General features: G+C 37.8%; 27 protein-coding genes, 4 long non-coding RNA genes, 2 other non-coding genes and 6 pseudogenes across 47 annotated transcripts; 24 read left to right on the top strand and 15 right to left on the bottom strand.

Annotated features, from left to right (window-relative positions):
* The first annotated feature begins 3,411 nt into the window (after nt 1-3,411).
* On the top strand, nt 3,412-8,815 carry LOC121804922 (potassium transporter 11-like). The gene is made up of 8 exons (XM_042204636.1): nt 3,412-3,918; nt 4,429-4,654; nt 4,880-5,125; nt 5,993-6,043; nt 6,485-6,745; nt 6,951-7,118; nt 7,274-7,528; nt 7,639-8,815. The coding sequence occupies exons 1-8, from the start codon at nt 3,790-3,792 to the stop codon at nt 8,634-8,636; spliced, it is 2,334 nt and encodes a 777-aa protein (XP_042060570.1). The 5' UTR covers nt 3,412-3,789; the 3' UTR covers nt 8,637-8,815.
* A 370-nt stretch (nt 8,816-9,185) lies between these two features.
* LOC121804512 (protein CHROMATIN REMODELING 4-like) lies at nt 9,186-20,254 on the top strand. The gene is made up of 11 exons (XM_042204083.1): nt 9,186-9,801; nt 10,383-10,616; nt 11,289-11,390; nt 11,474-12,235; nt 12,995-13,087; nt 13,201-15,951; nt 16,066-16,223; nt 16,631-16,745; nt 16,891-16,973; nt 17,482-18,118; nt 18,204-20,254. The coding sequence occupies exons 2-11, from the start codon at nt 10,401-10,403 to the stop codon at nt 20,010-20,012; spliced, it is 6,726 nt and encodes a 2,241-aa protein (XP_042060017.1). The 5' UTR covers nt 9,186-9,801; nt 10,383-10,400; the 3' UTR covers nt 20,013-20,254.
* Nucleotides 20,255-20,271: 17 nt separating this feature from the next.
* LOC121804514 lies at nt 20,272-21,177 on the top strand (annotated as a pseudogene).
* A 372-nt stretch (nt 21,178-21,549) lies between these two features.
* Nucleotides 21,550-25,812, bottom strand: LOC121804513 (phenylalanine--tRNA ligase, chloroplastic/mitochondrial-like). The gene is made up of 10 exons (XM_042204084.1): nt 25,528-25,812; nt 25,149-25,339; nt 23,964-24,170; nt 23,770-23,887; nt 23,070-23,146; nt 22,624-22,803; nt 22,499-22,543; nt 22,291-22,395; nt 21,853-21,966; nt 21,550-21,764 (listed from the first exon to the last, which is right to left on the bottom strand). Exons 1-10 carry the CDS (start codon nt 25,763-25,765, stop codon nt 21,714-21,716), a joined length of 1,326 nt encoding a protein of 441 aa, XP_042060018.1. The 5' UTR covers nt 25,766-25,812; the 3' UTR covers nt 21,550-21,713.
* Nucleotides 25,813-27,527: 1,715 nt separating this feature from the next.
* LOC121803443 (peroxidase 7-like) lies at nt 27,528-28,734 on the bottom strand. The gene is made up of 2 exons (XM_042203108.1): nt 28,521-28,734; nt 27,528-28,349 (listed from the first exon to the last, which is right to left on the bottom strand). The coding sequence occupies exons 1-2, from the start codon at nt 28,722-28,724 to the stop codon at nt 27,600-27,602; spliced, it is 954 nt and encodes a 317-aa protein (XP_042059042.1). The 5' UTR covers nt 28,725-28,734; the 3' UTR covers nt 27,528-27,599.
* A 3,736-nt stretch (nt 28,735-32,470) lies between these two features.
* On the top strand, nt 32,471-33,871 carry LOC121805723 (mitochondrial amidoxime-reducing component 1-like). 2 transcript variants are annotated; one of them, XM_042205690.1, is made up of 5 exons: nt 32,471-32,754; nt 32,826-33,014; nt 33,093-33,175; nt 33,239-33,303; nt 33,373-33,871. In XM_042205690.1, exons 1-5 carry the CDS (start codon nt 32,517-32,519, stop codon nt 33,710-33,712), a joined length of 915 nt encoding a protein of 304 aa, XP_042061624.1. In that variant the 5' UTR covers nt 32,471-32,516; the 3' UTR covers nt 33,713-33,871. The 2 variants fall into 2 exon arrangements, with proteins under 2 accessions (XP_042061624.1, XP_042061623.1); XM_042205689.1 differs by having other exon boundaries at nt 32,474-32,754; nt 33,087-33,175.
* Nucleotides 33,872-37,702: 3,831 nt separating this feature from the next.
* LOC121805016 (plasma membrane-associated cation-binding protein 1-like) lies at nt 37,703-38,988 on the bottom strand. Of its 2 annotated transcripts, none has more exons than XM_042204764.1 (5): nt 38,832-38,988; nt 38,625-38,740; nt 38,465-38,554; nt 38,296-38,380; nt 37,703-38,191 (listed from the first exon to the last, which is right to left on the bottom strand). In XM_042204764.1, exons 2-5 carry the CDS (start codon nt 38,730-38,732, stop codon nt 37,929-37,931), a joined length of 546 nt encoding a protein of 181 aa, XP_042060698.1. In that variant the 5' UTR covers nt 38,733-38,740; nt 38,832-38,988; the 3' UTR covers nt 37,703-37,928. The 2 variants fall into 2 exon arrangements, with proteins under 2 accessions (XP_042060698.1, XP_042060699.1); XM_042204765.1 differs by having other exon boundaries at nt 38,625-38,737; nt 38,832-38,966.
* Nucleotides 38,989-44,358: 5,370 nt separating this feature from the next.
* On the top strand, nt 44,359-45,538 carry LOC121805369 (plasma membrane-associated cation-binding protein 1-like). 2 transcript variants are annotated; one of them, XM_042205188.1, is made up of 5 exons: nt 44,359-44,558; nt 44,653-44,765; nt 44,836-44,925; nt 45,010-45,094; nt 45,193-45,538. In XM_042205188.1, the coding sequence occupies exons 2-5, from the start codon at nt 44,658-44,660 to the stop codon at nt 45,453-45,455; spliced, it is 546 nt and encodes a 181-aa protein (XP_042061122.1). In that variant the 5' UTR covers nt 44,359-44,558; nt 44,653-44,657; the 3' UTR covers nt 45,456-45,538. The 2 variants fall into 2 exon arrangements, with proteins under 2 accessions (XP_042061122.1, XP_042061121.1); XM_042205187.1 differs by having other exon boundaries at nt 44,362-44,558; nt 44,650-44,765.
* A 7,631-nt stretch (nt 45,539-53,169) lies between these two features.
* Nucleotides 53,170-60,245, top strand: LOC121802716 (calcium permeable stress-gated cation channel 1-like). Of its 3 annotated transcripts, none has more exons than XM_042202402.1 (13): nt 53,170-53,282; nt 53,426-53,497; nt 53,942-54,285; nt 54,423-54,581; nt 54,849-54,984; nt 55,458-55,559; nt 56,653-56,769; nt 56,861-56,941; nt 57,566-57,906; nt 58,537-58,782; nt 59,107-59,431; nt 59,512-59,745; nt 59,849-60,245. In XM_042202402.1, the coding sequence occupies exons 3-13, from the start codon at nt 53,972-53,974 to the stop codon at nt 60,116-60,118; spliced, it is 2,325 nt and encodes a 774-aa protein (XP_042058336.1). In that variant the 5' UTR covers nt 53,170-53,282; nt 53,426-53,497; nt 53,942-53,971; the 3' UTR covers nt 60,119-60,245. The 3 variants fall into 3 exon arrangements, with proteins under 3 accessions (XP_042058336.1, XP_042058335.1, XP_042058337.1); XM_042202401.1 differs by having other exon boundaries at nt 53,183-53,324; XM_042202403.1 differs by having other exon boundaries at nt 53,183-53,324; nt 53,939-54,285.
* A 216-nt stretch (nt 60,246-60,461) lies between these two features.
* On the top strand, nt 60,462-63,840 carry LOC121802617 (ATP-dependent Clp protease proteolytic subunit-related protein 4, chloroplastic-like). Its single transcript, XM_042202294.1, has 5 exons — nt 60,462-60,765; nt 62,671-62,797; nt 62,918-62,995; nt 63,254-63,367; nt 63,473-63,840. Exons 2-5 carry the CDS (start codon nt 62,786-62,788, stop codon nt 63,542-63,544), a joined length of 276 nt encoding a protein of 91 aa, XP_042058228.1. The 5' UTR covers nt 60,462-60,765; nt 62,671-62,785; the 3' UTR covers nt 63,545-63,840.
* A 284-nt stretch (nt 63,841-64,124) lies between these two features.
* LOC121803240 (serine/threonine/tyrosine-protein kinase HT1-like) lies at nt 64,125-66,374 on the top strand. Its single transcript, XM_042202924.1, has 3 exons — nt 64,125-64,825; nt 65,439-65,894; nt 65,993-66,374. The coding sequence occupies exons 1-3, from the start codon at nt 64,418-64,420 to the stop codon at nt 66,239-66,241; spliced, it is 1,113 nt and encodes a 370-aa protein (XP_042058858.1). The 5' UTR covers nt 64,125-64,417; the 3' UTR covers nt 66,242-66,374.
* A 394-nt stretch (nt 66,375-66,768) lies between these two features.
* LOC121802988 (mitochondrial pyruvate carrier 4-like) lies at nt 66,769-69,726 on the top strand. Its single transcript, XM_042202688.1, has 5 exons — nt 66,769-66,970; nt 68,139-68,237; nt 68,463-68,515; nt 69,354-69,427; nt 69,507-69,726. Exons 1-5 carry the CDS (start codon nt 66,916-66,918, stop codon nt 69,553-69,555), a joined length of 330 nt encoding a protein of 109 aa, XP_042058622.1. The 5' UTR covers nt 66,769-66,915; the 3' UTR covers nt 69,556-69,726.
* A 511-nt stretch (nt 69,727-70,237) lies between these two features.
* LOC121802804 lies at nt 70,238-72,552 on the bottom strand. The gene is made up of 3 exons (XM_042202509.1): nt 72,123-72,552; nt 71,002-71,151; nt 70,238-70,687 (listed from the first exon to the last, which is right to left on the bottom strand). Exons 1-3 carry the CDS (start codon nt 72,468-72,470, stop codon nt 70,562-70,564), a joined length of 624 nt encoding a protein of 207 aa, XP_042058443.1. The 5' UTR covers nt 72,471-72,552; the 3' UTR covers nt 70,238-70,561.
* A 4,579-nt stretch (nt 72,553-77,131) lies between these two features.
* On the top strand, nt 77,132-78,177 carry LOC121803733 (acyl-CoA--sterol O-acyltransferase 1-like). The gene has a single exon (XM_042203356.1). The coding sequence runs from the start codon at nt 77,132-77,134 to the stop codon at nt 78,173-78,175; it is 1,044 nt and encodes a 347-aa protein (XP_042059290.1). The 3' UTR covers nt 78,176-78,177.
* A 1,304-nt stretch (nt 78,178-79,481) lies between these two features.
* Nucleotides 79,482-82,807, bottom strand: LOC121804913 (F-box protein CPR1-like). The gene is made up of 3 exons (XM_042204622.1): nt 81,489-82,807; nt 81,046-81,135; nt 79,482-80,014 (listed from the first exon to the last, which is right to left on the bottom strand). The coding sequence occupies exons 1-2, from the start codon at nt 82,613-82,615 to the stop codon at nt 81,096-81,098; spliced, it is 1,167 nt and encodes a 388-aa protein (XP_042060556.1). The 5' UTR covers nt 82,616-82,807; the 3' UTR covers nt 79,482-80,014; nt 81,046-81,095.
* On the top strand, nt 82,489-83,366 carry LOC121804914. Its single transcript, XR_006051227.1, has 2 exons — nt 82,489-82,623; nt 82,801-83,366. It is a non-coding gene; the product is annotated as an uncharacterized LOC121804914 (long non-coding RNA).
* A 4,101-nt stretch (nt 83,367-87,467) lies between these two features.
* On the top strand, nt 87,468-91,994 carry LOC121804509 (inositol monophosphatase 3-like). 2 transcript variants are annotated; one of them, XM_042204080.1, is made up of 13 exons: nt 87,468-87,618; nt 87,715-87,770; nt 87,877-87,927; nt 88,767-88,847; nt 88,949-89,052; nt 89,147-89,231; nt 89,613-89,667; nt 89,748-89,791; nt 89,967-90,035; nt 90,123-90,223; nt 90,290-90,346; nt 90,754-90,890; nt 91,699-91,994. In XM_042204080.1, the coding sequence occupies exons 1-12, from the start codon at nt 87,606-87,608 to the stop codon at nt 90,848-90,850; spliced, it is 813 nt and encodes a 270-aa protein (XP_042060014.1). In that variant the 5' UTR covers nt 87,468-87,605; the 3' UTR covers nt 90,851-90,890; nt 91,699-91,994. The 2 variants fall into 2 exon arrangements, with proteins under 2 accessions (XP_042060014.1, XP_042060013.1); XM_042204079.1 differs by lacking the exon at nt 91,699-91,994 and having other exon boundaries at nt 90,754-91,092.
* Nucleotides 91,237-95,591, bottom strand: LOC121804507 (annotated as a pseudogene).
* Nucleotides 95,592-96,970: 1,379 nt separating this feature from the next.
* Nucleotides 96,971-112,163, bottom strand: LOC121804508 (malonyl-CoA decarboxylase, mitochondrial-like). 5 transcript variants are annotated; one of them, XR_006051164.1, is made up of 17 exons: nt 112,149-112,163; nt 104,580-104,656; nt 104,348-104,439; nt 103,041-103,131; nt 102,837-102,963; nt 102,580-102,763; nt 102,136-102,280; nt 101,954-102,044; nt 101,015-101,073; nt 100,865-100,942; nt 100,423-100,506; nt 99,557-99,696; nt 98,898-99,023; nt 97,977-98,105; nt 97,648-97,733; nt 97,380-97,464; nt 96,971-97,261 (listed from the first exon to the last, which is right to left on the bottom strand). XR_006051164.1 is itself a non-coding variant. In XM_042204076.1 (17 exons), exons 2-17 carry the CDS (start codon nt 104,646-104,648, stop codon nt 97,223-97,225), a joined length of 1,569 nt encoding a protein of 522 aa, XP_042060010.1. In that variant the 5' UTR covers nt 104,649-104,656; nt 112,149-112,163; the 3' UTR covers nt 96,971-97,222. The 5 variants fall into 5 exon arrangements, 3 of the variants coding, with proteins under 3 accessions (XP_042060010.1, XP_042060011.1, XP_042060012.1); XM_042204076.1 differs by having other exon boundaries at nt 97,977-98,049; XR_006051165.1 differs by lacking the exon at nt 97,977-98,105.
* A 4,857-nt stretch (nt 112,164-117,020) lies between these two features.
* LOC121805789 (chromatin remodeling protein EBS-like) lies at nt 117,021-120,100 on the bottom strand. The gene is made up of 5 exons (XM_042205792.1): nt 119,619-120,100; nt 118,670-119,012; nt 118,495-118,563; nt 117,695-117,821; nt 117,021-117,373 (listed from the first exon to the last, which is right to left on the bottom strand). The coding sequence occupies exons 1-5, from the start codon at nt 119,689-119,691 to the stop codon at nt 117,347-117,349; spliced, it is 639 nt and encodes a 212-aa protein (XP_042061726.1). The 5' UTR covers nt 119,692-120,100; the 3' UTR covers nt 117,021-117,346.
* Nucleotides 120,101-122,876: 2,776 nt separating this feature from the next.
* Nucleotides 122,877-127,228, top strand: LOC121803732. The gene is made up of 5 exons (XM_042203355.1): nt 122,877-123,149; nt 123,264-123,318; nt 126,843-126,869; nt 126,953-127,060; nt 127,104-127,228. Exons 1-5 carry the CDS (start codon nt 122,877-122,879, stop codon nt 127,226-127,228), a joined length of 588 nt encoding a protein of 195 aa, XP_042059289.1.
* Nucleotides 127,229-128,439: 1,211 nt separating this feature from the next.
* LOC121804843 (protein CLMP1-like) lies at nt 128,440-131,362 on the bottom strand. Its single transcript, XM_042204539.1, has 2 exons — nt 131,180-131,362; nt 128,440-131,053 (listed from the first exon to the last, which is right to left on the bottom strand). The coding sequence occupies exon 2, from the start codon at nt 131,025-131,027 to the stop codon at nt 128,712-128,714; it is 2,316 nt and encodes a 771-aa protein (XP_042060473.1). The 5' UTR covers nt 131,028-131,053; nt 131,180-131,362; the 3' UTR covers nt 128,440-128,711.
* Nucleotides 131,363-139,425: 8,063 nt separating this feature from the next.
* LOC121805821 (E3 ubiquitin-protein ligase COP1-like) lies at nt 139,426-145,662 on the bottom strand. The gene is made up of 13 exons (XM_042205832.1): nt 145,214-145,662; nt 144,036-144,113; nt 143,374-143,529; nt 142,540-142,902; nt 142,004-142,161; nt 141,858-141,923; nt 141,661-141,739; nt 141,163-141,318; nt 140,957-141,055; nt 140,518-140,622; nt 140,248-140,427; nt 139,838-139,948; nt 139,426-139,749 (listed from the first exon to the last, which is right to left on the bottom strand). The coding sequence occupies exons 1-13, from the start codon at nt 145,520-145,522 to the stop codon at nt 139,579-139,581; spliced, it is 2,031 nt and encodes a 676-aa protein (XP_042061766.1). The 5' UTR covers nt 145,523-145,662; the 3' UTR covers nt 139,426-139,578.
* A 4,716-nt stretch (nt 145,663-150,378) lies between these two features.
* LOC121802428 lies at nt 150,379-152,764 on the top strand. 2 transcript variants are annotated; one of them, XM_042202102.1, is made up of 4 exons: nt 150,379-150,963; nt 151,538-151,987; nt 152,103-152,406; nt 152,539-152,764. In XM_042202102.1, exons 1-4 carry the CDS (start codon nt 150,559-150,561, stop codon nt 152,592-152,594), a joined length of 1,215 nt encoding a protein of 404 aa, XP_042058036.1. In that variant the 5' UTR covers nt 150,379-150,558; the 3' UTR covers nt 152,595-152,764. The 2 variants fall into 2 exon arrangements, with proteins under 2 accessions (XP_042058036.1, XP_042058035.1); XM_042202101.1 differs by having other exon boundaries at nt 150,380-150,963; nt 152,481-152,764.
* A 147-nt stretch (nt 152,765-152,911) lies between these two features.
* LOC121803731 (uncharacterized membrane protein At1g16860-like) lies at nt 152,912-158,163 on the bottom strand. Its single transcript, XM_042203354.1, has 4 exons — nt 157,696-158,163; nt 156,941-157,021; nt 153,655-153,810; nt 152,912-153,320 (listed from the first exon to the last, which is right to left on the bottom strand). The coding sequence occupies exons 1-4, from the start codon at nt 158,161-158,163 to the stop codon at nt 153,105-153,107; spliced, it is 921 nt and encodes a 306-aa protein (XP_042059288.1). The 3' UTR covers nt 152,912-153,104.
* A 927-nt stretch (nt 158,164-159,090) lies between these two features.
* LOC121802430 (probable pectate lyase 16) lies at nt 159,091-160,757 on the top strand. Its single transcript, XM_042202103.1, has 4 exons — nt 159,091-159,675; nt 159,748-159,851; nt 160,036-160,154; nt 160,434-160,757. Exons 1-4 carry the CDS (start codon nt 159,091-159,093, stop codon nt 160,670-160,672), a joined length of 1,047 nt encoding a protein of 348 aa, XP_042058037.1. The 3' UTR covers nt 160,673-160,757.
* Nucleotides 160,727-163,077, top strand: LOC121803730 (annotated as a pseudogene).
* Nucleotides 163,078-176,410: 13,333 nt separating this feature from the next.
* Nucleotides 176,411-178,332, top strand: LOC121802600 (peroxisomal membrane protein PMP22-like). Its single transcript, XM_042202285.1, has 6 exons — nt 176,411-176,548; nt 176,709-176,807; nt 177,468-177,543; nt 177,801-177,871; nt 177,978-178,063; nt 178,134-178,332. The coding sequence occupies exons 1-6, from the start codon at nt 176,477-176,479 to the stop codon at nt 178,183-178,185; spliced, it is 456 nt and encodes a 151-aa protein (XP_042058219.1). The 5' UTR covers nt 176,411-176,476; the 3' UTR covers nt 178,186-178,332.
* A 472-nt stretch (nt 178,333-178,804) lies between these two features.
* LOC121802601 lies at nt 178,805-179,669 on the top strand. Of its 2 annotated transcripts, XR_006050818.1 has the most exons (4): nt 178,805-179,056; nt 179,135-179,256; nt 179,365-179,411; nt 179,511-179,669. It is a non-coding gene; the product is annotated as an uncharacterized LOC121802601 (long non-coding RNA). The 2 variants fall into 2 exon arrangements; XR_006050817.1 differs by having other exon boundaries at nt 179,365-179,669.
* Nucleotides 179,670-186,043: 6,374 nt separating this feature from the next.
* On the bottom strand, nt 186,044-192,910 carry LOC121805108 (arogenate dehydratase/prephenate dehydratase 1, chloroplastic-like). Its single transcript, XM_042204895.1, has 11 exons — nt 192,498-192,910; nt 191,704-191,771; nt 191,517-191,609; nt 191,238-191,438; nt 190,524-190,604; nt 190,365-190,460; nt 188,054-188,131; nt 187,898-187,987; nt 187,734-187,801; nt 186,761-186,842; nt 186,044-186,613 (listed from the first exon to the last, which is right to left on the bottom strand). The coding sequence occupies exons 1-11, from the start codon at nt 192,721-192,723 to the stop codon at nt 186,557-186,559; spliced, it is 1,140 nt and encodes a 379-aa protein (XP_042060829.1). The 5' UTR covers nt 192,724-192,910; the 3' UTR covers nt 186,044-186,556.
* A 1,016-nt stretch (nt 192,911-193,926) lies between these two features.
* Nucleotides 193,927-194,526, top strand: LOC121803729 (annotated as a pseudogene).
* An 11-nt stretch (nt 194,527-194,537) lies between these two features.
* LOC121804503 lies at nt 194,538-196,046 on the top strand. The gene has a single exon (XM_042204067.1). It carries the CDS (start codon nt 194,973-194,975, stop codon nt 195,420-195,422), a length of 450 nt encoding a protein of 149 aa, XP_042060001.1. The 5' UTR covers nt 194,538-194,972; the 3' UTR covers nt 195,423-196,046.
* Nucleotides 196,047-201,461: 5,415 nt separating this feature from the next.
* On the bottom strand, nt 201,462-205,746 carry LOC121804502 (calcium-dependent protein kinase 2-like). Its single transcript, XM_042204066.1, has 8 exons — nt 204,794-205,746; nt 204,098-204,241; nt 203,872-204,024; nt 202,939-203,048; nt 202,371-202,538; nt 202,164-202,291; nt 201,913-202,012; nt 201,462-201,825 (listed from the first exon to the last, which is right to left on the bottom strand). Exons 1-8 carry the CDS (start codon nt 205,515-205,517, stop codon nt 201,751-201,753), a joined length of 1,602 nt encoding a protein of 533 aa, XP_042060000.1. The 5' UTR covers nt 205,518-205,746; the 3' UTR covers nt 201,462-201,750.
* Nucleotides 205,747-208,011: 2,265 nt separating this feature from the next.
* On the top strand, nt 208,012-212,329 carry LOC121803072. Of its 3 annotated transcripts, none has more exons than XR_006050904.1 (8): nt 208,012-208,374; nt 208,472-208,574; nt 209,201-209,273; nt 209,377-209,459; nt 209,986-210,086; nt 210,855-211,139; nt 211,390-211,468; nt 212,038-212,329. It is a non-coding gene; the product is annotated as an uncharacterized LOC121803072 (long non-coding RNA). The 3 variants fall into 3 exon arrangements; XR_006050903.1 differs by having other exon boundaries at nt 208,466-208,574; XR_006050905.1 differs by lacking the exon at nt 208,472-208,574.
* Nucleotides 209,394-209,977, bottom strand: LOC121803073. Its single transcript, XR_006050906.1, has 2 exons — nt 209,736-209,977; nt 209,394-209,654 (listed from the first exon to the last, which is right to left on the bottom strand). It is a non-coding gene; the product is annotated as an uncharacterized LOC121803073 (long non-coding RNA).
* An 886-nt stretch (nt 212,330-213,215) lies between the features above and the next one.
* LOC121803728 lies at nt 213,216-224,362 on the bottom strand (annotated as a pseudogene).
* A 4,156-nt stretch (nt 224,363-228,518) lies between these two features.
* LOC121806044 lies at nt 228,519-228,679 on the top strand. The gene has a single exon (XR_006051583.1). It is a non-coding gene; the product is annotated as a U1 spliceosomal RNA (small nuclear RNA).
* Nucleotides 228,680-229,475: 796 nt separating this feature from the next.
* On the top strand, nt 229,476-229,547 carry TRNAW-CCA. The gene has a single exon. It is a non-coding gene; the product is annotated as a tRNA-Trp (tRNA).
* Nucleotides 229,548-230,363: 816 nt separating this feature from the next.
* On the top strand, nt 230,364-236,009 carry LOC121803585 (annotated as a pseudogene).
* Nucleotides 236,010-255,560: the final 19,551 nt, after the last annotated feature.

The raw sequence follows: 255,560 nt of genomic DNA, 5'->3' as shown, positions 1-255,560 counted from the left end.
AAGTTCCAGGGGTATTACCTCCAGGAAGAGCGGTCGGCGAGGAGCGGCCAGAGCGAGGTCGACATCATCAGTTCCGCCTTGTCGACCTACCAATCCATGAACTACAAGCCGTTCAAGTACCTCAACATTTGGTAGGAGACGCGGTCGCATCCGAAGTATAGGGGAGGCGTAGCATCCTCCTCTAGCGGCTCCTCCAAACGGTCAAGGTCGGTATCCTTATCCGACGCCGGCTCTGAAGACGTGGCTAGCCAACTAGCCGGAGCTAACTTGGGTAGCCCCGACGTCGGTCCGAGCGGTTCCCAACGCCGACCGCAAGGAAGAAAGAAGGCGGCGGCCAACCGTCGTCGCTCCGCGACTCCATCCGCCCCCGATCCCGAACCTGCTCCCTCTCCCGCTCCCTATGTGCCACCTCAACCCCCACCAACTCGTTGTGGGGGGTTTTGGCCCAACTCAATTTGGCCGATAGGTCAAATATGACCCCCGAGCAACTTCGATCGCATGTGGCGATGATATGGGGTCTCCAAAGAACGTTGGGGTATTGCCAGATGATGACTAGTCTTCCCCATGGGCATTTTTACACTTAAATTACGTAATTTTTATTTTTTAGGATTTTAAGTATGTAATTTTTATTTTTTAGTATTTTAATTATGCAATTTTTATTTTTTAGGAATTTAATTATGTAATTTTTAAATTTTTTTGTAATTTGTAATATTATTCCTGGTATTTTTAATATATTTTAATTTTGTGGAAATGTTTTTTATTTAAATTGAATAATGGAATGGTGGGACCCTTGTGCTCGTCCTTGCGGAAGAGTCCGGATGTGAGTATTGTGCTCTTGCCTAAGAGCAGACAAAAAAGTGAGGCCGGGTCCACATCCGTGCTTGTTGGCAAGAGCACGGATGTGGATGCTCTAACACAGCCAAGATATAAAAAGAAAAAGGGTTTATTATGTAGCAATCGGGAGAACGAGTTTCATTGAATGATTATTGATAATTAATTTTGTAGTATCTAATTATTTAATTGTTTATGGTATAACATATCTATACAGTTTTTTGGTAATGATATCAATAAACATTTGTAGTCCGATTAATCATTCTTTCGCAAGATGAAAGGAAAAAGAGTTGAGATGTCGCTTCTAGTTAATCAATGTTTACTACTTTTGTTAATATATCATCTCATTTACTCACATATTATTATTAATATAAAAGTAGAAATTACATCTTACTAACTTGTTTAAATGTTTTGCCGAGTGGACGGCAGGGTTACATTATACGCTACTGCTTTTGATGAATAAATTCATTGTCTTCAATTACAATGAATCAAAATTTGTCATTTATGGTTCTTAGCTCTGAGTATTTGGGCTTTTGTGAAATTCCATTTATTTTACTGATCTTGATTTTGTCATGTATTCTCTCCGTCCCCAGATAATATCTCATTTATCCTTTTCATCAATCCACCAATAAATGTCTTATTTGCTAGTATTTTACTATTTTTGGTAATGAACCTCACATTGCACTAACATTATTTCACTCATATTTTACTATAAAACTAATATAGTATAAAAAAGTATGATTTACTTTCCACTAACATTTTTCATCAATTTTCTACCATATTTCTTAAAATTCGTGTTAGGTCAAACTTGGTCTTATAATTGTGGATGGAGGGAGTAATCGTTGGGCACAGGAAGGGCGGTGCTAAATTAACATAACACACAATAATTTTAAAGAAAATGAAAAAGAGAAAAAATGACAAAAAATACATACGTTTTGTTTTGTTAGGTTAAGCCTGCTTTTCAAGGTACAACATGGATCGTTTTGTTATGTTAAGCCTGCGTTTCAAGGCACAACAGGTGATCCCTGCCGGTAATTGTTTATCTTTCCAACTATTTTCTTGTTTTACTTTGCATATTAACATATCATCAATGTCCGCTGCTAAGTCTAAACGTGCATCATGATACATGATCTAAGTGAATGTTAAGAAAGATAACATTTTTTCTTTTGCTATTTTTTATAATTTTTGGATGAGCAGGCGAGTACTCAAATGAGTATTGTTTCTACTTTCTTGTGTATATGCAAAATATATATTGGAAATGAATGTATTGCTACTATTACAAAGAATGGTACAGGAATCTTTTTCTTTCTTTCTGAATGACGAAATAAATTTATTTGATATGCATGTCCCAGAATCACAGATGAGATGATTTAGGCTCTTTCAGCTATATACCGATTCTCAAATTTCATGTGATTTTAGAATCGTCTAATATTTTAAGTATTTATTTTATTTGGTACACACACGCACACTTGTGATGGTGCGTGTATAGGGATTTGTATAATTGAAACTGTATATCATGCCTAGTATTTTAATCATCGTAAAAAGGTTGAAACCCTTGGGGCCCCATATATCCCTGTCCGACAGTATTGTGCCCCATATATCCCGGTCCGACAGTATTGTGAGGGTGTTAAATCAGGGTATGCAGTGACCCGCTAAGGGGGAGGGCCTAACCCACTGCATGTCAGAAGCCCACATCCCAAGGCCTCACACTTATGTCTGAAAGGTGTTGCAACTACACGACAATAGTGAGATTTGATCCTTGGCCAATCATACAAATCTGCCCCTCCGGAACCAACTGCGCTCTGCCCCTGCGGACAAAAACTGTGTTTGGGTAAACTTTTTATAGTGACTGGCTCCACCGCATGCCGCCCCATACTCCAGAAACCCACCTCCGGCCTGGACCTACAGATTGGTTATCGCTTGCCCCTACGCGTATGAGGAATTTTTTGGAGGAAACTCTGTTCCACTGACAATTGACTGAGTGAGACAAGACTCTCCTCCTCTGAACAAAGTGGAAATAAATTTTCACTATTTTTATTACTGAGAGGAGTCAAACTCGAGACTTCTGTCAAAGATGTCTAAACTCATTGTCTAGTATTTTAATCAAACCACTTTCAATGCTCGACTTAATTTGCTCAGAAATAAAATAATACTAATAAAAAAATCAGATTTTATATAGTATAAATTATAATCGAATTATTATTTAAATAATTAAGGCTGGGTCCTATACTCCTATTAGACTCAATCATATTAATTGTAAAAAGGGATATTACTGTTATAATAAATACTACTCCATGTTTGTGTGTGTTTTTTTTGTGTCGCTTTAAGATGAATAAAAGATTAAGCACGAGATTTTTGCCACATACTTTCTGATCAGCCTCAAAGCTTTGATTTGTCATTACATGTTAATAAAGTCACTAACTTAACTACTCAATATAATATATCATTAAATATTACACTTAATTCAACGCGACTATTGACTGATTTAACTGAAAACTGATGAATAAATAACTTATTCGGTAAATAAATCATTTATTAACCTAATATTGGATGCCCTAATGCATACCAACCACTGTGAAAATCTGTGGACTCTCTCTCTCTCTCTCGTGATAGAGGAAGAAGACGACAGAGTATTAGAGAGAGAAAGCTCTGACTCATTTTAACATGCGGTCCCCATGAATGAAAGCCTGTTCACTTCTCAGAAGAGCTGAGCGGTCTGTTTTACTCAACTATTCCCTTCTCTCTTCCTGCATACCTTAATTCCGAATCAGGATTTTGAATTTTGCTCGCTCAATTCTCAGCTTATGGAGTGCTGAAATGCTCGTTTTTTCGATTTTTTTTGTGGTTTTGTGGAATTCAATTTTCCAACTGGTTATCTAACCACTTATTTGTTAACGAGCTTTGGGGGGTTTCAAAACTGCATAGCAAAGTTTGAATTGTTTAATACGAGTGAAGACGATGGAATGTGGAGATGAATTTGATGCAGAAAATGAAACTGCTAGGGGAAGTATGTGGGTTTTGGACCAGAAGCTTGATCAGCCTATGGATGAGGAGGCTGGAAGGATTAAAAATATGTATAGAGAGAAGGTAAAATGCTACATTTGTTATTTGCTCATAGCTTGAACTAATAAATATCCATTTTATTTAAATTCATATTTAATGAGCAAACTATAAATATCCATTTTATTTAAATTTTTAGTGATCTTGCATTAATGCCATTGTTTTGTTGCTACTTTCTTGTTGTTTATACTGTCTGAAGCCCCACATGTTTGTTCTGCTTCCTTCCTGGCATAACAAATTATTGATTTGTTCTGGCTCGGTAGGATTGTTATGTTGTTTTACTTCTAGGCTTAGCTTATGCTTAACATGATGACTGGCTGTCAAGTGCATTGCTTGAACTCAATTGAATTTGTTAAGTATCAAGAGGGTAGAGTTCTGCTTGCATCAAGTGCAAGTGTGCAACTGTTTTAAATGCTTTTGTTAGAATTTTATTGTACAATATGTGATCTTAGGCAGTAGCTTATTAACACTTAGCGTGTTGTATTGTTGTTGAGGATAGTTTGTTTGCTGTTTGCTAATCAACTTTTGTTTATACAGAAATTCTCGGCACTTTTGCTGTTAAGGCTTGCATTCCAGAGCCTCGGAGTGGTTTATGGAGACTTGGGAACATCGCCCTTGTATGTGTTCTATAACACTTTTCCTCATGGAATTGAAGATTCGGAGGATATTGTTGGTGCACTTTCATTGATTATTTACTCCCTTACGCTGATACCTCTGCTTAAATATGTGTTCATTGTGTGTAAAGCAAATGACAATGGTCAAGGTAAGCTTCGTGTTTGCCTACTAATTTTCTAATGTCTTATTTGATACATCAGATAAATGATCTTGTTTCTAGTTGGTAGTTCCTGGAATTGAACAGTGCTAGAGCAAATGTGTGCAACTCTGCCTTATGGAGTATCTAATTGCTTCACAAATATCTCAAAAAATTACTTGGGGGAGGCGGGAATACATATTCTAAGCATATAATCTGTATTTTATCCTTTGCTAGGAGGAACGCTTGCTCTTTATTCTTTACTCTGTCGACATGCTAAAGTCAAAACAATTCCCAACCAACATCGGACTGATGAGGACCTTACAACATACAGTCGAAGCACATTCCATGAACATTCACTTGCCGCAAAAACCAAGAGATGGCTGGAAGCCCATGCATTTAGAAGGAAAGCCCTTCTTATTTTAGTACTTGTTGGGAACTGCATGGTGATTGGAGACGGGATTCTCACCCCTGCAATTTCTGGTAAGCAAGCAACTTTCCATTGGCACTTCTAATTCTTATTTCCTATTTATTCTCAAGGCTGTGTTTTTCAACCATGGTTGATCTGTATACTTTCATGCAAGTTAACAAACTGACGATGCTTTTGAGCTTACACTTCACTGTTTTGTCGCTGTTACATTTTCAAGTAGACATACTGTCGTATCAAACAAATTTATTGCTATAATAGTAAACCTGAAGCTATGTTACTGACTAAATTCTTTATTAGAATGGCAGTATCATGCACAGATTGGATCTTATATGCACTGAAATGAAATATGGAGGCTTAGAATTATACTCCATTAGACTGAATTCTTTACTCAAAGGAGGAGGAATGAAGCATTGTCATATATTTAGTTTAACTCATATTTTAGGATGTTTAGCATCTAGGCATTTAATCCGGCAAGTTCATTCCTAGCTCATTTTTATTCAATTTCAATCTGCCAAGAGACTGAGAATAATTTGGAAACATCAGGCATCAGATTAACTCTCAAAGTCTCAAGAGAATGGTGAAAATTTAAACTGGACATTCTTGATTCTCACCTGTCTGTGAGCATCTCTTTTTACAGTGATTGGCTTCAAAGATGCTAATATTCTATTTCACTGATGCACCAGAACATGGTCCTATACAAGGTATTGTAAGAGCTATTGGTGCCCATTTTTTTTCAGGATACTACATAATGACACTTCAACTTGCTTATCAAGGCATTTTGAATAGAAGATACTGAATGAATGCTAGCAATCAATTCTTATACGAATATTTGCATCTTTATTGGCGCAGAATAGTTAATTTTATCCCCACATTTTTTAAGTAATCGTTGAGTTACTCATTGAGGAAGTTTAATGTTGCAGTTCTCTCAGCTTCTGGTGGGATCAAGGTGAATCATCCAAAGATGAGCAGTGGTATTAACTCTATAAGTATAAGTATACTCTATCTTAATTATCTGGTACAGTAAGTTTTGCAGAAAGATTAAGAACAACTTCAGAAAAGCACAAAAAAAGGGCTACTAAACCCTTATTAATATGATTAGGTATAGCCTAATGACCAAGTAAATGTTTGCCATATTCTAATAAAATAATGGTTTACTAGCAGACTATATAATTTGAATTGATGGAGTATAATAGTACATGTTTTTGAATAACCCTTGTCTTTAGGAATTAGGAGTTATATTTTTTTAAAATATTACTCGTGTTTATGTTACACCCTTTTCTTCTCTTTTATTTATTTTTATTTTTAAGAATTAATTTTACTTTCCATGCTTACTTTCCTACTTGCATAGTCATCAACAGAAGTTGGGGTTTATGGCCTTTGGTAGAAAATTAAGCTGATGTTTATTGGTGCAGATGTTGTTGTGCTTGTTTCGGTTGTCATATTGGTTTGCTTGTTCAGCGTGCAACACTATGGCACAGATAAAGTTGGCTGGCTTTTTGCTCCTATTGTGCTGCTGTGGTTTGTCATGATTGGAGGCATTGGCATCTTCAATATATATAAGTATGACAGCTCAGTTTTGAGGGCCTTTTCTCCTGTGTACATATATCGCTACTTAAGAAGTGGAAGAGGGGAAGGTTGGACATCCCTTGGGGGGATTATGCTAAGTATCACAGGTTTTCGTCTCGTCTCTCTCTCTTTTTCGTCACTGTATCTCCCTTCCTCTTTGTCTCATGCATGCACACAGGCACACATGCAGATACTTGCACATCCATTTAGTCCATCCATCTTATGTTTTCAAGCATCCAGTCTTTATGTACTGTGTATTATATCTGAATGCCAGATATAGAGATTAACTTCTAAAACTACTAATTATTGCAGGGACAGAAGCACTCTTTGCTGATCTTGCCCATTTTCCACTTTCTGCTATACAGATTGCTTTTACAACAGTTGTGTTTCCTTGCCTTCTACTTGCTTATTCTGGGCAAGCAGCATACCTCATGGAAAACAAAGAACATGTGATAGATGCCTTTTACCGGTCAATTCCAGGTAGAACTGAAGTTGACTCTACTTTTGTTTCAGATGAAATTCATAGATAGGAGCTGCTTTCCTTTGCGTTTACTTTCAACTTTAATAGTAGTATAAAATTTGTAATCAGACATTGTTTTGATTCTTAACTCACCTGTTTAAAATTATCGGTGCAGAAAGAGTATACTGGCCAATGTTTATTATTGCAACTTTAGCTGCTATTGTTGCTAGTCAAGCTTCCATATCGGCTACTTTTTCAATAATAAAACAGGCCCTTGCATTAGGATGTTTCCCAAGGGTCAATGTTGTACATACATCAAAAAAGTTCCTCGGGCAGATTTATGTCCCTGATATGAATTGGATCATAATGCTTCTATGTATTGCTGTTACTGCCGGATTCAGAAATCAAAGTCAAATTGGCAATGCTTACGGTGAGTTTTCCAAAACGCTCATACTTATTAATTTTAATCCAACTCTCAACATGCACTCATTTGATGTTATGTAAGTATATTATTCACATTTACACATAATGTTGCAACAGGTACAGCAGTTGTGATTGTTATGCTCGTGACGACTCTCCTGATGATCCTTATAATGTTACTAGTTTGGCACTGCCACTGGATGCTGGTTCTACTGTTCGCGTTCCTTTCTCTAGTCGTGGAGCTTACATATTTCTCAGCTGTGCTTCTCAAGGTCAATCAAGGTGGTTGGGTACCGCTTGTGATAGCTTCTGCCTTTCTAGTTATCATGTGCGTCTGGCACTATGGTACTGTTAAAAGATATGAGTTTGAGATGCATAGTAAGGTATCTATGGCTTGGATTTTGGGGCTCGGTCCTAGCTTAGGATTGGTCCGTGTGCCTGGAATCGGACTTGTGTACACGGAACTAGCCAGTGGCGTGCCTCATATCTTCTCACACTTCATCACGAACCTCCCAGCTATACACTCAGTGGTAGTATTTGTGTGTGTGAAGTACCTTCCAGTGTACACAGTCCCAGAAGAAGAAAGGTTTCTTGTGAAGCGCATCGGCCCCAAAAACTTCCACATATTCCGTTGTGTGGCAAGATATGGCTACAAGGACCTTCACAAGAAAGATGAAGATTTCGAGAAGAAGCTATTCGACAGTCTGTTCATGTTTGTTCGGCTCGAGTCCATGATGGAAGGCTGCTCCGGTTCTGATGACTACAGCTTGTATGGACAGCAGATGGGTGCATCCACATCAGACTGCGACCTTACATTCTCATCAGTCGAGTCCATTGTCCCTGCTAGGTCCCAAACACAGATAAGCAACACGATCAGTTCAACAATTGCAGATATAGAAGAGGATGAACTGGAGTTCCTGAGTAAGTGTAGGGATGCAGGTGTGGTTCATATCATGGGAAACACTGTGGTTAGAGCAAGAAGGGAGTCTAGGATATACAAGAAAATTGCTATTGATTATATATATGCTTTCCTTAGAAAGATTTGCAGGGGAAATAGTGTAATTTTCAATGTACCTCATGAAAGTCTGTTGAGTGTTGGGCAGATTTTCTTTGTATAGATAGACAAAATGACTTCATAGTTCAAGCTTTGCTGACATTGCCAACCCGTATGGCTACTCTATTTCATTTCATCACCTCAACGGGTATGACAAATGTATTTCATCATTACAGCATATGTACTACATAATTCTAATGTTTTTTTGAGATTGTACGTAAATTATTTCATCATTACAGCATATGTACTACATAATTCTAATGTTTTTGTGAGATTGTAATTTTTTTTTCCATCGAAAGAAGATCAATAATGGTTCCTCCCTTGAACCAACCAATTACATCATAAAAACCGTTACTTTTGCCAAACCAAATAACCTTGAACAATATTTTTACTAAATACTTATATCAATATCACAATCTTTTTGCTTGCCTCGTATATGGAGTAGTATAAAATATGCGGGGGAAAATCTCTCCACCAATAAAAATTTATTAAAATTTTTTTCCAATTAACTTATTACTACTGATTTGACATTCTTTATTAATTATACTAATTCGAATTGGCAAGTAGCAAGTGAGGATTCTTCCAAAAATGGAAGCAAGATTCCTTTTTTGGGCAATTAAATCTATGCAAAATTCGAATCGGCAAGTAACTAGTGAGGATTCTTCCAAAAAATGCAAACAAGTTTCTTTTTTTGGGCAATTAAATCTAAGCAAAGTCCGAGCCGTTAAATCCAGAAGCATGTATATTTTGGAGCAGTAATTATGATCAAGGACTGCACTTGATGGTGGCTATAATTGCAACGACAATGTGTCGTTGCTTTGCTCCTAGAGAGAGAGAGAGAGAGAGAGAGAGAGAAGGCGCGCTTGAAGATTGAAGAATTGTAGTGAGAAGAGAAATGAGGAAGTGCGAGAGTGAGAGGAGAGAATTGGGAAGAGGAGAGAGCTACGTGTCGCGGTGGGAGTGGAGGAAGGGAAGGGGGCTCGGTTCCCACAGGTGCCAGTTTGTGTGTAACCCCCAAAGTCCTATTACCCCGGCGATTCCGTATTTGTTTTCTAGTCCTTCTCTCTCTACATTTCCCTCTCGCTCTCTATCTATTTTTATTTCCAATTGTCTGCCCCTCTTTCTCTCTCCCCCTTATTCTCGTTCTCTCCTAGTCATATACCCTAACCCTCTTTTTGTGCTCCACTCCACCGTTCCCGCAATTCCCATCACTTCCTATTCCTCAAGAGGTAGGAAAGATTTGGTTTTCGTTAGTTTTTGATCCACGCCTGTGGTTTGGTGACTGCTTATTTCTTTCTTTCTTGGTACTGTTTTTTCGAGTCGAGTCTTTGAAATATCAGCTCAATATTGATTGTTTTACACTGTTGTATAATTTCCTGCAATATTAGCTGTTGCATGTAACGGCTTTACGCTTTGATTGATTTCTAGTTAAGATCAATTTTAGTTATAGGTGATTCCTTTTAGGTAATGGGGGATTTGGTTTCTGCATTTAGGTTAGTCTTCACTAGTGTGGGATGATAAGGCTGTTTTAATCTCCCATAAATCAATTGCATTATTGAATATATGCAGATTTCGGTCGTAGATTACCTCATATATTGTTTATTTTCTTCAAGATTGAACCATTTAAAGTCTTTTTGTAGGATTTTTTTGGAAATGATGTTGATAAGTTTCGATTGTTGCGTGTAAGTTTCATGCTTTTTAGTTCCCTGTATAGTGCATACTCATATTCAACAGTTAGAAGAGTTAGTTGTGTTTCAAGGATTAAGGTTGCCGAGCATCAATGGCCAATAATTATGTTATTCTGCTGCAGAGTATAAATGTATTGGCAATGAAAGAAAATGGTTCAGATAATAGTACCTTACTTAATAGAGACTGGGTGTTGAAGCGCAAACGTAGGAAGCTACCATCCGGTACAGATAAGTCTTGTGACAGAGGGAAAATCTTCAGACCTGTAAAATTTTCATCAACTGCTAGATTAAATAATGACCAGGAAGAGGACGATAATCTAGAGCAAAATTCTGGGAAGAGAAAAGGCAACGACGGGGTTAGTTGAATTTTCATTTCCTTCTTATCCTCTTTATACGTATTGTTTCCATAAGCAAACCCATGAACCTGATTTTAAGTTAAGGAGATGAGAAAGTACTCTAAATCTAATAGACGCACAAATCTTTTCTTGGCACAACTGTGCTTGCAAGATGTTTTACTCCAGGTTGTTTATTATTGCCTTTGGATATTTTTTCTACTAAATTTATCTGTTAGTTAGATGGATAGGAATTTTATTTTATTTATTAAAAATGGTTAAATGTAGGAGCAGAAGGCGCGAGAGGTTCATATTTCAAATAGAACTTGCCTAGTAATTGGTATGGCAATTAAAAAAATAAAGGGTAAGAGGCCAACATTAAACTCAACCCATTTCAATATTATACTTGATCAAATAGTTTATTGAGCAATCTAGGACATAGTGTATGCCATTTAGATGGAAGTTACATCATACTATTATTAAATATAAATGGGATAGTGCGGAGCATGAATACCTATCTTAAGCTCAGAAATTCAATCCAAGAAACTTGTACTCTACCCTTTTTTGCATTAGGGTTTCCGAGATTTATTGCCAATTGCATGCAAATCATTAAGATATTACCACAATTTGGATAGTACAGTTTGTGTATAGACTTTTGAGCTAGATGTCAGATGCATCTTTGTTTTTATTGTACAGTATTATTACAAGTGTGTGGTCTGTGAGCTTGGTGGAAAGTTGTTATATTGTGATAGCTGTCCCCGTACATATCATCTTGAATGTTTAGATCCCGCTTTGAAGGTATGTTATTGAATGACTCATTTCCAAAGATTTTGAATCCTTTACTTCTTTATTTGCTTCATTTATTACTTTGAATTCTGTAGCGCATTCCAACTGGTAAATGGGAATGTCCAACCTGCCTTCAGCAACATTCTTGTGCAGAGAGCATGAATAATCTGGATCCTGTTTCGAAACGCGCACGAACAAAATTAATTATTCGTAGATCAAAGACTGAGGCTGAATCATCTTCAACTGACAAGGTAGCCAAGACATTTGATGCTCCCATTCTTCGGAGGAAAAGGAATTCAGATAAAGGAAAATCTCCTGCGTCTCGTCAGAGCCGAACAACTAAGAAGTTGGATGCTTCCTCCAATCATTTATGCCATAACGTTCAGTTAAATCCAGTTCAAGATTTCTCTGTGGATGCTAGTTTATCTCATGATGTTAATGAAAAAGAGCAAGATTCCCATGCACTTGTACAAGCACAGAACAGGAAGGCTCCCGTTACAGGATTGTTGTCAAGGAAAAAGAAATCAAAAGCTAACGTAGATTTTACTGACGTAAATCCCCAGGCATCTCCTGAAAAGTTTTCACCTGGAAGGGAACCTGTTCTTTCACTGGAAGCTTCTAGCCCAGCAGCAAGAAAAAGAAAACAAAAATCGTGTTCCTACAATAATGAAAAGAGGCGTAAGACGATTAAGGGCAAATCTGGTTCTGAACCTTCTAAAAAAGGACTGCTCAAAGTCAGTGTTCGACGATCAGGCACTTCAAAATCAAAGGGAAAATTTAAGATAGCTGGTGAAGATACTTCCTCAACTAAGAAGAATATTAAAGCATCTACGGCTGGTGTTCTTCCAAAGGATGAGGTCTTTTGCTTTTTTTAATCATGATTTCCTCTCACTAAAATCTAGATATGTCATCCTTAATTCTTCATCATATTTCATGCTGAAACTTGTACATTTAGAATGAGTATAAAACCATATGAATGTTACTTGAAAGCCTTGTTGTCGAACAGGGCGTGAAGAATAAATGAACAACACGAAACATTGAGTTCTCTGTTCAATACTCTAATAACAAGTATATATATTCAAATTAGAAATCCACCTTTTAAATGTAGGGGCAGTAGTGTATATTTGCAATTTTTTTCACTCATTATTATAACTCTTCAAAATAATGTCAGATGCTTGAAAAGATATTATAATGAAGATACATGAACCAGGTGTTAAAAAGGAAGAAAATCTGATTTGAGAAAACTGAGGTTATACCTAACATGGTTGTTTTTCTTTACCTTTAAGAGCTTGGTAAAACAATGACAGTTCAATATGGCGTGGGAGTCCGATGATTAGCAGTAAGCAAACTCAGGTGGCAGACTTGCACTTTGAGCGGAGTCTTTCCACAAAAAATGTATTATATCAAGCATTTTGCAGTGGTGATATGAAGTGCACTTTATTACATATGTTCATTGCATATAAGGGCTACAGTCAATGTGTCTCTAAATATTATGATGCATCTTGTTGTCCTGGATGTAAATGGTTTCTTTTATTTACCCACAAGCATTATATGCTGCATGCAGTTAGGGGTGCTTCATCCTATGATTAATATATTATATGATTCTTTCGATGCAGGACGTTATTGAAGATGCAGCACATGATTCACTCGAAGCACAAGTTGCTGTAAAAGTGAATGTTGAACAAGAGATTAGTACTGGACTACATCAGGTTCGAATGTCCTGGACATCATTCAATTAGTCTTGTATCAAACGAATTTGATATTTCTTAGATGCCTGACTGCCATTTTATCTCCAAATTTTCTTATTATTTTATGATACCAGGTTGATCGTGTAATTGGTTGTCGAGTTCGTGGTGATGACATCGATCCTGGTTGTAATGTGGTGGTCGATGCTGGTGAATCTCCTTCAACAGATTCTTTGGTTGCAGAAGATGTGAATAAATCGGAAGAAAATTTTAGCTGCCAAAGGCCTTTGGAGGGAGGAGACTTAGCCGAGGATCTTCAGGATGCTGCAAATTGTTCTGATGATGGGAGGAAGATAGAAAATAGTCTGAATAAAGATAAGCTACAAGTATACAAAAGGTCAGCAACCAAAGAATATAAAGAAAAAAGTGTCATGGATTCCTTAAGTGGAGAAATTGAAGGTTCTGATTCCTTGGTACCAGAAAACAAAAGTCAAGATGGCAATATCTCATGCACCAATGCAGCCGAAACTTCCATGAAGGTCCTAGAAGATGAGAAGACTGATATGGTGTTAGACACTTGTCCAAGTAATGATGAAGATAGTGACAGTCAAAATCCTAGGATTTTAAAGGATTGTCAGACTGATGATGCCTCTGATGATAATGGTAACAAAACAGAGGTTGAAAAGAACTGTGTTCAGAAAAGGAAACTTGTAGACTCTTGTTTAGCCGTCTCATATGAGTTTCTGGTCAAGTGGGTCGGCAAATCTCATGTCCACGACACTTGGATTCCTGAATCTGAACTGAAAGTTCTAGCTAAGCGGAAACTAGAGAATTACAAGGCAAAGTATGGAACAGCCACGATGAACTTATGCAAGGAACAATGGAAGAAACCCCAAAGACTAATCGCTACAAGGTCCTCGGCAGATGGTGCAACTGAAGCATATGTAAAGTGGACATGTCTTCCTTATGATGAATGCACTTGGGAAAGACTGGATGACCCCATCATTGCAAAGTCAAGTCACTTGATTGATTTGTTCTTCAGGTTTGAAAGAAAAACGTTGGAGAATGATGCTACAAAGCTTGACTCTAAGCAAAGGAGGAGTGATCTACAAATAAATGAGGTCATTAATCTCGCAGAACAGCCTAAAGAGTTGGTTGGAGGTTCTTTATTTCCACATCAGTTGGAAGCATTGAATTGGCTGCGCAAAAGTTGGCATAAATCAAGAAATGTGATACTTGCTGATGAAATGGGGCTTGGGAAGACCGTGTCGGCCTGTGCCTTCTTATCATCGCTGTATTTTGAGTTTAACGCTACACTTCCTTGTCTGGTCTTGGTACCTCTGTCTACAATGCCCAACTGGATGTCAGAATTTGCTCTCTGGGCGCCTGAGCTCAATGTTGTGGAATATCATGGTAACACAAAGGCAAGAGCCATTATACGTCAATATGAATGGCATGCTCGCAATCCTGCTGGATCAAATGAGAAGTCTTCTTCGTTCAAATTCAATGTTCTTTTGACTACTTATGAAATGGTTCTATGTGATTCCTCGTACCTACGTGGAGTTCCTTGGGAAGTTCTTGTGGTTGATGAGGGTCACCGACTAAAAAATTCTAGCAGTAAGCTGTTTGGTTTGTTGAATACGTTTTCCTTCCAGCATCGAGTACTGTTGACTGGTACTCCGCTTCAGAACAACATTGGGGAGATGTACAATCTGTTGAACTTTTTGCAGCAGGATGCATTTCCTTCACTTGCTTTATTTGAGGAGAAATTCAATGATCTAACAACTGCAGAAAAGGTGGAGGAATTGAAGAAACTCGTAGCTCCACATATGCTTCGGAGACTGAAAAAGGATGCTATGCAGAATATTCCTCCCAAGATAGAACGAGTGGTCCCTGTTGAGTTGTCATCTATTCAGGCAGAATATTATCGTGCTATGCTTACAAAGAATTACCAGATATTACGTAACATAGGGAAAGGCGCTCCTCAGCAATCAATGCTGAATATTGTTATGCAGTTAAGGAAGGTGTGCAATCATCCTTATCTCATGCCAGGCACTGAACCTGAATCTGGATCAGTGGAATTTCTTCATGAAATGAGAATAAAAGCATCTGCTAAGCTGACTCTGCTGCATTCTATGCTTAAACTATTACACAAAGAAGGCCACAGAGTTCTTATCTTTTCACAGATGACGAAATTGCTTGATATCCTTGAGGACTATTTGACTATAGAATTTGGACCTAGGACATATGAGAGGGTTGATGGCTCTGTTTCTGTGACTGAACGACAAGCTGCAATAGCACGTTTTAACCAAGACAGAACTCGATTTGTGTTCCTGTTATCAACACGGTCTTGTGGCCTTGGCATCAACTTGGCAACTGCTGATACTGTAGTTATATATGATTCGGATTTCAATCCACATGCAGATATTCAGGCTATGAATCGAGCACATAGAATAGGACAGTCAAAAAGACTTCTTGTTTACAGGCTTGTTGTGCGTGCAAGTGTTGAAGAGCGTATCTTGCAGCTTGCAAAGAAAAAGCTGATGCTTGACCAACTCTTCGTCAACAAATCTGGATCTCAGAAGGAGGTGGAAGACATCCTAAAGTGGGGCACAGAAGAACTTTTTGGTGATTCACCTTCCATGGCTGGAAAAGATGGTGAAACGAACAACAATAACGATGAAGCACCTGCAGAGGTAGAACCAAGTAGTAGGAGGAGAACTGGTGGCCTTGGGGATGTATACAAAGACAAATGTGCTGATGGCAGTAGTAAGGTTGTATGGGATGAAAATGCCATTCTGAAACTGCTGGACCGTTCAAACCTTCAGTCTGGTTCACCAGAAAATGCCGAATCCGGATTAGAGAATGACATGCTTGGTTCAGTGAAGGTGTAAACCAGCTCCCTGTTTCATAAACCCTTTTACAGAGTTCCTTCCTTTGTCACTTCTATCTGCATTCTGCACTAGCTGTCTTTTTCCTCACTTTCTATTTCTTTTATTCAGTCAATAGAATGGAATGATGAGCCTGTAGAAGAACAAGCTGGAACAGTAGCAGACCCTTCGGCAATCAATGACGCAAGTGAAAATAGTTTTGAAAAGAAAGTTGACAATTTGGTCATCATTAATGAAGAAAATGAATGGGACAAGATTCTGCGAGTTAGGTAAGGAATTCAATCTTATAGTATGTTTCATTGATCATTATGTAGCCATATGGTATCCACACCATCTGCTACTTCTCTGTGCCACATCTAGTACTTTGTCAATCAGTTTATTAGTGTGAAAGATTTATGTGGGAAGGACCTTAAAGTTAAGTTAGTGGAACCTTATTTATGAAAATCTTCATGATATAAAGTACTTAATAAATTGGACTTGAATTCTTAAAATCATTTTAGAATTAACCTAAAGAAGGTATGCAGCCATGACACAGAACAAAAGAAAAATGCTTACCTCAAAATGTTTAAGCATTCACCCATCCTGCAAATTAACCTCCCACTTATTAATCTTTAACTACTTAAGCACTGCAGATACCTCTTAGCCCCTTGCAGATAATTGCTTTCTGTTTTTTTAGATGGGAGAAATATCAGAATGAGGAGGAAGCAGCTCTTGGTCGTGGGAAACGCCTAAGAAAAGCTGTTTCTTACAGGGAGGCATATGTAGCTCATACTACTGAAGCACCGCATGAAGTATTACTATTACCTCTCTCACTCTCTCTGCTAGTTGAACTTAGCTTTGTGTTCAGTGAATGGGCATGCGTACTATATACTACAGCTAGTGTTAAATTTGTTACATTTGGAATAGTCTAGTAAATGTTATTCTATGGCATGATAGAGTGGAGCTGAAGAGGAACCAGAGCGTGAACCAGAGCCTGAACGTGAGTACACTCCAGCAGGACGGGCTCTCAAAGAAAAATTGTAAGTTTCATTTTAAGAAGTCAACCTTTGTCTCTTATCACTGTTTATCCTAGCGCTCGTGTTAATTCTTTCATCACATGTAATTCTAGGGCTTCTTAGTTATGCAAATAAGTTGTCTTTGTTTCCTACTGTGTTTCTTCAAGGAATGAGATAAAAAAATATCGGTGTGTCACAGTAAAAATTTATCCTCAGGAGTCAAACTGCTTGCATTTTATTACAGGACTATTATGCACAGTAAGAAAGCATCATAAATAGATCTAAACATCTAATGATTTTGATCATTCAATTGAAACCTCTCATGACAACATAACAGATGTTGTGCTTGTTTGTCTACACATGCAATGCACAGGAATCGCACAAGCTCCAATTGCTGTTTGTAGGACTAAATGGCCGTTGTGAAGTCAAATACAAAATTCTTTTCTGAATTATCCTGATTAAAAACAGAGTCCTTATTTTGCTCAAGGTCAGTGGAAAATTGTATAAATCTGATACATTCATTGTTCACCAGTGCCAAACTTCGTGCGAGACAAAAGGAAAGATTAGCCAGAAGGGATGATGTGACTGAATCTTTAATTCCAGTTCAGAGACCCGATGGTATAGTCTTAATTCCTAATGTTCATGAAGACAATCAAATGGCTGTTGAATCTCGAAGTGCTGAAGAAAAACCTACTGTTAATTTGGAAGACAATAATCACGATCAACCGGTAGGACGCAACAGCATGACCGACTCAGGCTTAAGATTGGGAAGGATGCCAAAGCCAAAATTTAATTTCCCTATGGATCTTCCTGCAATGTCTACCGGACGGCGTCTTCCAGAACTTCCCTGGAATTATGATCAGTTGCAGGGAACTAGCTCTATAGAAGCTATGCGCAACAATTTGCTGCCAGTGGTAGGACTATGTGCGCCTAATGCTCCAAAAAATATGGAGATGCTGCACAGGAAAGTCCCAAGACCTTACCTACAAATCAAGCAAGGGGTTGGACTAGATTTTCCCTTACCTGCTTCCTGTTCTGCCTCTGGCCCGTCAAATGAAATCAGTGGCAAAGGTAACGAGGCAGCTCAGTATATGTTGCCTGATCTTTTACCTGGAACTTCTCACGCCCCAAGCAAGACTGATGTCCCAAAATATCCATCATTTACTCCAGTAAGTAATTATCTATACGTCTGTCTTGTGACTCATGTTTAGACTTATATATTGAAATTTCATCCGAGTTTTGTCTTTTCTGCAGCATTCTCTGAATATCCGTAAAGGTAAGGGAACTATGGAGAACTCAGGGACTGCTGGTGGTACATTCTCTGAATTTCAAGAAAAGATGTTACTGCCCAAACTGCCTTTTGATGAGAAGTTGCTGCCTAGATATTCATTTCCGGGTGCAAACTTGCTGAGTGCAGCTCCTGATATGTTTCCAAGCTTATCATTGGGATCAAGAGTTGCAGAGTCTTCTGAAGCTGCCCATAATAATCTTCCAATGCTGCCCTTTTTGCCCAATCTCAAATTCCCCCCAGATCCATCGAAGTATAACCCCCAAGAACAGGAGATGCCTCCAGCATTAGGCCCAAGCCAGATGACACCTCCATTCTCGTCTTTTCCTGAAACCCATAGGAAGGTTCTAGAAAACCATATTCTGAGAACTGGAGCTGGATCAATCAGCCTGCTTAAAAAGAAATCAAAGTTAGATATCTGGTCCGAGGATGAGCTTGATTATCTTTGGATAGGCATTCGTAGGCATGGAAGGGGCAATTGGGAGGCTATGATACAGGATCCAAGGTTGAGGTTTTCAAAGTATAAAACCGCTGAGGATTTGGCAGCAAGGTGGCAAGAAGAGCAACTGAAGATCCTGGATGGGCTAGGACTTCCTGCACCGAAACTGCCTGTACCCTCCAGGTCTTCCAATCCTCCTCTTTCTGGGATTTCTGATGCGATGATGGCACGGGCAATGCACGGAGCTTGCTCAGATGGAATGGTAGCACGAGCATTGCACGGTACAAAATTCAATGGGCCAATGAAGTTCCATTCACACTTAACGGACATGAGATTGGGCCTTACTGGTCCATCATCCGCTGCACCACATGTAGAACCATCTGATGGACCGCTTGTAAATTGGTTGTTGCCCTATGAATTTTTCGCTGGAAACATTGAAAGACCATTTGGGTCCACTGGTGCTCCTATGGAGTCGCCGTTTCTTCTAAACTCATTAGGCACTAATTGCTTGGATTCTCTTGCAATGCAGCAAAGGCTGAAGCAAAGGGATGCAGCTGGTTTGGGCATGGTGCCTGGCCTTAATAACGCAGGAAGCACTGACCCAGCGTGTTCGAATCCAGTTCTTGATCATAACAGCATTCAAAACCTTTCCAAGTCTAAAGGAAAGGAAGAGGCTGCTGGATTTGCATCTCTGAAAGGAAAACTGCCTCATTGGCTTCAAGAAGCAGTGAATGCTCCCGCTAAATCACCAGAGCCTGAGTTGCCTCCTACTTTATCCGCTATAGCACAATCAGTTCGCGTTTTATATGGTGAAGGCTCATCCCAGATTCCTCCGTTTCTTGTTCCTGGACCTCCCCCACCTAAGCCTAAGGATCCTTTGCTCAGATTAAAGAAGAAGAAAAAGAAGTCATATGGACCTAGAGAAGATGTTGCCTCGACCTCCACAGCTCAAGGGACTTCAGGTTCTGGTTTCCCCATGACTGAGGTAGATCCGTGCATGCCTGGGCTCAATATGGAAACAAGTCAGCCATCTTCATCTGCACCAGTTCCTCCTAAGACTTGCATTGCAGGACTGTCACCTTCTCCTGAAGATCTTGAATTGGTTGCTATCTGTGAGCCTCAGGAAAAACAAACCGAAAGCATGGAACCCGAGGTAGATGCTGTTGCTGGGGAAGAGAAAGCAAAAGAGGGTTCACCTGGTTTGGAAGAGCCTGCAGGAAGTGGAGATTCAAGCAAAGCACGTTCACAATTGCAATTGCTACCGGACAATGGGAAAGAGTATGTATCTTCAGAAGGGACATTATCAGATCATCCTGATAGCTGCGATGAAGCGTAGATTATGGGCCCCTTGTCTAGATACTGATCATTTTTGCAGTGCAGATTCTGATTCTAGTGTAATTTAGAGAAATTTGGTGGTATTTAATGTAGAGTTTTCTTGTAAGATAGAAAAGAAAGGTAGAGTAGTGGCGTTATAGTGTTATATTCCAATGATCATCATTAATCTAGCTCTAGCAGACTTCATTATTTGTATTATTCCTATCTAGTGCAAATGGGAGTTAGATTAAATTACTAAGAAAATATTGTTTCTTGTATAAAACCCTCGCACAAGGACAAGGGTATGTGCTGAGGAGAGTGAGAGACGAAAGTTGATTGTGGAGAAGGTACAAGGGAAGTCCACTCTAACTCCCTGCTTGTCCAACTACCCCGTGAAATTCATCGTCCCCAATAAGGTCGCTTTTTTTTTTCAATTTCGTTTCAATCAAAAATCACATCTCCATTTAAAAAAATCGTTATCTTGTCAACAGGTGGGCTCCTCCCAAACCGATGTTGTCTGGATTTACACCATCACCTACGGCGGCGGCATCGTCTCTGTACACACACTCTCTCTCTCTCTCTCTCTGAATTGAATTGGATTGAATTGAATCCAAATCCAGTTAATATGTTTTGAATGCAGGGCGGCGATTCGATTGCTTTTGATTTTACGGTGGCGGATTCCTGTATTGCAGTTTTGACAACTCAATCTTCTACAAAGGTGCAATCTTCTCACTCAATTCCTCGTCTCTGATTTCTCAGATCACATTCAAAAGTAGAAATTATGTTATGCAGGTTTACAAGTCTATTGCTTCTCCACTGCAAGATATTCTCAGACACAGAACTTCACACTTGCGACTGATTCGAGCTTGCTCTTGGTAGACTGGATAACTAGCGGCCGCCATGAAAGAGGTGAAAAATGGGCATTTTCTTACTACAAAAGCACTAATCGCATTCTTCTACAAGACGGTGAACCTGTATTTCTTGACACGGTATCTCTTCATACTCTTTCTTTTCATGGAAATTGAATAGTAGTATTGTTTATTGATCGGGGTTCTGATGCCAGACGACGTTAGAACAAGCAACTCATGGAACTATTAGTGATCGCATGAAAGATTACCAAGCAATAGCCATGATCACCATCATCTATTATTAGTCTCTCACAAGTTATAGTACTAACTAATGTACACTTTATTAGGCCTAAGTTGCAGCAAATTCAGAAGCCAACTGAGGAAGATGTCAAGAAGATAGCTGCTCGGAGCTCCCCCATACCACTAGCCAAATTACCCACTTTTCTGTCGTTTTTTTGTCTGACAAGGGTGTAACAAGCAAGCTTGTTCAGTGTTTGAGATGAGTTCGGTTTTGTTGTATTTAGTCGTGTTGGTAGACACGTTAATACGAGGATAAAATTTGTAACCATGACTCCCGTCTTACCAAAATTGTGTTGAACATGTTTAATTTTGTGTTTCCAAAATGCACGAAAATCATTCTTGTACATCATATGCAAGATGGTTATGCTGTTGAGGGAGATGCTAAAATGTTAAAACCCCAAAACAACAAACTTCAATCACCAAAGTCATCACACTTTCTTGTTGAATAGAGCAGTGTGTAGCAAAAATACTGGTCAACAGAAAAGTTATATGAAATTTATTACCTTGTATAGCTGGTTCTGTCAGCCCAAGCTATAAAAGATGCATATACAAGTATCTTAAACAAAACAAAATGCTCATCTAAGAACAACTTTCAACTTGGTCTCCACTTGCTCCCGCACTTTCCACTGCATCACAATTTTCACACATTTACAATTTTCAGTAGCTGAAGATATGGTATATAAGATTTTGAACGATTGTATTACAAAATGTTACCTGTAAATCGTTGATCTCCTCATCAGTAAGTGAGCGTTCCATTGACCTATAAGCAATCCTGTAGCAATGGCTCGTCATTCCTTTCTTGTTGGTGAAGTTGTCGATCAATTTCACCTGCCAAAAACTACACACTCAATATCGCCTCACTAATATTGGTAGGCTTGTCAAAGGAAACATGGAGTTAAAACAGCATTTCCCCTTAGTGCGTTCATGTGTAGGATTGTTTGATTAGGATGCATGCTTAGGAAGAAACTTATAAATAAAATTCTCCCCAAGCGTCATATTTTCTAAAAAAGTTAAAGAGGATTTGCGGAAACGGGCTGAAAGTGCATAAGGAATAATGATTACAAGAAGTTGAACCCCGAAGTGTTGACAACCTCAAACATGAGCTGTCATTATTACAGTTAAGTGGTCTTTTCAAAACAAAACTGAACATACCTCCTCAACGAGATCTCCAGCAATACCTCTAACAACTTCACAGAGGTTGTTTTCAGTAAATGAATCACTGATCCAGAAACTCATATCCTTATAACATGGAGGAAACTGCAAAATTGGTTTAAGAGAGTTGTCTATAACCTTTTTAATCAATGTAATAAGCTAAGTGAATGTAAATTGATAAATATTCTCAGTAATGACAAAGGCATACCTTTGAAAATGGCTTAAACTTAACACCAAGTTGGCCTTTGGAAAACTACAAAATAAGAAACAGTGATTTTAAATATTGAAGAATCGATGAAAACTAAGCGAAAAAGTATTCAAAAGATTATATACTTGTGAAGTAAATCGCTCATCAGTAGTCCAGAAAAGACGGATATCTGGAATGTCAAATAAAACCATAGCTAAGCGCTCCAGTCCAAGCCCAAAAGCCCAAGCAACATTGTTAGTCCTTCCGTTTCTTTGCAGTATGTCTTGCTCCATCACTCCACAACCCAACACTTCCAGCCATTGTTCCTGAACACTTTAAACAAAATCAGTAGAAATTCATTATAAAGAAAACAAATGAAGAACTGGTTCATTGCTATAACTACGTAAAAGCAAACAAAGCAGTACATAGGTCAAAGCTTCTACTTTATATTTTATGGACAAGTAGAAATTATGTGTCTTATCAGTAACAACCCACAAAAGACTTTAAAACTCTACTAAACAGATGAAGAAAAACAAGATGTATCCAGGGTTATATTGTTTTTATAACATTTTTAATACAGATAAAAGAATACCTGAAAGTATATTTCCAGTTCAAATGAGGGATTGGTGAAGGGAAAATATGTGTCAATCCAACGCATTTCCACACCGCCTGAAAAGATCTTCAAAATCAATGGCTGGGATATTGACTCAGCAAGCCATCATCGCTTTTAAATAAGTTTCAACTTTGAGGAAATTAAGTTAGCTGGTGCACCAAAAAATTTATTAATCAGTTAAGAACTGTGATATGATTATACGAAACATAATTTTCTAAGATATGAAGGAGTATCACCAACAACACTTTGCATGTAACTCTGCATCTCTCGCAGCTACAGGCAGTTAATGCATCTGTCCATTCAGTTCAATGTTGTCACACATGCACCTGACAACAAGATCCTTCACATACATTTCCTTTTCTATGCGTGCAAGAATCACGCAGTGGATGCATTTGATTTCAAACACAAAAACTTGTGTGAGACTGTCGTGCCAGCCTAATGATTCACAATATGGTATTACTATTCGGATCAAACACAGTATTAAGTGCCATATTTTCCATTTTATTGGTGTTTGGTTGTGTTAGGATCCAAGTATGGGTACAGTCGTGCGAATCTTGACCCAAACAGTCTTACACAAGACTCCCCCAATTCCAGATATTGTGAATGCACAGACTAATAAGGCTCATGATATCTTTTGTTGAGAAATGAAGATGGGGGACTTATTTCAGTCCAACCGTACCAAATAAATGCTGTGCCAAACCCTCAAGACATTTCTTAAGATCCTCAGCTGCAAATTGTGTGCCATCTTTCCCAGATCCCTCCCAGTCAGCTGGATTGAATACCCGTACACCTTCCATCTGAATGTTAAACATAAAAAGCGCCTTCACTACTATACCAGATTTCCAGAGTCACAAATTATCCACAATTGCAAACCTGATGGAATACAGGGTAGTGGGTAGCGTCTATTGAATCTCTGCGGTAAACATCTCCCATGACAAGGAAATGAGTGTGTCCTTCCCCCAGTAACTCAGCTTGATGTGCACTTGTATGGCACCTCAAGACAGTTTGAGAGTCTATATAATATGTGTCATTGTAACTCCTGCTTACATGATCAGCAGGCACCAACACATCATCAAAGTTCTGCAAGCACACAAATACATCCTTTAAATGCATCAACCAGGATTGGTGCAGGCAAAAGTCTAATTGCATCACACGACTTTTTTGAGAAAGGCTGAAGACAAGAATGCAATAATCTGTTGGATTCAAGATGGTGAATTATCTGCCAATATCTAAGAGAAACCTAAGCTATTTATTGTCTTGATGTAGGGAAAATTTAAAGTCTTCTCACTAGGTTGCTAGAATAAGCCCTGTAGGTAAGATAAAAATACGATAATCTGCAAGATTCAAGATGGTGAATTACTGCCAATATCTAAGAGATCCCCAAGCTATTATCTAGATGTAGGGAATTAATTTAACATCTTCTCATTAGGTCGCTAGAATAAGCCCTGGAGGTAAGATCAGCTAGCAAACGGAAAGATTAGGATCTTGTGTCTAAATACCAATTAGGTGAATTGTTCAGTATTTAAGGGAACATGTTAATTGTCCAATCTGGCAACTTTGATCCAGCTTCCCATCAAATCAGTTCCCAAAGTTTGACTACAGATATGCTGATCATTTTGATGCTGTATATGACTACTAATCATATTATTCTAACAATTACAAGTTGCATGAAGATTTAGGCCCCTAATTTGTAATCCACTCGTGAAACATTAATATTTTGTAGGCTACTTTTTTTTGCATAACTGAGCATCAACATTTAGGCTTAGTTGATCTTGTGGGCAAGCACATGTAACTATATTATAGAAAGCACCTCAAAACAAATTCCTTGCCAACCAAAGGCAACTTGCTAAGAGCATCATGCTCGACCTTTCTCATAGTGGTTCATATGTAAAGCACGGGATTATCATCAATTGTCATCCAACATTGAAAGTAAGAAGAGAGTATACATGCATCAAACGACATGATGAAATTCAGCAGAAGAATTAGACTGGATGTGTAAAGACAGTAGTCAAAACACAGATATAAACTAGCAATCAGTCAATTAAGAAAAAACCCTACCGCTTTCACAGAGACTATTGGACATAAATCGTCGAACTTGGTAAATTTGCTGGGGTAGGTGGTGTCAAAATAATCGAAAATTGCATTCTTGAGTATGCCGAGGGGATGATTATTCCTCCTATGCAGCTGCAATCCAAGCTTTGAGAAAATGGAATCAGGAACATTGTTCGTCGGATCATCCTTCACAATTTCTGCACATTTATAAGTTTAATTATCAAAATTAAAATAATAACATAACAATGCTGAAATCGCTAGTTTGCATTAAGATTCCTTAGAACAGTCTTAATACTTAGCTAGAAATAATCAATATCATCCTCACTATTCAAAAATTGAAGCTGAGATTGCGTGTGAAAAATAAAAGGTAAGGTGTGAATTTTACCATCCCTGCCAACTTTTACCCCGCCGAGTTCGAGAAGCGTGGCGGCAACGGGTTGCCTCGACTTCTTATGCGCGTGAAGTACATCCGAAGAAAGAGTCGCGGAGGAGGTGGAGAAAGGAGATAGGTGGAGAGAAAAGGCTAGGACTCTGCTGCGGCGGAGGAAAATAGAGTTCTTCAATAAGGTAGCGGAGTGAACCAATGAAAATGAAGACGCCATGGAAGCTCTGTATGCTGCCATCCAAGCTTTCTCTCGCACACACAGTGGCTGTGGACTGTGGTGAACGACTCGATGTGTTTGGATAAGCAATTCATTAGTGGGCCGTTTACTTGAAATATTGGGCCGTCACAATCTTATCCATCGGGTTTAATATTGTTTGGGCTATTCACAAATCTATCACCACTTGAGAGGATAATAATGCAAATTTCATTTATATTTAGAATTTTTACATGAATATTAAAATTAAACGATTAAAAAGATACTTTATTTTTCGCAATTATAACATGTATAATTTTTCATTCATAACAATGCTATGTGGGGTTGCAATTTGGTGGAGTAGTATTGAAATACCGGTTGTGGCACGTCGTATGCACAACTTCTCTCATCTCACACCCATCATATAAAATAATACTCTCTTGTCCGCTATTAATCATCCCAATCTACCATATTCATCCGAGCCAAGTTAAAAGTGAGCGGCTGAAGGAGGGAGTATAAAATAGGTATATATATTTAACTGAAAGGTTATAATCTTGAAAGGATTGGGTTGGCAATTGAAACTAAAAATATAACATATAACTGTCCCACATCGGTGTCAAGAGAAAACTGAAACTAGTATATAAGTTTCATGAGCCCCTCCTCCTATTACCAGTTGGTTTTAGAATGGAACCCATGGATTTCTATCTTGGTATCAGAGCGGGTCGCCGACTGTGGGTCAAATTTAACTGACCCAGCAGTATATCTGGGCCGAAACCGAAAAAATGACTGACCCAGCAGTATATCTGGACTTAAAAATTTGGGCCAAGTGGTCCAACCGATTGAAAAAATTGGGCCGATTGTCCAATCTATTAGAAAAAAGTCCAACCCTTCAATAAAAATTTGGGCCAAGTGGTCCAACAAAGATTGGACAATCATCGAAAAAAATTTGGGCCAAGTGGTCCAACAAAGATTGGACAATCATCGAAAAAAATTGGGCCGATTGTCCAATCGATTAGAAAAAAGTCCAACCCCTCCAAGGTTCACCTTGAAGGGTTTGAGGGAGGGTGTTGGCAATTGAAACTAAAAATATAACATATAACTGGAGAGAGAAAACTGAAACTAGTATATAACCTTGGAGGGTCAAGAGAAAACTGAAACTAGTATATAACCTTGGAGGGTCAAGAGAAAGGGAGGGTGTTGGCAATTGAAACTAAAAATATAACATATAACTGTCCCACATCGGTGTCAAGAGAATGAAACTAGTATATAACCTAGAAAACTGAAACTAGTATATAACCTTGGAGGGTCAAGAGAGAACTGAAACTAGTATATAACCTTGGAGGGTTTGAGGGAGGGTGTTGGCAATTGAAACTAAAAATATAACATATAACTGTCCCACATCGGTGTCAAGAGAATGAAACTAGTATATAACCTTGGAGGGACATCGGTGTCAAGAGAATGAAACTAGTATATAACCTAGAAAACTGAAACTAGTATATAACCTTGGAGGGTCAAGAGAGAACTGAAACTAGTATATAACCTTGGAGGGTTTGAGGGAGGGTGTTGGCAATTGAAACTAAAAATATAACATATAACTGTCTCACATCGGTGTCAAGAGAATGAAACTAGTATATAACCTTGGAGGGTTTGAAGGAGGGTGTTGGCAATTGAAACTAAAAATATAACATATAACTGTCCCACATCGGTGTCAAGAGAAAACTGAAACTAGTATATAAGTTTCATGGGCCCCTCCTCCTATCACCAATTGGTTTTAGAATGGAACCCATGGATTTCTATTAGATCGGGATGAGATGATTACATGCAATTGAATGCAGTGAAACGCAAAACATACAAAAATGAAGTTGCGGCATATCATAATCTAGGCATTGACGCAGTTGCATTTGAGGCGAATCTCGGTATCATCATCGTCAGCAGAGTAATCGACGATCTTTCCAAGCTTAAGCATCGATGCCGCGAACTGATGCTGGAAAACCTCCGGCTGCGAAGCCAAGGCAGAGACGATCGAAGCCGTTCGTGAATCGGAGTATAACATTTGGTCGGTAGATAGCAACCCCATCTTCTTCTGCAAATTCTTGTAGTACTGCACGTCAAATTTCCTAGGCGTGATGGCGTCCATCTCCACGGTCTCCGACGCCCACCGGCACTTCCGCCGCAAGAAATTCAGGTACCTCCGGTCGATGGTGGGGTCGGGTTTCCGGGTGCCCTTGTAGTTGAAGAGCCTGTGCTGGAGGCTGGCGCAGCTGCTTCTCCCGATGGTGTGGGCCCCCGAGAGGACGACCAGGTCGAGCACGTTCAGCCCCTTTGACTGGAAGAGCTCGATCAGGTCGGTTATCCTCTCGCGGCCTTTGGGGAGGGACTGGGATTCCTTCGCCAGGGAGATGCGCCCGTCCTTTCGGCCATAGGGGACCGACCAGAAGGGGCCGCCTACGGCCGTTGTGGCATCCCTGGCAGCGGATGCCAAAATGTCGGCGCAGGAGACTGTTTTAGGGCATTTTTTCTCGACTTCGGATTTGATGTCGTCGATGACTTGGAAGCCCCTAAGTGAAGCGCTGGCCTTGGCGCTTCTTTCGCTTCCCTTGTGATCTAGGAGAATCGAAGCATCGCATCCCTTCAATGTTACAAGAATATAATGAAATTGGTAAAATACAGAAAAATAACTGAAGTATGTTAGAGAATAAAGAGACCCATAATAATATTAGGTGGATAATGTAATGTGTGGTGAGACCCATGGAATTTTATGGACGAAGACTATTTCTGCGGAAGTATATGAAATACGTACTCTGACAGCGCAATCCCGGTAGTGGAGGTTGATGAGAGCAGGGGCGAGAGTGGAGTCGTTTTTGAACCAGATTTTGAGCTTGTGGTGGACTATGTTTTCTAGGTCGGGGCAACTCTTACGGTAGAACGATAAACTTAGATCCTCGTCGTACTCGTACCCGCTGCCATCGACTGCCTCTGCCGCTGCCATCACCAACAGTAGCATCAAGGCGTAGAAGCTGATGGACTCCATTACTTGTTAGTATGATTTTGGTGTGGCTCATATTTATATACAATTATTATATGAACGTGAGAAGCATAAACCCGGTATTGGTATTGGTATTGAATAATTGAGTAGGTGACATCAAACTTTGGCTTGATACATTTTGGTTTTGGCTGAACACGGACGTGCATACCAACACTACTACTGCTTTGCCAACGGATTTTAATATCAATTTATTTTGACTTTTATTTACCTTTGGAGAATGGCGAAAGAAAACTGGGCTGGAGCATTTGAGTCTTACTTGGGCCGATAACATTGAGGGCTTAAGATATTGATTGGGCTAATTATAGAATTGCATCAGAGCAAGGCCCATACGCATGTGATCATATCAAAAGGCCCTATCCAAAGAACAGAACATCAGAGATTGGAGGTGAAGAAAAATGGCGGTGAAAGATGGGTAAAAATTGTTAAAATAAATAGTACTAGAAAGTAAAAGAAAATATCACAAGTTTCTTACATGACCACAGTTCTTAGATTAACCTTGATTTTATACTGTATTGTTACGATTTTTTGTGTGACACATTATTTTGTAATACTATCTACTTAGTACTTTGACTATAAAAGCATTTGGAAATAGTTTTTTTTTATGCGTCGATCCATATATATGGTCATGCGTATACGTAGTACTTCGACAAGGATAGATATTCTCCAAAGAGATAAGCTAGGAATGTATTAGAAAATAAAATGAAGAATATGAAAAAGAGGTGCATGATGATAAGGAATTGAAATATGAAAAAAGTTGAAAGGAATCAATATGAATATCTGTAGACTGTATAGTGTTACGTGTCTCCCTTATCTCAATAATTAAAGAATCCATACCCAAATTCGTGGTTGCATAATGTGGATCGGAGATAGATAGAGGAGAAAAGTAGAGATAGGGAAGAATATATGAAGAATATTTCGATGTAATGAGATATCCAACCCATTTATATCACAATTTCTCATGCGTCATGTCGCAACAAAACAATAATAGTACTAATTTGATGTTTATGTTAACTAGTATTAACCCACCTCCTATGCACAATCCATTTCATTTTCCTCATATTCAATATACGATGATATATTTGTAAAGATATATATTCACTTGAAACCAATTAATCCAATGATTCAATAATTCATGCTTCTTCCAGAAATATATTCATTTATCTTACAACATAAGAGCATCCCCAACGGTGGTGGAATGCTGCTCGTCCGTCCTTGCCGCTGGCAAGGACGCGCTCCGCCGCCGCTGCGCTCTTGCCGCTGGCACGGCCGTGCTCTGATTGGCCCGTTGATTTATCATTTTTTATTATTTTTTTTAAAAAAAATTTAAAAAATCTGAAAATTTCAAAATTAATTAAAAAAATATTGTCTCACTTCCTAATAAAATATATCCATTTTTTCACACTTTTAATTTTTTTTCCATCATTTTTACCCCAAAATTCATACTTTCATCTATAAATACTCTCATTTCAAACACAAAAAATGACACTATACTAAACAACTCTCTCAATCTCAATTTTTAGTATTTTAATTATGTAATTTTTAATTTTTAGGAGTTTAATTATGTAATTTTTAATTTTTAGTATTTTAATTATGTAATTTTTAATTTTTAGGATTTTAATTATGTCTTTTTTATTTTATTTGTAATTTGTATTATTTATTGTGGTTTTTTAATGAATTTTAATATTATGGAAATGTTTTTGTTTAATTGAATTTTAAATTGAATTGTGCTCGTCCTTGCGGAAGAGCACAGCTGTGGGTGTTGTACTCTTGCCAGAGAGCATGCAGAAAAAGTGGGGCCGGGCCCACAACCGTGCCGCTGGCAAGAGCACGGTTGTGGATGCTCTAAGCATCTTGTATCATTTATTAGATTGTACTATTTTATGTTTTATTATTAATTATAGTATAATCCAATAATATGAAAAGAAGCTAAAAAAGAGAACGAAATATAAATGACAGAATTAAATAAAATTATATAATTTAACATTATTAATTTTCAATTTAATTCCTTTTGGATTCACTATATAGCTAGAAATTTAGAGAACTCGTCGTCATCTTAAATATTAGTAATTCATTCATATGTTGAGCAACACACACATACACACGGAATATCATATTTGACTTTATATAACTAAATATCCTAATATCAAAACAATAAGTAACCAAGCCTTAAAAGTCTCAAAGGAGGTTGTATTACTTATGAAATTGGATGATCAAGCCGAATATCAATAAAATTTAAAATATGTTAGCCCATCAACTAAAATCAATCCAAATTTAACTCGACCTACCCTCAGTTTATATGACATTCAACTCACTTTCTGAAACCTAGCTTCTCAGTTCTCCCTCAGCCGCCAACCACCACCATGCCTCTCACTTTTTCAAACGAACAATTTATTGATGTCTATCTTGTTATTGATTGTGAGTACTACTTTTGAAGCTTTCTCAAGGCAAAAATATACCGACAAAAATAAGTGAAGATTCTATAAAATGATTTTCATCAATTTTTTGTTGTTTGCTATAACATGATGAGTAGGATAAAATACAGTAATAACAAAAGAAAGCTAGCAAACTAAATAAGACAAACATAAAAAATAAAATAAGACAGTTAAGAACACAAATAAGATTAAAATGCTAAGAGATAATATAATACACTTACCTTCTTTACTGAAATGATATTGTTGATTAATGGAATTAGTATTTATAGAAAAATTTGATGGTAGCTCAATATCCTTTATTATAAATTTAATTAATATTAATACTGTAATAAATGTCTGACCTTTCAAATTATTGTGAGGACGGGAAGTGTTAGTAAATCAAAAATTTTAACATATCAATTTAAGTTTGTAACGGTAGTAACTCATTTTTCTAAATACAATTGTAACGATACTGATTTTGAAATGCATATTCCAATCTCATTTAGTAGTAATCTCATTTATTAATACTAATATTTAGTTGAGCACCGTTCATTATATATGACACAATGACAAAAGCATAAATTTATAATTCAAAATTTGATGTCTTTGGAATCATAGCATATAATATTACCTGCAAGATTTATTAGTTATTATAATATATATTCACATATTAATTTAAGTTGTTAATGGCAGTGACCCATATTTTGTACATAGAGATGTAACGGTAACCTCATTATGTTAAATATGATAGCATTGAGTTGTAAAACACTATGTTAAAATATACTCCCTCCGTCTCTTAAAATTTGGCACCATTTAATCCGGCACGAGTTTTAAGAAATGTAATAAAAAGTGGGTTTAAAAAATTAGTGACACGTGGTTCCTACTTTTATATATTAGTTTTAAATTAAAATGTGAGTGAGAATGAGTTAGTGGAATATGAGATCTACTACCAAAAATGGTAAAAGTGAAATATGACAAATTTTTAGGGACGAACGAAAAATGAAATAGGTGACAAATTTTCAGGGACGGAGGGAGTAGTAATTTGCTAATTATTCATAAAGTATACTATTAAATAGAGTTGTAATGGTAACAGCTTATTATATTTGAATCGTGCTTAAAATTTAGTAATATTAAAATCTATACCCTGAATTCATGAATATTCAAAATATGGCCAAAAGTCGTGTGTTTATAGATGTATAGATTAGAGTGTACTAATTAATAGTAGTATATTCCATAAATAGCTTGGAATTTAATACTATATGATGAAGGGAATATGAATATGTGAGTGTATAAATATGGGGAGGGTAAGAGTAGGCGAGTAGGGAGGTAGAGTTGAGAGATGGGAGTTGAAGTGAAGTCATTATATGTGTACCCAATAAAATCATGCGGTGGAATATCCGTTGCGGAGGCTCCGATCTGCTCCACCGGATTCCGGTGGGATCGGCAATGGGTGGTGGTGAACTCCAAAGGCAAGGCTTATACGCAAAGAGTGGAACCAAAGCTTGCTCTCGTCCAAACCCAACTCCCACATGAAGCATTCTCTCTCAATTACCAACCAAATAGCCACTCTTTTTTAGGTACTATTTTACAACAATTCCTCAATTATTTAATGAATGAGTGGATAGTGATTCAAATGATGCATATGTAGAGATAAAGGCACCTGGCATGCAAGTCTTGAAAGTTCCATTGGTGAAATCAAACAGTAGTGCTGAAAATGTGGTCGATGGAATCTCAGTGTGGGAATGGAATGGGTCTGCTTTTGATGAAGGAGCTGCTGCTGCACAATGGTTCTCTAATTATCTAGGCAGTCCCGCCCGCCTAGTTCGTTTTAACCATGGTTAATACCACTAACTACATTCAATTATAGGAGTATCCGTCTATTAACTAATATAATTGATTGCTTAATTAGTATCAGGAGTGAGGAAGGTGGAGGCCGATTACGCCCCTGGCTACAATGTTATGTTTGCTGATATGTATCCTTTCCTCTTGCTGTCTCAGGTAACTCTTAAATATATATAGTCAAATATAAACCAATCATCATACAATAAATATGAAAATTAGGGATCAATGGATGCACTCAACGCTCGTCTCAAGGAATCTGTACCTGTGAACCGCTTCAGACCCAAGTATGAATGAATCATGATGAGATAAGATAGCCAATAAGAAAATAATGTATACTAAATGAAATGATGCAGTATCGTAGTGGATGGGTGCGAGGCCTTTAGTGAAGATGGGTGGAGGGAGATGAAGATTAACAAAGCAACATTTAAGGGTGTGAAGCTATGCTCCCGCTGCAAGATACCTACTATCAATCAGGAAACTGGGAAGGCCGCCTCCTCCGAGCCCACCGACACTCTCCGAGCCTTCCGTTCCGACAAAGCCCTCCGACCAAACAACAGCAACAAAGGGAAAGTCTATTTCGGACAGAATATGGTGTGCACCGACTCCCTTGCTACCAAGCCAGGAAATGGGAAGACTGTCAAAGTTGGAGACGCCCTCAACGTCCTTCAGATCACGGCATCCCCTGCTGCCTAATCTGCTCTCCACATGCTATACTCATTTGCTTCCATGTTATTACCTTTTGTTGTGGTGGTTGTAATATTTCGCTTAATTAACCCCTACTTAAACAAATAATAACTTGTACTCAGTACTCGTATCTTATAAATAAAACAGTGTCAAAAGCCCTTATTTAAATTGAATCTCTTATTATGGCTTTTTCAGCCATTTTTAAAATCGTCGTTCCCAATCTCTATACTCTGTTCCAGGTATGTGATGAATCAAGCGTTTTGCCATTTTGACTGCATACATGATTAATTCGTTGCACTAGTTTTGAGTTTTATGTTTCAATTTGCAGTGGATTTGCTTTTAGCTGGAATTTACCATTTTGATTATATTTGTTTACATGAATAAGTATTCACAATGTTGATTAATCTTTTTGTTTTTAGCTTGGATTTGCATTTTTATCTGTTTGATGAGCGATTGGTTGCACTAGTTTGAGTTTGGTTTTAATTATAATTTGCCAGGTTTAGGGATTTTTTATTTTGATTGATCATGATAATTGTATGAATTGCTTCTTGGGATCTCTTTGTGGTTGTGATGACAGGCACAGCTCAATTCACAGTTATTGGAAGATTGGATGAAATTATTATCATTAAATAGACATTGGCTATATGATGATTAGGAGAATTCCTTTTTTGCCTATTTAGCTTAGTGTAATCCAAGTTTCATGTAGAGTATTACTGTTGTGTGGGATATGAGTGTGTTGAATGGTGCATTGGGGAAGGATGGATTATTGTTCCATATTCAGGAAAATGACTGATTTTTGAGTACTATATATGAATTATGTGCAAGCATTGTTGTAGAGGATCATTGCTAGATTTTGTTCAGAGCCCTGCTTGGTTGAAGAACAATTACTATGACTATGTGCAAGCATAGTTGATGTGTGGGGTTTGTTGTTTTCTTGGCAGGAGACAGGTGAAAAATGGAATCACAAATCAAGCACGCGATTGTGGTGAACGTAATTGGTCGGACAGGGTCTCAGGGGCAGGTGACTCAGGCGAGAGTTAAATTTATCGATGATCAGAACCGTTTTATTATGAGAAATGTGAAGGGACCTGTTAAGGGAGGGAGATTGATACGAGCATATTTCTAAGGATTATTCTCATATCTATATTATTTAGTTAGTTATTGATTTACCATATCTTTTCATATTTATTAGGATTATTTTCTTGTTCGTTAAATTAGGGTATCCACTATTATAAATAGTGGACATTGTTATTCATGTGAATCATTGGAGAAATATCAAATCAATTTATCTTTTATCGTTCTTTTATCTTTTCGTACTTTATTTTTTCGCAAGTTCATCTCGTCAAACCTTAATTGACCGAGAACCCTAGGCTGCTCGACGGGAGGATCCCGCGAAGGAACCTAACCCTTCTCCGGCAACCTCGCGCTTTCGGGACCGATACGAGTACCCTCGTATCATCTGGTGCTTTCATTGAGATCTCATCCTCCGTCAGCATGTACCAACAACAACAATTCTCGGAGTTGCAATTTTCCAACAATGGATTGCATAGAATATTCTCATATCTCTATTATTTCATATATTATTGATTTAGCATATCTTGCTTATTTCTTGATCACTAAGTTAGGTTATTAGGGAGTATTATAAATATGAGTCTTTGTTATCTTTTAAATCATTCATTGAAGAAATACAATTTATCCTTTTTATCGTCTTTTACTTTTCTCTGTAATTTACTTTATCAAATCAATTTATCTTTTATCGTTCATTTATCTTTTCGTACTTTATTTTTTTGCAAGTTCATCTCGTCAAACCTTAATTGACCGAGAACCTGGGCTGCTCGACGGGAGGATCCCGCGAACGAACCTAACCCTTCTCCGGCAACCTCGCGCTGCCTGGACCGATACGAGTACCCTCGTATCATCTGGTGCTTTCATCTGATCTCTTCCTCCGAATTACCTCCATCATGTCATCATCTACCTATGCTGCCTATTACCATCACCAATTCGACTACCGTCAGCCGCAATTCGCCCACCACCCATCGCAGCCCATATATCAGCCACCACACCACCACCCATCGCAACCCATATATCAGCCACCACACCATCCGATTGGATCGTTAGATCTGCAACAATCCTATCCACATGATAGGCACCTCCACGCACAATATCAACCCTACCAGACCCGACAGCCCACTTGCTGGGACCCGCCATGGGGGCGCATGCAACAGAGTTCTTCGACCTATGAGCAGTCCCCGCCTCACGGCTCGTACCTCGCCTATGGTGAAGCGACATGCCAGGGTTCTGACCCCAATAATCCTGACCTCATGGCTCGATCGTTCTCCCCTGCTCAACTAGCCGCCGTAAACGATTACAACGAGAAGTTACGTGTGTATAGATTGGACCAAGCCGCCCTGCTCGCCCGTATGACCGCTTGGTTTGAGGAGAAAACTGATGATGAAAATATAACTGAGGAGAACATTGATAACACTTTCACGATGGTATTGAGTGCGGATGTTCCCAAAGACATTCACGATGTTCCCAACAGCATCACCGATGTTGCCATCAACACTGCTGTCGGGGTGGATGTGAGCGATGAAATTGAACAGAGTGAAGGATCTCAAGATGAGGCACGTGAGATGTTGAGGGACAACATGGTACTCCCGAGATCTGCTCTGCAAGTGCTTCTCCAGAACCGAATTATGGGAGGACAACGTTTGTTGGACAAAGATGGCGTTGGGCACGTCTCCTTGAAAGTTCTCGACATCGCTATGGTCATCTCATCTATGGGCGTGAGTCGCGGGCTGAAGAAGGAGACGCACGATGCAGAGATATATGAGAAATTCAAGATTGCAGAAGAGGGGAAAGTGTTAGACGACGACCCAGCCCCACCAGCCGCGATCTCTCTGTCGTGCTGCCCCGGTATCGTGGTCACTGATGTTGTACTTGCTGATGATATCCGTCATAATATATGCATTCATGCTAAGACAGTGACAAGTGGCTATTATAATTGGACAGAGCAATCTTTTGCATTTGATCCAGGAGGGGATATGCGATGCTCGTTGTTGCTTCTTGGTTTCCACCTTGAGGGCAAGGTGAATTTTAACCGTGGGGGAGTTGATACGAGCATATTTCTAAGGATTATCCTCATATCTATATTATTTAGTTAGTTATTGATTTACCATATCTTTTCATATTTATTAGGATTATTTTCTTGTTCGTTAAGTTAGGGTATCCACTATTATAAATAGTGGACATTGTTATTCATTTGAATCATTGGAGAAATATCAAATCAATTTATCTTTTATCGTTCTTTTGTCTTTTCGTACTTTATTTTTTACAAGTTCATCTCGTCAAACCTTAATTGACCGAGAACCCTAGGCTGCTCGACGGGAGGATCCCGCGAACGAACCTAATCATTCTCCGGCAACCTCGCGCTGCCGGGACCGATACGAGTACCCTCGTATCAGAGATGATCTTACCCTCCTCGAGAAGCCCCTTGATACTAAATTTAAAACCGTCCTTTATTCTGGCCTAACATTTTTGGTTATCGTTTATAACTAACCTACCGATGATGAGCCCTATCTACGTATATTCACTGGGTGAAAATCTAGGCTAACCTATGATTCCCAGAAAGCCCATTGCTTCATTAGTTGTTAAGGCCTGACACTGGAATTCTTGAAAGGTTTGACAGCTAATCCTTTATGGTTCAGATCCCACGTCAAGAATGAATTTTCGCAGGACAATTAATTTGTGAAAATGATACCCTAGTGATAATTATTTAAATGGTAAGACATTTTTAAGTAAACGCTCTACATGATGAGATAAAGTTGAGCATTTAACCATTTACAACTCGTAAAGGGAAATATTTGTGTTTTATTTTTGTAAGAACATTAGATGAGTTATGGCTGAAGTTAGCTGTTTAGAGGTGTTTGACTTGTCGTGTATGTAGCTAATTGATGGAATCATGAAAAATAACAGATGCATGTAATATCCAATAGACTATAATACAAAAATCAATGGTATCCAAAACATCAAAAAATTCAACAAAGTTTCCATGTAAATCCCAAACTTTAGGCACAAACAAAAAAAAGGGGGTATGAACTATGAAGAGTATAGCTAGTTCAACACATAAAGAATAAGAAATCAATCACATATACAAACATATTGGTAGCAAATACTTAAAAGACATTGAGAAAGTATGAGGAGGATAGGGTGTTCTTCTCTCTGGTCAAGGCTTAGGAGGGTCAGCTGCTGCTGGCGGCGCGTCTTCAACTTTCTCCTCAACAGCCGCCTCCACAGCGATCTCCTTCTCTTTAACCTCCTCTGTGCAACTCTCAGCCGGTGGCGGGACAGCCTCCTCTTTCTTCTCCTCCTCAACAGGGGCAGGTATGAAAGTGGAGACCTTCTCGAACACAAACAGAACCGGACCAGACACGTATGCTGCTCCAACTTTAGTCGCTGCTTCGCTTACCGATTTTGAACCGGGAAAATCTGGCCCAACCATAGCAAATACAGACAAGCATCAACTATAAGAATATGAATATGAATATGAATATGATCATGATATTATGGGAATCGCAAGTATATCTACGTACCGATCTTAGCAAGCTCGTCGAGGAATTTCTGGACTGCTGCTGAGTGCTTTTTCACAGCTGCATCCGTTGGTTCCTTGATCAAAGCCTGTATATATATTGGAGTATACAATCAAGAATTAGTAATATTCAAATTTTAAGAATAATATATAGGAGTAATTTGGATGAAGACCTTAATCTCAGTAGATGAAGCTTGATAGATTTGGGTAACTTTGGGCTCAAGATCTGTGTTTTTGTCTTCACACTCTTTCGAATATTGCTCCTGCTCAGAAAAACACACACATATATAGGAATTAGATAAACAAGGATAGATATGTGATGATGAAGTATACCTTAGATTCATCGAAGGCCTTGCAAGCTTCAAGAGCAGCTGCCTTTTTTGGGTTCTCAAAGACTTTCTTGATCTTGGGCAGAACCTTCGATTTCCAGTAGTTTACCATCTTAACTACTGAGTACAAATCAAATACTCCACTTGAGTAACTATCACAAATATAACTACGTAATATTTATATTAAGAGAAATGATTTCAAGAGAAAAACCTTGTTAACTAATAAGCTGCAGGTATAAGGCGTTGGGATGAGAATGAAAGGTGCAAAGAAATAAATACACGTACAGTATTAGAGAGCAATGCGTGTCAACAAGAGTAGAATTATGGAAGGGGCAATGGAGCTAGGGTCAAAAATGTAATGTTAATCATTATATGATCGATCATCTTTATTTATTCAAATTGATCAATGTATATATGTATTTAAAAAAAGGAAAAAAATCAATCACAGATGAGAGGAAAAAACAGCAACAGCAACAGCTGCAAGCTGGCAATCAAGCTCATCCAGAGGTGCCAATATGACACACCGGTCCCACTCCTATTGATATGCTCGTCACATAGTATATGATATATCTAACATAGAGAGAAAGATGAGAGAGAGAGAGAGAGGTCCTACATACACTAGCATAAGTTCCATAACATACTTCTCTCTCTTTCAATTAATTTGTCTAAATCAACAACATGCATGCATCATTATCTTCAATTAATTGTTCATCAACTATTCGTGTCCAAACGTGGCCTCGCTGGTATTTACTTGTCCACAACACACCAATCACTTTCACTATATATTAACTGCAACATTATAACTAACACATCTGTAGCCATTCCCCTCTTTCACTTACCCAAATCCCCTAAACAAACCCAATCCACACCCTCTCTTGTCTTTTATTTATGGAATGCATTTACGATTAATTGGCGGTTAACAATATTTAGGATTCCAAATCAAGAGTTTTATATAAGTACTAGTACAACTTTTGGGAATCTTGAACCCTTTGATTTTCACATCAGACTCGCATGTCTTTCATCATATACATTTACAAGTTAAAATAATCAATATTCATGTTGACAAGAAGAGAGAACTTACACCAATATATAATTATCATGACTCACTCCACATAATATGCACCAATGCATTTTAAGTTTGAACCTCGTTAGCTTCTATCATGGTCTATCAAAGTGGGTCATCTAATGTGGACTATAATTTTAACTACCCCTACAATCTAGCTCGACCGAAAAAAAAAAAAAAAAAAAACTAACCCAACAGTATATCCGAGTTTCAGTTTGGGCCAGTTCAATGGAGAGCATATCCAATCCGACAAAAGAAAAACCCCAACCCCTCCAATTCACTCCACTTAATACCGATTGGAATTGCGTTGGAACTTTTATCGGATATATGCAATATATAATGTTCAAAAATGTGGCAATATATGATAAGTAAACTAACTATGTTATATGCCTATGTCCAATTAATGATTCTATATCATGTCTTATTCATATATAGTAGTACTATTACATTATGTATCCCTTCCAATTTACCAAATTCTTATACTCCATATTTCAGATATATCCTTGAATGAAATGAGCATCACAAACACATTTATATATGTGTCGCGACTCACAAGTGGGGTATTGGAGCAACAGAGCAGCCAACACATTTTCACCTACATTATCAACACACATCATTTTCTCTTTATTCCCATTATCCAACTTCAACACCCACACAAGAGAGAGAATGAATAGTACTTTTATGAATGCATTTATTTTCCCGAAAATGTTCAATTACTTTGTTTGAACATATTGGCTATATTAATTATGTACTACTACGTGAAATTAATTAATAATACGTGCGTTTTTTTATAATTTATTTACTTTTTCTAAGTTGGGGGATGGAAGTTGGAGCACTATCGAGGATCCATTTGACGTTCTATAAGATCCATGCATGCCATGGTGATGGTGTCATCCAATTACTTGACACTTTTACAAACAACGGGACCTAATACCATTTTATATTTTAATAAATATATTAAAAGTAACACATGATACTGTTAGAGACCGTTAGATTTTTGTATCCAAACAGTCTATAATTGATGAGAGTTATCAAATAAGCTATAGTTATCATTTGATTACATCTATGCGTACATATTGTCAAGAGTGGTTAAGTAATTAGTCGCAATCAATGGGTGATAAATTGATAATGTCCAAGCAGAGAATTCTTTCTTGATTTTGACTGCGAATTTAATACATAATTGCGCCCTATGAAGTCACTCAACTTTTTTTCTCATAATCCTAGTCTATTCCTAATCCTACTTATAATCTCTCCTCTATAATACTCCTAAGAAATTTTACTTTTGCTAAAGAAACCCGCTCCAATCATTCATTCATTATCATAATTAATATGGAAAATACGTTTAGTTGGGCCCACGATTACTTTATTTTTTTCTGATGTGAATTAAGAAGTGAATATTTTTATTATACAATAATAATTTTGATAAATATGAATAAAAATTATAAATTTAGGTAAATTGAAAAAAAATTAATGTACATATACAGATTTTTAATAAATACTACCGCCATTCAAACTAAATCATTTAAATTTTTTTCAAAAATATTTGACAATTTCAATTACAATTAACTAATAAGACCCATGATTTAAGTGAGTTTACCAGCATGTAGCTAGGTTACTCATTGACTTTTTTTTTTGTAATGAACCCTTTATCATCTTATACTCCATATATATACACAAACAATTACGTACAAAATAAAAAAAAATTAAAATTAGTAAATTTGATCATAATAATATACTACTGCTATATTATAAAACTTGAAAACCATTCTGTTGACAACGTTAACGGTATAATTACAAGTAAATATATTATATATATTTAATTTATTATATTATTTTAAGTAAATAAAAATTAAAGTTTCAAAATATTAAATATTTCCAAATACAGAAACTATTTTTCAAGAATCAAATTCTCACTAATCATAAATTCCAAAAACCAAAATTCCAAGAATCACGATCCTAAAAAAAATCTATCTTAGCTTAGGAATTATTTTTTCCGCTGACCTTAATTTTCTACCAAACAAACATGTTCTTAGATAATGTATTAAACCTTATCAAATCAAATATCATCCCTATGGCTTATATCTAGTCTAAGTACATGGATCTTGTATTCTTGTTAGTTGGGCAACTCAACATATTTCATATTAATTATGATGATGAATGAATGGTTGGAGTTTCTTTAGCAAATACTTAAATTTCTCAGGAGTATAGGAGATTAGGATTAGAATTAAGATTAGGATTAGGATTAGGATTAGGATTAGGAAGTTGAATGACTGCATACGCAACAATTATGTACTTATTCTACTCGGGGTCAAAATCAAGATCGAATTCTATGTTTAGACGCCAAAAAGCACTATCGCCCACGTATTGAATGCGACTAATTACTTCATCGGTCCACGAGAAATAGCCTAGTTTTATGGAGTAATTTTCTATCAATCCACCAAAATTAACCTTATTTTTATTTAATTATTAATTTTCTTTTTCTCTTACTTATGTTATAATTAATTGTGAATTAAAATATGTGTCATCTATAAATAAAATTATTTTTCGTGAACGAAGGAAGTATTATTTTCCCTTCTCGCTGTATCGTCATATATTGTTGTCTGACTCATAATTAAACGAATAAATGGATCGTCCCTTTTATTTTAGACGTGTTAATAATTGAGATAGTTCAAAGATGAGTACTATTCATTCTCTCTCTTGTGTGGGTGTGTGGAAGTTGGATAATGGGAATGAAGAGAAAATGATGTTGATAATGTAGGTGAAAATGTGTCGGCTGCTCTGTTGCTCCAATACCCCACAATTGTGAGTCGCGACACATATGAACGTGTTTATGATGCTCATTTCTATGATCAAACTATATATTTATATATGTATTTGAAATATGGAGTATAAGATATTGGTAAATTACAAGGGAATACGATATATAGTCTCAAATTAAATTGGAGATGTAATGTAATATAGAATCATCAATTGGATAGAGGAATAGTGTAGCATAGTTCACTTAAGATAATCTATTACTCATGTTTTGTAACATTTTCTATTGCAACGTTGGTATTAAGTGGAGTTATTTGAAGGAGTTAAGACTTTTTTTATGATTGGATTGGACCAACTCTCCATCAAATTGTCTCAAATTTAAGCTCCGATATATTGCCGATTTTTTTTTGTTTTGGACGAGCTAGAGATTGTTGGGGTGGTTAAAATTTTAGTCAATATTGGGCGACTCGCTTTGATAGTCCATGATAGAAGCTCAACTCATAAGGATGAATTAGTAGATATCTATTAAGGTAGCGTTCGGTTGCCATGACTAATATCATGAGACTATCCATCTAGGATTAAGTTGTGAGATTATTTTAGTTGGAGGGGGGAGGCTATGACTAATTATCATGAGACTATCCATCTATGATTAAATTGAAGGGTTCAATCTTATGAAACAAACATGATACATATTTAATCATGAGATTTAATCTTGCCAACCGAACACCCCTAAGTGGTGTGAGTCATGAGAAGTATATACATTGGTACCAATTCTCTCATTATATCTTTATAAATGAAGAACAGGTGACAATCAATAGAGTTCAAGATTCCCACAAGTTGTAGTACTTATATAGAACTCCTAATTTGGAATCCTTAATATTGTTACGTCAATTGATTGTGAATGCATTACATAATAAAAGACAAGAGACTGAGAAAGGATGTGTGGCTGAGTTTGTTTAGGGGATTTGGGTAAGTGTAAGAGGGGAATGGATACGGATTTATTAGTTAATGTACTACCAGTTCATATATACTCCCGCCGTCTTACAAAAATATGTACTCTTTCCTTTTTAGTCCGTCTCATAAGAATATGCACTGTCTAATTTTGGAAATTCTTCTATCTAATGAGGTGAGACTCATTCTCCACTAACAATACTTTAATTACTTTTTCTCTCAACCTCTTTCTTACTTTACTAATTTTACATTAAAATTCGTGCCGAACCCAAAGTGTATATTCTTTGGGGATGGAGAAAGTAAATATATAGTGAAAGTGATTGGTGTGTTGTAGACAAGTAAATACCAGCGAGGCCACGTTTGAACAAGAATGGTTGATGAGCAAATAATTGAAGATGATGATTCATGCATGTTGTTGGTTTGGGGTTGGATTTGGATGAGAAAAAATGAATTAATTCAAAGAGAGAGAAGTATCATATGCTACTATATCTGACCCCTCTCTTTCTTAGATATATCCCTTTTGTCTATTAAATATAGTTTTATGAGTCAATAAGTTTTTATACAAACTTGGTGACATATAAGAGCAAAACAGATAAAGTAAGTAAAGTAGAAAAGAAAAAGAGAAAATATGAATAAAATACGAAAGCAAAAAATAAAAAATATAAGTAATAAATTGAGAGTAACTTTTTGTTTATAGTAAAAGATTAAATTTGTGTATGATTGAAAATGGAAAGATAGAAATTATTTTTTTATAGAGGGTGGATTACATGGGATGAGCATATCAATGGGAGTGGGACCGGTGTGTAATTGGCAACTTTCGAAGATCTTGATAGCCAGCTAGCAGCCGTTGCTGTTGCTGTTTCTTCTACTCATATCTGTGATTGAATTTTTTCCTTTTTAATAGATATATGTATTGATCAATTCCAGTCTGTATCAATTTCAACAAATAAAAATGATCGATCATATAATGGCGTAATTAACATGACATTTTTGACCCTAGCTCCATTGCCCCTCACGTAATTATGCAAGCCTCCTAACGAGTTTTGGTTTTAAATAAGTATGTGTTTGTGTTGCTGACACGCATTGCTCTCTATATTTCTTTGCACCTTTCATTCTCATCATTACTACTATTTCTCAACGCCTTATACCTGCAGCTTATTAGTTAACAAGGTTTTTCTCTTGAAATCATATCTCTTAATATAAATATTACGTAGTTATATTTGTGATAGTTACTCAAGTGGAGTATTTGATTTGTACTCAGTAGTTAAGATGGTAAACTACTGGAAATCAAAGGTTCTGCCCAAGATCAAGAAAGTGTTTGAGAACCCAAAAAAGGCAGCTGCTCTTGAAGCTTGCAAGGCCTTCGATGAATCTAAGGTATACTTCATCATCACATATCTATCCTTGTTTATCTAATTCCTATATATGTGTGAGTTTTTCTGAGCAGGAGCAATATTCGAAAGAGTGTGAAGAGAAAAACACAGATCTTGAGCCCAAAGTTACCCAAATCTATCAAGCTTCATCTACTGAGATTAAGGTCTTCATCCAAATTACTCCTATATATTATTCTTAAAATTTGAATATTACTAATTCTTAATTGTATACTCCAATATATATACAGGCTTTGATCAAGGAACCAACGGATGCAGCTGTGAAAAAGCACTCAGCAGCAGTCCAGAAATTCCTCGACGAGCTTGCTAAGATCGGTATGTATATATACTTGCGATTCCCATAATATCATGATCATATTCATATTCATATTCTTATAGTTGATGCTTGTCTGTATTTGCTATGGTTGGGCCAGATTTTCCCGGTTCAAAATCGGTAAGCGAAGCAGCGACTAAAGTTGGAGCAGCATACGTGTCTGGTCCGGTTCTGTTTGTGTTCGAGAAGGTCTCCACTTTCATACCTGCCCCTGTTGAGGAGGAGAAGAAAGAGGAGGCTGTCCCGCCACCGACTGAGAGTTGCACAGAGGAGGTTAAAGAGAAGGAGGTCGCTGTGGAGGCGGCTGTTGAGGAGAAACCTGAAGACGCGCCGCCAGCAGCAGCTGACCCTCCTAAGCCTTGAAGCCCTCTCCTCATCCTTCCTCCATGTCTTGTACATATTTGCTACCAATATGTTTGTAATTGTATACTATGATTGATTTGTTATTCTTTATGTGTCAAACTAGCTATACTCTTCACACCCCCCCCCCCCCCCCCCCCTTTTTTTTTGCTTGCCACGACAGTTTGGAAAACTTTGTTGAATGAATTTTTTACTGTTTCGATACCTTGATTTTTGTATAATAGTCTATTGGATATATAAGTACTACATGTTTCGATAATTTTTCATGATTCCATCAATTAACTATATATACTTTACACGAAACAGTCAAACGTACACGTCAAAACAGCTAACTTCGGCCCAAACTCATACTCCCTCTGTCCCACTCTCATACTCCCTCTGTATCACTACAATTCGGCCCAAACTCAATACTCCCTCTGTCCCACTACAAGTGAGGCGTAGAGATAAAGTAAATTAAGTAAGATAATAATGAATCCCACTACAAGTGAGGCGTAGAAATAAAATAAAGTAAGTAAGATAATAATGAATATACGACTCTCTTCTATATTATTCTCTAACTTACTTTATTTTTCCTCCACTTTTAACTAGTTATTTTCATCTTCCACTTTAACTAGTTTATTCTTTGTCTTACTTTATGTTTCCTCCACTTTAACTAGTTATTTTTATCTTCGCAAAACAACGACCGATTTAGAGCGCTTCACTTGTAGGTTGTAGCAGGAGGGACGGAGGTTGTTTTGAGAAAATAAAACACAAATATTTCCCTCTCACAACCTTCACGAGTTGAAAATGGGTAAATGCTCAATTATATCCTTTTGTTGGGATCGTTTACCCAAAAACATCTTACCATTCACACGGGTATCCGATGTGGTATCATTTTCCTGAATTAAATGTCCCACAAAATTCATTCTTGACGTGCCACCTGAACCACAAAGATTTATACGTCAGACCATCTCTAACCATACTCCAAAAATAAGTTTTGATGTAGAAATCTTCTCTAATCATACACCAAACTCAAACTCATTTTTAGTGTTTTTTTGTGAAACTACACCAAATATGGTGTTACTGCAATAATTTTGTGAGACAAAAACTCAAAAAGAGTGTAAATTTTGAATTTGGTGTAAATGGTTAGAGTAAAATTACTTTTTGGTGTGACGTATAATAAAAAAATGAGTTTAAGTTTGGTGTAAATGGTTGGATTTGGTGTCATGCCTTAATTTATGAAGAAATGGGCTTTCAAGGAGTCATACGTTACAAAGGGAGTAGCTAGCTCAGCACAGATTTTCATCCAATGAATATAAGTAGACAGGGCTAATTATTCGGTTGTTTGATTACAAATTAACACATATACAAAACATATATCAGTACTGGGGATAAAATCGGTTATCAATTAAGTACACTGATCAGTTTAACGAAAATAATGGGTTAATTACTATTTAGTCCATGGGCTTCATTATAATAGAAAATATGGGCCCAAAGTTTGTACAGTTTCTAGGGCCGAGCCCATATTCATTATTCAATTCTTCGCAGTTTGCACGGATGCAACAATCAGGTCATAGTAAAATACTATTGATTTAAATCTAAAGTATATTAGAATGTTGAACTACTTAATCTTTTCATTTTAAGTAATTATTGAACGACATCAACTAATGCAAGGTTTCCTATCCAAGTAAGGAAAAGGGAAATGAAATTAAAAGAGTGGGATTTCCAAATCATATTCATGTTCAACCACGTTCTTAACCGACCTTTGAGTATTTCTTAATTATGTCTCGCACTTCTTTTTATTTACGTGGTAAGAAAGAAGCGCAACGCTTCAAGGTGAGCTCCACTCCACCTCTGCTTTTCTCTCTCTTAATTTTTTGAATCTATTTTAATAGTAGTAATAAGTTATTCGAGCTTTAGGCATGAGCTAAACAGCTACAAAACTTCAAATGCCCATACAATAAATTATTCATAGTTATTAGTAAAGGGAGACTTGCAAGTGAAATTCACTACTTACACTCTGAATCCAAATAAGCTAGTTTATTTCTGTTAATTTTGTTCTTGAATGATTTTTCTAAAAGCATAGGTAAGTGAAATTGAACTTAAAAATATGTATGTATCCAACCGAAGGCTAGTGAGCTCATCTTGATGTGTTGTATCAATAATAATTTGTCAAATTACACAAGGAAATCATATCAAGATACAGAAGGAAGGAAATCAGAAAGATATTACCTAATTGATATGTCTTGGAGGAGAAGATGTGAAATTGATATGTAATTAAAAATAGATTGATTCATTCCTTATATAGAGATATTCTTCTCCTATAAGAGAAGAACGATCGTACACTTTTCTATATATCGAATTAAGAGAGCCCAATACATTCTCTGCATACCTACAATGTCTAACCTATCTTGCCCTACCTCTCTCAATTACCATCGTTAAGATGGTATCAGAGCAGATTTGGGAGTCAGAAAAAACTCATCACTGTCCTGAGCATACCTTTCCCGACCTTTTATAAATCCCTGAAAAAAACACCAACCATGTCAGAATCTGACGAAACCAAACCCGAAACAAACCAACTTTCCAACATGAATTTTTCTCCAGAATTTATTGCACAACTTGCAGAATTTCTGAGGCTGGGTATGAATCAGCCGCCACAAAAGCCACCAAATCAATCTCCTATCCAACCAGAGTCGTTGGGGGAGATTCACATTCAGACCAAACTAAATGGAGACAATTACACTCTCTGGGCGAAATTGATGAGAAGGGCAATTGGAGGAAAGGGTCTGATATCTCACATTGCTGGAGTTTCAGACCCTCCTTCAACCGACAGCCCGGACCATCCCAAATGGCAACAAAGGGATCATTGTTGCTTCAATTGGATCATAAACTACATCGAACCCAACTTGGTGAACCAGGTGTCTCAATATGAGACAGCTCGAGACCTATGGGATGGCCTGGCAATCACCTATGGGAGTGGTGCCGACCCCTTTAAGATTAGTGACCTGCACAGGCAAGCATACATGATGAAACAACACAATATGACATTGGAGGACCTTTGGAATAAATTCCAAGATCTCTTAATCTCAATTGACACTAGAGATCCAAACCCTATGGATAGTCCAAGTTCAATCGACATGTACAACAAGAACACTCAGAGGAATCGATTGTATCTGTTTTATGGGAATTAGATGGCAAATGCGATACAATCAAGAGGGAGTTGCTAAACAAAGATCCCTTACCCACCGTAAGGGAAGCTTACGGAATAATCCGCCGAGAATCAGCAAATGAGAAGGTGATGAAGACCACCAACGAACCAAAGGAATCTGGAGTCGGAATTGGCCTGGGAACATTCGACCAAGGACTCCCAGCAGCAAATTCACCACCCCGCTTTCCAGCCAGCCGAAGGGGAGAGGAAGATAAGAGCAAACTCTCGTGTAGCCACTATGGCAGAAAGAAACATACCCGGGAGACATGCTTTCTACTCCATGGCTACCCAGAATGGTGGAATGAGATGAAGAAATCACGTCGACAGCGGAATCGCGGTGGCGGAGGACGAGCTTCAGCAGCGGTGATGGTCGGAGACCGAGCTACACCAACATCAGGAAGCATCGGTACTCCAGACACCAACACCATACGAGATGAGGAAAGGGCGGCGGCTACGGTGGTTAGGGTGTGGAGTTCGGGAACGGAGGCGACGGGTGGCGTGTCGGAGAAGGTTGGAAATTCGGAGTCATTCTGATATGGGGCGGCTAGGGTTTGGGCGAAAGGTAAAGAGGGGTTCAATTTGAATCCCTCTATTTCTCTCAAATCTCACTTTTTACCCCATTTCTTAGATGATTCAGATTTTACCCCCCAACCGACAATCCCTCTAATTTAATGACTCCAAATTAAATCCCATTACTTTCGAAATCTGCCCATCTATACCCTGCCATAACTCATTTAAAGCATTAGCCAATTCATCAACCTCGGAAACTGGGGAACGAGATCATAATTGAATTTTTAATTGTGGGGCAACAGATACAATGTCTTTTGATTCAGCCTATTTTTAAGTATTTCAAAATCCAAGAAATCCTTTGTCCAAACTGCCAATGGGGAACTAGCACATGTTCAGGGATCGGGCACCATTAATATTTCTTCGACACTTCGACTGTCAAACTGCCTATATGTCCCATTTTTATCCTATAAATTACTTTCAGTGAGTCATGCTACTCGAGAACTTAATTGTAAATTGCTGATGCAACCTCACTTTTGTCTATTACAGGATACCCAGACGGGCATGACAGTTGGGCGTGGCACTGAACGACGCGGGCTGTACTACGTGGATGAAGTGACTCAACAGAGTACTATGTTGCTATCTCACGGACTGACCGAAAGACTGGCCTGGCTTTGGCATCCTATTCTCTCTACTATCTATCTCTCTAAACTATGTCCAACATAGTGCTGACAATTTTTGATCTGACACGATAATCCGACACGAATCTGCACGAAGTTAACCCGACACGAACACGCACGTTTAGGATCTGGGTCGTTATAGGGTCGACTCAATAAGAACCCAAAAATTTTGGGTTGGGTTGGGTTATCCGTTAAGAAAAAAATTATTATTTTGATTATTTTTACTAATTAAAATAATACATTAAACTTTAATTTTAATTGTTTTTATTAATTAAAAAATATTATACTTTAATTTTATTAGTAAAAATGTGATTAGTACTATTACTCCCTCCGTTTTTTAAAAACAACAACTATTTCCATTTTGGGTCGTTCCTTAAAAATAGAAACCTTAGAATCTTTCTATTTTAGGACATTGACCCCATAATACACTAACTCTATTTCACTACTTTTTCTCTCTCTCTCTTTTACTTTACTCATTTTTCTTTTCCTCTGTCTTACTTTACCAATTTTTCTCACTTACTTTACCAATTGTGCATTAAAACCCATGTCATTTCAAATGTTTCTATTTTTTTAATACGAAGGGAGTATTATTTATTTTTCATAATAAAAAAATATTATTGCATACTAAAATTTTATTAAAAATAATTATTTTAATTATTTTAACTTTATTGTTTAGATTTAATTTTAATATACTTTAAAATATACTTTAATTTTATTATTTGGGTTTAAAAATTATTTAAATTAATTATTTTAATTTTGTAATATCTTATTTTACCGTGTAATATCAAATTTTAATTATATAATATCATGTTTCGGTCGTTATCATGTAGCGTCAAACTATATTGTATAGTAACTTACTATCATTAAAAGAGGACCGATATTTTTTTGGATGACACGAAATCCGCACGAATCTGACACGAAATCCGCACGAATCAAACACGACTCTGTTGGGTTAGGACCCGATAAGAACACGATGATTTCAGGTTGGGTTGGGTTTGACCTTATTGGGTTGGATCGATATTGGGTTGACCCTCTAGCGACCCAATCTGCACGATTTGCCAGCCTTAGTCCCATACACCACTCAATCTCTACTCGCGGTTACAGACAGTAGAGTTCGGACTGTGTTTAGTTTTTCTACTGGAGAGAATGTCTCTCCATAGTCAACTCCATACACTTGAGTATATCCTTTACCTACCAACCTTGCCTTGTATCTCTCGATTGAACCACCCGCTCGCCTCTTGATAGTAAATATCCAACGACATCCCATGGGTTTCTTTTCTTCCGGCAAAATACATTTTTCCCAGGTTTGATTGTGGATCAGCGCATCCATCCCCTTCTTCATGGCTGCTCTCCAATGTTTGTGTCTCATTGCTTTATGGACTAACTGGGGTATTTCTTCTTTCTCATAAAGTGTCGTATCGAATGCCCGAGCCATCTCTGTGAGTTGTTCTAGGGCCATGTTGGCAATCGAGTATCTGATTTTCTCCTCTTTCCAGTCTGTGGAGTATTTTCTTGGTGGTATGCCCCGTGTACTCCTTGAGGGCAATTTATATTGCCTTGTATCTCCATCAACTTCTCTTTCCCTATTAATTTCTTCCTATCCACTCGGCTGTAATGTCTCATCCTCCTGTCTCACGTTATTCATAACATTTGAACTATCTTGAGGAACATTATTACAATAAGAAAGTGTTACCTCATGATCCGAGAGTGGGTCTGGCAATCCTGGAGTGTCACTTAGGGCCTCGTTCTGTATACTAGGGTTCCGGTGTCTCGGCGGTACCGCTAACTACCTCGGGTGGACCAACGTCAGTAACAGAACCTGTATTTGGTTGACAGTTTTCCCTATCCCGACAAGCTTCTCCCCTATGGTTATTCTCCCCCTGGACTGAACTGTGGTTTAATGTGATAGTGGGTAGCCAATCAGGTAAGTCACCTTCTGGATTCTTCAATTGAGCCTCCCCTGACTTCCGGATTGGCTATAAAAGTATTCTCCTTCGACGAAATCACAATTCCTAGTGGTATAAAGGGTTCGGTTTTTAGGGTCATAACATCTGTAGCCTTATGGGTTTTCCCATATCCTAGGAAGATATATTTAATAGCACATGGTGAGAATTTGGAGTGTTCTTGTTTTGGGAAATGGACAAACACGGTACATCTAATCTAAAGACTTTGGGTTCGAGGGTAAGTAATGATGGTATGGTGGTTTGAGTGGATAGGATTTCAAGTGAGGTTTTGAAGTCAAGTATTTTGGTTGGAAGACGGTTAATAAGGTAGACGGAGGTGGCAATTGCTTCTAGCCAGAATGATTTTGAAATTTTGGTTCGTGATAAAAATGATTGTAGTGGAGCTTGATCAACCTTGTTATATTTAATTCTTAGTTACTTAGTCTATAATTAACTTAGAAAATGCTCATAAAAATAAATTACTAGAGATTCTTGGACAAAAACATAATCATGCTTGAGATACTCTTTCACTATTTCCATACTTTTTTCCATTTTATGTGTTATGGCGAGACTACTTTGGTACATTGATACTCTATTTGTCCCATAAAAATATATCACAGTTGAAATAACATGAATTTTAATATGCAATAAGTAAGAGAGAATAGAAAAAAAGTAATTGAAATATTGTCAATGGAGAATAATATAATACATCCCATTAGAGAGAAAAAATTTTAAAATAGAAATTGTCATTTGTGGGACGTACCAAAATAACAAAAATTGGCCCTTTCATATTGAATGCTATTAATGAATTCATATTTTCAATTGGTTTTCTTTTGCCTTGTTTCAAAATTATATATACCTGGAGTATTATTAATATAGATAATCATGAATGTGTTTTTGTCTTTGTCCAAAGTACTCACTAGCATATTTTGCACGCACCAAAAAAGTGCGTGAGCCATGTATTCTAAAAATTTTAAAAAAGGAGCCGTTAGAGTATCTAAGTATTCACGTGGGTCCTACAGGTACCGACATTTCATGTACAGATCACTTTGCATTTTGCAACGAGATAGACTGTAAATATAGAAATTATTGGTCTCATCTTTAGTTTATGTAAAGTTTTAAATGTGATTACGTCACTATAAAATAAAATCATTTTAATTCCTCAAAATAAGCAATTAAACAATAGTTTATTTTTTAGATGATCTCTTATGTTCTTTTCATAAGTACTATGGTTCCATTGAAAATTATGAAATATATGACTAAACATTTCTTTCGCTATTAGCAAAACGAAATGAGTGGACCAGTTGTGGACTATATAATAAACTGTAATTAAATTGATGCCACGTATAAATATAATTTTATTTAATGCTCTTCGCTTTCCAAGTCTACAAAAGTGCCTACAAAGCAAATCGCTGACATTAACGAGTTCATTAATATTCTGAGGAAAAAGAAGTTGCCGAAATTTTGTTTCTTCTATTGAGGCAGAATCTTCGAGAAAATCTCAGTTTTGCTGGTCTCCATCTCTCTCTACCACTCTCTTCCTGTGTGTTCATGTGTATGGTTTGATCTATGTGACAGAGAGTTGCTTCAATTTTGAATTAACTTTGCAACGTATATATCTTCATTGACTCTTCATATATTCTGTATTTGTTACAGATTCAAGTGATTATTATGCTTTAAATTTTGGATTTGCAAGTTGATTGGAGCGAAGCATCAGTTTTCCCATTGGTATGTGTTTACTGCTGATTTTTCTGCAGTCATGCGGAGTAGTTATTATTGGGGATTTGGCTGGGTAGTATTTGTAGTATTCGGTTGAAACTGTTTATTAGTAGACGCAATGGCAAAAATGATTGATAAAATCTTAGAAAAGAATTACTCTCTTTCAATTCTCTTTTTGGTCGTTTCTGAAGGCTTGCTGTGTTGATTATGTAAAAGGTTTGTATAACGTTACGGGTTTAAGAAAAATAGCTTCTGATAGTGACAGAAAAATGCTTGAAATGTACCAAATACTACAGATCTGTGTGTTTCTGTGCTTTTCATGATTTATTCACTGTCTGTTGTAAGAAAAGTGGTGTTGGTTGATTTCTTATTTATGAATTCACTACTTGGATCGTAATGTGTAAATTGTGATTTACCCATCTGCGTTCTCTCACAACTTCTTGGTTCTAGCAGGAGGTTGAATAGTGGTGTAGAGGTTAAAAGATGGCTACGTTTGCGGATATAGGAGTTGCAGCTGGATTGAACATTCTCTTTGCTGTGGCTTTCCTAGTTGCGTTTGCTATCCTACGCCTTCAGCCAATTAATGACCGGGTATATTTCCCAAAATGGTATCTCTTGGGTCTGAGAAGCTGTCCTATGGAGCAAGGCTCCTTTGTGACCAAATTTGTAAATTTGGACTGGAGATCATACATTAGGTTTCTGAATTGGGTGCCAGATGCACTAAGAATGCCAGAACCGGAGCTTATTGATCATGCAGGGCTAGACTCAGCCGTCTATTTGCGGATATACTTGCTGGGGTATGCTCACTTATCTAATACTATTTCTTCAACTTGATACACTGCACTTAGCTAAGTCAAAAGTTCAATCAATTTATAGTGAATATATGGGGGTTCATCTCTGTGCTGCTTGCTAATCTTCTACATTGGTTGTGCAGACTTAAGATTTTTGTACCTGTTGCTTTACTTTCATGGGCCATCCTAGTGCCAGTTAACTGGACAAACAACACTCTGGCAAATGCTGGAGCAAGTGAGAAGCTACAGTACAGTAACATTGACAAACTTTCTATTTCTAATGTTCCATATGGATCACCAAGGTTAGTTGGCTGTCGATTTCTAGTCGTATAATTCTGCCTTTTCTGCAATTTCGATTAGGATTTCAGGTGTTCCATCATGACCCTCTATTATTTGTTTGGGCTATTTGCGTATGCATACTATTCCTTAAATCATTAGTCATTTTGGACCAAATTAAGGAATTGTGTTCTTAGTTTTTTAATATTTTGTTTAGTTCTCTCTATTTGCAATTAGGCATTTCTGAGTTTCTTAAAGTTGTTTGGCATTTGACTGATGTCTGTAATTTACAGGTTTTGGACTCATATAGTGATGGCCTATGCATTCACTTTCTGGACTTGCTTTAGTTTACGGAATGAATATGCAAAAGTTGCGGAAATGCGTTTACACTTTCTTGCTTCTCAAAGGCGCCGTCCTGATCAGTTCACTGTAAGATGCAACTTTAGATATTTATGTATTCTGAAACTAGGTTTGAATTAGAGTGTTTTTAGGAACAGGGGAATGCATAATTATTATCAGGAAAGTTTGGCTTGTATTTTCTGAGATTTTGTTGTGTCTATTTTAAAGACATACTCTCATGGAACTACACGATACTATAAACCATATAAGGCATAAGCCTGCAACAATGACAAATAAAAACGTATCTGACTTTGGGTAGCTTCAATCCGAGTACGTGCAGAATTGGAAATGCTATTTTCCAGTAATCTTCTCTCCAACACAGATAGTCCTATTTCATAGTAATCTTTGCTTGTAAAACATGTCCCCATTCTCAGCTTTATGTAGTTATTTAGTTGACTCTTTCAGATTCACGTGTGAGGATATCTTCAAATTAATGCCACTGAAAACTCTCCTTTCCACCTTTTTGTAATAAACTGGAATGATGTTATGTTAAATCTTCTCAGGTTCTTGTCAGAAATGTGCCACCAGATCAAGATGAATCAGTGAGTGAAGCAGTGGAGCATTTTTTCTTGGTCAACCAACCAGATCATTATCAAACTCATCAGGTTTCTTCATGCTACTTTTTGCATCTTTGTCGATATAAATAAATTTACTCAACCACCAGATTTTCTTTCAGGACTCATACAGTGGGTTATTCATATTGCTCTTAAAAGCATATTGCCCAGGCTTTTGAAGAGGGTTGTTCAGCTAGGTCTATTTTAAAGAGCTTGTAAGGTGTTAGATAGGTCTGTTTAAAAATTAAGTTTCTGGAGTGCTCGACTAATTTGGCTTATTAGTTGGTGGTAATTGCTAAATGTAATAAACAATGACTAAAACCCAGGATAAGGTTTTAACCTGAGAAAAAAGGTTGGGCTCTTAGTAAAAGAAAAATATTTTAAGCTCTTATCTTATTTTGGGATCAATGTTATCAATCTCGAATGGCGGCTTATGGCGGTTTGCCTAAAAACCGCCACAGGGATATGGCGTATTAGTATGGCGGATATGGCGGTCAAAAATTAAATAAATAAAATAATACTTATATATTTATATATAATTCAAAAATTAAAAATATTAAAAATATAAGATCTAAAACACTTTAAACAATTAATAAAGCATAATATACCACTCTAACAACCATGTTTCTTGCATAATGCCCTATTCCTAAATGCAGTACACACGCAATGTTGTCAAATGTCGGATATGGAGGTGCTATGGCAGCGACATGGTGCTATGGCGTTTCCACCACCGAACGCCATGCCATAGCGCCATGGCGCCGCCATATCCGCTATTTGATAACATTGTTTGGGATATTGTAAGTTTTTTTTCTAAATTGTTGTTGAAAACTTTAAACTTCTTATATATGGTCCATTATTTTACTGGCTGTTTTAAATATTTCAAAATCTTGTAGAATACCCCAAGTATTCAATTTACTTACAAGTATATAATACTCTTCAAATAACACATTACTAAATAATGCATCAAGTGTATGAAAGTATGTTTATTGCACAAATTGATCTCATAATACTGTTTCCTTAAGTCTGCATACTTATTTTCATGCTGTGTCTTGCACCCATATGTTACTTCTAGTATTTCCACTGGGAATTAGGATTTGCTGCAAAATTGTTTGCATTTTCCCCTTATATCAGGATATTTTTGCAGGTTGTAATCAATGCCAATAAACTTGCAAAACTGGTAAAGGAGAAAAAAAGTAAGAAAAATTGGCTTGACTATTACCAGTTAAAATTCGCAAGAAAGCAAACAAGGCCAATGACTAAGGTACTTTATCTATACAGTAAGTGTTCTGTTTCCTTAGCTTCTTTCTAAAATTTGCAGAGTGTTACTGTTAACTTCCTTCTTAACTTTGCAGACTGGCTTTCTTGGTCTTTGGGGAGAAAAAGTTGATGCCATTGATCATCAGATAGCTGAAATTGACAGGGTATCGACTGAAGTAAGGAGACATCCACATATTTATGTGTGTGTAATGTGTTGGAACTTTTTGTTTAAAATTTGGAAATGGTCACCGCATTCAAACTTGCAAAAAAAAACTTGTGACCGCATGAAATGTAACTGTTTTTAGATCATATATACACATGAAACTTCTAGTAAAAAATGTAACTGTGTTTAGGTAATACTATAAAATAATGTATGTAATGAAATTTTTTGAAAAAATGCCTCCTGATTTTGTAACTAAGATATTTAGAAGCCCCTACTTAGATAAAGTGACTTTTGATAAGTAAATCATATTTAGTGAACGGTTTTATCTGATTTCAATTAAGTATTAATGCAATTGTTGTTCTTGCAATTGTAATTATTTCGAGGAAAAAAATGTTTCTGGGGGAAATATATTATTATGTTGGGGTTTCCTGTAATGTTTGATTTTTTATTGGGAGAACAAATATGTGAAAAATGAAAACTAAACCATAAAGTACCTAGCATGTTCATTGCAAATTTGCAATTTGTTTAGTTTTTTTCTGCAATGTACAAAGATGTTCCGTTATCTTCCTTTAGCTATATTTATGGATTAATAATCTATGCATCACCAAAGGATTGAAACCTTGGCACGCAAATGCAGATAGCGGAAGAGCGGAAGAGGGTAAAAACTGATCCTAAGAGCATCATGCCAGCGGCATTTGTTTCCTTTAAAACTAGATGGGGTGCCGCTGTTTGTGCTCAAACACAACAATCCAGAAATCCAACTCTGTGGTTAACGGATTGGGCTTCGGAACCACGTGATGTCTACTGGAATAATCTTGCTATCCCCTATGTTTCACTGACTATTAGGAAGCTTATCGTCAATGTTGCTTTCTTCTTCCTTACATTCTTCTTCATGATCCCTGTGACTTTTGTTCAATCTCTTGCAAATATAGAGGGTATCGAAAGAAGAGCACCATTTCTCAAGTCGATAATTGAAACGTGAGTATGACTTCATGAACTATACATGCCATTATCTGATTTTGATATTGAAGTCTTACAATATCCAGTTATCATGTGACTTTGATAAACTTTATTTATCATGTCAAATGTTACTTCCCTATAACTAATTTCCCCTGATTATTGATTTTTTTTTTCTAATTTTATTTTGTGGTCACATGTTGTAACTTATCAACTGGGAGTTCTTGTCGTGCCCAATAGTTGGTTTAGAAGTGAGTTGCTCTGCATTTAAATATAGACTCAAGGAAAAGCCACTTTGATTTTGGTCAGTTTTTATGGAAATGGTATTCTATGGTTTGTGAAAAATGATAGAAAAAGCTGCCATCTCTCTGTCTCGTGAAATTTCCACTTCAAGGAGAATCAGACTCATTGCCCTTTGTCTCTGAACTTCACAGATGACTTGGCTTTGTGAGTATAAAATGGCCGTGCATTCTCCGTGTAAATCAGATAGTTCTTTTGTCATAATTTCTTACTTTCAAAGATTACTTGGATTTGCCAACATGAGCACCTTCTCCTATGATTTGTCCACAACTATCAATTTGAGCCACAGTTTGTAGTTTCACTGATTTTTTAACCATCTTACACTCATAATTAATTTTCTTAATCATGCAGACACTTTATCAAGTCTCTAATACAAGGAGTTTTACCTGGTATTGCTTTAAAGATTTTCCTCCTAGTTCTACCAACAATACTGATTATGATCGCCAAATTGGAGGGTTTGCTGTCAATATCAGCTCTGGAGAGGAGCTCTGCCTTCCGATATTATATCTTCAACTTCATCAACGTCTTCCTCGTGAGTGTAATAGCTGGAACTGCATTTGAGCAACTTGATACTTTTATCCACGAGTCGGCAAATGAGTAAGTTACTCTAGTATACACACAGTTTTCTATTCAAATGTGAGATGATGAAACTACTCTCAATTCCTTACTTCACCAATTTTAATATCGTGCCACGACTGTTTATTATGAGATCATTCTTTGTATATATAAGGGGTCTGTTTTATCAAACATTTAATGGTGAGTTTAATGTCTCTATACTTCCAACAATAAATTTATAATGTTGGATTGATATTGATGATAACTATCTGCAAACAGTCAAATAACTTTCTGATAATTAGTGAATATTTTTTTATTCTATGAATGTGCTCCATTCCTCTACTAATCTGTGGTTACTTATTGCAGCATAACTAGAATAATTGGTGTGGCGATCCCTATGAAAGCAACATTTTTCATTACTTACATAATGGTGGATGGATGGGCCGGTATTGCCGGAGAAATCCTCAGACTGACACCCCTGATAATGTTCCACCTCAAAAATTTCCTCCTGGTGAAGACTGAAAAGGATAGAGAAGAGGCAATGGATCCGGGAAGCATCGCATTTCATATGGCTGAACCTCGGTTACAGTTATATTTTCTTTTGGGTCTTGTCTATGCCGTGGTCACCCCAATTTTCCTTCCTTTTATATTGGTTTTCTTTGTCTTCGCTTATCTCATATTTCGACATCAGGTATGCTTATAATACTTTACCTGTAATTCTTTCATTTTTTTTAGTAGAACTGATGATGTATGTATCTTTTTCTCGAACAGATCATAAACGTATACAACCAAAAATACGAAAGTGCTGCGTCGTTTTGGCCGGATGTCCACGCCCGTATAATCTATTCATTGGTGTTATCTCAGATTATGCTTATAGGATTAATGAGCACCAAAGGGAATCCCCAGTTCGCTCCATTCCTCATCGCTCTTGTAGTGATGACCATTTGGTTCCATTTGTTCTGCAAAGGCCGTTATGAACCTGCATTTGTTAGATATCCTTTGCAGGTTGCTACAAATTCTCATGTTATTCATTAAAATCTTTGCTAACACTGTAGTTTCTACTGAATCTGAGCCTCGGCCAATTTACATATTTCGTTTTGGTTTCCAGGAAGCGATGATGAAAGACACGCTGGAACGTGCAAGAGAGCCGAACCTGGATCTGAAGAGCTACCTCCAGAGCGCCTATATACATCCGGTGTTTAAAAATGAAGATGAGGAAGAAGATGGAGTAGAAGATATTGATGAGAAAATACAAGAGAGTTTGCTTGTAGCGACAACGCGATCACGAAGAAATACACCTGCTCCGAGTAAATATAGCGGTGGATCCTCACCCTCACTTCCAGAGTCTGTTGCTGAAAATGCAGGCTCTCAACGATGAGACTGTGTTTCCCCCCTCCTCCCTGTTTATATTGTGATTGCGTAAAGTTGTAAATTGAATGATAAATTTTGGTGTTGTATACAAAGTGAGACGTAGGTTCAGCTCAATATTCAAACCATTCAAATAATTCATTTTTATTGACAACGATGTTTTTAGTGAAAAATAAACCCAGATTCTAATTGATAGAGCAGAATAAAAAGCAATGCAGAGATGCACCAAAATAAGGAATTATTACATAAATATTTTATAACAAAAATCAAATAAACAAATGAATTAATTAAACATCAACTTCTAATTTATAATCCACGAAAATGTGTTGACGAAGGTCCAACACTAAGTAAAGTTATCAATTGTTCATTTTCACTCAAACAAATTACAGTCTCACCTGACCACCTGCTGCTGCTGCTGCAATGGCTTCCATTCTGTTTCCGACTACCCGGATGAGACTAAACACCACCCTAAGTTTACCCTCGCCTCCTCAACCTCCACCGTCTTTCCAGAGGCCATCTCCGCCCACCACTTTTCTTTCTCCATTCGTCGGAGGCAGCGTCTCCGGCGACTTTTCCGGTCTTAGGATCCGACCCGCTTCCCTTATTGATAACTCGTCTAATTCGACCTCTCGAGTGAAACGTGGCGTTGTTACTGTGGTATTTTATCCCTAAATTTTCTTCAATTGTGGATATCTTGAGATAACTCGGTCTGCATTATGCACACTATAATCTAATGTCGCCTCAATTGTATTCGACCTATGCATTTCTGCTTTAATTGGAATTAATTTCTCTTCGTCATCACTGACACATTCTATTTTAAAATATATCGTGGAGTTTAAATTGTTTCTTATCCTGCATATCAAGCTTGATAGTCAAACTTTTTTTCGCTTATTCATGATCTTGATATTCATATAAAACTATCTGGTTCTGCCAACATATTTTGTTGAATTGTATCAGCTGGCAATGCCTTATAGGTATCACTGTAACATCTGTTAGCTTTTTTACTTCATACGGAGTAATACTAGTATTTAATTATCTGATGACCATCACTATTCAAAGGCTCATCTTCTGTGAACTGTTCCCTTTTTCTGGTTACTACTAGAAGTCTAGAACAGGAAATACGTTCAAGTTTCTCATTTTTTTTAGAACTAGTTCTAATCCACTCCGTGCTGGACCTGGGTCAAGAAAAGTGTTGGCTTGAATAGGAGATAAAAGGAGATCGATGTCTTGATCAAATTTAAGAGTCTACTACTATAATATGGGTTAAACTTATATGCAAATGAGAAATGCGAAGGATTTTGTCCGAGGGAAAGGGGAACTGAACTAATAAAAGATAAAATAACTGAAGGACTAAACTTTACAACTCTTTAACCATGGTCATTATCTATAGGCAGACCAAAACTGTGATCGTGGCTATTGAATCTCGTTTTGGAAGTGTCTGCTAATTTTTCTGGTCTGCAATAAGGTAGTTATTAAATGTAAACATGTAGTAGGAATCATCATAGAATTTGTATTCCGTTACTTTTAAGATGAACTCTGTTGTGTTTCCTGGTTCAGAACACTTTTTTTTTCTGGCACGATTTGATAGCTTAATTGTTTAACTATGCTCCCTGCCACAGATCATTAGGTAACTTGTTCGGCCTGCTATGTTGTTGATATATCATTTCCAGTGGCTATAGCTTATCCCATGCATATGCTGAGTTAGAGCTAGGAGCACTAGGCAAAACCGCAAAACAAAAGACCAGTTCACACTTCACATTTTAATTATACGGTGTGGATACTGGATTATGAAGGTTATATGAAGTTTAATTGACAATTAAGATACTCTAGATACACATATGACTGATTAGATTTAGATTACTTTTGTTGCTTGCTATTATACGTCAAATTTACTTAATATTATAAATTCATTTATCATACTAGACGGCCTCAAGGGCTATGATACTTGGCATAGTAGAACTTTAGTCTTCAAGTTTAAATTGTTAGATATAGAACCATGCATCGCAAGAAAAACATATTCTAAACTAAGATCATGGTCAAAACCAAGAATAAATATTAATAGTTCACTCTAAAACACATGCTTTTCCTGTTGAGGTTTCTTAAAACATGTGTTAGGCTTAGGCTTTTTTTCTACTTTATGGCTTGGGTATTTTATGTATCATCCCAAATTGTTTTCTTTGTCTTAGTTTGGAGATGATGTTCCAGGTTTTTTTGTCACCTTTGTTTTCATCTATACCCTCCCTTGGCTGTAGATGTAGTCTAGGACCGCTATCTGAACTAAAAGGAACAAAAACACCCTAAACGAAACTATAGTGGCTTCATCATGTAACAGGGAATAATACATCATCGTGATAACAATATCAGTAGTTGAGGCAAGACTGGGCAAATGCTTTTTGTGAATCACTAAATCTTTATGTTTATTTACCAGTCCAAACTTGGAGTCAAACCTCCTTTTTTTTTCCTCCTTCAACTAGCTTTAATAAATTGTAGAGGTTCTTGAGCAATGAAGAAACAAATATCTTTATAATTCCATTTGCGATTCTAACCTTTAATTCCTTACAGATATGTGAAACCACCAATTTTTACGCTATGTGTCGGCAATGCATGGGGAGAAGCTGCACTTCTACTGGCTGCTGGTGCAAAGGGGAATCGATCTGCCTTACCCTCATCAACAATAATGATCAAGCAGGTTTACTTTAAGCTATACATGGCTTTGCATTTCACTTTGATCGTCTCACACGAATAGATTGTTTCCCTTTAGTTTATTTGTACTTTGTGTTCGTATATTGATTACAAATTTACTTTTCAGCCAATTGCCAGGTTTCAGGGTCAAGCAACAGATGTAGAGCTTATGAGGAAAGAAGTTAGAAATGTGAAGGCTGAGTTGGTAAATTTAACAGATAGCTTCCCTCATTTATACCCCAGAAATATCATTGAAAAAATTTAAAGAGAATTCTGCAATGCTGCTTGTTTGTAATCCTCATCTCTTATCTGTGTCAAGTTTTATGTGTCCATCAATATGACTCGATCCATTGCTTCAACAACACATTCTGGGGATTAAGAACTGCATGTTTTATTTGTCAAGTTTACACGCCTACTGTAAAATGACTGTATATAATTGAGAAGTGCATATTTGATTTGAAAGGTCAAACTCTATGCGAAACACGTTGGAAAATCACCTGAGGAGATTGAAGAAGACATAAGGCGTCCAAAATATTTTAGTCCTATTGAGGCTGTTGAATATGGAATCATCGATAAGGTAACACACATTCCATTCACTTTGCCCTAAATGAGTTATGCAGTAGCATTATTATTTAAAATTTCATAGTTATGTGGTAACAACACTATTGCTTGCAATTTGAAGGTTCTGTACAATGAGAGGAGTAATGAAGACAGAGGAGTTCTGTCAGATCTTAAGAAAGCTCAACTTATTTGAAGTGTTTTTGATCGGGCCAGAGTAGCAGGATACCGATTTCTGGGATGCCAGACCATTCGGATTTTAGGGCAAACAAAACAGGGGTAGCTGGGGTGGGTGCCAGACCATTCGGATTCGTGAGACAATCAAAGCCACGTACTTCTTACCGGATCTAAATCTCAGATTGTCTACGTTTTAAAAAAATAGTGTAACACGGATAACCTTTTTTATTAATAAAATTTCGATCGATCTATTTTTATTTTTTCTTGTGTTCACTTTAAATTTTAATCATGATAATGTTATTATGATACTATCAACGTGATATTTTTATATATTTTTACTCTGGCACCATAGAAATGAAAATGATGGGAGAACTAAAATGTGATAACAAAATTTCATTATTTTTTTTCATATGGTATATATTTGACTCTGGGCACCATATGATTTTCTTTAAAAACAATTATTCACGGGACATCCCTGAAATCTTCACTCCACTTGGAATTCATCTTCTTCTGCCAAACAACCTGCTTTTTATCTTTACACCAAAGCCAACTCACTTCCTCCCTTTCTGCATTTTTCATCTGATTTTCTCTAATCCCTTCAACCCTCAATTTCTCCTTATCATCACACCATAAATCTCAACCCTTTTCTCTTCTTCTTGTGTTGATAATCTTTTTTCAAGAAACAATCTTATTGATAAATGAAACACCACAAAACCTTCCCTGCATCATCACCCTCTCGGCCTCATGTTTCTGAACCAGTTCATGCACTTCTTGAAATCAATGCACACACTCAGAAGGAAAACCACATCTTGTGATCATAGCCATTGAAAAAAAGAGAAGATTTAAGCAATCCTCCAAAAAGTAACAGTACTAATACTATTAAGAAGAAGAAATGGCTGCGTCGTGTTTCAATCCATTTCGGCTGCGCAAAAGCAAGAGCAATAGGTCTCTATCAATACCTTCAACCTCGAGGATCGAATCAGACAACATGGAGAGGAAGAGATTCGACAGCTTGGAATCATGGTCGATGATTCTTGACTCGGAGAATGTGGAGACATGGGAGGTGCCCAACGAGGATCGGGAGGAGTGGACCGCGGATCTCTCCCAGTTGTTCATAGGCAATAAGTTTGCTTCTGGGGCCCACAGCAGAATCTATAGAGGAATCTACAAGCAGAGAGCAGTGGCAGTTAAAATGGTGAGGATTCCCACTCACAAGGAGGAGACTCGAGCTCTGCTCGAGCACCAGTTCAAGAGCGAGGTTGCTCTTCTTTCCCGTCTGTACCATCCTAACATCGTCCAGGTTCGTCTCCTGCACTGCACATATTTCTTTTTCTAATTTGGAGCATGCTTGATTACATTTTTAAATGTGAAGCATTTTTATTGCTTGTAATATCTCACATAACTATGATCTAAGCTAGGCCTTTAATGTTCATGGAATACACAATTTGTGTAGTGAAAAGTGAAGATCGCTTAATAATTTTAAACATTTGTGTTGCTAGCTCCAAAATATATTTCAGAACTATGATCTATGAGTTTGGCCTTAAATCTGGAGAGTTAACTCAATTGTGCAATACATATTGGATATTGTACTTTTTTATAGAAAAAAGTGAAGCATGCTTAAGATTTTTTAACATTATATTGCTCGAAAAATTTCAGTGAAGTATGATCTAAGTTTTGGCCTTAAATCTTGATAGTTAACCCATTGTGACATACTTATGTTGTACTTATGCAATCTTGCATACATTTTATGTTTACTATGCATAATGTAGCTTTGGCAGCTATAAACTACGTGAAGCCCGTGTACATATGTAATTTAATTTATTAAATTTAAAGAAAAGCTACATATTCAATGGAGCAACTTTTACTTTATACATAACTTTTACTCATCTTCATCCCTTTCTTCGTCTGTGCAGTTCATTGCTGCGTGCAAAAAGCCGCCGGTATTCTGCATCATCACAGAGTACATGTCACAGGGGACTCTGAGGATGTATCTGAACAAGAAAGAGCCCTACTCCCTCTCAGTCGAGACGATTCTGAGACTAGCCCTCGACATATCAAGAGGGATGGAGTATCTCCACTCACAGGGAGTGATACATAGAGATCTCAAGTCGAACAACTTGCTTCTGAATGATGAGATGCGCGTGAAGGTTGCAGATTTTGGGACGTCGTGTTTGGAGACACAGTGCATGGAGGCCAAGGGGAATATGGGGACTTACCGCTGGATGGCGCCTGAGATGATCAAGGAGAAGCCTTACACGCGCAAGGTTGATGTATATAGCTTCGGGATTGTGCTGTGGGAACTCACAACCGCTCTGCTCCCGTTCCAGGGGATGACACCCGTGCAGGCTGCCTTTGCTGTGGCTGAGAAGGTTGGATATATAGAGTTTTGATCAAATTAGTAGACGCATGAAGCCTAGCATAGTTTTAGTATAAGTTGATAAAACTAATGTATTCTGATCTGTTGCAGAATGAGAGGCCGCCGTTGGCAGCAAGTTGCCAGGCAGCAATAGGGCACCTAATAAAGAGATGCTGGGCAGCCAACCCGTCGAAGAGACCGGATTTTAGTGAGATAGTGTCGGCATTGGAGAAGTATGACGAATGTGCGAAAGAGGGGCTTCCTCTGACGCTGCACTCGGGCTTAGTTAGCAAAAACGCCATCATCCAACGCTTGAAAGGATGCGTATCGATGAACTCATCCGTACCTGTACATGCCTGACTTCACTCCCCATCTATTTTGCTATTCTAAGTTGCATACATTTGTTATTGCTCATATGTATATACCTCACTAGTGTTTAACTTATGAGAATTAAGAGCTTGTGGCATGAATAATTTCATGTTACATTACTAATTACTACTATTAGTGATGATGTAGTGTGTTACTTACCTTACTTGTGAATTGTGATGGAGGAGAAACATATGAATCATTTTTTATTGATGCTTTGCTTGTTTCAGTTGATAGAAGAGAGAGTGTGATCGCTCCATAAATTCTGGTTTTGTACCCACTTTCTTTACCTAAGAGCTTAATTAATACTGCTGCAATATTATAGTGGGCTATAAACTTTACATTGGACCTTACTACACAAAATAAAATTATGACCCAGTTATTAATGTATTACAAAAACAAGTAAAGTAAGAGAAAATGAGATAGTTGTGAAAAAGCTACATAATTATAAATAAAATTAATTTTGGTAGACTATACAAAATATAAATAGAACTACTATTTTTCATAGATCTAAAAGTCACTCAGTGGTAAATTACAATATTGATGGAAATAAAAAATTCTCCTAGTTTCGGTTAAAACTTGTTTGAGGAATAATATTACGCATAATTATATTTGAGGTAACAATCTCCCGATTCCAATTCAGACAAAGATACTCTCGCACAATTTCAATGGCGAGTTCAAAATTTCAAGCTTTATGGAATCACCCAGCTGGACCTAAAACCAGTCAGTTATATAACCCTATTCCTTCTTTGCAGCATTATAATTTAATTTCGTATCCCTTTTTAAATGTTTAATGTTATCCCATCATAAGATTGAATTTTTTTAGCATCTTAATTGTTTATTTATGGTGTTAGAATGTGCATTTTTGTTGCTTTAATTGTGAATTTTTGTGTCTTGTAGAATGCGAAAATGATATTCTGCTTGTTTATGTTGTTATTGAATTTGATTTTGCGAAGGTATTAAGATTGGTCAAGAGCTATTCAATTGAGAAGGAATGGTTGAGGTTGGGCGGGGTGGGTAATTCTAGGGTTATGGATGACCTCTTCACAAAATCAAGTTAATTTCAAAATGGGATGCACGATCCACGAATGAGTAAAGGTTCTGTGTATCATAGTCAAGTTCCCTCTGATTCAATGTGCTTTTGCTTGATGCCATGTTGTTGATATACCGGATTAACATTACAACAGTATAAAATTTGCTTATCCTTTACTTTCGAGGATTAGCCTAGATAGGTAAAATAGGAGTATAGGATATTTTTACTAAGATGGAATGATACTTTGGGATATCCAATGCCCTTTATAATTTCTATCATTCTAGTTTTTGCTTGATTCAATCCCACTGAAAAAGGTAGGGTTGGAGAAATGCTAGTAATGAGGATAAAAACACTCGAATTTTATCTGTCATGAAAAGATGCTAGTATAACTTTTACATTTACACATTTTAAATCAATGTTGCAGAAGTTTTATAGTATTAAATATGATCTTAACTAAGGGTTATATCAGTTATGGTCCTACCTTGCTCCTTGTTGGCTTGTGTTAGATTTTTCCGATGTGGATATGCCTAATGAAATGAAAAAATGATGCAATTAGGACATGGCGTATCTTCTTGCTCGAGGGTGAAGAATTAACTAATAGGTCTAAGACATACTACATAGTTTCCAAAATATTAACAGACATGATACTACTATATAGCAAGGACAAGTTTACTTTGAGATTTGTAAGCTATTGGATTTGATTTTGCATAAAAAATTAGTTAATACCTTCCTATTAGGTTCATATAACCATATATGTGAAATGATCACAACTTTTTGTACGAATTATCATTTATGCTTGAATTATAATCATAAAAGATATACTTATCTAGAATGATATGTTGTGCTTCGTATGTATAGTTCATTTCTGGGCACCAACCTTCAAATGGGGAATTAGCATTGCTAATCTAGCTGATTCAACAAAACCCCCTGAGAAAGTTTCATATCCCCAACAGATAGGTGAGTTTTATTAATGAACATTTGTGCTCTCAAAATTTTCAGCTCACTTCATCCTATCTTTTGTGGGTCACAAAAACTTGAAATAGAAATAGCATCTATGTTAATTTGGTCTTCTTTTCTGATTACTTAAGTTTGTCTTTTTCCAATTTATTTCAGCAGTGTAATGGAAGATCTCTTGTAGGCATTCATGGTACTGATTTGTTTCACTCTCTTTGCCATTTTCAGCTGTTACAGCAACTGGAGTTATTTGGTCACGCTATAGCACTGTTATTACTCCTGTGAGTTCAATTGTTTATGATACATAGCTGCTTATGCCTTATTAGATGCTTTACATATATCTTTTGATTTGCCAGAGTGAATGTTGTCGATGAGTTACCATGTGTTTTATTGTCCGTTTTTCCCTGAATGATTTATTAGGACTGCAGTTGTTATATTTCAAAGTTCATATCTGATCCTCATTTAATCTTTCTAATCCTAGTTTTGAATTAGCTAAGCAGTTTGGGCACATGCCGCACATCTCTAGTGAAGAAAAGCCATGAGATTTTTCCTTCTGTTCACTTTTTCTTTCCAAATCTTCTCGCCTGAATTATGCACACAAAACTCACTTGTTGAAGTGCTTTTTACGTTGATTTCTATGTAGAGGGTGTATGGCTTGGCTTATAAGCTCCTTAAAATTTTTTATGAGTTGTTTAAGAGCTATTAGTCTTAAGAAATATTTGGCAATATAATCTCTTAAAATAGCTTATACGATGGGAAAATAAGCTCCAACAGTTGCTAAGGTATCCCAAAAGTAAGTTCCTCAAATCTCAGCTTATTTTTCATAATCATATGAGCAATAATCAGTTTACAAAATTAACTCTACTATGGTTCATTATTTCCAACACATACCCTGATACCCTTCTGATTTCATTTATATTCAGGTTTCTCTCTAATTAGGATTTTCTGTCACTAACTCACAATTTCCTCCTTAACTTACAAGCTCTCAATAATAAACCTGAGCTGAGCACCCTCTTGATTCCCTGTATTAGGTTATTTGAATATTGATTTCATGTAAACCAAACCATGTAACAACTTTCTATGCTGTATTTTGTATATGTGATGATGGTGGGGCTGCAGAAGAACTGGAATCTCTTCAGCGTAAACATTGTAATGGCTGGCACAGGCATTTACCAGCTTAGCCGAAAAATTCAGTAAGTCATTTATGTGTTTGTTTGCTAATGTGATTTTCGGTAGATCCAGATTATTCATTACCCTCTCCATGCTTCACAGGCATGATTATTTTAACAAGGAGGAAGCTGCTGTTGTGACGAAGGAATGATGATGAAAATTGTGTTTTGTAAGTTAATAGAATCGAGCTGTGAACGTGTACGGTACCAATGGCTGGGTCTATCATTTTGCTATCTGTTTGTGCTGTCCATCGCCTTTGATCTTGAATCCCTATATACTTTTGGATGATCGAGGGAAAATAAACGAATAATTAGTTTCTTGATTTTGATCAGGAGTGCGATCTTTACAAGCTGAATATTGTCATGGTCTAGCTTGATTTGTTTGTTATTAACCTTACTTCCAGCACAAACAAGCACGTTCTTAGATTTATGTTTAAAACATTGATTATTTTCTTTTCGGGTGATTGTTCCTAAATGCATTAAATTTCATCCAATTCTAATATAGCAATTGAAAATTCAAGTATTTGGACGCATAAATTTTAATTCATATGCAAAATCGTGAACTATGTATGACATTTATTTAACAAATTGTATTCATAATAGTATGACAATAATTTCATTATTTTATCGTAATATGTAACGTTCAATTACGACTAATATTTAATTATTTGAAAGTAAAATCACTTAATGAGTAAATTGCTTGCAAGCTAACGAGCTCAAATGAGTTTTAATCAAATTGAGAGCCGAATAATTTGTTTCTTTTTTTTAGTAGAGTGGAGTATTAATTTTGATAAGAAATGCAATTCCCACCCAGCACAATAATACTACAAAATCTTTGTGCAGCAAATAGTTCAACTCATTTATAAATCCGAGCCGTGGTAAGTGGTTACATAATCCCAGCACATGTGTCCTGAAAATTCAGAGTGAAAAATTTGATTTCCTCAACAAGTGGAGATGAAATCATACAAATGCAATCGCTTCAACAAACAAGTAAACTAAACCTAAAAATACAACCCTAAGTGATCTCAAATCTACTTTCTTAAGTATAAGCAACGTAGCAAACACTGTACTCAACAGGCTTAGATTGCTCATCTGCTTCTAACCCTTAGGCTTTGCATAAATCAAGCGACGTCTCAATAAATGATGAGCTGATTCGCTCTACTCATCTTTGTTTTGATCTCTCCACTCGGAATCATTTTCACCATCATGAGCCTTCAACCCCAGACTCAAATCCAAGGTACTTACGTTCAGATCTTGCCGTTCTTCACTATTGGTCTCTGAAGCCTGATACAGTGCATATCGATGTTTAGATGCAAAACATAGACAGACTCTTTGAGCTACTTAGGCTGAAAATGGTCATCTAGAAGGGGGCCGGGGAAAGGGTATATTTCTCCACCCTTTTTCATCAAAAGGGACACTCAGAAGGTAGGAAACACTGCTCTATAGTTTTAAGAAAGCATATCCCCATTTGTAAAAACCAGGCACTCGTGGACTTGTCTATAAAGAGTGTAGTTTTTTATACTAAGAACCACAAAGAGCAGAAGAGACCTAATGAGCAACAAGAGGAAAAGACAGTAGAAAAAAACATGCAATGTCACCTGATTTTCATCCATTGGTACATCATTCATGTCAGGTTTTTCGTCACCTCTGGACGTTGCCTCTACTGCATCCGAGTTATCTTCACTGGACTTATTTTCATCCTCCATCTGCTCAGAGGATTCAACTTTTTGTTCTTCAAGCACAACAATCTGTCCAATCATACAGAAACAAAATCAGAAACGTAATTTACTGGATCTTGAAATAACCATGTAGAAGGTCAGTTGGCGGTAAAAGTAGGACACTTTTGGACAATCCATTAACAACCCTGGTGAACCAAATAACCGAGATCATGAATAATGGATAGATATTTACTTTTTACGACACATAAAAGTGTATTTCACAAACTAGCAATGTGGCATGTGTTTATCCAGGCAGAACAACATGCAGCTCGTTCATATTGTTAAGAACAGAGAGTATATAGGCATTATGAAATTCATATTCTAACTTTAAAACCATAAACAACTTCATGTACAGGGCTGTAGACTAGCAACGAAGAATTGGTCAAAAAAAAGTTTCTCATCGCCAAGATTTTCGAGTAAGACACTCGTTTGCCTCAATGGACCATAGCAAGAATTTTACACCAACAATTTTTTTCTAAAACAAATCATCCTAAATCTCTCATGGGTAGGAAGGGTGCTCTTTACCTTCCACTACTTACAAATAAAACCAAGCAAGAAAAAACTCCTGATTCCCACCCACGGCCCACCATACACGCCCAAAAATAGTTTGGAACAAATGTTATAGCATACAGATCCACTATAAGTGAAACAGCCAAACAACCTCATCGATTTGTTGTTATGAATATCAAATTCATCTTCCAATTCGTAAATGTGCATACAATAAACATGTAATCTTGCTATGAATAAAGTCAAAACATTCAGAAAATTCAGTCAAAATTTTCCATTGCTCCCCAATTCACGGCATTTAATTACAAAAAAAAAAGATAAAAATAAATAACCCTAGACCGCCAAGACACTCACAAAAGCACAATGATCAGATCGAATCAGATAATCCTTAATTCAGCTCATGCCCAAGCCAAATCGAAAAACAGGAGCAATTACAATTACAAGAACGATTCAAATAAACCAAATTGGAATCAAATCAAATAAGGCAGAATTACCGGAATATACTTGAATCGTCTCTTCGGAGGCTTCTCGACCGCAACGTCCCCGTCTTTACTCGAATCCTTAGGTTCAGCATTGGCATTATCGGCGCCGTTGCTATCATTGTTGCTGCCGTCTTTGGATTGGCTGGGAGCGATGGGCGTCCACTTGTAAAACTGGAGGTGGGAGGAGGAGTTGCTTCCATTAGCGTTTCCGTTGGACGCCGTGTGATGGTGGTTGTTGGAATTGGGCGGCGGCACGTGAACCCACTTTTTCTTCCACTTGCGAACGGGGCCGGTGAAGACGGTGGCGGGGCCGGTGAAACGGGTGGAAGATCGGCCGAACCTGGCCCCTACCCCCTCCATTATTCAAATGAACAAGTACCGGCGGCGAGGAGATTTGAAGAGGGTGAGTGTAACCGTAAAACGTCCTTGGTCAACAACTCTTTTTCCGAAGCCTTGAAATTTAAAATTTTAAGTTGTTTTGTTGTTACTTATTTATAGGTTCTAACGGCGAGAAATTTCGGAATAAGGGATTAAATTTGCTGACATTTCGTAATTAGGGATTCAATTCGCTAACCTTTCGTAATTTGGGATCGAGACATGCATATTCTTCAGAATAATGGATTTATGATATTTTATCTTATTTATGTTCTTTTTTAATATTATTTCCCTCTAACTATTTATTAATCGCCTAAATTACCCCTTCAAATTTTTACCTAAATTCTACTACTTCATCAAAAATTCAGCCAACGAAGAACTTGTCAAACTTCGACAAGAAGTTGCTTCTTTGCAGGATGCCTCGACTATGTCCACCGGTGACGGTGAGGAAGATGACGATGAAGGGAATGATGTGGGAGAGAAGCTGACTGAACTGTATGAGAAGTTGCAGTTAATGGGATCCGATGCTGCTGAGGCTCAAGCTTCCAAAATTCTTGCTGGGTTGGGTTTTACTAAAGATATGCAGGTCGAGCAACACGGTCCTTTAGTGGTGGTTGGAGAATGAGAATTTCATTAGCCGGAGCACTTTTGTTCAGCCTACTTTGTTGCTATTGGATGAGCCTACAAATCATCAGGACCTCATGGCTGTTCTCTGGTTGGAAGAATACTTATGCAGGTGGAAGAAAACTCTTATTGTTGTCTCACACGACAGGGATTTTCTTAATACTGTTTGCAACGAGATTATTCATCTCCATGATTTGAAGCTTCACGTGTATCATGGAAAATTTGAAAGGGGTAATTTAGACAATTGATAAATGCTTAGAGGGAAATAATATTAAAAAAGAACATAAATAAGATAAAATATCATAAATCCCTTATTCTGAGGAATACGCATGCCTCGATCCCAAATTACGAAAGGTCAGCGAATTGAATCCCTAATTACGAAAGGTCAGCGAATTTAACCCATTATTCCGAAATTTCTCTATAACAGTAATGTTACTTGCCGTTTTATTTAAGGGAATACTATATTAATAGATTGTGCAATTAGAGAAGATGAAATCCTAGTTATGTTCTAAGGGTGCGTTATAATGCTAACTTTTCTTAAAATGCTAACTTGCTAACTCATCAACGTATTGTATTAAAAATGTCAACACATATTTGTGTTGAAATTTTAATAAACTATGTTGACATTTAAATATTAATGTCAACACAATGTATTAAAATATCAACTTAAGTTTATGTTGACATTTCAGTATCATCGTATTGACATTTTTAATACATTACGTTGATGAGTTAGCAAGTTAGCAATTTAAGAAAAGTTAGCGACGGATCACACTCCTATGTTCTGATTTGTATAGGGTTTTACATTGAGGATCGTAATTGTCAAAATTTGCCGATCGTTCATGACATGTATATGAGTATATCATTTGAGGTGAGTGTTATATTGTTAATTCAATACTTAATTGCTAACTACAATTAAATAATACTCCCTCCATCCCCTAATAGGAGTCGCTCTTTGACCGGGCACGAGTTTTAAGAAATGTAGAGAAAAGTTAGTTGAAAAGTTAGTGGAATGTGGGACCCACATTTTTATATTGGTTTTATAATAAAATGTGAGTTGAGTGAGTTAGTGGAATGTGAGGCCTACCATCATTTATGGTAAAAATGAAGAGTAACTCTTAATGGGGGACGACCCAAAATGGAAATTAGCTACTCTTATTCGGGGACGGAGGGAATAATCATTAAATATTTAAATCAAATGCCTAGATCATCAGTCCCGGAATGTCAATACGATCAACAAAAAACGTCAATAAGGGTATTAAGGTCAATTTACAACAAATTAGTTATAACTAACTTTTGAAAATATCTCATAACTTTAAAACTCATATAACTTTCTCGATTTAAATTATGTTTCCGCACAACATATATCAAATTAAAGAGAATTTCATAAGGATTATAACGAGATTTCACTTGCATATGTTCCGATATCAAAATTTGAAAAAAATTTCGAAAATTTTCAATTTTTTATAGCAACAAATGTCAACATAGTATATAAAATATATCAATATAATACATGTAGAATGTCAATATAAGCAATGTGCTAACATTCTCAAAGCATTGTGTTGATCTTTTCGAAACAATATATTGACATTTTCATCCAAAACCCTAATTTGGTAGTTTTTTTATCTTTTTCGATTTAATTAATAAAAATGAAAATTACACGTGGCAAATTTTAGACCACGAAATTTCTAAAATCCTATGGTCTTAAATTAATTGTAGTTAGCAATTAAATGATGAGTTAGCCATTGATGACACGCCTTTCAAAAATTTATATATTGTCTATTAGTAGTATTTTTTTATCTTCACAAACTAGTATTTGAATATAAGTTCTGAATTCTGATCCTACTGTATTAAAGTTGATTTTAACTACACGTTGTATATAGCCATCTTTGTGGCAAAATATGATAAAATAATGTTATTGCATGTAAATACATGAATTTTTTAATTCTAATTTTTATAAACTCTTTATTTTATGCAAAAATACATGAACTCGATCATTTTTGTGAACTTTTATTTTTTTAATTTTCTCATATTAGCAATTTTGTTTATTTTCTTTCACATGTAATATTATACTACTAGTACTATTATAACTTTTGTTATTTTTTCATTTATATATTCTTTATAATCTAAGAATAAAAAATAATTATTTAACCTCATAAAAAAATTATATAGTTTTCGTCTCATTAAAATATGTGCATTTTTTATTTTTGTCCACCCCATAAAAATATGGACATTTCACTTACTCATTACTCATATACGTCAATTTATTTACAACTTATACCACTGTGACTAACCATAACAACTCATTAAATACTAATCCTTCCGTCTAAAAAAAGATGACCCCTTTTTTGGGAGACACGAGATTTTATGCAATTTTATTTGTGTATTAGGTGGAGAGAATAAAATAAGAGAGAGAATAAAATAGAAATAAAATTATTTCTATTTTTAGTAATGAGTCATCTTGAGTGGAACAAACTAAAAAAAAAAATTACACGTGGCAAATTTTAGACCACGAAATTTCTAAAATCCTATGGTCTTAAATTAATTGTAGTTAGCAATTAAATGATGAGTTAGCCATTGATGACGCGCCTTTCAAAAATTTATATATTGTCTATTAGTAGTATTTTTTTTATCTTCACAAACTAATATTTGAATATAAGTTCTGAATTCTGATCCTACTGTATTAAAGTTGATTTTAACTACACGTTGTATATAGCCATCTTTGTGGCAAAATATGATAAAATAATGTTATTGCATGTAAATACATGAATTTTTTAATTCTAATTTTTATAAACTCTTTATTTTATGCAAAAATACATGAACTCGATCATTTTTGTGAACTTTTATTTTTTTAATTTTCTCATATTAGCAATTTTGTTTATTTTCTTTCACATGTAATATTATACTACTAGTACTATTATAACTTTTGTTATTTTTTCATTTATATATTCTTTATAATCTAAGAATAAAAAATAATTATTTAACCTCATAAAAAAATTATATAGTTTTCGTCTCATTAAAATATGTGCATTTTTTATTTTTGTCCACCCCATAAAAATATGGACATTTCACTTACTCATTACTCATATACGTCAATTCATTTACAACTTATACCACTGTGACTAACCATAACAACTCATTAAATACTAATCCTTCCGTCTCAAAAAAGATGACCCCATTTTTTGGGAGACACGAGATTTTATGCAATTTTATTTATGTAATAGGTGGAGAGAATAAAATAAGAGAGGGAATAAAATAGAAATAAAATTATTTCTATTTTTAGTAATGAGTCACCTTCAATGGAATACAGTGTGAGTAATACAGGGTTTCACGTTCAACTAACTTTTTATACGTAACAAATTTGACTGCATATTTGACAAAAAAAGAAAAAAAATAGCGAATAAACAGTATCCCCTGCAAGACTAGAAGACAGGAATATAGAAGTATATATATTAACTCGCCGGCAGCGACTGTTGATCAGCAATTGACGCTAGTAAGGCGGTGGCCGCTATTCTAGAGTTTGACCAGCCATCCTGCATTCTTATTTTTTTCAGTGTTTCCCCTTCTCTTTATTTCATAAATTCATTCTGCATTTTTATTTATTTTTCACTTTTATTTTATTTTTCTTTATTTCATATGTTCTTCTTGTATCTTCGCTATTGTAGTAATTCAATCATACAAATTGTTTCTTAAATTTTGTTTATTGTTCACTTTATGTATTTTTTTCAATTGTAACATGTGACTCATTATAATATTATTATGTGTACTACAATAATAATATATATCTCCACAGCGAGAAGTCACCATTCCTATCCGTTTAAAATGAAACAAACTAAAGTTAGATAGTCACACATATCAATCGTAGTTTTTGCAAAATGATTCAAAAAAATTTAATTGTGCAATAAAGTATCCCATATAAATAGGGAGAAGGTAATAACTGTAATATCTGTCTAGTGATGCACAAAAATGGGTGCAACAACACATGATAATTCATAAATAAGTGGATAGACACAAGTACATGAATGATGGAAGGCGAAATCAACAAGTTGATTCTAGTTTGGAGCATCATAGTTTCTTCCCTATGCTACACCCACAAAGTAGCCCAAATCTTCCCCACCGGAACCCCAAGAATCATCTCAATCTCCCCAATCATAATCCTCTTTCTCCTCCTCCCTCTCAACTTCACCTCCATACACTTCGCCGGCATCACCTCCTTCTTCATCTCATGGCTCTCAACCTTCAAACTCCTCCTCTTCACCTTCAACCAAGGCCCCCTCTCATCCCACCCCCCAATCCCCTTGTCCCTCTTCATCCCCTTAGCTTGCTTCCCCATCAAACTCCAACAACCATCCCATACCAATAAACCTCACAAATCACCCCTCAACCATGTAATCAGAATAACAATACTAGCCCTTCTCATACGCGTCTACGCCTACAAAGCACACATCCATCCCCACATCATCTTGCTCTGCTATTCCCTCCACATGTATCTCATGCTAGAGATCATCCTCTCCCTCTTCTCCACCGTCGTTAAGGCCTTGCTTCGAGTGGACCTCGAGCCTCAGTTCAACGAGCCTTACCTTGCTACCTCGCTTCAAGACTTCTGGGGGAGGAGGTGGAATCTTATGGTGTCCAACATTTTACACCCCACGGTTTACCGCCCCATGAGGTCCGTCTCGGCCCGGATTGGGCCCAGGAAATGGGCCTCAATCCCGGCAGTTTTGGCTACTTTTATGGTGTCGGGGGTCATGCATGAGCTCATCGTCTACAACATTGGGAGATTGAGGCCTAGTGGAGAGATGATTGGCTTCTTTGTACTGCATGGGGCATCTTTATCTCTCGAGATAGTCGTTAAGAAAGTGTGTGAGGGGAGATTCAGGCTACCTAGGATCGTTTCGGGGGTGTTGACGTTGGGATATGTGATTTACACCAGTTTTTGGCTGTTTTTTCCGCCGTTTTTGAGGGCGAAATCGGATCTTAAGAGCTGCAGGGAGTCTCTAGCATTCGTAGAGTCTGTTAAAAATCATCGGCTAGTTGGACCCACTGAGGTTTCTTGTCCATTTCTGTGAACTTTTTCAGGGACAAATGATGTAAATTTGTTGATAAGGATATGTTTGATGTCGCATTTAAACAACATTTTATCTCTTGTTTATACATAATCTATGTATCTTTGTTTTAAACAGCATAGGATTGTCTATCTATAATGGAGTATTCTACGCAAATCTAAATGGCCATAATGTGTCCGGCCATAAAGAGTTAATTTAGTCCATTTACATGTATAAAAAAATTAGAATTATCGATATAAACTTATATGTGTGTGAATGGACTTGTGAGTTGATACTTATCTTTGAATTTCATTACGTAAAACACATTAATATCACGAATTACTATATACGTTGAGCAACAATCAAGAAATAACAGTAATAATAAGTTGAGCAAAAACTACGAAAGAACAACACTAACATGTTGAGCAACATATAATGAAGATGATATAAAAGTAAAATCAAGTTGTATTAAACCAAAAAATTGAAAAAAAATCAATTTTTTTTGTTATTTAATTAATTTATGGCTGGCCATAATGTGGCCGCATAGCATTATTCTAACTATTATCACTTTATCAGAAAAAATGGGGATAATTACACTATTAGTACAAAATATATTATTATTGTTTTTTATTGTAAATTTTTTTTAAAATTTATGTTTGATTTTAATACTACATTTCATCAATTGTATTTAGACTAAGCCAATTTTTTGCCTACATTAGATATAAAATGTTTCAAAATTATTTCATATATTGGTACAACAAGATTTATCATTGTTTCATAGGAATTTATACGTCACATAAGGAAAAAGTTAACAGCGTCTAAACATGCATGGCATAATGCATTAAAATGAAACACTAATAAAACCATTTATAGTATTGTACTCCCTCCGTTTCTTGTTAGTAGAGACATTTGTTTTCAGTACAGTTTAAGAATAGTGTGTTAAATTAATGGTAAATAAAGTAAAAGAGAGAGTTACTTTTTAAAAAAATAGAAATGACTCAATTATCTTAGAACTCCACAAAATAGAAAATGATTTTATTAACATGGAACGTGATGGAGTATAATTTATGTCTAACTTTAAACTCTTATATGAAACAAGGCAGAAATATTTTATATGTACAGTGTAATCACTCCTCATCAAATACGTTAATAATAAGAGGTCATTTTTGTAATTGCCTTTACCAGTGCTGAGAGCATGCTTATCAAGAGGTTCCAATTTTCCTTACAAGTTGAGCTCCAGCGTAGGTCAAGATGCTAAGGTAAATTAACTTCAGCCTACATACTATCAATCGAACCAAAACTAGATATATATAAGTAAAAACATTCACCATGAAAATGAAGGTGGTGTTTTTGATCATAATACCGTCATAAATATCCACTGACATATACCGTGAACAGAAAGTTCAAACGCAACACATCAAAGTCAATACAGTACCAAACATGTCTGTTAGCAGTCGCACGCACTTGTATCATTTTTTGTAATATTACAACTCAGCTAGACACTGGGTTATACTGTGGACTGAAACTTTGAGCACTCACAAAAGAGAACTCACATAAAAAAACGGTTCAGCCTCTCTGGCTTGTGTTGCAACCTCCTACAAAGATGTAGGGATGTCATTGGCTGCATCACTTGCCAACTGTTCCAACAGCAAAAGGTGACCTGTGTGTGTCCCAGTACATCCTTCTCTATAAGAGATCATTTATAGTATTTCATAACCTCTTGTTGATATGCTATATAACCAGCTCTACCAGAAGAGCAGCCTTGGAGGAACCGTGAACAAAGAGGTTGACAGAAGAATTGAGTGAGCTTTTTCCTGTTAATTCTTCATCGCCCGAGCTGCCAGCTTCTTGCAACCAGAATATCTGAATTTCACACAAACAAAGTGCTTTATTGCTTTTTCTATGGAAACATAATGTCATTCAGGTTTTTCTAAGACAAATGGATACTCTCAACTTCACATGCATTTGTCTGACCATGGTCAGTAAGCAATTGATACAGCGGATATAGTTAATAAGGCAAAAAGTAGCATTTCAAAAAATGATAAGTCAAAGAACTCAATTAGCATGCCATTGGACAAGGCACACTACCAAGCTGGGAAGAATATCAAAACTATGCTGATGGACAAGTGAAGCAGATACCAAAGATATTTGAGATGGAAATTTTGATGTAGATGAAGATAACAGTAAATCGCGCTCCATGACATGTTACTCAACTTTCATCGCATGTTACCAAAGAACTTATTACACAATACACTGAAAAAGTAAGACATATATGTATGGTAATGCAGAGGATATCAGTCTAATCAATATTGAAATAACTTTGTTAGTTATATAATATAGTATAGCAAACTCAAGATTGCTTATTCCAACAATATTTTTCCTTGTTTACCTAGGATAAACACTAGTAACAATGTTTTGCTTCACCAATGGATCCTTCTCCAATTAATACAGCATTTGACTAACACAGAGTACCAAAAATAGCTACAATTGTTTCCAGAAGGCAAGAAAAACTACCAAGTTTTATAAGCAATAAAAATGAACCATGTGATAATGCATAAATTGCAAAGAAAAAGCAATAAGGTTTTGGGTGACTGAAATGCACATAGAGGCAGCACTACTAAATGGATAGTAAATTACGAGTAATCATGTCATCTAATAATTTTCTATCCCATTCTTGGCCTTGCAGAAAAGGATAAGCAAAGACCAGGCACCATTTAACTCTGAGGATAAACAATCACATCTATACATTCATTTCCTTAAGATGGCCTTATAATACATTTATGAAAAAAAAGTTTCAGGTTCAACTTCAAATATCAACACTCGCAAGAAGGTTGTTTATTTAAACTCCAACTACAAAATACATGTGATGCGGAAGTAGGTAGACTAATACAAACCTTGGGTGCTGGATGCAACCGCTCTTCTTCTATTACTTGTGTTCCTTATGTTAGAGTACCAACTTGAACCCCTCGGACAAGAAGTCATCCCTGAGAAATAAAAAGCAGTAAGCCAATATTTCAATAAATCAAGGCAGAGATATGAATTTATGCCAAATTATTCACCAAGGAGTCAAGGTACTTTTGTATAAGAAATTGCCTCTAACTTTCTTGGAACAAAACTAATAATTGCTCAAGAAACCATGTGATGTTACATTAAAAAACAAAAATAAAAAAAGGCACTGCTATTCATTGGTTGCAAGTGACCCTCCGAGAATACTATTCAAAGTTGACTTGACATTACAAGTAAACGCAAGTCAATATTAATTCCTATATAATCAGACAGCCAACATATATATACATATACACAGATTCCAACATAATCAGCTAGCTAATTACATTACCTTGTACTTCTGATCTTCCCCTTTCTTTTCTCCTTCCGCTGCACTTTTTTCTTAACCTCAGCCACGCTATTATCAAGCTTAACAAGGCTCTCAACGCAAACTTCAGCATAAAACACAAACGGAAAACCTTCAACAACAACCTCCTCAGCTGTGTGGTTAGCTAAATCATACCAAAGAAGCCTTTTATCATCGCAATTCAACAAAACCTTGGCACCGTCCCTCGAATAAGTCAATGGCTTCACGATGTCATTCCGCTCTATCAACGGGGGGCTAATTGTGAGCAATTTCATCCAAGATTTTCTCACTCCATACTCCTTCATCACCCAAATCACAACCCTGTGCCTACTTGTGCAAACCACACAAAGACAACCATCCAGCACATCCAAACTAACATCAACACCTCGGATCCGGATCTCTGACGGCAACATTATTGGAGTATGCTTCTCTGTCCTCAAATTAAAAGCCATTATCACCGCGGCGGCTTCAATCTCCTCCGGATCTTCCACCAGAGTATGCATAACGCCGTTAAGGTGCACGCGCCAATTCCCCCTCAAAAACGGCAGCGCATAAGGGAAATCCCCAATTCTCCGCCAAGATTTCGACCTTAGACTGAAGATCTTCGTCTCGGAAGCCATCCAGATATGCGTTATCTTATGCCTAAATTCCGCAACCCTAACAACCTTGTAATCATCGCTCTCGGAATCGTATCCGAATCCATACGCAACCTTACCGTACGATTCAAACGGAGCTTGCATCTCAGTCGAGCAATTGGGCAAAGTCATGTATTCTCGCGAGAAAGTGTTCCACAGAACAAGCGGATCGCTCATCACAAGCACTATTCCGTTGCAGGAATTCGAGATACCATCGACGCTTTTGTAATAGAACGGCGGCTTGATGACATGAGCCTTGTCGAGCGTCTCCAAATCGACGCTGTAAACGCCGAGGCCGCCGATGATCAGATTGCGGTGAGAGGTGGATATCAGCGATTGGCGGAGATGCAGGTTGATGAAATTGTCACTTTCAATCAAATAACACCACGTTTTCGCGACGGCGCGGAACCGCTTGAGCGATTTCACTGGCAGGCGGCGGAGGATATCCTCGATGAGCTCGAACGGCAGATTCGGCATTCCTATAGGTTTGAGCTATCCTTTCAAAAGTCAGAACCGTTTCACACGGTTTGGTTTTCTTTATTAAATAAATATAAAAATTGATGGAACTTTCGAGAGCGTGAGGCGTGATACAGTCACATGAGCTACGTGATTGTGAGTTCTTCAATAAGTGTGTTTTTCAATAACTGATTTTTTAATTGTAGTTGGCTTGATTTTGAAGAATTCGAAAAAGATAAAGAGAAAAAAGAAAAACAGATAGGGGTGGTTGGTGATAAAAAAATGACTTGTCGTGTCGGAGATGGAAAAGGTGAATGGAGTTGGAAACCGGCGGCGGTAAGTCTGTAGGTGTCGTCTCATTTGAGAGGCCTTGTTTTCTTTATCTTTTATTATTGCAGGAATTTATCTTCTTTTTCACTTTTTTTTAATTACTTTTGAGAACTTGCCAAGCACTTTCTCAGAATCCAAGTTGTTGATTCGATTAGTATTTTATTTTACACTATGCATCCATAACGCGGTATACTATATTGAGTGCTTGGAGAATAGACTTTTATTATTCACGGTCCCCAATCCTTTAGCATACTATTTGAGGTATTTATTACACTATTTTTTAACATTTATCTACTTTTTTTCATCTTAGCTTTTGCATTTCTGTAATTATATTACACTATTTTTGAACATTTGTACTTTTTTTTCATCTTTTTTTTTGTAATTCAAGGACTGAAAATCTGAAATAACTTTGGTATATACTTTCGTTCTTTTTATTTAGGTATTTCTCTATGTCTCTCTTCTGTATCTTTCTACCTCTCTAAATCTCCAATCTATATCTATATAAGCATAAAAATCTAAGGGCATCATTAACCCCGTCCCCATTTCCGGCCCCAAGTCCCATCCACGTCATCATTCCTCTACAATTACGGCCCAGGCCACAACTGCTGTAACCCTGCAGGTTGCGGCCCGGGCCGCAACTGATAAATGACAATATTCACAACTCCAACCTATTTAACTCGTAAACGCAATTCGTTGAACAATTGAAACCGGGAAAATGCATAGTTCCTCGCAAGCCACAATGTCTCGTGCGGAGTGTACTTCTTCGGCCCATCCTCCTCCCCGACCTTCTCCTTTCTCCGCTCTTGAGCGGGCTCCATCTCACTGAGCTCGAACTCTTCGGTGTTGACCGGCGATGTAATGTCGACATTGCTACCGACTCCCGGACTAGGTTGTGTCTGCGATGGTTGCGACGACGGTATGTACCAATTGTTCGAGTTAACGAACTCCTCCATCTCACGTTGATCGCCGTTGAACCAATCCATTGGCGCCGAAACAAAGGGTATAATAGAGTATTGAAATGGAACACGAGATTGAAATGGATGGAACGCAAGCTCGTATTTATAGACATCGAATTAAAAAAAAAATTGGATTTGCGGCCCGACCCGAAGAGCGTGTAACGCTGGGCCGGGACGCGGGACGCTCCCCAGGCCGGGAACGCGGCCCCGGGACGGGCCTGAGCCGTGCCGCCCTTCCGTGTAATGCATGGGACGGGCCGGGACTCACGATTTGCGGCCCGGCCCATGGCGTTACAGATGCTCTAATCTCCCGCTGTCATTCAAACTACAAAAAAATGAACTGTCTTCACATTAAAATGATAAGCTACAGATTAGGGAGACTTTAGAAGGAAGAGCATGCACCTAACTGGTGGTGGCGGGAGGTGAGCTGAGCACACGGTGAGGGGCTAACTTGAGCGGCGGCTCCAATCACATGAGAGCGCTGGTCATTTCTTTTTTTTTGGATATCTAAACCTAAATTGAGTTGTTAGCATTCTTTTTTGGAATACTTCAATTAAGTTTGGATTTATTTTTTTTACTAAATGAATATTTCAATTAAGTTTGGATTTTTTTTACTAACACCCCAGATGTGGAGTCCGCCATCGCCGGCACCGTGGCAACAGACACCCCAAAATCGGGGTCAGTCCCCCTCTCATCATAAGAGGTACGTGGGTCGTCTCCAATCGGGGTTAGGTGACTACCGACCCAACATGGACGCGATCAACTTTCCGCATTCTGACATCCCTTCTCAACTCCAATCCTCCAAATTCCATTCCACTCAATCTCCTCTAGGTGAATCTGATAGATTCACATGGGAGGAGTTGATGGGGACACCGGAGACCCCGACGTCCGAACGTGTGGAGACAAGGAGAGGAGGGGTGGGAGAGGCGGCAACAGCGGTGTGCGAGGCGCCGGCGGCGACGGAGAGCAGTAAGGCGCTGGCGGGGGGCGAAGCGGCGGCAGGGGGTGACGGTAGCGGTGGCGTTGGCAGTAGCGCCAGTGGCGGTCGACGGGGGACTTTGTACAAAGAGGCGGAGTCCGTTGCTATTGCCAGGGTCTGGGACGCGGTCATGACGGATGTCATAGTTGGCACGGATCAGACCGACATATGCTTCTAGAAGCGCGTCCTGGCGGTGTATAATGAATTCAAACTGTCAGGCAGCGCCGAGCGTACACATGACCAGGTCCTGAAGAAGTTCGGCAGGATCACTAGAGCTCTCAAGAGGTTCATGGGTATATACGAGAACCAAATGCGCTCTGCTGAGAGCGGCCGTAGCGAAGCCGACATAAAAGCGTTGTCGATGCAGTTGTTCAATACTGAAGGCTTCTCCAAGTTCTGCTACTGGGAAGAATACCTCGTTCTGCGGGACTCTCCGAAATTCAGAGCCATCTGCGAGGAAGAGAGTGCTACTGGTACTAAGCGTACAAGACTCAGCGTCTCCGACAACTACAGCAGTAGAAGCGGCTCACGTCCCTTCGACCTCAACGACGATGTCCTGGAGGAGCCCCCCCTCGTCCTTCTCCCGGCACACACGTTCACAGGGCCAGCAATCCTCAATCCGAGACGCTAGATCCTCCACCCAGTTCTCTGCTGCGGGCACGTCTGCATCACGCCCAGCATCGGCCGCGGCGGCGATGACCAGCACCCTGGAGAAGCAGATGATGAAGCAACTTCAGGATACTTTGTCCTTGTATGAGAAGGCGACCGACCCGCCCACTAAGCGGATGTACTACGACCTCATATTGAGGCTGAGGTCGAGGTTGGGGTGGGAGGAAGCGGCGGCGACGGGAGCGGTGGGCGACGACGATGGCGAAGAAGAAGCGGCGGATTCTGATGACGCCACCGAGTAAGCGACGGTGGCAGTGTTTTTTCGGTGTTTTTTTAGTTTTTTTTAGTGTTTTTAGAAAATTTTCGTGGTATAATTTTACCCCTTTCTATACTACAATGAAGATTTGGTTTTAATTTTTTTATATTAAATCATGCATTTTTTTATAATTATTATAGTCCGATATGCATTTTTTTATTTTAATTAAATTAAAATATCTCAAAAAATAAAAAATAAAAATAATTGGTGGCTTGACCATGTCCACTATTAGGGTGTTGCCCGGTCAAATTTCATAGCCTAGGCCAAGTTTTTGTGGCTTGGGTAGGGCCACGGGATATCCTATCATGGACACACTTCGACGTTTACTAGACCGTAGTACATTTCAGTCCTATCATTTCTTTTTTCTAAGCACTAATCAAACGTCATTTCATTTTTCTACATAAAAATCAAAGAACATTAAATGTGAGTACTTTAATTTTTATTAACGTGGACATACTCAAACGAACACTAAATGTGAATACTTTAGTGCTGTACTCCTCTACGGGGTATTTATTAAGAGCATATCCGTCCTTGTCAAAGAGCATGTCCTTCTCCAAGAGCATAAATGTAGATTTTGACCCACTTTTTTTTTTTTTTTTTTTTTTTACACATTACTCTTCTGCAAGAGCACAACACTTATATTCATGTTTTTCCGTAAGAGCATGCTCAAATATTCCATCAATTTATTCTTCAATTTCAATACTTCGATTACTAAAAACATTTTTACAATATTAAAATGCATTAAAAATATCCGAAATACTATTACAAATTACTAAAAATTTAAAAATTACAAATTAAAATCCTAAAAATTAAAAATTACTCCCTCCGTTTCACCATAGTTGAGGCGAAACTTTTCGGCACGGAGTTTAAGAAATGGATGTTGAGTGTGTTGAATAAATAGATAAAATAAGTAAGAGAGAGAAAAAGGTGGAAATAATAAAGTAGAAAGAAAAAAGTAAGAGATAGTAAAGTAAAAAAGAGAAAATAATTACTATCTATGGAAATGACTCAACTATGAAGAAATTTCTCAAAATGGAAAAATGACTCAACTATGAAGAAACGGAGGGAGTACATAATTAAAATCCTAAAAATTAAAAGTTACTACATAATTAAAATCCTAAAAATTTCAGTTGAGAGAGTTGTTTGGTGTAGTGTGATTTTTTTGTGTTGAAATGGAGGTATTTATATATGAAAGTGTGAATTTTGAGATAAAAATAATGAAAAATAAATTAAAAGTGTGGAAAAAATGGATATATTTTATTTGAAAGTGGGAAAATATTTTTTTTATTAAATCTAAAATTTTCATATTTTTTCAAATTAAAAAATGATAAACCAACAAACAATCAGAGCATGCCACGTCGCTGCTCGTGCTCTTGCCCTCTAAAGTGGGCATTCTCATAAGAACTTGATCAAAAAAAATTTGAGTACCATGTCCGTCTCGTAATAAACAAGACATTATTTTGATACGAGATTTAAAAAATTGAAATATAAAAATTATCTTGAAAATAAAATATAAGAGAAAAAAAAAGAGAAATAATAAAGTACATAAAAATAACAGAAAAAATATTATATTTTGCTTTGAAAAATGAAATAATCACTCGCTTATGGTATGGTGGGATGTAGAGAATAAGTGTAAAATTATACTGAAACTAGTGTCCTAAAAAATGAAATATTGAGTAGTACATAAAATAATGTGTAGTGGTTTTAAAAAGCAGGGCATTTGTTCTTGAGGTTCTTTTCCTATAAAATGTAGAGTAGGAGTGATACATTCCCTGAAAATCCACCATCCATCTATTCCTTTTCTCCCAATCGCAACATCTAATGACACAAAAGGGCAAGACGCCATCCACATTTCTTCTTTCGTTAAAATAACGCACATATTTGTATGCTTATGCTTATGCTTATTGTTGATGGGATTTATCGGTTTTAGGTTCACCCGACGATTTCTTGGCCTCAGCAGTGGAAGCTGCTAAGCAAGCTGGCGAGGTGCCGTCTCTCTCATCTCCAAACTTTACTGCTGTTATATTCCCATTCCTTTTGCCACATCAATGGACTTGTTCTCTAAATGGAATTTGATTTTTGTTTTTTTAAGATTATTCGATCTGGATTTTATGGGGCGAAACAGGTGGAGAACAAAGGAGAGGTATAATTAATTTTGCTTTCGATGTATTGGCTTCCAATTGTTCTGATCTTGTGATGAATGCTGATGTGGGAGAAGCATCAGGCTTGAATGTTTCATTGAACTCATATTAAATTACTGTACAATTTTCGGTGTTGGATTATGTAAATAAATGTTTTCCGATACATTAGTTTATCCGAGTATGCTGCAAAGTTGGAAATGTTTGCTTCATGTGGTCTTGCAGTCTTCATTGATTCTGTGGATAGGATTGATCAATGAACACCAATTTAGTGACTGTGAACTTAAATTTCATGATGAGAGGACAGCAATAAAAAGACTCCCGTGGCTACTAAATTTTGAGCTTGAGATTCCAAAAAGAAAATTGTCTTACTATTTGAGTTGGTCATGATGGAAGCACTAAGAAGTTGTACGATAGTTCACACAAAATACACTGATAATTTGACCCTTTTTTTGTTTGGTGGGGGCTTAAGCCCCCACTGGTTTCACTTGGGTCTGCCACTGACAATCATCGTGTACATTTACCTGTGATTTGATGATATTGATGATTTTTCAGACTTTTTAAATCGGGGATGGGATAGATATTGGTAACTTAATTACTCATCGCCCTATTTATTGCTTCTGTACTTCTCCACTCAGACTACAATGGCAATGCTTCTGTCCTATAATACTTCTTGTGTGTCAGTGGAATAAACTGTATATGGGACGACAACAAAGACTCTCTAACTTGGCCAAAAATGCTAGTAATGGGATAGAAGAAACAACATGCCAATAGTCTTGAGGTTCTAGTTTGCTTCAGATGAATTCTTAGCTGATAGATAATTTCCACTGTTGCTTCTACGAAGGTGGATTTGGTGACGGAGACGGATAAGAAATGTGAAGAGCTCATATTCACTTTTCTCAAAAAACAATACCCTGACCATAAGGTTGGATCTTTAGGCATTTTCCTACTTGCAGTGGCATTTCTCTTGTTGGATGCCTCTCCATGCAGTGTCGTATGTCTGATATTGATCTTTGTTAACCTTAGTTCATTGGCGAAGAAACTGCTGCTGCTGGTGGCAATATGGAATTGACTACTGAACCAACTTGGATTGTTGATCCCATTGATGGAACTTTTAATTTTGTTCATGGGTTAGTATGTTACTTTCTTGTTCCTCTGTAGTTATTTTAATAAAGTTTTATTACAAATACCAAGCTCATAAGCTCCAAATCGAATGTGTTGCAGGTATCCATTTGTGTGTGTATCTATTGGATTGACAATTGGAAAGATTGCAACAGTTGGTGTTGTCTATAATCCAATTATGGATGAGGTAGGATGAGGATCTACTACTTTCAAGTATTATTCAACGTGTTTTATTTTCTGATGCCTTTGCTTTCTCATGTCCAATACGAAATCCACTGAATTGATTTGTGAGTCCCTGCAAATTTAAGGAAATATAGCTCAACAAATAACCTATACACATAGCTCCTTTGTTTTGATCAAATTATTTTATATTCTTGTCTATCTTTAAATAATTAACTAATTGATGTTCATGAATGTACGTATGATTAGCCAATGGAGCATTTATGTAATTTTGGTTTTCTGCTGTAATTTTAGTGTGTGCTTCATAACAAAATTGACAGCTTGATGTGCAATTTTAAGCAGAATTTGTGTTTGAGAAGTAGATAATAAATCTTGGTTTCAAACATAGCTTTTTACAGCAGTTCGCGGCAAAGGTGCTTTTCTCAATGGGAAACCCATTAGAGGTGAGTGCTTCATTTATACGTGTTATTGCCCATTCATGTTATGGCTTGCCTGACCCTGCTGCAAAATTTGTGATGTGCAGTATCATCTCAAGACGAGCTCGTGAAATCCCTTCTTGCTGCAGAGGTAATATGCTAATTGATGGAGAGGAATATGTATTTGATTATTTAGTGAAATGTGAACCTACATGAAGGTCATACTCACCTAATCTGTAATCTTGAAGTTGCAATTGTTAGAAAGTGTGTCGTATCCTTTTATCTGCAGTGAGGTAATCCGTATTTCGCCTAAACTGAAATAACAGGTGATTGCATCACATGAGAAATCCATCGTGGATGCCTCTACGAATCAGATCAATAGCTTACTCTTCAAGGTGGCTCATTCATTTCAATGATTTAACCATTTCTTGCATTTACATGTGGGTGGTTATAGATGAGAGTATGCATTGCCACTTGGTCAGGTTCGGTCACTTCGGATGAGTGGCTCTTGTGCTTTAGATCTTTGTGGGATTGCGTGTGGGAGGCTTGATCTATTCTACTTAGTTGGGTTTGGAGGCCCATGGTAAGATTTTAAGGTTTTTTGTTGCTATATGGTCAAATAAAATACTGAATCAGGTCATCTCTCCAGGGATGTGGCTGCTGGTGCTGTTATCATAAGCGAAGCTGGAGGACTCGTCTTTGATCCGTATGTAACAACTCATCCACTTCCTTGAGAAATAGCTAATTTCATTGTTGTGTGAGGGAAAGGCCCATATAGAACTATTGAAATAAAGAGGGACCATATTACAAGCACATATCAATGTAGTTTCTACCTCTTTTAAAACAAGGAAAGAAAATGTGAAAATTATGGAATATGCAGAGGTAAAGGTGGGAGAAGGCTACTTGGTATCGACTACGACACTAGCTTCTATCACCCGTAAATACATAAATGCAACATCAACTTAAGTTAAGCAGTAGAATGTTAGTCTTTAAATTTAATATTGCAATTATAAAAAAGAAGAAACTTATTGGATTTTTAGCTAGGTTAGGGTAATGCTAACTTTATATAATCGTTTTATGCATCTTGAACTCATATACATATATTCTTTCCAGCTCGGGTAAGGATTTCGACATCACAGCTCAACGAGTAGCAGCTTCGAATCCTCTTCTGAAGGATGCATTTGTCGGGGCACTGCAGCAGTCGGAATGAGGGAACCCTTTGTGAGACCAAACACTGATATATTTGACAAGTTAGTTATGTTTCTCTACAACATTTGCAATGTGTCCTTAGTTGACTATATGGCATGTTCGGTTTCTTAGACGTGAATTGACAATAAAAGATAGGGATCCTGATTGTGAATTGCCTATGTTACGGATAGTGTTTCTCGACGTCATGTTTGGTTTGATGGTTTATTATCATGAATTGGGTTATCCACTGTTTGGTTCGTGCGATACCTTTCTCCCTTAAAATATTACCTATCATTCTCACGCACACCTCACACAAACTTGTTTAAAAGGGATTGAGATGTGAACTCAATCCCTTTTCATAGTAAGAAAGCGCTATAAAAATGAATAACTAAAGTAATAAATGAGATGTTAGAGGGAATATTTGACATACCTTTTCATAAATTTTGATGAAACAACATAGAGAAGAATATAAAATATACTACTCCATTATATAGCAATCAATCAATAGAGTATAAGTAGAGAATTAGTAGTAGTAGTAGGATTATCTGCCGGACATGAGATGAACTAAGCCTTGATTCTCATAGAAGGAGCCAATGTCCCAATCCTCAGTGGACGAAGATAATGTCATCAATGCCACCACAATAGATCTCATGCTTGGCCGTAGCTGCGGATTCTCATGTGTGCAAGCCTTAGCAAGATGTGCTACCTTAGAGACGGAGTCCATAGAATAGTCATCTCCGAGTCTTGGATCAACTAACTTTTGCAGTGCTTGTGTTTGATCGGGATCGTTGAAGGCTTCTTCGAACAGAGCAACAAGGCCTCTTGATTCTGCTACCACTTCATTTGTCCTCACAATTGCTTCCTTTGCAGATATTAGCTCGAAAAGAACTACCCCAAAGGCGTACACATCTACCTTGGGAGAAACATCTCCATATTGCGCGTACCTGCATGTCATATGGATTAATACACTAGAAATAAACTCTATGTACAAAATTATTCGAACGAGGAGAATGGAGATGTTGGCAGGTTACTCTGGAGGCATGTAACCGAAAGTTCCAACAAGACGCGTTTGCAGAGAAGCACTCCCCACCTCAGTCAGTTTGGTCAGACCAAAATCAGCAACCTAGTAGTAGTAATAAACAACACATCTTAAATAATTAAGAGAGCCTCAATTCTATATTAATGTAGTACTTCTATTTGTTTTCATTCCGACCTTGGCACGAAAGTGGGTGTCAATCAGGATGTTAGCACATTTGATATCACGATGAATGTAGACCGGAACTGTGTGCTCATGAATGTATTCAAGCCCTCTTGCTGAGTCTAGGGCAATTTGCACCCTTGTCGACCAACCCAATGCCTCCTTAACTACATATAATCAAACATATATAAGAGCATGACAACAACTAAATGATACTCCTAGTATGATGTTTGTAAACTGCAGCATATAATAATACCTTTGCTGCGTAAATGCTGACTTAGGTTACCGTTGTCAATGTACTCGTAAACTAGAAACAGCGACCCTTCGACACAGTAGCCTATCAAACGCACCTGCATTCGCAACATGACTAGTATTTTTTTAGTATTGTTGCAAATCTGTAACGTTAACAAGAGAGAGTTGTGTTAATGTTTATTAATTACCAAGTTTACGTGATGAACATGGGTTAAGACCTTGAGTTCGGCTAGGAATTCCTTCGATGCTTGCATGTCCATCTTCTTGATCGCAGCTTTCTGCATTTGCCAACTCAAGTTATTACATGCGAAAAACTAGTCATGACATGTTTCGAAAATGATTATACGTACCTCGCCTCTTAGCTCTGCATAATAAACAGCTCCAAATCCACCTTGTCCAATTTTATTAGACAAACTGAAATCATCTGTGGCCAAAGCTAGCTCTTCATATGTGAACTCCACCGACTTATCGACCGTGATTCCCTTCAGCTTCGGAAACATACTATCAGCAGCAATTCTACCAGATTCTGGGTCCGCCCCAACGCCTAAAATTGGTCAAATATTTAATATGCATTCAGAAAAAAAATTGAAATGCAAAGATTTTTACTGTACCATTGATGGTCTCAGTGTGGAGAATCAATGACTCTTTGGTGGGCTTTCGCCTTGTGTACAAGACAAAATAGAAACACAGTGCGAAAGAGGCTGCTCCAAGTGCTGCTGCAATGGATATGCCGGCAATGGCTCTACCAGAGATGCCTGCACGCTAGCCGGTTAGAATAATGATAAGGTTTGGACTTTGGAATAAGAAGACCAACCGTTTGAACTGCACCAACAAAACCATAAGGGGGATTAGCATAAATAATAGTGAAGCTGAAACTGAAAGAATAAGATATACTAGCATCCATATCCTCCTGTACCTTGACTTGAATGGGGGATATGTTCCATTTTCATCTGCAATAAATTAATGCACTTTATCAGATCCACATCCACATAAAGCTAACTGAACTTCACAAATTGTTGGATACTTGGATATGATTATGGTCTCTAGCTCAATCATAAGAAGGATAATTGGATATTGTGATGCCGAATATATTGATATTAATTTGTTGAACATGTTTAATCTTGGATCTGCGGTCGTCAACAAAAGGGTTGGTTGCTATTCATTAATTACATGTGCAACCTCTTATCAACTTATGTATGTCATTATTCTTCAATTATAACATAAATTAGAAAAGGAGATGTGGTGGGAAACCTTTAATTAAATCACGAGTTGGGGAGTGTGACCGGGTCTGATGTATATTTGTTTGGTGCATTTTTTAAAATTATTTGTCTTGATGCGACCAAGATTATAATATACTCATGAACTGGTCATCCCTCACAAGAAGGGATGTCAATGCAGCCCGCAACCCGTGGGCTGACCCGAATAACCCGCCAAATTTATAGGGTTAGGGTTGAAAATTTCTAGCCCGATAAAATTACAACCCGATTAGCCCGCACCCGATTAACCCGCAACCCGTTAGGGTCAGACCCGAAAACCCGATGGGCTGGCCCGAAAACCCGATAAAATTTCTATTGTTCTATTTGTTTGACTCCGAATTGGACAATTTCATTGATTATTTTTATAATATAGATAACTAAAAAAATAACATTCAATTTTATATTAAACATATAAATTATATATTAATTTTTTATTAATATAATAATAAATAAATAAATAAATTAGAAACTTCTAATTCATTAATAAATATTTAAATTTATAAACATGTTTTAAAACATGCTTTAAAATATTTAAATTTATGTTTTATTTTTTACACAAATCTCAAATATTAGTATTTGATCATGTTTGTGTTTGAGTTTAAGTATAAATCTCGAATTTATCATAACTAAATATTTATATTTTATAAATATAACTAATTTTCGTCATTATTTATTGGATTAATCGCATGTTAATTTTATCGGTAGCAACCCGATTAACCCGCTGGGCCAGCCCGAAACCCGAGCGTTTAGGGTTAGGGTTGAACTTTTATAACCCGAAAAAATCTCAACCCGATTAGCCCGCACCCGATTGACCCGCAACCCGAGTAGGGTTGGCCCGAAACCCGGTGGGCCGGCCCGATTGACATCCCTACTCACAAGACTACAAATTTATCATAAATATTCTTGCTTATATTCGCTGGATGCTCCAACAACACAAAATAAACAAAATTGGATTAACAAAGTACATACATTAAATTTATCTTTCGAATAGGTGCTCTGGATTTCAAAATAAATTAAGGTATCTATAAAACCAACTTTATACTGATACCTAAAGCTACGAAAAAAACACAGTTAAGTTTGAATTAATCTAAATCAAATATACATAGCGCTAGCTCTTGATTTTTTATTTTTATTTTTCAATTTGATCAACAATTTATCAATGAAAAATCATATACAAACTGAAAGTAACGTGATCATACTACATTTAGTTCCTTATCATCCGCCCATATTTCATACTCACTATAAATAGCTTTAAAATTTTATCTAACTACTACTATAAGTAATAAGACGTTAGGCTAGTTAGTGTATATAACATATGAAATGATGATCCAAAAGTAAAAGTTATATTAGTAATTATTACCAACATCTTCTGAATTACAAATAACCAACACAATAATTACAAATAAGGCAGCTCACTAACCTTTAGCGGGCAAGAAAACGGTCCCCGACCCGGCCTCGAAATTCGAAACCGGGTTGAACTCTTTTAGCAACTCGGGTGGGACCCCAGTATCTGCGGCCAATGACACCAGGGTCTCCCCAGGGAGGAGGGGGTACGTGGCAAACAGCCCGTACGCACTACTCACCTTGGGGTCCCCACAAGAGCAGTTGACCGTCACATTGATGGGGACCGAGTCGGGTACTTGGGTTGGATCATACACATTGACCCGCTGGATCCAATAGTCGGTTGTGAGGTTCGCAAAGGCGAACTTCGCGACCCTACTATAAGTGTCATCCTTTTGAGTGATGTAAGCAAACGTGTGCCCTAAGAAATCCCCGTTGAGGCATTCGCACGTGAAGGGCACGTTGATGCGGGTCCCGGTCCGGATGCTATCAGCGCTCGGTACATGCGGGTTGTACCGGAGAATGTCTGGGAGTTTTTGGTTGAAGATATTGGCAATGTAGGTGAGATTCGAACCTTGCCAGACGTAGTAGGACGCGATGGCGAGATCGCATCCCTTTTTACATTTGGCTTCGGCGTCGAAGCATGTGAGGAGAAGGGTACAGAGGAAGATTGCTATTGGAATAAGTTTGATTTCTTTTTTGGAAAATATGTTCATTTTTTTGGAGAGGTTGGAAGAGGAGGAACAAAATGAATTATGAATGATGATGAGAAGATTCCGTGTTACGATGGAAATTGTTGAGGCAAAAATGCTGTATTGTCATTTCATTAAAAAAATTATGAGCTGTAATTTGTTTATTAGGGATAGTTTATATAGTATATGTGCCATGTGTAGACATTATCAATGTCTACTATCTCTTAAGGGACGTGGATATATGATGTTTTTATTTGTTTGGTTTGTCTTTTTCATTAGTTGAAATGTTGAATAATGGTTTATTAGTAAACAGGCACAAACTAGAATTCCAAACTGGTAGTGTATGGTTTGTTTTGACTGAAATTTTGGGATTTTATATTGTTGCCGGACAGTTTCTGTAAATATATAAAATAATCCTTGAAAGCTATGGCATTACAATGGAACTTTTATAAATTAATGGATGTATAAAAAAAATAATCCTTGAAAGCGATGGCATTACAATGGAAATTTATGTTTATTGTTACACTTGAAACACTATTTATCTGTAATGTTATATTACACAATTAAATACTCCATCCATCCACGATTAGAAATTTAGAAGTTCTGGTTAGTTCTGCACAACAAGAAATACACAAGAAAATTTCTTAAATAGAAAAAGATAGTATAATGTAAGTACATACTTACCATATACATCAAGAAGTAGTAGTATAAAATTCTTAACTAAAAAAGGATCGAAATGACAAACCAAAACTCCTAATCACATAGCAGTATATTTTTTATTCCTGAGTTACAACTCTTACAACTCTCACACGAAACCAAAGTTATTGTTAATATCGTAAGAATTCAACAATCTTTAATTTTACTCCACTAAATAACGTTTGACACGCTTTCATATAATACAAAGTTTTGTTTGAAAATAAAATGCGATTTCCTTCACAGAAAAGAGGAGGGGGGGTCCTCTCTAAGTCCACAAGTTTCAAATATAATATGGAATTTGTAGTAAAAAAAACATATTTTTAAGATAAAATAAATAAATACTATACAACAATTTTTCTAGCATGATTTTACATGCAAGTTTTACTTTATACTCTCCAATTCAGAAACACTTAAAAGAGTCAAATCAATTCATGAACTCCAAATCCCAAACCAAACAAATGAGTACTTACTTCCGAGATCCGGTTATATGAGTACATAATTAGAATTAAATTAGTACTAATTTTTTTGGTAGAACTATACTTTAATCAAATAATAATACTTGTTGGAGCCTTGTTTACCATAGAGGGGACAACACAACATTGTTCTAACCGAGTCTTGCCGATTATCTCGCAAACATTTGACTCTTCAGAAAGTTAGCATTTGGCGTCCAAATAAGAAACATACAAACCAATTATATGCATCACTCCTTACAATTTTGCAAATACAAATATGTTATTAAAAAAAGATCCAAATTTTTGAAATACAAGCCTGCAGGGAAGCCTGGGATAAAGCAGCTTGATTTATTTAATCCTACTTGTTTGGAGTAAACTATACAGATGCAGGCCATAGCTTCTCATAAGCAAAAGATGAATAATTCTTACATATACATCGGTATATATACCTTCATATTGCAAAAAATGCTTACTATTAGAGGAGATGCTGAGGCCTTCACCAACCTTCTAATCTTTGATTTCTTCTTGGTGATGCTCTTGACGTTGCTGAAATATGAACCAACCTTCGTTTCAGCATGAGCCTTAGTTTTTAAGTGCTTATGAACAATTTCATTTGGATGAGGACAATCGAGAGATGAAAATAATCTTGACATCAACAGTTTACCTCAAGGTAGGATCTGACTTCATCAGAAGCTCCAATTTCCCCATCACCAAAATACAACTGAGCATTTTCCTCGATATGCTCCACCCTGCAAAAAGTGCAGTCAATCTTAGGAACTAAATGTCAATTTTTATAACCATGAATGGCTACACTGTATCATTAATGTGCAGAAATAGGCTATCAGCATATTTTGTTGGGTGAAATGCGAATACAAGTGTACGATAAGATCAAGATCAGTGGTAGGATGATAAAATTCAGAAGTGAGTCTTACTCATAAATGTAGTTAACCATTATGCCCGCACTTTGCTTTATGCCCTTTTCGGATAGATCTGCCATCCAATTAATCCTTCCAACCATCTGTATCAACATTATGAGCTGCTGATTAGAATGAAGTTCTCCAACATTAATTCTGCTACTATATTTATTGATTTACATATATACTTCATATTTCTTTTCCTTCCCTTCTTTATCTTTTTCAATATAAGTTCATAGTAAAGAGTAAATATGGGATGTAAGATGTTTCAGAAAAACAGACGAAAAGAAAGCACCACAAGTGCAAAAAAGAGGTGCTATTATGGAGATATAAGATGCATGACCAACCGCTCCATTTTGCAAGTGAAAATTTCCAACAGAATCCAGAGCCTTTCCTCTCTTCTTCTCTTGAAGAAGATACCTTCAATCAAGTATAAATGAGAACAAGATACTATAGCAACACAGTAGAAAACAACCGTGTTGCATTCAAGCATGTCATCATGATATTACTCAATCTGACTTAAAACTAAAATAAAAGCTGAACTATGAAGCCCTTCAAAAAAAAAAGCTAAGATAAGAATCTATCAACTTTAGCATCCAATAACCCTAAATAACAGAACTAAGATAATTATTAAAAACAACTAGGAAAAAATACAATAGTGATGATAAACTTCGAAATCAAGAATTGCTTTCGAATAAACTAACTTATTTGAATTGTATATTCTGAAATGAAATCAACTCAGCTCCCAAAGAGCATAAGCTTGCAGAAATAAGTCAGAAGTATAAATTAAAGTTCAAATGTATTTCAGAAATAGAAAGTGTCCATAGTAACTCCTCCCTCTGTCCCCAATGAATATGCACTTTATGTTCGGCACGGGTTTTAATGCAAAATGGGTAAAGTAAGAGAGAGGTAGAGAGAAAAAGTAATTAAAGTATTGTTAGTGGAGAATGGGTCCCACCTCAATAGAGAGAAAAGAGTTTCCAAAATTAGAAAGTGCATATTCTTGTGGGAAGGACTAAAAAGGAAAGAGTGCATATTCTTGAGGGACGGAGGGAGTATAATACTATAAATGAAATGATTTGCAGTGTTATATCATTAACCAGGATCAAGATTCAAGAATACAATGTTAGAACAAAACTCAAGACTATTAGGCTTAATGAGTATGAAACTATGAAATATTTCATCCAGCATGAAATACAAAATCTTCATTAATGTCATAAAAAATGGAATAAAACAACACAGTAGCCTCTTCAGCTCATGAAACGCACCTGGCACAGAGCCTCATTAGAGGAATTCTCAGCACAGATGCCAACTTTTCTGAATTAATCCATTTTTCACTTGATGACAACAAGTTCCGCAATACTTCCATCCCATTTTTTCCCATGGAAAGTTCTCTAAAGATAAGAATCGGAATTAAAAGATGACATCTTAGTAAAGCTGATGATAGATAAGGTATAAACAGAGAATGAGAGATTAATTCATCATGGAGAGTGCATTACAGTTCCTTAAGGTGAAGTGAAGAGAAAATAGTTGTTATTATACCTTTAAGGAAGGACTGAAAGGGCAATTAAATGTATACAAAACTTAGCACTAATAGAAAAAGTCATGTAAAAGTGCGATCAACATTAACCTGCCTGCACATAAAAAGTTAAAAACTGACCCACAAGATGTCGCAAATATTATGCAGATTCTATAATGATTCGTTGCAAGTGCAGTGAATCTAGTCAGACTATGTAGTAGATTTAGTGGTATAATGCTTTTTAAGCATGTAAAAACTAAAAAGAGATTTGGTGTTTTGAAATTCTTCACTCAAAAAGAGGAATGCCTTCACTGTCAATGTTGCTGCACTCGAAAAGACCCACTAAGATTTATTGTTATCAAAGACCTAATAATGCACATTTTCGTAAAGCTTCACAGATAAGCTTACTCGGTAGCCTCAAGGAGTGCACTTTCTTCTTCTGGTGTTAGCAAGTTCTCACTGAAAGTTGAATCAGATATTTCAGTGGGTGCCAGTTTTGACAAAAGCCATTGCATGTAACCTGGTATAGGACTAAGAGTCGCAAATGTCTGCAGGAGATAAATTCTGCAACTTAATATCACAAGAATCTCACACATCAAGAAAAAGGACTAAAAATATCATGATGCACTCTACAGCTAATTTCACAATAAACCTGACAGGGGTAGGAAGGAACCAACAGAGGAGCCATTAAACTGGCCACTATATTGTGTGTAGCACAAATGATCAAGCTTAGACATTTACTTGCCCATACTACCCTATTTGAGCTAATATGAGGTGTTTTGTTATGTCTTAAGTTAACCATGACATGCTACCTGATTCGATAACTGTTTATAGATATAGAATGAAGTTCTCAAACAGTTTCTCAAGAAAATTTCCGGAAAGGTCCTGTTGGATTTGCATTTCTAGAATGGGTACTGCATTGAATTTCCTCTAGGTCCTAATCAGTACAACTGGATAAACTAGCCCAGCCTAATTCATACTCTATGGTACTGTATTTCAAGAGATGGTTATGAATCTGTCCAGTCATATCTCCTAGTGGACGTCATGTTTTTTTGCTGCAACAGAGCATAATGTACATATTTCCCATATAATTACGTATTTCTCTATAAGATATTTTCGCCCCAAAAAGTGTTAAGAAATGAAGGGGCACATCATTAGCATAGGAATATAAGGGGAGAGATTGATTTGAGCCTAGGTTTTAACTTCCCATTTGAGGAAGTTAGATTAAAGTGTTACCTGTCAAAATCGTAAAGTATCTAAAAGCACAAACTTACTGAAATTGTTGGCATGTCTCTTCTAACGACATCAATCACACGTTTTATAAGAAACTTTCCCAGGTTGATTCCAGATAAACCTGGCTGCAAATCACAGCAGTAAATTCATAAGAGAAACGTTTACAAATCATGACACGCCTAAGAATGATTTTTCAAACTATTTATAAGACAATGGTACTAAATCATATTAAGTTTACTCTTGATTCTTGATTCTTGAAAGACTATTCAAGTGAAACATGACATGGGCACGCAAATAGTTGGTTGATGATAAAAGGTAGTAATATTGATTTCCAGTGACAGCATAAATTCTTTCAGAATTGTATCTACAGCTCAAAGAATTTTAGAGAGAATCATCTAGTCCAGTGAAGAGGAAGGTTGAAGAAAAAAATATTTTTGAAAATTTGCAAAATATTTTTGGAAGAAATTATGACATTCATATCACCTGAGTAGAAGAGATGGAGTAAAAAAGTGCACATGTTGCCTCACATTCAGGTATTGGAGGATCATCCCATAGAACTTCCTGTACAAATATCGTCATCAGTGAATCATAGCTTCAAATCCGTACTACAGTATAGGGCAGAAAATTGTTCACCTGTATTGTTTGAGCCACGTGCTTCATGAGTGCAACTTCAATAAAAATTAATGGTTCGCCTGTAGACAGATGTATTATTAGCCACAACAGGCTGGCGATATTTGGTTTACAAGAAATAATAACTCGAAAGTCTAAATATACATAACCGCAACTTCTGTAAGTGCATATGGACTCAAGTTAGGTTTAAACTATAATGTTGTCATAATTTGTACAAATTTTTATTTTTATTTTAAGTAGGAGGAAAGGAGAGGAGGATTGAACTGAGACCTCTCCTTTTCATATAAGAGAGATCCACAGCTTGGGTGTGGTGAAGGCCGAAGAGACCAAACTTTGTAGCAACTTTATATGTAGCATACTAATGAAATCTAATGCGAAGGTATCTAATAAGTTTATACTTCCTATTAGATTCTGAAAGAATTACTATGAACAGTAGTTATAAAATAAAATTACAAATTTATGACTGTCACAATATTGTCCTTCAATTAATTACTAACAAATGATATAATCATATCAAATTTTGTATGCACTGTCATACATTTAAAATAGCACGAGATTATATGAAGTTATTTATTACTCCTGTATTAAGTACTTATGAGACACTTATGAGTTACTAATATAGACATCTCATGAAATTCTTATACTTAGAATTCTAACTCAAGCACTTAGGTAATCCAAGAATAAATCATTAAGATAATTAATAAGAATATTATTACGAAATTTGTTTTACTGTAACTAAAATCAAATTATTAAAGTCTCTATAATTATTGTCTTTTATTAGATGCTGAGAGGGATTTAAAATGCCAATTTTGCAAAATCTGAGTGAACTCATTCTGCATCTTCAAAATAATTTATTATCTATTATGAGCATTATGAAAATAGCCCTATCGATCAAGTATCAAGTCAGAATTTTAATGCACATGCATAAGAAAGAAAGTTAACCTGGAATCGCTGGGTGTAAGTACCCAAAACAGCGGCGTCCCATACCCAGTCTTCGCTTCAGATCTAGAAGATTACTGATTGGATGAACTGCCTACAAATGACCAGAGACAGGAGTCCCATATTTTAATGGAATACAGATGGGAGAAGTCATTGGAGATTTTATCCAATTACATATAACCTACCTCATGTGCTACAATCTTTTCCAACAGAGATGCTGAATCATCCCAAGTTATGTGATGAAGCTGAAGATTTGCAGGACTGAGCCATGTAATAAGCTTCTCTTTCAAGTAAGAGTCCAATGCTCTCAGCACGGCAGTATTTTCCTCCCTTGAAAAATTAATAAAATATGTGCTCTTTTAGGAGTTCATAAGCAATTGATTTGAACTTTTTCTTTATCATCTAATCACTCAATACAAAATAATAGTACTCTGCAGTAAGTATGTTTTATCAATCTAATAATTCACAAAAACTAAATACCCCTTTAAGGATGAATACTTATAATACCATGCTCCTTTTATATCACTATTGCCCAACGAGAGTCAACTTCCATCCATGAAGTTTTCTCCTAGATCTAAAATGAAATAGATGGAGAAATGTGGAAGTGTAAATTTGGTGCATAACCTTACGCGAGAAAAGATAGTATGTTGGCCCTCATAATTGATAAGAATCTTAGTCCTCCAGGGTGTGTGTTCAGCCGTTCGAAAAGAACTTCGTACATTGGCTTGAGCGATTCCCTCAAATTCCTCTCGATCCTGTAGAAAGCAGAGAATGATCCCTCGCCTTCATGTGCATTTTCCAGCGGCTTATCACCTAAAAGAATCAAAAGGTTAAAGAGACTAGAACAATTGCCAAGAACAACTGGAACAAGCAATATCAATCTTACTGCTTGGAAGTTCAAGCCCAAGATATTGTTTCATCAAATCACGAACTTGCTTCCGATTAAGATCATATTCCCTAGCAAGTGCCAACAATAATGCCCGACGGTTCTCATTGGGAAGGCCATAGTAACCCTGCATTCCTATTGTGAAATAAGTACCAAAAGATACTTAACAATAACTTGTTGGCATGTGCAGAAATTTTAACGCACCTCAGAAAAATCATCTAGTGCAACATCGAGAATCTCTGTCTTGTTCATTGAAATAGCAGCATGCATCGATTGTTGCACTCTCACAAAATCTCTACAACATTCACTTCAAGAGTTAATTCCACTATATGTAATACAAATTGCATGTTTACTCTATATTACAAAGGATCGTATATAAAAAATTGTTGTAAATTAGTAGTTAATGGAGCAGTGGTGAGCATATATGCAAACATCTAGTAGCTGATGTCTATGGGAAAAGTTCAATGATGGTAGTACACCTATTGATTATTCCAGTACATATGTAGTTGAAACATGGTAAATTCTGAATAATTTCCTAGGCATCCCATTCAAAACAGATATAATTTGAACTGAAAGGAAATTTCTTAATAACATCTTCTTGATATTGTTTACGCATGAGATCAAAAGTGAAGGCTCTAGAGGAGGAGAATTATTTAATTTAGCACAAAATTAAATTGATATTACAAATGTTCAACGAAGATATGGAAGTGACAAATGACCAGAGAAGGAAGTGACAAATGACCAGAGAAGGAAGTTTCGGGAATATCCGAGTCCAGAGCTACACATTCCAAACTACCTACAGTGCTATTTATGGTGTTCACTCTTAAAATGTTAAGAGTAATTTAACTGGAGTATCAACGAGTTTTAGGTAGGAACTATGCTAAAAGCCACAAAATCATTTTTTTATAAGGGAAACGAGCCAGACAAACACATGGAATATAATATGACTTAGTTCATTACCATTGCCATTCATCCATTTTACCCCGAGCTCGTCATCAACACCAAATTATGATGTAATGAATCCAGCATAAGTTACTTATACATATCAAGTCCTATCTGATTCACAAAATAACCTCATAACAGCATAACTTTAGGCCCATTCCTTCTTGTCCCTGAGCTTCAATAATTCATGAAAATTTACTGGTTAATACTCCAATCTACTCACTTGAGCTACACTGATAAACTAACCTCCGTTTTGTAAATTTTCCTCTAAAATCACACATTTAAATAAGGAAAAAACTTGTGTACATCCGGAATCACATCCACATCCATCTCAATTAGGGTTCAGCAATCCCTAATTAGGATTTATTAATTCCTAGTTAGAAAATATTATCACAATTAAATACTCCCATTAATTATGGCAAACGCACCGGAGCGTGCCACTTTAAAAACCGCAAATATAAATGTGATGCATCAGCATATACATAGCAAAAACAAGCATGCTTTCTCAGCGTGGCCATTTTCTTATACAAATCAAATCACTCGAAAAAAATAACATTATAATCACATACGTGTGGAGAGTGGCGGAGGCATCCTGAGAAGTAGAAACTTTGCCGTTCCTAACGCCATCGATTGGCGAGAATTGCATTTGATTTATTCTGTTCTGCTCATTCACACACACGGAATCAACAATAAAAAATCCGTGAAACACAAACAAACTAAATCAAACAATTACCAGATCAAATTGTTAAAAAATTAGGCATAATTGGGGCAGTAGATTGAGGTGAAAGCAACACGACTTACGGTGGTGGGGGAAGGTGGACGCATTCTAGCACGCATCAAAATGGAGAGAGCCTTCCTGTTCTTGTTCATATGAGTATTTGTGATGGAGTACGTACTAAACAAGCCCAACAGCAGTAAAGCCCAAGACAGAGTATCAGTTCGGCATGACTAAAAAGTATCAGTCCGGCGTGACTAAAGAGTTCAGTTCGGTACAACCAAAGAGTTCGGCCCCAGCCTACAGCTCGGTGAAAGCCAACTCATCAAGCTCTGCTCTCAGGTCGGCATCAAGCTCTACTCTCAGATCGGCAAAAGTTGCTCGGCAATAATTCAGCAGTTCGGTCTCAGTATTCGACCGAACTAGGAGATAGTGGACTCATACAAGATTTCCACCTCCCCTACACCGACGATCTATTTAGTGGTGTCAAGCAGTCATTAACTCATGCAGGATAGTGGACCCATGCAAGGTCGCCACGATCTCCACGACATCCACTACCTAATAAATGCTGCATGCCACGATCTTAGTTCACTGTATAAATAGAACCTAGGTCAGATAGATAAGGTCTTCTGCTTCTTCTTTTAAACTCTAAAAAAGCTCTCTAGAGAGAATATCATAAAACAGGCCAGTGTTGTAAGCTGTAATTCGCAGATCAAGCAATACAAACCTGCCCCCATTTCTCCCCGTGGACGTAGATTTACCTCAGTAAATCGAACCACGTAAAACCTCTGTGTCGTAATTTATTTTTACGTGCATTAATTACCATTGAAAATTCGCCGCTTCATCACTGGCGCCGTCTGTGGGAAACAGAGAACCAAATTTGTGATAAAGCGAGTTTTTGATCCTCTTCTACCAAAAAAAAAAAAAAAAAATGCATACCAGATCACATAACACCCGTGCCTCCGTCCGTGATAACCATGAGGAAGCTAATCCAGCAGCCCATAGGCCTGGAAAGCAGCCTCGTGAAAAATCTACTTCCAGTTCTCACGGAGAAGGAGCAAGCCGCTCAAAAGGTCCACACACCGAGTCTTCCCAGCAGCCTGATTTGAACGAGGCTGTCAAGCTGTTCTTGGCCGAGAAGCAGGAGGAGTTCTTAACCTTCCTGCAGAAGAGCCAACAGTCGGAGAAGACAACGGCGGATTCTCCCTCCTCATCCAGACATGAAAGTCACTACCGCAGTAGTGACGTGTCTTCCAGGAGAAAGAATCCTCAACCCCGACATGTTCCTCCTCGGTACCGGAACCACAGGAGAACTCCATCTCCTCCGTACCGAAGAGATGTCGGGTTCGCCATGTACGGAGCATTAAAGACTCCATTCTCGGACGACATCACCCGGACTCCTTTGCCGCGGAACTACCGGACACCGTCAATGACTTATGACGGGCTAGAGGATCCTCATGACTTCTTGGGACGCTATCAATATAATATGGCGAACCAGGGTCTCAATGAGGTCCACATGTGCAAGCTGTTCCCCGAGTTGCTCATCGGGAACGCCAGAAGGTGGTTCGACAGCCTTCCTCAAGGCAGCATCAGATCCTACCGAGATCTCATGGATGCTTTCCACAGGAGGTTCTTTCAGAAAGCGGAAGCCCGAATCACTTCGGCTCAGCTGCTTTCTATACGTCAAGGTCGCGACGAAAAGATCAGCGACTTCCTGACGAGATTCCATAAGGAATGCCTACAAGTAGATAATCTCAATGATCTACTTGTCATCTCGGCATTCCAAAATGGAATCCTGCCCGGAGCTCTCTACAGAAAGCTCGTGGAGTGCGGTCCGCAAACAGCTCAAGAAATGTGGGACATTGCGGACCAGTTTTCTCGTGCGGATGAGGCAGACCGTCGAAAACGGTCGTTAGACAGCTCATCCCAAGGAGACAAAAGGAAGCCCGATCAAAGCGACCAGGTGCTTCCTCGCCGAACTCCTTTTGAAAGAATTCAAAGGGCACCAGTACAAGGCAGATTGGGACCACGTCTCAATCCTGAGAAGCCGCCCGCTCAGTTCGTACCATTAAACAAGTCAAGAGCGGAAATTTTCGAACTACATTCCGATATGTTCGAAAAACCAAAGCGGATGACGAAATCAGCCGCACGGCGACTTCAGGATCAATATTGCTCCTTCCATCAAACCCACGGTCACGATACCGAGGAGTGCCGAGATTTGGCTGCAGGTATTGACGTTCTTGTGAAAACAGGAACGTTAAAAAAATACCAAAGCAAGCAGCCGAAAAAGAACAAAAGGCAGAGAAGTGCGAACTGCGCTCCTCAGGATCCTAAAAGGCAACAGGATCCCGAAGACGATGACGAGCCGCAATATGACGGAGTAATCCAGACTATTGACGCGCTCCCAGCCGGGAAGACTAAGTCGTCTCTAAAAGCAGAACGCAGAGGTTCCAATCAAGAGGAACCAACACATAAAAGGCTGAAGAAAGACGAAGTGATTACATTTCAGATGCCGATCCCGTCCCAGCCATCTCTCCTCACCAAGACGCTATTGTCATCCAAGCCGGAGTGGCAAACAAACTGGTCCACAGAGTATTTGTGGATACAGGAGCGTCAGTCAGCATTCTTTTTAAAGAATGTTTCGATAAAATGGAAGTGGATCCAGCTCGGCTCAGTCCGGCTCCACTTCCTCTGAAAAGTTTCGCCCAGGAGGACACCCGCCCTGAAGGTATTATCAGCCTTCCGATCACGGTGGGAAAAGCGCCTACAAGCTCCAATACGATGATCGAGTTCTTTGTGGTGAAAGCTCGGTCTCCGTACAACATCATCCTGGGGAGGGACTGGCTCAACACAGTTCGGGCCGTTTGCTCTACTTATCACCTCACCATCAAGATTCCCACTAAAAATGGGATAGCGGTCATCCGAGGTGATCAAAAGAGAGCAAAAGAATGTCTGCAGATTGCGCTTAAAAGTGCCGAGCAATCAGTTCGGCACCATCAAGCATAGCAATCACAGCAACCGGAGTCGGAGGCAAGCGAGATGACCGAAGTCACTTCAGAGCCGAACTCAATGACCGTTCAGTTATACGAAGATGATCCATCCAGAACGGTCAACGTCGGCTTCGCAGGAACGCCTCTACTCCGGGAAAAGACCATTCAGCTCCTCAAGGAGTACAAAGATGTCTTTGCATGGTCTCCGTTGGACATGACCGGAGTGCCCCCCGAGGTAATCACTCATCGGTTAAATATTGATCCTTCAATCCGGCCAGTAAAACAGAAGCAAAGACTCTTTGCGGCAGAAAGAAGCCAAGTCATCCATGACGAAGTCCGCCAATTACTAAAAGCGGATGTACTATTCGAGGTGAAATATCCTTCTTGGGTGGCCAATCCTGTGATGATCAAGAAAAAAGGAGGAGGATGGCGGATGTGCATAGATTTTACCGATCTAAACAAGCACTGTCCAAAAGATTGCTATCCCCTTCCGAATATAGATAAAAAAGTAGAAGCTTTGATCGGCTTCGAAATTTTCTGTTTTCTTGATTTATACAAAGGATATCACCAAGTGTTGATGGATGAGAGTGACGCTCCGAAAACAGCTTTCATCACCGATTTCGGCATTTTCGCTTATAAAAAGATGCCATTCGGTTTAAAGAATGCCGGAGCCACTTATCAAAGGATGGTAGACAAGCTTTTTCGGCACCTAATCGGGAAACAGGTTGAAGTGTATGTCGACGACATAGTTGTCAAAAGCAAAAGCACTTCGGAGTACGAAGACAACCTCAAATCCACTCTCGACGTGCTCCGGAAAGCCAACCTCAAACTCAACCCCCAAAAATGTACCTTTTTGGTAGATTCAGGAAAATTTCTGGGTTGTTGGGTTTCAAAGGACGGACTCAAGGCAAACCCTTCAAAAGTTCAAGTCATTCAAAACATGGCAATGCCGAAGTCCATACATGACGTGCAAAGGCTAACCGGATGTCTAGCCGCACTGAATCGATTCCTTTCCCAAGCAGCCGAAAAGCAACTGCCGTTCTTCAAAGTGTTGAAAAAAGCACCAAAGTTCGAGTGGGGAGCCGAGCAGAAAAAGGCCTTTGACGAGCTCAAAAGTTATCTAGCCGAGCTTCCTATTCTCTCTGCTCCAACCGAAGCCGAAGTAATATTCTTATACTTAGCGGCATCAGATCAAACCATCAGCGCGGTGCTTGTACGAGAAGAAGGCCTAAAGCAGTTTCCCATCTACTTTACAAGCCGAGCATTAAGAGGTCCAGAAACAAGGTATCAACCTCTGGAAAAAATTGCTCTGGCGTTAGTAAATGCAGCAAGGAGACTGCGGCCATACTTCTATGCTCACAAGGTATGTGTCTTAACCGATCTGCCTCTTCGGCAAGTTTTGACCAAGCCAGAAGCATCAGGCAGAATCGCCAAATGGGCCATAGAGCTGGGAGAACACTCGATCGAGTACCTACCTCGGAAAGCCATCAAGGGACAAGCCTTGGCAGATTTTCTTACAGAGGCCAAGTTCGATCAAGCAATCCCTGTCATTGCCGAACAGAAAAAGTCTGCCAATGCCGAACTTGCACAGCCCTTGGAATCCGAAGTAGAGCCGCCAGACTGCTGGAGCGGATTCGTAGATGGAGCTTCAAACAAGATGGGAAGTGGAGCTGGTATTTTACTCGTCGCTCCCGACGGACACGAGGTAACCTACTCACTTCGGTTCCTATTCCCCACTACTAATAATGAAGCCGAGTACGAAGCCCTCCTGGCCGGACTTCAGTTAGCGCAAAGTCTGCTCGTCAAATCTCTCAAAGTCCATTGTGATTCACAAGTCATAGTAAATCACATGTTGGGTACCAGTGAAGCCCGTGACGAGAGAATGAAGAAGTATTTGGACAAAGCGCAAAGCATCAGCCGAAGTTTCTCCTATTTTCGGATAATCCGCATTCCCAGAGCGGAAAATAGCCGAGCAGATACCTTAAGTAAGTTGGCCTCAGATCCGAGCTCAAAGGCGGAAGAATTAATGCATCGAAGCATTGATGAAGCCGAGGTACATTCAATATCCAGCTCGCCGAACTGGATGACGCCGATCTTGCAGTATCTGGATCAAGGACAATTGCCCGAAGATAAGAGAGAAGCTCGGAAGATCACGTGCCGAGCACTTCGGTACGAACTTCATGAAGGAGTCCTCTTTAGAAAGTCTTACCTCCACCCGTTATTGCGGTGCGTAGGACCAGAAGAGACGGACTACATCCTCAGAGAAGTTCATGAAGGGTCGTGCGGTAGCCACATCGGAGCTAGAGCTTTAGCTAAAAAAGTTCTAAGATGGGGATATTATTGGCCAACCTTGGTACAAGAAGCAGTGCAGCTCGTCAAGACATGCCCGAAGTGCCAAATCCATGCAAATATCCCAAGAATGCCGCAGACCGATCTATCCACTATGCAAAGCCCTTGGCCTTTCATGCAATGGGGCATAGACATAGTGGGACCACTTCCTCAAGCTCCTCGGCAAATGAAATTCCTAGTCGTTGCCGTGGACTACTTTACGAAGTGGGTAGAAGCTGAACCATTAGCTACGATAACGAGCTCGAAGGCATTGGATTTCGTCTGGAAGAACATAGTGTGCCGATTTGGCATACCCCACATCCTCATCTCGGATAACGGGACTCAGTTCACCGACAAGACGTTCAAGAATTGGTGCCAAGAGCTGAATATTCAACAGCGGTTCACTTCGGTCTCTCATCCACAAGCAAACGGACAAACGGAGGTAACAAATCGTATCCTGGTGAAAGGGTTAAAAGCTCGGTTAGAACAAGCCAAAGGACAATGGGTAGAAAATCTCCCTCAAGTCCTATGGTCCTACCGAACTACACCCACAACCTCCAATGGTGAAACTCCATACAGTCTGGTGTACGGCACTGAAGCCGTAATTCCGGTGGAGATCGGCGTACCCAGTCCCCGAACTCTAAATTTCTCCTCAGAAATGAATGACGACGGACTGAGAGCCGAGCTAGATCTTGCCGAAGAAAGAAGAGAATTGGCATGCATAAAAGCAGCCAAGTACAAGGAGCAAGTAGCCCGGTATTACAACCAAAGGGTGAAGAAGCTGCAATTTCAAGTGGGAGATCTCGTCCTGAGAAACAATGAAGTAAGCCGAGCAGAAAAGCTGGGCAAGCTCGAACCCACATGGGAAGGTCCGTATCGGGTATCAGAAGTCCTCGGCAAAGGGTCTTACAAATTGGCTCACATGTCAGGAGAACAGGTACCCCGAACATGGCACATTTCCAACCTCAAAAAGTTCCATTTGTAAGAGACAGTCCGGTCAGTCAGTCTTGAGTCCTGTTTGCTCAATGTGCTTTATTTGGTTTACTTGGTCTTTATTTGTCTCTGTGCGTTTTGTTTGTGTGTTTTGTCTGTCTCTGTGCGTGTCGTCTCTTACAAATGTTACTGAGGTATCTTGTTCTTCGAAGACTGATCCCCTTCTTAGAACATATACAAGCCCACGATTGTGCGTCAAAGCTTCTAAAGAGGATACAAGACCACAATTCAGCTTAAACAAGCAGTTCGTCTGAAACGAGCTGCAACAAGCCCACGATTGTGCGTCAAAGCTTCTAAAGAGGATACAAGACCACAATTCAGCTTAAACAAGCACTTCGTCTGAAACGAACTGCAACAAAAGTCCAATTCTCGCGATAAAACTTGCCTGAATTAGGACTAGGGAAAGTCCGATCCACGCGATAAAACTCGCCGAATTAGGACAAGGGAAAGTCCGATCCCCAAATTAGGACAAGGGAAAGTCCGATCCCCAAATTAGGACAACGGAAAGTCCGATCCGAGCGATAAAACTCGCCAAATTAGGACACAAACCAAGTCCGGTCAAAGAAGAGTTCACTTCATGAGACCGTGGACAAACATCAACTTACCCCATACTTTTTTCCAGAATGCCGAAGTGATTCACTTCGCTTTTCGGGGGGGGTAGTGATGGAGTACGTACTAAACAAGCCCAACAGCAGTAAAGCCCAAGACAGAGTATCAGTTCGGCATGACTAAAAAGTATCAGTCCGGCGTGACTAAAGAGTTCAGTTCGGTACAACCAAAGAGTTCGGCCCCAGCCTACAGCTCGGTGAAAGCCAACTCATCAAGCTCTGCTCTCAGGTCGGCATCAAGCTCTACTCTCAGATCGGCAAAAGCTGCTCGGCAATAATTCAGCAGTTCGGTCTCAGTATTCGACCGAACTAGGAGATAGTGGACTCATACAAGATTTCCACCTCCCCTACACCGACGATCTATTTAGTGGTGTCAAGCAGTCATTAACTCATGCAGGATAGTGGACCCATGCAAGGTCGCCACGATCTCCACGACATCCACTACCTAATAAATGCTGCATGCCACGATCTTAGTTCACTGTATAAATAGAACCTAGGTCAGATAGATAAGGTCTTCTGCTTCTTCTTTTAAACTCTAAAAAAGCTCTCTAGAGAGAATATCATAAAACAGGCCAGTGTTGTAAGCTGTAATTCGCAGATCAAGCAATACAAACCTGCCCCCATTTCTCCCCGTGGACGTAGATTTACCTCAGTAAATCGAACCACGTAAAACCTCTGTGTCGTAATTTATTTTTACGTGCATTAATTACCATTGAAAATTCGCCGCTTCATCAATTTGTTTAGTCAGAAAGTCCAGTCATTACAAATGATTGTGCTCGAATAAATTCGACCACCATTGAATTGTTTATTACGAATTCCTCAAACTGAAAATCTCGTTGGTGCGGCTTTGACCCGCCTCCGACACCGACGCAGTTTTGGGCCTTTTGGCTAAACTAATTTGAAGGCCCAATGTTCCGTGATCTTGTCATATCAAAGGCCCAAATTTATATTTTTGGAGATAAATTTTAAAACAAAAAAACCAATACACAAAACAATATCACTCTTTTATGAATCATTTTATGAATACTTAGCACTAGTTTACTTAAAGAATCATTTTATGAATACTTAGCACTAGTTTACGTTTCATTATAAGTAGTACTCCGTATCATTTTTTTACTTCACATTCACTATAATTTTTATTCATGAAATACTTTTAAAAACAACAACTACTACTACTATGTTTTTTCATTATACTAACATCAACATTATTAATCATGTGAACAGTTATTTCAATAAATCTAATGAACAAGAATATTTATAAAGTACTTAATTATACTTGAACAGTTTTCTCTCTTTCTTTCTTCTCCAAGATTACATCTTTCATCCTAATTCTGCAGGTAACCCGGTATCCTAATTAATGTTCTTAATGTTAATGACTTGTGGTAGTAACTGATGTTAATATGATTTACTTACCTTTCTTCATATTTTTTAAAACTCGTATTGAGTAAAAAAAAGAAAGAAGAACTTAAATAGTGGATTTTTAGTCAACATTTCAAAGAAAAAAATTGATGAATAGTGTTGAAGGTCTTTAGCTCAGAATTTTGTTTCATGGTTTCACAAAACATTTGTTACAGTTTATTAAAATTCATACATTGAGAATATGGAGTAGTAGATACTCTACTCATTAAACTAAAGTCAGTGCCAAATCCATTAAAATAAGATTCTCCATCTTTTTTATGAGTAATACTCAAAAAGTTCAAAGAATTAGTACACAAACATGACATCTGCCATGTAAATTATACTATGAATTGATAACTAAAACTAGATTCTCTCGTAATCAAGCTTCGAATCCTTAATGATGTCATGTAGGAGTATAAAACTTGATGATTAGATGACATAACAAAGATATTTGCATCATAAACAAAACACAGCATGAATATTAGTACTAAGAAGTAAGAAACTTCAAAGTGAAAACACGAATATAATGAGCAATTTTCAGATTAACAAGACTCAATTATATAAGCACCTTCGTTTTTTCACAGTTATAGAGGATAATTTGAGACTCTAGATTTATAGTTAATAGTTTTTTAGTGTAATTGTGTAATTTTGTATTTTCATTATGTGATTGTTTTTAATTTTAATGAAATTTAATATTTTTTGTTATCAATAATCCAAACCATCAGCTTTTGCAATTTAAAATTCCGCATTATGATTATTAAAAAAATCCGTCTTCTTATACTCCATTTTATGTAATTATGATAAATAAAAGGAATAATTGCCACTAAAACTACAAAAGTAGGGTCCATTTTGGTCCGTCATAACCTTTAATTTTATTGACAAATAGTAGTAACAAATTATCGATTTTCTTAACTGTCCAATAAAGTTGAAATTAAATACTAATGTTATAAAATCAAGATGACGTGACAAATAAAATGACTTTCTTTCAAACAAAACAAAGTCATTCTTTATCAAAGTTAAAAGCTAGGGGGGAGTATTCGAATTTTTGCCCAAATCGAACAAAAAACTGAGCTTCACAAAACTAAAACTGAACCAAATTATCCAAAAAAAAAAACTATAATCTGAATTATGAAAACCAATAAAACCTGAAATTTTAAATTGCATAAAATTATTCAAAAACTAAAAGTCATTTTTATAGAATTCCTATAGTACCAACTAACCAATCTTAACAGAGTAGTACATTTTTCATAAAATCTAGACTCCTTACATAAAAAACACCTATATACTAAGTACTTCGTTTGCATTTTGGTAATATAAATAAACTCAAAATCTTTGGTAAAACAAAGCATTGACCGAGCAAGCCACAAAGCATGGATAATTATCAAAATGAACATAATAATTTCTCTTGTAATAGAAAAGTAATCTTTGACCTAATTAATACTAATATTATCACTGTATAAACCAATCATACAACAAAGTTTAACTATTTTTATTTCATCATCAACACTTTCTGCTATCTCAAATTCAGTAGCAGATTTTTATCTTATGCCTTGGAATCATTCACATTACTATCATCAATCATCTTCATCTCTACTTTGCAAACTCCCTTCCACACAACCTCTTTCTCCAGTTTCTACTGCTTCAAATCCACCATCAACACGACCCTTAACGCCTTCCCCAACCTCAGTCCTATCATGTTCATCATCACTATTCGGAGCTAACCAATGACTGCTGCTCCATCCTCTGTTTACTTACCCTTTTGTCTTTCCAATTGCTCCTACGACCTACCGAATTCCAGTCTACACGCGAAAGTTTCATGGCGTTGGACCTCAAATTAGGGATTTCAAATTGTTGCTGTGCTCCGATTCAGTGGAGCCATTTAAATTCGAAAATCAATCAAATCAGCTTTGCAATCCTTGAATTTGGCTACCCGCGGATTCATTTCACTCTGCTTCAACACACTGATTCATCTTCATCATTCTTCCTTGCTCCTTCATTTCACTTTTTTTTCTCACAAATTAGTTGTATAATGGAGAGGAGGATAACAAAAAACTAATATGAAACTAGAATCTGGATTGAGGCACTCCACAAAACGAAGAAGAAAAGAATTGAAAATTGGAAACCAGAGATTTTTGTGTTGATGAGAATTGAAAATTCAACAATAATTTTTGCAGAAACGGATTCAAGTTATCCAAACCCAGAACAATTAAAATATCCCCAGCTTTAAGTTTGGAAACTCTGTAAATAAGGAAATTTTATAGCTATACGCGTTTGGGAATTAAAGGGATAAAATATCCGTTGTAGAACTAAACTTTCCATATGAAACTCAGGAGATGAATTAATAAGCTACATAAATAAGGAAAGAAAACCAGATATACTACTACATTTAGGTTTTATATTTCGATCATAAACAAACAGCTCTTACAAATCACACCAACAACATTCAGTTTCCAAGAGCAGATTTAGGTTCATTACTACTTAGCATTAGTCTACTCTACATTCTACAGTATGGCGTGCATTTATGGGTTCGTTTCAAAGTCTCATCGTCCAATTCCAATCCGTCCAATTCCATTGATCGCAATTCCGATTCGACCGTTGATTAAAGAGTATGATACGTGCCCCGAAAGTTTGAACGGCTTCAAGTATAAGGTGACGGGGCAGATTGTTCCCAACGAAGGAGAGGAGATGATTTCGCTCGCTGATCTCTGCGATGCGCTACACGCCTTCTGGCAGCCGTCTCTCACTTGGCGAGTTATCCCCGTGGCCGGCGAAGGCTACTGCTACTCCCTCCAATTTTCGAGCTTTAAAGACTTAATGAAGGTAGCTTCTGCACCGGCGTACGCTTTGCGATGTGGCTGGATTAGGATCGTGCACGATCAACCCATGGATGTCAACACCACGGGCCCCACAGCCACTTTGGTTCGTTGGCATCGCCCTCCGCCCTCGTGGGTCAAGGTGAACACTGACGGGTCATCATTTGGATCGTCATCGTCGTGTGGGGGTGTTTTTGGAGACCACGGAGGGAAAGCCATAGGCTGCTTCTCTATGAAATTAGGAGAGGGGACTGCATTCGAGGCCGAACTCGCTGCGTGCATCAATGCGGTCGATATAGCGAGTGATAGAGGGTGGAAGAAACTGTGGCTGGAATCCGACTGCACGCGACTCGTTGATTTACTATATTCTCGATCTACGGAGGTGCCTAAAAAGTATGAGGGGGCGTGGATGCGAGTGTTGGATCGTTTGCAACACATGGAGTTTCGCATTACACACATCTATCGGGAAGGTAATAGAGTTGCTGACGCGCTTGCAAGTCCGAACGTCCAGACCGAGCTCGTATCACAGTTACTGTATCAAGACACAATTGGTTGTGTCAATCTTAGATTGCGGTAGTTAGTTTCCAAAATCAACTCCAACATTTGTCGGGGTTCTTGTAAATCAATCATATATAAAAAAAAAATCACAATCACTACTAAACTTGTCTTCTTGAATGTTAATATTGTGGTGGAGTATAATTATTTACGTATGCTAACATTTCTAGTTGGATATTGACATAAAAAAGTAGGAAAGTGAATTAAAAAAAATAAACCGCATAATATATCTTATTTCCCTTTCCAACAAGAGAGGGAAATGAGTCTTTTGTTAGTAAAAAAACTACGCAAAACAAATTGACAAGTGACAACATCTCTTCGATATCCTCGCACTATCAAAAGCCTAGGCACATTCTCAACCAAGAGATCAATATCCATGTAAAAATATTCAGGGTGGTTCAGCGGCGGTGGAGGGAGACTCACAAGCACCACCACTGCCATCCGCGAGTAATCGAGTATCGTCGAGTGCAGCTTCAGAGTGGTATAGAGGAACTTCTCCACCTGTTGCTCGTGGATGACGACCTGCTTCTTCCCGCCTGCCATCAGCAGAGCACCTTCTATCCGAGCCTTCTCCTTCATTTTGCCGAGATAAGCACCAAATCCCAACTGAGTAGAGGCAAAGCTACTGCTCCGCTTGGGGATCCCATGACTTCATCGAGACGACAATCACCTCAGCTTGCGTGCAGTATTTGAGTTAATGTCAAAATTTATAACTTGCAAAAATTATGTACTCCATTTGTCAACAAGATTTTGAGTTTTTTATCAATCGAAATAAGTAGTCATAGTTTAATGTAGTATTTGCGTACAATTAACCCTAAAATAGAACTAAACACTATCAGTAATTAATCATATTAAACGCTATCATTAACCTCATGTTACAAATCAAAATCATCAGGAAAATGGTTTGATTCTGTTGCTAATAGCAGTGTAATGCTGAAGCTTACAATGAGAGGGACACACAAAACTAGATTGCATAATGATAGAAAATGTCTAGCAAGCAAGTCAATTTACTGATTCATCTCTTTAGGAAGCATGACCTACAAAGCTGCATCGATTAATACAATATACGCTCTGGTATGTGTCATTAATTACAAATAACCAAAGGCATAAGCAGAGGAAGAGTTCTCTGCCTGTACAACAATGCTTAAGAGATCAGCACATAATGGTCTTACTTCCTCTGGCGCTTCGTCTCTGCCTGCACGAGAATGAAAATAGCTCGGATGAAAGAGAGGGCAAAGCCTAGCAGGTATATATATACACTTATTATTGAAACTATGGTGACACAAAATATGTATTCAAGGATAGACAAATGCAGTTCGCCTTTTCTTGTAGGCATAAAATACGTATTCCTAGAAGAGCTGAGTATTTACTGAATAAAACATATCAAGTCGGTTATCAACACAATGGCTTCCCAGAAGCAATTTCCACGTATGTAAAAGTTTGTTATGTACAAATACATAAACAAGATCAGAGAGTCAAAACTAAATTGGTTTTGCCCAAGAACAAGCTTGCTTACTTTGCCATTTGTAAATGAGTTTTCTTGGGCCTTTTTAAAATCTTCATCGGATCCATGGTCGGAGCAGATAAAGTGATCCAATTGCTTTGCCTCTTCCACTGTCAAATCAACACATGCAGGATGGTACCTACAAAAGGATCACAGTCCATAAAGAGAAACATCAAGAAGAAACCATTGCACCGATGATAATTTGAGTACTTTGTCAGGGGAAGGGACATAACAAATAACAAATAACAAAACACTCAACATTGTGCTTAGAATGATAGATCTCAAAAAGGGGAAAAACATTTCAGTTGTTCCAATTCCAAGCACAGATGGGGTGCTGGGTGTGTAAACAAAATCTCCATATCTTACTTCGGATAAGGACATGAGAGTCAATTGCACATCTGCCACTTAGGGAGAGCATCACAATACAACCAGAGAAAAACACAAGAATAATTAATGAGCTTCATATAAAGATAAGACCAGACAAGTGGAAATAATTCTCCCTAAGCAGAAGATTGGTTATTTATAAAGAGGTTTCAGCTTAATGTCTAGGAGATGACTGGGTGGAATACATACAAAAGGAAAAGTGCATTCAAACAAAAAAATCAGCTTTCACAGGAACCTCTAAAACAATATACTGCTTTACTAGCTGTCAACTAAATTGAAAAACATTCTCAGGCACTCACCCAGCAAATCAATAGTTTCAACTCATGGATTAATGTTTCCACATGTTGAAGGGGGATATTGACCTTGATGAAGTTTCAATTTTATGAAAAAACATGAACGCAACAAATTCAGGGATATAACTCACACACCAGTCTTTGCATTCGTCACACTGTATCATCAGGTCATCAGGATTGTAGGGCATCTCACATTTGCAATACCTTTCAAATATAATCACAGGAAATCCATTTAGTGTCTCCAGAAGACATATGTACCAGCATTTACCATTATGAACCAAAAGCATACAATAAAATAGGCACAACTCACACTGCAACACGGTCTGGCAGAAAAGCTCCAGTTGAAGGCTTATATTCAAAGCGGCAATAGTAATCCTCAGGGCCAACATTCTCCAACTTAGTATAATTCTTGAAAGAGTGAACAATGCATTTCCCCTCAATCGTGTGAGCACTTTGCATGTCATGGTGATCTGATAAGAATAACTCCTTGGCTCCATGGAACTGTCTTCTTCCTCCGACTGCTTCCTCTGGCCTGTAGTACCACCTCACCCGTACTTTCATATTGTTACGGTTATCAGCATCAATCTTCTCCACCCGTGCCACATAAGGAGCAGTATTACTTTCTGATGGCCGCATCACTACACAATCTCCAGCTTAATTCCCATACAAACACAACAGAAAAACTAAATTCAGAAGCTAAAATCAGAACAAACATTGGGCCGGCTCAAGTAAATTTCTACATACTCAAATCAGAACAAACATCCATAGAGTGTGATGACCTAGTGCAGGCCCAATTTTATGACAAACAGAAACTCGCCCAAGATTGGAAAAAACAATATGCTTACAAAACATAACTCATTTATTCCTTGATACTAGAGTATACGTGCAACATTTACGCACGTAGTTTCTCAATTAGGAATCTTCACCAAATTAAAGAAAGTCAGTGAAAATATCCAAGTCCGAGAGAATTACTGCCTCATCTTCATTGCCATAGTGAAACCAATATTTGTACGCTTTCAATATTTAAATAAAAATAAAGAGTAAAAATAAAAGAAAAATGTAGAGTTCATAAACATGCATGCAAAAAAGGCGAGTGGACCAAAGGTCTCAAGTTTGAACAGCCTAAAACAAAATTTTCTTATTTATCCAACAAAAATGAAAAAACCTTTGTTTTTTAAATCGCAGCAGCACTCTCAAAGCAACACAGTTTCACAATCCATAAAAATCATCACATTTGACATACATCTCTCGATATATACCTTTAACGATTTTGTTGGTGCCTCTAATTGTGTAGGAATCTACATCGCTCGTTCCAGGTCTCCTTTTCGCCATGGATGGTCTAGTCACAGAAACTCCTCTTCCTATATCTATCTCCCTCTCTCGAGAAACGACACTCTTCCTGTCGAAGATTTCAGAAACAGCGGGAGAATGCCTTCCAATGGAGACGCCGCAGGGGACCGAAGATAATCAAAAGCACATTTCAATGGGGGCTGAATCGGAAGGAGCGGGAAATGGAATGACATAAACCCTAGAAGTTTTTGGGGTAAAAATTCGCTGTTAAAACAAACCCTAGGAAGGAGAGCTCTGGTTTGTCATTATTCAAATGGTATTTATTGGGGAAATTAAATGAGTTTGTTAACTAAATCAAATGTAGCGGAATGATAAATTTAAGAATGAATTAAGATCACTAATCATGATTAAAGAATGCTTCTTAATCTGATTCGCGAAGTCATTAATGATACCCAGGCGTCTACTGTAGAATTACAGCTTTATTTGAGGAGAAGGGGACATGACTTTGGGAGGTTGCATAATTTTGAATCTTTTTTGGTTTGTTGACTACATTTAATAAATTTCAATATTTTGAATGAAAATTCGTGACCGATATCTTTGGTGTTATATACTCCCTCCGTCCCGAATAATTCGTCTCATTTTGATCGGGCACAAGTTTTAACAAATGTAATGAAAAGTGGGTTGAAAAAGTTAGTAGAATGGAAGTCATACTTTTATATATTAGTTTTATAATAAAATATGAGTAGGAAGGAGTTAGTGGAATTGCAAAATAATTTTTTTCACTTTTAATTTCACTAAATAAGCGTCCCTGGAAATCTAAAACACAACGTTCTCAAATCTCAAACAAATTTGTATAGAAAGAAAATTGAAGTTGTAACAATCCTGTAATGCAGTAGATTGTGTTCGTATGTAGACGTCACCACGGTTCGGGAACCGGCGGTTCACGGTTCGGAACCGCCGGTTCCGGTTCGAAAAAAAATGGAACCGGAACCGAACCGGCCAAGGATCGGCGGTTCCGGTTCCGGAACCGTGAACCGCCGGTTCACGTGAACCGCGGAACCGCCTAGGTTTGCCCGGTTCCGGGCCGGTTCATCTGGTTCGGCGGTTTTTTTTTTTTTTTGCATTTTAAATTTGTAATTCAAGTAAAATATGTAGATATATTTGCATAAATAAAATTAGAATAAAGCGATGTTCAAATGCAATTTTATTGATACAAATTACAACTTTAAAATTACAAATTACAACTTTAAAATTACAAATTACAACTTAAAATTTACAAATTACAACTTTAAAATTACAAATTACAACTTTAAAATTGCAAACTACAAACAACTTTAAAATTACAAATTACAACTTAAAATTTACAAATTACAACTTTAAAATTACAAATTACAACTTTAAAATTGCAAACTACAAACAACTTTAAAATTACAAATTACAACTTAAAATTACAAATTACAACTTATTACTTAACATTACAAATTACAACTTTAAAATTACAAATTACAACAATTACAAATCGAAAAATTTAAATACAAGTTACTTACAACAATTACAAGTTACAACAATTACAAATCGAAAAATTTAAATACAAGTTACAACAATTACAAATCGAAAAATTTAAATACAAGTTACAACAATTACAAGTTACAACAATTACAAATCGAAAAATTTAAATACAAGTTACAACAATTACAAATTTACAACTTACAAGTGTTGACAAAAAAGACTTAGAAGATCATTAAAAGATATTCCTCATTTGATAAGTATCTTATTGGTGAAAAAGTGAGTATCTTTGGGGCAGATGGTACTGGAACACAAATTTATATATGGAATCTGGATGAATGAGGATCAGATTATAGTTTAAAATGGGAAGCTGGGTTCACTGGCGGGAGTTCGTTTCATCGTCGGACTCAGATGAATATACCACCCTGATGGCCTGATGAAACGAACTCCCGCCAGTGAACCCAGCTTCCCATTTTAAACTATAATCTGATCCTCATTCATCCAGATTCCATATATAAATTTGTGTTCCAGTACCATCTGCCCCAAAGATACTCACTTTTTTCACCAATAAGATACTTATCAAATGGAGAATAGAGAAATTGAGATTGAGAGAGAAATTCTTATTAACACAGTTACACAAGAATGAGGTGAGTAGAAATGAAGAGGATTTGGGGTATTTATAGGGGAAAATTGTGATTTAAAAAAAAATTTTGAAAAACACGGCGGAAACCGCCGGTTTACCTCCGGAACAGCCGGTTTTCGGCGGAAACCGGCGGTTTAGGCGTCCGTTTGAATTTTCAAAATTTGGAAAAAACGGCGGGAACCGCCGGTTTGCCTCCGGAACCGGCGGTTTTGCCGGTGGAAACCGGCGGTTTCCGCCCATGGTTTCGGTCAAATCCGGCGGCCGCGGGCCCGGTTTCTGAAAAGGCTAGGAGTAGGCCTGAAATTGTGCCGGGAACCGCCGAACCGGCGGTTCCGGCAAAACCGGCGGTTCCGAACCGCCGGTTACGGTTAGCGAAAAATTGGAACCGGAACCGGCCCGGCCGAACCGGCGGTTCCGGTGCCGGTTCTAACCGCCGCCAACGGTTCCGGGCCGGTTCGTCCGGTTCGGTTCGGATTGGGGACCTCTATTCGTATGCATCGGCTAAAACCTGAGTACAACAATATGCCATTTCAGATGACAACATTAAATAAACCGAAGACAAATAACAATGATAAATTACAGGATTAAAAATAGGTAGCGCATTATATATTGATTATTGACCTCAACTGCCAAAAACGTCATAAGTAGGTTAGCTACTTGTAACAAGACACTAACGAATTTAAAGACTATTTTCCTAACTTTTGAAGATATGGAAATTGAGTGACAATCAATAACGAATATGTAGATGAAAAATATGTACCTTATAGATAAGATTAGTAGTAACAAGTTAAATCTGAACCCACCAACACCAACTAAAGAAGAAAATCAGGTTACATCATTTTTACTAGCTCTCGACCGTAGGCGTTGTGGTTGACCAAAACTCAAACAACATACTTACAGTTTTTTGTATAATTAGTTACCAAATTCAACAATTATTTAAGGATGATTTCGTGGAAGGAACTAATTACTAATGAAATGCCATATTCAATAAGGTTGGTTTAACTTGTATATATAGGAAGGACACTCTTTTTTCTCATTTCGCATAACATTAATCATCTTTGAGCAGTGATCAGAGAGAATGGTGAAGTTAGTAGCAGTGCAGAAGCCACTGATACATTGGCTGATGAAGATGGCCGGCGCGGTCCCTCACACGGTCCAAATCGAGGCAGGCACTGTTATGAACATTTGGGTTCCTCGAGAGCAAAAACCCACCACGCTCGATGACCTCGGCTTCTCCTCCTCCTCCGAGCTTCTGCTGCAAACCTCCGTCAAGGGCTGCAAGGCGCTCCTCAAAGTTGCCACCTACAAGAACCTCTGGTTCCCCGATCGCCTCCATAGAGACTTTCTCGAGGTCAAATTAATTTCAACGCTGAAATATCTTATCTTATTCGGGTCGGGTTGGAAATGGAAAATAACACACATTTATGATATTTTAGACCAGTTGGTGTCAAATTCGTGGTTTTAGGTGATGTTTAGCAACAGAAAGGAAAGGGCTGAGCTGCTTGAAGGCCTTGTGGTTAGTGATGGAGTACGGACTAAACAAGCCCAACAGCAGTGACGGCCCATCAGCCCAAAGCCCAAGGAAGAGTATCAGATCGGCATTACCAAAGAGTTCGGCCCCAGCCTACAGCTCGGTAAAAGCCGACCAATCAAGCTCTACTCTCAGACCGGCAAAAGCTGCTCGGCAATAGTTCAGCAGTTCGGTCTCAGTATTTGACCGAACTGGGAGATAGTCAACTCATGTCAGAACCTCCACGATCTCCACTACACCCACGATCTATTTAGTGGTGTCAAGCAGTCATTAACTCATGCAGGATAGTGGGCCCATGCAGGATCGCATGACCTCCACGACATCCACAACCATCATTAGTGGTGATGCAAGCCACGATCTTAGTTCAATGTATAAATAGAACTTAGATCAGATAGATTAGGGGGACTCTCTCTCTCGCTCTCTAGAGATAAAATATCAAAATAGCAAGTCTGTATTGTAAGCTGTAGAAAACAGATCAAGCAATACAACTCTGCCCTCTTTTCTTCCCGTGGACGTAGATTTACCTCAGTAAATCGAACCACGTAAAATCTCAGTGTCGTGATCTTTATTCTCTACCAGCATTTACAAACATCAGAAATTCGCGGATTCATCACTGGCGCCGTCTGTGGGAAACAGAGAACCAAATTTGTGATAAAGCGAGTTTTTGATCCTCTTCTACCAAAAAAATGCATACCAGATCACATAACACCCGTGCCTCCGTCCGTGATAACCATGAGGAAGCTAATCCAGCAGCCCATAGGCCTGGAAAGCAGCCTCGTGAAAAATCTACTTCCAGTTCTCACGGAGAAGGAACAAGCCGCTCAAAAGGTCCACACACCGAGTCTTCCCAGCAGCCTGATTTGAATGAGGCTGTCAAGCTGTTCTTGGCTGAGAAGCAGGATGAGTTCTTAGCCTTCCTGCAAAAGAGCCAAGAGCCGAAGACGAAAAGGGTGGATTCTCCTTCCTCCTCCAGACATGAAAGTCACTACCGCAGTAGTGCCGTGTCTTCCGGAAAGAAGAATCCTCAACCCCGACATGTTCCTGTTCCTCCTCGGTACCGGAACCACAGGAGAACTCCATCTCCTCCGTACCGAAGAGATGTCAGTTCGTCTGAAACGAACTGCAATAAGCCAACGATTGTGAAGTCCAAGCTTCTAAAGAGGATACAAGACCACAATTCAGCTTAAACAAGCAGTTCGTCTAAAACGAACTGCAATAAGCCAACGATTGTGAAGTCCAAGCTTCTAAAGAGGATACAAGACCACAATTCAGCTTAAGAATCAAGCACGTCGTCTGAAACGAACTGCAACAAAAGTCCGATTCACGCGATAAAACTTGCCTGAATTAGGACAAGGGAAAGTCCGATCCACGCGATAAAACTCGCCGAATTAGGACAAGGGAAAGTCCGATCCCCGAATTAGGACAAGGGAAAGTCCGATCCAAGCGATAAAACTCGCCAAATTAGGACACAAGCTTAGTCCGGTCAAAGATGTTTATTTCATCAGACCAAAGACGAGTCCGGTCAAAGATGTTTATTTCATCAGACCAAAGACGAGTCCGGTCAAAGATGTTTATTTCATCCGACCAAAGACGAGTCCGGTCAAAGATGTTTATTTCATCAGACCAAAGACGAGTCCGGTCAAAGATGTTTATTTCATCCGACCAAAGACGAGTCCGGTCAAAGATGTTTATTTCATCCGACCAAAGACGAGTCCGGTCAAAGATGTTTATTTCATCAGACCAAAGACGAGTCCGGTCAAAGATGTTTATTTCATCCGACCAAAGACGAGTCCGGTCAAAGATGTTTATTTCATCCGACCAAAGACGAGTCCGGTCAAAGATGTTTATTTCATCAGACCAAAGACGAGTCCGGTCAAAGATGTTTATTTCATCAGACCAAAGACGAGTCCGGTCAAAGATGTTTATTTCATCAGACCAAAGACGAGTCCGGTCAAAGATGTTTATTTCATCAGACCAAAGACGAGTCCGGTCAAAGATGTTTATTTCATCAGACCAAAGACGAGTCCGGTCAAAGATGTTTATTTCATCAGACCAAAGACGAGTCCGGTCAAAGATGTTTATTTCATCCGACCAAAGACGAGTCCGGTCAAAGATGTTTATTTCATCAGACCAAAGACGAGTCCGGTCAAAGATGTTTATTTCATCCGACCAAAGACGAGTCCGGTCAAAGATGTTTATTTCATCCGACCAAAGACGAGTCCGGTCAAAGATGTTTATTTCATCAGACCAAAGACGAGTCCGGTCAAAGATGTTTATTTCATCCGACCAAAGACGAGTCCGGTCAAAGATGTTTATTTCATCCGACCAAAGACGAGTCCGGTCAAAGATGTTTATTTCATCAGACCAAAGACGAGTCCGGTCAAAGATGTTTATTTCATCAGACCAAAGACGAGTCCGGTCAAAGATGTTTATTTCATCAGACCAAAGACGAGTCCGGTCAAAGATGTTTATTTCATCAGACCAAAGACGAGTCCGGTCAAAGATGTTTATTTCATCAGACCAAAGACGAGTCCGGTCAAAGATGTTTATTTCATCAGACCAAAGACGAGTCCGGTCAAAGATGTTTATTTCATCCGACCAAAGACGAGTCCGGTCAAAGATGTTTATTTCATCAGACCAAAGACGAGTCCGGTCAAAGATGTTTATTTCATCAGACCAAAGACGAGTCCGGTCAAAGATGTTTATTTCATCAGACCAAAGACGAGTCCGGTCAAAGATGTTTATTTCATCAGACCAAAGACGAGTCCGGTCAAAGATGTTTATTTCATCAGACCAAAGACAAACATCAACTTACCCCGTACCTTTATCCAGAATGCCGAAGTGACTCGCTTCGCCGAAGTAATTCACTTCGCTTTTCGGGGGGGGTAGTGATGGAGTACGGACTAAACAAGCCCAACAGCAGTGACGGCCCATCAGCCCAAAGCCCAAGGAAGAGTATCAGATCGGCATTACCAAAGAGTTCGGCCCCAGCCTACAGCTCGGTAAAAGCCGACCAATCAAGCTCTACTCTCAGACCGGCAAAAGCTGCTCGGCAATAGTTCAGCAGTTCGGTCTCAGTATTTGACCGAACTGGGAGATAGTCAACTCATGTCAGAACCTCCACGATCTCCACTACACCCACGATCTATTTAGTGGTGTCAAGCAGTCATTAACTCATGCAGGATAGTGGGCCCATGCAGGATCGCATGACCTCCACGACATCCACAACCATCATTAGTGGTGATGCAAGCCACGATCTTAGTTCAATGTATAAATAGAACTTAGATCAGATAGATTAGGGGGACTCTCTCTTTCGCTCTCTAGAGATAAAATATCAAAATAGCAAGTCTGTATTGTAAGCTGTAGAAAACAGATCAAGCAATACAACTCTGCCCTCTTTTCTTCCCGTGGACGTAGATTTACCTCAGTAAATCGAACCACGTAAAATCTCAGTGTCGTGATCTTTATTCTCTACCAGCATTTACAAACATCAGAAATTCGCGGATTCATCAGTTAGCACTAAAGAAACAAGCATCCCGAGTTTTTGATTTACTGTTTGTTTGAATGCTAAAATGATCATAAGATTAGTGTGTACGAATCTATCCAATTACTCACCCAAATAGATATGATCAATAACATCAAGCATCTTCATTTCTTACAGAGAATACATCTTCTATGGGGAGAGGAAGATCAAATATTTAAGCTGGAACTGGCGCAAAACATGAAAGAGATTATTCATTTTTGGGAAAAAAGACAAGCTAAAGCAAAGTGTATATTTTGTCGAACAGGTCACATTTGAAGGCATAAAGAAAGCAGGCCTAGGTCACTTGGAACGACCCTGCGTCTACAATACTTGTCTCAACAAATTTCTTGCTTCACATCAACAACCTACCAAATAACTTTTAATGACTTTTGGTCTTAAAATTGTTCTTTTGAACCAATGACAACTTCAATTTTTCCACTACTACGATTGAGCTAAACTTTTGTGGATTATTTTGGATGACTTTAAATATGTACGACGATATTTTAATTCTTCGTCTTGGGTGCCAAAACAAAATTGTAGGAGTATCATCTTTGGATTGTTTCCCCATGTACACTTGTGCTGTTTGATGCATGACTATCATTTGGGATTAACGAAACATATCTATTGAATCTTTTGTCATCATTGCAGTGGTTATTTCTTTGATCATAGTTGAAATTTACTAGATTTTGCATATAAAACCTTTGTTGAACTACGTACATTGCTTAACTATTAACAAATTGGGCTTTTAACTAAAAGATTGCTTGGGATAGGCCTTATACGAAGGAGAACTGTTGATGAGTCTTCTTCTTTTCATGAAAAATAATGTTAATAAAAAATAATTTATTTTTACAATGAATTCATTTTCCAAACATGTACTCGTCAAGTGTGATTATCGGAATGAATGGCGTGAATGATGCAAAGTGGATAAAATTCCATTTTTGTGGATGCCGAAGCGATTGAAGATATCATGCTTTTGAATTGCGGAAGAGTTAGTTGAATGTTGATACAATATAATGATCAGAGAGTAAATCAAAGTGGTGAATTGCGTGATGATTTTGTTAGGTGTTGTGAAGACGAGAATACCCTCTTTATTGTAGTAAAGTACTCCCTCCGTCCCATAGTAGATGTCACACTTGAGAGATGGCACGAGATTTTATGAGATGTTATTTTAAGTGTTAAGTGATAAGAGAAAATATAATTTTATAATTGATGTGAGAATGAACTTTTTTTAAAAAATGAAATGAGATATCTTTTATAAAACAAACTAAAAAGGAAAGTGTGACTGTGAGTACTATTTTTGCCAGAGGTACCATACATTTGGCTATAGTACGAAAAACACAGTTTTTTGCTCAAGAAAAAGACACAAATTAAAGTCGATGAATAAAACAAAGCAAATCTAACATATGGGGTAATAGCTATGCTTCATTCGTATTTTGCCAGCAGCATTTATGCAAGCGAATAAAAACAAGGCTGACAATTTGGAATAAATTACAGCATAAGATAATTAGATAAGCTTATACTCTGTTCCCATTCATGTTTCCTACGCTTACCTAAACTGTTAGAACACAGTAAGCAACAGCAAAGGGCTCAGAAATCAAATTATGGGAGATTACTTACTCGCAAAAACAAAACCTCCTTTAAGAATCATTGCAAAAATCAGGTTAGCTTTCAAATCTAGAAGCTAAGGAACATGACAGGAAACCTTAAAGTATAAGAGGAGCTTAAACCCCACTGGCACAGGGTAGGCAACCTTGATGAAGCTCTAAAACAAAATTTCGACTCCATTCTAGAACCACAAACTGAGTATACCATACCATCACAAATGGTCAACAAATATGAACCTTCGTCTATCGTAGTTTTCAGTCATCTGCTTTGTTAACCACACCGGCAGGCACTTCCTCCTCAGTCTTTTTCTCATTCCCATCAGCAGCCTCTTCGTTGGAGCAGTGATTTTTCACAACTGTTGCGATGTCGGCCTCAGAAGCGCCAGCAAGTTTAAATCGCCCCACAGCAACGTCCAGATTCTTGTCCCATCCAGGTAAGTTGAGTTTACATTCGATTTGAGATCTTTCGAAAAGCATATTGCCCCAAAATAAGTGAATTTGTGATCTCATAACAGCAGCTTGCTCTGCTGCTTCCTCGGGTGAAATTTCCCCTACACCCGAATCACCTTGTGCACCACTACCATGTTTCTTCTTTCTTTTCAATAGTTCATCCTTCTTGTTTGCACTGGGATCTTTCAACTCATTAGCTCTCTGCTCCTCCATCTTCTCCCACATTGCAGTTGCTGTTTTCATCTTTTCTTCTGCACTGTCAAAGAGACCAATGGTCTCGGTTGGATCCCATTTCGACAGATCCTCTTTCTTTGCTAATACAAATGACCAATGAAGTTTAGCCATTTCAAATTGTTGCTGGCCCAGTGCTAACAATCCTTCATAGAAGTTTGGTTTGATCAGTAGAGCCTCTTCGTACTTCTCTTTGGCTAGTGTATACTTGTCTTTCACCCAATCGTAAGCATTTTGAAGCTGTTCATTCATCGTTTCCTTATCAGCCAATTCATCAATAGGCATTCTTTTCCTTGCTGCACACATATGAACATTTCCCCAGTTGAAGAACGCCAGAGCAACCACCTCCTGGAACTTGAGGGCAGCCTTGTCGAAAAGGCTTTGAGCCTCATCACTTGTCACTGTTTCCTCAAGGGCTTCGGAGCACAACTCCATCCCAAGCTCATGAAGATCAATATGAGCATCAGGGTCAATCCCAACATGGGTCCGGAACAGCTGTGCAAACTCAAATAGCCAATCATCCATCTCCACTTCCTTACACTCAGGATCCTCTGTTCCTCCGGTTTTATCCTTCTGAGCAACTTTCTCAGTACTGTTAATCACAGAGTCCACAGCTTCTCCAACAGATTCTGCAGCAGAAGATTGCGACACATTCTCATCTCCTTTAGCTGCCACATTCTCATCTCCTTTAGCTGCCACATTCTCCTCCTCATCTTCTGGTAAAGGCGGCTCCTGCTCCAGACTAACTTCAACAATATGCAACTTCAACATGGCAGGGGCGTCTCCCTTTTCAGTATCAGGATCTTTTGGAATCAAATTGTCATCTGTTGACTCTGCCAGTCTAAGCTCAGCTGAACATGTTACAGTCACCAAGTCCCCATCACTGTCCTTGTACTTAATCAGCACAGCTTTTGACATTGGAAAACGCTTACCAACAATTTCCCTCAAAACTTTTAGACTGCAATTAACAGGCATTTGTGCAAGCCTTATGTCATGGTCATAAACAAGCTTCAGCGGCCGATACTGTATCACAGGCTCTGCAGATTGCTGATTAACTGAAGTGAAGATTGACTTAGAAGGTAACTGTTCCTTAAGGTTATTATCCTTGCCAGCATTCGGGTTGGATCTTGAAGAGCCATTTGAAGGCTTCAAGACAACCCTAGGCAAATAGTTCTTGCTCTCAGTTCCATTCTCAATCGGGGGCACAGGATACAACTTCTCCGACTTATTAGATGGCACATTTGCTGAAGGCACCGGTTTCTTTGGTACAGGTCTAGCTGGCAAACACGGTCCAAGACCAGTAATTGGCGCCCCACGGATTGCAGAGGCACCTAGTGCTGCTGGAGATGGCCTGCTCTGAAGGTCCTGCTGAGCCTCCTGTCGAGGGCCAAGCACCATCCTCAACCTTCCAGCAATCTCCACCGTATCCACATTATTAGGATCAGCAACCAACAACGACTGCACATCTCGCATAGCCGCTTCATACTTCCCTATCGCCTCAAATGCACGAGCCCTCCTAAGAAGGGCTCGCACGAAATTGGGCTGCACCTGAAGCGCCAGATTGCACTCGGATACAACAGTCTCGTAATCAATCGGCTTCATTTGCATCAAACAGGCAGCCCTATTGCTGTGGAATACGGCTCGATCTGGATGGGTTTTGGGGGAGAGCTTAAGGGCATTTTCATACTGCAGAAGAGCACCTACAAAATCTTTAGCCTGAAACCTACGGTTACCTTCTTCCTTGAGCTCATGAGCTCTCTTCAAGAGAACCGAAGAGTCCAACTTAACACCACCATTAACAACAGGCGGCGAGTGATTGTCATCACCGCTAACCTTGTTTTGTGCGGCGGCGGCGGCGGCCTTCTTCTTCCTACCCCCAGACTTTCCCATAAAGTTCTTAAAAGATTCAAACTTTACTACGAAATGAAAATAAAAGAGGTAAAGTAAACTGCCGATGCCTCTCCAGCTATTGCACACTGATAGATAGATACATAGATACCACAGAACAAAATTGAACAGAAAATTCTGGAAATTAAACTTACAGGAAGCCAACCGGCATTGTTTTAAAGAGGTTGATTGACTATACGTATTCCGAGATGATGAATTGAAGGGAGATGGGTTGGAATGAAGATCACATTGAAAGAAGGGGGTTTCTGGAAAGTTCGAGGTGTAAATTCTGAAACCCTAGACAAAAAATGTTGAATATCCTTGTGAAACCCATTTCTCTTGTGGGATAACCTCAACCGCAGGATCCCCTTTCTACCGTTGATTTCATGGTCGAATGGGCTGCTTAGTTGGGGCTTCGTCATTAGGTCTGGGCCTAAGAGCACCCGCAACGCGTGCCGCCGGCGTTCCGCGTGCCGTTCCGCCGGAACGGTTTCGCCGCGGAACGCGTTGCGGCGCTGCATTCCGCTCCCGTCCCGTTCCCATTCCGTGCCGGGTGCCGACGGCACGTAACGCGGCACGGAACAAGCCGCCACGCGCCTGGGCGACGTGGCCGATCCCCGTGCGTGCGTGCTTCCCACTCGCCGGCCCGCGAGTGGGACACGTCAGCAATGACGCAATAATTATTTTTTTTTTTATAAAAATCGAATTTTTTAAAAAAAATTTTTTTTTTTAAACGGTAACATTACCGTTTTTTTTTAACTTTTTCTTAATTTTTTTAATTTTTATTTTCTTATTCTATAAATACACCTAATTCATTCATTTTATACACAACTACACATCTATTCTTCCTACATCAACATCAATTTCTCTCCAATTTTCATATTCTATCTCTTCAAAAAATGTCCGGCGACGGCAATTACGGTGGTGGCGGCGCCGGAGGGTGGGATCTCAACGCGTTCGGCGATTGGGAGACCATGTACAACACACTTGGTGGTTCTGGGTCATCGACGCCGGGCACGCAGGGGTCGGCGACGCCGGGTGGGTACCAACCACCCACTTTCGATGTGGATGCCTACGCTCGAGGCTCCGGCTCGCGGCTTTCCCAGGGTTTGTCCCAGATTCGGGAGGATATCCCCGTTGAACCCACTCAGGTTCCGTTCCTTAGTTAAGGAATGGAGTAAAAAAGTACAGTGGGGCCCTCAAATAGTGGTTTAAGGAACGGTATAGGAACGGTATAGGAACAGCGTTGTGGATGGCCTAACGAGTTTAGATTATCTATCATGATTCATGCTAACAACTCCCTCCGTATTCAAAAAATATAAACATTTTGAAACGGCACATGTTTTAATGCACAATTAATAAAGTAAGTGAAAGAATTGGTAAAGTAAGAGAGAAGAAAAGAAAAATGAGTAAAGTAAGAAAGAGGAAGAAAAAAAGTAGTGAAAATAGAGTTAGTGGATTGTGAGGTTCATGTCCTAAAATAGAAAGATTCTAAATTTTCTATTTTTAAGGAATGACTCAAAATGGAAATAGTTGTTATTTTTAAAAAATGGAGGGAGCATTTATCTACTATATTATTAACTTTATGGTGTACTACGGTCTTCGTCCCATAAAACTAGATGTTATTTTTAAAGAATTCGAATTTTAATGCATAATGATAATAGTAAGGGAAAGAAGAAGAAAATATAACTAAAGTAGTATGAATGAATATTGAGAGCTCATATTATTAGTGGATGATTTCTATTTTTAAGAAATAGACCAAAATGATAAAAAAAAATGGTTTATTTTATGGGACATAATGAGTAGTACTTAGACCATCTCCAACCATACCTAAAATAAAATATGAGTTTTGGTGTATAAATCTTCTTCATCCATACACCAAACTCAAACTCATTATTGGTGTTTTTTTTGAAACAACACCAAATATGGTGTTACTGAAAATATTTTGTGAGACAAAAACTCAAAAATTGTGTAAATTTTGAAGTTGGTGTAAATGGTTGAAGTAAAATTACTTTTTTGTATGACATATACTCAAAAATGGGTTTTGAGTTTGGTGTAAATGATTGGAGATGACCTTGTATTCGATGGATGAGTGTTTATTTGATGTATCCGTTTTGACGAGGATTTAACATTTAAATGTTCTTCAGTAAATATATTTGAGAAACTTTGATATCATGTGATTAAAAGATTATGAATATTGAAGTTGAAATGGTTACATTTATTTCTATCCCCCTCCTAAGAATATGCATTATGCCTAGAGAGTAGAGAGGATATCGGCTATCACTGTGATTATTTGAAAAGGTGGTGGCGAGAAATACTCACTTATCGGCTATCGATTCAAATTATTGCAATATCTCTCGTTATTAATTGTTGAAAATATATGCATCAGGTGGGATTTATGTAACACCCCAACTTTTTGTGCACAAGATTTGGAGGAAATTTTTTTTGGTAAGTTTGGATTTAATTTTAAGAGGACTTGATCTGTGATGGATTCTTTTGCCCTAGGGAATTGAAGTGAAAGAGATTTTTTATTGGTAAAGACGTAAAGTACAATTGTTGGAAAATAGAAATTCTTAGAAAATCAAATAGAGTGACATGCCTAAACACATGCTCCCTCCGTCTCATATTACTTGCACTGTTGCTTTTCGACTCGTCACAAACTCCTTACACAATTTATAGTTTAAGTTAGAATTAATGCATTTAATTAATATGTTATTTTAAGTTAAGAGCTCCTTTATTAAGTGATGTCTCATTATTAATGCATTTAATTAATATGTTATTTTAAGTTAAGAGCTCTTTTATTAAGTGATATCTCATAACATTACACTTAAAATTCTAATTTAATTAGACTAAAAAATCAATCTCAAATTTACGGTATAAAATGAAAAGTGCGAATAATATAGGACGGAGGGAGTACAATAGACCTCCTACATCTTTCACACAAAGAGATTATACAGTAACTTCTTTACAAAAAGTCCAAAGTTCAAGATTCAGAATATACTACTTGTAGTAACGAACAAAAGAGGTGATTTGGTCAAAATCTTCCTTTTTCTCTCCTTTCCCTTTCCTTCGAGCCACTACACTCCAAGCCTTGCATCTCAAGACTCCCTTTTGGACAGCCCTACCTGCAACAAGGTTACACGGAAATGGAATAAGAGCAATGCCCAATAAAGACTCAAGAGTACCAACAATTCCTCAAATAACATGGTGATGGTGATGGTGATGGTGATGGTGATGGTGATGGGCTGAACGAAAATCCCCAAATATCTCAAAAGAGAAGAAAGACAAATTGGAGCAGAAACATGAGGTCATTGGAGAGCCCCAAAAGGGGACAATCTGCAAAACCAAGATCATATAGGATCAGCCTAGTACACCATACCCAAGACTTTCACCAATTTACGCATAAAAGCTTTTAACTTAAAATTCAAAAGCGAAGGAATCTTTATCTCAAATTAGCCACAAAATGCTAAAGAGTTTAGCTATAAATACCAGCCCACCACCTCCTTCCTCACACCTCTCTATATTCACAATACACTAAGATGTGCAGCAAGAGAGGAAGGAGTGGCGGCAAGCTTAAGGGCAGTCCGGCGTTCAAAGAGTTATCGAGAAAGAGGCAAAACACTAGCACACCCTCTGCTTTTGTTTCAAGACATCATGCTAGGCTCAAGAACATAGAATCATGGCTGCAGAAATCTCATGACAGTAGCAACTCTTAGAACAAGTAGCAGTTGAAGTCCCCAATATAATGAACTCATTCCAATTACACATAATTTTCAAGACTCCTAAATCCACATAGTTGCTGCCCCAAAAACTCAACCAAGTAAACTAAGGATTGGATGGAAGAAACTTAGCTTAGAGTAGGGGGCAGGGCTGCGCCGGGCAGCAGCCGCTGGAAGCGGCAGACGAGCCCGACAGACGGGGCAGTGATACGGCAGCCCCGACGGCGACCGACCCCAGGCAGCTCGAAGGGACCGACGCTGTGAGAAAAGGGGAGAAGCCGGCGATGCTGCTCGCCGGTCCCGAACCGCGAGAGAAGCGGGCGATGGTGGCGCTGCTACGGCGGCGCTGCCTTGCGAAGAAGACGGCAACGGAGAGAATGCAGGCGGCACTCAGCAGAGAGAGGAGAATGGGAGATCGCCGACGGTGCAAGGGCGTTGTCGATTTGCCGGCGAATGAGAAGAGAGATGTGTTGTTTAGGGATTTTAGTTTTGATTTGGGAATGGTGGTGAAAGAGGGGCAAATTCCACAAAACTACCTCCAGGGAGCTAGTATCCGCCATTTGTACCCGGAAAAAAAATATTTCCGGAGAGGGGAAAGACGCGAGAGGCTGCGGCGTGTTTAAAATGAAACACGCATGAGAGAAATGCGTGTATCATTAAACACGCATTAGGAAAATGCGTCTTTGTCTTGGACACAAAACCAGCATGGGGAATTTTGAGGCGTCGAAGCAGTCTATGAGAGTGCTGCCGCTCTCACCGGCCAACAGCTTTTCGTAGTAGGCGTCCACATCGTTCCCGAACACGGAGACGAGTCCCATTCCCGTGATCACCACGCGCTTCTTCGGGTCCGTCTCGCGCTTGGGCGCCGTGGCCGTCAATGCGGAGATTGTGAGAGGGCGCCTCTTCTTAGCTGTGGCTCTGGCATTGTAGCTGGGTAAAGCGGCGGAGGGTTTCGAGCGGGGAGGGGTGGAGGAAGGCGGTGGATTGGAGGGCTTGCATGGCGGAGGCGGAGGCGGAGTTTGCGATGAAATGAAATCAATTTGATAATGAAATGCAGCTATGGAGTGAAGAGACGCATTTGCCTAACGCGTGTTTAATGATACACGCATTCCTCTCATGCGTGTTTCATTTTAAACACGCCACAGCCTCTCGCGTCTTTCCCCTCTCCGGAATTTTTTTTTTCCGGGTATAAATGGCGGATACTAGCTCCCTGGAGGTAGTTTTGTGGAATTTTCCCGGTGAAAGAGTGAGAAAGAAGAGAGGTTACTACGATCTCAATTTGGAGATCTTTGTGTGAGACGGAGAGAATTATGGAGAAAGAAAGAATACGGAAAAGAGATCTCTGCGATGCCAGCGACGGAGCGCAGACGATTGGGAGGGGGCAGCGTCGCAGCTGTCGAGAGAGAAAAGGGGGAGAGAAATTAGTCTCAGATTTAAGAATTTGATTTAAGTTGAGAAGTGAGAGATGAGGAAGACGATGGAGGCGCTAGGGGATTAGAGCATCCTTAACGCCACAGGCCGGATCGCACCTGGGTCCCGGCCCGCGGCCCCGCGCGATGGAGGTGACGAATTTGCTTCCCAGGCCGGTCCCGGGGACTCAGTCGCGGCCCAGGGACGAGCCCGGGGTCCGGCCTGGCGGGTGATGGAGCTTCCGGTTGGAGGGGGTTCGGCCGCTCCTGTGTCCCAAGTTCTGCATTTTTATGCATTTGGAAGAGGAAGAAGAGGGAGGGGGAGAGGAAGGAGGAAGAGGAAGAAGATGGAGAGGGAGAGGGGCGAGATTTTTTTGCACTTTTTTTAATTTTTTTTGTATTTTTTTAATATTCTAATTTTTTTTATATTTTTTAGTTTATAATTTATTATTTTTGTATTAAAAATGAATTTCTCGTGTTATAATTGCTCAACGTTTTCAATTTTTACAAGTAATATAGGCTGGAGTTGTAAACAATGCAATTTAATAGTTGTGGCCCGGGATGGAGCCTGTAGGGTTAGAGCAATTGTGGCCCGAGACTCAAATTTAAGGGAATGATGACGTGGAGGGGACTTGAGGCGTGAATCGGTGCCGGAGTTAAGGATGCTCTTAGAATTCATTTCTCTGACTTGGGAATTGGGTTGAGAAAAAGGGAATTAAGAATCATTTTTACTCCCTATCGTTAAGTGAGAAAAGCAAGGCCATGTTTGGGCTGATCCACTTTGGTTTGTTAACTGGGCCATAAGAGTAGTAAGAGATTAATTTATTTGGACTCCCATTCTTGGACAAGAATTGATTGGGGTGGGTTGGGCCGAATGGAATTTATTTCTCAAAGAGTTTGGGCTGCAAATTAATTTGGCTTAGTGTTTAAATTCTAATTAAGTTCTTAGGCTATGATTAATTAGGGGCATGCATTATTAAAGTATAAGAACTTCTTGAGTCTTATTAGTAAGTTGTTTGTTTTCAAAAGACTATCTCCGCGAGTTAAGGGTGGATTCAGGAAAATTCAAGTTAAGGAGTTTTAAGCAAATGAGGTGGACTTTCAAACTAAAGTTTTTTAGTGAGCTTTCAGTTTAAAGTATGTTTATAGTTTTTACGAGAAGTATTTACGTGGGCTTTCGAATGTTAGGATTTTGGGGCATATTTGCACAACTAATAGAATAGAAGGATCTATTTGTAATATTCTGTTTTACACTTTCTATTCCCTCTCTTTGCCGTTTGAATTGAGCTGAAGTATAAGTACAGCAATGGGGTTTTGAGATTGAGTGATTTTCTGGTGATTTGCACTCTTCCAATTCATTGAATAAAATCCTAGTTCGATACACTTCAAAGTGTGTGTGCAAGCATTACTCATTCTCATCTTTTCATATGATCTAGAATTGATAGCCGATTTTGGCAAAGTTGATTGAATCCAAGATTCGATCGTGTTGTTCTAAGCTTCACATCGAACTAAAGTATTTTAGTGAGCTTTCAGTTTAAAGTATGTTACAGTTTTTATGAGAAGTATTTTTATGGGCTTCTATTTAAGATGTGATGTTAAGTGTGAGCTTGCTATTTAATGTGAAGTATTATGAAAAGTGCTATTTGCTCCATGTTATTATATGATGCTATGTGTTGTCTTATTGGTGCTTATGAAGTGTAGCCTTTGTTGATATTTGTGTACGACTTTGACCGATAATAATGAGTTTTGTTCCAAATATGTTTACGAGAAAAATGAAGTCTTGAAAGTTATGTGTTCGGCTTTTGATGAAAGAAAAATGAGTTTATGTTTCACAAATGTTTTACGAGAAAAATAAAGTTGCAAAGGTTATGTCAAGCCAGGTTTTGTTTTGAACTTTGCCTATCTGTTTGTCTAGCGAGGGCAATGTCCCTACTAGACTAGGAGTTAGTGAATTCGTAGGTCACCAGGAGTTAGTGAATGCGGGTTTGTAAGTGGGATGAGCCCATACATTCCGGTTCACCATGAGTTAGTGAATTCGCGGATCACCAAGAGTTACTTTCAGATACGGTATATGTTCCAGGAAAATAGATCGATAGATCGTTTTTTGACAAAGGAAAAGAAAAATGCTTTTAGTGCTCTCGGATCTTTTAAGTAAAACCCCAAGTTCACATAGGAGTGGCTTGACATAACTAGTTTTTCAGTAAAATATATTTCGGCACGTGTCCACTGAGTACACCAAGTACTCAGCCCTGCATATGTTTTAAAAATGTACAGGTGAAGCAGTGATGACGGCGGGCGATGTTGAGCACAGACAAATGAAGATCCTTCGATAGAATGGTACTTGGATGCATCGTGTAACCATACATGATGTCATCTACTCTTGACTCTTCCACTGCAATGTAAAAGTCGAGATTTCATTCTCTTGTATCATGCACTCTGGATTATATATTCTAAGTTATTTCAGTTCAAGCTCAATTGTGCCACAGTTTTCCCCTTTCTTCCTCACTTCTTCCATCCTCCCCTAGTCGCGATCAACCGGGTTTTCTATCCTTAGAAAGTGCTATCGTGACAATTTGAGAGCAATACTTCTTACGTATAGGGCATGTTTTCTTTATTTGCTGCCGTGTTGATTTTGTTACTATTTGGATTATCACTATTTATGGTGAACTTTGTAAGTGACTTTGAGCATTTTTACATTTGTCGAAAAAGAAAATATTGATTGAAGAACGACATAGTTTAAATGGAAAAAATATTTACCAATGGTATCTGCATGCATTTTTTTAATGGAAGTGAAAAATCAACAATCATTTAGAAGCTCTTATGCCATGCTCATGCATTCTTCGAAATACCATGTTCATGCAATTATATTACTACCTCCATCCCACAATAAGTGTCACATTTTGCCATTTCGATCCATCCTACAATAAGTGTCACATTTTACTTTTACCATAAATGACAAGTAGACCCCACATTCCACCAACCAATTCTACTAATATTTTATTATAAAACTAATATATATATATATATATATAAGTGAGACTCATAATCCACTAACTTATTCAGCCCACTTTTCTTTACATTTCTTAAAATCCATACCCACACTAAATGTGACACTTAATGTGAGACGGAAGTAGTAGTATTGATCTACAACTTTTATGATATCTTGAAATATTCGAGCACCAAAGATTAGTTACGTAGTGAGTTGTCGACAAAGTGATAGAGAATATTATCTCACTCGACCAACACCAAGATCGGAAAGGATAAATATCGAAATAAAACAACCACGGAAACTTGAGGTGGTAAACTCCAATCATATCTGTAAAATCTGGGTGAAACGCAACGAATGGCCTTTCCATAGGTTGGAATCATATAAAGAGATATAATAGCATGTAGAGTTTAATCACCTAACGTTATAGTTTTCCTGAATCAGGGAGCAAGAACAAGAACCTTAATTGTTCCTTGACTGTTTGCAGTTAACATTGTTGGGCTATCACTTTTCCAACACACAGCACTAATGAAGTACGACACGGGCTCTTCTTCTGCTTCATCACCACCAGAGTTGACAAATCTATGCCACGCTGCTGGTCTCGATATGGCCTGCAAAAATACCAGCCTTGTTGACTAAAGGATTTTGTGGATGAATCAGTTAATATACAAAGATCGTGTGGGTCCAACGAATGTGTACCTTGTGATACGCATATACTTCATTAGTTTCGCTGCCACAGGCTAGGTACTCACTGTTAACCGAAAGGCCCACGAAGTTCTTCTCATTTGCATGACCCCTAAATATGCGTAGCTGAAGGAAATACAAGACATTTTGGGGGATGTTCAGAGCTATTTCCCATATCAAGCAAAGCTCGGAAAAGTTGAGTGCATCGTCATATTTACAACACAGTGACTAAAAATGCTCCACACTGCAACACTGATTTCTAATGTAACAAAGTAGTAGTACTATTTAACTTCTCTTCACACTTGATACTACTAGTTGGGAAACTTGGATGGTTCGAAATCATATATAAACAAACAGAAAAAAAAATATGCTAACTTTAGTATGACTACAGTGAAGTGAACAGTGAATAAAGAATAGAAACTTACAGGTACATTTTCTTTGACATCCCACAGGCGCAACGTATTGTCTGTAGATGCTGAGCCAAGCTCATTGTTGGACAAAAATTTCACATATGATACAGCCTTTCTGTGACCACCTAATGTATGTAATGGCTGGCTTATATTTCTCAAGTCATAATAATAAATATTGTGATCTGCAGACCCAACCTGAAAGGGACAAGAGTAAATGACTTCATACATATACTTCATCTGGATGGCTAGCATGAATCCCCATGACAAAAAGACCAATTATATTACCGCTATGTGAACACTAGATCCAGGGTTATATTTAACGGAGCATATGTTAGCTTTCATATCAATGTTGAGAGCACTTGCCTCCTGTTTTGTACACCAAACTTTGACCTGTTGAACATTGAGTTTATCATTCGATAAAGATATCATTTAATAACCAAGTTCTCAAAGGGCAATTCAGTCGCAAGCATTCTAATTTTCAGGTAGAAAATCTGGACATAGTTATCGCAATGCTCTAACTTACAAACATATCGCAAAACATCCATTTGTTTTCTGGCATAAACATTATTTAGAGATAGGTGACAGTAAGGGGGGAAGACACGAGAATATATAGCTAAGTTTTGGTGTTTTTAAAGGCAATCATTCAACGATGGTGCAACTCCCACTTGGTAATGCGACATCTATAACTTTAGACACGAGAACAGTAAATTTGCCTCTCAAATACCTTGCAATCATCACTACCCGAGACTAGCATTGAAGGTTCTGTTGGTGAAAAATCAACACTCCAAGCACGTTTTTCATGTTCCTCATATTCCATCACACTCTGGACAAAATTCAAGACGATGTAGCTTTACAGTGAGTCTATGCATGTGTGACTTTGTTCTGCAGAACTAAAATGGAGAAATACACTAATTCAATTACATGTAGTACCTGTCGAGTGGTCACATCCCAAACAGTTACTATGCCTTCATAGTCACTGCTGGCTATGTGACTTTTAGTGCACTTGTTCCAGCTTAAACAGCTAAGTTTCGATCGCGTCATCATTTCCGCAACTGGGCATTGAACACCAGCAGGTTCATTAACTACCTGGAAAGCAATTGCATTAGTATGAGAACTGATATTAATTGACAATTTTAAGTAGAGGGGTAAAAGGACTACAACAAGGCACTGGAAGATGCCAAATGAATATTGGAGCTACCTTACTTAAGAATCTCAACTCCAAATGATTTTTAGCCTAATCTACTCAAGTAAAATAGTAATTGAGTAGCAAGATCATGAATCTTGTAACATGCACATAAGTATACAAAACTTAAAACAACATAACAAATCCAACTATCACGAAGAGGAAACTATGCTGTCAGTGATGAGACCTAAGCTATAAACAACAACGCAGAATGAAAATTTAGAAGCAAAGCAATTCCCACATACTGATGAAAATTCAAAAACTTTGATACGTCGTGAAACTCCAGCAGTAGCAAACAGTTCATCATCTCGGTCAAATTCTATACTGCAAAGGGAAATAAATTATTATTTTAGTATAAATATACTATCACACTTGATCAATAGCTACATAGCCAAAAGCATGAAAAAGAATAAATGTGGGAATGCCAAGTCAACGCCGCAACCTGGATACAATGTTCGCTGAGTGAAACAAATCGCCCTGTCTTAGTTCAGCAACAACCTGCAACCGACTGATCAACCAACCAAAACATGATTAGTTAGTGAGGTTTCAGTCAAGTAGAGAAACTAGGATATACGCCTAAGGTTATACCTGTATCTTGTGAAGGTCGACAGAACAGACTGAAAATCCTCAAGTCCTTCTGTGTAACCTTCTCTGGTTACACCAGGTGAATCTCGTTCTTGCTTTGTTGAATGTAGCTTTGACCAGTATCTTCGTTTTTGCAAGTAACAATCTTGTAGCTCATTGAACTGTAGCAATAGAAATGAGTATCAGCATAGTAGAAAATGAGATGTCTAGTTCAATCAAAGCATGCATTTCATAATGATTTTAAATATAATGACTTAGGAGACTCGTCAACTGAGACGATCTTTAAGGTTCCAAACTCCAAAGTACATTAGAAAGGCTAGGATGCCAAGCACCCTAACAAAAATGGACTCAAAGTTATGTAGGAAACTTAAGTATTTCTACAATTAGCTCTTTACTAAAGAGCATTTGCAGGATGTCACAGTTCTTGGATAGAAAGATTTTCCTCAACAACATATATAAGTTGTTTACCTATTTCGAGGGAATTAAAAGCACACGACAAACATAAATGCATCTATGCTGATTAGCAAATCAGAACCAACCTGAGCATGGACCCGCCTCTTTCTTGCCAGAGCCAGTCCAGATGGAGTGAGATTTTGGTTATCTGACGCACCAGAAGCATCCTTCCAAGGGGTTAAAGGGCTTGCAGAAGATCTTAAATCAACTTTCTGGATTTTAGAAAGACTACAACTCAAGCGGACCTGGTCTGGTGCAGTGGTAGCCCTAGAGACAGTGGTGGTATCTCTATGTTTGTCCATCAATGATGGCCATAGAGACTTCGAATGCGGATCATTAGATAGCATTCTCATTTTCGGAGCGTATCTATCTCTTCTATGATACAACTCTATTCGACGCTTCTCCACAGCGTGAATATCTTGTTTTATGTACTGGAGGTCAGATTGTATCTGTAGGATAAATGGAAAATCATTTATTTTCTTTCAAAAGAAAAAGAGATCATACTCTTAATTGAGGACTAATTTCCAAACATATATGCTGCTGAAAATTCCTTAATCGGCTGCATCCATATGAAACCTTGATATGCCATTACTTCAATATTAATTACATAAATACTGCAAGAGACATATGGACGGCCAAGCAATCTTTATTGACAACATTGTTGCAATTCATTGGCATGATCTTCACTTTTTTTTTAATTTAGAATGATAACTAGAGAGTGCTTGCACATGTCATCCAACATGAATCTTTGATATCATGCGAGCACATATCTGATAAAATAATAATAACTTAAATGACACAATTTGCTGACATATTAGCAGATTATGATGGAAAAAAATGTTACAATACAGTTTAAAACAAGTTAGCACAATTATAAAGACAACAGAGCTGTAAAATAAAAGCATTAATGTTCAAAGCACCTCATTGAGCTCATCAAGTTTTTTCTTTTTCAAGAAAACCAAAAAGTCAAGCAAAATCTGCATATTTGTCTCAGCTTCTTCTTGCTCCATTTTCTTTTTCTTCTCAACAAGAATATGCAGGAGGCTCTCAAGCTCCTTAACTGATGCTTCGCATCCCTGTGCAGATATCATTTACAATCACATTCTTACTTTATGTACGCATGGAGTATACAGAACATACAATATGAAGCTTGGCTACCAAGAAGAACAAGATATAGGAAAAGAACATGTTTCCAATCAATACTGGCAGGATTTACTGTTACCACCAATTATGGGAACCTGGTGATGCATAATATTTGGTATCCTCAAATTTTGCTATTAGACTACAAACAAGGTATCACCAGGGATAGAGAAGGAAGAATAACTCCGCAAACTGCAAAATCCCAATGCCTATGTTCTAATAAAGGATGGTAGTCCAGCCATACCAAATGTTAGAAGCAAAGGAGCATATGCATCATGCGTGTGAAGCAACTAAGCATATAAAACTGAATAGTCTTCTCAAACAAACTTCTATTGGTACTAATTCAAAAGAAATACGTATTATACTAGTATTATTATGTGCAAGAGCAAGGGAGCAACCAAGGTTACAATTTGAAGCTCTTCTTGATCATTGTGTAACTAACCTGTTCCAGAGCCTGGCGAAGTTGTTCAATTGGCGTGGAAGTTTTAGCTATTTGACGCGCAGAAGTCTTTGCAAGTAACTACAACATTGAAGCACACTGCACCATAAGTACATCACAGATTGGGAAACACTACATCATAAGCTCAAATAGTAAGCATACATACCTTAAGTAATAAGTGCTCAAAATACATAGAAAGCAATAGAAATTCTAGAAACAAAAATCTCCAGACTTGAGATCTTGAATAAAGAATAATTAAATCACAGATAAATGTCTAAATAAAAAGTACTAACAAGTCCCAACTATCAGTGACACGAAAAAAAGCTTACAGAAGTTGGTGAGACCAATCTGCATCTTTATAGTATACTATCAGTTACTATTATTTATTTAGATAAAATGAGTTTGTTAGAGATAAGTTTATCTCATAGAGTTTGATTTGGTTCAGGAGTCTAGCTTTATCTTTTAAAGTTTATTCAGGTTGAAGTCTTTTAGAGTCTTATGACTCTATAAATAGGGCTTTGTTTCACTTTTGCAGTATTCAGAAATAAAGTTTAGTTCAGCTATTTATGTTGTGGCCTTTTCGGAGAATGCTCTCTTAGTCATAGGAGGAGTATTTATCTTTTATTTTATATATAATTTTTTTATTTCCTCTTTATTTTCTTCTACTCTATGTTATTTTCCAGCAGCTTCTTCATTGTTATTATGCCCAATTGTGAGATATGCTTCATATGGTACGATATTAGCGAATGTTTATGGCACACCCGCCTATCACTCCGTATCAGTTGGTGTCATAGGATTTCGACTTCATAAGACTTACTAAGCTCATAGCTTGATTATGTGTTCCATTCTAATTTGTTTTTTTTTTCTATAAGCAGAAACCAGAATACAAACTAAAGAATGTTCAAGATGGAGATGAGAATTTTTCTCTAGCTGATTGATCAGTTTCTGGAACCTAGCGAAGTGAAGAATTGATAAAGGAAAAAGGTCATATTCCATATTATCACCAAATCCAGAATCAAGTAAGCAAAATTAACGATGCCTCAGTACATTCATCATCAACAATATAATTAGCAATAAAAAAACCTGAAAACTAACTCAGAATTGCACAAAACATATTGAATGCTCGACTCGCCAAATTCAGCATACAATTAGCAGCTACACATTCGATTATTCAAACAAACCTTATTGAGGAGAAAATTAGGATAGAGATGAGTCTTGGTGAGGAAGTGAGAGCAACACGGACAATCATTCTTATTCTGCAGATGCGTCACGATACACATGTAGCAAAAACTGTGGCCGCACGCCGTGAGGAAGGCGTCCTTGATGATTTGCATGCATATCGGGCAGAGAACGTCTTTCTCCGCATCGACCGCCCCCCGATCCTCCTCCGGCGCCGTGGAAGTAGAGGGCGGAGCCGTCGAGGGCTCTTCCGGCAGCTCGGACTTGACCGAGGGCACCAGAGCGCCGATTGAAGTGGTGATGCCGCCCATCCTGGGGGAAATCTGGTGTTCTCGGCGGTCTAGAGATGCATGCGTGGATTGGGGCGTTTATCGAAGGAGTGAAGAAAGGAGAGGAGGACGTTAGTGTGGATGCGTGGGTGAGTGTAAGCGGTTGGTGTGCTAGAGCGGCAGCCCAGATTTGTATGGGTGGAAATTCACCACGTCAACTTACGCGGGCTTTTAATATTTCCTCTTTTTTCCTTTTTTTTTTTTAATTTATGATCTGTCTGTACAAATACAGTGGAAAGACACTAGGAAAAATTCTACTCACGTCACTCTATGCCAATTGTCTTGCCTTGTTTTTTGTTCATATCGACATTTTCAACATTCGAGTCATCCATTTTTATTTAATTTTATTTTTAAAACGGACAGTCTGATAGATTTAATTAGCCCTAAATTACAATTACACTTATGACATTCATAATATGACCTCAAAATCGATCGGTTGTGTGTGATATCCCACTGAAAGGACCCATGACCCCGCGTTTTAGCAAGCCTTCGACAACCTTTGTTAAGTTGCAGAATGGTTAATGGGATCCCAACTTAACCAATGCGGAGAACTATAACGATGTGTATCGGCCCGTGGTGGATGCCCAAGATCTGGGTACCCTAGGAACGCATGGCTCCCGATCAACACCAATAGGTACAACCTCTCGGACATGGAGCCGTTAGGATCCCCACGCGAGCAGAGGCGCACGCAAAGGGGAAGGGGAGATCGACATACGAGGGGCTGGGACAAATGTACGTGGAGATCGACAATGAGGGGTTGGAACAAATGTACCAGCAAATGATCGACAACCTTCGCACTCAATTGTGATACAATTGATGTGCCTTTTTTTCTTTACACTACTAGGTTTTTTATTCCTATGTGTTTTTTTATTTGTAACTTTTTTTAGGTGTTGTTATTTTATTTTATTTGATAACACAACAACTAACCAAAAAAAGATGAAAATGGTGAAATAAATTGTGGTGGATTTTGGGGTTGGTGCTATTGCATGTGGTGGGGCTGGAATTTGAAATACTGGCCTGACAAGGTAAAAATAGATTGCGGCGGATTTTGGGGGTGGGTTTTCAGGGCACTACTGCGACATTTAGACCTCCCAATTTAATTTCATTTTATTCTCCTCTTGTGAGCGACCGAACCTCCCCTCTCTACCGGTCTCTAGGTCTGCCCTATTCAATTGTCGACCGCCGACAACCATCCCGCCTATTATTGTTCTTATATGTGTGAGTTGTGATATACACGAATACTAATAATTCATATTCAAATTTTAGTTTAAAATAATACAATTAAGTATTAGAATTCAACACACATTTTGACATTTTTTGTTAAATATTCCAAATATCATATTTTTGGGATTGGATATCTGGTCGGATATTCATGTACATAATAGAATTCTGTAATTCGGTATCAGCTATCTTATATTTGGTTTTTTGAAATCGGGTACCTAAAAATTCCGGGATCAAATACCCGATTTAACACACCTAGATTCAATAGCATCAATTATTTATCTAAAAGAAAAACATATCAACAACTATAGTCCATAAATACTAGTACTGGTCTACATATGTTGCATCTACAAGTTACTATATTCGTATCTTAAAAATAAAAACTTTTGAAACGATGTGAATTTTAATGCACAATTGGTAAAGTAAGAAAGATAGAGAGAAAACGTAATTGAAGTATTATTCACGGAGAATGAGTCTCGTCTCACATCATTAGAATTTTTTTCCCCTAAAATATAAAGTTTACAATTTTAAGTTACTAACCAACATGAAAATATTTTTTTTAAAGAACGGATGTAGTATTATTATTAACGATTTCCTTCGTCCATAATTAAGTGACATAAGACCATCCACAACGGGACTCGCCGGCGTCTCGCGTCTCGTCTCAGCGAGACGAGACCCCGGCGAGACGCGTTGCAGCCTCCATCTCGTCCCGTCTCGTCGCGCGTCTCGTCGCGCGACTCGACTCGCCGAGCGACTCGACTCGCCGAGCCAGGAGACGAGCTGGCTCGCCACGCGCCTCGGCGACGTGGCGCAGCCCGGCGTCGTGTGTGACGCCCACTCGCCGGCCCGCGAGTGGGCGTCGTCACGTGCTGACGCAATAAATATTTTTTTTAAAAAAAAATTCGAATTTAAATAAATAAAAAATTTTTTGTAACGGTATTATTACCGTTTTTTTGTTTTTTTTTTATTTTTTTTGTTTTTTATTAAATTTTTTACTCTATAAATACTCCTAAACCCATCCTCATTTACACACAACTACACATCTATTCTTCATATCATCTAAATTTTCTCTCAAATTTTCGCTGAAATTTTCATAACCCAACTCAAGATGTCCGGCGACGGCGAGGGCAACTATGGCGGCTCCGGCTCCGGCGGGTGGGATCTCAACTCATTCGGCGATTGGGAGAACATGATCAACACATTGGGCGGTGGAGGTTCGTCAACGCCGGGGACCCAGGGTTCGGCGACGCCGGGGGGGTACCAACCACCCAATTTTGACCTTGATGCATATGTTCGTCCCAACGTCCCGCGGTTTTCGCAGGGATTATCCCAGATCCGGGAGGATTTTCCAGTTGATCCCACGCCGGGAGTAGGCCGAGGCGGTGGAGGTGGGCGAGGCGGTGGAGGTGGCCGAGGCAGTGTACAACCCCAGACGGGCGAGGACGAGGAGGAAGAAGAGGAAGAGGAAGATGATCTTGGCCGACATCCGTACAACAACCTCGAAACGATGGCGGTGTACAACGCCTGGATCACGGTCTCGTACGATCCCATCGTCGGGAATCAACAAACCCGGAAGTGTTTCTGGGAAAAGGTTGTCGAGGTCTACCACCAAATAAAGCCGAACCGCTCCCGCAAGCGCACAGTTAAAATGATCCGCTGTCACTTTGACCGAGTCGACCGACAGGTCAAAAAATTCTGCGGCATCTACTCGGCGGAAGAGGCGCGCTACCAAAGCGGCGCCACGGCCACCGACATTTTGACGTCCGCTTTGCGCGCCTACTACCAGGACGAGGGACATCAATTCAGATTTGTTGATGTTTGGCGCGCCGTCAAGGACGAGGAACGATGGGCCGGCGGTTTCCGCTCCAGCTCGGGCTCAAACTCGAAGCGCACGAAGCATACGGCGAGTGGCCAATACTCGTCTAGTGCTGGTGCGTCTGGTGGTGACACTGCTGAAGGCATCAGCCAACATGATGCTGAATCCCAGGAGTTTGCGGGTACGGTCGGCGATGCAGGAGGATCCGCGAGTAGGCGCCGTCGGCCGCAAGGGACGAAGGCGGCGAAAGCGGCTAGAGCAAGGAAGGGCCGAGGCGAATCAAGCCAGCCGGCCTCAGGATCGGGCTCGCGAGGAGGCTCGGACACACTTATGGTGGCGTACATGACCGCCACAATGGCGGACACTTCCCGCTTCTCGCACTCCCAATACGCGGCCTGGTGGAACGGAATTGTGCATATGGCAGCACAACTTGGCCTTCCGACTCCCCCTCAACCTCGACCGCCTCCGGAGGATGATTAGCCCTTCCGATTAATTTTTTTTTATTTTGTGTGTTTTTTATTTTGTGTGTTTTTTTTATTTTGTGTGTTTTTTTATTTTGTGTGTTTTTTAATTTTGTTTTAATTTTAATAAAGTGTGTTTGTTTAAATTGAATTGGGTTTTAAAAAAAATTATAAATTAAATTGAATGAATAGTAATTAAGAGACGGTATAGAGACGGTTAAGAGACGGAGCGTTGCAGCCTCCGTCTCTTAGTTAAGAGATGGAGGAAAAAAGGACAGTGGGGCCCTCAAATAGTGCTCAAACAGTAGTTAAGAGACGGTTTAAGAGACGGTATAGAGACAGCGTTGTGGATGGCCTAAGTTGACTTGGCTCAGGTGCTAAGAAATGTAACGGAAATTGGATAGAAAAAGATATGGATCTTATTTTTATACTACTTTTATAGCAAAATATGCGAGGAATGAGATAGTGAAATGTGTGTTTCATTGTCAAAACGAGTAAAAAAGTTAAAGAATGACACTAGATCATGGGTGGACGAAAAAGAAAACTTGAGACATTTAATCGTGGACGAATCGAGTATTATTCCCTCCATCCGTTATTACTTATCACTAGTTTTATTTTCAATTCGTCTGTCAATATTTGTTACACTTATTTTTTATTCCATCTGTCCTATCCGTAAGTGATTGATTTGTCTTTTTTAGTTGTCCCACTACAAGTGATTGATTTACATTTTAGCAAAAACCAAAACATCTAATCTTTCTTATATTATTCTCTATCATACTTTACTTTTTCTTTATCTTTTCTACTTTGTTATACTATTAAAACTTATGGTGTTAGGGCATCCGCAATGATGCGGATGTCCCGGCGAACTTTCCAAAACCACCTCCTGCCACGTCATAAGGACCTCCCACTGCACTGACACGTCATAAGGACATCCCACTGCACAATGACGGACATCCCGGCTGACATCCACAAAAAAAAATAAAAAATCGGAACATCCGCCAGGACGTCCGTCGTGGCACCACAATGGCGGACGTCACGACGGACGTCCCGGAAAGCCGCGGATGTGCGGTGTCCGCAGCCGACGTCCACGTCCGCCCCTCCCTCGCCTAATGGCGGACGTCCCGCGCGGATGTCCGGCGGGACATCCTCCATTGTGGATGCTCTCATTGGTTTTAACCTTTAACGGACGGATGGAGTATTAGTCTGTTAGAGTATATATTCAACACACAGGCCAGTGGAAGAAAATAAGAGGTCGTGCAAAATATGAAATTAATTATTAGCGTTGACTCCAAATGTACCAATATATGATCAGACACGTTACACTAACCCCGCCATTAGCCATTACGTGTTTAAATGTGATATAATCAAATGATTTGGCAGTTCATACAAAACCATATCCGAATTTAGATGAAGAAATATTTTCGCAATATGTTTGAACTCCATAACTCAATCTCCGCCGATAACCACGAATCACTGCAATTGACGCCAACTGATCAGTACTACTAGAAATCAAAACCCTAATGGAATCAGGGGTAGCTGATCACGACTTCTCCTCCACAAACAAATCGGATTCTGCAGCACAGGATCCAATTTTCGGGCTGAGGAGCTACATATCACCTCTGAAATGGCTATTTCTCGATCACTCCAACTTATGGCGGGCCGGGCTCTCGTGGTCCATCTTCTTCGTGTTCAACATCTGCGTTCCAATTGTTTCTCACTTTCTGTATTCCTGCTCAACTTGTGATCCGGCTCATCAGAGGCCTTTTGATGCAATTGTGCAGCTTTCCCTCTCATCATTCGCAGCTATTTCTTTCTTTTGTCTCTCTTCTTTTGCACGGACTTACGGCTTTCGGAAGTTTCTGTTTCTCGACAGATTGGGTGATGAGAGCGACAAGATTCAACAGGGCTATGCTCAGCAGTTCAACGTATGTTTCTGATTTCCCTTTTAGCTTAACCGTTTCCATAATTTTTTTGGTTATTTACCATCTCTATCTGATCTTAAATTCTTAATCTTATTAGGTAATAGTACAAAATATCTTAACTGTCAATTACAGATATGATTAGTAAGAAATTTGCTAGTAAAAGTTTCATCATCTGATTGTGGTGGGAGAAGTTTGATGTACAGCAATCTTGAACGAGAATGCTATGGATATATTGGATGATATAGGCCGTATAACCGTTTGAGAAGGGATGCCACGAAATTCAGGAAACGAACCAACCCTTTTCGCACCTCTTAGTCTCAGAGCATGAAACTTTTCCTTAAATGCTTCAATAGCGTTAGCTGCCCACCAGCTTCTGTGGCCTGCTTCTTGGTGAAAAAATGTTTTTTATCTGTTCTCGGAAGATGGGCATGATATACTATCTCTGTTAGAATACTCCTCTTTATGACAGTATAATAGTGATGGCAGAAATATGGGAGCTGTTTCTTGTTTTCATTTTGCCTGCTGATTAGTGTAGACTAAATTTGACTGCTAATTATCTACACATATGCTTCTGCAGAGATCAATGAAACTCTTGTTGGCTTTTGTTCTCCCATGTTTCCTTGCTGATAGTGTCTACAAAATATGGTGGTTCAGCACAGTGGGAACTCAGATTCCTTACTTTTATAACATATACTTGAGCAAAGCTGTTATGTGCACGCTCTTAATGTGTTCGTGGCTGTATCGGATCTCAATCTGTTACGTTGTATGTATTCTCTTCCGCCTTACATGCTATCTGCAAGTGCTCAAATTGGAGGGCTATGCTCAGGTCTTTTGGAGAGAATCTGATGTTGCTTCTATCTTGACCCGACATCTAAGAATCAGAAGAAATCTCCGGGTCATAAGTCACCGGTTTAGACGTTTCATCTTGTTGACTCTGGTCACTGTTACAATGAGTCAGTTTATTTCCTTGCTTGTTACAACTGAACCAAGCTCTAGGGTTGATATTTGCACAGCTGGAGAACTTGCGGTATTCACACTCTTTATATTGTGTAATCGACTATATTTATATAAAAACTCAGCTTTGCTATAGCTGATTATGCTTCTGAACATGTTAGATCTGATGGCATCTTATCATCATGCAGTTATGTTCAATCACGCTGGTGACAGGGCTTTTCATCTGCCTGCGCAGTGCAGCAAAGATAACGCATAAAGCTCAGGCTATTACATCACTTGCTGCAAAATGGCATGCCTGTTCCACGATGAGTTCATTGGATGAGATGTATGATGAAACTCCTCGAGCTCAGAATTCTTCAATCGGGACAGTGTATCCGGTCACTCTTGACTGGGACTCAGATAAAGAAGGAGACGAAGATGACGAACTGAATGATACAAGCTCGGTGCATAATTATGCAAATACTATATCGTACCAGAAGAGGCAAGCTCTAGGTGAGTTCTGCATAGTTCTACTTTTTATTCCTTTCACATAGTATTTGGTAACAAGAATTTGATAACCGGTACAGCAAAATATTTTGAGCACAACAAAGCAGGAGTTTCAGTGTATGGCTTTATGCTGGACAGGACCCGTCTCCACACTATTTTTGCCGTTCACCTTTCCCTCACACTGTGGATATTGAACAAGACGATTGGTGTCTCATAAGCTGTATTGTGCCATCAGGTATTTAGTTCCTGTATAGCTATATCTGTTTAGTTGGATTTTGGCACGCCATGTCACTACTTTGTAGTATGAGCCTATGAGTTTTATCTGTTAACTTTACCAGCATGTTTATGTTGTGGTTTCGGTTTCTGTTTTTCATCCATACAAAGCATCTGATGTGTGTACCTTTTGGGTTTTATTCAACATGTTGAAATCTGCATAATGGTTTTGGCTTTCTTCGCCGTCTGACACGTATTAGGAGTCAATATTTTGGGTTAAGAGCATTCCCAAAAATCGAGCGAAAAACGAATAATAACAGAATGAAAGAAAAGGGATCAAGAACGTAACCATGTTGAATTTCTACCTTTCAGTGTCTTGAATTTCATACCAATCATAGACTACATATGCTCTCAAGTCCCAACATCAAGATTTTAGGCAATATATGCGTGAATTAGTATACAAGAATATGGTTTGGGCATATTGAAGTATCTTACCCTTCTTTAAGCTGCATTAAACGGTTATCACTTGACAATCCTCGGCTAGAAAGCCATTGCAGAAAGTTTGGTGATACACCTTCTTTATCTTCCTTGGCATTGACAACTACAGTTTGTTTGACAAACGGAGAAATTTTAGCACCATAACCTGTTTTCACAAGAGCTCTTTCACCAGACTTAGTGTCCGATATATAGAAGTCCGCCACATAGGTCTGTTAAGACAAGGAGACAAGTGATTACTTTTAGTAACTCAAAATATTTAACTGTCATCAGAATATCACAACCGAGAGACAGTTGAATGTTAAAGGGACGAGCCATGATCCAATTAATTAGCAGACCAATATCCATTAAACTGATTTTTTGCAACTAGATCTTCTGGGTTATGATGGTCTTGTGGAAATTCTTTGTCTAATTATAGCTTCATAAGTAAGTTCATTTGCAGTTCTACGAGGTTGTTGTGGTACAACTTCAGCTGACGATTTAGAGTAACATCTACGTGTACATTAATATTCACTAAAACTCTCATCATATTTTACGAAAACTAACCTCTGAGTTCCTGCATCCCCAAGAGAAGAGACTGTGTTTAGCATTTGCCTTTTCTCCACCATACCCTCTATATTCGTGTAACTCAGAGGAAACATACACACATCTTGGCACTCTCTGATACGAAGTTTCAAGCGGTGAACAGCCACAAGTAACAACCTACGCAAAAAATGCAACAAGCAACATGAAAATGCAACTAGATAAACTTACAGTACAAGAGAATCACACACTTGCAACAGAGAGAAGCATTAAATAAACTTCATTTACAGGCAGAACTTAAACCAGTACATGTTCCCAAATTGGTGGGAAAGAGATCACAAACCAGTCAATAAGAAGAAACAGAGGATCTCAGGTATTCTAAATCATACCACTGATTAGAAGTTTAAAGTAAAAAACCTTCTTCAAATAGTTTGTTTATACCAATAAATAGTTGCAACTTCAGAGTTCTTTTTATCTATTTATTTTGCGTTATTGAGTTGTGACTACTTTTTGAAGGGTTCATAGATTCTGAATCCCATTAACTCTAGTCTACATTCCCTTGTTAATTTAATCAATGCAAATAAGGTCAAGGAAAAACTTTGCAAGTCAAAAACATATGACGGATCTACAAAAACAGTTCAAAACAAATAAATTCCTTATAGAGAGCTAAGTGGAAGACTGAAACATAGCAGAGTGAAATGTATTTATCAGTTTCAACCTTAATACAGAAACACAACGGTAAAACATATAGCATGTGAATCCTAGCTGCAATATTTTCCACCGTTTTCTAGCTTGCCACTATCGTACCTTAGATTTACAATCACACATGAACTATAACTCATCATAAGAGGAATGGACAAGCAGTGAAATAAACATGGCCAATGCAGGTCAGCTACTTTTGCATAGTAAGCCACCGAAACTCAAATTGCTACAGAAATCAATCCCAGCCTCAGCATAAGTATCATTTAAGAGAAAAGAAACTTAAGTCATCAGTTTTTTTCTTGCCAAGTTGTTAAACAAGATTCAGCAAACTATTATAAGCTCGGAACAATCCATAAATCTATCATTATAAGTAATCGTTAGGTAAGGAACTATTTTCTCATTAATGTCAATTGAGGTTATTTAGTATGAATAGTTTCACTTAATGCTTGCTTTGCAATTCCACATTTGTCGTATTGTTTCGGATTTGGATGTAGTTTATCAGACCATCCACTACGGGTCTCGCCGGCGTCTAGCATCCCGTCCCGGGGAGACGGGACCCCGGCGCGACGCGTTGCAGCTCGGCGTCCCGTCCCGCGCCGTCCCGCGTCTCGTCCGGCGTCGCGTCCCGCCGAGCCAAGAGACGGGCTGTCTCGCCACGCGCCTAGGCGACGTGGCGCGACCCGGCGTCGTGCGTGACGCCCACTCGCCGGCCCGCGAGTGGGCGTCGTCACGTGCTGACGCAATAAATATTTTTTTAAAAAAAATTCGAATTTTTTAAAAAATAAAATAAAAATAAAAGAATTTTTTTTTCTAACGGTAATAATACCGTTTTTTTAATTAATTTTTTTACTCTATAAATACTCCTAAACTCAACATCATTTCACACACAACTACACATCTATTCTTCCCATCATCTAAATTTTCTCTCAAATTTTCATATAACAACTCAAGATGTCCGGCGACGGCGACGACAACTACGGCGGTTCCGGCTCCGGCGGGTGGGATCTCTACGCGTTCGGCGATTGGGAGACCATGATCAACACATTGGGTGGTTCCGGTTCGTCAACGCCGGGGACCCAGGGTTCGGCGACGCCGGGGGGGTACCAACCACCCAATTTTGACCTTGATGCATATGTCCGTCCCTCCGCCCCGCGGTATTCGCAGGGATTATCCCAGATCCGGGAGGATTTTCCCGTTGATCCCACGCCGGGAGGTGGGCGAGGCGGTGGAGGTGGGCGAGGCGGTGGAGGTGGCCGAGGCGGTGTACAACCCTAGGCGGGCGAGGACGAGGAGGAAGAGGAAGAAGAGGATCTAGGCCGGCATCCGTACAACAACCTCGAAACGCTGGCGGTGTACAACGCCTGGATCACCGTCTCGTACGATCCCATCGTCGGGAATCAACAATCCCGGAAGTGTTTCTGGGAAAATGTCTGCGAGGTCTACCACCAGATAAAGCCGAAAGGCTCCCGCAAGCGCAAATTTAAAATGCTCCACTCACTTTGACCGAGTCGACCCACTGGTCAAAAAATTCTGCGGCATCTACTCGGCCGAAGAGGCGCGCTACCAAAGCGGCGCCACGGCAACCGACATTTTGACGTCCGCTCTGCGCGCCTACTACCAGGACGAACGTCATCAATTCAGATTTGTTGATGTTTGGCAGGTCGTCAAGGACGAGGAACGGTGGGCCGACGGTTTCCGCTCCAGCTCGTGCTCAACCTCGAAGTGCATGAAGCATACGGCGAGTGGTCAATACTCGTCTGGTGGTGACACCGCTGAGGGCATCAGCCAACCTGAGGCTGAATCCCAGGAGTTTGCGGGTACGGTCGGCGATGCTGGAGGATCCGCAAGTGGGCACCGTCGGCCGCAAGGGACGAAGGCGGCGAAAGCGGCTAGAGCAAGGAAGGACCGAGGCGAATCAAGCCAGCCGGCCTCGGGATCGGGCTCGCGGGGAGGCTCGAACACACTTATGGTGGCGTACATGACCGCCACAATGGCGGACACTTCCCGCTTCTCGTACGCCCAATTCACGGCCTGGTGGAACGGAATTGTGCATATGGCAGCACAACTTGGCCTTCCGACTCCGGAGGATGATTAGTCGGCGGAGAAGTTTTTTTATTTTTCTTTAAATTTGTATTTTAAATTATGTTGTGTGTTTTTTTATGTTGTGTGGTTTTTAATAAAGTGTGTTTTTTAATAAAGTGTGTTTGTTTTAATTGAATTGGGTTGGGAAAAAAAATAAAAAAATGAAATTGAATGAATAGTAATTAAGGGACGGAATAAGGGACGGAGCGTTGCAGGTTCCGTCCCTTAGTTAAGGGATGAAGGAAAAAAGGACAGTGGAGTCCTCAAATAATGGTCAAATAATAATTAAGGGACGGTTTAAAGGACGGTATAGAGACAGCGTAATGGATGACCTCAATTACCATGTACCGCCCTCGAAATCAATTATTTATTCCTCAATCAACATCATTACGACCTCGAAATCAATTATTTATTCCTCAATCAACATCATTACGACAAAAAAGTAAACAATTATTAAAACATAAATTCACGTGTGAATAAGTTGATTTTGTTTAATCAAAAATCCAAAAAAAGAATGTGAAATTACCCCAGTGACCTTGACGAACTGGCCATCAACTGCATTCCTCAGCTCCGAATCAGGAAATTTCCTCAAGAACCCTAAGAGCATCTCCAATAACCGGCGTCACCACCGCGACGCCGATTTTTCGCCGACGCCGGTTTGACGCCGAACCATTGGAACCGGCGTCGGCGAAATCGGCGTCAAAATCGGCGTCGCCATGCCGATTCCCGCGCTGACGCCGGTTCCGACGCCGATCCTCACGGGTGCCATTGTGCGTCCCGGATCGGCGCCAAACCGGCGTCGGATTAAAATTTTTTTTTTTGTTTTTCGAAAACACTATATATACGCGCGTTGAACCTCATTTTCATTCGCACCACTTGTTTTAACGAGTATTCTCTCTACCTTACTTTCTGTTCAAGATCAATTTAAGAAATGAGTAATGCCGGTGGTAGTGGTGGGGATGCGGATGAGTACGAGCGTATGATGAACGAAGAGCTAGATGCCTATACGAGCCGTGAGGTTGATCGATGGATGCAGAGTTATATGCAGCCGGTCTTTGTGAAGACGATCCGGTGCGCATCAGATCCGAAGAAGGCCTACTTTGCGACGCGGCAGGAGTCGGCGCGAAAGGACGTGGAGCGCGCATTTGGTGTGCTTCAAGCTCGATGGGCTGCAGTTAAGGGACCAACGCGTTTGTGGCATGTCGACTGCATTGCTGATATAATGTACGCCTGTATTATCATGCACAACATGATCGTCGAAGATGAAGGTGTACAACTGACTGATTGGGCCACCGTCAGGCCAATCATCGCCACGGCCAGAGACACCCACATTGCCACCAGTGATGTCCTAAACCCTAACTTGACCTGTCCCCCCAGGCTCGTGACTGCGGAGCTGTAATTGGCCTTTTTAAATGAGCTAGGTGTCGACGCAGCGGCGGCGTCGAGCCTATTTGAGCCGGGCGTGGCCTGTTGATCGGAAGTGATTAGCCCGGTCGGCTGAATCGGCGTCACCGGGCCAGAAAAGGACGACGACGACGACGACGACAGCTTGCCAGCGGGACCTGAATTGGGGAATTTCGGGGCGTGAATTGGGCCGGATCTCGCGGCGGCGGCGCCCGGTGGTCGAGGGGGGATTTTGGGCGGGTTTTCTCCACCGGAAATATCGACGCCGTACATTCTCCCGAGCTCTCCAGATGTCCTGACGTGGCCGCCGGTGTAGATGACGGCGCGCGACGCCATCCGAGGCATGATTCTTAATGTGTACTGTATTTCTTACTCCATTTCAATTGCGAACATGATTCTTTTATGTAGCTTTTAAGTTTTGACCGTGATTTAAAAAAAATGAAGAAGCAAGCGAGGGGACAATAACGACGACGCTCGTTGCTGTGTGAATTTGGGATCTGAGAAATGTTGGAGAGAAGAAAAATACGTGGAGAGGATGACAAAAAGAGAGCAACCAGAGAAAAATATAGGTATTGCTCGTTCGTTGCTCAAGCTACTCAGCATATCAATTCTATTCTCTTATAATATACTCCCTCCATTCCATAGTAGTGGGGGCATTTCTTTTCGACACGGAGATTAAGAAAGTAGAGAGATGAAGAGAGAATAAAGTAAGAGAGAGTAAAGTAAGTGAGAAGAAATGAGTTAACTTTTACTAAAAAGGGAAATGACTCCACTACTATGGAATGTACCAAAATGGCAAAATGACTCCACTACTATGGAACGGAGGGAGTAGTATATACTTACATTTTATATTTGATCTTTTAGATTTCGGGGGGCACGTGTCCTCAAACTTATGGAATATTCAATTGGACTGCAGGAGATACTCAACGGTGGACAATACTAAACTAAATAATAATGACATGATAATCCTATAATAAATTAATTAATGACATAAGTTTCGTGCTCACACGTTAATTAAGATGAAACTCCATAATCTAAACATGGCAGCCACAACTAATCTCTCATCTTCCCTATTTATACATACATACAAACATATCATTTTCTTCTCAAATCCAAGCCATGGCAAAACACACTACTTCCCTTTTCATACTTACATGGCTATTTGCCTATTGCATTTCGAAAAATACCGCACATTCATCTCACAAAACTCAAAACAAAACATCCCCACATTATAATAACATCCATACATATCCTCGCCAAAATGACAAGGTGATGAACAAAATAGACTCGTGCTGGCGGGCCGACCCGAATTGGGCTCTGACCCGGAAGGCGCTAGCCGATTGTGCAATAGGATTCGGAAGTGGGGCCGTGGGAGGGAAGAATGGGGCTATATACATCGTGACTGACGCGTCAGATGACGCGATTAACCCTAAGCCGGGCACGCTTCGTTATGGTGTGATCCAAGCCCAACCGCTGTGGATCATATTTGAAAGCGACATGAGTATTGAACTCGATAACGAGTTGATTGTGAATAGTTATAAGACGATCGATGGGAGAGGGGCGCGAGTAGAGATATCAAATGGGCCGTGCATTACTATTGAGGGCGTGAGCCACGTCATAGTCCACGGGCTTAGCATCCACGACTGCAAGCCCGGGAAGCCTGGCCTGGTGCGGAGTAGCACGGACCATGTCGGGCATAGGCTCGGTAGCGATGGAGATGGAATTACCATTCTTGATTCGTCCAATGTGTGGATCGATCATTGCTACCTTGCTCGTTGCACGGATGGTCTTCTTGACGTGACACATGCATCAAATTTTGTTACTCTTTCCAACAATTACTTCACTCAACATGATAAGGTATATTATTATTCACTCACTTTTATTAAAACACGGAGTAATTATTAATTACGTATATTCAATTTTATATAGGTGATGCTGTTGGGACATAAAGATGGATTTACAGATGACAAAATCATGAAAGTGACGGTGGTTTTTAATCACTTTGGGCCTGGATTGGTGCAAAGAATGCCAAGGTAACTTATTGTACACATAGATAACGAAAGAAAATTTTCATTTTTTTATAGGCAAACGGGGAGTAGTAATTTATAGGCCTTGAACCTGAGATATTTAGATCAATTATTACTTTATTATTAGGGCAACTCAAAGAAAAGCTTTTTTTTTATTATTAATTTGATTAGAGGTGGTTATGCATTACAGAGTTCGATACGGATACGCCCACGTAGCAAACAACAAGTACGATCAGTGGATTATGTACGCAATTGGTGGGAGTGCTGATCCAACTATACTTAGCGAAGCCAATTATTTTGTGGCTTCTGATCAAGTTAAAGAGGTGCGTCACAACAATTTGATACTACTACTAGTTTAAAGCTAAATGTTGTCCATGATAGTTGAGTCCTATTTCAGTCATTTTTTTCAGAAACATTCTCTTATATTTTAGTGTTTTTTCTAAAAAAAATTTCCTACTTTATTCTCACTACACTTAACCTGAACATTTTTAAAAATCTGTCATCCGACATTAATGGTGTATTTATTCAAGAATTTCATGTAATTTTGGTGAATATTGATGTTGAGATGGTGCATGGATAGCCGAGAATAAAAAAATATCCAACGGCAGGTAACAAAACGCGAGACGAAGGATGATTGGAAGAGCTGGAAGTGGAGGTCGACAAAGGACGTGTTCGTAAATGGGGCATATTTTATCCCATCAGGATATGGAAGTGTTGCTCCAAATTATTTGGCATCGCAACACTTTGAAGCCGCTGTCGGATCAATGGTTCCTGCTTTAACATCCGATGCTGGTCCCCTCTTTTGTGCACCTCACCAACAATGTTGATCTAACACTATCATTTTTACGTTGTTTTTCGATTTTATTTCTTCCCCTTTTTCTATGGGTGAGTTTGCACTTTTGATGTGTTCACGATTTTATGTCTGTCTCCTATTTTGTACAACATGCGATTCGATATCCCACTTGATTTTAATGTATGCTGATATCTCTTTTCAACTATATGAGATCAATCAGAATTTAGTTTTGAAACATTTTAGAGTTCCCTATGGGTTTCCTACATCAAATACAACACACAATACACCCTATACAAACACATACACACACTGCATATGTGTGCACACACATTGCACACTGCACACACACTTCCTCAATATGTCACACAGTGAGTGGCAGATCTAATAAAGAACAAATGTACCCCTAAAATAAAGTAGCAATAATGAGGTTCAATATGGATCTATCTAGTGTGAAAGGATTAAATTCTACTAAATATAACTTTTCACTAATTTACGGATCATGGATAGTTGTGAAATTATAGTTTTTCTTAATTTTATTTTAAAAATTGATTTTTTTAATAATTAAAAATCATTTTTTTTATAATTAAAAATTGATTTTTTATCGTCCAGACCTATCGTCTAGACCCTGCAGTGTCCGGAGAATAGGTCAGACGATGCAAGGGCGCCCCTTCTTCTGCGACGAAAGGTCGGGTGTGGCGATTGTCCGTCCTCCTGCAGTGGGAGGATAAGGGCGGACGAGGCGACGGACGATGGATCGTCCGGACGAAAACCACCCTATTGTGGATGCTCTAATAGAACCATTCCAAGTTACCCAACCGTTTTGTGCCCTCTTGCCCAATTGATAGATGCACGTTTGATTCTCGTGTGTAAGATTATTTTTTATGCTAGCAATTTTTGTTTTATCATATCTAGATGCATTTTATTTTTATACATATCAAGATACTAGTATAATATTATACTCTAGATAAGAAGAGTTTTTTGCCTTGGTTACTGGGCAGTTTACTGTGCTTTCACAGATAATATGTGCAAAATAGTCGTTAAGTGTGCAGGAAAAAGATCTAAGCTCATGCAAGGGGTGCCGAAAGGAATTCATGTGAAAAGAAGCAAAAACAAGTGTGCAAATTGATCGGTAGACAACACCATAGTGTTGCAGAATAGGAGGTGGCCAACTAGAAAAGTTTCTAACGGTAGAAATGTCAAGTCAACAAAGGTGTAACCCTAGGGATTTGGGCCACACCGCCCTATAAATAGAGGCATTAACATGAAGTGAAGCATCTTCAGAAAAATCACTTATCACACCACAAGCTCTCGTTCCATCCATCGCAACCACCTTTTCACTCCAGCCTTCGGCCACCAGCCGAAGGAGATTTCGCCATGCCAGTGCCGTTCCAGCCGACGTAGTATCAAGCAGTCCGAAGTCTTTAGGAGCAACAATATTTTACTTTACCGTTCACGTTTCATTTTAATTTTTTGCAACTTGTTACTGTTTAACTTTCGTATTTCCTTGGTTAAACTTGTGTTTTGTTTCATCTTGTCATTTGAACCATCGACCTTTACACTTGAAAGACGTACCACCTAGTCTTGATTGGAGAGATTACAATGTTGTCACGCCTGTACAAAATCAAGGGTCATGTGGTAAGTCTCACACTATAAATTACCACAGTAAACTCTTTACACTTGGCCAGTATCAGGAATTCACTATAAATTCTGAGGTTATCAAAAAGTTCAGCGCAGTGTTTTCACATGTTTCACAATATATTTTTTACTTGAACCACATCCAATATATGCATGTGTTTGTGTTAGACAAACTCAACTACTTAGGGTGTATTCTCTTTGATTGAAAGGGGTACACAATAATTAGTTTCCACTATTTTCATTATTCAATACATAATTCCCATGCGCATACATGTAGGATGCTGTTGGGCATTCTCAGCTGTTGATCAGGCAAGCTGATTCCATTATCCGAGCAACACATTATTGACTGCAACTACTACTACGAAGAATGGAACATGCTTTTAGCTTCGTGATGCAAAACGGGGGTCTTGCATCTGATACCGACTATCCTTACACTGCATCTGCACCAATAACAAACCATCATCTGTGTTTTCAAATATAAATGGATTTAGTATTGTTCCTAGTAGTGATGAGGCCGCTTTGTTAGCTGCAGTTGCTAACCAACCTATCTCAGTTGCTATTGACCCAAGACTCTTCCAATTTTACCATAGTGGGGGTTTGACAGGGGAGTGTGGAACTCATCTCACTCATGCAGTTACACTAGTTGGCTACGGCGAAAGTGAAGATGGAATCAAGTTTTGGTTGCTCAAGAATTCGTGGGGGACAGGATGGGGAGATGGTGGATATATCAAAGTGCAGAGAAACGTAGATGTTAAAGAGGGCATGTGTGGTATTACATTGTATGCTACTTATCCCAATGCATGATTTGTTCTACACCACTCTACTCAGTTGTTACTACTATTACGCGTAGTATTGCTACAAGCCTATAACTATATTTGATATTGCAAATTTGCACTAGCTATATGAATTAGAATCATTTTGTATATTTAAATTTTAAGGTGTGTATGCTTTTAATCTCTATAAATAATATCATTTAAAATGAAGATAGCATTTTTGTACTTCAATTATTTGTTTCGAATTATATTATTTATATATTTATCTTTTTCTTTAATAGATGGTATGTACTTAAATATTTGTTTTGAATGATAACACAGTTATATATGCACTCTTTATAACACCATAAATTGAAATTGAAGCTTGAGATCTTGAAACAGTCGCATTCATAAACCGATTCAAATTTCAATCGTTGAAATTTGACATTCAAACAATTTCCGTCCTTTCAGTCGACTAGATCCATCTCCATGCGGTCAACAACACCTCCAACAAACCAAGCATATATATCACCAAATAAACACTACGAAATTCATTACCCTCTTTTGAAAGGGAAGGAAGATGGGCAGCCTTTATAAAGCATCACACTCAATCCTACATTCCTCCACCACTTCCCATCGACGAGGAATTACCATGAACCTCCCAAATAGAATCTCCGAAATCGCTCTATTCTTTAAACACATGGAAGAATCGATACAATCGAACATAGGAGGGGATGATTTGGAGAGAAACGAAAACGGAGAAATGGTGGAGATGAAGGATTCTTCCATGCAAGCAAGATTTTCTGATCATGCTAAATAGTTTGTATACCACTCATGTAAAGCTAATTATAACACATGAAATTATATCATTTTATGTCCAAATCTGATTTAATGAAAAAAAAGCAAGGAAACTAGCCACAATTTTAAGGGCTTTTGCCCTCATTTTTGGCCAACACAATCAACTTACCAATTGAACAATTTATCTTGGAGATGTATGTTGTGAAGAGCCCTAAATGGCATCCATCATGTATAAAAGAGATTTGCAGAGACTTATTGATTCGACTGAAATCACAAAATAATCAACTCAATTATTAACCAAGGGTTAGTTCAAGAGATATGTCATTTGCATCTTCCTTGGCCGCAGATTCCCCAATAGCTTCCCACTTCTCCTTGCACATCTGAAAACATAGATAGATATTTCTCTTAAAAAATGGATATATTTGCACAGACTTTCACCCATATGAAAACAATTGAAAGTTTGTGTATTTAGAGGCAGAATTCTTAGCTCACACTCAGAAAACTAATATTAGGTCAAAATTCATGTATTTAGATGCAATAATTAATCGTAAAAGTAAATAAATCACTAACATTATTTAGAGGAGGTTCTTTGCCGAGGAAGTCCTTTAGCACGACAGAGTGGTCGATTTCGTTGGGCTTCAGTTTCACTTGTTGCCTGCATATGATCAAGACCTAGAATAGTTTAGTAACTCAATGGTTTTTTAGCAACATTTTGTTAAGAAAAAATAATTTTACAATACCATTTGGGCTTGGTGTCAGGATTAATGAGGCTGGATAGGTCTTGATTGAGTAGATCTTTGCTTAGAACTCCGCAATTGCAGCTGTGAATTGAATGCGATTCATGGTTATTCAATTTTATATTCAGAAAATAATCTTTTTGTGTTTCAATTTTAAGTTATAAATGTTAGTTTAGTGGTTATTAATTTATCATATTATTATTTTTAATAATATACTATTATTCATTTAATGGATTTAATAGTACTAATATGCTACGTCTGTGCGGCTGTAACACATAAATATTCTTCTTTAAGTTAATTTAGGCTTAAATTTCAGTGATACAGTAATATATATGCTCCAATATCAAACCATTTAGAAGAAATTATATACATTGGCTATATAATACTGTAACAACTTACAAGTACCAAATACCTAAACTGTTTACCTTTTAATTAATAAAGGTAACTTAAATTATACATACACATAAAATTAATTACTCGACCTATCATAAAACACACGAAGTATCTCAAAATTATTTTTCATCATATAAAGATTTACATGGCTGGTTAGGCGTTTTTCTGGATTTAATAAATTAAAATATTTTTGGATTTCACAAAATATAATTTCAATTTTATGGCACAATAATATTTCTACCTTATGTTAGCTCAGCAAATAATCTATTTTTTGACTAATAATAGTAAACAAGTACATACAATTATTGGTTGGAAAGGCATTAAATGATTTAGGAAGTAGATCGATGAGCCTTAAATACATATGGAAAGTATTAGCATTTGCTTACGCACCACCTTGTATGATTTGATCTTGCTTGGCGCTCCTGTACATCTGTCCATGACAGAAAGAATGAGATAAACCATTAAACAAAACTGTACATACCTTAAAAAATTAAATGTATGCATATTATTCAAAAGTATTCAAAAGAATACGTCATTTCTCAAAAAATTATGTCACCCTAGAAGAAGGGTTTTGTCTTCAACCTGAAGATGGCTCTTGACATGCGTTACATTCAGCCCTTTCACATTCATCAACTCCAGCACCATTTTCGGAGTTGCCCCTATCACCAAAATTCAATGTAACCAATTTACTAAATTAATACTCCTACTACAATTTAAATTAAATGAATTCGTTCTTATCAAAGTCTAGAAATAATATATGAATACATTTTTTTTAATCTCCATGCACATGCAATTAATTGGTTAACGATAAGTGAAAGGGTATTAGTGTATAATTATATGAACTTTCGCTGAGAACTAGTTTCAATCTGCACAACAGAAGAAACTAAGACACATTTTCAATTATTCTAATTTTTCGATAAATTAATGCATTTATGGCTAACTGAAATGACAAATTAATGGCGCGTAGACATCCACATATACGTTGTCCCTTAGTACATCGGCTGTTTAAGTAAATGTAAACATTCAACATTAATTTGGTAACAAACAACTTAGCAATTGTATGAAAAAATCGAAATAATTGAAAACTGGAGGTAGAATAATTAGTTGGTGTGCAAAAGCTAGAATTCAATAAAAAAAATGTTAGGAGTATGCAACAAGCATGTGTGTGATCTTACTATCTCCGCCTCCCAGGCTTTCAACGGCGTGGATGAAGCATCGGTGAAGCTCTTGCGTCCATCTCAACCGCGGTATTTTAGACCTAATGTATGGTCTAACGCCTCCATTGGAAGTGGTAGGAGGCGGAGAGTAGAGACTCTCCGCCTCCTGCGGCCAACCTGAGGGCTGGTTTCGACTGTCGTCGACGGTGGAGAGAGGAGGAGGCGGAGAATCCATGGCTGGTTTACTTTGGAATTTCACAGCATGAAGCGCAAGATGAGGTCTCTATATAAGCGATGTTTTCTTTAAGCGTCGAGGTTAATTTGGTCAATTTGTTTCAATTGTCAATCGAAAAAATTCTCTCACGGATTACCATAAGGTCGGGATAAGTTCAAAAATACTCTTATAGTTAGATAGAATGTTTTTTATTCAACTTTTTTTAAATGGGGCGTTCCACTTTAGGGAAATATTGGCAGTATGCGTTGAAATTCGATGGGAAATTATTTGACGTCATGATAAAAAAAAATTATCATTTATATAGATTTTAATGTAACAAAATTTATATAGATATAATTTGTTGAAATTTCATAAACAATGATGGTTGAATTATAGGCTCACTTGTTATGATTGTTCCATATAAAGCGTGACGTGAATGTTAAATTATTTGGCAATAATTAATTTTTCAATAATATTATGTCTACTTATTTGGAAAAAAATTATGAAAAAATGGGACTCCTGTTCACGGATATATAGAGGGAGTAGTGTATTAGAATCAATTGAAGTAGTATTGTTTTGCATCTCTCTCCCTAGTTCACTCTCACACACACGATATAAAATAAAGATCGGGTACCATTTATGTGCGAAAGTGAAAGATCAGATATCATTTCTGTAGTTCACTCTTAAAAGAAAATAAGTTAAATTTAAAAATCAGGTTTGTGTCATTATTGTGTTTCTATTGTGTCATGTTAACCCAAATTATATATGACTATATGAATTGTCTTCTCTATGTGTTTATCACCATGAAGTGCATCATACTCATGTTGTGACATGTAGTAGGCACATGATTACAGATTAATTCAATTACGATTACTTATCAGTCGTAGGATATTATTGTTGTTAAAGAAATATCTTTGTTGGGTATTTTTTGGATGTTATTTTGTAATTTGAGTGATATTTTGCACGGCTTATATGTTATGGTGTGCACAATCATTAAAACCCAGTACGTTCCTAACTTGAATATCTCATGTTAACTCAAATTATATTGTACTGTTAACGAATCCGTGTGCATGTCATGTTCAGGTATAAAGATAGCAGAGCGAATTTGTGTTCAAGTTCAAAGTTTTCTTAATAAATTGGATTTGGGTGAGACATTATTTGTACCTTATGACTTGCGTACGATTCACCAGCCCTAGTTTTGATTTAGAATTTGAGACTCATAATATTATATAGAAAATAACTTTTTTATGATTGAATTTACAAATAATTCAGTATTACTCCAAATAGATCAATATATTGAATGAAATTTCTCGAATTACTAAAAATATAACTAATCAAATACTCCCTCCGCCCCTAAAAATTTGTCCTTATTTCTATTTACGTTCGTCCCTAAAATTTTATCACATTTCACTTTTACCATTTTTGGTAGTGGACCCCACATTCTCACTCACATTTTTCAACTCAATTTCTATTACATTTTTTAAAAGTCGTGCCGAGTCAAATAGTGACAAATTATTAAGGCTGAAGGAGTAATAACAATTTCATTTCTTTAAAACATGTCTATTAATAGAAGGGATGGTCATTCATATGATCCTACATTCATTACATTTATTATTTATTTCCATTTAATTCTTATTTCATTTCATCATATCCATGATGATTACCTCTAATCTTCAACAGACAACAGGGATAGCTGATTTTATATCTTTAATCTTAACTAACATAGTTAATCCTCGATGCTCGATCATTATGTATGGTCTCCTCTTCAGTAAATGAATAATAATCTCAGGCCAGTAGGACCTCCAATTAGTTTGGCCCATATATTTTTAAAGGCCTAATTATTGACATAAATCCTAAGAATTAAATCTGCGGCCAGCAACTTAAATAGGCAGGCAACAACAATTAATTTCACTCTGATATAAATTCTTGGAAGTAAAATCTGAGGTCAACGATTTGATTTGGCGCCTTAAAGCATTTAATTTTGACTTTTATACTATTTATACAAATCTTCCCCATTCTATATTTCTATTATATAAAGGCCTAATTTGGCGGCCTACAGTGAACAAAAAATAAGTATATCAAGTTTTTAATTTGTACAACAAAAGTGTAGTAGGAGTATATACTAACTAGTTCCAATTTAATTTAACTCTAAATGATAACAGACCTTCCATTGTGAATAGGAGTTCCAATTTAATTTAACTCTAAAGAATAACAGAGTTTCATATTCTGCTAACTCATTTCGCTCATAATTCATTTAAAACGAATATTCCCTATATACAATTATGACTCATATATCACTAACTTTTTGCACACACTTTTTTTAGCATTTCTTAAAACTCGTGTCAGAAAGAAATGAAACTCCTATTCGCAGACAGAGAGAGTAGTTTTTAACAACAAAACTAATTAAATTTACAAATTAAAAAAAAAACTCGGACACCAAAAATGTGATATCTGGAGTAGTATTTTTTTATCAGGTTATAATATCAAAATTACTATTGTTATTATTATACATAAAATTATGTGATCATAAAATCATGACACATTTCTAAAAAAGAAAACATCAATTCATTTACCTTTATTTACTTTTCACTTATTAACATACAAAATAAATAAAATCTTGTGCCAAATTTGATATACTCCTCTTTGAACCGAGAGAGTATGATTCACTTTGACCTAACTTTTGGTTCATCATCTCAAATGAGATTTATGGATAATTATTAGACGATTAGTAGCCTCCCAAAGAAAGTTTTGATTTTTAATCAAAACATCTTTATTTGAAATCTTCATAAGTCTATATCATAATGGAAATGTTATCTTTACATAATAGTAACTGAATCAAGATTATTTTCAATCAGTGTAAAGACGCTGACTATTCAGAATATTATCGAAATGACATTCTTTTATTCATTTTATTAATTTAGGATTTTTCTTAATTTGCACTTTGAATTTTAATGCTTTTGCTATTTGAGGTATGCAATTTGGAATCACAAATGGGGTTATCAACTAAACGGTGGAAGTTGAATTGATGTCCATATTTAAAAGTTGTGAGATTAATAAAGAGACAATGAAAAAGTTAAGATTAATTTGAACTAAATTTTTCCTTAGATTTTATACAACTGCATGATATCGTACACCTATTTGACACGTTTGAGAATCATTAAATTAGATCTCAACACAAAAGATTTACTGCATGTTGAGTGAGTACGAGCACCGAACAACACTATTAAAATATGACTGTACACGACACAACCTTAAGCATTCCCAACGGTGAGCAGCAGCTCACCGTCCGTCCTTGCCGCTGGCAAGGACGAGCTCCACCACCATTGTGCTCTTGCCGCTGGCAGGGCGCTGCTCTATGCATAGAGCACGTCCGTGCCAGCGGCAAGAGCACGAGGCGTGACGTGGCAGCTTCTGATTGGCCGGTTGATTTATAATTTATTATTATTATTTTTTTAAAAAAATCGAAAAAATCTGAAAAATTCAAAATTAATAAAAAAAATATTGTCTCACTTCCTAATAAAATATATCCATTTTTTCCACACTTTTAATTTATTTTTTTCATTATTTTTACCCCAAAATTCATACTTTCATCTATAAATACTCTCATTTCAAACATAAAAAATGACACTATACTAAACAACTCTCTCAATCTCAATTTTTAGGATTTTAATTATTTAATTTTTAATTTTTAGGAGTTTAATTATGTAATTTTTAATTTTTAGGATTTTAATTATGTCGTTTTTATTTTATTTGTCATTTGTAATATTATTTAGGTTTTTAATGAATTTTAGTATTATGGAAATGTTTTTGTTTAATTGAATTTTAAATTAATTGTGCTCGTCCTTGCGGAAGAGCACAGCTGTGGGTGTTGTGCTCTTGCCAGAGAGCAGGCATGAATAGTACCGCCCGGGCCCACAACCGTGCCGCTGGCAAGAGCACGGTTGTGGATGCTATATGAAGACACCAATTTCTTTTTATTATTATACAAATATACTTTGACTCATGGTACAAATTTCACACCAACACTATAAAACACAAGTAGGATAAAAGTAGATAATTTCGTATATATCTGGTGAAGTGTGAAAATTTTGAAATAGATAATTGCAAATTTTATCTCTATATCTGATACTTGTATAGTTGTATAGTTTTTTTTTTTTTTTTTTTTTTTTTTTTTTTTTTTTTAAATTAACTTCATATATTTATATCATATATATGAAGGAGGAAATTACAAATCAACTCCTATAACAAGGAGGAAAGACAAATTACGAGAATTACGCCACCCAGGGTTCGAACTCGAGACCTCCAGGATGGACGCAGTATCCAGCACCCTTTACCGCTAGGCCAAGGGGCTTGGATTTGTATAGTTGTATAGTTGTCGTCTCTATATTTATAAACAAAAAAAAAAAAAAAAAATTAAAAGAGAGGATTGCATTTTTAATCTCTGATAGTACTTGTATAGTTGCCGTCCTTATATTTGTAAAAAAAAAATTAAAAGAGAGGATTGCAAATTTAATCTTTATATCTGATACTTATATAGTTCTTGTCCCTATATTTGAAAAGGAGTGAATTACACTAATAGTCACTGATCTTTTCAAAAAAATGCATCAATGGTCCCTAAATTTTTTTTTTATCATTTTTGGTACGATAAGACTAAAGTAACTCTAGACACCACTAATGTGAATATTTAAAGTTTTAGGGCATTTTACACCTTTCTACTCTCCTTTTAATTTTTTTCATTTTTTCTCCCATCACCATTTTATTTTATAAACTCAATTATACTTTCATTTAAATATTATTTGATGCTTTATGATTTCAAAATTTTAAATAAGAAACCATATGTTTTAATTATGCTTTATTTATTTTTAAAATTAAATACTATTTTTTATACAGATTAATCTATATATTTGCGAAGAAAATATTATATTTAATAGTAACATTTTTAAATATAAATATTAAAGTGAATTATAGAAAATTCTTTGTGGGATTTATTTTTACTTAAAAATTTTACTAAATTTTTTAAAATTTGAGAAGAAAATATATTATACAGAATTATTGTAATTTTTTATTTAAAAAATGTTACTTAAATATTTAAATGTTACTATACTTAAGTGAAAAATAAATATTTTAATTACGTTAATTAAAATATAGTATAGTGAAGAATATTTTTAAAATATAATAATTAAAATTTAAGTGAATTATATCTAACATAAATTAAAGCGAACTCTTGCAAGTAACATTTTTTTACTAAAAATATTAAAGTGAACTATAGTACTAATTTTTTTCATTATAAAGCTTAATCTATACATTATTCAAGTAATTATTTAAAAAATTCAATTGATTTAATTCAAAATAAAATATTTTTGTTGTAAAAGGTGCATGATTGAAGAGGTACCAAAATTGTAATTTCCAAATACTGAAAATGCCCTCCATGGCATTTAGGAGATTATTCAAGTAATTATTTTAAAAATTCAAGTGATTTAATTCAAAAGAAAATATTTTTGTTGTAAAAGGTGCTTTTATGTATGGCCAAAATAATTGCATGATTGAAGAGGTACCAAAATTGTAATTTCCAAATACTGAAAATGCCCTCCATGGCATTTAGGAGATTTTTCAAATGCAGAAGGGTATAAAAGACTGACAGTTACCAAAAATGTAATTTTTAGGGACCAACTAGGCTATAAAATTTTTTAAGGACCATTGATGCATTTTTCGACAAGATCGGGGACTATTAGTGTAGTTCATTCTTTAAAAAATATTAGAGTAAATGTCAAATGTGGTCCTAAACATATGACGGTTTTACGATTTTTGTCCTAAATACTATGTTTTGAATTATTACATCCCACACATTTGAACTCGGGTCACAATCAGTCCATTTTGGACGGCTCCGTTAAAAGTACAGTCAATGGCTGTTTAGCCGATTTTTGATCGGATTAAGCATTTTTATAGATTTTTTTATTATTTTAAAAAAATAGTATTATTCTAAAATTTTAAAATTAAAAATCTAAAACCTTTCTCCCCCAAGCCGCCACGACTCCCGCAATGGAAGATCGCAATAGGCCTGTCACAGGCCATCCCGCCCCAAATTCACAGTCCAAAGGCTACTCAGCCGCCGCCGATCCACCGCTTATCCTTACGGAACAGAAATATAATTCTCCACTCATCTCTATCACTTACAACCACCACACGGATCAATCCCCATAGTTCTAAGTCCTAAGAGCATCCGCAGCGGTGGCGGTCGTCGCCACCGCCGTCCGTGCCAGCGGCAAGGAGAAGGGTCGCCGCCGCTGCGCTCGCGCCGCTGGCATGGCGCTGCTCGATGTATCGAGCACGTCCGTGCCAACGGACGCACACGTGGCGGCACGGGATTGGGCAACGGCGTAGCCGTTGCATTCAATTTTTTTTTTTAAAAAATCGGTATTTAATTATAAATAATGCTAAAAAATAAAAAAAAAATTTCCAAATCCCAAAAATATGGCCGTTTTTTCCCGTTTTTTCTGAATTTTTTTGATTTTTTTTTATTTTTTTTTCCCAAAATCATCTATAAATACACACATTCATCACTCATTTATCACATCAATTCATCTCTCATTCATTTCTCATTCATAATTCTTATACAAACTATCAACACATTCAACCTTCACTCAAAACATCAAATGGATTTCACTCATCTCATGGCGGAAGCGGAGCGCGAAGAACAAGAATACTACGAACAACATCGTGCCGCTTACGAAGCATATGTCGCGGCGAATACCCCCGCTCATCCTCCTCAACGCACTAGATCAAATCGCCGCTACATCCATCGTGACCGGGAGGGAGCCCACGAAAGGCTCGTTGCCGACTACTTTGCCGACCATCCGCGGTTTCCGGCAGATTACTTCAGGCGCCGTTTTCGCATGTCAAAGCGCTTGTTCATGCGAATTGTCAACACATTGTCCGCACGTGTTGAATACTTTCAAACAGGTGTAGATGCAGCCGTCCGGCAAAGTATCACGGCGTTGCAGAAGTGTACGTGTGCCATCCGACAACTCGCTACTGGGCAAACGGCCGACATCTTCGACGAGTATCTACCCAAGGTGGTCGACGTTCGTGAAGACGCTCCACAACCCGCACGACCCGAGACGGGTTCTTTTTGCGCAGCGTCAAGAGTCAGCGCGGAAGGACGTCGAAAGAGCCTTCGGGGTCCTTCAAGCTCGATTCAACATTGTGAAGGCCCCGGCTCGGCTGTGGTACGTGAATAATATCGCCGACATCATGTTCACGTGTATTATATTACACAACATGATTATAGGCGACGAAGGGCCGAGGGCGGCTAGCTTCTACGACGAGGACGAAGCCGGAAGCTCAACAGCGAGGTCTCCCCCACGCCGAGGCGAGCATACGACGGTTGGCCAGAGGATCGAGACAAGACACACAATGCGCGATACTCGAATCCACAATCAACTACAAGAAGACCTAATCAACCACATGTGGACGAAATTCGGCAACGAGTAGTGGTTTTTTAAATTTTTAGGATTTTAATTATGTAATGTTTAATTTTATTTATCATTTGTAATATTTATTGTGGTTTTTAAATGAATTTTAATATTATGGAAATGTTATTGTTTAATTGAATTTTAAATTAATTGTGCTCGTCCTTGCGGAAGAGCACAGTTGTGGGTGTTGTGCTCTTGCCAGAGAGCAGGCATGAATAGTACCGCCCGGGCCCACAACCGTGCCGCTGGCAAGAGCACGGTTGTGGATGCTCTAAGCTCATAATCAAGCACATGAACGCACCAAAAAGGATAAGTAAGCTTTTTCAAATAGTTTTTCAATTCCTTTATGCTCCCTTTCATTCCAGTACTGTTCAGCCAAAGTGTATGCTCCTTTCAAACTCTAATTCAATGGAGTAATTGGGGATTTAACATAAATCCTAATTTAAACCCAAATTCAGTTGAAATGCTGGAAATTAATTAATGCAAATTGGAGCTGTAATTGACAGGTGTTACCGTCGTCGGTGGAGGTGGGGGTGGTGCCGGAGGCGGATGGGAGCGAGAGCGCGACAGTGACAGCGGCGGTGGGACGGACAGAGAAGCGAGGGTGATGAGGTACAGGAGAAGAGGAAGAATAAGAGGTTCGAGAAGACGATCTGGTACGCGGAGACGAAGCCGAGAATCAAGGGGAGATTCGCGTAGCGGTCGAGCTTGAGGAGGAGTCTGCGACGTACGACGTCGTTCCGAGCTTCTAGTGAGATCCAATCAGATGATCTTCAGCAAGGTTTTTTTGGACCACTGAAGATGATGATGATGATTATGATGATGATGAATTTGCATTTGTAAATATTGTGCTCCTCTTTTGTGAAGTTTTCTATTTCTCTGAAGAAGATGATGATGAATTTCTATGAAGAAGATGACGATGAAATATTTTTGTTTTGCATTATGTATTTTAATTTCACTATTTTGCTAATAAAAATTAATGAGATAATTAGGGCGCTAATAAACCCACTTAATAACTTAATTGGGTCAAAACTGGTTTAAAAGACGTTGACCGTTTACTTTTAACAGAGCCGTCCAAAATGGACTAATGTGGTCCGAGTTCAAATGTTTGGTATGCAATAATTCAAAACATAATGTTTAGGACCAAAATCGTAAAACCGTCGTATGTTTAGGACCATATTTGACCTTTACTCAAAATATTACTAAAGAGATTTTGCATTTTTAATCTCTCTATCTGATACTTTATACTTGTATAGACTCGTCTCTATAGAAATTTAATCTCTGTATCTGATACTTGCATAGTTGTTGTCCCTTGTTGTTAAAATTCTTTCACATGTATTTGAATTTTGATGTAGAATACTACTATTTAAAAATTGTACTACTTTTTTTTAGGTTTTTTAGATCAGATGACCTTCAACAATGAAAGACTATTTTGGTCAATTTTCTATAACTGATTATTCTCTCCCTTCTCTCTCCCTTTTTATTTTTTCCGTAGTGAATTTCACGAATTGGAATATACTCCCTCCGTCCACAAATAGGAGTCCCGTTTTTCCATTTTAGTCCGTCCGCAAATAGGAGTCCCGGTTCACTTTTACCATAAATGGTAACAGGGTTCCACCTTCCACTCACTCATTCTACTCACATTTCATTTAAAACTAATATATACAAGTGAGATCTCTATTCCACTAACTTTTTTTTCACTCATTTTTTTTAACATTTCTTAAAACCCGTGCCGCCAAGAAATGAGACTCCTAATGGCGGACGGAGGGAGTATTACACTAGGTGTGTGTGACTGACAATTTTGCCTCTGATTAAGAGTAGTACATGACTAAATTGGCACTTTTCTCATTTTAGAATTGCCAAGTTTTTTTTCTTAGTAATTAATTAGTGCCAATTTTAGAAAATTGCAACCTTACTCTTAGGTGTTTCATTTATTCATTAGTTAAAATAATATTCTCACTGTCCCATAAAAATTTAAAAAGCCTTAGATAGGCACAAATTTAAATGAATAATTAATAAAGTAGAAGATTGATAGAAAGAAAAAGTTATTAAACTATATTAGGAGAGAATAAGAATCACTTTATTAGAAATAAAAAATTATTAAAAATAAAATTGAATTATTTTAATGAGACGGTCCAAAATAGAAAAAAATTATATTTTAAAACGGATAGAGTAGTAAACTAGTACAATACTATGATACAAGATGAATAATTATGAAGTACTCTAATATAATACAATATAATCTTGACATAGGCGTAAACCCGAGATTAAAAAAAATCCAAAAAAAAAGTAACCAAGGGTCAGATACTCCCTTCATCCGCCATTAGGAGTCTCATTTCTTGTCGGCATGAGTTTTAAAAAATGTTAAGAAAAGTGGGTAAAAAAATAGTGGAATATATGTCTCAGTTGTATATAGTATATTAGTAGTTTTAAATGAAATGTGAGTATAATAATACAATGTGAGATCATATTACTATTGATGGTAAAAATGTACCGAGACTCCTATTTGCGTGAGAGATTAAAAGCATCTTAGTCCAAACGTTGGTCAATAACACAGAATCAATTTTATAAAAAGGTACATTCTGATACATCAAATCAATAACGTAGTTGTCAACAGGAAGAGAGATTTTGATTTTCTTCTCTCTCTTTCTTTTCTGGGATCACAAAGTCAAAACCAGCGATGGCATCGGTAGCAAAGAATTGCCTTCAACTGTATCTGACGCAGCTCCACCAACATCCTTTGAGAACCAAAGTATCTCACTTCTCTTCTTCTGTGATTTCATTTTTCCACTTTCTCATAATTTTATTAAATGTTTTAGTGTTTTTTCTTTTACTGATTAATTGGATCGTTGCCTTCTAGCACTGTTTAAGTTTTTAATTTTAAAATGTATTTATTGATTTTTGGTGCATAGGTGATAACGGCAGGAGTGATTTCGGCGATTAGCGATATCACGGCGCAGAAGCTCACTGGCATCAAGAAACTTCAAATCAGACGCCTTCTTCTCAAAGTGGTGAGATTTTGTATTTAGTCTTTTTGTTGATTAAATAACTTTTGATAGATAAAAACGCTGAGTTTCAATTGTGAGAAAAATATACATTTGATTAGCTCTTTCAATCTATGAATCCAGCGAAATTTATGTTTTTTGTTTGTGTGTGTGTGTGTTTATTTCTTGACTGACAATTTCCAATTTAGCAAAAAAATGGTAGATGGAGTCTCTGGCTTTTTGTTTGTGTGCTTGATGAATAAAGTCAATAAAAGGGATGTTCTAGTGTGAAGGGGTAGGTAGAGCTTCTTTATAATACTATTACTATATAGATAGAGATATACATGTGAATCACACACAAGTATCAATATAAATATATATCTGTATATCACACACAATATCATTATCAACATATCTTTCATATTAGATCTCAAATCAATTGTACTCTTTTAAATGACATCTTATACATGGAGAAAGGCTATAGAATTTAAATGGTAGTAATAGAGACTGATGCTGTCTATCTTGGTGCACTCTTATTGCTTCTCTTCACTAATTTAGTTCATGTGAATGATGGTTGCTACTTCTTTGTTATCTTAGTTTTCAAACTCAAGATTTCATCTCATTGATCTTCGAATGAGAAGAGCTGTTTTTATGAGGAACTTACTGTACAAACTGAAATCATTTCAGGTGTTGTTGGAGCAACTGACGTCTTCACCGTTGAACAACTTGGTTTTCATGCTATACTATGGATTAGTCATCGAGGGTCAGTCTGGTCCGGTTTTTCATTGTTTTTCCTCTTTTAGGGAAGAGGCGGTGAGTCTGTTAAAGCTTCTTTGTGATCAATATCTACTTGCGAGAATGAGACATGGAATGCGGTTTCTCGTATCCTGTAAAATAATTAGAATTTCATGTTGAGAGCAGAAAAAAACATTGATCAGATATGTGGCTCTGATGCATGTTAAACCAGTTTAATGATCAAACGAGATTTTGGTTGATTTATAAGTCGTTTTACATCCACAGCGAGGCCATGGCTTCAAGTGAAGTCCAAGATCAAGAAGGAGTTTCCAACGGTGCAGTACACAGCATGGACGGTCAGTACAACTACTTTTATTTGTTCTGCCCAGATCTTCCAGTCTCAAACAAACAAGGCATAGCACATTAAAAAATGCAATTAATGTTGATGCCTATCTTATGCGGTTCTGGCCGGTTGTCGGATGGGTTAACCACCAGTATATACCGCTGCATCTTCGTGTTGTTTTTGGAAGTACTGTTGGCTTCTTCTGGTACGTTGAGTTTTTGCGCTTGAGTTACGACTGATGTGTACGGTTTCTAACTATTTTGTGTTAAACACAGGGCTATATTCATGAATCTGAGAGCTAAGTCCATGGCCATAAAGAAAAGTTAAGCTTGTGTAACAGCAACATATATGTATTCTGCAAGTTCTCTCCGACGACTGTTAGTGTTGTATGGGTATGATTTTAAGTATGACAATTTTAAAATAAACTCTCAACTTTTATCTTGTGATTTATATGAGAAAATTATTTGCAATCCATTAGTTTGCAATTTTTTGCTGTATCTGATATGCGCCTGTGTCTTTAAATAAATTGTAGACTGTCCTTATTTGTGTGTATACAGCTTCTATGTCTTTATGAATTATGAGTCGTTCATAGCAACACCTTTTTGTTTTTGTTTTTATTTTTATTTTTTAATAAAGAAGAAAAAAACAAAAATAAACAAACACAAAACAAACAGTGTAATTCGATATGAAATGAATGAGTTGCTTGTGAAATTCAAACTTAATATCACGAATTCACCGTAGATCTAGAATGTGTTCTTATTTTAGTCACTATTGAACGCAATACATAATTGTAAGTTATAGTAATAAATAAGTATTTAATCAATTAACATTCATGCTTCTATCGTATATAGATGATCAAAATTTACACTTAAATTTGAATAAGGTCGATATCATCATCATGTTTCGACTAAGTTCTCATCTCTTCATTACCAAACAAAATCTAGAACTTAGGATGCCTTTGCTTAGAAAAAACTCTAATTATATTATTAAAAGCAAATTAATCAACAGATTTTGAGTTGGTAAAACCAAGACAAATAAAGTTATAAAATGTATTGCATTTCGATTAAATCAAAGGACATTTTAACCATATACTTCTATATTGATCCATCAATTTTAAGCTATTCTGATCTGTAATTAGAGATATCACATTTTGGCCATATCGAAGAGCAATGTAACTCTATCTGTCAGTGGCTCCAATGTAAGCTCATCTATCCTCTCTCTCATTTATATTTACATATATTGCATGAATACATCATCTATAATTTAACTGTCTCAGATTATAATTGACAATGGATTGGTACGGCTTACAATAATGAAACCACAAGGACTACTCACAGCCATAAAGTATGCTGGAAAAGACAACTTATTAGACACCAAATCCAACCAAATTAACAGAGGGTAAGTTTCACTTCTTTGTGGAACTGAGGAAGTAATAATTCTTGATATCACAAAAAAAAATACAATCAAGAATCTCATGCTGCTAATCACTTACCATCAAATTTGCAGTTACTGGGACATCAAGTGGAACTTGCCAGGAGGCCAACATACCTATTGTACATATTCTGAATTGGATTTGTGGTTTTTTTTAATTAATTTCTGGGGGTTTAAAATTTAGAATTTTTAAGGAAATGGGTTGTGATCTTTGTGCACAGGCTAAAGGGATCCGAATATAGCGTGATCAGTTTGAGCAACGATAATCTGGAGGTCTCGTTTAAGTCTAGGTATGACCCTTCGGTTAGTGGAACAAGGCTTCCCCTAACTATAGATCAAAGGTGGATACATTACTCACACAGACAACTTATTTTGATAAAACAAGTGTTTATTAGTATATTACTTCTGTCCTGCACAGGGGCGGACGCAGAATTTTTTATTGGTAGGGGCTTTACTATGTGTATTAACATTGTTAATGAAATATTGTCTTATTTGTGAACGTAACAAGTTTTAATAAGTATAGGTAATGTTACATAAATAAAGAGAGATAGTATGTAAAGTATTCCCTCCATCTCATAGTAGATGTCACACTTTTCTTTTTAGTTTGTCCAATAAAAGATGTCAAATTTTCTCTTTTGAAAAAAGTTCTCTCTCACATCAATTATAAAATTATATTTTCTCTCACCACTTAAAACACAAAATAACCTTTCCTAAAATCCTGTGTCATCTCCCAAATATGACATCTACTATAGGACGAAGGAAGTACATGAAAAAAGAAGAAAATTTGTGAAATTTTTTCCTTAAATACAAATAATACTCCCTCCGTCCCACATAATTTGGGACACTTTGACCGGGCACGGGTTTTAAGAAATGTAATGAAAAGTGAGTTGAAAAAGTTAGTGGAATGTGGGTCCTACTTTTATATATTAGTTTTATAATTAAATGTGAGTAGAAATAAGTTAGTGGAATGTGGGGTCCACTACAAAAAATGGTAAAAGTGAAATGGGTCAAATTATATGGGACGGCCCAAAATGGAAAACTGAGTCAAATTATATGGGACGGAGGGAGTACTAATTTTGATGGACGTGCCAAAATAAAATATTAGACAATTTTTTATAGACGGATAGCGATTTTTTGTAATAAAAATTAACTCGACTCTGCGTAATAAAAGTACAGAGAAAAAATGTTTTTAAATTGAAATGAGAAAAAGAGAAGCACAACATCTAGGACACATTTTACAAGAAGATTTTAAATGTAATAATATTAATTGTTGTTAACTTTTTTAGTCAAAGTCATCTTCTTCCTCCACACCTCGATAGCCATTGTTCTATTTCATTCTCTGCAAACTTTTTATTTCTTGAACACTGATTGTTCAGCCCTTCTTACCATATAATTTATAATGATTTAGTCTCATACAACCTTAGTTTAATAATGGCTGGAGATAAGTTTCTGAATTTTTAAAAATATTGGTAATAGAAAAAATTATAAAGAAAAATTTGGGTAAAGGCCCTACCCTCCTTGAACGTGTGTCCGCCCCTGGTCCTGCAGGTACATTGTAAGAGCATCTCCAGTGGACGGACATCTCACTAGGACATCCATTAGGACATCCCAAAAATACCTCATGCCACGTCACTAGGACTTCCCATCCCACTGCCACGTCACTAGAACATCCCCTGCACAATCCGCCCTTCCCATCGCCCTTCCCACTAGGACATCCCGCAATTAAAAAAAATCATACATTAACAAATAAAACAATTAACATTTACGGAAATAAAATTTGACCGAGAATACGAACGGGAAAAATTAACAACTTCATCGAAAATAAAATTCAACGAGCCGTATATATAGAGTTTAAAAAAAATAATTAAAAACGGGACGTCCGACTGGGCGCCACAATGGCGGACGTCCGCCCGCCCGTCGCACCGACGTCCGAGGACACCCGACGTCCTCACGGGACGTCCGTATCCGACCCTAAACGCCACAATGGCGGACGTCCCGGTCGCCCGTCGCGACGTCCGACCGGACGTCCGCCATTGGAGATGCTCTAAGGAGTGGAGTATCGGGTTTCTACTGCTATGCCATCTACGAGCGCCCTCAGGGATGCCCCCCTTCGACCTTGCTCAAACACGCATGGTGTTTAAGCTGCAACGCTACAGGTGAAGTTACATGTGGTCTTCTTATGTTGATAATGATACAAGGAAAAGTGAGAATATGAATTATAGGTTTCATTACATGGCGATCACGGATGACAAACAACGCGTAATGCCAATGCCAGAGGATCTACTGCCATGCAGTGGCAAAACGCTGATCGTGCCCGAGTCTGTATTGCTTGTTAATCCTATCAATCCGGACCTTAAAGGAGAGGTTGACGACAAATACCAATATTCGATGGACAACAAGGATGGTGGAGTCCATGGATGGATAAGCTCCAACCCCAGAGTGGGATTCTGGCTCATCTTCCCCAGCCATGAGTTCCGCAATGGTGGTCCCACCAAGCAAAATCTCACGTGCCACACCGGTCCAACCTGCCTTGCTGTAATAAGCCTTTTCTGGTAATAAATCTGTAATTGACAAGCCTCAAAAGTTTGATGCCGGCTGAAAAGCCTGTGAAAAGATGGATATGTATAGCTACTACAAAGCTGTCAGCCTCCAAACATAAGCTGACGCGTATCAGAGAAGTTGTAGTTAGAGCATCTCCAACGGAGGCTAGCGGACCGGCTAGCTGATTCCCGGCGTTGGCCGGTCTGCTAACCCAACCATTGTAGGCGGCGAGCGGAAAAACAACAAGAATTTCGGTGAGCGCACGCCGATTTTTGAGCGCTGGCCGATCGGCTGGTCGCCATTGTAGGCGGGCAAATGATCAGGATATGCCACGTCAGCTGCTCGCTGGCACGGACGTGCTCGATGCATCGAGCAGCGCCGTGCCAGCGGTGAGCAGGGCAGTGCCGCTCCAGCGGCACGAACGCCGTCCGTCGGCGCGAGCACCGCTGCTTATGCTCTTGTATACATTTTGATTTGATTCACTAACATTTCAGTAAATAGCAATTAAAGAATCAAAAAATAAATAAAAACCTTTCATTTCCTCAATTATTATACAAATAAACAAAATCTTTTTATTTGCCTAATTTTATTTAAATTCTATAATGACTATCTTATTAATTTTTTCAAAACTGTCTTATGTATATGTATAGATATAGATATAAATTAATAATGAATTAAAATATATAAAATAATAAATTTATTAAACTAATAATATGCGAATTAAAAATTACATTAGCAACACAAAGAATTATAAATTTTATATGTTAAAATAAAATACATATAAAATCATATAATCATAATCATTAAATATACTTCATCGTCTCATTCAAGATAACCATCTTTCCTTTTTTTGTTTGTACCAATCAAGATGACCAATTTCCAATTTTGGAAACAACCTCATTTTCTCCTTTCTCCCATTAAAATATTTTACTACATTTTTCCTCTCTACTTTATTCCACCTAACAATACTTGATAAAAATTTGTGCCACTAAAGAATACGGTCATCTTAAGTGGGACGGAGGGAGTACTAAAGATCTTTTGCTGACACACCAAGGAGAAATCCTTATAAAATATTTCAATAAAAATATTGTAACGAAAAAAAAATTTTACGTACATCAAAAATAATTTTGATAAAGTATATTAAGATTTCTATAAATGGAAAGCATTAGTACACCAAAAATTAAGATAATTTAAGTATACAATTTAATAATTAAGTTTCCAAATGGACTGCTTTTCGCACAGACATAATAAAAGAAAATTAATCACATTTATAATCAGCTAAACTGAATGACAATATAGATGAATGTTAAGTAATTTAAATTAACTAAACATTAATAAATTAAATCAAATACTATCGATCAGAGTTCTAATTACATTTCTCTCGCTTTATTTTTCTTTGAAACATGCTAAAAATACTCCTAATGAGATTTAAGATATTGTTTATCGAAAGCTATAATTTAAGATTTTGCACTGGTGAGACATTTCCTAGTCAAGCTTCATTTCATTGCAATATAGTCACACTATACACTAAAAACTCAAACCTTGAAACCTAAATCCTAAACCCTTAGCTTTAAAATATACTCATCATGACCAACAAATAAGCCAAATATCAATAAAATTCTCCCTCCGTCCCAGTTCAATTTACTTTATTGATCACTTATTATATTTTGGAGGTTTTAGATCTGTATTCGATATCTTACATTGGGTCGGCCTACTTGATAATCCTTACGGATAGTAGAGGTTTTTTTACCTGAATCTTGGCTGTAAATCTGTTTATATGCTCATATCAAGAACGTGTTTTACAATAGGGCTATGTGAACAGTAAATAAAAAAAAATCTTGCTTGCATTCATTCAAGCATCTATTCACCCAATGGTATTATTTATTGGAGCCGAAGTAGTGTTTTGTTGAAGCTAGACTTGTATTCTATCTTCAAATATTAAATACAAAGTTATTTCATTAAATTACATGACTTTTGTAAATTAAAATATACTGCTATTAAACATACCATTTGACTTTTTTAGGATTTACTAATATGTATTATGTCTAATTCTGTGTATTTCTTTATTGTTTATGCTACTTGAATTAGTATTTTAATTAAATTCACAATATATTCTGTAATTATTTAAGTGAAGCCAATTAAATCAATTGGGTCAATAAATAAGTAAGAAAATTCTATTAAACAACAAAATTTAATAAATTAAACACATAATCAAATTTATTTATTAACAAAATTAAAAGTAATCATCTATTAAATAAAATAATTGGACCAACAAATTAGAAATATTTTAAAAGTTAATTAGAAATCAAGAGCTGATATGATATGATACATATTTATTAGCTACGCCTCCATTTATCTATTTCCCTACTACCTTCGCCCCATCCATCATTTTCTCTGTATATCCATCATTTTCTCTGTATATCCAATTTCTGCCCATAGATGTCGCTGATCATCTCTCGTCGGAGAAAGAGAATGCACCGCCCATCAGCTCGGCAGCCTCTACATCTCTATACTTCTGTCTCTTCCTCGCTTGCGACTGTGGCTTCCTAACCAAGTCGGCATCAAAGAGAGAGATGTCGTTTCCCAATTATTGAGATCATCATCTCCAGCATTCACCACTGATTTGGACGTGGCTTATCCTCCCGTTCAAACAGCACAGACGCACTGAATTTTGGAATTTTGATGGAAAAAATTGTTTTGTGAGAAGTATTTATAGAGATTTTCCTTTGTTTCATATCAAGAGTCTCTTTGATTCAATGACTCTTCACTCTTATTCCTATGGTAATTCATATGTTCATGAGTATTGATGGTAGAATTAAAAGAAAGTTAAGTAATATTATGTTAATTGTCAATAACGGAAAAATGAAGAGAGACAAACAATCTACTCTAGCTGTTATTCTAATTTTAATGGCATAAAGAGGGAATTAAAGTATTTATAGAGATTAGGAAAGAAACTTCCGACATTTATATTTATTAAAAAAAATCATTTCATTTAAGTTATAATTTTTAACCTAAAATGACAATTTTATAAATATTCCCAAAACTTCCCTTCAAATAATAATGCATACGTTTTCATTTTTCAATTGGAGACTTTTGGCTTTCTATATTCATGTAACGATTGGCCTTCTATATTCATAATTGGAGCCTTTTAGCTCTAAGATAAAATAATAATGCATCAATTGGAGCCTTTTGGTCTTTTATATTATTATTACTAATATTATCTTAACTTAATACTTATACTTAATAATCAAAAGTTATTATATATATTTAAATATAATTACAATGGCATTCCAAAATTCCCCTTTTATAGTATATGAATAGATTTCTAGTGTATGTATTAAAATGAGATGACCTAAATTCCCAATCATATCTATTAGAAATTGTGACCTCCACACCCCAGCTATATAGTGATTGTGATTTGTGATTGGAATGTTTTCTTCACTTATTCCCTTCAATTAGTGAAACACGAGTCAAATTATTAGGATAATAAAGGCTACAGGAAGATAAATGAGGATGACGTTTCCTCACTGCCACTAGCATTCAAGTGGTTTGAATTGGATTCCAACATGTGGTTACTCAAACCATTCATTTTTTAAATGAAAAATAATAATACAAGTATGTGAAATTAATCTGTGGTGTAGATCACCACAGCATCTCTCAATGCACAGCCCCAGCCCCCATATATATTGGTCTAAGTAGTTACATACAACGATCCAACCCAACAATTTAGATTTTAGTTGTGTATGATTTATCATTTTTCTTTTGAAAATATAGTAAAAAAATACTAGTACTAGTATAAAATAAAACTGTGCGCATTTAAATGCATGATGCAAACGTTATAAGTAAATTCAATTGGAATCCATTAATTTCAGTAGGACGGATTTTATAACTCTACATTATCTTGTATACCGATTACGTTTTGATCCCTAGAAAACATTCTCACGTTTGATGAAAATATGATGGTTGGAAATGGGAACCAAAAATGGAATGAAACTCTAAATGCTATCTATGATTACTTTCCTTTTATTTTTATCGTGGAAGAAACATTATTCAACCAAACACACCAATTATTTTGGGAGGATGTCTCAAATTCTATAAAGGCGCCTAAAGGAAAACAATTGTAAAGGTAGAAGTGAAATTTATTTTGGGAGGATGTCTAAAATTCTATAATGGCGACTAAAGGAAAAGATATGTAAAGGTAGAATAGAAATCAAGAACTTAAAATATACACTATTATTTCCAGAGATGAAAGATCAGGCAATACATCATGTCATACCTAAACAGAAAGGATCCTCATGAAACTTAAAGACATATATAATGGTATCTAGTTTACAAACACACATGCAAATTAACATAATTAACGACACTTGACTCTATATTGTGTAGCATTTACAAGATCAATACATTCTATAGAACCAAAAGTCTCACAGCTTCAGACTTTTCTTCCCCAAATCTCTCATGTTTTCGAAATGAAAAAATGTCCTATTTCAGTCTAATTGGAATAAAGATAGCAGATGCCCTGAAAGCTTAGTTGGAAGGGTGAAGAATCTAACAATAGAACGAGATACCAGTTAGATACTAAGCTTGCGATCAGACGAACATTCACACGATCGAGGGAGTCTTTTGCGGTCCCTGAAGCAAAAGGACTGTGATAGATAGAGACTATTCCATTAATCAGAAATGAGAAGTTAAGCCGTTCAGAATGGTGAGATACATGCGTATTTGTTCATGGAAGTGTATCCATGGGATAACAACCAAGGACTCGGAGGAACCTTGCAAACTCCTGTGAGGCGATAAAAACAAAAATGCTTTATTACATTGCTTACAAAATATAGATAGCCAAGGACTTCAGCTCATGCACATTCATGCAAAAACAATATAGGCCGGAAAAAGTTGCATTTGTGTGCTAAGAGTTTTCAAAAATGCTTACTTGGAGATGTCCCAGAGCATACTGGGCACGGGGCTCCGCCATAGAAGCTTCAAAATCTATGTGAAAGAGGTAATCGAAGTATCTGCAGGTGGTGTTGTATGTTAATACTTATTTCTATGTACTAAACAGAGTGATCATTTAGATTAGATTAGTAGCAAAATGATACTAAGCAGTCCAAAGTAAAAGTTATTGAACAAATTAAAACATTCATCAGCATTATCTTTTCAACTTTTTTTTTATCAAATTAGAGGAAAGAAGTAACTCTAGAAAATGGCATTTTAATTTTTCTATTTGCCACGAATTTCCAAACCTATAAACATGCTCCATCATACTTTAGCCAATATATATCAACAATGTGGAAATTGAGCATTTCTGCAAGCTTATGGTTTTCTTGATGATTAAAAAAATACATGTTTACATTTCCAAGCAGAAAATAGATTTAAAAAATATAAATCGCAAAATCACAAACAAGAACAGATACATGCCTCCCATAATGATAATAGCTACGCCAAGAATGAGATACAGAAACTCAATTGCAACTGGCCAATTTGACATTTATCATTGAAGAGGAGAAATATTTCAGCTGTATCTAGCACTAGCAATAAGTTGAACAGTCGTATAAGCTTTCAATTCTAAGCCAGTTCTTATATATATAGCTTAGATAATCATAGACTCATAGTGCAATAAATGGTCTTCAAAGTTGATAAATTCTCTTATAAGTTTTTTAATTCAAATGGTCAATGGAGTTTCTTAATTTATTAAGTCTGCCTTCACTCAATCAATATTCTGGTCAGAATTTGAACAAGACTGAGGGCCTCTCACGACCCAGCCTGAAACTTTTATCTTTTAATTTGCAGCCAAAGTTTATATTTGCTTCATAGTCAAATAGATTTCAATTCAATCTATAGCTTAAACATAAGGGATCTTACTCCATATAAAAATTATATACTAGTGGAGAAATTAAGACACTCACGTGGCACTTCCCCTGTTTGAGTCATCAACAACCCTCAAAGGCCGTCTTCTTTGTGGTCGGCTCTCAATCTATAGTTTAATTCCATAGTAAAAAATCAGTCACCATATGTTAATAATCATGAAAAAAAGGAACAATACACCCAATAAGTAATTGTACAAAATTACCTTAGACAAATTAATGCCCCTCAGAGCAAACACTGCCAATGCCTTGAACAAAATTCCAGGGCCCTCATCCAGACTGAAGACAATGCTAGTCTAGAAAGAAATGATGGAATCATTGTAACATATAGAGATAATCAAGCCTTACTAAAAAAGAAATACCTTATGAGGTCTAGTTGTTCCTGGGATTATAGGTTCCCTTGCGAGTATCAGAAAACGGGTAACATTGTCAGAATCATCCTGTTAGGATGAAATTGAATTAATTAAGAGAAAAAAAAACTTGGCATACAATTATAGTGCTGTATTTAATTAAGCAACCGACCGAGAAAAGATCCAGAAATGAAAGTGCATGTGGTAAACCTACGTGATAACTGATAAGTTAAGGCTATGCTTAAGCAATGTTATTAAATATCGGCAATGGGCCGCCGTGGCGCCATTGCATGGCGGGTTTCAAGAAAAACGCCATCGCGGTGCCATGGCAGGTATGGCTTCAGTTTTGATTGGGCTGCCCCCAATCCTCAGCCCAATTAGCAAATAAGACGGCCCAAATTTATTTTACCCTCAAACCCGGCCCAAACCCGACCCAATTAATAAAAAACTAGGGTTTTTTATCTTAGAATCAGATTCTCTCCCAAATAAACCCTAGCTGCGCCAACCTCCAAAAAAACCCTAGCTACACCAAACGATGCCGCCCCCTCGTCGCCGGTCAGCGCCCCCCCCCCCCCCCCCCCGACCCGGAGGACGATGATATTGATGAGGATGAGGATGGCTATGTTGGGGAGGATGATGATTGAGGATGGTTTTAATTTAGATTTTATATACATTGTGATGATGACTTTATATTTTAATGGTTGAACTAAGACTTATTATTATAGGCATAATATATAATTGCGTATGACTTTATGCTTTATTAACTGTTTTAGTAGTTGATATTTACATTTTTTTATTATTTTTAAAATTTTTGAATTTATCTATACATATATTACTAATATTTTATTAATCAATTTATCGGCCGCCATATCCCGCCATAGCGCTATGCCATATCCCTGTGGCGGTTTTTTGGCTTATCGCCGTAAGCCGTCATACCCCATCCATAACATTGTGCTTAAGCCCATTCTAATCTTATAGTATAATTGAACCATAAAGTTCATCAAGTTGGTTTTCAGTATCGTCTACTCAGAACATGTTAGTGTATAATTACGTATTAGGAAAAAAGAAAAATTTGAATCAGAAGACCATGGATATAAGATCTTCTTCCAGTTATACTTTAAGGAAATACAAAGGCCGAAGTAGGACACATGAAGAATAACGTCCGAAAATAGAACTACTTACATCCTACAAGTAATAGAAGAGTTGCAATATCACAGTTAGCTATAGGGATTCACAAGTGAAGTTTGACCACTTAAGATCCCTTGCACTTTAGGAATGCACTTTGATGCAATAATAGTAAGCTGATCAGCTAGGAGATATTGTGACCTAAATCATTTTATCATTTGCATTAAAGCTTAAGCTTTCCATTCAGGCATGTACCAAAATCTACAGATAAGATTCCTACCTGCATCCTTTCAAAGGCTATTCAGAAAGACGGGATAGTAAATGGGAAAATTTTGATTTTTGGGTGAATATGGAGAAAAATGTTCCCAAAAAGGGAACCTTATATTTTATATTCTGAATAACTTTGAAATCCGAAAAATGACATTCTAGTTGGCGCCAATTTGAATGGCGTGTTTAAATAAAAATATACTATCAATTACATTTACATGAATACCGAGGTAGTGCAAGTGGTTCGCATCTAAGACTTGGATGGTTGCATAGATCTCGTGTTCAGTTCATGGATGGATCTTTCTTGTCATTGTTTTTTTTCATTTAATTCTATTATATTATAAAATAACTTTATATACATAATTTTTATTTACGTATATACTAATATAGATTAAAATAAACATTTAGCAAAAGGAAAAAAAACATAGATATTAGTTATATATTTATTAGGTTTATATACTAATGCAAATTTAAATTTTACATTTTGAAATATACAAAAAAATAAAATAAAAAACGAAACGAGAGTGAAAAAGAAGCTGTTTTGTGATAAAAGTATAACAAAAATGAAAAATTGCAAAAATTCAAAAATGAAAGAAATACACAAAGAAAGAAGCTATTTTTTGGTAAAGTGCTTTTGTTAGGTGCCGAACCCAACCCTATATTGCGCTAATACCATTTGAATGCCAGTAGGCAATCAACATCATTGTTCGTTAGGCAGGACATCTATTTATATAGATACTTAAAAACGCTAACCTCAGTGGCGTGCTTATAAACACCAATAAAGTTGGCGTGTTTGATCACTCCAATGAGATTGGTGTTTTTCCTATTTAAAGAATGTAAAAATAAATATTCCCTTTTATGGAAATTTTTTTCCGAACCCACCCCAAATTCGAATTTTGCCAAGTAAATGTCAGAGGGCGATAAAACTCACCTGTATTCCTTCAGCCAGAACATCAAGTCCATATATTTCAGCAGCTCGAGTGCTTGCAATTGCTCCCGTCTCTCTCACACCTTCACAGACTACAATCTGTCCTGGTGTTAAGGTGAGACAAAGAAAGATGTAAAAGAATATAAAGGGCCAAATTGATACCTGAGCGGCATGAGCAGGATCATCCGCAGTTACTCTGGTTACACCCAGTTCATTCAGGAAAAGCTCACACTGATCAAGTGCCTGAAAACACCAGCAAAATGATCTGTTTTTCAGGCGTTTAGTACAATAAATGAAAGATACAGTATGTTGTTCACTAAATACAGAAACAGGGAGTTCCCTGCATGGGAAAAGCATCAGATTTTCCTTCTTTACATAATAAGAAACTTAAGGAGCTCATGGTTGACTTTATTTCTCTGGGTATTTCTGCTTCTTGCTAGCTTTCTATCACATCGACCTCTCTTTTCCCTTTCCCTCACAGTAGCTTAAGGTATTCAAGAAGCAACCATGATTTCAATAAATCCTTTAGACTTACACTTCCCATACACCACCTACATCTCCATAATGTGATAATTAAAGCCGTAATCTACAGTTCTGATAAACATAATAATTTGAAATTGATAAATAAATATGTAGATGTCATCCAGACAAAATATTACACTCATCCTTTAGACTTACATATATTTCTAGCTTACTATAGCGAATCGCTTGCATATTTGAGCAAATTTAAACATATAGAAATTGGCATATCTTGATGAAATAGCAGGCCAACTGTAGCATCACTCGCTAATGCATCTCCTAGTAAACAAACTCAGAGAATAAAGTAGTCGTAAGTCTGATGCGCATATGTGGAAGAGATTCAAGACAAATTATTACCTGTGGATGGCTTAATACACGCTTTAACTCTTTCTTCCTAACCCCCGGCAATCCTAGAAGGCAGTGATTAACAATTAACTGAACTTCCCCAACAATGTGAAGTCTATGGCGAAGAAGCAAGTCGTAGTTACGATGGATGCTCCCTCCAACTGAATTCTCGATCGGAAGTACTGCTTTGTCTGCCAACCACAACTCAACTGCCTGTGAAAAAAGAAAAATCAACAAAAGCCTAAAGGTTACAAAATAAAAGATAAAGCCCGCTTTCAGAAATGTCATAACCTTGAATGCAGCCTCAAAGTGGTCACATGGGACAGTCTCACATTTTGGATATGCTTTCAAAGCAGCAGCCTCACTATAAGCTCCAGGAACCCCCTAGATGAGGCAATAAAATAAGTACTAGAAGAAATAAGCAAAAAAAAAAACTAGCCATCTTAATATCTTACTAGGCAGAATCAAGATCATATACCTGATATGCAACACGGACCATCTTACCATCACTAGATGAAGAAGATAAATGTGTTGCTGACAATGGCTCTACATTTAAAAATATAATCAGCAAAAAAATATGAACAGAATTGAGTTATCCTGAATATGGGTACATAAATGTATCATGTATGTGAAGTAAACCATTTTAAGGGCACTATGTCATCAATCCTAACTGCAAGTTATCTTATATTTGACATAATTCTTGATGTATTCAAGCATAACCAAAATTCTACAGGATCAGAAACGAAGGCTTTGTATCTGGTTCGGGAGCGTTTTCTTATGAGGAATGGCCTAGATAGATAAACATAGTATAGGCTAATCTATTGTTTACATTGATGTATTGAAACTACAAGATATCCCAAAGCCCTTGATAATTTCAATCATTCGAGCTAATTTTGCTTGAATTATATCCCATTGAAAGGGTGGGATTATAGAAATCCTAGTAATAAGGATAAAAACACTCAATCATATACCTTATCAACCATGAAACCCCCTGGTGGGATAGGCTGCAGAGTGACCATATTTTGAAAACTACTCACACATCATTAACTATGATCCACTCCAATTCAGTAAAAGGCAGAAATTTCTTCGATTACAACCAAAATAAATTTCACTAATACTTCAATTGTAGGACCGGGACTTCAAACAAAATCTAAAAGGGCTCTTAAATACGCAGTAATTCAATAATTTTCAAGCAGGAGGAATCATCTTCTACGAAAGCCGATCAGCAATTGAAAACTATGATCGAGAAACTAATTTCGTTAGGTGACTCACTTGGGAGAGAATTTAAGTCTCTTTGAGCAACATCGTGAGCTGAAGAGCTCTCATCTTCAACTGGTGCCACTGCTCTCTGACACAAGCACTTTAATTCCCTTTGAATCCTCGAATACGGAAGATTAGGTCGCCCGCCGGGAAGAACGGGGAATGCCGATTGAGAATATGAGGAGCTTTTGCTAGCGCTAGCGCAGTAAAGCAAGATCGGTGCTGCATTCAGAGCCATGTCCGTTTTTGCTGCTCAATCATGCAATCAAAATGGTTGAAAAGTAAGGGAGGAAAGGAAGCAAGGATGAAAATTGCGTGAATTTCATAGGGTTAGATATATATAGGTGAAGTTGACGATTTCTGGATTTTCCGAAAACGTGTGGATTTTATTGGGGTGTGACATCGGAGACTGAATTTCGATTATTTTAATTTTCCCTCTTTTTTTGTGTTTATGTGCAGATTTATGAAGGGAAAACCTCGATTACTTGTCGGTTAACACTTAACAATGTGCTAAACTGCTAATTAAATCGTCAGTAGATTTGGGTTTAAAGGGTTCAGTATTAGTAAGTAAAATAACATGAAAGTACTGAAAATTAAAATACCATCAAATTGTGTGAGTTGCTCTTATGATTGTGTTGATAAAACAATGAGAACTGAATTATGTGTTCTCATTTGGTAGAAAATGATGCAAGGGTTGTTGGCTATCAATAGTTAAATCACAATTAGAATGCATTATTGTTAATAGAGAATTGTAGGACAAAAAAAATTAATAAGTTACTAGTTAATACGAAAGAAATAATTAAAAAATTATGAATGATAATGCCCTGCCGAAAAAAAGGTTCCGATGCTAAAGAAGGAAAGAACCCAGTATTTCAAAGAAATGAAGAATTATAAATGAAGAAGCATTGATTTATAATTTTAAAAATTATTGATAAGAGTAATTTCGTAAAGTCTGTTAATCTAATCAGTTTACTACTAAAATACTAATACAAACCCTAGATAAGTCGTTGTTAAAAGTTTGACGTTTTTAAATCTTGAGTTATGGATATGTGTGGAATTTTCGGCGTCATGACGCAAAAATATTTAAATCTCGAGTCAGTACATTAATTCTTTTTTATATACAAATAAACATATATGAAAAGTACATCAATCTTTTTTTTCATTGGCAAAGTAAAGTATAAACTTTTAAAGACCACATCCATATGGTGAACACTCTATCGTTTAGTCAAACACACACGCAAAAATAAATCAAACTTTTTACCCTATGTTATGTTGTCATAAGTTGGAAACATTTGTGTATGTTTCATCGGGTTTCCTTCTTTTAATGTGCTACGGTTAAAACCTAACTTCTAAAGTTGAATGCCTTTTGTATTTAGGATCCATGAAAATAGTGACAATTTTTTTTTCGATTTCCTTTCTCCCCTAGGAGATACCACACAAACCGCTTTCGCCCGTTGATTGAAAGTTGAATAATCAATTTCACATACAATAGGAAAAAAATTATCAAAATGTCTAAGCCATCAACTAAGCCCCCAACATTCGTCACCGCTGCCGTGGAGCCACGAGACTACGCCAACAGCCCCGCCCACTATGCTGTGGCCACAGGTGACCACGCCGCCCTCACAAACATCGTCTCCACCTTGCCGAAGCTTTCGGACGCCAACTCGATTGACACCGAGGCAGAATCCATTGCGGAGGAGCGCCTCGCCGAGAAAATCTCCGCTGCGCTCGATGGCCGAGATAACCCGCTCAAGGAGACCCCCTCCACATCTCCATCCGCCTCAACGACGTTGAATCCGCCCGCATCCTCGCTGCAGCGGGGGGCAACATCTACCTCCAGAACGTCGTCGGGTGGCACGCCCTCCTCCGCCGCTGCAAGGAGATCGCCCCCATCCTCGTCCATCATGGCCACCTCAACACCTGGTCGAAGTGGCGGCGGCGCCTCCTACGCCTCGTCGGCGCCCTTCGCCGTATGCGGGATTTCTACATGGAGATCTCCTTCCACTTTGAGAGCTCCATCATACCCTTCATCGATAGGTAGACAAAAAAACCAACCAAATTAAACACAGTTATACTCCTTTCTTTCAACAATAAATGTCTCATTTTTTACATGCTTGAGTTTTAAAATATTGTTTAACTTCCTAACAGAAAGTGAGTAACTTCAAAACAGAAAGTGAGTAGAAAAAATTAATGAAATATAAGTCATACTTTTATATTTTGATTTTATAATAAAATAAGAGTGGAATGAATTAGTACAGTATGGGGTCCACTTGTCACCGATAGTAAAAGTAAAATGAGACATTTATTTACGAACGGACGCAAAAAGGAAAACTGAGATATTTAATGGCGAATAGAATGAGTATTTTAAAGTGAAAATCGAGCTGAATTGTAACCCATATTGATAGGGTGGCCCCCTCCGACACATACAAGATCTGGAAGCGTGCCGGGAACCTCCGCGCCGATACCACCCTGGCAGGGTTCGATGGCATGAACTTCAAGCGGCGCAACCAGAGCTTCCTCTTCATCAACAACGTGGACCGCCCGGACGTGCCCCAAGGGTCTCTCCTCATCGTCAAGCACGCCAAGAAACAAGTCCACGTGGCCGAATACCAGAGGATCGGGACGCCACTGACGGAGGATCAGATCGCTAAGGACTGCAACCCCGCGAGTGTTTCTCGGCCCAGCGTGGACGTGTCAAAAGCGGAGCTCGTCAACTGCAAGAACTGGAGGCGCCAGGATAGGACTGAGCACGTGGGGAAATGGAAGTCGAGGGTTTACGAGATGCACAACGCGGTGGTGAAGTTTCGTGAGTGCAAGCTGCCAGCAGAGGCAGCGGAGTTATCGAGTGAGGCGGTGAAAAAGCAGCCCAAGAAGGCGGAGGAGGAGGCATTTAAGAAGAATCTAAGGCCGATGCTTTGGTTGACGGAGCAGTTCTGAAGACAACCTTCCAACCCAGGACTTTTCCGGTCAAGGTAATAAATCTAGACGCATGCTACTATACATCCACTGCTTTGAATTAATTTGGTTGGGTTTGTAGAATTAGATATCGATACCTGTGGTTCCGACTGTGAGAGTGGTGATAACGTTCACAAAATTTATAGAGCTACAATCGACGGAGGAAGATTTTCACACTCCACCGTCAAGTCCTGGGCCAGAAGACGAGAGGAGCAGTGGGGATTACGCGTTCACATCGAGTAGTGGCGGAGAGTGTTGAGAAAGGAAAAGTTGACATTGGGAGAATATTCCAAACAATAAGGAAAAATATTCCAATCAATTATACTCCAAGAATAGAATAGGGAAATTGATCTTTGATTGATACTTTACCATAGTTACAAATGTATCAACCCTATATAATGGGGTATTCTATACTGTAATAATCATGAATCACAAAGTCTCAATTACCGATCTTATACTCCCTTTTCATCCTCTTTTATGCTTTCTCTATTCCCAAACTATGCCTGATACACCATTCAAGATGGTATCAGAGCGGGGATGAGACTCAGAATAGTTTCATCACTGTCTCGGACCAATCTCAAACCTTTTAGCTAAAACCCGGCAGATCCTGCAAAGACAAAACATGTCAGATAACGACGAACCACCAAAACCAACGGAAACAGAGCAATTCGCTCGAATGTTTGCCGAATTTATGCGTGCAAGTATCGCACAAAGTCAGAACCAAATAATACCCACCAAACCTCCAGAATCAACACCAGAAATCTACAGAATCGATTCCTCACCACTGGTCATTGCAGAGAAACTAAATGGGGATAATTACCCCCAATGGTCTATCCTCATGAAAGCAGCGATTGGCGGAAGGGGGATGATGTCTCACATCACCGGAGTCCCACCCCCCCCGGCCAAAACCGACCAAGCATTCGAGAAATGGCAACAAGCCGACCACTGTGTGTTCACATGGTTAACCCAGAACGTTGAACCAAGATTGGTGAGTCGATTGACTCAATACCCGACGGCCAGAGATATATGGGTAAGCATCGAAGTCACCTACGCCAGCGGGAGCGACAAAATCCAAGTATATGACCTGTATGCAAAGGCAATCACGTTAAAGCAGAGGGAGGAATCACTGGAGGAGATCTGGACCAGACTAAACGACATATGGATCTCCATAGATCGGCGACATCCAAATCCAATGAAATATGCAGAGGACATTGACATATACAACACAGAAAAACAAGAACAGAGGCTGTTTCAATTATTAGTATCCTTAAACAGCAAATACGAGAACACCAAGAAGGAGATTCTCAGGACAGAGCCACTTCCCTCAGCCGAGGCGGCCTACGCCATCCTCCGACGAGAAGACGTCCGGTCGAGCATTCTCCAGACAGAGGACTCCAGCACGCAAGGGGTCGGGGCTGGCCTGGCCGTGACCCATCAATGGCAGCATCGAAGCCATCCTCAACGGAGCGGCGGCGGTAGTGGTGGTGGGTGGAACAAACGGCCTGAAGAAGACAAATCGAGGCTCGTATGTTCACACTGCGGGAAGAAGAAGCACAGCCGGGAAACATGCTTTGAAATTCACGGCTACCCAGAATGGTGGCAAGAAAAGAAGACCAAACCACCGCCACCAGCCCCATTCAAGGGAGCTGGCCGAGCAGCGACGGCGATAGGCAAAACTGAACCAGGCGTCACCATCGGGAGCAACTCAGGAGCCGCTTACAACCGAGGCGGCAACCCGGAAACAGAGGAGATGACGACCGGAGTAGCAACCGTCGCCAGAGGAGGCGGTGCAAAATCGGGAATGGCCGAGAAAGAGGCGGACTCTCAATTAGATGGTAAATTAGGGTTTGAGAATTTATTCTCAAACCCTTACCCTTTCCTTAATTCTTATCCTGACCCCCCAGGTCCAGGAATATTGCAGATTAGACCCCGAAATTTGCAAGGAAACCCCAAAGATCCCAGAAATTGCAATATAGCCACCCTACTTCAGAAATCCTCAAATAAAACCCCCAAAATTGCAGAAAATTCCAAAACAGTCCCTATACTTTGTAAAAATCAGTTCCAAATACTTGACAATTTACCCGAATCTTATGCCTTAAACGTCTCCTCGGAAAAGAAAAATGATAAGTGGATTTTTGACTGCGGAGCCACTGATACTATTACTTATGACATATCTGATATATCTAATATGCATAGGGCACCAAAGAGTCATATCCAAACAGCTAGTGGCGAGTTTACACCTGTTGAAGGAGCAGGAACAGTCACTGTTTCATCCACTCTGACGTTATCTAATTGCTTATATGTTCCGTCCATGTCACATAAACTGTTGTCAATCAGTCATGTAACAAAAGAATTAAATTGTACGTTACTGATGCAACCGACCTTCTGTCTGTTACAGGATATCAGGACAGGGGAAATTATTGGACGTGGCACTGAACGGGACGGGCTGTATTACGTGGACGAGATCACACAACGAGGAACTGCTCTACTAAACCTCGGGACTACTGATAGAGAGGCTTGGCTTTGGCATCGACGCTTGGGACATCCTTCTACGGGTTATCTAAAAATCCTCTTTCCTAAATTTAGTCAAGATATGTATTGTGAAACCTGTGCATTGGCCAAGAGCCATAGACATTCATATAAATCAAACAATACCCGGGTTGATTCCCTTTTTTCACTAGTTCATTCTGATGTGTGGGGTCCCTCTCCAACTGTGGGGGGACAAGGATTCAAATATTTTCTCCTCTTTATAGATGATTGCACTCGTATGACCTGGGTCTACTTTATGAAACAAAAGAATGAGGTTTTTGAACATTTTAGACACTTTCATGCACTAGTTCAAACCCAATTCCAGAAAAACATAAAAGTCCTTCGTTCCGACAATGGGGGAGAATTTGTCAATTCGAATATGAAAACCTTTTGTCACAAAAATGGTCTTGTCCACCAAACCACATGCCCATACACTCCAGAACAAAACGGCGTATCAGAAAGAAAGAACCGTACCCTCTTAGAAATGGCTCGCGCCATGCTCATTGAGTCTAAAACCCCCAGACACTTCTGGCCCGAAGCTATAGCCGCATCTGTCTATCTAACAAATCGCCTACCCTCCAGGACTCTTGACCTCCAAACCCCACTGGAAGTCCTCTCGACCCTAGCCCACATACCATTACCTTTAACCTTAAAGCCTCGAGTATTCGGATGCTCAGTTTTTGTGCACATCCCCAAACATGAGCGAAATAAACTCTCTCCATGTGCTATCAAATGCGTCTTCGTGGGATATGGGAGCTCACAAAAGGGATATAGGTGCTTCGACCCTAAAACTAATCGCTTATTCACTACCATGAATTGCGATTTCCTTGAAACCGACTATTTCTTTGGCCAGTTTAGTGGTCAGGGGGAGAGCCATAGTGATCCACTAAGCCAGCCACCAACTTCTGACATCCCAACAGGCCGTCTCAAACAAAGCCCAGCAGAAGATGAAGAAGAAATACAGCCCGCACCGATCAGTGACACTATCCAAGACGATCCCCTACTGGTATCTCCTGTAAGTGTCTCTGAAACTCCTCCTAGTATTGATGATTTGACTACACTTGGTGAAAATGACCCAGAGACAGATAATGGGCCCGAAACAGATTCGCAAGATGATCCAGAAATTTGTGATTTGTTGGAAGAACAGATTAGCGAAGAACTTGGGGGATACAAACTTCCACCAAGAGCCAATAGAGGAATCCCGCCAAAACGTTATAGCCCTGAATTCATCGGCAAGAAAACCAAATACTCCGTTGTAAACCTGGTGAAGGGACACCTCTCAGAGATGGCACACGCATTCGAGGCCGCCCTATATGAGGAAGAGGAAATCCCGTGTACGGTGGAAGAGGCTTGGAGACACAAACACTGGCGAGAGGCAATGATGAAAGAGATGGGAGCCTTGGAAAGAAACGGTACATGGGAGAAATGCAAAATCCCAGACGGAAAAAAGGCAGTTGGATGCAAGTGGGTGTTCACTATCAAACGAAGGCCAGATGGTTCTATAGAGAGATACAAAGCGCGATTAGTCGCCAAAGGCTACACGCAGACTTACGGAGTTGACTACGATGAGACTTTCTCACCTGTAGCAAAAATGAATACCATTCGAGTACTACTCTCAGTTGCTGCCAACAGGAACTGGCCACTTCACCAATTTGATGTAACAAACGCATTTCTACATGGGGAGCTGAAAAGAGAAGTGTACATGGAAGCACCCCCGGGGTTCTCGGAAGGATTTGCAAAAGGGGAAGGATGCCGCCTAAAGAAAACACTCTATGGGCTCAAACAATCTCCGAGGGTTTGGTTTGGAAGATTCAAAGAAGCAATGACCAAGTACGGATTTCGGCAGAGCAACTCCGATCATACTTTGTTCTTGAAGAGGCGAGATGACAAGATCACATGCCTGATTATCTATGTAGATGATATGATTATCACGGGAGATGATACAGAAGAGATAGAGAGGCTAAAGGGAAGCTTATTCCAAGAATTCGAAATGAAAGACTTGGGAAACCTTAAATACTTCTTGGGAATAGAAGTACTGCGGTCTGAAGGAGGAATCTTCCTGCGACAGAAGAAATACATCTTGGACATTCTAGCGGAGACAGGCTTGATTGATTGCAAACCAGCCGATACACCAATCGTAGTGAACCACGGGCTGCAGATCTCTGATAAAGCGGAATTAGCAGACCAAGGAAAGTACCAGCGTCTGGTTGGGAAACTCATTTATCTCTCTCACACTAGACCAGACATTGCCTATGCAGTAGGAGTGATAAGCCAATTCATGCACCAACCACAAAAAGACCACTATGAAGCTGCATTGAGGATCGTGAGGTACCTCAAAGGAACAGTTGGACATGGAATAATGTTCAGAAAGAATGAACACCGAGGAATTTATAGGTTTACTGATGCTGATTGGGCCAGTAATCCAATCGATCGGAAGTCAACCGCAGGATACTTCACGTTTGTAGAAGGAAATCTGGTAACATGGAGGAGCAAGAAACAGAAAGTAGTGGCATTATCGAGCGCGGAAGCTGAGTTCCGAGGAATAAGAAGTGGGTTGATGGAGATCTTATGGCTTAGGAGGTTGATGGATGAGATTGGGCTCACACAAGACAAAAGTCAACTATACTGCGACAACAAGGCAGCAATCTGCATATCCGAGAATCCAGTACAGCATGATCGAACAAAGCACGTTGAAGTCGACAGACACTTCATCAAAGAAAAACTGGAAAGTGGAGCTGTAGAACTACCATTTGTCCGGTCCGAAGAACAGTTGGCTGATATCCTCACCAAAGCTGTCAATTCAAGAAGCCTCATGAACGTACTTGGCAAGTTGAGCTTTGGGGATCCCACCGCTCAACTTGAGGGGGAGTGTTGAGAAAGGAAAAGTTGACATTGGGAGAATATTCCAAACAATAAGGAAAAATATTCCAATCAATTATACTCCAAGAATAGAATAGGGAAATTGATCTTTGATTGATACTTTACCATAGTTACAAATGTATCAACCCTATATAATGGGGTATTCTATACTGTAATAATCATGAATCACAAAGTCTCAATTACCGATCTTATACTCCCTTTTCATCCTCTTTTATGCTTTCTCTATTCCCAAACTATGCCTGATACACCATTCAAGAGAGAGGAGATAGATCCTTTTTAGATTCCAAGAGGGTATAGCTGGATCCCAAATTATTCTACTTCTAAACAGACTAGGAAAATAGAGGCCACTACGTCCAAGAAAACGTAAAATTTGGTCTGTCCCACAACTTTGAAAATCAGCAGAAAAAAAAACCATAAGTAAATTATCTGAAAATTTGTGGTCATTTATGTGTTATATTGGCCATCATATGGAGTATTATGTATCGTATTCAATATAGTCACAAAATGTCTTTTATGAAACCAAGACAAAAGGCTGAAGCACCAAAGGTCTGTGGCTCTGCAGCGAAGAAAATGGCGTTGAATGAAGGTAGTCACCATATCTCCAACCAAACATAAGGAATCAAAAATAAATTTATTTATATCTTTTACACCAAACAATAAAAAAAGATCACAACAGGAAAACGAGAGCACGATATCATCCCGACATTCAATTTAATTGAACGCATACTTATTCACACAAATCAACATCATATTAACATTGAACAACATAAATTATCGCACTTTTGAAATTAAAAACAAGTTGCAAGTTTCAATTTAGAACTAAAATGCTTCATAAATCTCACCATTCTCCTAAGAAGAACATGCTGCTCTGCAACCTTTATCAAATATCCGATTTGATCCTCTAAAAGAGTTTTACTGGTTGTGTTGTTCCACTTCTCATCATAGCACAGAATTCCTCATAGTTGATTTTTCCATCCTGTAAATACCAAAGATGTGGAACCTCTATATATAATTTGAAGAGAAAAAAAAGAAATGAAATATACCAAATACTTTCATAACTTACATTATCAGTATCCACCTCCGAAATGATTTCTTTAATGGTAGCTCCCTCCCCCAGACCATAGTCTTTCATAGCAGTTTCCAGTTCGTCCATTGTGATATAGCTGAGGTGCGTTTTAAATAAAATGGCAATTAAGTTAATGATAATGCATGTGAGGTCCACATGGAACTCAATTATTGAGATCAAAACAACAAGAGCATTTGAACTTAAGGCATAGAAAAAGAAGAGCGAGGAGAAGTTTAATCAGGTCTTACCCGCTGTTATCTTTATCAAAAAACTGGAACGCTTTAAAGAGATGCTCATCTCGTTCGAGCTTGTGTCTGTGCATTGTAGCAGTGATGAATTCGATGTAGTCGATAGTTCCGTTTCCATCCACATCAGCCTGGCATTAGCAGTAACAATTGTTAAATGTAATAAGCAGACAAACCCTAAATTTCCCAAATGAAAGTGGTTATACTTACAGCTTCCATGAGTTGTTGCACTTCTGTTTCGGACAGCTTAGATCCAAGACGAGCCAAGCCAGTTTTAAGTTCTTCAAAGGTGATTGTTCCGCTATTATCTGTGTCCATATTCGTGAACATTGCTTTAAGACCTTTAATTTCTTCTTCTGATAAACTTTGTGCAATGACCTGCAGGCAGATTCAGATCCCGTAAGCGAGGGTAAGAACATACCCATAAAGAAAGTTTATGCAGCTAAATTGACAGAAAATCTCATAAAAAATCCCATAATTGCAAATAAAGCTTAGTGAAGTTTGCTGCTAATCAACTAAGCCCAAATGGCAAGAGTTTTATAGTCCGTAAATGCCATTTCTCGAACCCTGCTTCTATTAAGATCCAGATGCGCATGCCATAGCAGATCAAATCATTTCATACAAGAGATCTGGAAAATGTTAATAACAGAGAGCACTATGGTAGCAGAAGTTGAGATGCAGACCAAAATGAACTGCTAATAACTTTTAAACATTTTTTTGGGTGTCCTGCAATTGTATGTATGATTCATACCAAATATAAAGACATGAAGGAAATTACCTTTAGTGCAAGTTTCTTGAGCTTATTCATGGCCCTGAACTGCTTCATCCTAGAGAGTACCGCACCATCTATTGGCTTGTCAGATGCTTGTCCCTTAATCCAAGGATGTTCTTTAACACAAACAAACAAGATAAATTGAGTTCAATTATGAAATAAAAAGTAAATATAGTGATCACTATACAACTTATTTATAACAGAAAACATCAAAACTCGAATTCGTTTTAGTGTGAAAAACAAAACAAACCGAATAAAAGCAACACAAAACATGCAACAAAAGTAAAGTCATTTGATGGGGGGCCTTTTTCTTATTTACTGCTAGGGTAAAACAAGTTGATTCCAAAGCCATGTTCGAGCTAACTGTACTATAAATGAAGGGCCGGTTTCTGTGATTCACAATAAAATAATACTAAATGTAGGAATTCTGGCTTGCGATGGGCAAAGAAAGTAGTATGATCAAAAAGGAAAAGCTATTATGAAAGACAAGTTCACAAAACTGTGAAATTGATAGAGGATATTTTCAATTGATACGCTGCATTATCTTTTAGTTGTCTATTGTTTTTAGGAGTTTGGTGATTAGTATGTTAGAGATAAGTTTCTCTCTTAGAGTTACATTTTGTTTAAAAGAGCCTTTTTGTTTAGGAATCTTCTTCCATAGTAGTAGTATTATAAATAGCTCCTCATTAGAAGGGCTGAGTCTTGGGAAAATAGTTGGATTAGGACAGTAGTTCCTAGGGCCTCACAAGAGGATTAATCTTGTGTATTTTACTATCCAGTTATTGAGTTATTCATGTTCTTCTGCGTTTTCTCTTCTTTCTCTTGTGTTTCTGGTCTTTTTTTTTCTGCCAAGCTACCTTTACTCCATATCAGAAATTCATAAAAGATTTTAGAAAAATGTACAAGCATACATCAATAGCTAAAAATAGAGGAGATTACCAAGTACTTGTGCAGAAGTTATTCTCCTTCTTGGATCCTTGTTCAGCATTTTTCGAACAAGATCTTTGGCGCTGTTTGAGATTGAAGGCCAAGGTTGGCTATCAAAATCAACTTCTTCGTTTAGTATAGCATCAAATATGCCTTTTTCAGTCTCTACAAAGATGATCACGAAACTAAGAAACCCGGCAGGTAGGAGTACTTGATGCAGATAGTAAATTAGCCTTACCAGCCCAAAATGGAGGCACACCACTGAGGAGGATGTACAAAATGACACCAGCACTCCATACATCTATCTCCTTTCCATAACTTCGCCGCAGAACTTCTGGGGCAACATAGTATGCACTACCAACGATGTCGCGATACACCTTGCCTGAAATAGCCATCAAGTTGACAATAATTACTTCTCAGCTTATATGCCCCCTTTCCATTAATGTCCTACCATCAACATCCCTGATCATACTACAAACCAGAAACTATACAAACATAATAACCCCTGTAAAATGCCCCAAGCTCGTGCTAGAAGGCCACCACTATCAACTATTTGGCATCTGTACTCGCATTGCCAAAATAGCCATCAAGTTGAGAATAATTACTTCTCAACTTATTAGCCCCCTTTCCATTAATGTCCTACCATCAACATACCTCATACTACAAACCAGAAACTATATGAACATAATAACCTTGTCAAATGCCCAAGCCTGTGCTAGAACGCCACCACTATCAACAATTTGTCATCCGTACTCGCACTGCCAAACTAGTTAACCCAAATTGCTAAATTGTCCATCAAGCATATATATACACATATTCATTACTTATTCAATATGGGACATCACAAACCCCAAGATTCATACTAAAAGGAAACACTTTTATATCATCAAGCAACTAATCATCCAATTCCAAAGCAAAAACACTACAAGCTAACCTTCCTCAATGAAGACAGAGAGTCCAAAATCAGTGGCCTTGAGCGTGGCCTTGTCATCCTTGCTCGAAAGCAAGAAATTCTCAGGCTTGAGATCCCTATGCATCACCCCCATAAAATGGCAATTCTGCACCACATTCACAATCTGCCTGCAGAGATCAGAGGCAGCCCTCTCGGAGTAGTGACCCTGGGCGATAATGCTGTCGAAGAGTTCGCCTCCGCGGCACACCTCCATGATCAGATGCACCGATTGCCTATCCTCGAAGGCGCCCTTGAACTCAACAATGTTGTGCTGCCCGCTCAAATGCTGCATAATGTCCACCTCTCTCTTCATATCCTCCTTATCACTCTTGCTCGCCAGTTTCCTCTTCAGAATCGATTTGCAGGCGTAGCTCTGCCCCGTCGCGATCTCGGTGCACATGTAGGTTACCCCAAATTGGCCCCTCCCCAATTCCTTCCCCACCGAGTATTTCGACTTCACATCCTCGAATGGCTTTCCGAGAATGTTGTTCGGCTCCAATCTCTGAGCTGCTGCTGCGGCGGCGGGGGGCTTCTGCGTAGCGGGAGGAGGCGGCGCGTGATGCGTCTGCGGCGGCGGGTTGTGGTGCGCCGCCGGTTTTTGGTAATCGTGGTTGGTTTGCTGGTAACCTGCGCTGCCCCCTGCAGTGGAGGTGTAGCCATTGGCGTCGGAGGTAGAGTGATTTTTCTTGCTGAAACAACCGCCCATTTTTGGGGGGTTTTTGCTATTGCGAGCAACTTTGTGAGTTGAATTTGTGGGGAGCCGTGGTATGCGTGTGGGGAAGATTCCGAGCTGCTGGAGATAAAGGGATGGAAATCTGCGGAGGAATCGTTGGCGCAAATTTGTTTGGAGAAATAGTGTTTTGCAGATCAGAAAGTTAACAGACGAAAACTCTGTTGACTTGTTGGCGGAGTGTTTTACACCTTTTTCATTTGCGATGCTTTTGACTTCTTCTTATACAACTAATTACATATTTCATGTTATTTAACTTCTTTTATATTTGATTTGTTTACATAATGGTAAATTTCATCCAAATAAATGATGAGGTGGTCGCAATAAATTTTTACATAACAGAAACTGTAAACTGAAAAAAAATGAAGAGAGCTTGAGGATAAATATTTATCCTCAAATTAGGATCATAGACAAACTTGCATCAAAATGTTTTATTTTGATAGTTTAAGAAAGTTCAATCAGCGTCAGAAAATACAAAAAAGGGAAGAATATGACGTGTCAAATTATACTTTGTAATCGAGCTACGAAAGACGCAAATGAACCTAAATTATAATTATGAATCTTTATATTAATCTAAAGAGTAATACCACTCTCTCACACGCTTATTTGTTGTGAAATAAAGTTGTAAAGCTTTATTAGTCTTTGTGGGTCTTACGCAGCATTAATGAGATGAATATTAATCATTCGACTGCATTATATCTGTCTTTTTCTCCAACACATTTATTCCACATTTTTCATGTGAATGTTGCTTTTGGGTTTTGGTGATTTGAGATATGGGCATAAAATGAGATCTTGCATTGTTGCTCATGTACAAAGATCTACTCCTATTTTGCTCTTATATAAGATGTGAATTGAAAATAGAATAAGAATATCGATTCATTATTCATGAGACTTTAGCAATAAATTGGATTAGATTCAGTACTATTTAATGTTCGTAATTGCAAAGACAAAATATGATGAATTCGTGTTGGAGATTTTTGTTATTGTGAACTATAGATAAAACAAAATCAGTTCATGACTACTATAATCTTAAATAATTGTAAACTATAAATACCAAGTACCAGTACTACATAGTACTTCCCTCCGTTTAATTCAAGATATTCATTTTTCTTTTTTAGTTTATCATACTCAAGATGTACACTTTTTTTTTAACTAGTATTTACACCCGTGCTATGCACGGGGCATATAATTTTTAAATAATGAATGTAAATTTTAATGAAATATAGAAACTAAGAATTAAAAACAATATAAAGATTTATAAAAACATAATGTGATTATAAATAAAACATTTATACTAAATGAAGAATTTACTCATCAACTATAAATGAAATATTTCATATTCGGCAATCAATTTTATACAATTTTAATTTATAATATAAGTGGAGTAAAATAAACGACAAATAAGAGATGTATGACTAATGATCAAAGAGTATGAGTTAGTTAGAATAAGATACACAAATAAAGAACATGTTATTTGAGTAGAGATTAAAGAGAAAAATTAGAAAACAACAACAAACCAACCAATAGTTCATAAGTTTTGAAAAACTTCTTTGTAAACAACATTAACAGTAGCATCGCTTCTATTATCATCTTCATCTCCACAAACTAAAATCTTGAGACCTCTACGACTCGTAACTCTAGATATAGCAACATACATCTTTCCATGACTGAAGACTGGTTTTCGTAAAAATAATCCAACATGAGACAGAGATTGACCTTGACTTTTGTTAATGGTCATTGCATACGACACATCCAAAGGAAATTGTCGTCGTTGGAATTTGAATGGCAACCTTGGATCAGATGATATTAAAGACGGGGAATCAAAACTTTATGACCAACATTATGCCACCCAATACTTGTCCCTCAAAAACATAATCACCCAAACGCGTAATTATCAGTCTAGTGCCATTACACAATCCATTCGAGTGATCTATATTCCTTAACAACATCACAAGAGTACCAACTTTCAACAACAATTCATGATTAGGTGCACCTGAACACTTCAACTTATTCAAAAATTCAACAGAATGTATCTCAGCTAAGCCATTTGATGTCAAATCTGAGTTTGAGATACTATCAGAACTCAAATAAACTCGACCCTGACACTGATCCAACGACATCATGAATTGGTTAACCTCATCAACAACCTCTAAAGTATGAGCAAGTATGGCACGATCATGCAAACAATTACTCAAAAGCCCATGTTTTAAAATTGAATAATAAAATAACAAATGGATCGTTTTTTGTAATAGTTTTTTCTCACAGCCCAACTCAATTATAAACAGAAGCCCAGACAAAAGAATAAATTGAGAAGCCCAACTTCTCATTTTAATAATACTAATTATAGGCCCATACGATATTTCAAACAAACTTACATAACTTATCAAACTAAATAAATTATTAAGCATAATTAATAAAACTTAGTGTTTAATACGATACTATATAAAAAATATAGGAGTATATAGATCTTTGTCACATTGTATGCACGCCGCATCAGACGGGAACCCTAATTTCAACCACCTTCTCCACGCCTCCATCGACGAAAAATGGCCCGTTCTCAGGCGGTGGACGACACAAGGACTCCACTGAACCACAAATCGGCGAAAACTCTGTGCGACGAAACCCAAATTCCTCTACCTTCTAGCCACCTCCTCCGTCGTAAATGGAGAAACAGAGGAGGAGGACGGTGCCTACACTCCATTAAACACCAAATCGGTGACGGCTTCACACCGATTGCAGTTTGAATTTCCTTCACAATCCGAAGTCATCGAAGGTTTTCTTCTAAACCTTACCACGTCGGCAGCAAAAAAAGCTCTCTGAAACCAGGAAAAAGGTAAACAATTGTTCACTCTGGAATTATAAGTTTTAGTTTTTAATTGCATGTTTAGTTATTCAATTAATTTCAATATAAAAATATTTGCTAGGAATAGATCTCATAATATTGTAGCAGCTATGATTCTCTACCACACACTTCAAAATCGTGATAACAATGGGAAAACATAACAAAATCAAAGCCGACAAATCCAGAAAAAGGTAAACCCTAGAGCCATTTTTTATCAGATTAATTTTATGCTCATATTAGGAACACTAATTGCATTTAAATTTAGGTACTTATGTCACATAAACAATTTCTTCACATTTTAATTGTTATTTGTGGATTAAATAGATGTCATGGAACTTTATATTGGTTGACATTTTACTTGTCAGAAAACCAAGGTCTTTATCAATACTAACATTATTTTTCATACATTACTTTGCAAGTGATAGCAAATGAGGATATGCAAAAAATAAACAAATGACAAAGGCTTGAGCAATTACTGACATGAACTTGAAGGTCTAGACAAAGAGTTGTGATATGAATAGATCTTCAAAATTGGTTGCTTCTTTTACTTTTTCATTGTTAAAGAATAAAATATGTAAATGTTTAACTGGAGAGGCCATTTTCTGTGTAATATTAGTAGGGAATGTTCTTTGGATTCTTGTCCCCTGTAAAACAAAATACATTAATAATTTATTCAACTTAGTTTAAAATAAAAGCACAGTTGTTTGGTAGAATAAAGAACATACTACCTTAATATCATGCAAAACACACTCTGAGGGGTATTATTTTTATCTTTATATTTCTAAATAAAAGAAAATAATCTTAAAACTTTTTGCAGGTGATGATGTACATGGATTGTAAAAAGAAGTGGCAGGAAAAGAACCAAGAATGCATATAAACTGTAAAATAAGGTAAATGACATTAAACAGTAGCTAATGCTACTAATTTAAAATAACCAGAAACATAGTAAATTTAGAAACATAAAAAAATAATATAACAACAAACTGATTGCAGGGACTGATCTACAAAAATATCAATCAAAGGAAGCATGACTTGAAAAAAGATGACATGAGCATGGAGGCAATGGCAGATTCAAGGTAAGAAAACTACATTGTAAAATGAGTTTTTACATATGCAAAATATTTAGCACTATTAGTAAACATTGTGAAATTAGGATAACATAAACATGGACTTAATGACAAATTCAACTTAGATAACTGCATAATCATGTAGCTGAGAATTTACAGGAGATAACATAAACATGGACTGAATGATGCTTGGATTCTTGTCCCCTGTAACACAAAAGACATTAATAATTAGTTCCATTTAGTTTACAATAGAAGCATAATTGTTTGGTAGAAAAAAGATCATACCACATTATCATGCAAAACACACTCTAGGCTGTTATCATTTTTATCCTCTGGAACCCCTTCATACCTACAGACACATCTTACTTTAATGGTGGATGTAGTGATTGCCTTGGAAAGATTGTTTAAGCAGGTTACAAAAGGAGACATTACTTCACAATCTATTCAATCAGATGGAAATCATATAATGTCAGAAGATGAATTGTAATAGTAAATATATGAATTGTAACAGTAAATAAAGTCCATTTTTGTGCAGGAATTATGCTACTGAGAGGGACATAAAAAAGGAAGAAAAGGAAAGTCAAGAAGATGTGGTAACAATAGGAAAACAACCAATATTACAGAAATGACAAAATGGTAAGAAAAACACATTCTATCATTTCTTCCTAGCTGAGTATTTACAGGAGCTATATATCATAAACTAATTTCTATACAGATAAGTGCATTTCAGAAATAGGAAGAAATATGTAAAGAAGATTCAAGTTTGTGTGCTGATTCGGTTAAGTGTTTTCAGTTGTGAGGGGTTGGTGAGTGATTGTAGAAGCAGTTAGGAAAGGGTATTTATAGGGTAAAAAATGGTCAGCATGCTCTTAAAAAAGTCATTTAGGTTCCCAAAGAAACATAATAATTAGAAAGGCCTTCCAAATGACAAAATTAATATAGTCTGACATAAAAATCTATTAATAAATAAGTCTTTTCATTATACTTCTTTTAACTACATATACTTAAATATTAATCACACAGTACTAATCTGTCATTCAAAGAGAATCAGTGGCAAGACACTAATTCAATTTCACTTACTTGAGCAAAAAGTAGATTAGGTGTTTCAATACTATTATTAAATAAGATTCAATTTATAATCAGTAGTATTAGATTTGACTGTGAAGCAAAATACCCTCAGAAAATTATCAGTAGTATTAGATTTGATTGTGAAGCAAAATACCCTCAGAAAATAGCATTAAGACATAGAAAAGATTGAGAGGTTGTATTTTTTTAAACGGCTAGAAATCTACTATGTTCGAAATAAATTTCATGTATACATTAATATTCACTGATTTGGCCTTCTGTATACATTAATATCTCATTTATTGTAGTCTGTAGTATTTAAAGGACACTCTTTGATAGGAATATCAAAAGGAATAAATGAAAACCTAGAGAGATAGCAACTGCCTCTATCATTGAAGGAAATAGAGAGAGAAATAAAACTTGTTCTCTCAATAAAAGAGAAGGAGAAAGACACAGATCTGGAGCAGCAAACTCTCACATTGGAGGAAAAGGAGAGAGACACAAATGTGGTGACTGCTGGTGTCTAAACAATGATTACAAAAAAGCACAGGTGTGATCCACGTATGAACACCTATGGAACTCTAGCATGAAACAAACCGTAGGAAGAGAGGAGTTATACAAAAGGTAATAGTACATATTTATTCAGCTTCCTCAAATATTTTTCTGCCCAAATCAACAGAGATTGAGTATTTAAATATGAATCTGATTAAGTGAGTCATTATAGCAGAAAAATAAATATGAATAATTGGAGCTTATTGCAATGTTTTACATGTTTGAGTTTAGATTATAGTATAAATTTCCATATATATGGTTGCTTGAGGTTAAAAAAACAACTCAAACCCTAATGAAATATTAGCCGCCTTTCACTATGCAGGAAAAAGGAAAAGCATGCATGACATGTCAGACTTGGGGGGCTCAAAGCTATTCTATATCATCATCACATAACGGAATAGGTATGAAATTCTTTTCTTTTAATACATCATAACTAAATGAGACTCAGTTATAGTTTTTGCATCTCAATCTAATGGGTACAGATTAATTACTATACCTAGTCAGAATTATATCATCCATGTTTAAATTTTTTTCGGAATATAGCTAAAGTATGCTTCTTTTAACTACATATACTTAAATATTAAACACATAATACTACATCTTGCAATTAGCACACTACAACTAAGATTACTTTTATTAATCAGCCATTTAGATAGAATCAGTAGCAAGTTACTAATTCAATCACTTTCCTGATCATAAAGTAGATTAGGTATTCAATCCAATTAGTAAATAACATTAAGACTTAGAAAAGATTGAGAGGTTGTATTTTTTTAAATTGCCAGAAATTTCATAATAGTTCGAAATAAATTTCATGTACTAATCATTATAGTGACATTATAATCTTTCATACACTAATTGCTTAATGCTTTGCAGGTAATATTACTGAATTTAATGGTGTTTCTACATTTTTCCATTTTATTTAAAGAAATGACTTACATGGATTACTAATATATGCTGCATTTATTATCAGGGACAAATGGATCAATATGAGCTTTGGAAATATGGGAAAAATATATTGGTAATAGAATAGTATAAAATTACTACAACCTATGTCGATCCTACAAAAAGGGCTGTAATCTATCCCCCCCTCTCTCTCTATATATATATCTCCATCTCTCTCTCTATCTCGGTCTCTCTCTATATCTATCTTGCTAATTTTTCATGTTCTATAATTCTGATTTTATTATCTAAGTTACTTATTTTTAATGCTGTAAAATTGTCATTTAATTCTATGATGATTATATCACAAGTTCTTCTTGGTATTTTTTAGTATTTTTAAAGTGCAGGTATAAATTGAATTAAAAACAAATTTAAAATTCTGAAAATGAGTTAATTTTACAAAACCTATGCAAGCCTAAGTACCAGTGCCATGCTCCCAAAAATAAAAGGCTTTCACAATATCCCATGCCATGCTTTGTCTTAATTTTCGTGCAGAGTAATTTTTTATTGAGTGAACAATTATCAACGGTTTTCCCGCCAAAAAGGATAGAATTGGTATTTCTAAAAAGTTTTACAAAACTGTCACTTTATATAATGATAGATTTGTCAAACTCAAGATGCTCATTTTCTATATTTGGAATAAATAAATCATTCTATCATCTCTCATCATTAAAATATTCAACTTTTATTTTTTTCTATCTACTTACTCTACCTAACAACTTCTTCGAAAATCTCATCATGCTACTATAGAATGTGAACATATTGAATAAGTACCTAACAACTTTTCCGAAAATCTCATCATGCCACTATAGAATGTGAACATATTGAATAGGACTAAGGGAGTAAATAATTAACATAGATTTTCCAATTTTACATGTATCTCACATACTCATTAATGTTGATACGAAAAAATGACTGTGCATATAGATAAATGATAATAGTGGGTATGATGTTTGAGATCATGGATCCATTATGATGTGTATTTTAAAAAATTCTACCACTACTATACTATTTTTGTCAGTCATTAAATGTATTATATTACTATTTTGGGTGGTACATATAATCATATTTTATCATAAAATTAATATATAATACTCCATATATTCCATATTAACCGCTTTCATTTATATTTATTAGTGATATGGAGTACTATATGATGATGGCATATCTTCACTACTATTAAAATATCCAATAACGAGTAGCTATAGCCTAGCAGTAACAAATAACAACTAAATCAATGGGCATGCTGCGGAGTACGACCGTCTCGACGGTGAAGCCCTGCCCGAACCCAAAGAGCACCCCCCGATCGAGCCCCTCACTAGTGGTGCTTAGCCCCTGCTCGGCCGAGGACCTTCTCATCTCATCCATAATAAACACAACATTCGCGCTCGACACATTCCCGTACTCCCTCAACACGCGCCGCGACACCCGCAACTTCTCCGCCTTCAGGCCCAACCCTGTCTCTATCTGGTCCAGAATCGCGGCCCCACTAGGATGCGCTGTTGAAAGATATGAGTATTATTCATTCAACTTGTTCAGAGAATTACAATAGGTACGCCTCCTTTAAATAGGCCAAGGGTTACATAAAATTGGCAAGATTTGCCATAATACTCATTCCCTAATTAATTTTTTTTCCTTGCTTACCTATTTTCCTTACTTACATATTTTCCTTTCTAACACTCCCCCTCAAGTTAAGTAATGGGATTACCGATACTTAACTTGCCCAATACCTCATGGAAGCTTCTTGCATCAACAGCTTTCGTGAGTATACCCGCCAACTGATCTTCAGATCTCACAAAAGGAAGTTCTACCGTCTTGGCCTCTATATTGTCCTTGATGAAATGTCGATCCACCTCGACATGTTTTGTCCGATCATGCTGAACTAGATTTTCAGATATACTGATTGCCGCCTTATTATCACAGAACAACTTACATGACTTCTGTGAGTTTAAGTTCAACTCAGTCATCAATTTCCTCAGCCACAGAATCTCAGTCAACCCACTCTTAATCCCTCGAAATTCAGCTTCTGCACTTGACAAGGCTACCACTTTCTGTTTTTTGCTTCTCCACGTGACAAGATTTCCTCCCACAAAGGTAAAATATCCAGCAGTTGATTTTCTGTCATTTGGGTTCCCTGCCCAATCAGCATCCGTGAATCCATGAATCTCTAAATGTCCATGATTCTCGAATAGAATCCCATGGTTCGCTGTCCCTTTCAGATATCGAACAATCCTCAGTGTTGCTTCCCAGTGAGCTACTTGAGGTGCATGCATAAACTGACTAACTACTCCAACTGCATAAGCTATGTCGGGTCTAGTGTGGGATAGGTATATCAATTTTCCAACTAAACGTTGATATCTTGTGCGGTGAGTGGCTTCAGCTCCTTCAACTATCCGCAGACCATGATTCTGAACCATATGAGTATCTGCTGGCTTACAGTCCAGTAGTCCTGTCTCGGTTAACAAGTCAAGTACATATTTCCTCTGACTGATGAAAATCCCCTTCTTTGACCTTAGCACTTCTACCCAGAAAGTACTTTAGTAATCTCAAGTCCTTCATTTCAAACTCTGCAAACAAATTCTTCCTTAGCTTGCTTATTTCCTCTTCATCATCTCCCGTGAGAATCATGTCATCTACATAGATGATGAGGCATGTAATCTTTCCTTCTCTTTTCTTCAAGAATAATGTATGATCAGAGTTGCTTTGTTCATACCCATACTTCTTCATTGCCTCAGAGAATCTCCCAAACCAAGCTCTAGGTGACTGCTTTAGCCCATATAGTGTTCGTTTTAGTTTGTAAATCTTTCCTCCTTCGAAATCTCCAACAAATCCAGGTGGTGGCTCCATGTAAATGGGCTTCTTCAGTTCCCCATGTAAGAATGCGTTTGTCACGTCGAACTGATGTAGTGGCCATTCCTTGACTGCCGCTATTGAGAAGAGCACTCGAATAGTACTTATTTTTGCTACCGGCGAGAATGTTTCAGCATAATCAACTCCATAAGTCTGAGTGTATCCTTTGGCCACAAGTCTCGCCTTATACCTTTCAATCGACCCATCTGGCCTCCGTTTGATAGTGAAGACCCATCTGCATCCCACAGTTCGAACTCCATCAGGTTTAAGACATACTTCCCATGTATTGTTCTTCATCAGAGCCCGCATTTCTACTAGCATTGCTTCTCGCCAGTGAGCAATTTTCATAGCCTCCTCGGCCGTATATGGGATTTCTTCTTCTTCTTCGTAAAGTGCTGCTTCAAACGCCCTAGCCATCTCTGTTAGATTTGCTTTAGCCAGATTCGCCATAGAATATCGGCTTCTACTAATCCTCTTAGGACTGTATCTCTTAGCCGGGACCCCACGAGTAGTTCTGTTGGGGAGTATATAGCGGCCGGTATCACCATCAATTGCTGCATTCTCATTCTCGTCTACACCAAAAGTGTCAGGAGTAATAACTGTATTATCTGAGCTAGTTTCAGGAATTACCTCGGATATCACTGGAGGAGGACTTGATTCAGGCGTAGGCGGTTGAGGAGGCTCTACAGCAGATGTGACTGACTCGGCAGTGACACTAGCTTGTTCTGTTGGTTCCACGTTCGAGATACTTGGATGTGGCATCGGAAAACTGAGGGGTCCAATTTTATCACACTCCCCCTGAACAGCACTCCCCCCTGACCCCGAGGTTGGGTGTGATAGAAGTATTCACTTTCTAGAAAATTACAATTCATGGTTGTTATAACCTTCCTAGACCCCGGGTGATAGCATCGATAGCCCTTCTGATTTACCCCATACCCCAAAAAAACACATTTTATTGCACATGCAGAAAATTTTCCTCTTTCGTGTTTCGGTACATGCACATAAACGGAACAACCAAAGATTTTGAGCGGAAGTATGAGAGGTGGGGGAATATCAGTAAGGGATGCGAGAGTCTGCAAAGGAGTTTTCATACCCAAAATTTTTGTAGGCAAACGATTAATCAGGTAGACAGCAGTGGCAACAGCTTCGGGCCATAAAAATTTAGGAACATTTGAATAAAAAAACAGGGCTCTCGTGACCTCTAGGATTATCCTATTCTTTCGTTCAGCTACACCATTTTGTTCAGGAGTGTAAGGACAAGTAGTTTGATGAACTAACCCCTTTTCTTTAAAAACATCAGTCATGTCTTTGTTAACAAATTCCCTACCATTATCGGATCTAAGAATTTTGATCGTGGTTTGGAATTGTGTCTGGATCATTGTAAAGAAACGGGTAAATTTTTCAAAAACGTCAGATTTATGCTTCAAAAAATATACCCAAGTCAATCTAGTGCAGTCATCCACAAAAATGAGAAAATATTTAAAACCATGATCACCAACAATAGGAGCTGGACCCCAAACATCGGCATGCACTAGAGAAAAAATAGTCTTAACACGAGTATCACTTGATCTAAAGGATTGTCTGTGGTTTTTTGCCAAAACACAAGATTCGCAAGTAATATCCTTAAAATGGGAAAACTTTGGAAAAAGCAATTTTAAATACCCCGAGGATGGATGCCCCAATCTGCGGTGCCACAACCAAGCTTCCCGATTTGCAGATCCGTGAGCAAGCATCGCGGTACCACCTTGTTGAGTAATCTCATCCACATAATAAAGACCTTGACGCTCAGTGCCACGCCCAATTATCTTCCTCGTCCTGATATCCTGTAATACACAGAAATTAGGATGCATTAGTAACGTACAGTTTAATTCTTTCGTTACGTGGCTGATAGACATAAGTTTATAAGATAATTTGGGCACATAGAGGCAATTTGTAAGCTTCAGGGTTGGGGATATTTCAATGGTTCCACTCCCACCCACAGCGGTCAACTCTCCATCGGCAGTTTGAATTTGGCTTTTAGTTGCCCCATTAAATTCACAAAAATCTTTCAGATCGTAGGTCATAGTATCAGTTGCCCCACAATCAAAAATCCACTCACTCTCCTTAGGGTCAATTTTACTTTGGGCAATGCATGTAATAGGTATATTTTCCAAGGGTGCAAAACGATTTGGGCTTAAGACGGAACTTTCAGACAGTTTTGTGGTCAAACGTGGAATATAGTTTTTCTGGGGTCCTAACTGTAATTTTCCCGGGTCATATTGCATATATTCTGAACTATAAGGACCAGAAATTAAATTACTCATGCTTTGGGGTTTATTCTGAAAATCAAATTGGGGATCGGGGTTTCTCAACCCCAATCTGTTACCTCCTTTCTTCTCCTTTCTTCTCCGCGAAGGCTGCCTCACCGGGCCTGCCGCCTCCACCCGGTTGAGGACCGGTATCTACTGCTCTCCCACGGGTGTTAGTCATCTCCCTATTCCCTGCTCCTTGTAGAAATAATCCGCCTCCATCTTCGACTCCGATGGCTAATCGAGCTTTAGCCTTTTGATTTTCATCCCACAATTCCGGAAATCCAACGAGGAGGAAACATGTATCTCGAGTATGTCTTTGTTTTCCGCAATGAGAGCACCAAAATTTTGATTTGTCGGGTTTGAAACCGCTTTGGCGATTGGGCTGTTGCGCGGCGGTTCGTGGTGGTGGCTGTTTTGGTCGCGGTGGTGGCTGGTTTCTGACGGCGAACCCGTGTCCGACTTGGCCCGATGATGATCCATCGTTGATTGCGCCGGTCTGGAGATCGATGTCTGCTGCCGGCATGATTTTCAACCGCGTAGCTTCTCGTTTTACCAGACCGTATGCGGTCTCGGCTGAGGGCAACGGGGTTTCCTTGAGAATATCCCTTCGGATCCCGTCATATCTTGCATTCAAGCCTGTTAGGAATTTGAACAGCCGTCTTGTTGCTACATACGTTCGAAGTTGGCTAATCCCCTTGTCGCAGCAATCCACAGGTTGATGTTGGCATCGGTCAATTTCGACCCAGATTCCGTGGAGATGTCGCCAATATGTTTCTAGCCCATGTTCCCCTTGCACGATTCGGCCTGCCTTTTCCTCTAGATCGTACAACAGATATGGATCTGCAGTACTTTCGAATGTAGTTTGTAGGCTCTCCCACAGAGCTTGCGAGGTTTGGTGATGTGCAAAGTCGACAACAATTTCTGTTTCGACGTTGTCAATTATCCATGAGAACACTGTCATATCGGCTTCCTCCCATTCTGTGTACCCCTTCATTCCAGGTTCCGGCGGCTGCGGTGTACTGGTGATATACCTGTTTGCTCGTCTTCCCACGATGGCTACTCTCATCAGCCGTTTCCATAGGGGATAATTCATCCCGTTGAGTTTAACTGCTAGAGTAACATTCTTACTCATCTTTAATCGTGTCTCCTCCATATTTGATTTCTCTTCATCGTCTGACATGTTGCAGGTTGAAAATAACCGCCTTCTTGGTCGGGAAAGGTATTAGGCTATGATGATTTTGTTATGAGCCTTTGCTCTGGTACCATGTTGAAAGATATGAGTATTATTCATTCAACTTGTTCAGAGATACAATAGGTACGCCTCCTTTAAATAGGCCAAGGGTTACATAAAATTGGCAAGCCATAATACTCATTCCCTAATTAATTTTTTTTCCTTGCTTACCTATTTTCCTTACTTACATATTTTCCTTTCTAACATGCGCAATCCAAAATATCGAATCCCAATCCCTGATCCCAAACGGCCGGAAAGCCTCTTCCAAACACGCCTCGATGTTCTTCGCAATCAAGCCCGGGACATCGGCCCGGAGATGGACGACCAGCCCGGCCTCCCTCACATGCCCGACGATCGCACGGGCGCTGCCAGGGATGATCTGGAAGAGCGGTAGCTACGATCCGGAAAATGGGTCAGAGCCTACAATCATGGCCGCGGCTGCGTCCCCAAACAGGGCTTGCCCCAAGAGGTTCTCGGGCCGAGGGTGGTGGTCTCCGAGTTGACGATCAGGACCCTTGCAGTATCGTTGTTCTCGGCCAAGTCCTTGGCCACACGGAGGGCAGCCGCAGCAGCGTGGCACCCCTGGAGGCATTCACGTAGTTATTACTAGAAATTTTTGATCAATGATTAAGTGATGAAGACGAATTTTAACAATTACGGAGTACTCCTATACTAGTACATAACTTTGGAGTAATATTTTTTCCACTATACTCAACCAAAATTATCAATATCTTCACCTTGACATGACCAACAATGTTAATGCATCAATTGAGCGAATCTAGTTATAAAATGATTAAAATTAGCTGCAAACTTACATTAAAATTATTGGTAGAGCTATAATTAAACATTTTTTCCCCAAAGAGTAGGGTTAGAACTAAAATAATTGTCAAATTCAATTAAATCATAATTGAAGCTATAAAGTGACTAAAAATAATTATAGAAAAAAATATATAGTGTAAAAAAATTAATGGGGTGGTAGTTTTTCCTGTGTCTAGCACTACCTGGAGGTACATCATGGAGCGCTTGACGGAGGGGCGGAGGCCGAGGAGGGTGGTGAGGTGAAAGTCGGCGCCAGGCATGTGGAAGCTGCTGTTGGTAGAGAAGATGAGGTGGGTGATCTTCGATTTAGGCTGCCCCCACTCATTGATGGCCGCCTCCGCTGCCTCTTTTCCCAACTTTGGCACCTCCTCTGCCACCATGTCTTGTCGTGTGTTCAGTGATGGGGCCAGGTACTCTCCCATGTTAGGGTTTTGGTTCACGAGCTCCTCGGTTAGGTGTGTGTAGCGTTTTTTTTTATCATGGAATTTTCACCTGAAAATAAAATTATATATCATTTCTTAAAATGTTAATAACAGATACACAATCTGTTGATTTGTTATAATTAATTTAGATCATTTCAGTTTTTTCCCAAGAAAGGAACTGTAACGTACTAAATGATACTCCCTCCGTCCCGCACTACTCGCACTTATTTCCTTTTTGGGCGTCCCAAGTTACTTGCACTCTTTCCATTTTTAGTAAAAAATTTCACCTAGAGCCGTCATTTTTTACTTTCCTATACACTCATTCCTTAATCTCCGAGCCGATAAGAAAATAAGCGAGTAGCTCGGGACGGAGGGAGTACTTTGTAATATATTTTATTATATTTTTAACATGTTGTTTTATAAATGGGGTTGATACGACCCTTGCTAACGATGCTCCGTTCAACGATGAAGAGCTGCATGAACCCATGCAGCTAGACACGTCGGAGGTAGAAGAGAAGAAGGAGCCAAGAGCGAGAGGTCGGGCCAAGAACAGATGGACAAAGAAGGATCGACCGAAGAGGGCTGCGTCTTGGCCCGCCAAATATCGAGATTTCGTCAGCCATTAGAGATAGAATTATTTTGATTTCTTTTTTTTATTTATTTCCTTATTTTTGATTAATTTGTTTCGTTAGTTTGTTGTTCCTTCCTTTTAGAATTGAGTCAAGTCTTTTTGGGTTCTCTATAGATACTATAGAATCCTCATAGATCGAGTCATTGAGAATTAAAGTAATTAAAACACTTTTTCTCATCTTGGAGTTTTCGAAACCCTAGCCTCACGTTAGGGTTAGTTCGTGGTCTTATTTCACAAATTCATTGATAACGTGTGCTCAAAGTTCTCGATAGGAACTTTCATCCTATCAGGGGTCGTAGGTGGTGATTTTATTTTATTTAATTGCAATTGAATCCAATAGTATTCTTATCGACAAAAAATTTGGTATGAATTGAACATCTAACCGATTTGGGCTTTGAGCCATCTAAAGAGTGCGTGAATGATTTTTTTCTAAAAGATAGCCTATGTGAGAACACAATCGAAATTTAGTTTACTAATCACCTACTAGTATTTTAATTCCAATATGAGTATATATTAAAAATTGTTTCAGTATAAAAACAGAGATTTATAGTGCTGCAGTTCGTGTGCGGCTAAAAAGGTCCACATTTTCTGCTGCATTCATTGCAGCTCCATTTGCCATCTGACCTTCATATTCCTACTTTGATGATTTATAAGAGCGTCCACTGTAGGGGAGCCGCGGCTCGTGGCTCGGCCGCAGCCCCCTATAACGAGAGCCACCAAAATCCGCGGTGGGGGAGGGTGCCCAGGAGAGAGCCACGACGGCGGCTCGGCCGCGGCGCTTGGGCACGAGCCGCGGCTACCCTCTTTTTCAATTTTTTTATTTATTTTCTTAATTCTATAAATCTACCCATTTTTTTACCCCATTCCAATCTCCACTCTTTTCAATTTATCTCAATTCTACTTTGAAAAATGAGTTCCGATGATGAGTTTCAACAATTGGTCGATAGGGAGTTCGATGAACTGGTTGAAGAGGTGCAACGTAAAGCTGACGAGGAGGAGGAGGCAGCGGCGGCGGCGGTCTTTCGGCCGTTCCATCATAGGCGGACAATCTGCCGTGACCATGTCGGGGCCGACCAACGGTTGATGGAAGACTACTTTAGCGATAAACCCCTGTTATCCGCCAGAGATTTTCCGTCGCCGATTCAGAATGTCGCAACGGCTCTTCATCGATATAGCGACGACATTGGCACAGCGGTACATGTGCTTCACATTGCGACGTGATGCTAGCGGTCAACCCGGATTGTCGACATATCAGAAGTGTACCTCTGCAATTAGGCAGCATTCCTATGTCGGTTCCGCTGACATGTTCGACGAATACCTACAAATGGGTGAAACAACTTCCCTAAGGACGCTGAGACAGTTTTGTAATGGCATCTAGGATATCTTCGGTCGGGAGTATCTACGGAAGCCAAATGCCGATGAATGCCAGAGATTGATAGATATGCACGGGACGGTGCACCATTTTCCGGGGATGTTGGGCAGTATCGATTGCATGCACTGGGAGTGGAGGAACTGCCCGGTGGCTTGGAAGGGGCAGTTCACATCTGGATTCAAAGGGAGACACCCCAGATGATATTGGAAGTCGTTGCTGACTACCGTTTGCGAATCTGGCATGCGTATTTTGGTGTCGCAGGGTCGAACAACGACATCAACGTTCTACAGTCGTTTCATCTCTTCAGTGACGAGTGTCGGGGTGAGGGTCCAACGGTCAGATTCGTGGCCAACGGCACGCAGTACAACATGGCATACTATTTGGCCGATGGGATATGCCCTCGTTGGCCCGTGTTTGTCAAGACGATCCGACAACCGGTTGGGCCGAAGCAATCCTATTTGGCGAAAAAACAAGAGGGTGCTAGGAAGGATGTTGAGCGAGCTTTTGGTGTCCTCCAATCGCGATGGGCCATTCTACGGTGCCTGGTACGAGTTTGACACGAAAATGATATCGCCTCCATCATGTATGCATGCATCATATTACACAATATGATAATCGATGACGAATAATTTGCTGCAGAGCGCTGGGCACCGGAAGAGGGTGCTAGTACGAGTCACGGTATTGCCACCGCCCCACGGGTGTACCGCGTAGTGATGCATACTTGATCCAACGGTTCACCAATATGCGGAGGGGAACATCACATACGACACTGCAGACTGATTTGGTTGAAGAGGTCTGGAATTGTAGGGGAGGGGGCAGAGCGTGATATGCATTCACGGTGTAGTTCGTGTGATGTCGATAATTTTCGTTGTATAATTTTACCCCTTTCTATAATACAACGAAGATTTGGTTTTAATTTTTGTTTTTATTAAATTATGCATTTTTTTATAATTATTATAGTCCGATAATTTTTATTGTAGTTAAATTAAAATACCTCACAAAATGAAAAAAATTAATATTTGGTGGCTTGGGCTTGTCCACTATAGTGTGAACAAGTATTTTTGGTGGCCCGTCCAAATTTTGTGGCCTAGGCCAAGTTTTGTGGCTTGACCCAGGGCCGAGCTCTACTATTGTGGACACCCTAAATGTGTTGATATTCAGCTGCATTTATTGCGCCTCAAATTTACCAGCGTATGTCAACTTTGATGTTGAATCAAAGATTGGGGACTCATATTTCAATAATGTTGGATGTTAATGTGCTCTCTCCCTCTTTTCCGACTTAACATAGCAATCGTTTTTGAAAAATGGAGTAATAGTAAATGAAATAGTTAAAGTGATAAAGAGTAAAATAAAAGAGAATAATATAAATTAGAGTCTTCTCTATATTATTTCTTTCTTACTTTATTCTTTCAATACTTTAACTATTTATTACTCTTTATATCCCTTATAATTTGTCACTATTTGATCCAACACGTATTTTAAAAAATGTAATAGAAAATGAGTTGAAAAAGTTAGTGGAGGTGGGTCCCACTTTTATAGTAGTATGGTTTTATAATAAAATGTGAAGAGAAATGTGTTACTGGAATGTGAGGTCCACTACAAAAAATGTATAAGTGAAAGGCGACAAATTTTTAGGGATGACAAAAATGGAAATAAATGACAAATTTTCAGGGACAGAAGGAGTAGTATTATTTTTTCAAAACGAGTGTAAAAATGAAACGTCTCTATTAACATGGAACGAATGTAGTACTATATATATTACCATCTCTAATGGTACACTAAGACCCAATATGGAGTAGGCAATTAGCTCCGATAGTACTACAAAACTAATCTTATTTTTGATTTTTGAATAAAATATAGGAGTATTTATCTTAAGGTTTACACTTATAAGTTATAAAACAAACTTAAATCATTTTTTAAATTTTGTGAGTAGAAAAAAGGTACTAATATATAGAATATTCTTTTAAGTTTGAATGTATCATAAATAGTTGGAGTAAAATTACTACTATTTGATAGGAGTATGACATTTACACTAAATTGAGTTTGAGTTTAGTATAAATGATTAGAAAAATATTTTGTTGGGTGTCTTATTGCGTGGTAGAATTGTTGAGGAGTGTAAGTCTAATGGTAGAACCGTACAGTTTTTAGTGAAAATAAACTAAAAAATCATATTTTTGCGAACTATTAATAATCTATCTAAAGTTTGATTTTAATAATTAAGTTGCATTTTATCACCAATCTAAAATATGACACTTTAAAACTACATGCAGCCAAAATCTGCTGCTCCCGCAGCCATCGACAAATTCTTTTATCTTTTCATTTTTGGATTTTCTAGGAAGGAAAATAGTAATGTGATAAACATCAAAGGAAATAAATCAGAAACTTTATCTTCCCTAATTTTATTTCAAGAGAGATTCAGTTCATATGCAAATTTATAGCAAATTAAGTACGTGGGCTCAGGTATTGAAAAATGGCTTGATCTTAAAGAAAATTAGGACTAGTACTAGAAAAACAAAACGAAAGAAGCAATTTAATTATACTATAAGAAATAGAAAATCTTACACATGTGCCTAAATTTTCGGTTGACATCGGTCATATGTTCACTCTTTGTGACGCGAACGTAGTAATCAGGAAACGTGCTTTGCTCGATGCAGTTTAGCGGCACAGCGGTGCCGATTGCCAACACAGTGGCCGGACCCTCAGCCCGTTGAGCACGGTGGAACTCCTCCGCAGTCGCCATTTACTTCGCCGGGAAAGTGTTGTTTGCGGCTGATCGAGATGGTGGAAAGATAGAAGCTGTAATGCTCTATTAGAATTGTGTTTTCTAATTTTGAGGGGTTTGTGGGGCGGCTATATAATTAAATTACATGGTTTCGTAGGAGTAATATATGGAGTGATTTATTTTCTTTATTTATTAAACTAAAAATGATGAGCATCACATAAAAATCAATAAGTCAACACAGAAGGACCAATTCTCAAATCTCATCCAAACTTAAGATTTTTTAATCAGCTTTTACTCCTATCCCCATATCACTCATATTGTAGTAACTACTAATTGTAGTCCATTTATAGTTGCGATTATTAAGATTTAGTATACTGATTCTATTTTTTTGGTTTAACCACAAGTGTACCGAACCCGGCGGAATCCGACTAATCCTGCTCGACCGGGCTTGCAGATTAAGGCCGAAAGTCTCCCAACGGGTGACGGGGTTTGAACCCGTGACATTCATCATGTTTTGTCTTTACAATTTCGAACATTAAATAGTACTGAATTCACTCCAATTTATTGCTACTAAAGTCTCATGAATGATGAATCGATATTCTTATTCTATTAAAATTTACATCTTATATAAGAGCAATATAGCACTTTAAGCCAAAATTTTATTTTAATATTTTTTGGCTATTTCTTCGATATATTTGTAGCTAGAGAAAAAGTTAAATAGTTAACTGATAAGGCTTATTTCATGCATCAGTTTAGGGGTAAAATGAAGGCTACTTGATCAGTTTATCGCGCAAAGCGAGTGTTAATTATGCAGGAATGCCGCTTGACCAAGGGCAACAAGGCCAAGCTGATCAAGCTGGCACAGGAGGCGAAAAAGGCCAAAACTGGATGGGTTGATCAAGGTGGTGATCAAACAGTTAGTCGGGGGACCACTGCATTCTAGAAGGAGGACACGTGAGGCTGATGCGCTGGAAAGCAATCCTCAATTAGTTATCAAGAACTACAGCTGTGAAACAGAAAGGGAACACGTATCGATGGATAAAACGCGCAAGGACGAAGCCGAATCCTCATTCGGTTATTGAAGAATCACTGCATTCTAGAAGCAGGGCACGTATCAATTGATGACGCGCGCAATCCCAGCAAGGACGAATATTCGCTGCCGAAGTCGTTATACTAGCTGGAGGTTGTTGCGACGAGCCTATAAATAGAAGACGCAGCACCATAATGAGAATCTTCGGTCGGTCCCTTAGTTTAGTTCTCGCCTGGTTCCAAGTTCTTCCACGTTCCAAAATAGCCCAGGTTAGAGAGTAGAAATGGTCAGTTAGAAGGACAACGACCGAAGGGAGCGTGACAGAGAAACTCAGATCTGTTCGGCGCCGTCTCAAGTTTCTGACCGAGAGCTTCTCGGCTTTATTCGCTTTCTTACTTTCTAGTTTTAATTGTTTAAGTTTAATTCCGTGTTGTTGCGTAGTTAAAGAATAGTTCTTGTTTTGTATTTCGCATGTTCACAGTATTGTTTTGAGTTCCGAGTATAAAAATTAAAGTTGTTTGTTTTCAGAATTTTTGTTTACTGTTCCAGCTTAGTTTCGTTTTGAAATCCCAGACCGAGTGCTTGAATCTGCATTATGATGAATGACGAAGTGGTTTGTAGTTTCGTAGCATGTTTAAGTAGTTAAGTCTTTATTTCAATCTGTCGTTTACTTGGTCCGTTATCTGTTGTCCGCATGATGAGTCCCTTGATCAAGTAGTTAGTTTATATTATGCCCAGTGTAATCCAGTAGTTTAAAACTCCCAACTTAAAGCGTGGCAGCAGCCGACCCCTGTTCACTATTCATACAGTCAACGCATCAGTTTCTCTGTGAGATCGACCCCGTACTTGCCGATTTACTGTTAAAGTAGTGCATGTTTGGGAGTTATAAATGTTTTCGTGAAAGAGAAAGCGCCTTAATCAAGTCACAACGACTATTGCAAACTGATCCACCGGTTCGGTTATCTTTCCATATAACTTGATCCACGCGAAATCTTCGCATTCACCATTACTGTCAAGGACTCAAAGCATAATCATTCAGTGGTCGTGTAGATGCAAGCTCAAAACTTAAGTATTCATGAAATCCTGCCGTACCTAATTCCTTATATATCACTCTAAATCGCAGAGTCCATCTAATATTGATAATAAGTTACTAGTACTGTAAATTATCCTTACACGTGTGCACCACAAATTAAAATCCAAAATAAAAATTGAGCATGGAAAATATCGAGATATTTCTTTAATTTGATATTATTAGTAATTTGAGATTTTATTGAAACGTCAACTTGTAAAAGACGATCGTTGACCGACGAGCCTCTGGACAACCTCGACATGCACTCGCCTCAGCTTTCAACGTGGCATACCCCCGACCCCGACCCCGACCACGACCACTTTCATTTGAATAATATGCTTATTGGAGTTCTTCAGTTATTTTTAATATACTAGTATATAGTATTATAAATATAAAATAGTAGTACTATACTACTACAGTAGTATATTAATTTGTTAGTTAGTAAGAATATCATATCTATATATCATGTGTTGCCTAATATGAATGGAAGAAATGATCTCTTCCTCTTTACAAATAAGAATTACATATGTTTATATCATTCCTATGTCATTCTATCGAAAATATGGCTATGGTTAGCCATACTGAACCGCCTCTATTGAAGTAGGCCTTTAATATTGATCAATAATTGGATTAATTTTATAGATAATGCAAGGTCCAAGCTATTCATCCCAAACTATTAAAGCAAATTAATGCAAGTATTCAATTGGGCTCCCGAATATCCTATCTATTTCAGACTAATTTTTACTCTAAAGCTAGATAAGTGACTTAAGAAAAAAGAGAGTAATTGTTTGCCACTGGATTTCTTTTCATACAACTCCCACTTGATTTGTTTCTTTTTTTTTTCCCATTTTTTATTCACTTTACATTCATTACCACTTTAATTTTCTAAATAATCGTATCGAAAACAATGGGTCAAGTCGAGCGGGACAAAGTGATTACTACTACTCCATTTATCAGTTTATTACTAACACCAAGTTATGACTTCTGACTCAAAAAACCAAGTTTTTTATGTGGTTCACACTTCACATTGTTAGGTTGTAGTATCAGCTTAATCACCAAATTGAGACTTTAATTGCTTGCCGTGTATGAAAAAAAGAACACTTAGTTATGGTTGAAAAATCATGATTGAAATCTCATTTTCGTTTTAGTTTTAGTTTGAATATATGACTGAAATCAAGAGGGTCAAATCTTTAACCTGAAAATTAGTCTTGAATCGACCTAGAATAAGAAAAATGAGGCGAGTAGATGAGTTATGGGGATTGGGGAAACTCTAAATAGGAATTATATAGGAATGTGATCAAATGCAAACTCTAAATATTGTACAAACTCCAAACTATGATATGTATCGTTAGAAAATATCAACATATGATAAAATAATAGCAACAAAAAATGTCAACACAATATCAACAGTTGATGCTATGTTGAAATTGTGTTGACATTGCGTTGACATTGCGTTGACATCAAAATCTTAAAATTTTACACTGTGTTGACATTATATTGACGTTGTGTTGAAAAGTTTAGAGTTTGTACAATATATGAGTTTACATTTTATCACCACCCTACCAAAATAATACTATATTATCTTTCACTATGATTTTCTTTTGGATCAGTTTTGTTTGGAAGAAAGGCGAAAAGAAGATGGGAATGAGATTTTGTTTTGGATTATTAGAACTGTCTTTTTTATACAAACTATGAATTTTAATAGTAATGTATAATTTTCAGGTTAAATAAGTTTTGTCATATGTTCGTTCGTTGCATAGGTTGTTCTTATATTTATGCTATAGTTTCTGAATTACTAATCGGAGTGAATACATCCAAAGTTGTGTCCTTTGTATTTCAAACCATATGTTATGCGAACTGATGAAATCTTTCGAATGTCATAGAAATGGAGAAATATGTGGCAAAAGATGTTGGGAGAGGGAGATAAGGATTTGAGAGAGGAAGAGAAAGGAAAGGGTGCAGTTTAATTTGCAGAAGGATTTGTGATGTTGAGTATCCAATTCCCACATCGGTAGAAGAAAGGAAGAAGGGAGAGAAGAGGGATTATAAAAAGGAGGCGAGTGGTACCGTAGAACATACTTACCTGGACGGGGTCGATGGGTGATCCATTAGGCCCATGGCCTAGGTTGGCGACCTTCATTGCACTTTGAAGGGGCGCCTGCCTAAGGTCGGCCCAAGTGGTCGAGCCTACGTCATAATTTGTGTTAGAGGGGGCCTGCGTTCGCGCGGCCCCTACCCAATTTTTTAGTTAAATTTTTTTTAGGTTTAGATCTAGATCATAAGCTGTTATTATATGTTTTTTGGTTAAAAAAAAATAGTGGAAAGCAGTAATGATTTTCGCGCGAGGTTGTTAAGGTAGTCAATTAAAGTCGAATGGGCTTTGCTAATGTGACTTATTTATAAAGATGTACTACTAATGGGCTTTGCTAATGGATTAGTTAGCTGCCTTTAAGTTGAATGTTTCAATCTTTATTAAAAACCAAACTGCGTATTCGGCCTTATAAAAGGAAGTACGAGTCAATTTTTTAATGTACGTCCTTTCTTTTAATCATTTCATGGTTCTAATTTCTAACCGTGTAGGTATGAGTTATTATGAGTTTCTATGGGAGACTAGTGAATGAAGAGTCCAATCCGAGAGTGAAATTGTGAAGTGTTGCGACTTTGATTATGAGTTTCTAAATTATAAGTACTTACTATTTGATATTTGTTGTTATAAACGTCGATATCCGAAGCAGTCAATTCATACCACTCATATAATAATTTCATAATATATACTAGTATTGATTATGTTACAAGGGTGGTTAAATGGTTAATGAGATGTAAATCTGAGTTATCTATAAATTTAATATTATAACTAAAAAGTTGTAAATTTAGTTAGTTTGAAAAGAAAAAAAGAAGAAGATTATACTAGTCTATTACTCCTATAAACCTACTGAGTCTGCATATAATAGTTTGACGATGTTTTGCTTTTTCAAGTTTCACAATATTCTAAGACTCTATATATAGAATTTAGATTGGATGTTCATCACCAAGGATCCGTGGCGCAATGGTAGCGCGTCTGACTCCAGATCAGAAGGTTGCGTGTTCGATTCACGTCGGGTTCAAATCTCCCGATTTCAGATCCTCATTTTTTGTACTTCTCTCTAAGTAGAGAACAATGAGCATTGTGTTGTAGATATGTTTCTGTTACCTTGCATCGATCTCTACGAATAAGCTTAACCAGTTATCTGAGATGATGGTTTATGCAAGTTTTCCTATTGAATGTCACTTGATGGAAGATTATACAAAGGCCAATTACGTGCCCTATCCCGATACCCGATATCCAATTGGACACCCCTCCTTGTGGAATAATTGACATTAATGTGAATCAAATATTCATGCTTCTACATAAGTTTTATGCACCTATATCAATGTTTTTGGACGTGTATTCCCTTTTTAAGTCGAGAACCGAGATGGAAATGAGGTTTACACTAAGATTGGAGTTGAAATAGTGTGAATCCAATATTCAATTTTTCTTAAAGGTTTTCATGAACGAAAATAGGTAAACCACCATATTTCACACCCCAACAATTATATTTTAATTTAATTTATTAAACTCTCTATCTTATATTAGCTATCATTATAGGTTACTCCCCCTTCCTTGTTAATTGAGACGTTTCTTTTTGGCATATAAATTAAGAATAGTGTATTAAGTGGGTGAGAAAAAGTAGGAGAAATGAAAAAAAATAAAGTAAAAGAGATAGTTACTTGTTATCTAAAATATAAATGACTCAATTAACTTGAAATTTTTTAAAATGGTAAAATGACTCTATTAACCTGAAACGATTTTAATCTCTCTATTAGTATAATATCATGAGACCCTATATAAATATTTCACTTGCAAAAATTGTGTTCATGAGTAGGACTCCATATTTGTAAAAGAAAATTAAATTTGATTAAAATGACTACACCGCTGGATGCCTGGATTACATCACTTCAAAATCTGCCGCATAAAATCGCAGCCTCATCCGTCGAGAAATTACCAATAAGCCAACCGGACAGTCGCCGCAATGGCGGTCGTCGCCGCCGTGTCCTTCTCATCAATTCTCGGCGGCTCCGCGTTCGCCACACTTGTATACGCCTCTAGTTTCAGCCGAACCATCTTTTCTCCTACCAGCCTCGCTCGGACGTTCACCTCCTCTCACCTCTCTTTCAAACTTATTCACAAACACCACAGCTGCAATGTATTCAACAGGAACTTGAGCTGCAGATCAACCGCACCTGCTCATACTAGTACGAAAATTTCTATTCCTACTTGCGATAATAGGTACTCAACTGTTTTCTGCTCTCTTACTTTTGCCATATGCTGAGAAGTTCACCGAGTACTATGTGTTTTGTTTGCCAAAACGATATAGTTGATAGTACATGTAGAGATTCTAGGAATAGATTGGAGTATTGCTCTCACATTATCAAATCAGTTTTAGCGATAAGGGAGATTTCGGCTGCATAAATAGAACTTCTCAGTTGGAGTTAGTTTATTCTGCAAGGGATGATTTGTATGTGTTGACGGTGTAGTATAACTAGTGATATTGTTGGTCTCCTTTGAAATTGACACCAATTTTGACACCTGATACTGCAGTAAGCAACGATATGATTTCGTTTACTGAAGCCTGAAGACCCCTGTCCCATGTTTACATGCATGGATTGTCATATCATATGAGACATCCCGGTTAAAAATCTTCAGACTGCATCTCTCAAACCTCACTCAAGGCCGTAGTTGTTAACTCCCACATTCTAATGTCTCAGCCTTTTTTGAAGAGCTTCTTAGATTTATATTCTCGTGTCCTTTTCACTTGTCAATACTAAAAGTTTGAGATGTCTTTATATTATAAGTAGCTATTCCTGATTTCAGTTGGGATAATCAAATATCTGATCTTGTAAGATTTCCAAGTTTCTAGGTGACATTCGAGCACTGGTCCTGTTGCTTCTGTTTGCTACATGACTGTATAATAGAAACATAACTATAAGTGGCTAAGTGGCTTCCGGTAGATATATTGGCTAATAGTCATTTTATCAACAAAATGTTTATAATCATCTTTGCCTTGCCCTGTATTTTCTTGTGAATAAATATCACATTAAATTAACTTCTAATTTTGTTGAAAATGAGATATTGCAAATTTGGTCTAGATCAAATGGCAATGGATGGAACAGTTTTTTTTTTGTGATCCCACTTATTTTCTTGCCATATAATACTTGCTTTTATCTCTCACTCCAATTCATTTACTCCCTCCGTCCCAACTAAGTTGAGTCGTATTCCTTTTGGTATGTCTCAACTAAGTTGAGTCATTTCCTTTTTTGACCAAAAGTTTTGACTCAACTTATTTGGGACGGAGGGAGTACTTTTTTTTTCTTTCAAATGCGTGCCTAATGAGTTTTTTCTCAGCTATCCTCCTTATGAGCGCCTCCTTCCCTGTCCATCTCAGAATGGACCTCCAAGGGTAGAACACATGGTTGTTTTAGAAGGAGGCCCAGTTCTTGAGTACATTAGTAAAGCTCTGGATATTCCACCCCTGTAAGTTCTGTTGCCCCTTCATCATTTTTTAAGGTTTAACGTGTGGTACAGGTATGAGATCTTCAAAGTTAAATGTGTAAATGAGGTTGAGTTTTTTGTTCCATGTTTCAAGATTTGTTGCAGACCTGATTCACTTTGGTGCCGTATTTTATGCTCTTGTATGCCCGGACCCCCCTCGAACTGCTACACCTGAGCAAATAAAAGATTTCAAGAAATTTACAGATCCATCACTTCTAAGAAATAGATCATCTATTAAAGGGAAGACCATACGAGAAGCACAAAAAACGTTTCGCATAACTCGCACAGATGAGTTTGTCGAGGCTGGAACTTACTTACGGGTGCATGTACATCCAAAACGCTTTCCAAGGTATTCATTTGGTTATATATTGTTGTTCCTTAAATTGATCTTGATCCACTATAAATTGGTAATCCGGATATCTTTCTGATCAGATGTTACGAGATAGACTGGAGATCTCGAATTATTGCTGTGACTGAAAGCTATGTGGTGTTGGACAAACCAGCCGGTACATCAGTATGTAATTGTTCTTCTACTCTCTGATGATCAACCAGGGCGAGCTTGTTCAGCCCCTTCCCCCTTCTTTATTTATAAGCGTTTATTACAAAATAAATCTTGAAGCTATATGTATTTTGATTTTGCAATTTCAGCATAACGTTCAAACCTTTGCAAATAAAGACCAACTCTCAACCACTGAGGGTTCCCTAATCATTTTGATTTTTGCTCACATAAATATTTGTTGCATCATTTTTTTATCACACAATTTTTCAATTGCGAAATTCCTTATTCTCCAAAACTCTAAACGATCACCTGCTCAATGTTTTCCTTTATAACTATGCCACCGTGTGATTTCTTCCTGTTCGATATCTCATGTTATTTCTAGTCTTCAGTGCTAGCACCCTTTTAAAACTTGAGGGACTTAGTCTTCTGATGAACATGCTGCAATCTAGTCCAATATAATACTTCCGGCTTATATTTTTCTTAATGTTGATTACTCACTGCAATGCTTTCATCTGCAACAGTTCTCTGGCCGTTCCCTGATATTATTGTGGAAGAACCTAATTTGATGAGAACATCTGCTAGGAATACAATTAAAAATAACAAATTTATCCAGATTTTGGCGCAAATGTTTTATATAACATTTTGATGATTCGTAATTCGATATCATAAACGATCAATGCCCATAAGGTGGTGCGGCTATTCTTCCCTTTTCACAAATTTTCACCATCTGATGAGAACATATAGTCATGTTTTGCTCCTTTATTTTTTATTTTCATGTTGAATGTAAGTATCCTGAGGATAAGGTATTGTTTCAGTTAATCTGATCTTGCTTAAGATGCTTAGCCTGTGTAGTTTTATCACAGGTTGGAGGAACCACAGACAATATTGAAGAAAATTGTGCAACATTTACTACTCGTGCCTTAGGACTGGACGATCCGTTGAAGACTACCCACCAGATTGATAATTGCACTGATGGCTGGTGAGTGAATATATTTATGCATATGATTGTGATGTATATCTAAGGGGGTACACTGTTGATTGTCTATTTCTACCTCACAGTGTAGTGTTGGCAAGAACAAAGGAATACTGCTCAGTCTTTCATGGCAAAATACGGGTTAGTGATAGATTGTGTTTTTCTTGCTAAAGTAGGAGGACTATCATGCTGAACAGGTGATAAGTTACTTTTAATAATAGAAAATTCTGTTGTTTAGATGTCTTTGGTTTTACATAATTTTCAATTTTGTTTCTCCAAATCATCATTACTTGTACACCTTCTTGAAAAAATCCTTGGTCTGACTAATGCCTCCCATTTACCAGCATTAATATTAGAAATGAATCTAGGCTATACATGATAACTAGAACTGTGTAAATGCTTCTCAGGATAAAAAGGTTAAGAAGCTCTATCTTGCACTTGCTGCTGCTCCTGTACCAGTTGGAATACTTACACACTATATGCGTCCAGTCAATATTGCGCCCCGACTTGTATCTGAAGGTACTCGATATCGTTTTTATGCAAAAATATATCTATTGTGCTTCCGTTGTTGGAGACTTGGAGTTAGAACCCTTATATTCCACTATGAAGCACAATAATTTGTTTTATAAACAGTATTATTTTTGTTGGCACAAAGAATGTCTTTCATATGTATAAACAAAGACTATACTGTGGTTCATGCAGATTTTATCAGTGGTTGGCCTTTGTGCCAACTTGAGGTCTTAGAGTGAAAGAAGGTTCCTTGGCCAAATGATATAATTGAAGAACAAAACAAATTCGATGTTTGTGGATGGCCGACTAGAAATTTTGCTTATGAGTGCAAAATCAACCTCTTGACAGGTCGGACGCACCAGGTACTGATCTGCACTCTGTGATTTGTTTTGAGCTATAATGTTCTGCCTTTTCCTGAAACATTTGTAAAAACATCATGAGTTTTTCTAATTATTATTTGTGCTTGTTGTTTGGATAAGTTGCTGAATAGGACCTCCGGTAGCTTGTTGTGTTTTCCCTTTCTGTTTACTTTTCATAATAAGATAGATTGATGAAACATAGGATTGACTATTTGAAGAAAAGCTGGCCAAACAAGTTCAAAATTAATGAATTCATCATAGTAAACAGTGGGTTAGCTTGAATTATTTATATCTATTTATTGTATCACTCAAAGCAAACGCCACCCAAAAGTAAATCATTGCTGCTAATTAATTGAGCTTTTTTTTAAGTCCATGTGTTTTATTTTCCTTTTCGCAATGTTTTAGATAAGGGTTGGAGAAGGGTTTCCAAACGGGGAAAGCTGCTACTTTTCAAGATATTCACAGATTGACAATAGCAACATCAACCCTTTGTCTTAAGTCTTAACTATATATATTAGTTTGAATTACTTGACCTGAAAACATCATAACTGCAGATTCGAGCACAATTGGCTGCCCGTGGTGCCCCTCTAGTGGGTGACACAATGTACATGCCAGCTGTGATTTCTGAGGCTGAATACCCCGGGCTGAATCCTTTTGGCCCGAACAAGAAAGAGTATTCCAATGATGACGCCAAAGCCACAGCTGTTGAAGAATGGATTGCAAACCACGGAAAGGAACCTACTGTTGCCATTGGTCTCCAAGCATGCCACGTTTCGTGGGACGACGGGGAGCATACTTATGAGTCTGGATCACCATGGTGGAGCTAAACAACGGTACACATACAAATGTTGCTATAGTAGTCAGAGTTTAGTTATCTTCTAGTTCACCTCACTTGGCTATTCTTGCAGTGCAAATTGAGTATTGAGTTAGGAGGAGCAGGCTAAGGTCATTTACATTCCATTAGTACATGTGAAGGAAATTCAGTCCAAATGCAATTGAAATTCTAAAAGTTAATTTGCCTAACTAGAATTGAGCTTAGTTTGATCCACCTCATAATTAAATTTGTTAACTTTCTGTTTTGCTAAATTGTTTGTTCGTGTTTTTGTGTTCTAGCTCATTTTATGATTTTTTTTGTATTGTATCTAGATCTTTTGATACATAGCTGCATTCCTTTGTATTGATCCATCATCGAAAACATAAATGAAAAAGAGTCTTTCATTCCTTTCATTTTTTGACAATTTTCAGGTAGTTTCCACGACGATTTCCATGTCAACTTATTCCGACAATCCTTTGTCCGGAGCCGCCCTATTGCTACAGAAATTATGGTCACAGCAGAATGTTCAGTACTCGTTGATGGTAGCCTTCAGCATCAATGGAAGGTGAGATATGGCAACCCACATCCATGAACAGGTTCCTTCTCATACCATAGGTCAAGTTAGCTATGGATGTATCTCTTGCATTCCTTGGTTCAGCTATAAAAATAGATAATATTTTCGAAATTTCTCTCAACAAAAGCTTTTATTTGAGCTTCTTTGAGTTTACTCAAAAAGTGTAAATTGCTCCAATATGGAACTTGCAAAGGTTGAAGGTGGAAACCGGGCAGTCATGGCTTAAGTCGATGACTAGACTCTTGCTATCTTATCTTATTTCAAAAGGTCTTTTGTCCTCTCATCAAAACTAACGAATTATGCAAGAGAGACTTCAGAGTGTTCCCTTACTAATCCTCAAATCAATCAACCACGGATTATAAATAGAATTATCTGTGGACTTATGCTGTTCTGTTCAACTCTCTTACTACGATTCGAAAAAGAAATCTAATAGACTTAAAGTAATTAAATTACAGAAAAAAAAACTAACAAGCAACCTACTCTCTCAAATCTTCATTGGATAAAGATATTGGATCACAAACTCCATATATTGCACAAAACCTCCCACAACAACCCCTACGTTGGCGGCTTCCGAGTGCTCGCATTGCGGTCGACATGATCATCTCGATCCAATCCATCTTTCCTTTGATCCACTTTACAAGACTCCCATAGTTAATCTGTTTTTCCTCCCATGGCCCCTTGTATCACCTTGCATGGTGTCTTTCTCCTTATCGTGTTCTTGCTTACTTGCTTGATATCTCTCTACCAATTACGGATTCATATTATGGAACTTCTGAGGTAGGACAGTAAAGAAGGACGCTGCTGGCATCGGAATACAGATGGCCTTTATTGACAATGAATGACAGATGAAGAACAAAACCCAAAAGTTGGAATGAAGATTGACCTGCTAACACACCCAAATGGAGTATGCCTGTAACGACCCACTAAGCCGATGCTATGAGAAACAATAGTATTAGCTTGATTATCTATATAAGTGACTTCTATGTGATTAAATCCGAACTATGATAGATTGGTGTTGTTGTTTGTTTTGACGTTGGGCAAGTAAATAGAACACGTAAATATATTACACCTATATGAATATAATAAATTTTAAATAAATAAATAAAGTCCCATAATCAAAATTTTAATGTTAGATACATCAAACAAAAGTCCAACAAAATTTAATTTTGACATCGTATGTTATAAGAAAGCGGGTACTTCAACGCGGAGGACCACGAACTTGAACCAAGTATACCTACACCAAATTCAATGTATAAGTAAGCAAATACTCAAATACTTAATAATAATAAAAAATAATAATTATTATTAAAATTTGTTTAGCTTATCCGAGAAGGGCATAGTCATGGCAGCATTTAATGCTGTCTTGATGAGTAATGGAAATGATAAATGCTGCATTAATGAAGTGTGAAAAAACAATGCTCATCCTCTGACACATATGGTAATTATTCTATGCAATACGTCTGTCATCTTTTATAAATCAATGTATTTACCTATCTTCTTTCATCATAAAACATCTCCATCATATATCCTAATCATTCCTTCATAAACCCCACATAATCCCTTCACACACCCCACATACTATTTCCTCTGCCCACTCCAGTTCCACATCGGACAGAGGAGTCCAAGGAGAAAGATTTGCACACACTTTAGAATCAAGTCTCCAATCCAACAACACCTATTCCCCACATCACAAGGTAACCCCAAGTCTCATTTCGTTTTTTTTTCTTTATGCATATAAGCTGAAATTAGAATTTGCCACCCCAACAAATTACAAATGTACTGTATTTCACTACTGGTTCACTCACATTAGCAAGACATATCACATAGTGCACCAAAATCAGTAGATAGAAATCAATTAGAATCCTACTGCCTTTAATAATGAAGGACAAAAAAAAAAAAACTTATCTCCTTGAATCTTGAATCTGCCGGGTTTCGGCAGCAAGCTCGGTACTCCGTCGCCGACAATCGACGACTAATACCCCGAAAGCCACTGCTTTCATCTTCGTTAAAAATCTGGAAATTAGTCTTATGAAATCAACAAAGTTTATCATCAAAAAAAAAGATATATATATATATATATATATATATATATATATATATATATATATATATAGGGTTTTGATCTATGCAAAACTAGATTTAAATACAGAAACGCAGAACAATATCATAATTAGGGCACTTTTATGTCATAATTAGGTAATTTTTAGGTCATGCTAACAAAGCATGACCTAAAACGATCTTAGCATGACATTAAACCCAAATATTATAATATGACCTAAAATTGTTTAATTATGACCTTCCGTGTTTTTGGTTAATTATTGACCATTAGATCATCTAATCCTAGGGCCAAGATTTGGTCTGCATTTCTGGATTTAAACACATACTTATTTTGATCATCTCCCTATATATATATATATATATATATATATATATCTTCATAATAATGAAAAGAGAGGTGGAACGAATCACCCTACCTGTTGAGAAACGGCGTCAGCGGCTGGGGGGGAAGATTCTCGGCGACGGCGGCGGGGCGGACCCGCGACGGCGGCGGATCTGCAGCGTCGGTGCGACGAACTGAGAGAGAGAGAGAGAGACGCCGACCGAGAGAGGGACGGAGCGTGCAGACCGGCGGACTTCCGGGAGGAGGGCGACGAAGCCGCCGGCTGTGCATGCACAGCGGCGGCGGCGGCGGAGCGGGAGAAAGATGGTGACGATGGCGGCGCGACGGCGAAGAGAGATGAGAAGAGAGAGAGGAATAGGAGGGGGAGAGAGACGAGAGGGAGGAGAGGGACGTCGCCGTAGCGGCGGCGCCGGCAGGGCGGCGGATCGGCGACGAGGGAGAGGGAAGAGAATGAGGCAGTGCTTTTGTGAAATAAGGGAGAAGATGAAGACTTACTGACTTAGTTATGTAGGGTTAGTTTTTTTTTTCCTTTGGGCTAGAGTTTAGGAATTGGGCTGTTTATTGGGCTAAGAAGAGGAGGGAATTAGAAATTATAATAATTCGAGCCCAATTTCTTCATATTCTTTGGAGGCTTCAATACATAGTATTTTGCAAGGCCCATTTCGAATTTTTTTTTATTATTTTGGGCTTAAGAATTAAATGGTTAAGTAAGCTAAAATAAATAGTGTAAGCTTTGGAAATTTCTTAATAATAATAATAATAATAATAATAATAATAATAATAATAATAATAATAATAGATTAGTTTAAACTTTGAGTTTTCTTTCTTATTTAATTAGATTAGTTTAAAACTAAATTAGTATTTTCCTATTGTGATTTTTTAAAAAAGGGTACGTTCGCAAGTAAAGTCGGAACGAAAGTTTCAAGTTGAGGAAAGTAAGCGATCAAGGTGAGCTTTCTTATATTAAAATACAAATCGTATTATATGAAAACTCGAACACATGTTCGTGATTTTAATGATGTTGTCTTGCCATAAATATTTTGTATGATGCCTATCTGTTTGGCTAAGACCAAGTGAATTATGAATGATGATATATGTGAATCGAATTCGGGTCCCAGTGAGGGTGGTGTCCCCGCTCGGACTAGTGTACACAAGCTACCTCTGACATGTTGGGCAGAGCAGGTGACCGAGGAAGGTGGCCACCTTCCCGGCACAAGGATACCTCTGACATGATGGGCAGAGAAGGTGACCGTGCGAGAACACCATCTCGACGGCACAATGTGAACGGATATGGCTAAGTACAGGAAAAAGGGCCCAATGTGATATTTTTAGTAAGCTCGGGCCTTTTCAATAAACACCCCCGAGTGTTACTGTGATGATGGCTTGACAATATTTTCAAATGTATACTTGTATTTTCGGCAATGTGTTCACTGAGTACTTTTGTACTCAGCCCTGCATATATTTCTAAATGTGCAGGTTGAACAGCGAAGTGGTGGGGGAAGTGCTATTGAGACAAGACATTTAATTCAGTCAAATTTTGACTCTCGGAGGTTCATGTCTTCATACATGGAACCGCGTTCATTTGCTTCCGTTGTGCATCTTAAAAGACTCAAGTCTATTTTGTGCAAAACTCTGATATTTTGAAATTTCTTTACAAACAATTACTCGAGTTTTCATGATCGAGTATCTTTTCTTCTATGTATTAGCACTTGATTAGTCATGTATCACAACCAATGCTTGATTTTATTTTCCCCTTATTTCTTTCCCCGCTTCTTTAACCCTCCCCCAGTCGCGATCAACCGTGTTTTCTATCCTTAGAAAATGCGGTCGTGACAGAGTGGTATCAGAGCATTCTTTCTCGCCCTGAACCCGAGAGTCTTCTTTGAAAATCTTTGGTCTAGCCTTGTTCCACTAGACTGTCTAATCGATGAAAATGCTCTTAGCACTCCCACCAATCCCACTCAACGAGGAAAAAGGTAACTTGCTCTTTTTGAAAAAGAAAGTCGAGATGTTTAAAAGTTTGAAATTGAGAAATAACTCATGCATTTAATTTGAGTGAATAGATGAAAATACCAAGTTTAAAGAAAGAGTTGATGTTTCTTGATTTGGTAGCATGCTTAAAGAAAGAGTTAGTATGTCTTTTCTTAGCTAAAGACTGTGAATGTATGAATGAAAGAAGTAATTTTCCTAAATGGAAAAAGGTATTGAAATATGAAAGTATAAAGTATACGAGTCTGGTACCAATTGGTGAAATGATATCTCTTTTTGAGTTAGTAATTGAATCATGTTGCTAGAATGAGGAAATCAAAATTCCCAAAGAACATAGAATACTTAGTTATGCGTTCCATCTAGAACACAATATGAACTCGAACTTAGAAGTACAGTATGAACATTTCTCGCTTTCCCGAGCGACGATAAGAAAAGGACGCGATAAGAAAGAAACTTCGTCACGAGAAAAGCAATCCAACATAGAACAAAACGATGTTTCTAGAAAGATGGTTGGGGTTAGATGCCATTTTCTACGTCCCAATAACATGAATAATCTTGGTTAACAGTTGTCCTTCTTGACAATCCAATCACTCCAAAGGATCATACATTTGATCCAACTAAGCGATGTACACATACATAACAAGAGAATATGATTATAATGTAAACAAAGAACTAGCTCTACAATATAAGTAAGCAGAAACGACGTGTTACGAGGATGAGCGTTATGACGAACCAAGAGTACCAAAGAGTCGTAATCCCCACATATGGTCATCTGACGTGATCGTAAAGTAAAAAGTAGCTTGTGACCAAAGTTTCTCATAACTCATTTACCATTCTCTATAAAGAGTTAAACAAGGGGATATCACCATTGTAGTTAACCAAGAAGATTCATCATGAATTTCATTTTCTCGCATCCCCCGTGATCAAAATACTTTTGTTGCATTAAGACCTTAAATGACTCCTTTTGCAAGGTAATGTGCAATTATTTTTCCTCTTCTATGTCAAGGTCGTGAAGCACTTTCAGTTGTGTGCTTGCTCCCTCATGTCTTCAGTTTCTACTCGTTCTATGAAGAAGCAATATTTTGACTCACTGATTTCCTGCCACCAAACTCCTATGCTAGAAGTTGATTTGGTTATGGTCTTCAGAGCGATCATGCTTCTTAAGCAATTGTCTCTTCAATGATAATATATTCTTCAAAGATCATTAGTATACCTTTAGTTTTTTTTTTCAAATATGCTTGCTGACACTCATTAATTTGTAAAGAATAGTCACCTCTTCTTAATCCCACTATAATTATTCCATCCTGCTTTGAGCTCTTTAGCAACTTCAAGTCCAAAGTAATTTGCTCTCTTCTAAAACTAGTTTGCTCTGGTTGTCTTCTCTACCAGTTAATTTCCGTGATTTGGTTATAAACTTTGTGAATTCGTTAACGTGATATAGTATCACGAAATTGTTGACCCAAAAGGGTAGTTGCTTGTTATTCCTCTTCTCAAATCCACTTGAGACCAATCATTTTCAGTCTCATTATATTTGAGCAGCCATCTGGTGAGACTTTAAACCTTTAATTTGACCCTTTGTGTTTTCAGACATACCTATTGACAAGCGCTTTATTTTACCTGAGTACTCTCAGCTTCTGAATTTAAATATGACTGTTGTGTCTTGATTTGAGCTTTTCTGCAGCTCCACATTTAAAGCTGGCATATTGCTTCGCCCTTGCTAATTTCCTCTTGTTGCCCTCTTTATTAGTCAGTTTCCCTAAACTGCTTATAAACTCTAAAAAAAAAATTAAAAATTTCGTTGATATGATCTTCTATCATAGTGTTGTTGAGCAAATTGCAATTGTTTGTTTTTCCTATTCTTTTCAAATCCATTTGTAACCAACCATCTCAGGTCTTCCTGTTATCATCTGGGGATTCTTGAATCTTTTCTACTTCACTGTTAATTTTGATTATATTATTGGCAACTTATTGTTGGCATCTACATTCTATTCATCATACCCTCACTTTCGCGATTTATTCCATCTGGCAAGCTCTTCCCACAATAAAATTTCCAAGCTCTATGGGTATAGCCCTTTGAAGTCGTATCTTTTCTTTTCTGAGAGTGAGCATAATGAGCCCAATTGAGCCTAGTTTTTGCACTTCATGAAAATCTTTGTTGCAAGTTACTGGTGAGAGTTTGTGGTGAACCAAACACTCACGTAATCGAAATAATTATAATCGTTTTATTTTCATGACTATCTTGGAGCGTACACAAAGCAAGGACGATTCGAATATTTCTCTTGGAATCCCAAATCCAGTTCCTATCAAAGTTAAAACTGTTAGACCACCTCTAAATTTCCTCGCGTGGGACCCTCAAGGAAGCGAAAGACCGGCCAAAAAAAAATTATAAATAAATAAATAAATAAAATAAAATAAAATAATAAATAAAAAAATAAAATAAAATCATACGCCGATGAGCGACGAACGAAATTGAAATTTAACATCGGGGAGAAGGTCTTCTTGAAAGTATCCCCTTCCAAAGGAATAACCAGATTTGGACTCAAGGGAAAGCTGAAACCACGATTTATTGGACCCTATAAAATTCTGGAAGAAGTGGGCCCAGTAGCATATCGCTTGGCATTACCACCCAACTTTGGGAACATGCACAACGTATTCCACGTCTCCAAACTTCGAAAGTACTAGTTCGACCCAAAACATGTGATTCGCCACGAAGAAATCTCTCTAGAGCATAACCTGAGTTACGAAGAAAAGCAGGTGGAAATACTAGATTGAAAGACGCAACAGCTTCGGAACAAGTCGATTACTACAGTGAAAGTTTTGTGGAAAAACCACGGACCAGAAGAGGCAACATGAGAGCTAGAAGAGAAAATGAAGGAGAAATATCCCGAGCTTTTTGTCTAAATACTTCCTAAATTTCGGGACGAAATTTCTTTTAAGAGGGGTAGAATGTAACGACCCACTAAGCCGATGCTATGAGAAACAATAGTATTAGCTTGATTATCTATATAAGTGACTTCTATGTGATTAAATCCGAACTATGATAGATTGGTGTTGTTGTTTGTTTTGACGTTGGGCAAGTAAATAGAACACGTAAATATATTACACCTATATGAATATAATAAATTTTAAATAAATAAATAAAGTCCCATAATCAAAATTTTAATGTTAGATACATCAAACAAAAGTCCAACAAAATTTAATTTTGACATCGTATGTTATAAGAAAGCGGGTACTTCAACGCGGAGGACCACGAACTTGAACCAAGTATACCTACACCAAATTCAATGTATAAGTAAGCAAATACTCAAATAATTAATAATAATAAATAATAATAATAATTATTAAAATTTGTTTAGCTTATCCGAGAAGGGCATAGTCATGGCAGCATTTAATGCTGTCTTGATGAGTAATGGAAATGATAAATGCTGCATTAATGAAGTGTGGAAAAACAATGCTCATCCTCTGACACATATGGTAATTATTCTATGCAATACGTCTGTCATCTTTTATAAATCAGTGTATTTACCTATCTTCTTTCATCATAAAACATCTCCATCATATATCCTAATCATTCCTTCATAAACCCCACATAATCCCTTCACACACCCCACATACTATTTCCTCTGCCCACTCCAGTTCCACATCGGACAGAGGAGTCCAAGGAGAAAGATTTGCACACACTTTAGAATCAAGTCTCCAATCCAACAACACCTATTCCCCACGTCACAAGGTAACCCCAAGTCTCATTTCGTTTTTTTTTCTTTATGCATATAAGCTGAAATTAGAATTTGCCACCCCAACAAATTACAAATGTACTGTATTTCACTACTGGTTCACTCACATTAGCAAGACATATCACATAGTGCACCAAAATCAGTAGATAGAAATCAATTAGAATCCTACTGCCTTTAATAATGAAGGACAAAAAAAAAAAAAAACTTATCTCCTTGAATCTTGAATCTGCCGGGTTTCGGCAGCAAGCTCGGTACTCCGTCGCCGACAATCGACGACTAATACCCCGAAAGCCACTGCTTTCATCTTCGTTAAAAATCTGGAAATTAGTCTTATGAAATCAACAAAGTTTATCATAAAAAAAAGATATATATATATATATATATATATATATATATATATATATATATATATATATATATATATATATATATATATATCTTCATAATAATGAAAAGAGAGGTGGAACGAATCACCCTACCTGTTGAGAAACGGCGTCAGCGGCTGGGGGGGAAGATTCTCGGCGACGGCGGCGGATCTGCAGCGTCGGTGCGACGAACCGAGAGAGAGAGAGAGAGACGCCGACCGAGAGAGGGACGGAGCGTGCAGACCGGCGGACTTCCGGGAGGAGGGCGACGAAGCCGCCGGCTGTGCATGCACAGCGGCGGCGGAGCGGGAGAAAGATGGTGACGATGGCGGCGCGACGGCGAAGAGAGATGAGAAGAGAGAGAGGGATATGAGGGGGAGAGAGACGAGAGGGAGGAGAGGGACGTCGCCGTAGCGGCGGCGCCGGCAGGGCGGCGGATCGGCGACGAGGGAGAGGGAAGAGAAGGAGGCAGTGCTTTTGTGAAATAAGGGAGAAGATGAAGACTTACTGACTTAGTTATGTAGGGTTAGTTTTTTTTTTCCGTTGGGCTAGAGTTTAGGAATTGGGCTGTTTATTGGGCTAAGAAGAGGAGGGAATTAGAAATTATAATAATTCGAGCCTAATTCCTTCATATTCTTTGGAGGCTTCAATACATAGTATTTTGCAAGGCCCATTTCGAATTTTTTTTTATTATTTTGGGCTTAAGAATTAAATGGTTAAGTAAGCTAAAATAAATAGTGTAAGCTTTGGAAATTTCATAATAATAATAATAATAATAATAATAATAATAATAATAATAATAATAATAATAATAATAATAATAGATTAGTTTAAACTTTGAGTTTTCTTTCTTATTTAATTAGATTAGTTTAAAACTAAATTAGTATTTTCCTATTGTGATTTTTTAAAAAAGGGTACGTTCGCATGTAAAGTCGGAACGAAAGTTTCAAGTTGAGGAAAGTAAGCGATCAAGGTGAGCTTTCTTATATTAAAATACAAATCGTATTATATGAAAACTCGAACACATGTTCGTGATTTTAATGATGTTGTCTTGCCATAAATATTTTGTATGATGCCTATCTGTTTGGCTAAGGCCAAGTGAATTATGAATGATGATATATGTGAATCGAATTCGGGTCCCAGTGAGGGTGGTGTCCCCGCTCGGACTAGTGTACACAAGCTACCTCTGACATGTTGGGCAGAGCAGGTGACCGAGGAAGGTGGCCACCTTCCCGGCACAAGGATACCTCTGACATGATGGGCAGAGAAGGTGACCGTGCGAGAACACCATCTCGACGGCACAATGTGAACGGATATGGCTAAGTACAGGAAAAAGGGCCCAATGTGATATTTTTAGTAAGCTCGGGCCTTTTCAATAAACACCCCCGAGTGTTACTGTGATGATGGCTTGACAATATTTTCAAATGTATACTTGTATTTTCGGCAATGTGTTCACTGAGTACTTTTGTACTCAGCCCTGCATATATTTCTAAATGTGCAGGTTGAACAACGAAGTGGTGAGGGAAGTGCTATTGAGACAAGACATTTAATTCAGTCAAATTTTGACTCTCGGAGGTTCATGTCTTCATACATGGAACCGCGTTCATTTGCTTCCGTTGTGCATCTTAAAAGACTCAAGTCTATTTTGTGCAAAACTCTGATATTTTGAAATTTCTTTACAAACAATTACTCGAGTTTTCATGATCGAGTATCTTTTCTTCTATGTATTAGCACTTGATTAGTCATGTATCACAACCAATGCTTGATTTTATTTTCCCCTTATTTCTTTCCCCGCTTCTTTAACCCTCCCCCAGTCGCGATCAACCGTGTTTTCTATCCTTAGAAAATGCGGTCGTGACAGAGTGGTATCAGAGCATTCTTTCTCGCCCTGAACCCGAGAGTCTTCTTTGAAAATCTTTGGTCTAGCCTTGTTCCACTAGACTGTCTAATCGATGAAAATGCTCTTAGCACTCCCACCAATCCCACTCAACGAGGAAAAAGGTAACTTGCTCTTTTTGAAAAAGAAAGTCGAGATGTTTAAAAGTTTGAAATTGAGAAATAACTCATGCATTTAATTTGAGTGAATAGATGAAAATACCAAGTTTAAAGAAAGAGTTGATGTTTCTTGATTTGGTAGCATGCTTAAAGAAAGAGTTAGTATGTCTTTTCTTAGCTAAAGACTGTGAATGTATGAATGAAAGAAGTAATTTTCCTAAATGGAAAAAGGTATTGAAATATGAAAGTATAAAGTATACGAGTCTGGTACCAATTGGTGAAATGATATATCTTTTTGAGTTAGTAATTGAATCATGTTGCTAGAATGAGGAAATCAAAATTCCCAAAGAACATAGAATACTTAGTTATGCGTTCCATCTAGAACACAATATGAACTCGAACTTAGAAGTACAGTATGAACATTTCTCGCTTTCCCGAGCGACGATAAGAAAATGACGCGATAAGAAAGAAACTTCGTCACGAGAAAAGCAATCCAACATAGAACAAAACGATGTTTCTAGAAAGATGGTTGGGGTTAGATGCCATTTTCTACGTCCCAATAACATGAATAATCTTGGTTAACAGTTGTCCTTCTTGACAATCCAATCACTCCAAAGGATCATACATTTGATCCAACTAAGCGATGTACACATACATAACAAGAGAATATGATTATAATGTAAACAAAAAACTAGCTCTACAATATAAGTAAGCAGAAACGACATGTTACGAGGATGAGCGTTATGACGAACCAAGAGTACCAAAGAGTCGTAATCCCCACATATGGTCATCTGACGTGATCGTAAAGTAAAAAGTAGCTTGTGACCAAAGTTTCTCATAACTCATTTACCATTCTCTATAAAGAGTTAAACAAGGGGATATCACCATTGTAGTTAACCAAGAAGATTCATCATGAATTTCATTTTCTCGCATCCCCCGTGATCAAAATACTTTTGTTGCATTAAGACCTTAAATGACTCCTTTTGCAAGGTAATGTGCAATTATTTTTCCTCTTCTATGTCAAGGTCGTGAAGCACTTTCAGTTGTGTGCTTGCTCCCTCATGTCTTCAGTTTCTACTCGTTCTATGAAGAAGCAATATTTTGACTCACTGATTTCCTGCCACCAAACTCCTATGCTAGAAGTTGATTTGGTTATGGTCTTCAGAGCGATCATGCTTCTTAAGCAATTGTCTCTTCAATGATAATATATTCTTCAAAGATCATTAGTATACCTTTAGTTTTTTTTTTCAAATATGCTTGCTGACACTCATTAATTTGTAAAGAATAGTCACCTCTTCTTAATCCCACTATAATTATTCCATCCTGCTTTGAGCTCTTTAGCAACTTCAAGTCCAAAGTAATTTGCTCTCTTCTAAAACTAGTTTGCTCTGGTTGTCTTCTCTACCAGTTAATTTCCGTGATTTGGTTATAAACTTTGTGAATTCGTTAACGTGATATAGTATCACGAAATTGTTGACCCAAAAGGGTAGTTGCTTGTTATTCCTCTTCTCAAATCCACTTGAGACCAATCATTTTCAGTCTCATTATATTTGAGCAGCCATCTGGTGAGACTTTAAACCTTTAATTTGACCCTTTGTGTTTTCAGACATACCTATTGACAAGCGCTTTATTTTACCTGAGTACTCTCAGCTTCTGAATTTAAATATGACTGTTGTGTCTTGATTTGAGCTTTTCTGCAGCTCCACATTTAAAGCTGGCATATTGCTTCGCCCTTGCTAATTTCCTCTTGTTGCCCTCTTTATTAGTCAGTTTCCCTAAACTGCTTATAAACTCTAAAAAAAAAATTAAAAATTTCGTTGATATGATCTTCTATCATAGTGTTGTTGAGCAAATTGCAATTGTTTGTTTTTCCTATTCTTTTCAAATCCATTTGTAACCAACCATCTCAGGTCTTCCTGTTATCATCTGGGGATTCTTGAATCTTTTCTACTCCACTGTTAATTTTGATTATATTATTGGCAACTTATTGTTGGCATCTACATTCTATTCATCATACCCTCACTTTCGCGATTTATTCCATCTGGCAAGCTCTTCCCACAATAAAATTTCCAAGCTCTATGGGTATAGCCCTTTGAAGTCGTATCTTTTCTTTTCTGAGAGTGAGCATAATGAGCCCAATTGAGCCTAGTTTTTGCACTTCATGAAAATCTTTGTTGCAAGTTACTGGTGAGAGTTTGTGGTGAACCAAACACTCACGTAATCGAAATAATTATAATCGTTTTATTTTCATGACTATCTTGGAGCGTACACAAAGCAAGGACGATTCGAATATTTCTCTTGGAATCCCAAATCCAGTTCCTATCAAAGTTAAAACTGTTAGACCACCTCTAAATTTCCTCGCGTGGGACCCTCAAGGAAGCGAAAGACCGGCCAAAAAAGAATTATAAATAAATAAATAAATAAAATAAAATAAAATAATAAATAAAAAAATAAAATAAAATCATACGCCGATGAGCGACGAACGAAATTGAAATTTAACATCGGGGAGAAGGTCTTCTTGAAAGTATCCCCTTCCAAAGGAATAACCAGATTTGGACTCAAGGGAAAGCTGAAACCACGATTTATTGGACCCTATAAAATTCTGGAAGAAGTGGGCCCAGTAGCATATCGCTTGGCATTACCACCCAACTTTGGGAACATGCACAACGTATTCCACGTCTCCAAACTTCGAAAGTACTAGTTCGACCCAAAACATGTGATTCGCCACGAAGAAATCTCTCTAGAGCATAACCTGAGTTACGAAGAAAAGCAGGTGGAAATACTAGATTGAAAGACGCAACAGCTTCGGAACAAGTCGATTACTACAGTGAAAGTTTTGTGGAAAAACCACGGACCAGAAGAGGCAACATGAGAGCTAGAAGAGAAAATGAAGGAGAAATATCCCGAGCTTTTTGTCTAAATACTTCCTAAATTTCGGGACGAAATTTCTTTTAAGAGGGGTAGAATGTAACGACCCACTAAGCCGATGCTATGAGAAACAATAGTATTAGCTTGATTATCTATATAAGTGACTTCTATGTGATTAAATCCGAACTATGATAGATTGGTGTTGTTGTTTGTTTTGACGTTGGGCAAGTAAATAGAACACGTAAATATATTACACCTATATGAATATAATAAATTTTAAATAAATAAATAAAGTCCCATAATCAAAATTTTAATGTTAGATACATCAAACAAAAGTCCAACAAAATTTAATTTTGACATCGTATGTTATAAGAAAGCGGGTACTTCAACGCGGAGGACCACGAACTTGAACCAAGTATACCTACACCAAATTCAATGTATAAGTAAGCAAATACTCAAATAATTAATAATAATAAAAAATAATAATTATTATTAAAATTTGTTTAGCTTATCCGAGAAGGGCATAGTCATGGCAGCATTTAATGCTGTCTTGATGAGTAATGGAAATGATAAATGCTGCATTAATGAAGTGTGGAAAAACAATGCTCATCCTCTGACACATATGGTAATTATTCTATGCAATACGTCTGTCATCTTTTATAAATCAGTGTATTTACCTATCTTCTTTCATCATAAAACATCTCCATCATATATCCTAATCATTCCTTCATAAACCCCACATAATCCCTTCACACACCCCACATACTATTTCCTCTGCCCACTCCAGTTCCACATCGGACAGAGGAGTCCAAGGAGAAAGATTTGCACACACTTTAGAATCAAGTCTCCAATCCAACAACACCTATTCCCCACGTCACAAGGTAACCCCAAGTCTCATTTCGTTTTTTTTTCTTTATGCATATAAGCTGAAATTAGAATTTGCCACCCCAACAAATTACAAATGTACTGTATTTCACTACTGGTTCACTCACATTAGCAAGACATATCACATAGTGCACCAAAATCAGTAGATAGAAATCAATTAGAATCCTACTGCCTTTAATAATGAAGGACAAAAAAAAAAAAAACTTATCTCCTTGAATCTTGAATCTGCCGGGTTTCGGCAGCAAGCTCGGTACTCCGTCGCCGACAATCGACGACTAATACCCCGAAAGCCACTGCTTTCATCTTCGTTAAAAATCTGGAAATTAGTCTTATGAAATCAACAAAGTTTATCATAAAAAAAAAGATATATATATATATATATATATATATATATATATATATATCTTCATAATAATGAAAAGAGAGGTGGAACGAATCACCCTACCTGTTGAGAAACGGCGTCAGCGGCTGGGGGGGAAGATTCTCGGCGACGGCGGCGGATCTGCAGCGTCGGTGCGACGAACCGAGAGAGAGAGAGAGAGACGCCGACCGAGAGAGGGACGGAGCGTGCAGACCGGCGGACTTCCGGGAGGAGGGCGACGAAGCCGCCGGCTGTGCATGCACAGCGGCGGCGGCGGCGGAGCGGGAGAAAGATGGTGACGATGGCGGCGCGACGGCGAAGAGAGATGAGAAGAGAGAGAGGGATATGAGGGGGAGAGAGACGAGAGGGAGGAGAGGGACGTCGTCGTAGCGGCGGCGCCGGCAGGGCGGCAGATCGACGACGAGGGAGAGGGAAGAGAAGGAGGCAGTGCTTTTGTGAAATAAGGGAGAAGATGAAGACTTACTGACTTAGTTATGTAGGGTTAGTTTTTTTTTTCCTTTGGGCTAGAGTTTAGGAATTGGGCTGTTTATTGGGCTAAGAAGAGGAGGGAATTAGAAATTATAATAATTCGAGCCTAATTCCTTCATATTCTTTGGAGGCTTCAATACATAGTATTTTGCAAGGCCCATTTCGAATTTTTTTTTATTATTTTGGGCTTAAGAATTAAATGGTTAAGTAAGCTAAAATAAATAGTGTAAGCTTTGGAAATTTCTTAATAATAATAATAATAATAATAATAATAATAATAATAATAATAATAATAATAATAATAATAATAATAATAGATTAGTTTAAACTTTGAGTTTTCTTTCTTATTTAATTAGATTAGTTTAAAACTAAATTAGTATTTTCCTATTGTGATTTTTTAAAAAAGGGTACGTTCGCAAGTAAAGTCGGAACGAAAGTTTCAAGTTGAGGAAAGTAAGCGATCAAGGTGAGCTTTCTTATATTAAAATACAAATCGTATTATATGAAAACTCGAACACATGTTCGTGATTTTAATGATGTTGTCTTGCCATAAATATTTTGTATGATGCCTATCTGTTTGGCTAAGGCCAAGTGAATTATGAATGATGATATATGTGAATCGAATTCGGGTCCCAGTGAGGGTGGTGTCCCCGCTCGGACTAGTGTACACAAGCTACCTCTGACATGTTGGGCAGAGCAGGTGACCGAGGAAGGTGGCCACCTTCCCGGCACAAGGATACCTCTGACATGATGGGCAGAGAAGGTGACCGTGCGAGAACACCATCTCGACGGCACAATGTGAACGGATATGGCTAAGTACAGGAAAAAGGGCCCAATGTGATATTTTTAGTAAGCTCGGGCCTTTTCAATAAACACCCCAGAGTGTTACTGTGATGATGGCTTGACAATATTTTCAAATGTATACTTGTATTTTCGGCAATGTGTTCACTGAGTACTTTTGTACTCAGCCCTGCATATATTTCTAAATGTGCAGGTTGAACAGCGAAGTGGTGGGGGAAGTGCTATTGAGACAAGACATTTAATTCAGTCAAATTTTGACTCTCGGAGGTTCATGTCTTCATACATGGAACCGCGTTCATTTGCTTCCGTTGTGCATCTTAAAAGACTCAAGTCTATTTTGTGCAAAACTCTGATATTTTGAAATTTCTTTACAAACAATTACTCGAGTTTTCATGATCGAGTATCTTTTCTTCTATGTATTAGCACTTGATTAGTCATGTATCACAACCAATGCTTGATTTTATTTTCCCCTTATTTCTTTCCCCGCTTCTTTAACCCTCCCCCAGTCGCGATCAACCGTGTTTTCTATCCTTAGAAAATGCGGTCGTGACAGAGTGGTATCAGAGCATTCTTTCTCGCCCTGAACCCGAGAGTCTTCTTTGAAAATCTTTGGTCTAGCCTTGTTCCACTAGACTGTCTAATCGATGAAAATGCTCTTAGCACTCCCACCAATCCCACTCAACGAGGAAAAAGGTAACTTGCTCTTTTTGAAAAAGAAAGTCGAGATGTTTAAAAGTTTGAAATTGAGAAATAACTCATGCATTTAATTTGAGTGAATAGATGAAAATACCAAGTTTAAAGAAAGAGTTGATGTTTCTTGATTTGGTAGCATGCTTAAAGAAAGAGTTAGTATGTCTTTTCTTAGCTAAAGACTGTGAATGTATGAATGAAAGAAGTAATTTTCCTAAATGGAAAAAGGTATTGAAATATGAAAGTATAAAGTATACGAGTCTGGTACCAATTGGTGAAATGATATCTCTTTTTGAGTTAGTAATTGAATCATGTTGCTAGAATGAGGAAATCAAAATTCCCAAAGAACATAGAATACTTAGTTATGCGTTCCATCTAGAACACAATATGAACTCGAACTTAGAAGTACAGTATGAACATTTCTCGCTTTCCCGAGCGACGATAAGAAAAGGACGCGATAAGAAAGAAACTTCGTCACGAGAAAAGCAATCCAACATAGAACAAAACGATGTTTCTAGAAAGATGGTTGGGGTTAGATGCCATTTTCTACGTCCCAATAACATGAATAATCTTGGTTAACAGTTGTCCTTCTTGACAATCCAATCACTCCAAAGGATCATACATTTGATCCAACTAAGCGATGTACACATACATAACAAGAGAATATGATTATAATGTAAACAAAGAACTAGCTCTACAATATAAGTAAGCAGAAACGACGTGTTACGAGGATGAGCGTTATGACGAACCAAGAGTACCAAAGAGTCGTAATCCCCACATATGGTCATCTGACGTGATCGTAAAGTAAAAAGTAGCTTGTGACCAAAGTTTCTCATAACTCATTTACCATTCTCTATAAAGAGTTAAACAAGGGGATATCACCATTGTAGTTAACCAAGAAGATTCATCATGAATTTCATTTTCTCGCATCCCCCGTGATCAAAACACTTTTGTTGCATTAAGACCTTAAATGACTCCTTTTGCAAGGTAATGTGCAATTATTTTTCCTCTTCTATGTCAAGGTCGTGAAGCACTTTCAGTTGTGTGCTTGCTCCCTCATGTCTTCAGTTTCTACTCGTTCTATGAAGAAGCAATATTTTGACTCACTGATTTCCTGCCACCAAACTCCTATGCTAGAAGTTGATTTGGTTATGGTCTTCAGAGCGATCATGCTTCTTAAGCAATTGTCTCTTCAATGATAATATATTCTTCAAAGATCATTAGTATACCTTTAGTTTTTTTTTTCAAATATGCTTGCTGACACTCATTAATTTGTAAAGAATAGTCACCTCTTCTTAATCCCACTATAATTATTCCATCCTGCTTTGAGCTCTTTAGCAACTTCAAGTCCAAAGTAATTTGCTCTCTTCTAAAACTAGTTTGCTCTGGTTGTCTTCTCTACCAGTTAATTTCCGTGATTTGGTTATAAACTTTGTGAATTCGTTAACGTGATATAGTATCACGAAATTGTTGACCCAAAAGGGTAGTTGCTTGTTATTCCTCTTCTCAAATCCACTTGAGACCAATCATTTTCAGTCTCATTATATTTGAGCAGCCATCTGGTGAGACTTTAAACCTTTAATTTGACCCTTTGTGTTTTCAGACATACCTATTGACAAGCGCTTTATTTTACCTGAGTACTCTCAGCTTCTGAATTTAAATATGACTGTTGTGTCTTGATTTGAGCTTTTCTGCAGCTCCACATTTAAAGCTGGCATATTGCTTCGCCCTTGCTAATTTCCTCTTGTTGCCCTCTTTATTAGTCAGTTTCCCTAAACTGCTTATAAACTCTAAAAAAAAATTAAAAATTTCGTTGATATGATCTTCTATCATAGTGTTGTTGAGCAAATTGCAATTGTTTGTTTTTCCTATTCTTTTCAAATCCATTTGTAACCAACCATCTCAGGTCTTCCTGTTATCATCTGGGGATTCTTGAATCTTTTCTACTTCACTGTTAATTTTGATTATATTATTGGCAACTTATTGTTGGCATCTACATTCTATTCATCATACCCTCACTTTCGCGATTTATTCCATCTGGCAAGCTCTTCCCACAATAAAATTTCCAAGCTCTATGGGTATAGCCCTTTGAAGTCGTATCTTTTCTTTTCTGAGAGTGAGCATAATGAGCCCAATTGAGCCTAGTTTTTGCACTTCATGAAAATCTTTGTTGCAAGTTACTGGTGAGAGTTTGTGGTGAACCAAACACTCACGTAATCGAAATAATTATAATCGTTTTATTTTCATGACTATCTTGGAGCGTACACAAAGCAAGGACGATTCGAATATTTCTCTTGGAATCCCAAATCCAGTTCCTATCAAAGTTAAAACTGTTAGACCACCTCTAAATTTCCTCGCGTGGGACCCTCAAGGAAGCGAAAGACCGGCCAAAAAAAAATTATAAATAAATAAATAAATAAAATAAAATAAAATAATAAATAAAAAAATAAAATAAAATCATACGCCGATGAGCGACGAACGAAATTGAAATTTAACATCGGGGAGAAGGTCTTCTTGAAAGTATCCCCTTCCAAAGGAATAACCAGATTTGGACTCAAGGGAAAGCTGAAACCACGATTTATTGGACCCTATAAAATTCTGGAAGAAGTGGGCCCAGTAGCATATCGCTTGGCATTACCACCCAACTTTGGGAACATGCACAACGTATTCCACGTCTCCAAACTTTGAAAGTACTAGTTCGACCCAAAACATGTGATTCGCCACGAAGAAATCTCTCTAGAGCATAACCTGAGTTACGAAGAAAAGCAGGTGGAAATACTAGATTGAAAGACGCAACAGCTTCGGAACAAGTCGATTACTACAGTGAAAGTTTTGTGGAAAAACCACGGACCAGAAGAGGCAACATGAGAGCTAGAAGAGAAAATGAAGGAGAAATATCCCGAGCTTTTTATCTAAATACTTCCTAAATTTCGGGACGAAATTTCTTTTAAGAGGGGTAGAATGTAACGACCCACTAAGCCGATGCTATGAGAAACAATAGTATTAGCTTGATTATCTATATAAGTGACTTCTATGTGATTAAATCCGAACTATGATAGATTGGTGTTGTTGTTTGTTTTGACGTTGGGCAAGTAAATAGAACACGTAAATATATTACACCTATATGAATATAATAAATTTTAAATAAATAAATAAAGTCCCATAATCAAAATTTTAATGTTAGATACATCAAACAAAAGTCCAACAAAATTTAATTTTGACATCGTATGTTATAAGAAAG

The sequence above is a fragment of the Salvia splendens genome, chromosome 5 (genome assembly GCF_004379255.2).
Source record: "Salvia splendens isolate huo1 chromosome 5, SspV2, whole genome shotgun sequence".
NCBI classification, from domain to species: domain Eukaryota; kingdom Viridiplantae; phylum Streptophyta; class Magnoliopsida; order Lamiales; family Lamiaceae; genus Salvia; species Salvia splendens.
Note: the sequence above shows the minus strand (reverse complement) of the source record. Positions and strands in the feature narration are given on the sequence as shown.

Excerpts from the sequence above, each read along its gene's own strand:
- LOC121804513 (XM_042204084.1), bottom strand. The coding sequence starts at position 25,765 with ATGGCAGCATACAGAGCTTCCATGGCGTCTTCATTTTCATTGGTTCAC. Across the intron at positions 25,340-25,527 it reads GGTAAAAGTTGGCAGGGATG|AAATTGTGAAGGATGATCCG; the intron begins GTAAAATTCACA and ends ATAAATGTGCAG. Across the intron at positions 23,147-23,769 it reads TTTGGCACAGCATTTATTTG|GCGGTGTGGAAATGCGTTGG; the intron begins GTACGGTTGGAC and ends AGATCTTTTCAG.
- LOC121802428 (XM_042202101.1), top strand. The coding sequence starts at position 150,559 with ATGGAATCAGGGGTAGCTGATCACGACTTCTCCTCCACAAACAAATCG. Across the intron at positions 150,964-151,537 it reads GCTATGCTCAGCAGTTCAAC|AGATCAATGAAACTCTTGTT; the intron begins GTATGTTTCTGA and ends ATGCTTCTGCAG. Across the intron at positions 151,988-152,102 it reads GCACAGCTGGAGAACTTGCG|TTATGTTCAATCACGCTGGT; the intron begins GTATTCACACTC and ends ATCATCATGCAG.
- LOC121805369 (XM_042205188.1), top strand. The coding sequence starts at position 44,658 with ATGGTAAACTACTGGAAATCAAAGGTTCTGCCCAAGATCAAGAAAGTG. Across the intron at positions 44,766-44,835 it reads AGGCCTTCGATGAATCTAAG|GAGCAATATTCGAAAGAGTG; the intron begins GTATACTTCATC and ends TTTTCTGAGCAG. Across the intron at positions 44,926-45,009 it reads CTTCATCTACTGAGATTAAG|GCTTTGATCAAGGAACCAAC; the intron begins GTCTTCATCCAA and ends ATATATATACAG.
- LOC121803733 (XM_042203356.1), top strand. The coding sequence starts at position 77,132 with ATGGAAGGCGAAATCAACAAGTTGATTCTAGTTTGGAGCATCATAGTT.
- LOC121804508 (XM_042204076.1), bottom strand. The coding sequence starts at position 104,648 with ATGAACAAGAACAGGAAGGCTCTCTCCATTTTGATGCGTGCTAGAATG. Across the intron at positions 100,943-101,014 it reads ACGTGGCTCAAACAATACAG|GAAGTTCTATGGGATGATCC; the intron begins GTGAACAATTTT and ends ATATTTGTACAG. Across the intron at positions 100,507-100,864 it reads ACTCCATCTCTTCTACTCAG|CCAGGTTTATCTGGAATCAA; the intron begins GTGATATGAATG and ends TGTGATTTGCAG.
- LOC121805723 (XM_042205689.1), top strand. The coding sequence starts at position 32,517 with ATGGGAGTTGAAGTGAAGTCATTATATGTGTACCCAATAAAATCATGC. Across the intron at positions 33,015-33,086 it reads CCTAGTTCGTTTTAACCATG|TATCAGGAGTGAGGAAGGTG; the intron begins GTTAATACCACT and ends TTGCTTAATTAG. Across the intron at positions 33,176-33,238 it reads CTTTCCTCTTGCTGTCTCAG|GGATCAATGGATGCACTCAA; the intron begins GTAACTCTTAAA and ends TATGAAAATTAG.
- LOC121805108 (XM_042204895.1), bottom strand. The coding sequence starts at position 192,723 with ATGGCTCTGAATGCAGCACCGATCTTGCTTTACTGCGCTAGCGCTAGC. Across the intron at positions 191,772-192,497 it reads AGACTTAAATTCTCTCCCAA|AGCCATTGTCAGCAACACAT; the intron begins GTGAGTCACCTA and ends TTTTAAATGTAG. Across the intron at positions 191,610-191,703 it reads TGGTCCGTGTTGCATATCAG|GGGGTTCCTGGAGCTTATAG; the intron begins GTATATGATCTT and ends TGCCTCATCTAG.
- LOC121804913 (XM_042204622.1), bottom strand. The coding sequence starts at position 82,615 with ATGCCGAATCTGCCGTTCGAGCTCATCGAGGATATCCTCCGCCGCCTG. Across the intron at positions 81,136-81,488 it reads GGGAAGATCAGAAGTACAAG|GGATGACTTCTTGTCCGAGG; the intron begins GTAATGTAATTA and ends TTTATTTCTCAG.
- LOC121802600 (XM_042202285.1), top strand. The coding sequence starts at position 176,477 with ATGGCATCGGTAGCAAAGAATTGCCTTCAACTGTATCTGACGCAGCTC. Across the intron at positions 176,549-176,708 it reads AACATCCTTTGAGAACCAAA|GTGATAACGGCAGGAGTGAT; the intron begins GTATCTCACTTC and ends TTTGGTGCATAG. Across the intron at positions 176,808-177,467 it reads GACGCCTTCTTCTCAAAGTG|GTGTTGTTGGAGCAACTGAC; the intron begins GTGAGATTTTGT and ends AAATCATTTCAG.
- LOC121804502 (XM_042204066.1), bottom strand. The coding sequence starts at position 205,517 with ATGGGCGGTTGTTTCAGCAAGAAAAATCACTCTACCTCCGACGCCAAT. Across the intron at positions 202,539-202,938 it reads TCAAGAAACTTGCACTAAAG|GTCATTGCACAAAGTTTATC; the intron begins GTAATTTCCTTC and ends ATCTGCCTGCAG. Across the intron at positions 202,013-202,163 it reads TTTGATAAAGATAACAGCGG|CTATATCACAATGGACGAAC; the intron begins GTAAGACCTGAT and ends AACGCACCTCAG.
- LOC121803240 (XM_042202924.1), top strand. The coding sequence starts at position 64,418 with ATGGCTGCGTCGTGTTTCAATCCATTTCGGCTGCGCAAAAGCAAGAGC. Across the intron at positions 64,826-65,438 it reads ACCATCCTAACATCGTCCAG|TTCATTGCTGCGTGCAAAAA; the intron begins GTTCGTCTCCTG and ends TCGTCTGTGCAG. Across the intron at positions 65,895-65,992 it reads CCTTTGCTGTGGCTGAGAAG|AATGAGAGGCCGCCGTTGGC; the intron begins GTTGGATATATA and ends GATCTGTTGCAG.
- LOC121802617 (XM_042202294.1), top strand. Across the intron at positions 62,996-63,253 it reads GAAATGTGAAGGCTGAGTTG|GTCAAACTCTATGCGAAACA; the intron begins GTAAATTTAACA and ends TTGATTTGAAAG. Across the intron at positions 63,368-63,472 it reads AATATGGAATCATCGATAAG|GTTCTGTACAATGAGAGGAG; the intron begins GTAACACACATT and ends TGCAATTTGAAG.
- LOC121805789 (XM_042205792.1), bottom strand. The coding sequence starts at position 119,691 with ATGGCGAAAAGGAGACCTGGAACGAGCGATGTAGATTCCTACACAATT. Across the intron at positions 119,013-119,618 it reads CACCAACAAAATCGTTAAAG|CTGGAGATTGTGTAGTGATG; the intron begins GTATATATCGAG and ends ATGGGAATTAAG. Across the intron at positions 118,564-118,669 it reads CTGCCAGACCGTGTTGCAGT|GTATTGCAAATGTGAGATGC; the intron begins GTGAGTTGTGCC and ends TATATTTGAAAG.
- LOC121805016 (XM_042204764.1), bottom strand. The coding sequence starts at position 38,732 with ATGGTAAACTACTGGAAATCGAAGGTTCTGCCCAAGATCAAGAAAGTC. Across the intron at positions 38,555-38,624 it reads AGGCCTTCGATGAATCTAAG|GAGCAATATTCGAAAGAGTG; the intron begins GTATACTTCATC and ends TTTTCTGAGCAG. Across the intron at positions 38,192-38,295 it reads CGACGAGCTTGCTAAGATCG|ATTTTCCCGGTTCAAAATCG; the intron begins GTACGTAGATAT and ends TGGTTGGGCCAG.
- LOC121804503 (XM_042204067.1), top strand. The coding sequence starts at position 194,973 with ATGAACTTCAAGCGGCGCAACCAGAGCTTCCTCTTCATCAACAACGTG.
- LOC121805821 (XM_042205832.1), bottom strand. The coding sequence starts at position 145,522 with ATGGGCGGCATCACCACTTCAATCGGCGCTCTGGTGCCCTCGGTCAAG. Across the intron at positions 143,530-144,035 it reads TTCGCCAGGCTCTGGAACAG|GGATGCGAAGCATCAGTTAA; the intron begins GTTAGTTACACA and ends ATATCTGCACAG. Across the intron at positions 141,924-142,003 it reads TCGACCTTCACAAGATACAG|TCGGTTGCAGGTTGTTGCTG; the intron begins GTATAACCTTAG and ends TTGGTTGATCAG.
- LOC121804922 (XM_042204636.1), top strand. The coding sequence starts at position 3,790 with ATGGAATGTGGAGATGAATTTGATGCAGAAAATGAAACTGCTAGGGGA. Across the intron at positions 5,126-5,992 it reads TCTCACCCCTGCAATTTCTG|TTCTCTCAGCTTCTGGTGGG; the intron begins GTAAGCAAGCAA and ends TTAATGTTGCAG. Across the intron at positions 7,529-7,638 it reads TCAAATTGGCAATGCTTACG|GTACAGCAGTTGTGATTGTT; the intron begins GTGAGTTTTCCA and ends ATGTTGCAACAG.
- LOC121803732 (XM_042203355.1), top strand. The coding sequence starts at position 122,877 with ATGGTGAAGTTAGTAGCAGTGCAGAAGCCACTGATACATTGGCTGATG. Across the intron at positions 123,319-126,842 it reads GCTTGAAGGCCTTGTGGTTA|TTAGCACTAAAGAAACAAGC; the intron begins GTGATGGAGTAC and ends CGGATTCATCAG. Across the intron at positions 126,870-126,952 it reads TAAAGAAACAAGCATCCCGA|ATATGATCAATAACATCAAG; the intron begins GTTTTTGATTTA and ends TCACCCAAATAG.
- LOC121802716 (XM_042202402.1), top strand. The coding sequence starts at position 53,972 with ATGGCTACGTTTGCGGATATAGGAGTTGCAGCTGGATTGAACATTCTC. Across the intron at positions 54,286-54,422 it reads TTGCGGATATACTTGCTGGG|ACTTAAGATTTTTGTACCTG; the intron begins GTATGCTCACTT and ends TTGGTTGTGCAG. Across the intron at positions 59,432-59,511 it reads ATCTCATATTTCGACATCAG|ATCATAAACGTATACAACCA; the intron begins GTATGCTTATAA and ends TTTCTCGAACAG.
- LOC121804509 (XM_042204080.1), top strand. Across the intron at positions 89,792-89,966 it reads AATCCCTTCTTGCTGCAGAG|GTGATTGCATCACATGAGAA; the intron begins GTAATATGCTAA and ends CTGAAATAACAG. Across the intron at positions 90,224-90,289 it reads GTTGGGTTTGGAGGCCCATG|GGATGTGGCTGCTGGTGCTG; the intron begins GTAAGATTTTAA and ends TCATCTCTCCAG.
- LOC121802430 (XM_042202103.1), top strand. The coding sequence starts at position 159,091 with ATGAACAAAATAGACTCGTGCTGGCGGGCCGACCCGAATTGGGCTCTG. Across the intron at positions 159,676-159,747 it reads ACTTCACTCAACATGATAAG|GTGATGCTGTTGGGACATAA; the intron begins GTATATTATTAT and ends AATTTTATATAG. Across the intron at positions 160,155-160,433 it reads CAATTATTTTGTGGCTTCTG|AAAAAAATATCCAACGGCAG; the intron begins ATCAAGTTAAAG and ends ATAGCCGAGAAT.
- LOC121804843 (XM_042204539.1), bottom strand. The coding sequence starts at position 131,027 with ATGGGAAAGTCTGGGGGTAGGAAGAAGAAGGCCGCCGCCGCCGCCGCA.
- LOC121802988 (XM_042202688.1), top strand. The coding sequence starts at position 66,916 with ATGGCGAGTTCAAAATTTCAAGCTTTATGGAATCACCCAGCTGGACCT. Across the intron at positions 68,238-68,462 it reads TTCATATCCCCAACAGATAG|CTGTTACAGCAACTGGAGTT; the intron begins GTGAGTTTTATT and ends TGCCATTTTCAG. Across the intron at positions 69,428-69,506 it reads CAGCTTAGCCGAAAAATTCA|GCATGATTATTTTAACAAGG; the intron begins GTAAGTCATTTA and ends CATGCTTCACAG.
- LOC121804512 (XM_042204083.1), top strand. The coding sequence starts at position 10,401 with ATGAAAGAAAATGGTTCAGATAATAGTACCTTACTTAATAGAGACTGG. Across the intron at positions 10,617-11,288 it reads AGAGAAAAGGCAACGACGGG|TATTATTACAAGTGTGTGGT; the intron begins GTTAGTTGAATT and ends TTTATTGTACAG. Across the intron at positions 16,974-17,481 it reads CGGGCTCTCAAAGAAAAATT|TGCCAAACTTCGTGCGAGAC; the intron begins GTAAGTTTCATT and ends ATTGTTCACCAG.
- LOC121803731 (XM_042203354.1), bottom strand. The coding sequence starts at position 158,163 with ATGCCTCGGATGGCGTCGCGCGCCGTCATCTACACCGGCGGCCACGTC. Across the intron at positions 157,022-157,695 it reads GCCTGACGGTGGCCCAATCA|ATGCTCTTAGGGTTCTTGAG; the intron begins GTCAGTTGTACA and ends CGGTTATTGGAG. Across the intron at positions 153,811-156,940 it reads AGTTCGTCAAGGTCACTGGG|GTTGTTACTTGTGGCTGTTC; the intron begins GTAATTTCACAT and ends TTTTTTGCGTAG.
- LOC121802804 (XM_042202509.1), bottom strand. The coding sequence starts at position 72,470 with ATGGAGGGGGTAGGGGCCAGGTTCGGCCGATCTTCCACCCGTTTCACC. Across the intron at positions 71,152-72,122 it reads GACGATTCAAGTATATTCCG|ATTGTTGTGCTTGAAGAACA; the intron begins GTAATTCTGCCT and ends ATGATTGGACAG. Across the intron at positions 70,688-71,001 it reads TACCAATGGATGAAAATCAG|GCTTCAGAGACCAATAGTGA; the intron begins GTGACATTGCAT and ends GCACTGTATCAG.
- LOC121803443 (XM_042203108.1), bottom strand. The coding sequence starts at position 28,724 with ATGCTACTGTTGGTGATGGCAGCGGCAGAGGCAGTCGATGGCAGCGGG. Across the intron at positions 28,350-28,520 it reads ACCGGGATTGCGCTGTCAGA|GGATGCGATGCTTCGATTCT; the intron begins GTACGTATTTCA and ends GTAACATTGAAG.